This window comes from Colletotrichum navitas (assembly GCF_030913465.1).
Source record: "Colletotrichum navitas strain CBS 125086 chromosome Unknown LY79scaffold_49, whole genome shotgun sequence".
NCBI lineage: Eukaryota > Fungi > Ascomycota > Sordariomycetes > Glomerellales > Glomerellaceae > Colletotrichum > Colletotrichum navitas.
In genome coordinates, this window is record NW_026850595.1 from 1 (window position 1) to 255342 (window position 255342).

A 255342-nucleotide genomic window follows, 5' to 3' on the forward strand; every position below is an offset into this window, starting at 1 on the left:
AGGTCTATAAATCCCTTTTTTAATAAGTAGGTAGCTTTCCTATTAATTTATCCCTTAAATTAACTACTATATAATTCTTGTGACTATACTACTTAACCTTACTATAGTGTCTTCTTTACTACTATATCTTTTTTATTAGATAAAGTACTACCTATTATACCTTAGTCCTCTATAGTTAAAGATTTCCTTTACCTTATACAGTAGCCTAGTGTTTATTTTATATAGCTATAGCTACTTAGGCTTTTTATTATCTTTACTCTTAAATAGCTCTAGTAGAGATATAGGGAAAATATTATATATATAGTAGTAGGTAGAGGTGTTAAGTTAGTAAGCTAGGCTATAGAAGCTAACTACTGTAAGTATATAGAAAAGGCCTAGCTACTTATCTATAAGTTTACTACTTAAGCGCTTTTACTTTATACTTTTACTAGACAGTAGTACTTAGTCTTTAACCTTAAATCTCTTTAGTGTCCTTTTTTTATTATACACCTATGTCTACTGTACACTTGCTTTATATAGTATAAGCTCTAGATTAGCTCTCTTAGTATAAAGTTATTAGACCTTCTCTTTTACTAAGATATTTATAGCTAGTGCTGCCTCTACTATTAGGATATCTATAGGTAGAAGTAAGTTCTAGCTTATTAATGCCTTGTTTAGAGATATACTAATAGATAAGTAATATATATTATTATATATAAATTAAGCTAAGTAAAGTTACTACGCCTAATCTACTTAGTCCTTTATATAGAAGTAGTAAAAGTAGTACTCTATATTCTAGTTCTACCTCTTAGTCTACCTATTAGTCTATAAGTAAAATATAGTACTTAGATACTACTTTATTTCTAAAAGGTAGTAAAGGTACACCTAAAACTTACTTATAAATAGTATACCTTAATTAGAGATAATACCCTTAGGTGTTCTAAAAGTTATAAATACCTTTATAAATAGTAGGTTAGCTAGGCTACTTATAGTAAGGTATATATTTATAGTAATATAAATACTATATTTTATATACTAATTAACTATAATAAAGATAACATTATATAGCTTTTTCCTTAGTAGTAATATTAATAGTAGAAGCCTTATAATAAAGTCTATTAATATTTCTATATATAGGTATTTTAGTATTAGTAGTAAAGTAAAATAGCTATAAAGGTAGTAATACTATAGCTTTATTTTTTAGTATACTATATATATATTAATATATTCTTTAATATTTTTCTATAGTTTATCTTAATAGTAGCTTCTCTATAGTAGCTATATTATATAGCTAACGCCTAGATGTCCTATATACTCTATATTATAGTAGTCTTCTAGGATCCTTCTCCTTATTCCCTCTTTTTAAGGTATATAGACTTATGTTCCTTTATAAAGGAGACCTTTTATATTAATACACTAGGCTCCTTTGCTACCTTTTCTCTTTATAGGCCTAGCTTAATTACTATACTTTTACTTCTTAGACTACTACTCTTTTTTTATAAAGGTGTCCCTTTATTAAAGTTATAGTAATATAGTAATTATTAGCTTTACTTTACTATCTACTGTTTTAAAGTTATATTAATTTTTACTTCTTTATAGGATATATAATTTATAACTTATAGCCTTAGTAATAGGCTTAAGTAGTTAGCCTTTTACTTTATTACTGCTTTAGTGTAGCTTCTACTATACCTCTTAGTTTACCCCTTTTAACTAGTTAAGCTAAGGTTAAGTGCTTACCCTTACTATCTCTTAGCCCTCTATATATATACCCCTCTTATATAGCCTTAGTAATATTACTATAACCTAAAGAGGTTCTTATTTTACTTTTACTTACTATAGCTATACTAATGTTGCCTTTACCTTACTACTTAGTAGCTACTTTTTATTATTTATTATATAGTTTAGCCTTCTTAAAAGTCTATCTATAGAGTTTTATATACCTAGTTTAAACTTAATATTAATATTATATACTACTAAGTTATTAAGCTAGTATAGCTGTCTTAGGTTAAAGCACTTCTTTATATTTAGGAATTAAAGGTTAAAGTAATTTATTTATACTATAACTGTTTTTTTACTATAGTTAATATATTACTACTAGTTTTATAGGCTATTAATAATTACTAGTAGCTTTATATTACTAGTACTATAGTATATCTTTACTCCCTATAGCTTATATAATTAAAAGGTAATAGGATACTACCTCTCTTTATACTATTATATAAGTACTACCCTAATAGTAAATTTAGATATATTAGTATAGATTACTATAGGTAGGTCTATATTAAAATAGTATAGTACTAGTGCTTTAGTAAAGGCTATAATAAGTTACTTAAACGCTATAACTACTATAGAATCTAGATATAGCTTTTCTCTCTAGTTCTCTTTTAGCTTATTAGTTAAAGGTACTACTATTTTAGAGTAGTTTTAGATAAACTACTTATAAAACCCTATAAATCTAAGAAATATTTAAATATCTTTAACGCTGCGTAGTAGTAGCTACTAAGTAACTGCCTTAATATACCCTTGCTCTATAGAGATACCCTTTATTAAAACTATAAATCCTAAGAACCTAATTATTATCCTATAGAACTTGTATTTCCCTAGATTAAGGTAAAGCCTTTACTACTTTAGCCTTATAAGACACTATATATATAGTCTTTATACTCTTTAGGTTTACTACTATAGACTATAATATTATCTAGATATATAATATACACTATATCTACTAGGCTTACTAAGGCCTTATTAATATATAATTAGAATATTACTAGTGTATTAACTAAGCTAAAGGTATAATATAATACTTAAAGTAGCTATATTAGGTGTAAAAGGCTATCTTTTACTTATTACTTATATATATATATATCTAATAGTATATATTCTTAATATTAAGCTTAGTATAAATCTTAGCACTAGATAGCTAGTTAAGGATTTTACTTATTAGTAGTAGTAGTATTTAGTCCTTTTATATAACCTTGTTTAGTGTATAGTAGTTAATATAAAGTTATAGCTTTCCCTTTTTCTTTAGGATAAATAGGATAAGTGCCTCTCTTAGACTTATAGATAGCCTAATCTAGCCTTAAGCCTTAGCCTTCTTAAAGTATTTATAGAGTATCTTAAGCTTTTTTTCTAATAGTGTATAGATAGGTCTTTATAGTACCTTAGTACCTTCTTTAAGGTTAATATAGTACTTATATATAGAGTATTCTAGTAAGCTAAGCGCTTTATCTTCTAAGAATAGTTCCTTAAAGTCTATATACTTAGCTATCTACTTATGCTACTTTAGCTTATTACTTTTTTCCTATATAAGCGCTATAGGTGTAATATATAGCGTTAGTACTATTACTATAGTTTATAGTATATAGAATTCCTTCTTTAACCTAATAAGGCTAATATCTTGTTTATAGTAGAGGTATTACTAGTGCTTTACTTACTAGTTAACTACTAGGTTTACCTCTTATAACTACTTAATACCTAAGATAAGTATTAAGTACTATAGGTCTACTATAATAAAGTAGTATAGTTAATACTTTACTACTCTTATACTATTAGTAGCCTTAATATAAAAGTAGTATACTCTTATTATTAGGAGAGGCTTATTATCTATATTAACTAAGGGAGTAGATAAATATATCTATAGTAGGTAGTTAGTATTAAGTATACTTAGGCTTACTATATTAGCTTTTAATTCTAAGTTAATAAGTGCCTTTATTACTACCTATATAGTGCTTTTCTATAATATAAGTAGGATTTTAATATAGTGTTCTTATTACTGCCTCCCCTTTGTTACTACTACTAGTATACTATTTATATTATTTACTTCTTTATAGTAATTATACTATATATACCTCTTTCTTTTATATCTCTTGTACTTTATCTCTAGGCACTTATTTATATAATAGCTTTATACTCTATAGGTGTAGTATATACTTTATAGTTTCTTTACTTATAGGTAGTTCTTTATAATATACTTTAACTTATTATAGTTATAGTATACTTTACTATTTATTTACTTACTTATATTATTAAAGCTAGGTGTAATAGTAAGGTTAGTTCTTTTATACTACTTAGGTACTACTTAAGTAAAGTAAGTGTTATACTAGCTATATTATAGTTAATAGTAAAGGTTAGTAGCCTACTCTATATACTTTACTAGTAAAACTAACTCTATATATATCCTTAGGAGCACTAGCTATAAGCTAATAGCTTATTAGGTGCTTAGTTATAGCTTAGTTAAAAGAGAAGAAATATATTACTCCTCTAGAATAGTATAAGGTAGCTTTATCTCTAGTGCTTTATATTCTATAAAGAACTAGTTAAGGCTTTAGTTAGGCCCTTAGTAAAGGTAGTCTAGCTATAAGGTTACTATAACTATATAGCTACCTAGGTCTAAAAGCTTATTATATAAGAAATCTTTAAAATCTTCTTATACCTTAATTACTTACTCTATAAAGTTATATTCTTTTTTAGTTAAATACCTTATTTATTTCTTTTTTATATAGCCCTTAAGGTAGCTTATTATATATACTATCTTATTATAGTTATTATAAAACTACTTTATATATAGTATAAAGTGTATATAGTAGTTAAATAAAAAGACCTAGAGGTCTTTATATAATTCTTTATTATATAATAGTGTAAAAAAGGATAAAGGTTAATATAGGTATAAACTATTATCTAGTTTAGTACTTAGGAGGATTACTAGGCTATCTTAAGCCTTACTTTAGTCTTAGGGTAATAGCTTATTATCTACGCTTATTATATAGTTAGCTCTAGTATTAAGAGTATAACTACTACTTTAGAGCTATAAAAGCTTTTTATACTAATAATAAATTTAAGTCTTCTTATAGGTAATTTTAAGCTTCTTTTTTAGTTATTACTTTTTTTTTACTAATATAGTAAGTCTATAAGACAAGCTATAGCTTCTTAAAGTACTTCCTTCTATAAATAAAAAAAGTAAAAAATAACTAGTTAAGTTAGTTACTACTTAGGCGCTACTACTACTATACTTAAGTATAGCTACCTCTTAGGTTATATAATAAGTATTTATAAGTATATTACTTATTAGGCTAGTTATTTAGGTAAAGCTTTTAGACTATTAAATAGTAGTAAGTAACTAAAGTAATAAGTAAATATACTATAAGTGTAAAAGTAGGTATATAGTATTACTAAAGCTAAAAGCTACTCCCTTTTTTCTTTTTTCTTTTTTCTCTTAAGTATTCTTAGTGTGTGCGCGCTTGCTTTGCTTCTGTGTGCCCTCTAAGCACGTGATCCTCTTGTGCGCCCTGCGCACTCGCGCCATACACCCTGCTTATTTAGTGTCATGTGATGCTTAACCTGCGCTTGGCCTGTCTGGCCCATCCGTCCTTGACATAAAGACATGTCAAGGCTTCCCAGTGACGCGTAGGAATCCATATCCAAAGTATTAATGTCCACTGGCGACGCATTCCTTGTTCGGACACTGTATCCATCCCATTCGTATTCGAATTGTACTTGTTCGACAATATCCAGACCCGGCTCGGGTTCTTTCGCTGTCTTATACCCAGGCACACCAGCTTCGCGGAAGTCTCTCTCACTTCCCGGTGCTGCAGGGTCGACTTGGTAACCGGGCTCCATCGGCAAAGCTCTCATGACTCCCCAACGCCGAGCTAAGATGCGAATGATCATTACGCTTTTGCTTGCACGCTCTGGCCATGATGTTTGGAGCTCACGCAGAAGCTCGAGACATTGACGGAGCCAGTACGTGCTTTGGTGTCGAAGGGCTGGATTCCGGCTTGTTGCATTCATTAGATGGACGACGGATGCGCTGAGGAGGTGATGAACAATCACCGGATTTGGAGGCTCCTCGAAACCATGCCCGCGGCGGTAGGTGCGTACAAGACGGGCAACAGCCGTTGCGGCCATCGTGAGAGAGCGAAGAACGAGAAGGATGAATTCTGAGTTCGGCCCGGCAACGTTCCCAGTCTCAGAGGTTGATGAAGGCCGGGAGATGGCGGCAAACATGCGTAGGAATGGTGGCATGGTAATAAGGATCGTCATTTGGTATGCGAGATGAAATTGGAGAACCGGCTTGGGAGTCGAATCGCCTGATAGATGAAGCCGGTCATGGCGAGAGCGGAAGAATGTGCTCAGATTTTCCTGGCTTGCGACGAGGATTCGCACTTGTTGTGATACCGGAAGAGATTCGAAAGACGTTGAAAAACTTGGAAATGGTCAGTTGGGGCGGGTTCTGTTCCTGGACGCCTGGAAGGGACAAGACTTACACCTGATCCATATATTGATCATGGAGATACCACAATTTGCACTGCCATGCGAAGGATAACTGATATATGTCTGCTGTTGGGCTCTCAAACGTCGTTTCGAAGCTGGGAACATTGACCCTCCTCCACGGAAGCGCACAATTCCGGCCCAGGATAGAGATGGCGGTCCGATCACCGATGTAGAACATCCAGAATGTACGGATATCTTCCTCGTTGGCATCGAACTGTCTCGCTTCACACTCTTCCAGGGCCAAGACGTGCAGCCGAAGATACACACACATTCCGGCGGCCATGGAGATATACATCCATGAGAAATGGTCTCGGCCTAAGGCCAGCGAGCGCCAGGACATCATCGTTAGACCTTGAACGACTTTGACTGTGGGGTTCTGTCGACAGCAAGAGAAGATGAGACTCTCTGCAAACTCCGCAAACGCGTCTCCAATGATCACGGCATCAGGCCTTCGCGAGAAGGTTGCGCCCGTGGCAATGATGGCACTGTGTAACAATGCCTCGTGGGGAGGTTCATAGGGGTAACGTTGCAGGAAGTCAAGCGTCGTGTAAGGCGTGAACTGATGTTCCCGATTGATGTTTTTCAGAAAAAGGCTCGCCATCTCATCCACGAGACCCTGTTGGCGGCAGTAGGCGAGAACATGTTCTGTGGGAGTAACGTGGGACACTGGTTGTTGCATAGCCTCAACCGCGTAATGAGACCCAGTCTTTGGATCGTCGATGATGGTCACTCCATCGCCAACATTGATTCTCCAAAGCATCACACATAGCTCTTCCATCGCCAGCTGAGATCTGTCTTGTCCCAATGGGTCGTTCCCGGCACTGCTGCCGTTGCCTTCATGAGAGGAAACATCCTGCACGTTAGGGCCTACGTCCTCGACGCTATTGTCTCCTGCAGTACTGTTCCCTCCATCGGGGTTTTCTTTCACGGCGGCATCAGGCTCCCCTGATTGTGATGCGCGGGGAGACAAATTCAGCGCCGGTGATGGCTCACTCCCGGCATTTTGCTTTTCCAGAGCCAAGAGCAACGAGTGGACTTGAGCTTCAAGGGCTCTGACATAGTCTTCGTCCCAGTACTTGCGTCTACAACATAATGTCAGCCAAGTATCTGGTTATCATTGGGAATCCTTTTCCAGTGGGAGATGGCAATGCCTATCAATGACAACACACTTTCTAGGGCGCTGCTCGGTGTAGACGCATTGCCTATTCTGCCTGCTGCACAATGAGCATGCAGGGCGAGCTGCATCACACTGTCCATGGAAGGATTGGTTAGTGACAGTACTTTGCGAGAACAGGAACAAGCAGGGGGGGCGATGGACCCGTCCCCGTGGGGGTTAGAATAGACGAGCTGTTCCAACAAATGCCACGGAACCTACTTTTCGCTTCCCTGCCCGGCATCGTTCGCAAGCGAAGCTTGTCGTTTTCTGGGACATGACGTGGGACAAACTGACGGGTAGCTCGGCTCTTTCGGTGAGGTGCGCCGGTAAGCTTACAGGCGTGCTGCCAGCTGCCACTGGTACCTTTCATGGGCCGATCCCAGTCTTTGCAGGCTGTGAGCGTCTGGGGTGGCGAGATCTAGAGCTCCCGAATTGCCGTGATGTCCCCGATGGAGATTCAGTGAATGGCCGAGTTCGCGTGTGTTTGTGCCGTCTGTGTTTACGGAGTGGAGACATCCGCAAGATACAGGAATGGTGCGGAGGTGGGTTGGGCGGCTGGGGCCTGACAACAACTATGCAGTCGATTTCATCATCATAAACATATACTTTGGTCTTGAGTCAGTATGGACGGATCAACGTACGGCATCGCGATTCCGGGCGTACTGCCACCATGCAACCCGTGCGCCAAGATTGTGTGCAAACGTTATGTTTTGGTCCCGAGGTAACCTTAACAGGCGTGATTTGTCCTTTATCTCGCTTCCTATTGCATATACGTATAGTGGCAACTAATTACACGGCCAGTTCCAGGAAGCCTCTAAAACGGGGTTTTGTTACGCATTTATCGGCCCATTAATGGGATTGATAGTTCCAATGGCTGTAAAGCATGCCTCTACATCTCATTGTCTGTTCGTTTGTTGTCTTTCCACAGATAGAATCGTGGATCGATCGAGCAAATCTAAGAAATGCATCAGCAAGCCTGGTCAACAGCCTTCTCTCTACTGATCTCATAAGCCCAATCAGAACACCATCTACTACTACTCTACCAGCCTGCGGCGAAGAAACGTTCTAGACGGCGGCTGATTTGAAGAAATGCGGATAAACCATGCGCAGTTCCTGGAGATGGCGGATCTGAAACTGGGACGCTTTGGTTTCGGGCTCAGGCAGCCCTACTTCCACCAAGTGCGCTGCCGTCCAACCGAGCTCCGATGCACTCTTACAGTTATCGTATGAATCGTCTGAACGTTGTAGGGCGCATCGTCAGCAGCCTCCTACAGACTACGCAAGGCGTTGTTACAGCTTAACATACCAACGAAGAAGCAATCTTCAGCCCTTTCAACCTCTGCTTCATCCATAGCCTTTTGAAACATTTCTTTTGCCGGTTTGCATACAAATGGGAGCTGACCATAGTCACAGTATGTGAGGCCCTCGAAGAGATCGTCGATTCCCAGCAGAGTGACGACGCGCTTTCCGTGGTTAACATAGGCGTTGGTGAACAGCCACACTTTGACTTTGCTTCTGTCAATGTCTTCCAGGAGCTTTCGGAGCTCATGGTCGGGCTTCAGGATGTCTTCCAGAGGCAAAGCATCGTCCACCTTGGTATTGTAGTCCAGTGGGTCGATTTGGTGGTGGCGGACCAGTCCTTCAATGGCCAGGCCGTATGTTTTGTAGTATTCCCTGGTCAACCGCGAGGCTTCCTCTTCAGGCAAGGCGAGGTGCGTCATGAAGTATTGGTCAATGAGTTTCGCCATCAAATCGTGGATCTTATGGCCTTGTGGCAGTTAGGTTAACTTCTTGAGACCATCGCATCAGGGAGTGACTGCTGACTCACTTCTCGAATACAGGCAGTTGTCGATGTCGCTGTGGCACGTTAGCCATTTGTAACGAATTCAAGACCCCTACAGAGTTCTCAATTTACAAGAAGAGCACAGGCTTTCTAGCTGTGGCTCGCTGAGCCCGTCTGTTCTCCATGACGGTACTTCGCGCGTTTTTTCGCAGTGATGTCTGTGAGATCTGACCAAGTCGTTACTCGGTTTCGGAACACTCCAGTAAAAATGATTGTAGTAAGGCCTTCCGCCGGTTGGGGTTTAGCGTTGCTAGGGAGTATCCTTGTGAGTCATTGAATTAAGCCCCAGGTGCACAGAAGACCTATGCTCCGTTTTGTAGCATTTTCACGCTAGAACGTCTCATACTGATACAATCTGGGTATTTAAACATTGTCATATTTCTCATGAGACCGCTCTCGAGTCCCAGAATCCTCCATTTGCTTCATGAATGGCCGGTCATAAGATTGTTGTCTTTGTCTTGGCTCAGCTAGGTCAATGATAGTCTGTGACGCGTCGTTCCGGTATTGGGTGGGTCTGGGCATGTTAGCCTATCAGACTCGGAATCCATCACGACGGTGCGCTTCACATATGCGGCATAAACCAGCTGGGGAGGAGTAGATTGTATTTATGTTGATGTTCAAAGTTTTTGAATTCGGTCATAATCAATACATGCAGTTGCTCTGAGGGATGCACCCCAAATTCGCCTACCTATTCTTCAGGCTCTCCGTTCCAAAATGAACAGGATTCGACGTCGAGTCTCCGGGCGATCGCGATACTGATACGTTGTAGCTTCTCGAAACGATCAAAGACATAAATGACCGGTTGGCCCTCCACTTCAGCTTGCCTACTTGCAATGCACGGGGCGTTTCCATAATTAAAAAGGTAAAAGAAGACGCTTTTGAATCTACCGGGTAGCAATCAGCTGGTGGCGACAATCTCCAAAACCCGCCTTTTAGCTTAGGGTCCATTACCGTTTGTCCGCACAGGAAGGGGGCGTATTAGGATGAAAATAACACAGCGCCATGCGTGAATCTCAACCGCTGACACCAGGGTACGGACTGCTGGGTCGGTAAACATGGACGTTCTGAGCATCAGACGATGTATCCGTACAGTCACTCACTGGTCTTGTGATGGCACGTCAGCTGATTATCACATGTACACTGTGCCACTGTAAACTGCATGTAGCAACCTTGTCACAAGATTACGGCCGGAGACGGTATTGAACTACCTTACATGGTTCAAAAGTGCAATCCTATGTCATACGTGAGACTCGTTTCTCAAGCTGTGCCACACTTACGAAGTATCTCTCTAATCTAGGCGCTCTCTAATCTAGGCGACGCGCCTGGTGCGCGTCAGCTGATGCGATTTCGTCTCCTGTCACGCCTCGTAATCAACGCATCCATCACGTTGCTGGTAGTAAGCAAATGCCATGGCAACTGAACCATCATCCCGACAGGCCTCATAAAATACGGGCAGCTTACCCTCTAAACAGTCTATGAGTCTGTCTGAAAGAGATTTCCTCACTCTTGCCTGTTGAAACACAACTTGAGCTCCATTATAAGAACAGCTGTAAGATACCGAATACACATCGATAACATCTTGCTTTAAAATCTCTCGAAATTGTCAAATTCTCGTCAAAATAGCCATTCGGCGAATATTTCTGGTGAGTAACAGATCATTCTTTTCGAGGGAAGACTCCAACGTGACCCTTAAATCCGATCCATCGAAAGGCTGATGGTCCCAAAGGTCTGACTGTAGTAATAAGCAGAGTTTCTTTCATTCTCCTATCATTATCCAGATCGCACGCAGTACTCTCGATGCCTGCGGCAGATTCGACGAGAAGTAAGACTGCCTTGACAAAGATGTCTGGAATGATACAGTCACCTGGTGGACCAACTCGTCGAATTACACCCGAAAGGGATGGCCCAACTTTGCAGACATCCATCTTTCTGGAGATGATTGAAGCAATATTGTTCTTATGGATAAATCTGCTCCTGCTTCCTCTTTTCGGGTGGAATGTTGCGAGCACTGCCGTGTTCATCTTTTTAAGAGGTTTGCCATTCGGCCGTCGAATCGAGGGGGTTTTGAGGTTATCATACAACATAGCAGTTATGGAGATGGGTGGTTATAAGACATTCACAGACTATGGTAAACCGAAATAGTAGCCGTTGTAAGCCTCTCACTTAGATGTACCGACTCTTCTAGTCGCATTTTGATACACAGTGGCAATGGCCAAGGCGAGCATATTTAACAATGGAGCACGTTGTGACTTCAATTGGTAATTCACTCCTGAAATCGCGCATTCCAAGGGGTAATATGAAGTGCATTGTCGTAGAAACGTGACGAGGATAATAGTGAGACATGAGAGTTAGTGGAGCAGCGTGTCACGGTAGCTTCATACAGCACCTGTCAGGTGGATTATCATGTGCCATACCACGGGAAGACTATGAGTTTCCTCCGGTGCGCCTGTTATCATCCGTGGGTGATGTCTCGGTTATAAGGCTGCGTAAATCAGAAGGTGTCATTAAGAAAGTGAATCCTGGGTCTAGAGGTTACTTGAGAGCTATTGTAAAACAACTGCATTGCAATCATAACAGGAACATTCTTCAAGAAAGGATACGTCGAGAGTGACTTGGCCGTATCAAGAGCCTTGAGAAGGGGGTATTGCTTCCAACATTGCTCGCATCAATCACCCAAAATCCACTCAATTCATTGCAGACCTTTTCATTTCCCTCCCTTTGTTTATCCGCCCTTGCTTCGGTACGCACTCCCATATCACTGAATCGTTGGTGCCATCGTGACGACTATCCAGTGGACTGCCGACTTCTCATCCTTCAGAGGCGTCCAGTGTGTCATGAATTTCTCGTCCCCCCGGAACTGAGCACTGCGCCTAGTCTGAAGACGCACCTCGAGACTGACTGGCGCCCCAGCACGCATGCCATTCCGCACACGCGCCTTGTAATCGGACTGATGATTCATCATATTTTGCTTGAGGAAACGGAAGACATCTTGGCCAGCCACCAAACCAACAGTGTTGTTAGCGGGGTGCAGCATGTCTAAGACTCCCTCAGAATAGAATCTGATGATGAAAGAGTCGTAGGCCACAACCAAGTACTGTCGTCATCAAGTCAGCCACAGGTATGTGTTGGGGATCCGCAGAATTTTATTATTTCGCTTACCTTGGAGTACGCGGTGTAAAACTCCTTCATCTGATAGTTCAAATCTCTCCCCTCCAGTTTGTGGAGCAACTTGCTCTCCATGCCCGGGTCGATAGCAGAATTGTTCGGTGCGCTATCATCAACCTTTACCCCGAGAGCTTTCAGGAAGGCCCTGCGGGCTGACGGGGCCGACGTTGATCGATGCAGTACTGGCGGTTTCTTGGCTGCCTCTTCGACATCGTCCTTGCTTGAAGACGATAGGACCTTCATGATGTCTGCGTTGGTGTGAATGGTCGTAGAGCAGTTGATCTGGCCGCCGATGAAGAAAGAAATCATCCCTGATTCGTTGTATAGCGGCGCTGTTGAAGGATGTTGGGATTAGCCTTGAGGTTGCCTGAAAATGATGAAAAGGGTATGCAGTGGTTGGTGCCGGGAAACATACCAACGTAGAGCAAGTTCCAGAACGGATCACCGTTCTTCTTATAATTCAGAAGCAACTCTACTGATTCCTTGCGTGCTTCAATCGCAGTTTTCAGCCTCCGGACCGGTTCCCGATCGGTATGGGCTCCTTGAAGGAATCTACAGTTCCGGGGAATGATCTCAGGCCGTGTGTAGCCCGTGACTTTGATGAAACCATCCGAAGCAAATACAATCGGATTGTCTGCAAGACTATTCATCCAATATAGGTCAGTTCTGCGAAACAGTATTTCAAAAAGACGGAAGGTCTTTACCCTGGGTTTGTGAGGCAGAAGCAGTCGCCTAGACCCTGATAGGTGCGAGAGTTGGTCGCCAACGCTCTTGTGGCGCTCAATGCCATTTGATGCCGGACGAAACGAGGATAAATGTCCATGAAGACATCGTTCTCGACACTTTCTTGCAGGTCCGAGAAAAGCGTCTCCATCCATGGGAGCGTCTTAGTGGCGAGCGATTTCATTTCCGAGTGAACCGAGTTTCGCAGCGCCCCGTTGACGTTTAACTGCTTCGAGGAGTCATCGGAAAGAAAGTCCTTGCGTATGGTCGTCATGACGCCTGTGAGGTCATTCAGGACCTTTTGGTACTCTTCTAGCTGTGATGTTCCAACCTGGTGAGTTACCGAGTCCCTTGCGCGATTCCAGACCGGTTTCTGCTCACCTTTCTGAGAAATTCAACACCTTCGCTGCAGAAGCGAGCCTCGGCGAACTTCAGCAGCTGGTGCACTGTAATCGGATTATGAAGAACGACCTGGAAGATGCCCTGCCCAAAAAAATCGATCCCTCGGGCAGATTCGCTGCTCATCATGCTGTGTTTCGATGTCGATTGCTTCGAGATTGACATGGAATCATCGCTCCTTGACCCCATTCCGGTCTTCGCAGGGCGGTGATCCAGTGTCGACGTAGCATCCAGTCCACCCTTATCGCTGTAGTCCCGAAGCGTCTCCTCTTCCTCGTCTGACATCTCCCTGTATGTTGGTCTGAGAGGCTGTTGGTTGCGTGGGTGTCGTTGGCCCATTGCCGGCGGCTCAGCGTCCAGGTACAAGCGGTTTTGGTCCAGCACGGGCGTGCGAAGTTCTCGCTTGTGTGCGGTGAGATTTTCTGCAACACGCGATCGGGGCGGCGGCTGCGACGACTGTCGCGACGACGTCCTTGAGGATGTGGGATGATCGGGGGTGTATCGATGGTGCGCCCTCGAGGGCCGAGGTCCGTTTTCGGCCGATGGGTAGGGGGAAGTCGCGGGCGTCGATGCTACGTCTCTATGCCTGTCGCCATTGCGATGCTCATTGTGGTACTCGTGATAGTCCTGGTCGATCTCGTCACCACGGTCGTCGGCATTTTCCTCTTCTTCCTCCGAGTCGTCGTAGATGACTACGCGACGTCGTCGACTTCCTATGGGCGGAGGAGTTGCTGAGCGAACCCCCTCTCTACTTTCTTTTCCTTCTTCTCGGATGGTGCGTCCGTCTACTTCGGCAGCCCGCGCCAAAAGCCGCCTGGCAGCTTCGATTTCGTCGGCGCGTGGGGGGCGGTCCGAGGTGTTGCGTTGTCTGGCCATCCGATCAGGGCTTTTGACAGCCCGATCCGGGCGAGAAGAGTGACGCTTGGGAACAGCCAAGCTCTCCCTTTCAGGCCTAGTCTGGGAGCGAGAGTCAGTGCCTTGGGGAACCATGTCTGCCCGAGACAATGGAGAGAAAGGACGGCGAAGTTCTAGGCTCTCTCGTCCGGGACGGGCAGCTTTACGCGGCCCCGTCGAACTCATCCCATCTTTCTTCTCCAGTGCCGGATCCTTGGAGTTATCGGCTTGGTCCTCAAAATCTTCAAGATCTACCGGCATCAAACCCCTAGGCTTCGAAAGATATGGCTGGGGTTGACGTCGAAGGTAATCCTCATAGTTTTCTTCGAAATCTTGGCCCAGGACGCTCCGCGGCTCGTCCGCATGGGGCAGAACTTTGGAAATCAGCTCATCGTCGATGGTCCCTGGGGGAAGGGCATTCGAAGCGTGGACGTTCGCAGATTGAATGAAAGTCGCCGCGTCATCATCGGTGTCGTAGGCAGGTGTCATGGCTGAGTGACACACCCACCCCCTGGGCGGATGAAGAAGCAAGAATGCTGTAGATCGGGCTTTTCCTTTCTACCAGCGAGAACGAAACCTTAGCTGGGAGAGTCGACGCGAGGGTGTCTCACCTTGCGATCACAGGAGCACAAAGACAAGCAGAAAAAAGAAACCCTCTTGAGACAAGCCGGAAGAGGGCGTCTAGAGTACGGTATCTTTTTGTATTATCGTGTGCCGGTGCAACCCTACAAGGGACCGCCTTATCTACATGTACAATTTTTAATTCTTGGAGATTTTGGAATAGCTAGCTGCTCACGCCGCCCTCAGCAGACAGTTGATAACCCCCACCAGCAACGCGTATTCTCGTCGTCAGACCCAAGCACTTGAGATCGAGCAGGGGAATGCTCGTCACAGAGAGAGGGTCCAAACCCACCAAAACCTGTTTTCATGCGTGCGGTATGGAGGCACCTTTGATAGCGTTCCTTCGCCAATGGCTCAGGTGGCTGGAGATGAGATGACATCCTAATACCAAATACAAGGGTTCGAATCGCTCGTCCGGGAGAGTCGAGACTGCGCGACCCCTATCAGTCTAGGTAGCTCGCGCTCGGATATTGAGGTGACATTGGTCACCGGAACCTTGATCCGCGTCCGATTTTGCCAGATGTCCTTCCTGGTATAGAGAACGGTCGTAGAAGATCTTGGAGAACGTGGGGGCGAATGTACGTGCGATACTTTTCTTTGCGCAAGTCGCTCGCGTGGTCTCAGACCCCCCCCCCCCCCAAAGGCAGGTTTGGCTCGGAAGGTCGAGGTGGCACCGTTGCTGAAGCTTCACCTTGGTTTATTTTGTATTCGCGACTGTGCAACCTCAAGAGAGACCACCTTGTAACTAGGCTCTATCTTCACCTTGGGTTCATCCGGGCTACTGGGTTCATCGGTGACGGGATTCCGCCCGTCTACGCCAAGCCCTTTTTTTTTCGTCAGCGGAGGTACGCGAGCGATTACAGGGTGGGTACTTGGACTGAAGAGTCTATGTGCATCCCTGGCGAAATTCGTCAAACCGTGGTCTTGGTAGGTAGGTTATGTAGCATTGAAGCAACGCGGTGCGGCATACATTTGTACCCCTGTTACATCTCTCATGTGTCCAAGGGCGTATTGTCATGATACTTAGATCACCAATGTCATGCGTTCTTAGAGTCCAAAGGCTGATGACACTGGAGCACCGTTGCGTGCTCGGCATACCGCGAAATGAAATGTGTTCTCAAGAAACTGTTCCGGTTGATTATGCTTAAGTCCCCCGTCCAGCTGCGATACCGTCTCAAATAGCAATCTCAGGAACAGTACAAAGTTAGTTTGTGACAGTTAATGTACCTGAATATATGTCCCGGTATATAGTCAAGGCTCTCATGGCGGCGGCCTGGGCGTCCCTGTCTCGATCAGTGGGAAATTAATGGTAGGATTGAATCACGCCGAGTATTCGTAAGCAATGCGACACTGCCAGCAATGCGCACGTGGATAAATACCAGACCATTCGCTGCAGCATTACACGCTAGTGTATCCGTACTAGAGCGCTTGACGTTGGACAGTCTGTTGGCTTGCATTTCAAGCGAGGTGACAGTCATCCCGAGAATTCCGGTGATGTTCTTCGATTGATTCCAATCAACTGACAGATCACGGTCTAGTCGAGCACATCTAGACTGAAACGTGTGTCATTCTAACCCCTGAAGAACCTGGGGTCAGATCTCGATCCAACTCTTAAGGGCGAGTTCATCTTAACTCGGCCCTATTGAGCTGTATGAGGCACGCACAGAGGATGGTAACTCAACCAATCGCATGCGTCCCAGGCATGGAGATACTCCATTCTTTCTGCATCGGTGACATCCGCGTGCATAACATGCACCACGAACATAGACCTCTTCTGTACGAATAACACGTTTTCTGTTAACTGGAAGGTGGTAAATGTCGTGATGCTATCATCTTCGTTTTGATAAACAACTCTCTGTTGAGGCTCTACACACACTTACGCCTATCGCCCGTTTTACTAAGTTCGAACATCACCAACCGTAGCCCTAGATCCCGGTTCGTAGGCATTGCTTCTGAAGGGGGGGATTCGATGGCGGTCTGACTCAAGCGATGGGGCACAAAGAAGCCTTATATTAAGCAGGTTTTAACACTTTGCCGGGCGGCAATGTGTCGGGAGCATTTTACTCTGGCTCGCGACCAACCCGCTCAATGTAACAAAGCCAGGAGTGGAGGAAGAGAAGCATTTTGCAACGAACATCGAACACACCCCGTACTTGGCCAGTCTTTGTCAAGTCATGGCCGTTGAACGTGCAGATGAGCATATTCGAGGAATCCACCCGTGGCAGTTCAGGGTGGTAGTGGGTACATCGAGATCCCAGTTGTGTGCTCCGCTTCTCAAGATTTGACTCCAGGGACGGTACTGGGTTATTGCCACAAGGGAAAACCTGCGCTTAGTTGCTCTTGAGGTTGAGCGGTATTGCCTTGCTCAAGACCTCCATCCACAGAGTAGAAGTCCCGGACAGCCCGATGTACGACATTGATGGGATATAGACCGAGTACCGATTTCAATTCCAGCCTAGATATTGCCTACAAAATGGTCGTTTGAGATATCAAAGTTTTCTTCTATACATGTATTGTCGCTAGGTATATAAGCCACAATGTAATTGTAGATCCACACTGGTTTCTCGCCACGCATATCAATGTATTGAGGGATTTCGCTAGATATAGCGAGGGTTGTTTTGAGATATAGCGAGTCTCGTTTCGGAAGACCATGGCGTCAATCAGAACAACGACGACGGTCCATGTTGGGCAAATGCGACTCCCCAACACACTGCAGTCCAAGGTTGGAATCACATGACTCGATGGCACATTAAAACCTGTCACAGATGGTCCGGCTGGTTGGTATTCTTCAAGCTGAATTGCAATGCTTTGTAATAGCAACCAATCTTGAGAAACACCTCAAGTGCTTTCGCATTAACAGTTGGAATAGTCATTATTTTTTGCCTAGTCGCAAGGGGCTCAAGCTACAAACGCCCGAGTCATTAATATTCATTTGATTGTCACGACATTAACAGTGCCGTGCGCTCTGTCGGAACGGCTCACTGGCCGTCATGATCCATCCGTAAGACTTGCAACTTATCCATCCAGGCGGACAAATTCCAGGGCTGTTTTCATGCCACATGCGCATGCTGCTCAAATAACTCCCCGAGCTCTTTCTACTGCCGGCTGCTGACGTAGGAATCGCTCGTCGCGTCGCCAACGGTGATGGTAACGTTGTAGTTGGACAAGGTCGTGGACGACGAGGCACCATACAAGCTGTACAGGCCAGCGGCGAAAACGTACTGGCCGGCAGCGAGACCGGCAGGGACGGTTACGGACTGAGTGATATTCTCGACAGTGTTGGACTTATCTGTATGCGATTGTCAGCATTGGGCTCAGCAACTGTTGGGATCGACGGGGAATCCGCACCAGGTCCGAGGTAGAACGAGCCCAGCACATTCTGGCCGAGGGTGCCGGGGTGGGCGGAGGTCTCGGGAGCCATGCCGAAGGCGATGGCGATGTCCTGGACGGACTGGATGTAGCCCTCGGTCTCGATGATGGCATTGACCTGGTCACCGGCCTTAACGGTCTCGGGGAAGGCGATTCCGCTGATACGGGCATTGGCCATAGCGAACAGGCCGGCGGCGGCAACAAGGGAGGCGCGGAACTGCATGTTGGCCGGTGTTTTGTAATCGACTGAGTGCAGAGTGTGGTATTTTCGTGTGGTGGTTGAGGCGAGAGAGTTGTGTTGAGCAGGCTGTGTTTGGATTTGATGCTGTATACAAGAGGCCTCGATCAACGCTGGGAGTTTGTCTGATATTATGTATTTCCATCAAGACACGGAATGGAGACCACGAAAAAGCTTGATATATTTGTGGCTAGTTCTTACTAAAATTGCGTTCGTTCGATCCAACGACGTCAGGGTCCGCAGTGTCTCCCTGGGCATTAATTACATCGTATAAAGCCAGGCTCCGCCTCTCCAACAGCGATCGGCGCACGACCGGCTTCAGCGGAATGGCTGGATCCTCAAAAAGTTTCCGTGGCTGTCTATTCTTAGCAGCGACTGACGATCTGACGGGTTCTCCGGGCTTTGAGTTCTGATCAATTATACCAGTCGCGCAAAAGAGGAACCAAGCTGGAAAAGCGTGCCGGGGGACATCTCGCGCGATTCACTGTGCCACTGGGGTCATTACTACCACGCAGGCTAACCAACCTTACTTACTCTTGTGCCGATCCGGACGCTCTGCATCAATTGGAGGTGTGCCGCACTGTGTATCGTGAATGCCGGCATTGCGACCGAAAAGTTGCCTGCCGAACCCCCCCGTAGAGAATGAGAAAGCTGTCGGTTTTTGGGCGCTAGTCGCTGGAGTTTGCCTCTCACCGCATGATCCGGCACTGCACCAGAATGCTCACACGGTCATTACGCACATGGCACTATGCCAAGTATGACGAGCCCCAGGCAAGGCATGGCCGAGGCTGATGAAGCCGGTTGGACTGCACCATCTTCGAGGGTCAGTCCCAGCTGCCAACTGGTGCTCTACGTGCCGGTAATCCTTCAAATGGCCAGCGTTGTGAAGAGTACTCCAGACGAGGTACCCGCTTGTTGCCGGGTATACCGTAGGCACTCGTATAATCCGGACAAAGCTAAGAAGCCTACTAACGGTAAGGGGTATTGCGGCCGCTGTGAGGGGTATAGTGCGCTGGCAGAAACAGGGATCTGGAAAGGCAAAAGCAGGGGTTAGTTATTTACGTCAGCAGGAAGTTAAGGCGTAAGAACAGTAAATAAAGGGCGAGTACGGATATCTGTACTCCGTACCTACAGAGTACGGAGTACTGGTAGGCAAGTGGGGATGGATGGGCTGATGGATTGACCGCTTTCTGTATTAGGATTAGCGCAGCAGATATCCACTAGCTGCTATAGGATCTCTGCGAGTTTCTTAGCTTTGTCTAGATTATACAAGTGCTTACAGTAGTCTAGCTTGGAACAGCATGCATCAGCCAGCCAGTAAATGTACGCTGAGTATGCCCCGCCTCCTTTTCTGGTATTGTGTGGGTGGATCTTCTCATAAACCAAGCGTTAGCATTGTAGTGGACCATATACCTAATTATGCTGACACCAGTCAACAATAGTCGCCTTGCCAGAGTGGTTAATGGGCTGGCCTGCTAGTTTGGGATTACATCCTGGAGAGCCGATAGCCAGTGTCTTCGGACGCGCAGGTTCGAATCCTGTGGGCGACGCATTTGTTTTGTGGTTTGCATCTAGGCTCCCTCCCCCTCTTTTTTCTTTCTTTTTCAATTTTACGAAGAAAAAAAGCTTGTTTCCCTTCATCCAAGAAAACTGATTTTGCTTCTTCTCTTTTTTCATCTTGCTGACCTGGCCTACGTATTCGCGACGCTTGAACCACTCTGTTATGCAGATATACAGGTACATTTACATTTGCGTCAGCAGAGACAAGTGCAGCTTGCATGAAATGCGTGACGGTCGTGGTTACTGTGCAAGTAGGCTGTACGTGAGGTATTGATTGGTATTGAGAATAGAACCGCAGAAGCTGTTGTCGACGGTGGTCTCAAAATGGCATCAGGCCTCCAGCCAACCCAAACTCCTTACAGTAATGTGTACTATGCGCAATGTGGGGAGACAGTTAGACATCCTGACGTACACGTGTAGTCCGTATGCTCGCGGCCGTCGGCCATGAGAAAAAACTAGTGTGTGGTGGCCCACCACTGGGTGGCTTCACGGTTAAAAGACCGATCAGGAACACCCCGTCTCAGATCCGATCGACTGGCAGACACCTCCTCCGCGGGGACGATATGAATAAACAGCTGGCCAAGTTGGTCAGATATGGCTGGCAATCAAATGATCCATGCACGTCTTGGTCGATGCCTTCGTCGATGAGAATGCCGTTCCGATCTTACGGCATTTCGCTGTAGTCCTTGGGAATCTGCACGTACGCGCCGCCAGCTTGTGAATCCGCGAACAAGTGGTTGCGATGGCTGGTGATACCAAAGCCGCCGGCTAGCTGCAACATTCGCTGACGAGGCTAACGGTGATCGTTCTGTCGCTCCAAGGTGAGGGGCTTGTAAAGTTGTATCCTTTCGGCCCCGAAGGAAGCCAGCCCCCCTCGAGACGAACGATCGACGACCGTTGCGTTAGCGTACTACGCCACTTCCGCATGCGACCTCGCCTTGACGATTCTCCCACTAACCCCTTTCCACCGGGTGTTCTACTGTCGAGTGGCGCGAAGTCGTGGCCCACGCTGTTGCGTTTGGTCCACGCGACGTTGGGCACTGTACTGGCTCTCTCGGTGGTCACTTGAACCGACCTTTGCCATCATGCTGAGACGGGCGCAACTGACACAATTGTGATTGACTGCAGGCCTCGCGTAGATCGCTGACCAGATGGGTTTCGCGGACTCGTACTCTCTCACCCAGGGGTTTCCAGCTCTTCACTAAGACCCATCGTCATCAAACCACACAGAGGCTCATATATTGCGGGGTAAAGCGGGTCCCGGTAGGCGATCGTGACGACAAGAACGCATCATATCATGAGACAAGTGTCGCCCATGAAGCCATCGCGGTGCATTACCAGCGTCTCCCAGCTTGTTGTTTGGCTGCAGCGCCACGTGACTTATATTTTTCTTAAGCCCTTGACTTTCATTCGGGATCATCTATGTCGCTGTAAATTGTCCTCTTGGTAATCGGATCGTTGCTAGTTTCCTCGAATGTGCAGCGTAGCGCGTTGTGTAGCGGCTCCGAGCATTCAGTGCATTCTCCCTTGGAAACATCACCTTCAAATCTATTGGAAGAGCGGTACGAGAAAACCGTCAGCATGAGTCCCCAAACAGAGGTTGAACTGGTAACAGACAGGTGAATTCGAGTGGATAATGTTGCCGAGAGGCTTTCTTTCCGTAATCCGCTTTTTGCTGGCCAGAAAGTCGGCTCTGTATCCCGTTATCCAGCGCAGACAATGGTCCTCAAGATGAAACCCTGATTTACACTCGAAATGGATTCAGTCGCGGGCATATTTGTCCAAGGGGCATTCGAGGACATGTAAGTTCAGTGCGATGAGGCCATCAAGCTGGACCATTCTGCTCAAGGCTCAAGGTAACAACTGTTGCTTGCCGAGGACCACGGATGACCAATATTTGAGCCACATTCCACAGCCTCCCTCCAGTCATCAGCAATTGGTTTAGAAATGATTTCCAAGACCTGCCATTGACCCATAAGAGATCTCGTGCGATCTGGCAAATGTCAATCATCTCATTGCAGGCGGCCCATGCAGACAACTCATCCCTAGTTTGACGTTTGCTTTTGGTCCGGCAAGAAAAACCTGATGCTTCCGTCGCAGGCTTGTAGAAAGTCCGCCGCAAGTGAGAGGTTTCGGGAGTGACTAAGTGGTTAAGGTTTCCTGCGAAGCCTACAACAGCACCGTTTCAAAATGACGATTGAGGCGTCTTGAAACCACTTTTTAATCTTGTCAAAATTGTATCTGGATGCGATAACAAGTCTACTAACTTTGCAAGCTGAGGCGGTGATAACGGGTCTGAGCTCATAAAGGTCAATGCTCTAGTGTATTCATTAAAGTGTAAATAGGATTGTAACAGAGCAACACCCACGACGGCAGAGCCTAAGCCCGTCAAATCTCAGCAATAGACTTCACGCCACATTGTGTCACATCAAACCGATCCAAGGCAATCTCGTCCCTATGAAAGATGTCGTTAGAAAGCGTATGCTCAGTAAGATAGGTTCTCGCAACGAGACTTTTGGCGAATGTTGTGAAGAGTGTCAAATACACTTTGCCGCACGTTTTTGATATGGCCGTGGCCTTTGGTCTTGGCTGTTCACTGACGAGGCACACGCACACAGCCTTGTCTGCGAGCCCCGTGGCAAGCAACACCCCGGTTTGAGTTATCGCTTGCGTGGTATCCCGGAGCCCGGGCGAGTCTAAATGTTTCGTGCCGGTTTAGCCGTGAACGGGCCAAAAAGGCTGTTCCCGTCCGCCCCGGCTGTTCGATCGCCAGTGGCGGAGACTCCATTGAAGGTGGAATGGGAACACGGTGCGTCGGTACCCAATCATCTGGTCTTGGAACTGTAAGGTTATTGACTGTTGTATAGAAGCTCCCCGCAAGAGTCAAGACAGACACCTTCGACAACGTCAAGGTTTTGCCGAGTCATGACTAGTCGCAGGCCCGAGGCAGCAACCATGAAGCCGAACCTAGACGAGTTTATCAGCCGAATTGCGTCGTTACGGCCCGATAGCCCATGTGCTTTCCCTGCACATCACTTCCAATTTGATTCGTGGTAATACTTCTATGATAACGGATGACGTGGTTGCCAATAAAGGCATCGTGACATCCGTTGCTCGAGCAGCCAGACCAGACCATTCACTTTGGCCAAGTAAAAACTGCAGCATGTGATGATGAAAATCGGCTCTGTAATTGGCCATATGCGACCAAATCCCATATCACGACACAATATCGAACCTACAACCGAAAAGAAAAAGAATCAAAAAAAGAAACATTTTCCTTTCGTTTTTGTTACATGGTGTTTTGTGTGGCCATAACTCATTTCGCGACAGACAATAAAAAGACTTGATCAAGCTTGGACGGCCTTGTTTCAAACGATCGGTGGAGATGATTAGCGTTGACATGAATCAGAATGGTCGATCAAAGAGACGGATGGCACAGCCATATCCGCTCCATGCCGTGGCATGCTCGAGCCCTCTTCGGCGCCGGCCGATCGGGTCCCGGCACCGCGGAGCAGGCGCACGACGAGACGGGAAAACCCGTATCAGAGAGCGGGGGCCGGCCGAGTGACTCCGCCCCTTACACGTGGTTTTCCCGAGACTAGTCAGAGTAAATGCTCCCCCTATTGATGCAGCCTCTGCTCGCAAATATTCCCCCGTCCCGTGCAGATGTCTACGGATAATGGTTAGGGGGGGACTGTCACCAATCCAGTTTGCAGGTCTGCGCAGAGAGTGGAGAGGCAGCGATGCAGCAATGATGATGACATGTGGCGGGGAGAATACGTGAACTGCCGCCCGTGATATGACGTCAAAAAGACATATTCGTCCTCTCAAGCATGGTAACCGAATACCTAGATTTTAGGGAAGTCCGTACGTACGTAGTAATAATATTAAACGCCAAAAGGCATGGCCGTACGACCAATGCTGAAGGCATGGGCAAACATGACCGGAACAGAATCTCTGTCAAGTGATAGCCGAAGCCGCTCTCAACTTGCCACGTCTCTTTTTCCTCTTCTTCATAGATGCAACGCTGCGATCTAGTCAACGACCAGACAATGACAACGAAGCCGAACTCCAACGCCGGAGACCCGCTGAGTACCAAGAACCACGTGCTCCAGGCTGGTGCATCGGCGATTCAGGTACGGGTTATGCCCCTCCCACCCTTGATGTTCAATCGAGGTGGACGCTGCAATAACTGACGCTGTCATAGGACTTTGCGCCTCTCAAAAACATCTGCGCCCATCTCAACGCTTTCCATGCCTACGCATCGGACCCCTCCCGTGCCGTGGAAGCAAATCACTACTGCGGCCATCTGAACGAGGACGTGCGGCAGTGCATCCTCTACGACAGCCCCGAGCCTAACGCGCGCATCATCGGCATCGAGTACATGATCACGCCCAAGCTGTACGAGACGCTGGAGCCGGAGGAGCGCAAGCTCTGGCACAGCCACGTGTACGAGGTCAAGTCGGGCATGCTCATCATGCCGCAGGCGACGCTGCCGGACGCCGTCTGGGAGGCGGCGGAGAACAAGGAGATGGAGCAGGTGGTCCACCTCTACGGCAAGGTCTACCACCTCTGGCAGGTCGACAAGGGCCACCGGCTGCCCCTCGGCGAGCCGCAGCTCATGACCAGCTTCACCAGGCCGGGCCAGTTGGACTTTGACAAGTACGTCAACGAGCGGGACCGCAGGTTCAGGTCGGACTACAAGCGAAAGCAGGAGGCTCGCGAGCACATCGAGACACCCGCGGTTCATCCCGACGCTGACCAGGCCTGGAATAACCATAGCAAAGAACCATAGCAATGAAGCATAAAGATAGACATTAGACTGTCAAACACTGATGAGGTTGCCTGCAACGCCGACACTTCTCTTTTTCTGATGGGGTCTCCTGCATGCGTGTAAGACTATTGTAGGCAAAGCTGCGGGTTTGACGCAACGTCACGAGGAAGGCATACCCGCCCCCCCCCTCCCCCCCACCGTCGATTATTGGTTCCATTGAACGCATGAAGGAAGGGCGGGCTGGAGGCGGGTCGAACAGGAGGTGACGCTGCTCGTGGGCGGTTGACAGCGTGAAAGGGGCCGCATGGTTGTGCCAAGGCAGTTACAGGCGAGGAAGATTGCAGACTCGCCGCTTCGGAGGGCAGCCCGAGGCGAGGGAAATGCTTTCTGGGCTTCATATTCCCTTCTATTCCCCCCCAAATCCCACGCACCCATGTAGGACGGGGGTCCGGTAGCGAAACCTATAGGTTATGTTACGTGTGGATATCTAGAAGCCAACAGGCCCAGGGCCCAGGGGGGAGGGGGGGCAGGCGAGTACTACTATGTGACGATGCAGCGAAGCCAAAGCAGGCGAAAAAGGCAAAAGGCAAAACAGGCGGTAAAAAGCAAGAATGAAAGAAAAAGAGTGTCGAGGACGCCGAACTATCCCCTTTTACACTCTATTGGCTCGATGTCGATGCTTCAGATCCGTCTCGAAAAGATGCCTTCCCCCCTCCTCCTCCTCCTTCTCCTCCTCCTCCCTCTCTCTATTCGTAGCCCGATGCAGTCCACCCACTTCACGGTGTTGGAGACCGAATGACATCTGCCCGACCTGCTCTGACTGTGGGCCAGGGTGAAACGTGCAGGGAGGGGGGCCCTGGACCCTGGTGCTCGAATGATCTTGGCCGCTTCAGGGGTGGGATTGGCCCCTTGCAGCAATCTTGTGGATCTCGCGCTTCTCCTTTCCGTTACGGAGAATTTCGAGCATGGTCCAGTGGTGCGAATAAGGACAGGCAATTTCGGTAGAAGCCTGAATTGGTTGAAGTGGTAGGAGAGAGAGAGAGAGAGAGACTGAAGGGGTAGAGAAAGCGTTGCAGCGCATTTGGTGTGCGGCATCAATCCGAGGCAATGTCTGCCCATGAATCCTAGTTTTACATGCAAGGTACGCACTTAATGTTATCTGTAAGTTACCCGCGCCCTCCGGTATCCGTACTCTATGTTGATTAAACAAATTGCTGGTGGATGGAATGGATTAATTTCATCCCTAGCACCCCCGGACATGGCTCACTCTCGTCGGTTACTTTCAGGAACAGAGTTCACTCGTGGGACGAAGGTATAGCGGCTTGTTTGGTCTGCCGGTTACAGACGAAGTAGTTGTTCAACTCGCATGACTCTTTGACTTGATGACTTAGCACTCCCCAAACGTGTCTTGGGCTGACAGCCTTGGCTGCCGTGGAGACCAAGGTGATCTTCGAACTCACCCGCCGTCGCGTGTGGCAGCCGATCGCCCGTGAACCGTGAGGCTCGGCTCTCTCGCATCTTCTTGCCCTCGGGATCCGGCCAACGGTTACCCCCCCCCCCCCCCCTGGCACGATCCAAACGCCACTGTCCGGGGGATGGGTATCACCTGTCGGAGCGTGCCGCCCATCGCGCGCTTCTATGACCATTTTTCTTTGCTTCCTCCTTTCTCTAGTCTTCCCGGGCTAGCACAGCATGAAGACCTCACTCCCCCCTCGGCTGGTTTCCGGGCGGCAGGTCTCAGAAAGGAAGAAAATAATAGTACCCACACCGGACGAGCCACGTTCGCCCTACATCCTACCCGCGACGGGAGGGGGCACCGGCGCCGAGGCTGTCACTGTCAACGGAGGTGCTACTAGGAATGGGACGAAAGGGGAAGCACGATGACGTTAACGACGATGGATGAGGGTGAGAAGAGGAGTCCGATGCCCCTAAACCCTCTCTCTCTCTCTCACTCTCTCACGTATCGCCAACCCCGTCCGCTTCATCACACCGTACACAGAGTGCAGCCGGTCCTTTGGTTTTATTTATTTTTTGGTTGTCGCATGCGCTTTGTGCTTGAAGGCTTGGCGTCTGTATCACCCCTCGATCTGTGACCCCTTTTAGGCCGAGGATAGATGGGTTTACCCTGGACAACGGACGAAGGCGACGGCGGTGTCCCCAGGAGAGCCAGGGCCGTAGCGAGATGGTTTCTTAAAGCGTCCAAGGTTGTATCGATGCTTCATCCCCCCCCCTGACGCTCATCTCTCATCACCTATCGCTAACATATCCTGGACGGTGGTCAGAGCCGCCTGCTTACACACTACCAGGGAACCTTCTATTGCCTCCCCATGAAACACGTCCCCCCCCCCGGTCCATAGGCAGTAAGTCCGCAGTCGTCCGACCTTTCTCATCCACTTCGGGCCAGCCAAACACGGCTAGACGCCGTTGAATGGGGACTAGGGTGGCACTCACTCGCAGTACGCACGACCGGTCGTCCGACAAGGGCCCCGGGACCAAACTCCAGAACGCCCTCCAACGGCTTCAACAACTGGTGGCTGACGGGGTTTCTGACCAACGCGAACTTCACTGCGGTGCCCATCGTGGGCCCCCTTCTGCTCTAAATTAGACTCGTCCCTTTTGCTCTCCCCTGCCGCGCCCCCTGCCGCAGCCCGTCTCCTAGACTTGCCAAGAAAAAGGTTGGGTTCAGGACCAGGTCGCGACCTCCACCCAGCACCACAGCCTTGCGACAGGAGGTGTTGCAGATGATCTGAGCAGATCAGCGTACATTGTTTGCTGATGGGTGTTTGGCAGCGTTTACACCGTTTCGGTCGTCGACCGCGAGCGCGCATGTATAAGATGTCCCTTACGGCGTCGTCCAGAGTTAGAGTTTCCCCCCCCTCTGGCCACACACATCAAATATCAACTCTGCACATCCGCATCGCTCTTTCAGCGGGCTGTCCCAGTTTTCCTTCTCTTCTCTTCACTTCACTTCCTTCCTTAATCGTGCTGGCACACCGACTTCTGTCTCTGCGAGACCATTTCAAAATGCTTTCTTTCAAGGACATCTTCATCGCTTCGGCCGTTGCCGCCGTTGCCCATGGCCACGGCGTCATTCTGAATGCCCAGGGAGATGCAGGCTCGCCCGCCAGCGTCGGCTTCAAGGGTAAGTCATGCATGAGATTCGCTGAGAAAAGGGAGAGGTAGACAGATAGAGAGAGACAGAGAGAGACAGAGAGAGAGAAACAGAGAGTCTCCGCCGTGCCTCGCAACTTACACTAACACCCAAAACCAGTCGACCCCAACATTGCTCGCAACTGCACAACCATCAACCCCTGCCAGCAGGATGCCACGCTGATCCGCGACGCCGAGATCAACGCCAACATTGTGAACGAGTGCGGACGTACCGAGATTTCCGGCAACATCGACATTGGCGAGAACACCGAGAACGCCCTGTCCGCCGGCCAGGTCACCAAGGTCAAGGCCGGCGGTGAGCTCACGGTCACCATCCACCAGGTCAACGCCGACGGTGCCGGTCCCTACGCTTGCGACCTGGACCCCACGAGCAACTCTCTCGGCGGCAGCGGCCAGATTCCCCTGCAGGTCACCAACAACGTCCCTGGCGTCAACGGCTTCTCCCAGGCCAAGGCCCAGCAGTTCAACATCACCGTCAAGTTGCCCAACGACCTGAAGTGCACTGGAGGTAAGTCTCGATGAGGCCGGCCCGCCCGCCCTTTTTGGGGGCTGGGTGGGCGTATCCCTAGCAAACAGCACAGAGAACTAATCAAGCATCACAGCTTCCACTGGAGACATCTGCACCGTCCGCTGCCGCAACAACGCCGTCGCTGGTCCCTTTGGCGGCTGCTTCCCCATCCAGCAGACCGACGTCACCCCTACCGCCAACACTCCTCAGAACATCAAGACGCTTAAGGACCTGGACACCATCCTCAAGCAGCAGCAGGGCAACACCAAGGACCTCCCGGCCGCCGTCAAGGCCAACCAGGTTGACGGCACTGCCGAGCAGAAGGCCGCCGCCGATGCCGCCGTCAAGCTCCTCGGCACTCCCGACGTCGTCGTCAAGGAGTCTCCCGCCAGCAACACCGGCCCCGGCACCAACGGCGCCAACGGCACCGGTAACGCTCCCGCCACCGGCACCGGTAACGGTAAGGGCAACAGCAACCCCAACACTGGCAAGGGCGTCGGCAAGGGTGCCGGCAACGGTACTCCTGCTCCTGCTCCTGCTCCCAACGGCAACCGTGGTGGCAGCCGCAACAACGGCAACCAGAAGCGTGGTGAGGGCCTCCTGCGCTGGGCCAGACGCTATGTCATCGTCGACGACGAGGCCGACGCGGTGGAAGTTTCCGCATGAAGGGATTCGCGGTCCACGCCGCCCTGACAGGTTTCAGCCTCCGGCACTTGTCCAATCGCTTTGCTTGCGGCCTCACTCTAATTCGTCTCTTTCGGGGGGGAAACATCAGCGTCAAAACGCGTTGAGCGCACAGGGACACTCAGATTCACAAGAGGCGAAACTTTGCTTCCGGAGAGGGAAAGCTGAAGACGGCAAGGAAGGATGCGGAAGTGTATTTTTCTTTTTAAACCGACCAATACATCTTTTCTACTTTTTTTGTGTGTAAAATTATGAGCAAACTTTCAAACTTCCAAAACAATGTTTAAACGTCGAAACGAACCAGCGCGCGTCGTCTTCCCGACTTCTGGACTTACTCGCTTGCACGTCGTTCAGGAACCAAAGAACTGCGAATAACTCACAAAGAGCCTCGTGATCAGCCTGGCGTCTCTCAAAGGTTGCCTGTGCCATTTGAAGATGCAGTGAGTGATGACGGGCAAATCTGATTGATATCATTGGGGGACATGAGACGCGTCGTTCGAACCCCCGTGTCTTGGCTCTTACAATATTCCCTCCCCCTCCCATCCCAATGCAGGGCGGTGCATCCCAAAAAGACTTTCACGGCTCCTGAAACCCGGTGGTGGTGGGGAGTCGGCGATTATTCCCTCTTCTAAACGTCGTTATTCCCCCCCCCCCCCCCCCCCCCCCCCCGCCCCCAACGCTCCCGGCACCCTGTCCATTTGGTCCGCATTTAGACGGCCAACCGTGCGTTTCAGCACGGATGGATGATGCCATAGACGGCAAAGGAAAGGGTACCTATGAGCGAGCGTATGGGACGGCACATGTCGTACGATGCCTTGGAAAACCGGTAACGACGCGGCGTGACAAGCAAGAGGAACTGCATCGAGGGACAGACAGACAGACCACTCTTTTCCCGGCCCTTACGGATGCACGAGAGGAGGCCTGTCTGAGGAAGCGTCCCTTACGACTGGCGAGTCCCAGGCCGGGGTTGGCATGCTGCCGCTGCGTTTCGGCAGGAGAGTGTCGCGTAAAAAGGTTTGGGGCCGAATCAAGATACTTTCCAACTCCGGGTACCGCAGCAAACGATATTTTTCGTCCCTCTTTACATCAGATGCCGCCCCAGATGCCGCCCATGATGACGTCCTTGGCGCCACGCTTCTCAACTGGACGGCGCCTGAGCTGCTACATGCAGGGTGGCTGCAGGTGGCAATCAACGTGTGCGCATATGAGTAAGCCTCCATCCGGCTGGGTAGAATTACAAGACGCACACCTTAGGAGGCTCGACGCGTTGGATAGATATTCTACTCCGTAAGTCTCGAAATCATCAAGTCGTACTCACTCATAGAGGAGGATGCTCTTGACGTTTTTGATCTGTCTCCAAGACTGCACGAGAGGAAACACGGTTGGGTTAAGCTTGCATTTAGGCATGTGATTCTAGTTCGGGTGGTTTTGAAGGCCACCGTTGCCTACTCCGACGTCGCTCACATGCTTTACATGCAAAATCAATCCTAAGCCCTATAGGCGGATATCAAAAAGCTCTGCGTTAGCTGGGTAGGGACACCACGAACAACCCTCAATCGGCTTGTTGTGGTCCGTGGCCAATAAGACCTCAGAGGCCCGGAGTTTGACCAAACCAAGGACAACAAGCTTATTGTCTCCGGTCTTTGAGCAGACTTCTTCGGAGCCATGACGGAGGAGATGGGGCCCCCCGGGCACGTGGGAACCGTATGGTAGGTATTTAGTCACAACTGCAACCGAATGTTGAAAGTCAACAAGCCCTCCGTCCACAGCGTCGGACTAGGTACGTTCAATCATAGTGTTCGGTTTCCAAGACCCTCTGTTTTTCTGACTCGGGCCAAACTCAGCGTCCAATAGCCAAAGTCAACGTTTCATCCGTTTCGACGACAGGCTGGGGAGGCCTGACTAGGGCTAATGGCGCCCGCTCAATGATGGGCAAATGATGGACAGTATAGACACGAGATTTGCAGCAGATGCCGGCGAATCATCCCGGCTACCCGCACTCCCTCTCGTTTCTTGTTCCATCGTGGGAGGACCCGACTTTGGTTTCCATTCCGTTTCCGACCGGCCCCAACCGAGGGTTGATCATCATTGCTAGTCAGTTCGAATATCTCACCCTCGAAACAAACATTAAAAGGCAGACTTTCTGCTTGCAGCCTGACAACAATCTGACAGAGCGCCGCGAGTGAGCCTGATGTGTGTGGTCGTCAGCAATTGCCTCGTCTCAGGGGGTGACTTTGTGCTGCGGGGTCCAAACTGTATCACCGCTCGTCCTCATCCTAAGGCTGTAGAAGATTGCCTTTGCGCCTGGTGGGATGAGAAAGCTTCGTCGAGTAAGCACCATGAAGCAAAGCCAATATGGTGGAGCGGACGTCGATGCCGGATCCCCAAACTCCGCCCAGTCTGCAAGTTCGACCATCGTTCATCCACCATCCGCGCTCGATAACGATTACGAGTAGCGCATGCTCCGACCTCGGGTGTGGTTTCGCAGATTGGTAACATCGTCGAAATGCTTCCCACCGGGATATCGTCACGCACCACTTACTCGTTGGGCGCGGCACGTTTGTGATCCGCGGATGTGTCCGTTTAACCTTCCATGGAAGCTCCCTCTCAGAGACGGCTGCGCACACCCCGAGCCTAGTCGGAGGTCGAAAAGTGCGAAGCCTTCGCGTCACCATTGTGTTTCTTTGGGCCGATGTGTCTGGAACCGGGAAACGCCAGCCGAGTCGCCTTGTCCAGCAAGCGCCCGCCGCGCTTTCGAGGCAACCCAAACACTTACCGATAGCTAGGACTGGCCAAGCCAGCGACTGGGAGTTGTAAAGCTTGAGCGCGCACGCCTTGCGAGGTAAACAGTCACTACAAAGACTGCGGCTCCCTACTTTTCCGTGGCGTTGACCGTCCTCCAGCGTCGATCCCTCACGCCGATCCCCCATTCCCCAGGGAGCTCCGTTCTACTCGCGTTTGGTGGCCTGGGTGTTTCGAGTCAGGGCGCTGATTATTATTGCAGCAGGATGCAACTCTGGATATAAGTAAACCCGACTCCAAGCTTTGTAATGCTACAGATGCAACTCTGGATATGAAAGTGACACAATGCCACTGCTATGGCCACCGTAATCAACATGAGGACGACCGAGATCGCGTCCCGCAGCTCCGTTAGCTCTACGGCCCTCTGTCCGCCACCGAGAAGCCCGGATACCGCTGCGGGCAAGCCCTAACTTCAGAAAGGGGCAGCAAAGTGTACCAGGCTAAGCGGCACCAGATAGATGCACACAGTAGAAAATCATAGTCCTGGATTCCCCACGGAGAAGAGGCGGTCCGTTCAACATACATCAGGCCTCGACGAACAAAGCCCCTCACATTGGGCGGGCCCTAAGTGTACCATGGCGGACTCAAGTCCGGAATGCGATTTCACCGGTGGAATGGACGTCGTAATCGTCATTGCGAGCGAGAGAAGCTTTCGACCTTGTTAGTCTAACTAACTCAGGAAGCCATCAATGCTTAACAGCACATTTGGGACCAACTCTAGGAGTGCCGCAAGTATGTTGACTGATGGCGCCAACAACGCCTTTACACCCGCGTCTGTAGCTAGCTGCCGGTACTCCCTCTCGGGCACCGGACGTCCGAGCTTTGCGAGAAGCACCGTATACTGCTCGACCAATGGCAGGGAGACCGAGGCTCAAGCGGAGGCTGGTGAGATATATTCCGTCCGGCGACCCCTCGCAGTGTCCTTGACGTCGTCCGCTCCATGCTTTGCGGAGAAGACGGACGATGCCGCGACACTGCAATCTGCAGTGCCTTGAGCTCATCCGATTTCGGGGATGGCATCTGAGAACGCTTGAGGTAGCTTTCACTTATACCGAGCTGCTTGCCGGCTTTGTGGGGAAAATAAACCCAGAAGACTGTCGAAAACAGACTGCCACAGGGAAGCCAAGATGCGCCTCTTGAACGAAGCTTTACCTAGAGGCTTAGGCTGCGATATGTTCACAGGGAATATATCCACATCGCGTTCGTCTAATACCCTCTTAGAGGGCCAATTTAGGCACGTCGGGAAGACATCCGAACTTGACTGTGCTGTCGTGCTGGACTAAAGAGTCTCTCTCGCTGGCTGTACTATCCTTGGCTAATGTTTCCGGTGGACAACATCTTGATTCGCCATAGAACACAGCCAACCCCTTGCGAGAAACCGAGGGATTTGGGGCGAAGAGGTAGAAAGTGAGGGGCGCTAACGTGGCCACCTCCGGATAGTTCAACGTTGATGACAATTCCGAAACAGTTCCCAAGAGTCTATGTGATGGTGTTTAGGTCGGCTCCTCACTTACAGCAGGCTTTCCATCCCAAACCGCTCGTATTTCCCTTTCCACGGCGCCTGATTTATTTCGTTCATTCATCTGAACAGTGTCTCACAATCATTGCCCATCCTCTTATCCATTCTCGATCTGAAAACAATTCGAGGCGAAGAAGAAGAAGCAAAAGACATTACCATGTTGAGTATTAGGGTTTCCGTCCTCACGGCCCTCGCGGCCTCTGTCGGTGCACAGCAGGTTTGCAAACTCACCACCGAGACCAAGCCCGCCCTCTCCTGGTCCAACTGCGCAGCGGGTGGTACCTGCACCAAGGTCGACGCCGCCGTGACTGTTGACTCCAACTGGCGTTGGACTCACAAGACGACTGACAGCACAAACTGCTACACCGGCAACAAATGGGACACATCCATCTGCGGCAGCACAGGTGAGGACTGTGCGACCAAGTGCTGTATTGACGGCGCCGACTACGCGGGTACCTATGGCGCCTCGACCAGCGGCGACGCCCTCACCCTCAAGTTTGTCCAGCAAGGCCCCTCTAGCAAGAACATCGGCTCCCGCATGTTCCTCATGAACGGTACCGACAGGTACCAGATGTTCAAGCTCCTGGGCCAGGAATTCACTTTTGACGTGGACGTCTCCAACCTGGGTGTAAGCCAGACCATCTTCGGTTTCACATGGAGCCGGGTCACTAACTCACTGACCGTAGTGCGGCCTGAACGGTGCCTTGTACTTTGTCTCCATGGACCCGGACGGGGGCCTCTCCAAGTACGCGGGCAACAAGGCCGGCGCCTCCTACGGCACCGGCTACTGCGACAGCCAGTGCCCCCGCGACCTCAAGTTCATCGACGGCAAGGCCAACGTCGAGGGTTGGAAACCCTCCGCCACCGACGTCAACGCCGGCGTCGGCAACCTCGGCACCTGCTGCTCCGAGATGGACGTCTGGGAGGCCAACTCGGTCGCCGCTGCCTACACCCCGCACCCATGCGAGACCGTCGGCCAGAAGAGCTGCTCGGGCGACGCCTGCGGCGGCACGTACAGCGCCACCCGCTACGCCGGCCAGTGCGACCCGGACGGCTGCGACTTCAACAGCCACCGCATGGGCAACACCTCCTTCTACGGCAAGGGCTCCCAGTTCACCATCGACACCTCCAAGAAGATGACGGTTGTCACGCAGTTCATCGAGGACGGCGGAGCGCTCTCCGACATCAAGCGCTTCTACGTCCAGGACGGCAAGGTCTTTGCCAACTCCGATTCTTCCGTGTCCGGCGTCGAGGGCAACTCCGTCACCAAGGACTTCTGCGCCGCCCAGAAGAAGGCCTTCGGCGACCAGGACGTCTTCGCTCAGAAGGGTGGCCTCGCGCAGATGGGCAAGGCCCTTGCCGAGGGCATGGTTCTCGTCTTGTCCGTCTGGGACGACGTACGTCACCCCCCCCGCTGTTGGAGAGACGTGCCCCCTTTGACGGGGAACTTTGTTGACTCTTTTCTCTTGTTGCATAGCACCACTCCAACATGCTCTGGCTCGACTCTACTTACCCCATCAACTCCAGTGGCCCCGGCGCCGTCCGCGGCACTTGCGGTATCGAATCCGGCGTGCCCGCCGACATCGAGACCCAGGCACCCGGCTCCAGCGTCATCTTTTCCAACATCAAGTTCGGGCCCATCGGCTCGACCTTTAACCGTACGGGATCTACTGATGTGAGTACCTCCGTACTTTTTCTGAGATGATTGCCGTGTTTCTACACCGTCTGCCGTTTTCTTTGTGTTGGAGTATTCACCTAGCTCCGCCGCCTCCTCTAGGGAGGAGCAGTTAGCTGTCATATCTTCTGCTCCCGTCCTTCGCATTGCCATTGCTTCTAGAGTTGACTCAATGATCATTCCCAATGCTTATCTACAGCAGCAGTGAAAGTCTGGACGTGGAAGCCCGTCGTCAACGCCGCCTCAGTTGTGCCTTTGGCCCCAGCCTTTTTGTGAGGAGGCAAATGAGTACGGTCGTGAGGCAGAGGCCTTCTTCTAGGGCTGGTATCTGGGAACACCCAAAATGGCACGGCCATGGAAACAATTGTTATTGTATCGAGATGGCGATTCGTGATCGAAGAGTCATACTTTCTGTTGTACATGTTTTCCAGTCCTTTGTATATACAATGCAAACAGCCTCGGCGGGCTTCGCTATTTGATGTAGGCATTGTAGATGGAGCCACGTAGTCTGCCAATGGATACGAGGCTAGTATCTTTACGTTAATCCCATGCCGCTTGATCAGTGCTGCCAATCCTTTACATGAGCCGAGCCTGTCTCAAGGTTGAACCGACTAGGAGCTGCGATGTTAGCACCGGAGGATGACCCATACCAAGGACGGGACGACGCACCACATGGGGCATGTGAAGGCATGGTTGGAGACCCAGTGCTCGATACACGCAGAGCAGAAGACATGGCCGCAAGGCAATCGCGCGGCCACTGTCCCGGCGGCGAAGTCATCCAGGCAAACAGGGCAAGGTCTAGCATCTGCGCCCTCGGCCGTTAAGCTGAGTTTGCGGCAGGTTAGCGTCGCTGGCTTCGGTATCCCGGGTCCCTCGTTCACGTTACGATTGTGCTGATACTGGGTATGATCCGGCTGTGGGACAGGTGGTGGCACCGGATGTCGCGTTTTCCTGATTTGCCCCCACCCAAGCATGTACAATAAGAGGCAGATTAGGAAGGCAAAAGCCACACATATTGCTGCTCTTACTGCAACAGGATGCTTCTCATAATCAGTATGGGAGGGCTGGCCGCCGTGAGCAGCATCGGGTATGCTTGTCGGGCTCATGCGAGGGAGGGCTTCTAAGTGAATGCCAGAAGATGTTGAAATAATGCTATCGCTGGATCAACATAAATTCAACTATTTTTCTCGACTGCCGGCAGGGTTCTTAAATCACTCTCCCTCGCTTTACCCGGTCTACGTTTATATAAAGGTGAACGCATGTTACCCTCACCGACTTATTTTGTTTTCATGTGATGTCTCGGACGAGGGATTAAGGAGCGCGATGCTCGGCTTGCCAGATCAGGGCCGTTAGATCAGGGCTGTTATCCAAGCGTATCAACAAAAGCCTGGCAGCCGATTGGCATGGTACGTGAAATTACCCCGGGCAAGGTGCGTTGGCTTCCCTCGGGGAAGCGGTGGTCCGTAGGTAATTTTAACGTAATAGCTGTCCACCATGCCCGAATCTGACCATGCAAGCGTTTTGCCTTTTGTATGAGCGATTTTCTCTTGGCGCTCCCGTTGCCTCTTTCGGCCTATGTGGTCACGGCCTCATGTGAGCGAGGGGTGTGAGGCAGCCAAGACCATAACGGAAGTGAGTAATAGTTGAAAGAAGTCAGGTGATTCCTGATATCTCCCACAATCCCCTGTGCAACAGTGCGAGGAACAATTACATCATTATGTATATTTATTTATTTACCTGAGAAAATGAGTGAGCCCGAGAAAGTTGGCCAACTCATTTGACGCTGGGGCAACGAAGTATTCTCGCGAAAGCGCGCAGTCGCCAATGGGATTCTTGGAACGCAGTGCTGGGCTGCTTGTTGCTTCGAGCAACACATATCCTGGATTTCCCGGGGCTCGGGTGTGATTTCACGACACGTAGGTGTCTACCAGATCGTTCACTATAAAATGTAGTGTAGTGTAAAGGGGGGGGGGTTAGAAGTGCGGTGCGTAGCGTACTGCTACTGGAAGCGCCAGGCGATGGCGAACGGCTTTTGCATACGACTTCAATGCCGGCCGTGCCGACGATCGCAGATCCACGATCTGCAATGGCACGTGGTCCAGCAACAATAACAGGTGTCCCGAGCGAGCTGGTACGGGCAATATCGCTCAGCACCTACCCAGATATAGCGGTGGTGTCTGGCCGGAAGTCAACGTCTTGCCTCCAACACCCGGCCTTCAAATATTCACCATCCAGGGCTATACGGACGCCAACGGACAGCACTATAATTCGAACCTGGCATATACCTGCGACGAGTGGCCGGCGGTACCATGGGTCGAGGGCGGTTCCGGCCTGCCTAGATATGGTGGCACACAAGCCTACACCCGCTGTGCTCCCCAGAAGACTTGCGATGGTTTGAAGTCGGAACAAGACTGGTAAGGATCTAGCCACAACAAATTGAGAGGGCGTCTCAAGAGTCGACTCAGGAGGAGGCATGGGGCAAGCTTCGTTCCGAATGACGATGCTGGTCTCTTCTTCTTTCGCATGGTGAATACGGCCAACGACGTGGCGGCAAGAATGGTACATGTTGACGACAATGGAGTGGAGAGCCAGAACCCGCAACCAGCAACTCGGAACTCAAGAGCCTCCATTATAGAGTATCTAGACTGGGCTGGTTCGGTTGACTTGAGTCGTCTTCCTTCGCGGTTTGTCGCAGACGACGAAATTGTTGGTATTCACGATGAATAAAAATAGCTGGGCGAGGCTGCTGTCGTCGCGAATGAGATAGAATTGCATGTGTTTACAATTGCAATACTCCCATGGCTGGGGGAGGCTATGCCCTCAGTCGATTGGCCATAGAAGTCATATCAACATCTTCTGAAGAGGCTCTCATTATCGTGTGTCGAATCCGGTCATTCGTCTAGATGGGCGATTGCCCAACACTTCGCGTCCCTGGGTAGGCTGGCCTGGCACTAAACTGCGATAGACGCCGGCGTCATGATTCCATTTCTCTTGAGGCTCCGACGGGGATGTATCTATGGGTCACTGATGTTTTAGGCCTTTGCCAAGATTGGACAGGAGTACATGCAGCCAAATATTCAATACCTATTAAAACACCATACAGTCCGTGTCTTTTCGACCAAAGTCAATTTTACTTTTTCAAAATGCAAGGCAGTTCTGCCGAGCCCGCACCGTCGGCCGCGCCGTTGTACCCTCCGTTAGAGACGTTCCTCGACCGGCGGCATCCGCAGCCGATTTCTCTCAATTTGGGATTCAAGCGCTTCCGATGGCCTGCCTTTGCTCCGCTTCACGAGATCAAAGTTCTTCAAGGCTCTTCGAATGCGGAATCTGAGCAGGACCTATACCAAGTCCAGGTTGACGACGGTACTTTCTCGCTTCACCCGATCGCCAGCGAGCCGTACACCAACCCCCTGATATCCTCATTGAGGACTTCAGTTGACGTTCTCGACTATTACGGCTCTCGCGATACATGGGAAGATCTTCATACAGTAGATCGCCCAGAAGACGACAGTGAAGTCCAGTGTGAGTGCTGCGATCGGATGCCATATCAAGCACCGCAGCCACTCATTATCCGCGCAAGCTCAAAGGCCTACGTCACTATTGGAGATATTGTCTCGCAAGTAAATAAATATGTTACTGACTTGCGCGAGGATGTCCTCGAGGCCTTGGATGCTGCTGGAGAATATGCTGGGGAAAGAGGCCCCGATCACACTTTCTGGGTTGCCTTCAGCGTCAATAGCATCAATATTGAGGAATCACGGTCCACCTCGGAGCTAAACAAGGCTTGGAAGGATAATGCGGATACCGTGCGGCAGTTTCGTCCTGGTATGCAGTTTCAAGTGATAAACCAGCCTTTGCAAGGATGACTGGCTACAATCTTTGTATATACCGATGGATGCACCAGTGCAGGAACAGCCGATAGACTACTAGACAGACCAGAGTGCCTAGCAAGGAAAAGATGGGAAGTAGTAGATCCTAGTTATCCTGGGGGTTATGTTTGATAATGTTAATAATGTTCTGTGTAAGGGAGATATTATAGTCTCTATTATTTGAAGATAGGGCTACAGATAGTTGTTGTTTAATTGTAAAAGAGCTATAGTATATTACTACTTACCTACTAGTAAGTTATCATGTCTCTATTGTTGTTTTAGGTACTCATCTGTTAAAAGACTGTATAATATTCTTAAAAGAGCCGGCTATTAACTGGGTACCCGCGCGCTAAAAACTCTTATGTAAATCTACTGCTATTGTTAACTCTATAAAACGGTACCTTTAAGATTCCGACTTACTTTGTAAGATGAGTATAACTTTAATTATGGAACTGTTGTTAATATTATATAACTACGTAATCCACTAATAAGGTGCTAGTCATAACATAATACCCTCGTAACAAATGCATAGCACTTACGTGAAAGATTTCGCCACGCTGTTCCTTATCGGTTTCCGTTTTGGTTGCATCTGTTAAGGCCCGATAAAATGTTTCTGCTTTGCTAATTGTCGACTCTACTGTTGACTTTCCATTTTTGGTCATCTTCGACGTGGTCGTAGAGATCCAAAATCGGAAAAAGTCTTTGATCTCAATCATGCTTGGAGCAGGCGCATTTCCCCCTGATACGAGCTCTCGAACGGTCTCAATTTCTGGCAGCATGGTACGCGCTTCTATTGCCTCGTTGCGAAATTTATCCCATTACCACTGTAAAGTTAGGACACGAATGTCGCATCACGGAATTAAACTCACGTCACGTAACACTCTAACGCTGGTCCATGCAGCGCTCTTGTCCATTCTCATAGCCTCTCTAGTTTTGTCTGGCTATCTCTCTGTTCGTGACTGACTCTGTCGTATCCATTTTCTTTTGCTCTCGCGAGTAGCTGCTCTCTTACACTAACAACGATGGTGTCGTTGCTGCTTATCGCTTACCCTGCTCACCCAAGGCATCACCTAACCATCTCAAAAGCAGCCACACCTGGGTGAGCAGTGAGGTGAAGAGACCACACTTGGGTCACCTATTCTCTTGCCACTTGAGCGAACATCTATAGTCTTTGCCGAGTCCTGGCTCATTTGCAACAATTACATGCTTACGAAGCGCTGGCTGGCAACGCTTTCAATTACTTTTCGACGTTCCTCCCGGATACCACGGTAACGACGTTCCCTACACGTGCTTCAACAACGAGACCAGCTGGGCCGGCAGCCCATTGAACGCGTCCTTCGCGCATACGCTGCAGGCTTACCTTGCCAACTTCGTCAAGACAGGAAGCCCAAACGGTATCGGTCTGACTGATGTGCCCCTATATGGTGCTGAAAAGACTGTTTTGTCTCTCTACAACAGGACGCAAGCTGTAGATACGACTGCTAGTGAATGATGTGATTGGTGGCAGACGGCGTTGCACAGATGGATTGATGTTGTTCAGCAATCACCTATCCAGAGGGCAAAAAACGACTTTTAGCAAAAGTAGATGCTGTATATGATGAAGTGCTTGAATACATTGTAGCTTGTTAGATGATGATAGACAGAACAAACCCCATAGTATGGACCAAGATAAGGGATGTCTGTAGTGGATAGGACCAAGTTGATATTATTAATTGCATGGCATCAAGTGAATAAGAAAATCCCAGACCATGCGCCGCATATGCAGATGCCCGCCAAGCGGATCATGAAGAAAACCAAAAGTGTCAAGAGAAAAGAACAGTCTTCCGCATCCAATCTCTGAAACCCCACTCCCAGGTAGAAATGATCTCAACCGCCCGGAACACCAGCCCGAATATTGTCGTACTGACTATTGGGATAGCTCAGCTGGTTCAAGCTCTTGTCCTGAGTGCCCGAGCCACCGAGAGCATCAAAGCTGGTCGCCAAAAGACTGCCGCCGTCACTCCTGTCCCCGCTGGCTTCCCAGAACATGGAGCCACCAAGCCCCTTGCTCCGCAAATACGAGACCTTGGTCCTGACAACGTCAGGCGTATCGTAAGAGATGAGTTCCTTGCTGACTGGGTCATAGCTATACGAGGCCACTGCTGTGGAGTCGTAAAGCTCGGTCGCGCCCGCGCGCGGCAAGGCTTTATAATCCCACACTCCGTTCTCCCAAGAGCCGCTGCCAACACCAGAGAAGGGTTGGCCGATGCCGTTAGTCTGCTCGAACGAGCGTCCGTAGATCGGCATTCCAAGGACGATCTTGGATGCCGGCACTCCTGCGAGGAGGTAGTCATTGACAGCAGCATCAGTCGAGAACGGGGTGGATGCCGGGTTGCCGGGGTTCGGGTACAGGTTGCCTTGGTGACCGCTGTTGACGTCCCAAGAGCCTGCATAGTCATACGCCATCAGGTTGAAGGCGTCAATGACATCCGAGACAGCCTTGAGGTTCATAACGTTGTAGTGACTCGGACCGGCGGGGGAGGCAATGGTGAGGAGGTAGTGGTAGCCAGGAGTGTACTGCGCAGCGTAGGCGTCCAGCTCGCTCCGAACCGCTTGAAGCAGGAGAACCATGTTGGCAGCTTCGTCAGCGTTGGCAGGGTACTCCCAGTCGACATCGACGCCATCGAACCCCCAATCCTTCATGAACTTGACGGATGAAGAGGCGAACAGGGCTCTGCCCTCGGGAGTGCTGGCTGCAGCAGGGAAGTTTGTGGACCAGGTCCAACCTCCAATGCTCAGCATCACCTTCATCTGACGGTTGGACTTCTTGAGAAGATAGAGCTGCTTGACGCAGCCATAGGCATTGTTGCCGACGTCGTTCCATGCTTTGATACGTGTAATGTCAGCGAAGTGGAGCATTAATGATTCATATCGGTCGTCTCACAATCTGTTGGGTAGTGCTTCTCCAAGTCGGCGTAGGTATCGCCAGAGTAGCTGATAGTTGAATTACGAGTTAGCCTCAGCAGTAATACGTTGACAAAGTCGGAGCGGGAATAGACTCACACTTCTCCAGATGGACGGAGGTTCATGAATGCATAGATGACGTTCGTGATTTGAGATGCAGGAAGGTTTTGCGGTTGATAGTTGCGACCGTATATCGCCCTTTGCTCGTGTCAGCCATCCATGGCACATTCTCGTCCACTCGATGGTGCCAGATTTACCAGTTAGTGAAATAGACGGCATTCGTATAACCATCCAGGCCGCGTTCGGTCAAATTCACTGGTGAAGCCGCAGAGGGGCGGATAACTGCTGATAACAAGCCAGCCATTGTAAGTAATGAACGTAACAGCGTCATTTTGTCCAGAAAATGATCTACCGATGCCTTAAATAGGTTTCCAGAAGAGGGAAGAGACCGTGTTGGGATTCGTTTCAACATCACTAGGCATGAGGTGGTCAACTGACCATCATATACTAGTCGACTCCGGTGCATTTTGGCAAGCGACTATCCTGAGTAGCTGGACGCCAAGGAACAATGCCATTGTCCTTGTTCACACGTACTCTGGAAGTCGCTCGCTGTTGCAGCTCATGTCCACTTCAACCGAAACGTTACTCCATTCTCCCACACGGTTCATCTGAATATTGAGTTCGGTACCAAAGACCTCGACGCCTTGAACGGCCTATCTAGGGTTGACGAGCGCATGTGAAGAGGTCCAGCGCGTCGTCAGCGCGTCACGTTCAAGTGGTAGCAGTGAAATTGACCATGACCTATGAAGATGGCGGTCCAATGCACCGTTAGCACACCCCAACAAGGGGCCTACCGACAAGACCATCGGTTGCAAGAAAAGATTTGGAGATTCGACACCAAATTGTGTGTGTAGAACTGCCAGCACCAGAGATGAAGGCTCCGTGATGGTGGCCGGTGAGTGGCTAAAGCGAACAGCTAATGCAGGTGTAGCCAAATTGTCGTTGCTAGCAAGAGTGAACGAGACTTCGAGATTGGTCAGATCCGAGATTCTTCAGAAGACACCCTTGATGGCCATGTGCACTACAAGTTGGTGATTTTGCAGCGAATGACCGAGTCGGAGCCGAATGTGACCCTCCACTACGAGATCTTATCGCCCGTTCAGGGCGGGAGAAAGGTGAGCACATGGTTCCCTGCCGGCGTATTTTTTGGAGCCTGTCGCTTTTCTTCTCTTGGCTTTGGAGGTTGCAAGACGACTTGTGACGTGGTGGCGGCTTTCGGATTCCCACGTTTAAACCCGGAGACCAGGGCACCAGCTTCGGAACACACAACCAAGAACACAAGATAAGGGGGGAAAAGCCCGGGAATGAAGCTCCATGGGCGTCACACTACTTGTGATAAAGACCGACGGACTTCTTGTATCCTTCTGGAAGGAGGAGATGCGATAGAGCGGCGACGGCACATCATCCGTTGCTCCCATGCTGGCTGCCGGAGGGGCCAGCCGACGAGATCTTGCGGTGCCTGCGTAGCGGCCATCTGATCTCTTGCATATTGCAGGGTAGCATCAGGGGTCGATATCAGGAAATCAGAGCCACTCAGAACGTCCATGAGGCTCTCACGCAGCCGCACAGCGCTTCGTGATGTGCAACGTTGCAGAAGTGGGAGAAATTACACGTAGTGATGCCGGCAAATGAAGATTGATCAGTGGCAACCTACCAAAAGCATTATTACTCTTGCAGCGATAGATCTGTCCAGCCGTTGGACGCGACGCTATTGCAACCTCCCCTTTGAATAATCGTAGCTTCGCATCGTTACTGGCTGCGGAAAACGTGTCGGACTGTCCCGTACGTTACATGCAGAGCAACTGACTTTGGGTCGTTTGCCCCGATACTCTGGTATCAGCAGCAGTCGAGGCACGGGGATTGGACAGTGTCAAATTTACTAGGCTGATTTGTACATCCCATGCTTAAGCGCACGGGGGGAACTGATTGTCAGAGTCATGTCGACTGTCGGGACCAATGTTGCTCTACTATGGTCTGGCGGATACCGCATCCTCGGGATTATCCCGTCCCTTGGCCGCATCGGTCGTGGGGCGCTCTCACGTCACGGCAGATGGTGGTTTTTGTGGCAGAAAAACAAACATATTGGGCCACGTTGTCTCCGTCCCAGCGCCAGCCTGGGCATCGGCCGCCCCTTGCTCCACGTCTGCTTGTTTCTCAGACAGATCCTCCTCCGCCTTTCTGATCCGACGGCATCTCCTGATGGCCCAGATGGACAAGCAAAGTACGACAAGACAAACCAGCCCGACTCCCAGACCGACACCGAGCTTGATAGATCGTGAGATGGACGAGGGTAGGCAGATGTCACCATACCGCCGTAGCCATCGTCACCATTACCGTCGTTGCCACTATCCCCAGCTCCAGACACATCAACAGTGCACTACGACGAGGTCGAGACGAAGCAATAGCTGGGCACGTGTTTAGCTAGTGTCGATCCCGGGATGCTGGCTCATTAGGTGGCAAACGAGACCATGTCCTCGGTCGCGGTGCTGTCAAACTTGGTCTGGGCGATGGCCATCTCCGCGTTGGCGAGGTCGAAGACCATGTATGCCTGCTTGAGCACGCCGCCGCCGAGTATGTAAGTGTAGTCTGTTAATGAGTTATGAGACTGGATTCCCAACAAGCAGTATTCAGTGTACGACTCGTTGTCCCAGGGTCTTTTTGCAGGAGACCACGTGCTTCTGGGCACCACTAGATCTGCGATGGAGACGTTCAATACCAGCCCGTCGGTTCCATCGAGTTGCATGACGATATGTCCGGTGGAAGTCTTGACCGCGGTGCATGGTATGAGAGTACGGAGAAGATTGGAACTCCAACGGGCACCGGCAAGAAACCAAATGTCCTGGGCAAGAGCGGGAGGTAAGACGGATAAAGTACTCTCGGGTACAAACTTGACAGGGTGTATCGAATGTCGTAAAGGTAATAGTCTTTCTCGGATGAAGACAGAGAACCGTTCCCCAAAAGTTTGATATCGTCGGTCGCTGACTTGGTGCCATTCGCGGAATGAATGACAGTATCAAACTTCTTGATTTCCCCTGATGCTGAGGGCGCCGAGAAGGTATTGGTTGGAATGCGGATAACGGGCCCCTCGAACTTGGACCTGTCAATGGCGCCCAGGAGAAGATTGCCTGACTTGGCCAACTTATCATCTAGCCAGAGATTGTATGCGGGAGAAGTGATGACGCCGTCTTTGACCAAGCGCTCGGGTAAAGCAAGATGCGCTGATTTGCAAGTTCAGTCTCATTTTGACATTTGCTGCGGAGAGGTGCCGATGGAGACGTTGACAAGGTAATTCCAGCCGTCGGCCAAGATGCTCGACTCAGGCATGAATCGGCGATCACCCGGGGCCCGGGACTTAACACCGCTGTCGGCGGCAGCGGCGGCGATCAAGTGAGATTGGCGAGCATACGGCAGATGAACTTGAACTTGAACAGAAGCCACGGCAGCCCAGGCAGCGGCCGCAAAAAGAGAAGACGCCCTCACGATGAAGAGGACAGAGAACGAGTGACTGACGATCAACAGCGCATGATGAAGATGAGAGAAGAAGAAAGAATAAAAAAGAAGCACAAACTAGCGTGGCAAAAAATCTTTCAGCGTGATGCCCACGAAAAGCGGCACAGCAACTCTCCATAGGCAGCAGAGTGTCAGGACCAATAACCCCGAGGGTCACGATACTGCTGCAAGGGGTTCTTAAGCGACGTTACGAGGTGGAGTTCAACGGTGAAATGGGTTGGGTGACTGGCAAGGTCCCAGGACAGTTCTGGCTTACATTTAAGCATACTAGTCCAACGGTTATAATATCATGTAAAGCCACTATCTAACAGTTGTTCATCGTATGGTGTGATCTGCCACCCGGACTTGCCTCACTGTGCAGCTTCGACAGCAGGCGGCGCGTTAAGGAGCTCCTTCAACTCCCCGAACGCCTTCAAAACCGTCCCCGCCTCCGCCTCCCACTTCTCCCGAGTCTCTTCGCCGATTTCCCCTTGACCCGCGGCGGCCATCAGGTCCGGGCCAGGACCGCCGGCGAAAGCGAGGGCTGGCCGGGTGGGTGCGACGCGCAGCTTCATGCCCTCGAGCGTCTTCTCGGCCTGCTCCGACGCCGCGTTGCCGCCAAAGATGCCGTAGCTGACGACGGCAATCGGTTTGCCGGTCCACTCGTTGTACAGGTAGTCGATGGCGTTCTTGGCGCTTCCGGCGAGCCCTCGGTTGTACTCGGGGACCACGATGATGTAGGCGTCGTGCTTGCCGATCTCGCTGCTCCAGGCTTTGCTGTGTTCGTGGGCAAAGTTCCTGAGGGCAGGGACCTGCGCAGGAAGTATTGCCTCGTCAAAGACTGGCAGCTTGAAGGTGGCTACCTCGACGAGGGACAAGTCGATGTTGCTGTCAGCGGCGTCTTTGGCGATGAAGTCTTTAACCAGGTCGGCAACCTTGGTTCCGATGCGTGGGGTGCGGGTGCTTGTCGCAATGACGGCAACTTTCTTGGCTGCGTTCATCTCGACGACTGTACTCAGTTTCTTTGGTTCAAGAGGGAGAAGATTGATGGCGGATGGTGTTCAATTCTGTTTTCATAGATGTTCCTGTGGCCCCGAGGAGCCCATCTTATATACTCGACGTCAGCACGCGTGTCGCCTTTGTAGACCGCCGAGATCCCAAGTTGCCGCGCGCATTAGTTAGTCAGTCATTCTACCATGTTCTTAAGCCGGCAGGTAGACCGTCCATTTTCAATCAATACGTGATTCTTCCTGTGCTTCATTAGGCCTAATATACATCAATCACCAGCACGCCACACCCGCGCGCGTCGTCTGGAGTTTAGTCATCCAGCGGCTACACTACTTCAAGCAAAACATAAGCCGTCGTCACGTGGCTCTTCCAAAATATGGTCGCATTGAAGTGAACTAGTACACATGGCTGCTTATGGCTGGCATCCCCGTGGCAGCGGCAGTCTTCACAGGGAGGGAAGGGCGAAACGAGCAGAGCGCGGAACGGAAAGACGAGCCGAACCGCGCGGACGTCAGTCAGCCATAACGCCTCTCACCACGCGAACGAATCACACAAATGAGCCCTGAGATGACCATTCGGTGCATCGTAAGAAAGTACAACAAACCAGTGTTATGAAGCATTCTGCGCCGAGTTCGTCATCAACTGCGGGACACCAACCATAATCTGGTTACGGATGCCCTGGTGGCTCAGTGATAAAAGCACCTTGCTTATCATGAGTAGACCGGGCGTTCGATTCGCTCTTGAGGCTACTACGGCTTTTCCTCCTGATCATATGCTGATATGTGTTCATGTCCTCTGCTTTTTATATTGTTTTTGATTCTAGTAAGTACAACCATCTACGAAAAGGAAAGTAGAGGTTTTGGACTCTCGAAAGTGATTAACGAGGCAATAAGACGGCTGATTATAGGTAACGCTGTTCGTTAAAGCACGCACATATTTCGATGATCCTTGTTGTGTGGCCCCAGGGGCAGAGTGCGAGTGCAGACTTTTTTGTTTTGACTGTCAATACCCGCCTCAACCACCACCGACCGACCACCGGGGCTGGAACAACACCAAGTACTAACAGACTGATGAAATTAATGACCTTGATTTTAACCTTTAATCAGGAGGCAGGCAGGGTTTCTAGGTTTCTTTTTTTCAAAACAACGTACCAGGTCGGAAGGATGACCCCTACCCTCTACGCTCATGGCTATAGATCCCATTTCATACACATTCCAGTGTTCGGATCAGGAACCCTCTTAGATCCCTTGATGCAAACAACGTTCTTCTTGCCAGTACACGTAGCACCCTTGAAATTCTCCCACGGCACAAAGGTTGTCGGTGATTCTTTTGGCGGAGTGTTGTTCCACCCACGCCATATCATCAACCAGCCGCGGTACAACTGACGGCCTGCGGGGCACGCAGCCGGATCGCCGTCCGTGACTAACCAAGGACTGTCACCAGCCCACCCCGTACAGTCTGGGCCTACCGAGAGGATCACCCCGGCGGTCGCCACGGCGAGTGCATCGTCTGGGTCCGTCGCGCAGACGGTAGTGTCACAGGCTTCCTGGAGGCAGTCGTAGCTGCCCCGGTCGTCGCGGTAGGTGTCTCTCGGGGAGAGCTCCAGGCCGTCGGCGGGGATCGCCGCGCAGAGGCGGCTGAAGACCTGCCAGGTGCACAAGAGACTGGCATTTTTTTTCTGGTTAGCCGCCGTCGTTTGAAGAATCCAGGACGTCAGGGGGACTCACAAGATTGCGTGATAACGCATGGCTTTCACCGCAGATTTGGAAGAAAAGATGCGCGTACCAAGAGAGTTAAAGCTTCTCTCCGGTTATTGAACAAAAATATGACGCGGGAAACGGGACTGAGTGATAAAAGGGCGGCTGCATCTATTATAAATCGAGACTAGATAGATGACAGTGTCAACGGAGTTTAGCATGCTTCCGCTGATAAGCATATTGAAAATTTTGTCCTCGGCCCTTGTTATAACTTTATCCCCTCTTCACGCGTTACCCTTCCACCTCCACTTAGACATATTGGTGTTTGAAAGGGGCTTTCCAAGATAAACTACAGGTAGCCCACTGCCGGCATAATATAGCTCAGTAATCCTAGAACAATACCGAGCTTCGGACCGGCTCTCCCTTACGTCTGCATGTAGTCTCCACCTCGCCGCGATGCGTACCTTCGGACCATTTCTCCATTCATCCCAAGGCAACGTTTCTAGTTTCGTTACGCAATACACCAAGAGCTGTTGATTAGTCCACCCCTGACATGCTGCTCATGGGGGGGAAAAACTTGAACACATCAGCGGGTCCGATTAGATTAGATCGTTCTCACTTGCGGCTTCGCTGATCCACAATCAGGCAGGGCAAGTCTCGGTAGGGAGAAAGTTCGCTAGAACATGACAGCAAATTTTATATATTAACCTATAGTTAGGACTTACTATGGAGAACACACGCAGTTGCTCGCACATTGGCAACCTTGATGGCCATTCTACAGACAGGCCTTTCAACGTAAGATCCTCAGAGAACATTATGCTTTAGTGTTTAGGCCTCATCCTGCCCCGCACTCGGGGACGCCGGCCTGGGGATGGAGGCGGGGGTAACGATAAGACAGCGTTCCAGTGAATGTTGAATGCTGGTTGATTGGACATTCGAATAATCTTCTCCCTTTCATTGAGCTGGGAATATCGGACTGGCCCCGGCGATGGCAAGACAGACAGACCTCATTGGCCACGGAGGGGAACCGAGCAATGTCACCCTATAGCGGTAACAAACAAAATATAGTATTGTTTGTTTTCGACACAGGGTCTTGCTTGGTTGCACGCGAACATGTTACTACGCAAGCAACGCTTCGTGGCAAGCTACGGGATAAATAGGACGTTAACGTCATCAAGCTGGCCACACTCAATCTTTCAACGGCCTTCGTCATCCTGCCGAGTACCTCTCGTGTTTTTGTAACATCGTTCGGCCATGTTTATTCCCCGCACAGCCGCTCTGTTGTATCTTGTGGGGCTCTCGGCCGCCGCTGTAGACTGGAGAAACGCGACATGCAGCGGCGTCGTCACTGACGCCAAGGCCTTGCCCAACTTACGATGGGAGGCGGCCGGTGCCTCTGCGGCACTCAGTGACATGATGGCCTCGTGGATGAACTACAGCTCGGGGCCGTACGAGGTCAAGTTCGAGTTCAGCCAGTATGCCTCTTGGTATTTTGGCGGCCCCGAGATGTGGCGATGCTCCCAGCTTCTCGACGGGCCCTGCTCGACGTCCGTGGCTTGCGAAGACACAAAATATCCGGCCGGACATCTCATTTTGAATTCATTCTCAAAGCTTCACCAGGTTAGTTCGTTCTCTCTCCCTGCAAGCGTGAGCCTGCCTCCTCTCGCCCCAATTTTGACTCTTCACTCAGAGTCATTACTTCGGGGACAACGAAACTTTGCTAAAGGCGCGCTTCGTAGTTTCACCGTCGGTACTGGGAGGCTCTCGATCAGGCGCAAATGGATGTGCAGGCGGACATGCCCCTTTTTGCTGAAAAGTTCTCTATTCCGTTGCCCGACAGCCAAACTCAGGTACAGCTCCAGCGAATCATGCTCAACGTATTATACGGAGTCGTTGGTATTGCGCAAGCTTACGCCAACAACTTTTGTAAGCCGCACCCGTCCTATCAACCCTGGATCCCCATCGACCGATATCTCTACCACCCAGACAGTAGTATCTAACTCATCTCCAAAGTTATCTATTCTGCGGTCATGAACGGATTCTTGGGACTCTCCCAGACGATCCGGTCTCAATTGACTACAACCAGCAGTTACACCATCTTCACGAGCTGGGCTATCGGGAAGGACTACATGCTGCCGTAAGGACTCTGTTCCACCGCTGTGCGAGGCTTCTGTGGCTGTCACATATTGACGATTTTCAGGGGTCAACGCCCAACACCCGCCTACGGTAGACTGTCGGCCATCATGGGCACAGTGTTCGAGCAGTGGAAAGACACCGAAGTGGCCTATGTCGAACACGTATTTAGCGTCAAAGACAACGACACAGTGGCGTACTTGACGGCGACGCTGGACAACGGCCTGATGCAGAGTACGCCGGACGACATCAATTTCAGGGACATGGCAAAGGTGCTGAAGAAGGTTTTCTACGCCCAACTCATGGTGACCGCTTGGCAATCAGTCGCGGCGGCCCGGCAGCCGTTCATTCTGTACGTCTGCCCGCTGCAGAAATCATCGCAACCCAAGCCCGCTGACCCTTTCTACGCTAGGAAAACGAACCTTCCCTGTGATATGAAGAAGGGCCAGAGAAGCAGTGCGCTGTGGCCCTTCATTCCAGACGATGACCACGAGAGAGCAGCGGCTTGCTACAACGGCGCTCTTTTCTACCTCTTGGACGTCAGGAGCCAAGGGGTTGAGCTGAATGTGGGGAGTCCCTCCATCAGGCCCAGTGAGAATCCCCCCTTTTCCGCACTCTACGGAACGGAGACCATAGACGGCACAATGTGGGGCGGAGTGACCAAGGAGGACATTGTCGCGGCTGTCTACGGCGGCTGGGTGGAAGGCGGCCGGATGAACGACAACTTCAACCTCAACTACACCAACGTCAGCCCGTCGGAGGACTCTCCGCTGTGGTATGGACAAGGGATCAGGGTGCCGGGATTCGTCAAGATGCCTCTGTGCCAGAACATCTACACGATCGTGGGAAACATTGCCTATGGCAAAGCTGGTTCGCACCCATCATGGCCCTGTGCAGCCCTGCCTGTGCTCAAGCCCAACAAGGATTCATAGACAACCCCTATAATACCTGCAAAGCGTTAATATAAGACTTTAGAGAAAGCTAAAAGTAATAGATATTCTTCTTATCTTATAGGCCTTAGTGTTGAATAGAATTACCCTGTAGGTGGATACGCCCATCATACTGCGCGGTCTTTGCAATGGGCGGCAGGGCGTCGTCGTAGGGTTTGTACCCAGCAACAGGATCCAAGAGCCACGGCCACCGTCGCTGAAGAACTACGAAGATGACTATGACGGCTATCGCGCTGTGACGGAGAAATACAACCGGGTTGTAGAATATTTGAAACGCGCAAGGTGCGAGAAGAACATGTGTAAGTGACCTGTCTCCCAGCGGCGAGTCCTTGGCTCGACACCTTTGCCGGCACACTCTAATTCCTGAAGTCAGGTTCGCAAATGGCGAGAAAAGGTTCGTCGGACCCGACGGTGCTGTCATAAGGTACGGCGACCAGTCGCCTTACAGCTACCTGTCACGAACACAGATCCACCTGACGCAAGGCTGGGCCATGACTATCCACAAAAGCCAGACTCTCAGTCTTGGCCGAGTCGTTGCTGATCTTTCACGCATTTTCGAGCACGGACAGGCATACGTGGCGTTGAACCGAGCACGAAGTCTCCACGGACTGAAGGTGGAAGGAGCCGACTTATCCAGGCTGAGATCCATCTTTCGGGTAGGTGATGCGGTGAGGGCGTTTAGGAGTATCGATTCAAACAAAGGGGGGGGGGGGGGGGGTCGGCCCGCGGACGCAGGCGAGGCTGCGAGATCGCATCTCGTTGGGCAAACCGTCAAGTCTCTAGACTCTGGTACAATATTTGCTCTCTGATACAGACAACTTCAACATGTTCAGTTCATACGGGTTCATTGAAACGCTCAACAAGCACCAAGGGGACAGACTGCGTGGCTTTCTGTTGTATAAAGTTGACGGCAGTTCGACCGCTTCGCAGCCCGGCCTCATCATGCCGAAAGCAACCCCAGAGATACCGAGAATCCAACCGGCAGCGGCGACGTTGAACACGGGCAGTCTGTCAACCTTGAGTGACATCGATAGGACCACTCCAATCATGCTAATGATCATGACTACGCCCTGCAGTCTCAGCTCCTTGCCGCGGAAGGCCTCATGCAGGGCCATATGAAGCAGCAGAACAGGTAGCATTCTATTTTTGCAGCTCGTATGGTGTTGAGGTCGAAATTGCATTCAGTCAAGGCGACTTTTCACGCCGTCACAACTTCTGTCTGAAAACAAGATTGTTCCTCATCTCCCCTTGGCTCGGTGGCGGCGATCAACAAATTCGAGGGCTAATCATGTCCCCTTAGGCAACCAGTCGGATCTCTGGTGATTGCCCGGGATACATTTTGGTGGCCCCATTGCTTCTGCATTTCGAGACGCTGTGCCGCAGCGTGAATGTCTCGTGCATCTTTCAGTGGTTGACTCCGCCATGAGTATCATGCCTGGCACAATGCCTGGTGCGTGAAGGTGTGCGAAACTCGGGATCGACCACCTCAACCCCCTTTTTTTTATCCCTTTCCCGAGTAATTTGCGAAGGGGTTAGGCAATGAATCCTCGAGCTGCTCACCACGGACAGCCCTATATAAGATACATCCCCTCTGAGCTCCCCTTCTTGTTTCTACTTCTTCTCAATATCGTCGAGTCCCTTGCGGACGATTTCCTTTCAGTGGGTTTCAGCATGGAGTTTCCTCTCAAATTTCAGGGCGCTTGTCTCTCCAAACGAAAGGGTGTTGATGATCTAAGTCTCCTCTTTACAAAGAACAATTTACCCTTGCTTCTTCCAAATGAACTATGGATTCTCCGTCAGACCTGTTCATATTAGTGGCATCACACAGACGTCATCCTGTTTCAACGCATCTGGATCTCGATGCTAAGGGCTGACTTGGAGCACTTTCACAAAGCTTGCAACCACGATCGATTCAACATCTATGTCACGGAGGTTATATTTTTGGAGGCCCATGACGCCTTTACCAAGTGACACATGGTTGTCGACAATTTGGATTATCTGGCGAGGCTTCTATTTCAGCCCATACACTCTCCAGTCCGTTGGCCGAGCACTTTTTTCAGTCGGCAAATCCTGTCTGGACAATGGACGGCAACAAACGGACTAGTGACCACCTAATCAGCGAATACCTCATCCGCATGGCGAAAAAGCTCCCTTATCTCACCTCCATTTGGTCAGAACCAATGAATGCTTTTCGATCGTTCTCCTTCTAAGGTCAAGAGGATTTTCATTTAGCCATGGGCGACAAATTCACCAGCTTGAAGTTGGTTGAGGATGTACTGCACGATGGGATGCCTATGATCAGGTTAGGGCCTGGGTTAGGGTTAGCCCGGTTAGAGTTCGGGTCGTGAATGTGTTGTTCCGGTTGCACGAGCGGGTTAGTGGTTGATCCGGGCCACGGTATCAACAATGAAGATATACGGTATCAATAACCGCACTCTGACCTCTCCCTTGCCTCACCCAGGTTATCATGGAGGGTGAGCAAAAGCGGCGAGACTCGCCCAGCTCACCCTATTGGTCAGGGGTGACGACCCGAAGAAGCCTCAAACACAGATTCCGTAGAATGGCTGTGCGTCTTCATACAATATTCTCATCAGATGTCTTGGCATCATCCCACCGGCCGAGATAAGGAAAGCATCCAAGTAGGCCTTGTGAAGGGAGAGACGATATATTCCTTTTCCCCTCCTAATGATCATCTCAAGTCTCACACATGGCAACAGACGAGGTACCTATGAGCGGAGTTCTTAAGCTTCTAGCATCACGCTAAGATGACGAGGGAGGGCCGACAGCCAACATGTGGATTAGATTCATGGCCGCTATAATATAAACCTAAGATTGAGGAGATGATTTGCAATCAGACCCTAGAGCAAAAATAGTTTCCGGGGCAATTGCTCCTAGAGACCGAGCGTCAGGTGTTACATGTAGTGGCCAAGATCAGCGCAGTCGGCCACCAACTATAATGTTTAGACTGTCGACCAAGACGTAGGAGAAGACGGTCTAGATCCGACTTTAATCCTGTTGTAGAAAGTTATTACTCCTTAGTCGAGAACTCAATGCTCATTTTAATGCTCATTTTAATACTTAATCGGAGCGGCCAAGATCCCGCAGCGCTCGCCCTCTGCAGTCTGTATTATGGCGAGTGTAGTCGGCATGTCATTTGACGATCAATATATGTGTTTCCACGTCTAATCATAGTCCATGAGAAAAGTTTTGTGCAGTAAAGGTAGTCGAATACGTGAACCAACATATAATAGCCAGAGAATAAGATGATGTGATCCAATCCGTCCCCCGCTGTGGACTAGATGAAGCCGTGCTGACAGGTGCCGTCTCGGAGCACTGTCCATCCGCTGGTCCCGAATCAGCTCAATGAATGAAGATAGTGACGCGACCAGGAGTTCTTGCTTGGCACCTTTCATGGCATGGACGTGGTTACCGCTTGCCCGGGGCTGCCGGTCTTTTGCCACAGTGTGCTTTTATGACATAACAGTGCTCCCAGGTCTGAGCACACTAAGGTCTAGGTTGGTCCTTGGCCTTGATGGTTGCAAGTTGAAGTTCGAATTCTAAATCTAGGTCTCCAATATAATCCAGGCCTGCCATGTGGGTGGAGTGATTATAGTACAGATCGGAGGTAAATAATACCATCTGTACATATAGAAACAAAGCTTATGAGCTTTTCGAAACGCAAATGAGAAAGGGTTGCGACGGTTTAGGTACAGACAAGGTTGCATCGAGGCTGAAATAGGAAGTTGTTTCACTGGTCTGATGGGGAGACATGAGCTGATACAGCATATTTTGCCTCCTCTGACTCGAAAGCGTTCCTCCCTCCCCTTCATGGCTTGGTAGCGGTCACGGCCGACCTGTATTTTGATAGCTTACATGCTAGCCCAGAACTCCCTGTTGCCGGACAGTATGAGAACAAATCCAACGTATGAAAAGCGAAAGGAAAAAAGATAGAGAGACGTCAGCAAGTCTACCGTAAATCCGACTATTGTGCGATCAATCCAGGAAACGCTCGTTAAATGATCATGCAATATGACAAAGTCTGTGTGCCAAATCGTCTGGACTTTTCGCAATTCGAAACAGAGAGTCTCACCAGATTTCTTCTTTGGGCGAAAACATCAGAAAAACTTCTTGCTCGCATGATAACCCGCGTATGTCCCCGACCTGCTCAACGTCGTGCCTTGGCCTCACATCACGCAGCGTTGGCCTGGAAAACAGGCCACCGGGGAGACAGCGATCGGCCCTCGACATGGATGGCGTCGCTCTCAACAAAAGTCAAGATCGTCTCGACTCTGCTTCATTATGCCGGCAGTTCCTGAGTTCGGGTGTTATTGTCCTCGGCTCATCGTGATGGACCTGGTCCCGGCACCATCGTGGCCCGCTCATTTGTATGATTTATATGGACGTCGTGTTCGGGACTCGTCTACTCTTTGGATGTCCCCTGTTTTGTTTCGTCACAAATTCCATTGTCTAATACTTGACCCTTGAGCTGGGCAGTCTGAAGTTCCCCCCCTACGCTCTCTTCTCCTCGACCACACTCTCTTTTAATTTCAAAAGACACTTCAACGCGCCCCGCCCAAGGCCACAATCTCTGGCAGACGTGAGCAATGCAGCTGCATTATTTTCTGTCTATTTTCCTTGTTGCGGTCACGGTTTCCGCTGCTCCTCTCTCTATCAAACCATACAAGTACAAACGTGATTTGGCTAGCATCCAAGCCGCCCTGAACACCATCAACTCGGCTCTTCAAGCCCTCGACAACTCGGTCAAAAGCGCAAATTCCCTTTCTCTCAGTGCTGGGATCCAGGTTTTTGGCGCCCTTACCGGCGTCAGGTCTGCAATCGAAGATGCGACCCCGCAGGTCCAGGCCTCCCAGGTTCTCAACGCGAAAGATTCAAGGAATCTAAAGGCCGCGACGGATGCCCTCACGAATAACGTAAAAGTGACCATCAACGACGTGGTAGCGAAGAAATCCTTGGTTGACTCCTTCGGCGGGACACCATTCGTAGCCGCCGCTCTCCAGGATCAGAAGACCGCCAGCTCCTCCCTTGCCCAGGCGCTCGTCAGCAGAGTGTCCTCTGACATGACCTCGGATGCCCAGTTAAGCGCAAATGCTCTCAGTAACGTTCTGGATGAAGGCATCGCAATCTTCAGCGGCGTCGGCGTCCCGGCTGCTGCGAACGGGGTCAAGGCCGATGACGCTGGTGCTGCCGCTCCTGCGGGTGACAAAGGAGGAGGAGGTATATTTGGCGGGCTGATGCAAGTGCTTAGGGGAATATTCAATTGAACACTACAGCCAAAACAAATTCTGTGGACTATGTTTTCGGCGTTTGGGTGCAGGCGTGGCGGTATGATTATCAGGTACGGCAGGGTCCGTCCCGAATACGCTAGGCTTATCTAAAGCAAATCACGAGTGTCTCTCGAACCCAAACTGTCGTTTGAGGTTATGATTCTATCTCTCTCGTGGATACAATCACGAATGCCACTTTCTCTTTGTGAGCCTGTTGGTTGCGCCTGACACGTCACTACACTACTTCTGGGGGTTACAACCGTCATGAACATGTGAACTGTCTCTGAGAATATGAGAAGCACAAATGACATCGTCTGGTCTCCTCGTCCTATCAACAGGAATGAACTGAAAAACATGTCAGCATGAAGGGCAAACAAGATGTTTGTGTTGAACGTCGTGACGATGTAATTAATTATCTACCATACGATCCCGTAATTAACTTATCTACTGAAGGACCAAAGCTATGTGGGTAATCTCGTATCGCATCACAAGTCTCCTCAGCCTCGACATCATGTCCTTCGTGAGTTATGCTCACCAGAGTGCTCTATTTCAAAGGCCCACCTTCTCTTTCGAGGACCGTAAACTTTTGTACCGACGGACGCCGTCCCAAAGATTGTCGTTCCTCGTATGGCTGTCCCAGGCCTTCCCTATCCAAGCTCAACGGGATCTCGCCAGACGTTGCTTGACTCTCAGGTCGCAACTGCGCCGTTTCGTCTTCCGGGTCCGTATACTTGCTGAACCTCGCCTGGATAAACAAAGGCTGTGGGACGCCGTATTGACTTACAGGGTTCATCCCAAATGGACTGTGCCTGATCTCGGGGCGGCCGACCTGAACTTCACTAATGTGAGGAGCTGTTGACGATGGGGCCACCCGAGAGGACATCATTCGTGATAAGCCACCGGACCTCAAAGATCCGCGCATGGATCTCACCGATCCCCGGATGGACATGGTCCGGCTATATGGCGCTGGCCGCGGAGGAAGTATGACAGGCTTTCCGCCATTCATGCGCCTCGTGCTGAATGCGACGATGGTGCGCCCAGAGCCGTCTCTTCCAAGACCAGACGAGTCGACAATCTCGTAAGGGTGGCCCAGCCCAGCAAGCTCATCCTCAATCTCTTCTTTGGTAAGGAGCGCGGCCTCGTATTCTTCTTCGCCCGGCTTCGGCTTCCTCGAGTAATCGCCCGGTTGGCTGGATCCATTGGGAACGTGGAACATCAAATCGACGCGTATGACAGCGTAAAAGACCACCGTGAATATTTCCAACATGAAACCAGAGGTATAAAACAGCTCTTTGCTGTAGAGCGCATTCGTCGAGCCTGGCGGATCTCCTATAACTGTTCCCGCTAGCCGCACGGCTTGTCCGGCGATCATGAAAGAGGCGCCAATCAGTAGCACGGCGATTTTCTGATGGGTGTCGCCTTGGCCGAACCTCTCGGGCCTAGGACCAGGAATGGTAGATGCCAACAGGACCATGACGACGGGTAAGACGGCTAGGAGCATGATCCAGGAGATACCAGCCTTGAGGAGGTTGAGAGCCGTCGTGACGCGATCCTGGTCCTCAATCTTGAAGAAAGAGACACCAATTGAGGTGCTGTTTAGGAGCACGACGGCCGGGATTGAGAACAGGAAGAAGAGGGTGAAGACTCTGAATGCCGGATGCCAACCGAAATTTGGATGGATTGACCGCAGAATTCTCTGCGCAAAGAATATGTTGACCGCCATGATAACCACGGCTCTGTGGAACTGTCAGTCGGACCCGTCTTTCATCAAACGAGACTCGGAGACTTACCCTCCAAACTGAACAATGAGCGCGATTAGGATGACGACTCGGTTCTTCTCAAATGCCCAGACGATCCTCATGATACATGTGACAGTCCTCACCATGCAGAAGTCAAACAGGAGATCGGATAGCAGGAACTTGTGCCCGCGCTTGGCGTTGGCCCGGTAGATCCGGATGTGCGTATAGGCACCAGCCGCGAATAGCAGCAGGAAAAGGAACGTGACGGGCACATCTATATTTGTTGACGGATCACCACCGAGGAAGGACCCTTTGGCTGGATCAACGAGTCGTTGAACTGGCGGTCCTGCTCCTTGAGTAGGGCGTAGTAGTCCGCCACCGGCGGCGCCGGTGGTGGTGGCGGGTAAAGCGATGGGCAGCGTGGCCGAGGCTATTGTCGACAATGTCGAAGTGGCCGACGAAGTCGAAGTAGCCGACGAAGTCGAAGCAGCCGACGACAGCAGCGAGGTGGAGGACATCGTCGGTGAAGCTGATGTGGTCTCAGCCTTCTGCGTTGTCGAAGGTGACGGGGATGGTGCCGGGGATGGTGCTGGTAATAGAGTCGTAGGGGGTACGACCGGAGATGAAGTTGGAGCTCTTGACGCTGTCGTTGTCGGCGGAGGAGGAGGAGGCGGCGGCAGCGGTGTCGATGTTGACCTTGGTGCTGGAGAAGGAGAAGGGGGCGGTGCCGGTGTCGACACTGGCGGCGGAGGAGGAGCAGGAGGAAGCGGCGGTGTTGATGTGGACGTCCGTGGAGGAGGAGGAGGCGGCGGCGGTGTTGATGTGGATGTCCGTGGAGGAGGAGGAGGAGGAGGCGGTGTTGAGGTTGACTTTGGCGGCGGAGGAGGAGGCGGTGGCAATGGTGTCGTGTTCACAACCAGCACCGTCGAGCTTGTCTCCTCTTGAGCCGTGGGGAGCACGGCTATGAAGGATGTGACGCCTACAAATTGTCTTTCCTGGAGCTGCTTCTCTTCGAGCTGCTTCTCTTCCAGCTGCGGCTGTTTCTGAACAGGACGTATGCGAAGTCCTGATGCCACTGCTGCTGCTATCGTAGCAATTTCGACCAGCCGCATAGTATTTTGTGAGATTGATGAGGGCGTTGTCTGCCTCGCTCTCTCTCTCTCTCACTCTCTCCCTTTCTCTGAAGGTTCTCTCAGATGCGATGAGAATAGTTTTCAAGCCATGCCAGCATGTGGTATTATGGTCGAGCAAAGAAGGTCAGTTCAGAACACCACGGGCGTCTATCAATAGAAAATAGAAATAAAAACAAAGACAATATAGGGAGCACCGACACAAAATGAACGATGTGCAAAGATATGTTATTGATGGGTATGGTTGAGAGGGAGGGGCGGAGCGGGGGTTGGTGAAGGTTAATCAAGGTCATTGCTCTCGAGCACGCTAATAAGCCCGGTCCCAGTCGGCAGAGTCGGCCAGGAACACCAACAGCCCGATCGTTTCCTTGAGAGAGGTGAGTGCATTCGGTCCAAGTAGGCGGAAGACGTGTCATCCCGGGCAGTGGGCGTAGCCGTGTCAAGTCCCTCGTGGCGTGCGTCACTCGGATCTGTGTGTAGGTTGACAGAGTTAGAGAAAAGGTTTCAGCAACAAGGCCTGTCCACCAGCCTGCGCACACGCATGCATTACTTGGTGCACCCTTAACCGCATCATCTACCGGTAGGAATTCGTAGTCCGATCTTCTAGTCCTCAAAGTTGGTCGAGTGCGAGGGTAGCACCCTCTGCCGATTGAGCCACTTCCTCCGGGACGCAGCCTATCACGTCTCATGTAGTCAAAGGGGTTTGACATTCCGAGGCAATTCCGTGAGAGCGCGCGGGACATGAGATGGTCGTCCGACATGGCTGAGTCTGTATCTAATCCCCCTCCTGACCAACCATGGGCAAGAGGGCATCTACCCAAAGAAATCCTCACTGCGCAGGCCGTTGAAAGGAATCAGGCATGAGAGCTCCAATTCACCATCACCACCACTGCTGAGGAACGCCCACTGGATCATGATTCTCTTCTCGAAGAGGGTAAACAGTTGCAGTGCGAGCCAGACTTGGACCAGTCAGGTCGTATTCGGCAGGATGGCCTGGTACTAGTCATTAGTTATCCTAGCTGGGATACGGATACGGGTTCGTCCCTTGCGCAACGGGATTCGAATAGGAAAGTTAATCAACAACCACCTCAACGCCGATCGTATCATACTATGTAAGGCTCAATTCTTTTTAGAACATTGGAAGTATATATCTGGAAAGGATAACCAGACGGCCTTCTCAATGTCCGTCGCCCTTCAATCGCACTTTGGAGTATTATTGCTTCCCACCAAGCTCCATCACGTGCACATAGCCAACGCGCTGGTTCGGTCTATGATTGGTAAGTGAATTGAATCCCGTCAAGCAACGGTACTCTGAATTACAAAGTTTCATCAATGAATCGGCATTGCTCTGTGCGGTATGTAGTCGGGCTCAAGAAGGAGGCTGATAGAGTGAGTCCCACATTCAAGAGCCTGCCACAGGGGTCATCCTTGGCCCTTCTACTACGACTACTCAGTGTGAGGCTGTGAGTCTGTCCTCGATCTATGTCTATATGAAGATGCCCGAATGGGAAGTCAACTGTAACTGAAAACCATCAGACGTGACATGATAATAAGATGGTGTGCCTCGCGGGCAGCCATGTCACATAACCTGAACATCTGCCGGCCCGAATACGTTCCTACTCATGAAGGATGAGTGTGACACGTGTATGCATTTCTGCTGCTGTGTCCCATTTCTATCGACCTTTCCTCAGACTTTAGTGCCGAAGGGTCCAGCCCGAACTCTGAGGTTTCCACGAACCCGCTTTGCGGCTTTCATCGCTGGGCGTCCATCTCATCCAGCCACGATCCTGCGGGATCGGTAGCACCCTTGGCATCGCCGAGATGCTGACCGGAGCGCTAAGGAATCCGGCATTACTTCCTTTTTTTTCCAAGGCCGAGTATGGCCTCTTCGGGAAATGCGGGTGTGGAGCGCAACGCAGTTGGGAATGCCCCAAATAGAAGGTTCGATCATGGTGCGGCGTAGCTATTCTGCTTAGAGTTATCGCCGAGCTGCTTATCGAGTACCATCGGACAGCAATGGCCTTGTACGATCCGCGGCACACGAGCACAAGACCGCGAAGTGCCGATCTGCGTTTCATGCTTCGGCCTAACAAGAATCACTGATAAACCACGGAAGTTGAGCATCAGGCATGGGTCACTCAATCCGACGGGTTTACCTCACGTCTCTGAGAGCAGGACTCGGTGGAGCTCTGTGGATAGTTCGCATGCGTGAAGCCCATCTTTGGATTTCTCGAGGCTAACGCATCAGAATACACCTCTTGTAGCTCAGGTTTAGATCGTGGCTTCTACCCTGCATCCTCGTGGTAGGTCTCGACTCTGTGTATGGCGCGGGGGAACGAATGTTGGCAAATTGCCGCTCCGATAACGACACCAGCTTCCGCTATTCTCCTCATTTCTGTTGCTGTTTCAACAAGCTTACGCCCAACGCTCAGGTAATCATATTCTAAACCAGGGCGCCACCAGATATACTTCAGCGCCCGGCACGGACTTATGCAGTCTTGCCCATTCAATTGTATCGATGGCGGTATAAGGATATGCCTATGGATGGCGGTATAAGAAACTTGATTAAAGATTCTAATTGTTTGCCTGACGATCCGGGTTAGTTTCATTCTGCCATGACTTAACATGCAAGCTATGATTATAACAGCTCTACCCTCCGTAACTCAGTGACGAGCTATAAATCACGGCATCCATCCGGACATAAACTGGCTCCGGGGAATCATCACCTTCTGATTCTACATCTCCAACAGCTTCCGAGGCAAGCCGCACGTAATAGCAGAGAATACCAGCCTTTTAGGCTTTCGTTGAGGCCGATTTCGCGCTGGCCTCTCTATGACACACGCCCCAAAACCTGCCCATAGACATTCATGCATTCGCGCCACGAGTGCGGGGCCACACCGCATCTTGGGAGACGTGCTTTTAATCGTGCCCCTAGTCCAGACTTATTGGCAGCCACGAGGTCCAGGTTCGCTATTGGGGAGGGGGGGCTGGACTGCCAGTCGAGGCTTAATATTGTCTAAACACTTGCTAGAACCTCAGAAAGTGTCGAAACTTTCTTGCATAAAGGGAAGAGGCTTATCCTGATAAAAGGTGAGTCTGTTAGGGTACTTTCTTTACAGGGCACACTGGAGGCGATATCCTAGCGGCGGCGTGATGACACCATAACCTGACAGCGAGGGCTCGCGGGTTCACCATGATATAACACAATAACAAAACTGAAATGTATTTGATACTTCTTTTTTTCATGGTGAAATGCCCTTCCATGTATCACATGACGGGTGCACAGTACACGTCCCGTCCAGAAACCTGCATGTTCAACAGGGGCCTGTGTGATGGGCCTCGGAGAATACAAACTATCAGCTGCCTAATACATGGCCAAAGATATGAGAGATGGGAGATGTGTGACTGCCGCAACGGCCCGCTCCTTGACATGGATTTTAGTTGCATCTACGGCAAGTCGTTTAGGAAAGCGACCATCCACATCGAGGGATTATCGTTTCCGTGTGCCGCCAACTTGCCTGACGAAGTGACGGGGTTTGCGACGGGTCCGTGTTCAGGAACGCGCTCGCTGACCGCGTGCACAAAATGACGAGCGAGCGCGCGGATGCGTACTCCGAAGCTTGCTGATGTAACTTGTGAAACCGTCGTCTCAATTCCGGGTTCCGCGACTGACGGGGAATTGTGGTGACGCAGGGCACTGGTTCGCAAGCGCCGTAGACGCTACCTGCGTTGTGGGCTCGAGCATCGTCCTGACCTATTTCAATCTCAAGAATGGAGCTATCGTCTGCTCGGCACTTCTGGTCAACCTGGGCATCTTGGCGATGTGGCCATATCAAGGGTTCCGGGGTCCGGGGACAACATATATATCTAGGAAGCAATGACCGATGACCCGCGCGCGAGAGAAGTATGGAATAGTGATTCGACATTTTGGGCTACGAAGAGTAATGGCTCAGACATAGAACAATCATGCTGCTTGACGTTATTGTCCGAGAGCGGTGTGCTCTCCAATATGAGCGTCGTAGGCGAATGTCCAGTTCATGAGCGACTGAGATGCTCACCACCGCTACTATTATCGATGTAACTCTAGCAGCTGAACCCTTATTGTTTTTCGACACACTCTGCGATGTCCCTGGCATCGGTGGCTCACATTAGTCCTTTCGGACTTAGCGTCCTGACGAACCCGATGATTTGTAACACAGAATAAAAAGTACCGAGAGAGACCACGCGGGGCTGCGGGGTCTGTTCTTCAGTTGCAGACCTCGATTCCTTACCACCTAGCAATTGGCATCTCATATTGCACGAGTCAACGGACGAGGTATTCGGCGTCAACTTCAAGAGAACTTACCGCAAGGAACAGCAGAGCGTCTCGAAGCGGGTTACACATCACTGCACTGCATTCGCAACAGGTCAAAGTAGCCGGCCATCAAGCATCAGTCGCCATGTCGTCCGAGAACTTGCTCCCAAGACCCCCGTACGACCCTCAGCTGGTCCCGGCTTTGGGACTAATGAGGCCATACCCTCGAACCGCAGACGAGATTGTTGAAGGACGACAGCTGCGTGCCGCCGCGATGGCTCCCGCGCAAGCAGCCGTACGTAACGACGAGGGCCTGCTGGTGGAGGACCGCACGATCCCGGGACCAGGTGGTGAGATTCCCCTCGTCATTGTACAGTCCCGGAGCCCGAAGACGGCCAGCGGCGAGCGGGCGGGGATTGTTTACTTCCACCCCGGCGGGATGGTCCTCGGCGACGCCTTTCTCGCGATCGAACCGTTCGTCAGGATGGCCAAGGAGCTCGACGCGATCGTCGTCAGCGTCGAGTACCGGCTCGCTCCCGAGCACCCGGCGCCGGCGCCCCAGGACGACTGCTACGCGGCGCTGGTCTGGACAAGCGAGCACGCGGCGGCGCTCGGCATCGACGCCGCGCGTCTCATGGTAGCGGGGATCTCCGGGGGCGGCGGGCTCGCGGCGGGCGCAGCGCTGAGGGCGCGCGATGACGCCGCGGGCCCGAAGCTCTGCGCCCAGCTGCTGGTGTACCCGATGCTCGACGACCGTGACACGGGCGTGTCCAAGAGGCAGTTCAGGAACGACACAGCCTACGACGCCACGGACAACCAGGGCGCCTGGGCGTGCGTGCTGGGCGACAAGGCGGGCGTCGAGGACGCGGACGTCAGCCCCTACGTCGCGCCGGCCAGGGCGACGGACCTGTCCGGCCTGCCGCCGGCGTACATCGACGTCGGGACGGCGGAGCCGTTCAGGGACGAGAACGTGGCGTACGCGACCAAGCTGTGGGACAGCGGCGTGCAGGCGGACCTGCACGTCTGGAGCGGCGGCTTCCACGGCTTCGACCTGGCGGGGCTGGCCGTCGGGTCCGAGGTGGCCAAGGTCGCGCTCGAGACGAGAATGGGATGGGTCAGGCGAGTCTTGGGGCAACGCTAGACGCTTTCTCGCGACGTTCCTCTTTCGGATCATCCAGAGGCGAGGAGGGTGCGTATGCAGACACGATATTGGGGAGGGGCTTGACACTTGCCTGCCAAGCTGGCTGGCATTCGTCGTCCCAAACATGAGCCATCATCTCCTTATTCCGTCCGGACCAGCCGGTTGGGTCCCAGGAGGCGGCACCGACGATGAGAATGCGAATGGCTTGGCAGGGCAGCGAAACACAAAAAGGCAGAGTTGTTTGGCATACGGGGAGAAGCTTGGCAAAAGCTCGCACATGCACATGTAGCCAAGTCTCCCACTCAGCCACCTATCTGATGGCCAAATGAAACGGTCCAACCTGAGCCTGATGTCATGGAACGAAGATTGTACAAAGTACGTACGCACGCTGCAAGCAGCTCAAACAATACAAGCGCGCTTCTCAATGTGTGTTCCGCTTGCCAAGGCCTGCACGCCAGTCCGTCCTCCTTGGATGATCGAAACGCACAATCGCGCCTCCTCGGTAGGAAACAGATGGCTTGCTGCCAGGGCTAGCTTCGGCTTCACGTCAAACTCGCCTTAGTGATTGACGGCGTGCACGGCTGTGTACTGCACACGGGATTATAGAACGCCCGCCTCTCTCTCTCTCTCTCTCTCTCTCTCTCTCTCTCTCTCCCCCTCTCTCGGCCACGTCTGTGCAGACGCCATGATACCGGTCGTTGGAGCGCCAAAACACAGCCCAGTCAATGTGTCGACAGGTCTCTCTGGTGACCTTGGATGAAAGAAGCAACCGGCAAGGAACAGGATACAGATGTGCCGAGGAGATACGTCTCCACAGGCAAGATGAAAGAGACGAAAACATGAGCTTCCGGTTCCTGCTTCTGGATGGAGGGGGATCCCGGGTAGGCCGCGGAGGGCGAGTGCATGCGCACATGTTCCGTTTCAGGGGGGGGGTCGGACGGAGTACGACCAATGCTCCGCATATCCCGTCAATGCGGGCCATCGAGAGATGGAGGCGGGCTGAAGAGGACGAGAGGCCAGTCCAGCGCTTCACTGGAGGAGAGAGGGGACGGAGAGACTGGTCAGCCGAGTACCGATGGAGGGATCGCAACTCGAGACGTTTTCTGCGCCTTGACCAGCCGGGACAACAGCCTCCCGTTGCTGGGTCTGCTTCGGCGCAACCCGCCGAGTCGTCTGCGTCGTCTATCGTGGCGACTCGGCGTCGGTGCCCTGACTAGCGGAGTGACCCTTGGCTCCTGAGGGAAGGATTGCCGTGAACGTGGCCGAGTTCCGCTATCTACTCGACCAGATGGAGGATACGCGGTGGGCACAATTGAAACGATCGACGTCAGAATCTCATCGAAACGGCTTTCACCGTCAACGGCGGGACGAGGCCCTTCGGGCTTGTTCTCGTGTGGAAGAGGTTCCCTTGCGTACACGATAAGTATGCCCATTCCAGTACGTCTATTCGAGTGCGCCCACTCAAACGAGACGCCCGCCAGGTATGAGCAGCGTCCTACCCACAACAAGGGCCGGGCTTCTTCTGCGAGTCTGGGCCGAGCGGGGTTTTTTTTCTTTTTTCTTTTCTTTTCGCTTTGCCTCGAAGCTTTCTCATCTCCCCTCACCGTTCCCAGGGGGATGATACGATTCGTCCAAACACAAACCGAGAGGCCGTTACTCGTCAAGAGCGTCCGACTTCCGTTTCTGCTCGGATAGGAGCCACGGGCCGAGGTGGCTTGCGTTGGGAATCCGAGGGCCATCGAGGCACAAGGTTTTCCCGCTTTCGGCGGCCAGAGAAACGTCCAAACCATGGCCACCGTTACTTCGTGAAAACAAAAGAAAAGAAAAGAAAAGAAAAAAAAAACCTTGAATCAGCTGACGACATCCGACCGTCCGGATACTGTTGCTGGCAAGTAACGGCGGATGCGAAAGCGGGAATGTAAATGGGGACGTTTCGTATAGGAAACGACGACCGCCTATGGACTCTGGAACCCGACGCCCCAGCTGCGTGTCTGGTATTCTTCACGCTTGCGGGGGATCTGGGGGCGCAGCTATAAACCTCTTAGTGGATGTGTTTCTTCTCTTCTTTTCTTCAACCTTCTCCCGCGGCACCACACGTTTCTGGCATCCTAGTAAGAGCTCTCGGAAGCGTAAGAGCTCTTTGGACGTCTCTCCATCGTGCAGCCGAGGAGTCTGGCATGGTTGTCCCTGGCAGCATGCGAGATATCATTGACTTGGTATATGGGTCTGCAGCCTCGGTATCGGTGTTTGATAAACAGGGCATCATTGGAACACACTTCCACGCACCTCGCAGCGCTGAACCGTAAGGGGAGCCCCGTCTAAACTTGGCTAACCCCCTGCGGAAAACAGTAGTGTGGCAGTGCGGCTATAGTTGTTCGGGGCCTAGAACAAGGCGGGCAAAAGGAGGCAAAGGTGACTGACTGTAGGAGAACTAGATCTACAAGCAGATGACAGCATCATGACAAAGAAGCCCTCAGGATTGGCGGAACGGTCCAGCCCGATAGGACTGAAAACTCTCTGCTTTCAACTGATCTCGGAGCCAGCTAGGAGATGCTTTTTTTTTTCTTTCTGCCTAGGTCTACGGCGCATGGCAGCTACTCGGGGTACTCCTAGGTAGCCTACATAGGCCGGGTAGTGTTCCTCTTGTGTCGCCTGGGTGGCATGGAGGACATGCACAAGTCGAATATAAGATTTGCAGCTCTTCGGAAGCGATGATCCGTTTCGCTCGTGGAGGGCCGGTGCGGCCAAGCCGGAGCTTCCTCCCCGCGGAATGCTTCGAGACATTCCACCTCGTCTTCCGCCGCCAAACGGCGACCGAGACCAGCCCAAGACCCGAAACACCCGGTTGCGGAGCAACATGCTGTATTGAATTTCACGTACCGGAGACACAAGAAAAAGAGAGAATACCATGCTTTTGGGCGTTAGTGACGGGTAACGTTTAGATGGACAGAGTCCGAGGTTTGAAGGGCGGGGAGAGGTCACGATAGCTCCTTGGCTTTTGCCTCCTCTGACAAAGGCAGCGGGCCCTCTCCCTTTTGCTTACGAGTTATTGCTCGCAACGGGCGGCAGGGCTACATTGGGGACATACATTTGCCGAAGGCGCCTCCAAAGCGTCCTGTCAAGGGGCATATTGTCGATTTGCGTGGCAGCCGCCGCACCGGTGTACATCCTTTGACCTTTGACGCGGGGAACTACCGCATCCGGCTCGGAGGGGGGGGGCCGTCATCGAAAGCCCTTCGCGGGGGAGGCTTCGACCGAACGCGGCTAGACAATGGAAACCGCGCGCAGATCAGTAGATCCCGTAGGCGGCTTGCTTCCAAATCTTGAGCCCCTTCGGGGTCTTCTTCTGCTGCGCCCCATCGGAGAGACGAGACAAGACTAGCCCTCGACCGCAGGCATCATGTCCTCCTCCCAACGCAGTGTCGCCTTACGGTCCGTCGCAGTCGGTCCTTTGCGCCTCCTGCTCGACGTCGTGCCGAGGGCTTTGTTGGAGCTGACGAATGTTGGCAGGCTAGCAGGTTTAGGTTTGCTGTTCTGCACTAGGAGGGGGAACCACTAGTATTTGTCTTGTCAACGCCGTCGCTGGTGCTCGCAGAGACATGCCGTCATGACCGGCACTAAACTCCGGCTCGCATTCCCGCCGGGCCCCCCCCCTTTGCACCGAATGTTCTCCTTTCATCTCGTGTGGAGTCGATTATCCTGTGATGCCTTGCCAGCACCTATGATATCCCATGCCGCCCTGCTTTTCCTCAACCATGTCACCGTGAATGGCTCGCGCTGGGAAAAAAAAGGGGGAGGAAAACTTGATCGATATGGCAGTGTCTTCCAACGGGCACTCTTGAATGTGGACAACAAACCAACCCCCCCTCCCCCCTCTCTCTGCTCGACTTTATCCCACAGCCTCTTACCTTCGCATCGGGAAGCCCTCCCCTCGGACACGACCGGGCTTCGCCAGGGGGGCACAAAGAGAGGGCTTTCCAGCATGGTCGACGTGGGCGATTCGTTCGCCAGCACGCTCGCGCGGGAGGGATGGGGTCTTTACGGCTTGGGCATGGCTGTTCTCCTGCTCAGATTGTGCGTCTATCTTTCGAACCGTTTTCTGGCCATGAGAAGGAAAAGGCTCGCAACATTCATATGCTGACCCGCAGGGGGGAATTAGGTACGGGAGAGCGAGAAGGCTGGGGGGCGTGTTCTACTACCAGGCCGACGACTATCTCGAGATGCTCGCCGCTGTACGTCTTCTTCGTTACCCGCTCACCATCGTCCTCGTATAAAAACAGAAAGAGAAAGAAAAAAGAGGAAGAAAGAAAGAAACTCCCCGCTAATGCCTCACCCCCTCCCCTTTCCAGTTCTTCTACACCGTCCTCATTATAACCCTCAACATGATCGTCGACAAGGGCGGCTCGAACCTCTTCACAACCGAGCAGTTCTCCGCCTTCACCCCGGCGGATATCGAGGCCCGCGTCGCCGGGTCAAAGATCGTCCTCGTGTCGGAGCAGGCGATGCTGAACGTCATCTACGTCCTGAAGGCGTGCGTGCTGGTCCTCTACACGCGGCTCACCCTCGGCCTCACGGCGCAGCGCTTCGTCCGCTGCCTCGCCGTCTACGTCGCCGTCGGCTGGACGGCGACCCAGATCACAATGTTCACCGCCTGCCGGCCCTTCTCCGGGTACTGGGCCGTGCCGCCGCCGGATCCGCAGTGCGCGACGCTCGAGCGCTACGCCATCGTGCAGGGCTGCTTCAACATCACGTCCGACGTGCTCATGCTGCTCGTGCCGCTGCCGCTCGTGTCCCGGATGCACATCGCCTGGCGGCAGAAGGCGGTGCTCATCTTCATATTCAGCCTGGGCATCTGCGTCATCGTCGCGGCGCTGCTCACCAAGATCTTCAACCTGCGGAACCCCTACAGCCCCGTGTACATGCTGTGGTACATCCGCGAGGCGACCGTCGCCACGTGCGTGTCGAACCTGCCGCTCGTGTGGCCGCTGCTGCGCGAGTGGTTCCCGTGGCTTCGCAGCCTGAGCGCCCCGGGCGTGCTGCCGACGCCGCACTCGGTCAGGCGGACCAAGGCCGTCAGCGGGTCCACGTGGGACGCGACGACGCAGCGCGGCGGCAGCCAGCTTACGGGGGCGGCGATGGCGGCGACGGCGGCAACGGGGAGAAGGGACACGCTTGACGACTTCCGTCACTGGCTGAACGCGGCGGACCTCGAGCTCCAGCGGCCGCCGAGCTGCGTGCGGTCGCCCTCGAGCCAGCGGTCCACCCTAAGCGGGCGGACGGACGAGCCCGCGGGCTCGCCGGGGAGGAAGAGCCGGAAGCAGCATCCCTCATCTTTCCCGGACGCCTTCCTCCAGGGCTGGGACGGTGCCGAGCCGAGCCTGCGAAAGCAGACAATGGACCTGGATCTCGAACAGGGGGTGCTGTATAGTTGCTTCGGCCCGGGGCAGGGTCTGTACCCGGAGCCGAAGAAGCCGGACGCGAGTGCGACTAAGTGATCGTCGCCAGCCGTTCGGGTAGTCGGGCATTGTTGGCGTAACTGGAAAATATTCATGGATACCCCCCCCCCCCCCCTGGACCTGGTTGATAGGCGATGGAGTAATGTAATGAAACAGTAATCGAAACACTCTTGTTGGAGAACCCGAGCGAGGGCCCGCCCATCTTGGCTGCGTGCGGCTGAGGAGATCCGCAATGTTTGATGGTGAGAAAAAGGTCGCATTCGCATGCCTTGTCGGCAATGATATTTATAACGTGAGGAAAGCATAAGGACTAACAGGGGGGGTATCGAAACATTCCAAACACACGCGACATCATTCCCGCCTCGGCTCTTGGTCGCATTCCTCGTGAAGCGTTTTTCTGTCACAGCTCCGACATGACGACTCGGGTGCACATCTGTGCAGTAGTCCCGTCCATGGTGCCACTCTCTCACTGTCATCAATCCAGCCAGCTCCAGGTGCCCTTCACTCTTCCCTCGTCCTTGTCTGCCAGCCGCTCAAAGCCGGCCGGGCTCAGGTCCAGATCTGTCGGCTTACACCCGGTGCAACGGTCAACGACGGTGACGTCGACGGAGCCCTCGGCGTCGCGGCGGACGCGGATCTTCTTGCCGCACAGCGGGTTGTTGTTCGGGTTGCCGCCGCTCTGGACCGCGTCCCAGAGGTAGTGCGACACGGAGACAATCATGTCGCTGTCGCTGCTCGTGTACCCGCAGGCGCCGAGCCCGACGTCGTAGTACGTCAGGTCGCCGGTGTGGACCTCCTCGTTCGTGGGCAGGGGCAGGTCTTGCTTGCCGCCGCCGCCGCCGCGCTTCGAGAGGCCGAGGCCCAGAGCGAGGGGCAGGACGAACAGGAGAAGGACGGCGAGGGGGAGGGCGACGAAGAGCAGGAACTTCTTGCGGGAGAGGCCGGCGTAGGTCTTGTTGGGGGGCAGCAGGGCGTCGAAGCGGGCGTGGAGAGAAGGATGCGTCTTTGGAGACGCCGTCGCAGCGGCTGCCGCTGGGACAGCCGGGTAGGCATGATGGGAATCGGTAGAGGTGCTGTTCTCCTTGGCAAAACCCTCGCCGGAAGTGACGCCGTGGTTCGGTGTCGCCGATGCCGGAACGAAGCGATCGAAGAGGGAGCGGCGCTTGTTGGCGGTGGGCGTCTCCCAGTCTGGCGTCTGGTAGATTTGCGCCGGAGGCCGGGCTGCTTGTTCCTCGTCGGCCATTGTGCTGTCGCGAGAGGTTCCAGTTCTGCAGGACGTCGCAGTGCAGTTCTTTGAGCCGTCAAAGCAGTTCTGGGGGTCTTGTTATGGAGTAAAAGAGCGCAATGGCCGTGTCTTGGATCTCGTGGATGAATGTGTTGATGCTGAGTCGCGGGTGGCGGTAGAAAGGGAGGGAAGATGGGATACAACCAAGAAAGAGTGAATGACGACGGCGGCGGCGGCGGCAGTGATTTCGCGGACTTCCCCCCTCGAGGCATTCAGGTCCCAGGGGGACGCGGATGACGAGGCGGAGGGAAGGGAGCAAACGAGGGACTTGTTGGTGGGATGGCGGGTAGACGATCATCTCCGTCAAGGATGGGAAACTTGATTTCGGCGATTGGGCGTGGCTGGTGTCGTTGGTGTGGCTGGTGTCATTGGCGGGGGAGGGGCGAAGAGGGGCACGTGGTAGCGCACGGGCCAAAACACTCGAGGTGGCTGGTGACGCTAGGCTAGTTCAGGCTAGCTTCATGGGGTGGCCAGGAACGTATCTTTCTGGACCTGCAGGAGCGCGTACGATACGTATCTACGGATACTGTCTACTGCAATACCTTTAATATTCCGATATCCAGTATACCAGTCCTCAATACTACAATATCAAATATTACAATATCAATATCTTAGTACCCAGTACCTCTAATAATACCATCTCACCCTCCCATTAGCAACAAGACAAGACTTGATATCTGCCTACTACTTATTTAGGCGGAAGTTACATCTTGGATCTGAGTGGTACTCCGGTATGTTACTGTTCAAGAAGTGTCTCTGTTGAGCTCCTTGGTCCCTTATTCTGTCTGTCTCTAGCTTGGATGCGCGCATGGTACTCACTTACTGCGTCTGCGATTGTCTAGCAAAAATTGTCTTACTAAAGGTCTTAGTCTTTTCATTTCACGCTGTTGGTTTCGGTCTTGAAACATCTCTAGCATCATTGTCAGTGAGGCCTCCGCACGTCAAACGAGCTCGACTCTGACGCCAGAGAATATCTGCCTCGCAACCTGCCTAATCTCATGACAATGGATGACCATTCATGCCTCTTCTCAAAGGCTGTTTTCCAGCGAACCACCACGGTCGTCAGCATATTCGGTGCCCTCTACATGTGAAATATTGTCATCCCAGCTTGACCGGAAATCTCTCATGAGTCCCCTGGTCTAAGGATCAACCACGAGAACCCTTAACTGGAACCCCTTCGACATGAGTTTAGTCCCAGTAGACTATGACTCTAGACTTCCTTGTCGACGTGTCCGAGATATGCCGGTTACTCCGATGATACGTCCCATGCGTCCATGTCTCTGTGACCCTGACCTTTGTCATGACTCCGTATATCATTAGGATTCTGATGCCACGAAACCTTCCGCATCCGTGGCAAATCTTGCAAACTCCTTGACAAACCGACCGCGTCTTCAACTCCGCTCGACCAGCCAGTTCGCTCCCGTTCAGGTTCGAACCGTCATTACAGCCTCCCAACAACGCGAGCCGCCATGTTCTTCAGCTGCCGTCCCCGCCAGCCGCCCCGGCCGCACCGGCCGCAGTGCATGTACGCCGGCTGCTCCCACCGCGCCTTGCGGTGCGACTCAAAGAGCGAGGGCAAAGCCATTCTCTCGCTCTACTGCAAGGATCGTCAGCAACGTCCCCCCCCCCCCGGGAGAGCTCTCTCTCCCGCGCCAGGTCCCGTGCTGACCCTGGTCCCCAGACGCCTGTCGACAACGGCTGGGCGAGCTGATGTGCCCCAACTACAAGTTGTCTGGCCTATCCAAGTACTGCGAAGACCGTACGCGCTTCTTAGGCCCTCCTCCCTCTTGCCCGGTGACACCTCGCTGACGATGGGTCTCAACCGCAAAAGACCGCCGCTGCGAGAACCACGGCTGCCCGCACCAACGCATCTGCGGCGACACCAGCCAGGACTGGCCCTACTGTCAGAAACGTGAGCCCCCCCCCCCCTTTCATTTTTGGCCTCACATCTTGACATGGAATGATCCCCCCACGCTGACTGTCAGTCTTTCTCCCCTCCCAGATACCTGCCTCGCCCAGGGATGCCACCAAAAGCGCGCCGCCGGCTCCCAGATGTGTACTCACCATACCCCCTTGTGCCTCATTCCCGGCTGCGGCCACCCCCGCACCGACGACGGCCTCTACTGCGCCGGCCATAGCTGCGCCGACCGCCACTGTGGCGCCGTCATCAACAGCGGGCACTGGTGTAAGGACCACCGGCTCTGTCGGACGGAGGGCTGCGGCAAGCCCAGGGCCGTCACGGCGGGCGGCGGGTTCGAGGACGTCTGTTGGCAGCGTGAGCTCTCTCTCTCTCTCTCTCTCTCTCTCTCTCTCTCTCTATCTGGGATGCCACGTCGGTGTCGAGATACTAACGCGGGTTTCTTCCTTCCAGATCTCCCAGCCGCCTGTCTCGCCCCGGGCTGCCCCGGCATCGTCAAAGGTGGCGTGAGGTTCTGTCCCCAGCATGAGTGCATCTACCCCCCGTGCCGCGAGCAGAAGGACAACGACACGGACCCATCGCGACTCTACTGCGCGAGCCGTAAGTTTCTCCCCCGACATCCTTGATCAATCACAAGCCGCGAAGACCCTCTGACTCACTCGACCCGCTCCCCATCAGACACCTGCAGCAGCCAGGCCTGCCCGCAGCCCGCCGCCGACCTCGCCGGCCCGTCCGTCGCGCGCTACTGCGTCACCCACAAGTGCGCCGGCGCCGGCTGCGGCCACCCCGCCAAGCCCTCCGGCCGCCACTGCGCCCTGCACGCCTGCCTGCGCGAGTCGTGCACCTCGCCGCGCGCAGCCGACCCCCTCGCCGTCCCCGGCAGCCAGTTCTGCGCCGCCCACGAGTGCCGCGCCGCCGGGTGCCGGTCCGCCGCGCGCCCGGACGGGAGCTACTGCGAGGGCGCTCACGCCTGCGCCGTCCCGGGGTGTCCTGCCCCGCGCGGCGGCGGCGGCGACGTCGACAAGACCGCCACCACCGCGGCGTGGACGGCGTCGGTGTGCTGCGCCTCTCACGCGGCTATGATTGCGCGCGACAGCGCTGCAGCGTGGGGGTTCCACGCCGCGCCGGCCCCGCAGAGGTTCTCTTATCACAGCCAGACGGAGGAGGCGCTGGGCCAGCGGCTGAAGGAGGAAAGGGACAGGCTGGAGCGGGAGGCGCGGCTGGAGTACGAGACGAGGGCGTGGCACGCTGCCGAGGGGAGGGACGGCGGCGTCCGCGGGGTGGAAGCCGCCGCCGCCGCCGTCGGGCTTGGGACGAGAGGGAGAGGTTTCAGAAGGGCGCGGTCGGGGAGCGGGGACAGCGGCTTCGGCGGCAGCCCGGACGTTTCGGACTCGAGCAGCTCGAATACGTTTGTGAGTTGAGCACCGGGCTGGGTTGTGGAAGAGCAAGGGGGCATCTGTGGAGCGACGTGCTGGACCCGAGTCTGGAATAGACGTGATAGAGGGTGCTGGAGGACCATCTGCTTCATCGTTCGCCAGGGAAAAAAAAAGAAACCTTTTATTGTTTATCTAATGCATTCCCCTAGACCTCTTTATATGCCATGACTACACGTGGCCTTTTAAGCTTCAAACGAGCGGAAGCCCTTGAGATCAAGGACGGAAACAAAAATACACGTCTGTTTTTTGAGCTGTCCTCTTTCACAAGGCGTGGCTCAAGACGTGGCTCAAAGGAACGAAATTCATCCACCAGACAACCGTCAACACTTCCAGCTTCGAGCGGCAGACAGAGGCCGGCCAACTGGCTGCATATTTCCGTCGACAAACGACAATTGTGGACCGGGCGTTCGAGGGACAGCCCACGCCATCTCTTTTTCCGTAGTTCCGTCAGGGTTCCCAAAACGACACCTCACCGCGCCATTTCAGATGCGGCGGAACCGCAAGATAGCCGACAAAGTCCCATCCGACACGGACCGAGGGGACCCTCCCAGCCCGACGGATTGTTCACCAAACAACCCTCGCGGCGTCGGCCGTTTATGCAAACCTGGACGCGACTACGCCCACGCGCCGACGAGACTCATGCCAAAGGCGCCAAAGAAGACGAGCAGGCAGGCCCAGACGCGCTCGCGGCCGCGGAGGACGCGCCAGCTCTCGTCGGACAGGAAGTCCTCGGCCAGCAGCTCGACGAGGGCGGCGAAGACGAGCAGGCCGGAGGAGAGGGCGTTCATGGTGCCGACGAGGACGAGGCCGAACTCGGAGTCCGGGCTGTAGAGGCGGTGGGTGGCGAGGCCGATGGCCTGGCCGACGGGGGTGGTGCAGCCGTAGGCGAGGGCCATGGCCCACGGCTGGAGGCGGCTGCCGCTGGGCCAGTCGATGGCGGCGATGCGGGAGCCGAGGGCGAGGCCCTCGAAGGTCTGGTGGAAGGCGATGGCGATGAGGAGGACGACGAAGTCGTTGCCGACGGAGACGCTGAGCGTCATGCCGATGAAGACGGAGTGGAAGAGGATGCCGACCTCGAGCATCATGCACTGCAGGATGTCCTTCTGGTGCTGCTGGGCGGGGGAGAGGACGACGGGGCCGGCGGCCTCGAGGCGCGCGGCGCGGGCCGCCTCGTCGACGCGCTTGGGGAGCCTGTCGCCGGTCTGCGACTGGGTCTGGGCCTGCTGGTCGTCGCCGCGCCCGACGCGGGAGAGTGTGCGGCCCAAGCTGCCGGCGGCGCCGCGGCTCCGAGTCATCTCGAGCGGGCCGCGACCGTTGTCGCTGTTGTCGTCGTTGAGAGAGACGGCGCTCTGCGGGGAGAGGACGCCGTCGTCGGCGCCGTTGCCGCGGACGCAGGCCATGTGGCGGCCGGGGTGGAAGACCATCTCGATGATGGTGACGAGGAAGATGCCGGCGAGGGCGATGGCGCCGGGCATGGCCGGGTAGTCCTCGACCCAGAAGGAGCTCAGGCACGGGTTGCCGAGGAGGGTGAAGGCGGTCGGCAGGAGGTGGACGAAGGCGGTGGCGAGGAGGACGCCGGTGCCGAAGTGGCGGACGGCGAAGAAGAACGCGCGCGGCACGCGGACGCCCGGGGTGGCGGCGGCGGCGAGGGGGAAGGCGCACGCGAGGAACGACACGGCGAGGATGATGAAGAGGGCGCCGACGTGGAGGGGCGTGTTGTAGGCGGCGTCCTCGTCGCCGAGGCCGCCGGTCGGGCAGGTCGAGCGGCGGACGGGGCGGGCGGAGCGTTTGACGACGGCTGGAGGGTCAGCTTATGCCGTGAGAGGTGAGACGGGCGAGATATTGTAATGGGTGAGATGTCATGATGGGTGGGACGGGGGTGAGATGAATCGTGAATGAGCCACGGCCGTGGCGAGAGGGCACGAGACTGATGGAGAGGGATGCCGACTTACAGTGAGCGGTCTGATGAGACGCGACGAGGAACGAGACAACGGCCTCGGGGCTCCTGAGAGCAGAGATGATGGCCGAGCAGCCAAGGACGGACATGGTCCAGCTCACCCAGCCCCAGAGGGCGGAGCGGGCGGGCGCAGAGGCCCAGAGGAGAGGTGTATGGCCGTCACCGCCATGCACCTTTCTGTTTCGGGGGCGGAAACCTGGGACGACGGGTCAGCGTTCTGTGTGCATCATTTGCCATGTTGTGAGGTGGTTGTGGTGGTGGTGGTGATGATGGCTGTCTGCGCATGCGCACATCGAGAGCGGTGAGAGGGGCTCGCCAGCACACGGCCACGCTGTCCTGAGACATTGAAGGGCGGTCGATCGATGGGCGCGTGTGGTGACATTGCTCGTCTACCCCATCAAAAAAGGGCGAGAAACGGAAAAGAAGATGAAAGAAACTCACTATAGTTCCGCCCTCCCGAAACGGGGGGCCTCCGATCGGGCCGTAAATGCGGCAGGGTCTGGTAATTCATGTCGTCGCCCCGGCCGTCGGACCCGTCGCCGGCGCCGCCCCGGGCGCGTCGCTGCTCACGGGCGTTGGCGATGCCGTTCAGGTCCTCGCAGGTAGTCAGGTCGGCGGCGAGGAAGGGCGGGTTCTGGTTCCAGTCGGGATGCTCCAGGGTGATGTCGTCGTTGCGCGAGGGGCGGTTCATCTTGGCGGCTGTCCGGCTGGTCTGGCCGTGTGTCTGGCTTTATTGTATGTGTATGTGTGTGCCTGGGCTGTCTATCTTGATTCTCCCTATCCAGGGTCGACTCAATCTCGCGTCTGCGAGTAACAAGTGCTGTATTTTGGGTCCGAATGCTGCAGACTGGTCGTGATTGTGTACGAGTGTGCGCAGTCACCAAGATATTGTCTGATTGGTATCGTAAGAGGATCGATCGTATGAGAACGGATATGAATCACACAAGTCGGTATCCAGGGTTATCGAAAGGTGCTCGTGGAGAAGAACAAAACAGAGTAGGCGATGATGATGATGATGATGATGATGATGATGATGATCTCAAGGTACTCTAATACCTAAATACACGCTAGTAGTGACAATAGAGAGAGACAGTCACACACAGTCACACACACACATACACACACATACACACACCGCCGACCACCTATTACCATTGCTTTGCTTTCACTGTTCCAGCTCGGCATCTAGAATTTTCGCGGTGGGGGGCGCGGGAACGATGCATCGGCCAAATGCGGAACGTGTACTCTCCCAGGGGCGTCAGGGGGTTGGCTGATCCAGCCCGTCAGTCTGTCTGAAGCAACCGTCAGACGGTCTTGGTCACTGATTTCTGACCAGTTATCTTAGTGCTCCGGCGTGCCAAGCGGTGAAAAGCCCCCTTTAGGAGCTCCTTTGAGCCTTGGAACTTGCTTCTGACGGGGCCACGCGTTTTATGTCGGCCGCGGTCGATACGGGGATTCCCGGGGGTCGATGATTGGGAAATACTGCTACCCGCGACGAGATGATGCGGATGCTGGTCTTGATATTGATGTCCAAGTCAACGGTCTCAAGATAGTGATACTCCTTCGCAACCTAACGTACATACCCAAGTAAAATCTACTGTTCACGGAGCTCGTATTGGACACCAATGCCCCCTCTCAACGACCTCACAAGCTCCCAGTCGACCCCATCACCACTTAGTCACTACTTGACTTGGCTGACGCCTAGTGCACCACCACTACAGGACCGTGGATGAACGAGCACCCGAGGCTGGATTTATGGTGGCGAGACCGGTCGACTGCATCGCCGGTAATGCATGTATTCCCTTCCCTTCCCCGCGTGAACCCACGTGTGAAACCTAACTACTTCGTCCGGTGCCCGGTTCCTCCCTTGGCCGCGTGCCGCATCGCGCATCCGTCCTTGGATCTCAAGAGGGGCGGCCTCCAGTGATAGGCCTCTCACTTACCCCATGGGGCTCAGCCCTTCCGCTCTATTCCGAAGGGGGTGGGAGAGATGTGCGCACCACGGTAACCGACGAACCTAACGCCGATAAGCCAGTTTTGACTGCCTGCCTGCCCTCTTTGCGCAATATCTCGGTCCCTCTCCCTTCCGTCACGGGCAATCGGTGAATCGGGGTCGTGATGTGCGGCCCGCGGCTTTGTGCGTGTGTACAAACACAAGTTTACCCTATACATCTCGGTCGCGACAGGGCAGAGCCATGCTCCCCGGTCGACGCCCAGGCCCCCAGGCTGGTCATGCAAGCTGTCAGTGACGCGCCAGTGGGAGAAATGGCCCACGCTTGGGTAGTCTTTCGGCCTGCGATGCTACATACCTGAAGGGGCCTGCCTGGATTGGGTTTCTATCCGTGCCGAGAGAAGCCGCCAACCTTGTTGTACATACTGTAACCAAGCCATTGGCACCCGCGGGGAACGGCAGACACAAGAAGTCCGCACCAACACGGCGTTACGCGTCGTAATGGACCTCCCGCACTCGGGTACCGTCTCGTCCTGGGGAGGGAGGCGGCTCATGGGTGCCGGGGACCGAGTGCGCTTCGGAGCGCTTTGCCGGCGCCATGGTGTGGCGGCATGGGATTCCCTCCTAGTCGATCCGATAAAGTCAAAAAGACCGCTTTTCCCGATCCAGGTCTCTGCCCTGACGTTCACCTTGAACCCGACTTCGCCAATCCACCAAACCCGGACGGATCTGGAAAACGCCAGGCGGCGCTCTGCGAAAGCAGATCTGCCGGCACAAATCTCAAAGACTAAGATGCGCTGGTTCCGGATAGGCTATAGTGTGCAACGAGGGCGGTGTTTAATACGTAGGGGTTCCCAAAACCACCCGGCCTAGGCGAACCATGACCATGTGGTTGGTCATTTGCCCCGAAGCTATTCACAAAGTACTTCCATGTCGGAATTGGAGAGCTGGACAGCAGTCGGATTAGCAAGCCATGCAGCAATAGTAACACCGCACGATTTTGAAGCAATCGCTGCACACCAGTTGCAATAGGATACCTGTAACTAGTCAAACCAACAGTTTAATTTCAAGAAAACCAATAGTCTATAGCCTGGATACTAAGTCTATATTGGATTGCAACAGAACCCGCATGTTACAGCAAACTCGGCTTGACTAGTCTTTTTTCAGTTGCTTTGCTTAGAGTTGACAATTTTTATTTTATTTTTATTTTTTGAAGATTTTCCCCCGTTCGTGTTACACTACATTTCATTCCATAGGCCCCCGTTAAAACCAGGCGTAATCAGGAGGATGTTGCAACGGTGAGGACCAGTGTCGATAATCATGGCATTTTCAATCCATAAAAAGTTAATATCCAGATATAAGCCGCCAAGAAAGGGCAAGACTTAATCCGGATTGGCTTCTGCACCACCAAGCGACCTAACTGACCCTGTATCTGTATTGAGCCTCCAACATGCGTTCGCTGACATCTCCTGGTTCATACCCTCCGTTGTTCTTGGGATGTCCCGTATCAGGGCCTTGCTGCGAGTTGGCACCAGATGAGAATGGACCGCGCTGGTCGGACGCGACGAAGATGGTGATCCTTCATGTAACTGGGCATTCCCTCTCTTGATACTCTCTTTGACCCTCAAATGACTTGATTATGTGTTGCCGGGAAAAGTTGAGTCCGAAAGACTGTACACATATGAGTGGAATTGAAAGTGGGATCTGCCTCGAGGGATTGAACGAGGGAACCCGCTTGGTTAGGTTTGGAGACAAAGGGTTGATCCCCAAGAAAACAGGGACATGACCAACGCTTTCCCGAATTTTCAACCCCCCATGGGGCTCCTTTGCTTGAGTGGCCTAACAATTATCTTGGTGGTCGTTACCGTCTTCGTAGCCTATGAGAATTCTTCGGAGAGCTCATCTGAAGGAAGGAGACGGCCGCCCCATTTGAATAGCCAAGGAATATGCTGTTCCATAAGTACATAACAATGTATCCGGCACGGGGTCTCTAGGTGTGGGTGGTGGACATTTCGTGAGCGAATAGTCATTGAGATGGTTCATATACTGAAGATTCGGAGCAATCGAACGCCTCATAGCCAAACAATACGCGAGGGAGCAACTGCTGGCATTGAAGTAGAACGGTTCTTGCAACGATATGCTCACAAACAGCTAACAGATCCAACAGTAGAAAAATCGCTGTCTGCTTTAGCTATGGTACTACACCCCCGGATTAAGTCTTTTCGCAACGTCCAATAAGCCAGAAGCCTCTGCTAAACAAGAGCCGGCGGTCAGTGGCTGCCGGCAACGCTCTCTCTGCCCCAAGGAGAATACAACTACCCCATACTAGATAGGCCGATTGTGGATATATAGCAACGTGCGCTGATAAGCCTTCGGCCTGGACCCGTGACGGAAGCTTTGGAATCTCTCTGTATTAAGTTGACTCTCTTGATATTCATAGAAGCGCATAGGTCGCTACTGATAACCGGTAATGCGGTGGCATAGGCCGCCGCCTGGTCTTCTCTTGGCCAGGATATTCAGCCCTGCCAGCCCTGCTGCCGATGACTTTATCTCTTCTTTCTTCGTCTACCTAGGTATAGGATATTCCTTCATTTTTATCAAAGGTCTTTTTCAACACTTTGCTCAAAATACGGGAATAAGGTACTCGTGATTGGAAACTGAGACGTGTCTTGGGCATTAGCTGAGCTTGGGTTACCCATCCGCCCACATGACAAACAATGGCCCACGTTAAGTACTTTCTCGCACCACATCTACCACCAGATTATTAACAAGTGTTTTTCTTTATACAAATAAGACCAAAGACAGAAATCATACTTGTTAGGAAGTGGGACAGTCTAGTGTTAGGTTTGATTCATTTGTATAGGTCTACCTACCTATTTAGTGCTGTGCTGTTTGCAATAAGTCAACCCACCCACTTTTCGGCACCCCCCACATTTCGGCATACCAAAAATGCCGCCCAGCTACCCCATTAACAGCTATATCTATAACTTTAAACTACTACCACTTTTTTTAACCTTTATTAAATTACTTTATTTTTTTAGGATACCTTCTTTATATATTAATAGTTTAGTATACTAAAGATAAGATTAATTAAGTAATTAACGCTATTAAAAACAGCTATAGTGTTGTCTAGGTAGCTTCTATCTATAGTATCCTACGAATAACCCTCTAGTATTAACTAAGAGGTACTTAACTAAGGAAAGCAGTATTTAAAGACCTCTAGAGGCTTTTAACTAGCTAGGAGGCTAGCCTAGCTAGTTAGGTAACTACCTAGGTAGACCTTAGGTACCTACTAACCTATTAATAACTAAAGGACTTTACTTATTGTATTCTCTAAGCTATAGGGAATACTTAACCTCTAGGCAAAAGGTAAGTAGATAGCTTTATTTAAAGAAACCTATTTATTAAGGTCTAGAGAAGTTAATCTATTAATTTAAGGTATATTAATAAGGTATTTACTAAGGTTATTAAGGACTAGTTTAAATATCTTACTATACCTTATATCTAAGCTATTAAACTAGCTAATAAATATAATATAGATAAGACTAGTATCCTTAAGGGTAAAGGTAATAATAGGCTAGTACTAGGTAAGGCTTTAATAAAGGTAGTAAAAAAAAAACAGCCTAGATTATAAGCCTAGGTATTTATTATTAAGTATATATCTACTAAAGGTATTACTATTTATCCTTTAGTTATATATAAAGGTAAAATAGTCTAGTAGTAGTAGTTCTCTCTAGATCTAGGCCTATATAATAAATAAAAGTTTATAGTAATAGAAAATAAATAAACTACTAATATTACTATTATTAAATAGCTATAGAAAGTCTTTTTTTCTTAGACTAAGCCCTCTTAGCCTAACTAGGCTAGACTTCTTATCCTAGATAAGTATAAAAGCTATATAATAATAGATTTTATATAGTTATACTATACTAATAATGTCTATCTCTTATTCTTACTACTATATACCTCTTATATCCTCTAGCTACTTAACTAGTTAGTCTTTAGCCTTATTAAAGTAGTATATTAAAAGGAGCTTAAATATCTTAGTTAGTAGATTAACTTTACTATTATAAGTAAAAGGAACTTCTTTTCTTACTATTAAAAGGCTTACCTAGCTAGTCTAACTATTAGTAATATTAAGAGTAGCTAGAAATACACTAGGTTATAGCCTATTAGTACTATAAAGCTACTTATAAATAGGCTACTAGTTAAAAGGTAATATTATTAATAATAATACTATTAATACTACTTAAAGTAGCTACTAGAGATACCTATATAGCCTAGGATGCCTATAATATAGAGGGCTAGGCATTAGCCTTATCTATAGTAAAGTAGTCTACACTAAAGAAAGTAAAAGACCTTAGGGACTAACTATAGCTCTTTAGCTAGCTAAAATAAAGTATTACTATATAACACTAACTATTTAGAAAAGTTAAAAAAGGCTTTAAGAATAGTCCTATATACTAGCTACTGCCTAGTAAAAAATTAGCCTTCTAGAAGCCTAAGTTACTAATAGTATACCTAGGAAACAAAAGGCTATTTATATAGATCCTAATATAAAGTTTATAATAATTAAAGAGGTGTAGTAATTATAGCAGGAGGCTAGTGAAGTTAAAAGTAATATAGATGAATCTAGTGCATCTGAATTACCTAGTGAGGCTAAAAGCTGTATTATTGTAGCATTAAGAGGTTATTAATAGTTAATTAAATAAAGTAGTGTTGGTTGTGATGGCTTTATTTTTGGCATGCCGAAATGTGGGGGGTGCCGAAAAGTGGGTGGGTTGACTTAGTACGGGTAGTGTTAACGTGGGCTTTATTTTTTCTACCTCTTTACCTCGGGTGCCATGTGCTCTCATGACAGCTGTTTTGGCGCTTCTTTGATCCGACTCTTGGCGGCCGTATGTCCCCTTTGTGACTTGAACCTGGATTTCTTCTCATGCCTCGTTATCTCTTTCTCGGCGGCACCGGCGAACAATCACCCTGTTAAGTGACTGAGGATCAGCCGTATTGTCAAACATGGCACACCATAGGGTCATTTACGTATGTATATCTGTGGATGCCTGATACATTCATGACACTTATCCTACTCGCGGCTTAGGGTGCCGATATAAGCTCTAAGCTTCATCGCGTGTTTAGTGACATATTAGGAGATGGGGATGGGGCAGAGGCCACGGGTGCTGCTCTCTTATTATGTCCTGAGTCCTAACCCACACCCCACTTCCCCAGCCACAGCCTCTCTCTGGTCTCTTTTTCGGGATATTGCAAAGCCAAGGGGTATCATTGGCTTTCACATGAACGTTACGAGGCGCAGGTACAGGAACCTGTGTGACAAAATGTGGTTACGGACGCAAGTGCTGTGCCTAACCAGCCGTTTCCAGTAAAAGGATAGGAGATTATCTGACAGTATTGTAAACCAAAAGAAGTGATCTACGATAAAAAACACCTCTCAAACTTTTAAAGCCCAAGAACACAGCCATCACTTCTAACCCCAACCCTGACATCTAGACTCTAACCCTACATGTACGTATCTTTTCCAACCTAGCTCACCGAGGTGTATAGCCAGTTTCCATCGTAGAGTCGGCCTAGTGCACAGTCAGGCAAAAAGAACTGGAAAAGGCGTCAAAAACAAAATCATAAGTATCCGTCCGTTAGTTCCGCCTCACCTCATCATGCCTCAATCTTTCCTCTTTAATATCTGCTGCTTCTATACAAGCTCTTGTTACAACTAAATGACGGCCCAATCGTGTCTTGTTCTGGTGGAGTCATCCGGAAGAGAGGGCCCTGCAGCATACATCATTTCTGCTTCCGAGGACGGCAGCGCCCAAACTTTGGTGAAGACCTCACAAGACACTCTTTTGAAGAGTACCAGCAGCTCAACGCGCTTCTTCAAGAGACACGTTCTTTTTCAAGAGACCGACAGTCTCGGTAGCAACTCTACGCCCAGTGAGTTACTTTCCTTATACCATGCGGTGATGGCATAATCATTGACTTTCTTATTCTCCTGTGTGTTTCGATTTTCTGGTTTCGGTATTAGCCAACTCTAACATGGCCAACCATAGGTCATCGTCAGTAGCCTTGTGGCTTTACCCACCAGCAGGGCACTGGTTCAGCATGTTTCCTACGATCAATCCTTCACCCAGGCCATAGCCAATCCTGATTCGATGGACTGGGCTTTCTACACTCATATGTTTGCTCTCTACGAAGAAATTTTTGTGCACGTCGACCAGCAGGCGGCCGAGTAGTCCTGCCTAGGCGGGCCTTGCTTGTTCGCGATGACATGTCTCCGACAGAGAAGGACGCCTTGGAGTCATTGCGTCAGTCGTTGGCGGCTTGATCGGATTAGCACTCAAGCTCGCGGAGAGCTAATATATAACATTATATCAGACAGTGCCGACTATCCCTGCTTGTACACGGAGATTTGCCAGGCTTCCTGTTTCGATTCCATACACGAGTGTAGAGGACGCACAAAGCATATTGAGAGTCGAGGCATCGGACCGCCCGGGGGGTGGCGTTACGCCGGTTAGAGCTTGAGCCTTTCCTTTACTAAATCCTTTATTAGAATGCACAAATCCCTCATGCTGCTTTCGTGAAGAACATGTACTCCAACTACTTCACCAGTACAAATCATAATGACAGCCCGCGGTATTAACTGAGTCCAAATCCAACACTCATACAGGACGAGAACATCAGCTCTCCAGGGGCCAGACATGATTAGGACAGTAAGCGGGCATGCCGGGTGATCCATCATCTACATCAGTTCTCATGTCAATATCGCGGGGCTCACTGCCCCGGCCCACGATGGCAAGTTCAAGGGAGTCCTTGAACCGCTCATCTGTGAAGTCGATCTTCGCCTTGCCCCATGATTTCGACGTCATCTTATCGCGAACGGCGGTCGAAGGGAAGCCGTTCCACCCGATAAGGTCTCCGTACTAGATGGAGGTCAGTGACTTGTTCTCCGCAACCGCCGAAGACGCGCATGGTGGCAAGACTCGGCTGCGGGGCGGGGGGGTTAGGGGCCGGCTTACAAACCAAGTTCCAAAGTGGTTCTCCTGCCTCATATCATCCGCCGTCTTGGCGAACCGAAAAGCGTGGGTTCCCGGCCCCTCCTTGTGGTAGACGATCTTGGCATGGGTGCCGTCCACGAGGAGGTCCCGCCACGCCCTCCTCTCGTACAGCCCGTGTGCCGACGCGGAAACGTACTCGGGCACGCCGTCGCGGACGAAGACGACGACGTGTTCCCAGTCGTTGATGTGCCCGAGGCAGGGAGAAATCTGGTCCTTCTCGAAGTAGTATCCGTACATGTACGCGCACCAGCCGTTGTTGCAGCGCGCGCGGGAGTACACGTTACTGTTCTCCAGGTCCAACTGGTCGCGGCAGCGTCCTGCCGTCGACCAGGCCTCGCAGACCCCTATCCCGGCGTTGAGGTTTCCGTCGCGGTCGACGGCGGGCGTGTTGTAACAGCTGTCCGTGTCGAAGTCTAAGGCTGTTGGAAGAGTCTTGTCAGCCAAACAGCACATGCCAGCAGAGGAAGACATGCGCCGTGTTGAGGGGAAGCCTTACCAGGCTGCCATTTCTTGTCTGCTTCGGGCGCGCATTCGTTGATTTTGAGAGGAAATGCAGGCTTCATTACGGCCTTTGAAATACCACGACCAATGGGAGACGCCGCAGACGCAGTCCATAGCAAGCACCAGGCCACCAAGAAGGTGCTCGTGGACATACCGAAAGGGAGGTTGCCGAGTATTTGGTTGCCAGATGTACGAGTTTGTGATCGCCGGGGGAAAATATGATCAAACTTTGGCCGTGTTTATCCTTCTATTAACATGAATGAGAAAGAACAGAGAAAAATCTGTGCCAATCGCTATCATAACGTGTCCTTACATCTGGGAAGCTGGAGCGTTTAAGAGGCCCATGGTTCGCCAACCTTCGGAAGTCGGGGACATGATATCAAGCCTTTACAAAGCTCACCTACCATGGTACTTTGCATGCTAACATGCTACAGAATTCGAACATTTCACCCCGCCATCGTGATCTGTATCGAACCACAGGTTGCTGTTGTCTTCTGACCAACCTCTAAAAACGCAAACTCTTTCTCGGCTGTGTCTTGTGAGTTCGACCATCCGCGATAATAAAGTGTGGCTGGAACTTGGACAGCATCAATCCATTGAACCCCTGCAGGTTTGGCCTATACTAAAAATAAGTATTAGTAGGAGAGAAGAGCGACTTTCGAAATCGGTGCTTCAATGACCTTGTTAAACAGCAACCAGGTTCTAAGAGTCCTATTAGAACTTTAGAAGCGCCTGTTACACTCCATATGAGTTGAACATCCTGCATTTCTTTTTCCATTCTTTTTCTATTCTGAATAAAAGTGTGGTCTTCTCATAACAGGCTTAATAGATCGGAATTGGCATGGAATGGGTCCAAGTCTCTCACGGTTTCCAATCGGCAGCTGACAACCTCTCAGATTTCGTTATCAACAATTCTTGCTATCAGCAACCGCCCGCATCGCTTGGCATTTTCGGATCGTCAAGTTGCAGCTCTTATCAGCGAACTGTAGCCGCTACTTCGGGGTCGTCGGTCCAATCATGCCGGCGTGCTCTGCATGCAGGCTTGATTGCACAAGGCTGGCAAAGGATGGCAGATCTCTGGCCCACAGCCATCCTAATACATACCACATGGATGCGATTCCGGCTGCTCGGAATGGACAGCCACGCATGCCGCTATCGCAGTACATAAGACGGGTCGGCCCAATCTACCGGCAGTGCGATGTCGACCATGCACGACACGGGGCGGACGCCATCCCCGCGATCGAGCGTCGAACCGTAACGGTGCAGGATAGTAGCCCCGTATCATGACCACACGCGGCGTCAACACTTCGATGCGAACAATGATAGGTAGTTGGATCGTTCTGCAGGGCATGTAAACAGCGTCAGACAATAGGCCGCCGTTTGGTGTCGCGCGGCAAGAAAAGAATCGACTCTTGCGTCGTCAACACCTGTAACGGCCGCGGCTGGAAAGCCTCCAGGACGGGACTTGCAATCATGGCGATGACCTTCTGCATATGCACCCAGGATACAGAAGGCGACCTGTACCATGGAGTGGCATCATCGCGGGGGATCCTGAGGGTGTTGGACGCGGCATTGATATGCTCCCCGCCTGATAAGGCAAGGCAGTGCAACCCACCAAGATTCCGAGATGCATTGCCAGACCAAGACAACGGCTCTCGCCAAGTGTTTGTTTACAGAGCCTCACTAACGACTTTCCAATGTTCTCGGCGCCAGAAAAAGACATCGCGCTGATTTGGCTGCTGAGATGACGAGACGAAGTAGGAAAACGAACCTCTCTGAGTCGGGTATTGTTGTCAACGTCGTTCCCAGAGTCGTCAAGAGTTGTTGTATTTGCCAAGCCGGAGTTAAATCAAAGAGCCCGATGCTTATCAGCTCCACAGACGCGTGTTCGGTGCTTGGCAAAACTATCAACTCCTAACGAGCAGAGTTGTTCACATGCAAACGGGGGTCCGATTCGCCATCCTTTCCCACGTTGCAATCTAGAGTGGGAAGTCAACACATTTAAACAAGCAAGGCTTCTATTGACTCGGCTCCGTCGGCGACCCTGGCCACAAGTGGGACATCACGACATGGAGAGTAGCGTTCTCGGAGCAATATATTGCGCGATGACGTCCCGAAGGCCGCCTGTTGTCTAACCTTTGCCAACAAGACTGGGCGCCTAGGCCTGTCAACCTTAGCTCGATGCCAGGGGAGGGGGAGGGGACTATTGATCTCCTTCCTATTCTCCTCTGGCTCGGGGACGCCAAACCTGTCGAAGAACCCCAGGGGTAACTCGACACGAGGCGCACACGACGCATACGAGCTACACCGCACAGCTTACAGCTCACGCCGGTCCTTCATCGGTATTGCTGAAACCCGCTGTCTGGCTTGACCTACCTTATTCGACTGCCGCCGACGCCGTATCTCGCGGCCCGTGCGACGGGAATGTCAACCCTGAATTCCCCCACCAACGGGGCCATAACGGCTGAACACAAACGATGAGTCGATGTCGTTGATGCTGAGGGGGTTTGAGGGACTTTGAAATCCACAATCAGCAGACGACACCTCCCATGCTCGCCAAGCCCAATGATTGCATCCATTTCCGATGGACGCGAGTCACGCGGTCGGTGGCCTCCGGGATGCCCTCCGGCCTTCTCCCCTTCCTCGTCCCCCCCGCTGCGCCTCTGCCATTTCGACTTGGACAAAACCCGAGTGATTGGCTTTCTAAACCCCCGAACCCCTGCCCGCTCGCCGTTGGCCATTGCTGCTTGCGCCTTGGCTACCCTCCTCGGTCGTTGGCCATGGTGGCATGGCCCCTAGATCGTAACGCCAACGGCTGTTAGGCCCCCCTCTCTCTCTCCACTATCCCCAGTTAGACAAGGATGCAAGCCGAGTTCCCCCCTTGTTGCGGCTCTTGGCATTGGCACGAATCCACACCCACAGCGCATCGACTATCAGTGCCGGGGAGCTGGCAGCTGTCGTTCACAGTGCTGCTAGGCAAATGCGATCAATGGCATCGTTCTTAAGGTAACACTAGATGACTAGCGACTCGAATGGTCTGGCCAATACTCAGGGGGAGGGGGGAGGGGAGCGTAGCAACGCAGCACTCATGTCGACCAGCTTGAATGAGAATGAGAAAGCCGTTGACTGCTTTATCCCCACTGCTGTACGTCCGCCGCTGACATGCTGGCGACATTTGGAACCACGACAGCGCCCTTGGTCGTCGAGGATCGCAACCGACGGCCGTTGACGATTCGGGAAGCTCGTTATACCGACGAAGTGGTGAGAAGCGGAGGCGTCAATCCGTGGAGATTTCCATCCCGACAGAGAAGGAGGCGAGTTGTTCTGATGCCGCCGCCGCATCCCTCGATGCACACAAGCGAGAGAGAGAGAGAGAGAGAGAGAGAGAGAGAGAGAGAGAGAGAGACCATACCAGCTTCGGACGCGCACCGAACCACGCATAGATCATGCAGTTGTCTGTGCCAGGCCAAGCTCATTGCCGAGAGCCACGCGCATCAAGACAGGGCCTCCAGTGCGTAATAGACCATGAGAAGAGCCACTCTGAGCCGGCATTTGCCATTAGGGGCCCGTATGGGGGTTTCTTCCCGCCTCCATACAGAGCCCATCTGGCAACTGGTCGTCTCTTGAACCCCCGCCGCCCCCTGCGTCCCTCTGTCCTCGGACATCATCTACCGAAACGGCAGGCCGGAAAGACGTGAGGGCGGTGTGGATTCATGTCGTATTTAATAAAGTCCTCCGTCCCCCCCTCTGCGTCGGGGTTGGAGCCAATGCCGTTTCGCGACCTTCCGAATTAAGCATAACTTGGGCTTATATGGCCCCTCTGTTGACGCAACGTCCGGCGGCTACGGCCAGCGCAATCGACAAGATAATGGCATACTATGCGTGTCAGTACTACAACGGCGAGTCGAAGATGGCACCAGGAGACGTCCATAGGATGCCAAGCTCGCTTTCAGTTGGTTCAAGGGTCTCCGCCAACCATTGACGGGACACTGCCCGTACAGACCTCGTAGCTACACTAGTTTGCCTCCCCCCCCCCCCCCCCCCAGAGGAAAGATAATCACAAATGATGCTAATCGATCGGTCGGGGGAGACGCAACTCCCGGGACCCCTTATCGCCTTTTGGCTTGGCTCTTCCAAGCGAGGTCTTCCTGCTCCTGGGCCCCTGTATCCGCCTCGCAGCCCAAGCAACGTCAGCTCTCCTCCCCCCAGCAGGGATAAGCAACGCGAGTGGGCAAGCTGTAAATCAGCCTCGGTCTTTTCTCGCAAGGTAACAAAAGTTCTGCAATACGACCGTTGCGGTCCTCTCGCCTGCTTTCCCCATCCAGTCTATTCTGCTAGTATGTCGTCTTCCTTGCTCGGGAAGCCTGGCAGCTCTGGCTCCAAGTCCGTTTTAGGCAGCTTGACGACTCCGAGCTTGACAGCCGCGGGCTTGGCAAAGCATCACGCAAGATGCCACCTTGACAGGCGCAATGAGAGAGAGCGGGTGTAAGGAGAGCGAGATGCATGGAGAACACGCCAACGTCCTCTTCCATCGTCGCCGCCACGGCTGCCGCCCCCCGAACATGATCGTGAGATGCGGGTATAAAGAAGGGCTCCGTCCTCGTCTTTCTGGCCGTTCTCTTCTCTTCGTCCCCATCCGCTCTCTCTGCCGCCTACGAACAGCCCCCCAAGGTTTCCTTCGTCCACAATGGCCAGCCTCCGCCGTCTCGCCCTCGCCATCGGAGCCCTGCTCCCGGCCGTCCTCGCCGCCCCCGCCGCCCTTAACAGGCGCGACGAGCCCGCGGCCGTCCCCGGCAAGTACATCATCACCCTTAAGGAGGATGCCGCCGTCAACGTCGAGTCCCACCTGAACTGGGTCACCGACGTCCACAAGCGCTCCCTGGGCAAGCGTGACACGGCCGGTGTTGAGAACACGTTCAACATCAGCACCTGGAAGGCCTACTCCGGCGAGTTCGACGAGGCCACCATCGAGGCGATCAAGGCCAGCCCCGAGGTATGTCTCTTGACTTGTGCGAATCTTTCGCACGCCGCAGGGTGATGGGCCATTCTGACAGAACCAAACAAGGTCGCCGTGGTCGAGCCCGACTACTACATGTACCTCTCTGACTTCGAGGTCGACGAGCGTGCGCTCACCACCCAGACCGGCGCCACCTGGGGTCTGGGATCCATCTCCCACAAGACCTCGGGCTCGACCCAGTACGTCTACGACACCTCGGCCGGCGCCGACACCTACGCCTACGTCGTCGACTCTGGTGTCATCTCCACCCACACCCAGTTCGGCGGCCGCGTCACCCTCGGCTACAACGTCTACACCGGCACCCACACCGACACTCTCGGCCACGGCACCCACGTCGCCGGCACCATTGGTGGCTCTACCTACGGTGTTGCCAAGCAGGTTAGTCTTCTCTCTCTCTCTCTCTCTCTCTCTCTCTCTGGGGTCCTATCGGTTCGCCGGACGGGCCCCGTCTCTCGCCACGCTTGGACAACGGATGGCTAACTCGTCTCCCCCGCCCCAGACCAACATCATCTCTGTCAAGGTCTTCCAGGGCGCTACCGGCACCACCTCGTCCATCCTCGCCGGCTTCAACTGGGCCGTCAACGACATCGTCTCCAAGGGCCGGGCCGCCCGCTCCGTCGTCAACATGTCTCTCGGCGGCCCTGCGTCCACCACCTGGACCACCGCCGTCAACGCCGCCTACTCCCAGGGCGTCCTCTCCGTCGTGGCCGCCGGCAACGGCGACGACTTCGGCAACCCCCTGCCCGTCTCCTCGCAGTCCCCCGCCAACGTCCCCAACGCGCTGACCGTCGCCGCCATCGACTCGAGCTGGACCCCGGCCTACTTCACCAACTACGGCGCCGGCGTCGACATCTTCGCCCCCGGTGTCTCCATTCTCTCCGCCTGGATCGGCGGCAACTCGGCCACCAACAGCATCAGCGGCACCTCCATGGCCGCCCCTCACGTCACCGGCCTCGCCCTCTACCTCCAGGCCCTCGAGGGCATCACCACCCCGGCCGCCCTCACCGCCCGCATCAAGGCCCTCGGCACCTCCGGCCGCATCACCGGCACGCTTAGCGGCAGCCCCAACCTGATTGCCTACAACGGCAACGGCGCGTAAGCATCGATGACGAAGCGAGTCGAAGAGGAGGAGTACGAATAATGAGGGGCTTTTTTACGACGTGAGACGCTCACAGTATTTATTTCACTAATAGTCAAGCACCGTTGAGGTGGTTATCGGATCTAAAAGAGAAGCATTCAAGTAGCTGAATATAACCTCTGCGGAGGACGTTTGGACTCATCCTTAGTATCGGTTGTTTTGCGTGACCCTGTTTGATGTCCTACAACCCTGTCTTTCTAGCTTGGGACTCCATGTACTCCTTATGGCTATCCCGCAAGGTCGTGATGTCCTCCCTCAATTCCGCAGCTTTTTCCCTGCCTTCGTCCAAAGCTGTCTGGATACTCTTGTCACACTGACCACCACACATCGACCTGATTTTTGCCCTGCCGAGCCGGGTTCTCAGATCTGCCAGGCTCCCTCGGTATCCCTCGACAGCCGCCGTGGGCGAGGCAATATTGACATGCGCGTCAAAGAGAGATTTGATCAGCGAGCCGAGGACCATTGAGTCGCATTTCCAGCCTCCTTCAGGGTACGTTGAGTGGGATTCGCATCTAGTCATGATGCAAAGGTTCCATAAGTCGAAATAGGGTTGAAGCTCGGCGCCGAGAATCTTTTGTCGGCTGCTTAAGATTATCTCTGGATGCGCGTCAGAATTTCTCGGGGTTTCACGACGTGGAGAAAAGCCGAGGCAAAGGATACGTCTTACCGTCAATGTCCGGGGGCATGAGATGAATCAGCGAGTTGAGAACCAACTCCGGTGGGCGCACGCGATAATGAGAGCTGCGATTGTGAAGCTTGGGGACTTTCTTCCGCCGGCCGTAAATGACGTTGCCGTCGTTGTCAATGAGGCATTCGTTGGTGATTTTGTGCAGCATCTGCTTGAAGAGAGCAGAGTCGCCTAGCTCCCACGCAACACATAGAAGTTCAGGTTCCTCCGTCTGACCCACGACCGACGGGTTACGGAGCCAAGCTTTTGCCCAGGGCCGCAAGAGGCGAGTCGCATCGTACTTTTCTGTGTGAGCCAGCAGATCGTACAGGTTCCACAGCGAGAGCTCTGTTGGGACCTTTTCAAAGGCTCCGTGGATTATGCCGAACAGGATCTCCATCGAGGCGCAATCGTCGTCTGGCAAATCGACAACCCAGTCGCTGCCGTCCGAGGGGCGCGATTCCGCGAACCCTCCAAAGAGCATCCTCTTGAGCACGAGCGACGAGCGGGACACAGTCTTGGAGTCGACTCGAAAGGGATTCAGGCTGGGACCGACGCGGATCGTCAAGTCGCCGTCCTGATCATAGGTTACCAGCTCGTTCGAGACGGCCGACGCGGACTCGCCGTCGGCATCAGCGGACGGCGGATTGGCGGTCATCGTTCTTTCTAGAGGACTTTGTTACGCGGATAGCTTGTACGCGAAGCTATCCAGGCTGGGGTCTGAACGAAGTGACATGAAAGGCGATGAAGGTCGCCGGGGCAACCCAGACACGAGACTAGTGAGCCTCGACGGAGCCGAAATAAGAAAAATAGTCAGCTGATCGGACATGCACGCCCTAAACCGACCAGAACATGCAGACAACGGGGCCATCAAAGAGTCCGAGGACCACGGACGAAGCTAGATGGACTAGCAGAACCGCTAAGTAATTTAAGCGTGGCTTTTTCTCTATCCTTTATGACGGTGAATATGATAAAGTAACACGTGAAAACCGACCTGAGCCCGAGTGTTGGTCTCCAGAAGCATGGGTCATCTTGTTGTGAGGTAACCCGTCACGATAGCTTCATACAGCACCTATCCCTTTAGTTGCAAAATGATTATCGTCTAGGTGGACCCATTCCCACTTTTACCCCTCACTTTCGGAGATACGTGACAATACATTGTTCTACAATGTTATTTTGCTAGCAACCACCACCAATTTCAAACTAACATCATCATTAAAACTACAATACCTTCTGACTTATATACCTTTATCTATGGTACTATTTACGTAGAGGTCGAGTAGGAGGACCTTACTGTTGCCTACCTAGATAACTATATCCTAGAGTAATATAATAACGTAATAGTCTAGCCTAGCAAAGGACCTAGTAGGGCTACTTAGACTATAATACTGTTATATAAAGGTAGAGATTGTTAGTACCTTTGGCATAGGTAAAACGCTATATAAATCGAAGTACCTTGAAACTATTGGCTTTCGGCGTGAATTACTGTGACCTGATTTGCTCCTACCCCTCACGGAGGATGATGAGGTTATTTCGCAACTAAAGGGATAAGGTGGATTATCATTTGCCATATGACGTGGTGGCTCACTTATTAAAACTTGCAAAACCTGTCCATATATAGGACTTTTCCATTAAATCCCTACTTTCATAGGAATGAGGCTTTCGTATCCGTATTCTCATATGACCTGCTGTGTGCTCTAACTCGTGCCATGACCTAAGAGCGCTGGTAATGGGATGCAGGCGCCGGGGAAGCATCTGTTGAATTTCTCTTGTCAGGCCAGCTCCGGAGCCAGTTGAACAGCACCCCCGAGCGCGTGGAAAGGAACATGAAGGACGAGCAATCTGACAAGCGCTCTGATTCTTGGGTCTCATGGCTCAAGAGCAGGAACACGAATTCACAGTTCATTCTCAAAGTGAGGGCTCATGTCTTGAAGTGTGAGCACCAACCGATTATGACCGGGCAACACTGTAATTGAACTATGAAGCCGCTGGTTCTAAAAAACTTTCAAACGCAAAAGCCAATTTGGGACTGTATGATGGGGCTGGGTTACGCGTTGCGCGACGATGTTGGCTCCCAGTTCTGCACCGTGGTCGCGGGACAGGAATACTGAGACAGGGGGTGGGGCTGGTAGAAAGCCAGCCCAGGTAAACTAGAGCGCTGCAATGTTATAATCCTTGTTCTTTTTATTCCCGCAGTGCAGTCAGGGTCGCGGAGGAGATGGACTGTTAGGACGGAGAACGTTGGTGACGCCGGCGTCGGCCGTCTCATTGGTGAATGTCGTCTTGAAAATGGAGATTGATGACGAGTTCTCTGCATGTTTTCTTTTTTCAACATGGTCATCAAACACCCTGCAGGCAGACTCATGTCGCTAACGTCTAGTGTGTGATATGATATGCGGTGTGCCGGGGCAGAGGCCGGTCGCCGGCAGACAACGACCCCCGACACAAGCGGCCGCGGCGCGGAGACGCGTCGTGCAGGAGACGCTCACGCGTCGTGCCACTTTAAATGTAAGTCAGGCCATCCCTCTCTGGCTCACCATCATCAAGCCTCATACTTCAGTTCATCTCACCCGTACATCAGTCCACCCAACTTCAGTCAGACAGTGTCACGCACGGCAGAATAAACAACATGAACGAGGTAGTACCAAGCACCCGATCAATGTGACGCAGCATGACACTGACAGAGCCGCGTAGATGCGTATCCCGGCGGGCGAGTCTTATCTCCCAGACGACGTATGCAAATGCAGCCAGTGTGTTGGATACAACGAGCCTCTTCACGAGCAGCCCCCTGACCAAGACCTAATTGCCGCCTATTCGAAGTTCAAGGATTGCCTGAAGGACGCGGAAAAGAAATTCGCCGCTGTGGACGCCTGGAAGCGAGACTCGACCAGGCTCTGTGAGAGGTTGGCCGAAGAAAAGGCGGTCATCAGAAGCTTGCGCGCCGCGATCGACGCGGCACACGACCGCTGCTTCGCGGCTCAAAAGGAACACGCCGCACGTTGGAGCAACGCCGAGCTGAAAAGGCTCAAACAAGACATGATTGCCTTGACCGGGCCTCTGACCGAGGCGCGTATAGAGGTCCGGATGGCCCACCGCAACTGGGCGCGCATCCGCCCGGCGCCCAAGCCGACCCCGGCACTCCTTGAGTGTCTGAAGGACTTCATGGAGCCGACCGCTACACCGGAACCCGAGCTGACCGAACGCGGTCACCGCGAGGAGCGCGGGTTCCAGGGCTGGAACGCGGAGACGCCCCGAGACTGCGGCGCTGCCGCGGTCGAGGGCTGGCTTTCCAGCAGCACTGCGCTGACAGATTCCGTGGAAGACGGTTCGTCGATCTCGGGCTCCGTGACCGATGGTACGTCGGTCACAGACGGCAGCGAGGGGCTGTCTGATGGTTCGCCTTGTCCTCCCCAACGCAGGGGGCGCGCCGGACAGCGGAAGTCGCCGAACAACCAGCGTCGCTGTCTACTTGCTACGGCAGACGCACGCAAGAAGCACGGGGCGCCGACGAAGCGACAACAAAAATCGCGGGGCCGGGGATCACGATACCAGCCTTACCGTCGTTGAGCGGCATTCGGAACGGACTACGGGTGGTGGCCACCGCAGACGCCTTATCAAGTCGCTGACACGGCCCTTCCCCCCCCTCTTATGCTTGTTCTTCAGATCGGATCTGTCTATGGGTGTCGGATGGGTGAGGCTGAGCCGATGAAGTCTGTCTATTTTGTAAAAATGTAGTATTCAAGTGGTGAACCGCGGCTGGGAGCGTAGATGCGTGTATTGAGAAAGATCAGGATGACGCGGACAGATGGTTGAGGCGCAACCCACAGGGTAAATTTATATATAGCCAGCTTTTCATTTTTCAAACCATACCTTCGAAGCCCTGCAACCTAGCGCTCGTGAGACATTTCTTTAGCAGATGGGGGGTTAGAAGCTGTTGATCGCATGGAAGGGTACTGATCGTGCGTGGCGACAAAGAGGCTCGTCTGAGGAAGACAACAATGGGCCGGGCTACAACGGCCCGGGCCGCTTCCGGACCGCAATGAGTTGAGATGAGACACTACACTTCGGCCATGTAGCTTCTCATCACGGCGGTCGTCATGTCTTGGAGAGTGATGCCGGCCTCATCGGCTGCAGAGAGGGAGCCGGCCGGCCGGCGCCGCTGCTACATGCATGGCGCCAACAACTAGGAACCCGACGCGCAATCATTCACACGTGGTTTTCGCACCATTGCCGAACCACCGACGACGAGTCTGCGGGGTGTCGGGGTTGAAAGCAAGGGCAAGCAAGTATCGTCAGATTCGACACTCTGAAAGCGTCTCACCAAGAATAGCGGGCTGCTAATAAGGGTTGCCACGACAACTAGATGTTTTACGTGGAACGAAAGACCCACGCAAGCACTTCTAAAACAGTCGGCAGCTAGGGGGACATTCTGGACGGCGAATTACTGATATACAGACTTGGTCCCTTGGGATGCTGCGTTGCGCGCGGCTTCGTCAATTCGAGGACTGCCCCCATGTCATCTTTGATCCAGAGCAATGTCGTCAAAGCGGGAGCGGACCTTGATCGGTTTACGGTGCAGATAGCCTATCCGAGGTGACAAGGGCATGCTGATGGACGTCTCGAAATGTAGCCACGGAGGATGCAGCAAGCCGTGCGTTCATGGATGCCAAAAGCCGCAGTCCGTCAGATGAGCAGTTGAGGACTGGTTTCGGCCCGGCCCCGAAGAACCTTCCGGCTAACCGGCTAAGCGGCCCCGTTCACTGGGCTCGGGGCAGCAAACTATGCCGTGTACGAATGAATACCTCAGCATGAATAACTTTTATGAAACGCTGCAGAAAAAAATGCCCCAAACATTGTGACCTTGTTTGTTGACTGAACAAACAGGACTGGGGACCCAACCCCCCCTACCCTAGACCCATCCCGGACCCTCAGAGGGGCACACGAAGAGGAGAAGAGCTCCCCCCCCTGCTTGGGCGTGGCCGAAAGTGAGAGTCATGGAAATATCCCGCCCATGTCCGTGACGGGCCACCTGAGCCGCTTTGCCTCATTGGGTTGCAATCTCGGTGGAGACAAGCCCCATAGAGAAAACCTAGCTCGAGCTCAGTAGAGTAGTAGTATAGTGTACACACGACCATGTACTCCGTACTACATAGTATGTATGGTTAGGACAGCCCCCCTTGCCGAGATTTTTTGTCTGTTCTCCTTTTCTTTGGCTGAGCAACGGGCTCGAGAGGAACCACACGGGAAAAGCCTTTCAATTGTGAACACGAAGGCGAGGAGGGGGCGAGTTGGCTAGTTCATGTATGGAGGAACATATGAACGAATCGGCACAAAAGCCATTGAGACGGTGTGGTGGTTTCGACAAGCTGCAGCAGCCAGGGTTGTAGCTGCTTGCCGGCAGGACAAGGGGGATAGATTGGATGGTACCAGGCCATTGGAACGACTCGTTCGTTCGTTGGTCCCCGGTGAAGAGAGTTTGCTTCCTTTTGCGTGGCCTGAACGATCTTCAGCGTAGCCCAAGGTCCGACCTCACGTCAGATGGGGAGGTGAACGAGCACAACTGACGCTTTCATCCAAGCCCCATGACGGGCCCCCCCGGGCATTTGTATCGAAACATGCGAATCTCGGGACGTTCATCTCACCATCTTCGTATGGAGTCATTTCAATATCGCTAAGCCCAACCAGAAAAGCTCCACACATACGGATACCCTGGGAGGGAACGGGGGGTTCCTCGACACTATGGAGACGGAGAGAGAGAGAGGGAGAGAGGAGGATCGTGGCCCTTTCTCTCGTAGCCCCCCAGGTAGTTCCGATCAAGCCGGCGAAGGTTTCTTCCCTCGCATCCCCCATTCACCCAGCACTGCCTCTTCGCTCCCTTTGATGTCCACCTTTATCCCTACATCATCTAACCTACAAATGCCTCTGTCCTGATATCCCCACCGGGACCAGATCTTCGAACCACTAAAGGTGAGACAAAGAAAGTAAATCCGTGCTTCTCTTGCGTAGCGGGGGCGTAGCTTAAAATGCCTTCATTTGCGGGAGAGGTTGAAAATGGTCACCTGGGCTGACATGGGGTTTTGAAAAGCTGCCTTGCCGTCCGCCGCCCGCACGAAGAAAGGGGGTGAGAGGGCAAGCCGACCGAGGCTTTGCTTGGCCCGCGATGGACCCCGATGTGTGCCGCAACTGCGGCCACAGCGGCAAGCACATCGACTTCCGGGACTTCCGATGCGCCATCACGGAGCGCGACGACGCCGAGCGCGACAAGATCCAGGCCGACGCGGCGCTCGAGCGGGCGCGCCAGCTGTGCGAGTCGTCGCTGTCGCTCATGAAGCGGCAGATGCAGGAGCTCGAGGACGCCAACGCCGCCATCGAGGCGCTGTCGCGCGCGCTGTCCGCCGCCGAGGACCGGCGGGAGCGCATACGTCGCGACCTCGGCACGCACGGCGACGTCTGCCTCACGGCGCGGTCGAACCTGGAGGCGGCCGAGGAGATGGCCATTTCGGCGGCGGGGCGCTACTTCGAGGCCGGCCGGGCCGTGACCGCGCTCGAGGACAGGGAGCAGCAGCGCTCGCCGGGCGCGCGGGTCGCAGAGGCGCTTGCCCCGGCGGACGAGGAGATGGGCGACGGGGGGGGAGACGACGACGGGGCGGCGCGGGAGCGCGACAACCGCAAGTGGCAGCGGTCCAACGAGCGGTTCTGCAAGTGGCTCCGACGGTCGGAGGCGCAGCGGCAGATCATGAAGTCGTCGTGGACGAAGGTGCGGGTCGCCGAGAGGCTGGCGAGCGAGAGCGTCGACGACGAGGAGCTCGCGAGGCGCAACAGGGTCCAGGAGTGGGCGGCGGCGCGGCGGCTCACCGACCAGCTGCCGCCCGAAGACGACCCCACGATGGAGACGGAGTTCCTCGAGTCGGAGCCGGAGCCGGAGCCCACCGAGACCACAGAGCCGACGGAAGAGTCTGCGAGCTTCCCCGAGCCTTCGGCGCCGCCTCCGGTACCGAAACCCGCTCCAGCCCCGACCCAGCTTCCCTCCCCGACAAAGACGGCCACCACACGCCGTGCTGCGGCTTTGAGGACGAGAGCCAAGACGAGCAGGGAAGCGGCGGCGGCGGCGGCGACGACGGCACAGACGATGCCGCCCACCCCGGCGAGAGGGCGGGCGCAACGGACCGCGCGCAGGGTGGAGAGCCAGACTCGGTCGGAGCCGACGAGACCGACGGCGGCGGCGACGACGACGACGACGACGACGATGACGACGACGACAACTACGACTGCGAGGGCGAAGAAGGAGCCCAAGACGACACGGGCGGCGGCGCCCGCGGCCCCGTCGGCAAAGGCGGGAGCTACGACCAGCTCGGATGGCGCCGGGCGCCCGGCGGCGAGGACGCGAGCGAGGACCGGGAAGACCCCGGCACCAGAGGAGTCGCTGACTGCGGCGGCGGGCCGGCCGCAGAGGGTCACGAGGAGGCCGTCGGCGAGGGCGCAGCCGTACCCCCAGCCGAGCGCTCAGCCCAGATGGAAATGAGGCAGTTCATGTTTTGATGCGAGATGTAGAACGCGCGAACGCGGCCACGACGGCCGTAAGGAGGAGGCGGGTGTCTCCCCTCGAACATACCCAGATTGAATAGTCTCACTACACACATACACACACACACACACACACAGCGTTTCCTTTATCAATGACTGGACCGAGCGAATGGTGGAAATATTATGGATTATAAGGATACATAGATTCCAGCCAATGAGTAACATCTAATAAGCTGGCCATTTTGACTTGATCTCTTTTACAAAAAGAATAAAATAAAAATTAATAATAAAAATAAAAAATGCAGCTTGTTAAGGCCGACATGCTGATGGGGCGTTTGAAATGGCGTCAGCTAAGCCGTCCATCACGACATATATGCGACCAGCAACCCTAAAAGAACCTCCACACCGAATCCGCACTCCTCGTCCTCTTGAACGCACTGTACCACTTGCACAACGGGTACATGACGGCCATGACCACCGCCCAGTTCGCCCAGTAGACCGAGACGCTGTCGACGCCCCTGGTCGACCCGCCTTCCATCGGCGCGGGCCGCCCGGTCTCGCGCCCGAAGAGCGGGACCGTCACGAGCATGGCCAGGACGAAGACGACGACGAGGTGCGCGACGTAGAAGAAGAGCGCGGACGTGCCGAACACCAGCAGGACGCCGAGCCGGCGCGTCGCGAAGCGCGGCGGGACCGCGCCGAGGGCGGCGAGCAGGAAGAAGGTCGCCGCCAGGGTGTAGGCGAAGAAGGCGACGTCGGGCGGGTACTTTACGACGTAGAAGAAGGAGGCGGCGGAGGCGAGATACGGGTTGCCGCCGCGGGGGAGGGCGGCCTGGTCGGGGGTCCGCAGGCAGCCCTCGGAGAGGTTGCCGACGCGCAGGACGCGGGTGAGGACGAAGAGGCCGGCGAAGACGAGGCCGGCGGCGGCGTTGCCGGCGGCGAGGACCGCGGGGCGCAGGGGCCGGGCGAGCACGACGCGGCCGTAGAGGAGGCCGAGGACGGCGAAGGAGAGCCAGGCGAGGGGCGGGAAGCCGGACATGACGTGCGGGGATTCGACCCGGTAGAACCAGAAGCGCCAGAAGTCGTTGGCCGTGGAGGAGGGGGAGGGGGACGGGGCCGACGCCGCGCAGGCGCCGTGGGTCGGGGAGAGCCAGACGTTCCACCAGATGGTGACGAAGGCGAGCGCGAGGAGGAGCGCGTTGTGCGCGTGCCACGACAGCGACAGGGCGGGGGCCGAGGCCTTGGCCCCGCAGGCGGAGCGGTGGCCGGTGTGCACCAGGAGAGGCGTCCTCTCGCGGCCGCGCGCGCGCGCGCAGCCGACGAGGACGAAGCGGTCGAGCACCGAAGCCAGCGCCGGCTCCGTCTCGGCGACGGCGAGCCACAGGAGGCCGACGAGGAGGTAGTCCACGGCCAGCGCCACGAGGACCATGTTCAGGAGCCACAGCCGGCCCAGCGTCATGGCGAGGCCCATGGCGCACGAGACGGCCGTCAGCACGACGGCCCGCACGGCGAAGTGGCGGGCCATGCGCGCGGGCGGCCAGCCCAGGCGGGCGCGCGAGCGGCCAAAGTAGACGACGCCCATGCCGAGCAGGAAGGCGAAGCCCGGCGCGCACAGGTGCGAGAGGGTGCGGACGGCGTAGCCGACGGGGCGGTTCCAGCGGCCGACGGGGGTCGCGTCCGACTCGGAGCCGTCGGCGCCGGTGCTGTGCGGCCACGCGTTGAGGGCGAGGACGTTGTGGTCCATGGCCATGAACGCCATGAGCAGGCCGCGCAGGAGGTCCGGGGCCAGGGCGCGGGTCGCCGGGGGCGGCGGCGCGTCGTCGTCGTCGTCGTCGTCGACGGGCTTCGGTGGCGGCGGCAGCGGCGGTCGCGCGGCGGTCCCGTAGGTGTAGCCGTTGGAGGATGTGCTCTGCTCCGTCGTGGTGTCGTACTCGGCGGCCGTCACCGACTCTTCGTCGTCGGGGAGCTCGGGGTGTGACGAGGCGTTCCGCGTGCGGGCGGTCTCGTCCTGGAGGACGTCTCGCCCTGTGGACGGCGGTCTGCTAACGTCTTCTGTCGCCATCTGACCGAAATGCCGGGGTTTTAGAGAGGCATAGGGGATGGGTGGTGTGCCGAAGGACGATGAGAACGGGGCGACGCAGGGAGATTTATCGGATGCCGCGGATCGTGCGGACAAAACGGCATTGGTCAAACGAGGCAATGTCAGCACGGACAGAGAGCAAGAAAAAAGAAACAAGTTAGCGTGACCGAGAGGCCCGTTTTCCGCTTGTGGAACGGGCGCCCTCTGCTGACATCTATGACATCCACGACTGGTAACCACGGGTGAATCTGCGGAGGGGGAGCGGACTTTGAGGGCTCGGACGAAACTCCGTTGTCCGCTGAAACTGCTCCCAGTGGAACACGCCGTCTTGGTCCCAGCTTTGCCTGCAGTGCTGGAGGATGATAATATGATATGAGCCATACGAACCCGAGCGAGCTGACGCAGCGCGTTGTGTAAGGAGTCCACTGTGTTCCCCCGGTCCATCGACCCCCGGCTCGTACGACCCCCTTCTTGGACTCTGACCAAAGGTTGTCGATGAGGTTTCGTGGCGCGGTCCGCGTAATCAATATCAAAGGGCCGGATGCGGACGCCCGCAGGGAGAGGTTCTAGCACCGCACCAAAGCATAAGAGGCGTGCAGTGCGCTCAATGTTCACCCTGAGCGGGCTGGGGGTTGTGCAAACGCGGCACCAACGCATCCGTCGCCCCGTTGGCCAGCTCCTAGACCCTGCGCCATGCCGCTGTGTCAGCGCTTTTGATAGAGTGCACGGCGCGTCAGAGGAACTGCTGGGCACGCGTCGTGGATGCAAGTATACATGTTAATTCTTAAGTTTGTTGAAAAACGGCCGAGGAACATTAGGTTATCAATGTTGTTCAAGCCAGTTCAGATGAGCTAGAATACATGGATGAACGGAGTCACATTAAACGACCTAGATAGGAACGAGTGAATGTGTTGTTGACAAAAGCTGTGTGACGAGTCGTGTATTTTCCCTTTAGCTGTGGTGAAAGTTGAGACCAGTAACTCGGTCCAAACCGTAATCTCGTCTGCAACGTTGAAAAGTAGTCTCTCAAGCCACAGACGGACGTGTATGCCGCAGATAGCGAGAAAACAAGTCTGACAAAGAATTAGAATTCAATTGCTGCTTCGTGTTGTAGTGGCACCTCAATCTATGTCGTGTCACCCAGTTACTCACCTTGAATTGGCCGCTTTAATCAAGGCAAATGACGCCTGAGGTGAGACCACAGTAAGCAGGGTGAATGCGGTTAGCCATGTATATTTGCATGCCCCCGCCATAATGACTTACCATCTACTAGAGGCAGAATTAATAAATGCCGTATCTCTTTCATGCATCTCACAAGGCATGTGAGCCTTGTGTACCAACTAGCTTCCCAAATAGCAGACTGCTCTGAATAAGAGCCTGTCTTCGTAACAGATTTCCTTCTGAGGGCCAACCAACATCTGCCAAGGTGCATGCCAAACAAATATTTCTTATCTTCCGAAACCTCCCATAAATAGCTGAATGACTTAGTGCCAGGCGGGGGTTTTGACGGCTGGTTTGACGTTAAGATTTTTCTTCACCTTCAGTGTGCCAATGTGACCATGGCCTACCTATATGGCGGTACATCGATTCACGGAATTTTCCTCTCTATTTTGCTTTTTTTGTTTAAAGTCTCTGGAAGGCGACGTCACCAAGCGGGACTCTGCCAGTTTGTTCTTTGGTCCTTCGACTATGGATAGGAAAGTGGTTGTTGCCGACCTGGTCGAATGCCTCGTTGAGACCCAGCTCCGCGACGCCATGGACAGGACCTCCAAGGCGGGTGTAAGGAGAATCACAAGGGTGTTCAAGGGCATAGATAGCAGGGCCATAGGGTCGATCTTGACGCGTTCCAACACCGGTCCATTTTTGAACGCTTCTGCGGAACGCTGAAGTTTGTCTGACTTCTCAAAGATTTCATAGCTGGTATTATTGAGTCGATCCCAGCAAGAGTGTCAAGACAGGGACTCGAACGCTTGTTAAAAGTGCTTCAGGCTGGTCTGCTGCTAACCTCTCGCAAAATCGGAAACATCAGAAGGCGCAGCTAGTATCAAAGATGACACCGACGGACGTGGGTCATGTGCATAGGCTTATTTCAAGATCAGGGTAATGACTGAACAAGGAAAGCATGTAAGATACAAGACTCCTATATCGCTGTCGCCGGGTGCAATAAACTCCGTGTGTTGATGTGTATAATGAATCTTATGACATGCAGAATCCTCCACCTTTATCATCTAGCTAAAAGGTGCCATTATAATATAATTCTACTCTGGGCATAGCTTGAACCTTCTGTCGACTGGGCCTGATTCTCGTAATATTGCCTTTTATCTCCTGACCCTGTCTTCAGGAGAAAGTCAAGAATGTGTTGTCCAAGCCCAGCACACAATTTGGCGTACATCTCCTTCAAAACAGCAGCGCCAGACTCATTGATGTTGCTATCTGGCCCGCGACAACCAGGAATGATCTTGTAATGCGCCGCTGGAAGGGCGTACCCATGCTTATGGTTGCTAAGCCAGTGGAAGCAGAAGTAGCAGGCTGGCTTGCTGCAACCTACATATTTGTCGCCATCCACAAATGCGTAATGGTCCCGGCTGAACTTGTCGGCAATTTGTAGTTCGGCATGTACCCTCGTAATTATTGTGCTCTGCGAATTCAATCTCACACGTACGTTATTGGTTTCAGACGGCAGGTCAAACTCCACAAGCGTGCGAAGAGCCATCCTGTTTTGCAAAGGATTTTGAGAAGCGGGTTCTTTGCAGATCTCCCGCACAATCTCGTATGGGCTCAAGTCTCTCTGGTCCATTATCACCTTGCGGATACTTGGTGCCTCAACAGTTCGAATACCGGATATGTGGCCGAGAGCCGGAACCGTCATCATCCCCTTAACGACATAGCGGGCGGCTGATCGGGTCGCGCCAAGACGTCCAACATAATGGGCTAGCTTGCAGAAGTCATCCGTTGAATGTTTAGACATTCTCTTGATCTTGTTGACATCATCTACTCGCATATCGTAGCAGTAATCAACAATATCAGCGATCGCCATGCTTGGCGGTGGCTCGGAAAGCTTTTTGAGTCTCCTTCGAAGGAGTGTCACTTAGAGCGTTAACTACTCATAACATAGCGAACAGTAACCATACTGCTATGCTAGTATGCAAAAGAGATCTTACCAACATCGTTCTTTGTCCCGTCTCTCAACTGCATTCTGCAGTTTCTCGCATACCGTCGCACTTCCTCGTTGTAGGTCGAGATTCGGGAATTGCAATTCTTCACCGCAAGGTGGAAGATTTTTTCTTGAACAGTTTTCTCGGTTTCAGAATTCACCGATTTTAGACAGGATAAAATGGTTTCCGCATAAGTTCTGATATCGTTGCGTATTCCCTCGTTTGCCGCCAGCCAGAGAATATTGCCGTGAGATAGTTTCTGCAACCCAGCGGCAGTTACTGTTGCTCCCCCTTTTTGGACGTCGCAGAGATATGAAAAAGAGTCCAAGAAGTTCCTGCGGGCTTCAACAATCTCGTCATTGGATGGTTTTCGCCTTTCTTGATGATTCTTGAACCCAGCTAGGGCTCCGAACAGCGCTAGTCGTGGATACAATTTTCTAGTCGCAGCTATAAACACTTCCTCTGAAGGGGATGTTGAAGCTTCAGAGTTGTTCAAAGCCTCCGACAGCATCGCGCGCGGCGCCGTAGGGATTGGGACTGTTGACATGATGAAAGTCGAAAACAACTGAAGGCGGGTAATACTGTGTATCGTGTGCGCGGCAAAAGCAATGTCTATATATGGAGATGAGATGATGAGGCGTTTGCGACTTTTGCTGTGGAAGCTTCCAGCAGGACCTGAACCCCCAATAGTACGATTGCTTGTCAGCCATGTGTGACGACACCTTGCATTTTCCCCGTTAGAACAGGCCAATTCAACCACTTACATCGCTAATCTGAACGCCCATCATCTTGTGTGTGAGATACTGTGTTCCGACAAGAACATAGAGCTCGCTTTGCCTCGATCAAATCTAGCGCCTCGCTCAGCCAGTCCAAGCTGTGCGACATATTGCCTCCAATGTCCATCGGCCATATGCGTCGACAGACCAACTCATTGTAAGCAGCTCCCTGATACCATCAACGGCGCCTTGCTCGGGTTCCCGGCCAGGAGTGCGGCAACGCCATCGCCGACGTCCTCACCGGCGCCGTGAACCCCGAGGGCAGGCTCCCCGTCAGCTTCCCGGCGCGCCTCGAGGACGCACCCGCGCACGGAAACTTCCCCGGCACGCGCGGCGGCGACGACGGCGTGCTCCGCGTCGAGTATGCTGAGGGCGTGTTCGTCGGGGACAGGCACAACGACCGCGTCGATGCCGAGGTCCTGAGCTTCCCCTTCGCCCACGGCCTCTCGTACACAACATTCGAATATGCCGACTTCCGGGTCGTCCGGAGGGGCGATGCCACCGCCGCGGACGAATTCGAGATCTTCGTCAACGTTTCCAACACGGGCAAGGTCGTCGGCAGGACCGCCGTGCAGATCTACGCCGGAAAGGCGGAGCGGACGGGGGACGCGCCTATTAAGGCCTTAGTGGCGTTCGACAAGGTGCGGCTGCACCCTGGGGAGAGGCAGACTGTAAGGCTGAGGGCCCTGGGCAAGGATCTCGCCTCGTTTGGCGACGACGCAGGACGGCTATGGGTCGTGGAGGCGGGAGAGTATACGTTCTACCTTGACGAGTCTACGGCCACGACTATACAAACCGTTCTCGTATCTCTGGAAAGGACCACATATCAGCGGTGACAATGTTGTCGGTAGGAGTATGAAATTCACAAATTGATTCCCAGCTTCCCATAGCAGTGATATCCGCTGGGTAAGTATCCTGCCCAATATTCATCGCCATACGGAGGGTTTCTGGATAGAAACACGATGCCATGTAATCTCCTAGCTAAATCTTAACACCAAGCCAATGAGATTGTAAGTTCTTCCCACGAAGGATCAGCTCAGCCCCAACTCTCCTTCATGCCCAGGGGGGCCCTGCGCCACCATACTAAACCGTCTTACCTATCGTTGCCTAGTCCGCTGTGCCGCAATAAGCGGTTCGCCTGCAAGGGAGATCTCGTATATCCTCCTTCAGGCGTCTTGGCAATGATCGACGAACCTTTATCCAGACGCCTCTCTCAATCCTCACGGACTCATCTCAGAGGTGCACCTCACACCCGGTGACAACCGACTCTCGTTACCAGACACGCATCGGAGAGCCCCCATCATGCCGCAAGCCCTACAGCAGCAGAGCCAGGACCTCTCGATCCGGCTCGTCAGCCCGCCCACGCGCCTGTACGGCGGCAGCGTCGTCCTGGGCCACGTCGTGCGCAGTTCCCACATCGTTGCGCCGTCCGCCACCGTCCTCGTGCGGCTTCTCGGCCGCGCCAAGGCGAAGCTCGTCGTGAGCCATGGCAACAGCACGAGCTACTACCGCAGCCGCTTCGACTTCTGGCCCGACGCCGCCGCCGTCCGCAAGGTCCTCCACCGCGGCCCCGTCCACATCGCCCCCGGCGCCGGCGAGCACCACACCTGGGCCTTCGCGCTGACCCTGCCGACGCACACGGACGACGGGTTCATCAACGCCGCCAGCGCCTCCAGCGAGCGAGAGGCCTGCTTCCTCCGCCCCCCCGCCGGCGGCGCCGGACAGATCCCTGCAACGCCGCTGCCAGGGAGCTTCTACCTGGACGGCAGAGGTTACTCCAAGAAATGGCACGCGTTTGTCGAGTACTGGATCGAGGCCGAGCTGTCGGTGCAGGGGAAAGGCGCCGTAGCCAGGGCCGTGCTGCCCATCAGGGTCTTCTCGCCGCCCACGCCGGCGCCGCCGATCACCAACTTCGGCCTGGCGCCGAGGACCATCCCCGGCTGGGTGGCCAGCCAGCGGCTGTTTCCGGGCATGGAGGATGCGCAGCTCTCCTTCAAGCAGAAGACGCACAAGTTCTTCGGGTCCTCCAAGGTGCCGGCTTTCCACTTCACGCTTGATGTCCGGCCTCCCACCGTCATACAGATGGGAAACGACGCCAGCGTCCCGTTCCTGATGCAGCTGATACCCAACGGCGAGAGGACCACAGACGCCATCCGGGATGTGCCGCAGACCGTCATCATCCAGAGCATGAAGCTCGAGTTACAGTCGACGAACGACATCGTCTGTCCGGGTAGCCTGTACCCCCACGAGGCGGGCACGACGCTGACGAAGTGCATAGCCAGGGTAGACGGCTTTTACCCCCAAGGGCATCACATCGTGCTGCCTTCTGGCGCGGAGGAGGAGCCCCTGGACCTCGGTGCCGTGCTGAACTTGCGGGTGGACGCCCTGGGCCGGGTCCTCCACGGGGCGGGCGAGTGGCGCGAAAGTATCGGCAGGGCGGTCGAGCCGACGTTTGTGACGTACTGTATCAAGGTCCAGCACACTCTGCACTGGAAGATCCAGCTCTCCGTGGCGGGGGAGTCGTGGAAGTGCGAGGGCGCCCAGATGCTCCGCATCCTGGCCCCTTGCGAAGACATGGCCAGCGGCAGGGCCGAGACCTCTGCGATGGCTGCACTGTCGTTGGCGCCGCCCCCGCCTGCCTTCGAGGAGGTGCCGGCCTACGGTGGGCCCAGCGAGGCGGCGCCGGCGTATGAGAAGGTGGTCGGAGACGGGGAAGACAGATTGGCGGCAGGAGGCAAATCGTGAGAAGTTGTGCGTGGGAGTGGAGAGGCGTATGATACCCAGGCACTGCCTAGAGCAGAGACAAGGGGCTACCCGGAGGCAGGATTAGCGGGGAGGGCAAGGCATCCATACATAGTTCTAATGATACCCAAGATTCTATTTCTGCAAAACAATGTCTAAGTCTTGGGGTTTTGTTGATATATGTTACGATAGCTTCATACAGCACCTGTTAGGCAGTCTGCCAGGTGCCATATCACGTGGGCTTTCATTCATCACTCGCGTCACTGATGCATATGTAGGATACTTTTCTTTTAAAGCGCTACTTCTAGAGGAATAAACCTTTTTTAATCCTATTCTTATATGCCCTGCTGTGTGCTCTAACTCGTGACAATATACCACGGTGAATAGTTGTAGTGTGAAGCATTCTTCCACCCGTTTTTGTTATTATCGCTAAATCATCAACTACTTAAGCTATACCGATTATACATAATAAGTCTGCTCGCCAGGTTCAGTCTCCGACTTTGCTTGGGTCCTAGGACATCGATTTCTCATCCTGCTCGCTACTGAACACACTAGTTGCAGCCGTGCTTTGTCCATTGGACGCCTCATCGGAGGAGTGACCGCCACTCTCTGAGATGGAAATATTTGTCGTGATTTCGTCGGGGATAGGTGAGTTCCCCTCTGCGAAACTGACTAAGGTCTTTCGTGGTACATAAGGTTGATTCTGTGCGAATGAAATTAACACGGCGATCTCCAATACCGAGATGAAGTATTGACTTACTCTGTATGTGTCTATAGTCCCCGAAGATTGAGGCTCTACCCCAGTGATATCCGGTAACGAAGGGACAATACTTGATAGCTCGCAGGATATCATGTCGATTGAAGACCTTCCTTTCGGATCAATAACGAGCATCTGGGTGGTAACCAGTCTCAGCATCTGGCGGGCGAAAGACGTGTCATGTGGTGCTAGCTTTTCTAGCTTTAGTCTCCACTGTTGATGATCCGGAAGTTAGCAATGGTGTATTTGGGAATACGATTGTTCTGAGGGGACATTATACTCACTTTGGAAATCGCCGGGTGGAGCACAGCTTTCTTCCTCCCAGTAGACATATCCATCATGAAATAGCTATTGTCGGACTCTCCTGGCTCTCTGGCCTCCTTCGCGCGACTGGGCCTGCGATCTCTTTCAAAAGCTGCAATAGCCTCTGGGCCAAGCAGGTACCAGACGCAGAACTCAAGGAAAACACACCCCAGAGACCATATATCGTACTTGGAGGAGATGAGATCGCCGAGGTCTATCTCTGGAGCACGATAGGTCCCAGTAAAACCGTCAACCCTCAAGACGCGCGACCTTGTCAAGCGAGAATGGTACCGGGTGAGCCCCAGGTCGGCAACAACAAGATGGTCACGGTCTTCCCCGTACGTAGAAAACCACAAGATGTTGCTCGGCTTGATATCGCCGTGCCGTCCCCAATCCTTGACAAGTTTCTCCTCTTCCTCGGTGCCGGAAGCTACTGACCTCCTTTCTTCCTTCTGCCATGTTGCTAGACCGTGAATGCGTTTGACGGCGTTTGCGATGCCCCGACACTGCTGCAGCATCCATCTTGCTGATGCTGCTGCTGACTCAACCTTCTTCTTGGCCCAGAACTCCTGTAAGTTGCCGTCCGCCCACTCAAAGACAAGATACAGCTTTTCTCCGTGCTGGAACGTGAACATAAGCTTGATCAGGTGTTTTTCTTGTTGCACTCTGGTGCACGACTGTACGAGCGCTCGCAGTTCATGGCGGTAGGATTTGTGGTCAGCGGCATGGATCTCTTTGACTGCAAAACACTGAGGATGCTCCAGTTTCTTTCCAGGGTCTAGGGTTAGCCGTCCATCAAACGCACGCTTTAAAGACACAGGGCCTATCTCACACTGTTGCTTCCAAATTTATAATGGCTCGGATGAATCTGAAGTTGGTGGACTATCCCATGCGCGCCACTTGCTTTATATTTGAATTCTTCCCACGGGAGTCGAACGTCTTGGTCCAAGACGTGAAAGCGGATTTTGCCATCGTCCATGTCGAAGATCGGCACGACAATCATTTTCTGGTAAATGTAGAACAGATCGATGTGGACGCGCTCCCACTTCTGGAATAGCGTCGTGTTTATTTCTTCAGCTTCATCGGTTCCAGCTCGGGTTTGGAACTCTCTCATGCTCTCTCTCGTGTGACGCAATGGCATGTGGTGGTCAAAGATGCCTTCCCGGACAAAGTCATCGATGTGACTGGTCTGCTTCATGAAGACCAGGGTAGCAATTATCATTCGGCGACTTTTGTCCGTGTCCCCTATGATCTGGTTAATCTTTTCGTCTGTGGCATTGGGATAGATGGCCCTGATGAGATATTTCACAGTCGTAATGGTAAATATCTCCTCAAATGCGTCTCTTGGGAGGTACTCCTTTTGATCCATCTTGCTCCAGCAAAGGTGTCTTTCCATCTTATCTCGAATGATATCCTCAATACATGTATCATCGGCCGAGAGAAAAGAACGGGTTTTCGGGTAGGCTTTGCAGAACACGGGATCGGTTGCTTCGCTTTGGCTAAGGTCATGTTGCTGGGGGTTGTCGAGGCCCATGTCGTAGACAGACAAGACTGCATCTGATTCGGAAGGTTCGCGTTTCTTGTCACTAACGCTTAACGAACTGTTGCTGACGATTTCTGGCCCTCCTCGGAAGTCTACATTCCATGGCAATGGTAGTGTATTACGGGCGCTATTAGGAACCCGCAGGGTGTCGTGCTGAGATGATAGGTGCCTTTTGCTATGGCTATCAGAGTCTTCGTCAATCTGAGACTCGTCCATAGTGCTGCTGGATTTAACCATGATGTCGAGGGCGACTGCCATTTCGTCCTTGATTTCATCGCTGTTAGAGCGAGTTTTAGATTTCATCGTGTCCATCGTGCAATCGTCGTTGTGTACCAAGGGGGCCAAGGCCATGACCTCCAAGATTTGCTGGAGCAAACGGGGAACTCGGGACTTGACCAAGGGGTTATAACATAGCGGGATCTATCAGCTGGCGTCTATTGAGACAAGGCCTCAACAGAAAATTAGGACACAGGAAGCGGTGTAGGATGACTTGTGAGCAAGGCCTGATTAACTGTCTGCCGCTATCCGCTCTTCTCTTCAGGGACTCTGGCTTCTTATATTGGCCATTTAGTAAAGCCTGACGGGAAGCTGCTTCTTACGAGGCAGACCGGGCGAAATCATTGAACGGCAGCACAAAGTCAATCGATCGGCCAAGACAGTGTTACCCAAATAGGGTACTGGTAAAACGTCGCAGCCTCGGCTTACCACACCACACCTTCGTACAAGGGATCAGTCAATAAAACCACGCGGCAGTCGGTCTGTTGGCTCAGCTTGGTACGTTGGGTTCGGGGTAGGGGGCTAGAGGATGAGTTTTGGGGGCCCCTTAAGACGCCGAAGTCATACAAGCTGGAAGAGTCTGACCTCCAACAAAAGGAATGATGCATTTTCAGCCTGGGGCTGTTTCGGTATGTGTCTAGCAGCTGAGGGCTATGTTTGTCAGGTGTAATCTGCTATGTCTTGGGGCGTCTGTCACACACCCTACCCATTCCTCGGGGGCTTTTGAAATGGAAAAAAGCTCAGATGAGACGGGAAGAAAGCCTTGTAGTGGCTGTGTAAGACCATGTCACCACAAACATATCATAACTAATCCCACGCCAAATGAAGTTCGCGGCCGTTCCACACAGGATAATAAGAAGATAACTAAAAATTGAAAATGCAACAAGTACAAAAGAGGATCTGCCAGGAGACGGGCTCTTCATCTATGTACACATTGAGACACGGCCACCATCAGACGTAGAAGATGTCAACAAATATCAACCCAAACCCCTTCCGTCAGCACTTTCTCCGGTGAAAGAGACGCCACTCCTACTCTTTCGTACAGTCTGTCCGTGGGATCACTGCTGCATTTGCAAATAACGAGCACGTGGACTTTCGGGGCATTGGTGCTGTCGCCCTCGCCCTTATCGCGGCCGATCAGCACAGCCCGTAAATCCTTGGCTTGGTGCCTATTCTTCATGTCAAAAACGACCTGCGACGTGAGCGTCCCATCGTCCATCTCCATGCGTCGCGCAAACCCACCAAGTATCGAACTGATTTCGGGGCAGCCTGGCTTCGATGTCTGGCCAGGGAGCGTGTCATCTGGCTGAGAATCAAAGGGGCTCCTGAAGTCGTCGTTCATCCACTCGGTCTTTTCGAACGTGAGGTTCATGTACTGGATTCTACCGCTTTTGGAGAACCATGACCAACTCGGAACGCGGCGCCCCGCCGGCTGGGCGATGGGCGTCATCTCCGCGAGGTGTTGGTCGCGCCTCCAGAGGATGCTGCGGGCGAAGTAAGACTTGAAAGTGCCATGGGCGGCTTGAGTCTCGAACGCCCTTGCTAGGCGCTCTTGTAGGCCGAGGATGGCGACTGCTCGGTCCGAAGCCTTCGTGAACGCGAGAGCCGAGTATCTCTCGTATAAATCTTGGATGAGCAACTGCCGTCCGTCGCGGTAGTACTCCAATGCGGATCGTGGGAAGTTGGCGTCCCCGAGAAAAGCGGCCTTCGAGCTGCAACAACACGTTAAGTAAAGTTCCTGCTATGATGACATGGCATGTATGCTTACTTGTAGAGACGGCCCATGGTCTCACAACGTATCCCTTCTCCGCACTCCCAGTACACCTGGGTCTGGCTGTAGTATATGGAGCGTCTTGACAGAGCCCGCTCCTGTAAGACCCATCCCCGTCTATTGATCTTTGCCAGCTCAACATCTCGATGGAAGTCATCGATGTGCGGACAAATATACAACTGCCGGGAGTCTTCCGTCCGCAGTCGCACGCATGGCCTCGGCGGGCGGGGAGATAGAAAGCCATCGAGGGATGATTCGGCCGATGCTGCACTAAGGGTGCAGTATGCCGCGCTGAACACTGTCTCCATTTTTGACGACTCCTTTTCCCAGTCGTCCCCGTCATCTTGGATGATGCACAACGTGTCAATCCAGATATACTCTATGCCGAGGCCACGAGTGACTGTGATTGCATCCCGAAATGTCTTGGGGAGTCGATCAAAGTCGATGCGAGCCTCGAGCTGATGATGGTTTCTTTGGTAAAGACAGAATCTTTCGTGTTCTTGCAGCTGGCCCCAACAGTGGCTGAGGGCTATGTATCGACTGGGCTCTATCGTGCAGGAACTGATCAGTCGTATTGGATCCGTCACCTTGACAAGTCGGGTCGGCATCTCCGAGATAGTTTGCCCGTCATGGCGATGACACGCGTGGTGTGTCGAGTCGCAGCTCTGTATCCAGTGTTTGAAGAGCGAGAGTTGTCCTTGACTATTCGGCTCAGGAAGTAGGGGAAACCCAATCTGTCTTCCTGCGGGAACGTCGTCTCCTAAGCAAGGTTCAGCTCAGGGTAAGTCGATAATTGCGGCAGAGACATACCTGGCTCAATGTAGATCGAAAGCAGGTTCGGTCCGCCTTCCAGCCCTATCGTGGTACCCGTCTGGCGTAGTTTGACGACCGCTGAAGACTCTATACCTACTCGGCTCAGGGAATCAAGAAGCAAGACGCATAGTTCGCAAGACCTCTGCATCGCTGACAGCTGACGTTCGGACTGGAAGAGCATTGTTGACGTCGTTGTGCTACAGTTGGTACACAGCTTGTAGTTCGCTTCAGTCCGCGATGGTCTTGTTTGAGGCCAGCTGACATGGTTGAACATCTGAGAGGCGAAGGCGTTATCCGGTAAAGAATCCCAATGGTCATTGAGCTTGCTTCTTTGCTGGGTTGGGGGTCAGCTGTCTGTTCCTTTTGACGCGTGATTAACTTTCAACATACAAACTACTCAATGGTTAGCAATATTCGCGGCAAATTGGATGCGGGTATAACTTACTGACTATGTAAACCTGCGTTAACAACTGCACTTGTAAGCAACCTAAATGGACTAGAGAGATTGACTGACATTCTGCCTCTCAACAATATTAGCATAAATGGCCTAGCCTTCACCATCATTACGAAGTGAGCGGATACTGACATACTAACACCGCATGTTAGTCGACTTTCAGGCATTTGGTCCTTTCAGCAAATATTTTCACTTACTTCTTCGTGTTTCATAACCGTCTGAGAGGCTTTCCTCAACGTAGGCGTTGTCTGCGAGTCTTGCCCCAGTTCTTCTGTCGCCTTGCGCTGTATTCCCACCAGCCCACCAAACTCTCCCAGGTTGTCTTCATTGGCAGGGAGCGAGCCCTTGATGTGTTGGTAAGAGTCTTCTTCTCGTTCTGGGGCAAGTCCGTGGTCTCCAGTTCTAATTTCGAAGTTCCTATTGGTTAACTTCGAGAATGTTGGTCTCTCCCAAGTCCATACTCACGCAGGGTAATATTTTGTCTGGATTCTCTTCATCTTTCCGTGGGCCTCGGGCGCTGTTGCTCGGCATCGAGAGGTAGTCTTGCTTTCTTTCGGCGCGACAACAAGGAGGCTGGTTTTAACAAAACGTACAAGATCACCGCAGATCGAACCTTCCGGCCATGCTTTCGATATGTTGTCGATGTGTTCCTGTGCATGACGTTGAACCCGGTATGTTTTGTCAACCTTTTCCCAGAAGTATTTTGTTTTGTCCCTAAAGTCGTTCACCGTTTTGTAGCCGTAGGTAAGCCACATCAGCAGTTCCAGCACCACGCAACCCATGGACCAGACGTCATACGCCCTTGATCGAGTCTTCCAAAAGTTCGGGTTCTTCCTTCGGCTCTTGTTCTCTTCTGGGGGCTCGTACCGAGATGTTCCAGGAGGCGTCTCGGTATCCTCGTTGTTGGCTTTTCGAATCTTTGTCAAGGCATCTTTCTTGTGGAATGTAGCGAGTCCTAAATCGGCAATTTGTAGTGTCGTGTTCTTGTCTTTGTCCACAAATAAGAGAATGTTCTCGGGCTTGAGGTCTCCGTGTCGGCAGTTTGCTCTGTCAAGGTCCTCAAGAGCAGAGAACAAGCCCGTGAGTTGGAACGTCACCCATCTGAGGTTGGTTTTGGCCAGACGATCGCCTTTGTAATCCTTCCAGAACTCGTATAGGTTTCCTCCATCTGCCCAGGGGAAAAGCAGGCACCGATCACCGCGATGCTCGTAAGCGGCTATTGGTTTGATAAGGTGTTTCGACGTGAAGCCTCTCAGCCTATCGAGGTTTTTTGCCTCTTTGTCAAAGTATTTAATCAATTCGGAGTCGTCGGTGGCCTTTTTCATTGCAATTTCTACTGAGCCGTCCTGAGCATTCTATGTAGCGGTGAGTAAATAGATTAAATAGGCGGAGCTCACTCAATACAATAAACAACACTTACTCTAGCCAATTCTGGCGCGATGTGTGCATGGTGAATTTCCACCTTGGAAACCTCTCCAAAAAAGCCTTTGCTTTCTGCTCTCCGAATGACTTTTAGATATGGAAGTGCGATCCGGCTGTCAAGTTGGAAGCGGAAACACTCCTTTATCCCAAATACTGGGCTCATAAACTCCCACTGATATTTGTCAAAAAGACTTCGATGTCGGCGGTCCCAATTCCTAGGAACAGGTTGGTTGCGCAGGGAAGAAGGACCATGGATATTTGACTCCCAGTGCCAGGCATCAGTGTGGTTGTCCTTGAAGATTTTGACTGGGAGAGAGCCGTCCCTCAGACGTTGTTCTCGTAGCTCTTTCAACTGGGATACCATCTCCTCACTTTCACTCGTCATTAGTAGCGAGATCAAGAACAAACGTTCTGCATGGTTCTTGACAAATTTCAGCAGATTGTCGGCATCTGCGTCCAACTTTGCCTCCTCAAGAACATTTGACACACGTTCCCTTGTGACTAGGAGGCCCAGTTTGTTACCTGGGAAGAACCTTTGACCTTCATAATTGACAACAAAGGTCTCATCAACCTCGTCTCCCAGCGATGCAATTGCTTTGAAAGCCATGGGTCTTCGTGGCTGGGTTAGCATCAATGAAACCAAAATAGAAACACTCCCGAGTAGTGCCAAGGGCAGGGATAACTCACAGCAATTTCCAAAAGCCTTGTGGATCCTTTCATTCGTTCCTAGTGAAAGACTGGCCTCGGAGAAGAAGCAATTTGGGGGCACACGGTACAATGTGAAGTGGCCAAGGCTATCTCCTTGACCAAGAGGCTATGACGTGGACAAGGTGATGAGTGACTGGAGGAGGACGAATTCAGGGTTCGGCCTGACACGGTCCTACATTTATGCCCAGTTGAAGTGGAAAAAGACTGGAAAACAATTTACCGACTTCACACCCTCTCGGATACTGGAGAAGAAGCCTGCATCCAGGCATCTATCACGTCTGCCATTTCCTACACTGCCCTCATTGGCCTCACTCGGCTGCGGTTTTATCACATGGTTGCCTTGCGATATTGCCTTGCGATGCTGCGCTGCCTGGAATATGGTTCGCTCAGCGAAACAACATACATGATTGGGTTATAGATGACGATGAGGCTTGGGAGAACCGGCCATGACCTCATCGACGGATGATGACGAGCGGGAGATAAAGCGAGTACAACTGCCGGCGAATGGTTTCAAGACTCGGCTTGCATGCGCGCAAATATTCCATACTCGCTGACCATGCAAAGTACCTCAAAAATAAGACATGGAAGACACCCTTCAGCCTCGTTGAATAACGGACATCTCACCACAAATGGGGTACCCGCGCCCATTCCATTCATATTCGTCTCTCCCGGCTGCACGTACGTACGCGCATGAGTCGATCGAGCTTTGGGTGCGTGGCCCTCCTCTTGAACCATGTCAAACGAACCAAGACTTTGATGGAACGCATTCTGAACAGCAAGCGATTGTTTCAAGCAGTGAAGGTAGATATAAACCAGGTTTCATGGGGCCCAGGATGGATGATGTTTTCCGGTGCAGTCATTATCCCGTGAGCAGGCTACATGCATGCAGTCAGCAGCAGGCTCGGTGGGACCATTCTCGTGAAAAGCTTAAGCCGAGGGTGGGCAATGTATGTCTTGCATACAGGCTAATACCATTGCTGTCAAGCCAAGCCTTTCGGTCAGTGATGGGCCAATCCGCCTGCACATCAAGTGTGGCTATCTAGTCCCCCTTTGAGATGTGACTTGCTCATGACCTTTAAAGCTACGTACAATACCTCTCTTCTGGTTAGCCGCTCTTAGTCTTCTGAGGGATCTGGTTGATTTCTTTGTGACACCAACCGGTATACGTTGCCTGGGAGGATTAAAATGGCCGAGTTGTCTACGTTATCAAATGTTTCCCAATGAGTGCACCGGTACGAATCATTGACGCTAGGAATGGATTAGTAATAGTAATAGTATCAAGCAACCTCCAACAGAGAAAATCACTAATATCTTGCCTTGTTCCTATCTGCAAGAGACTTGCCTCCACTAACATTAGACTCGCAATCGGGCCTTCTTCTCCCGCCGTCGCTATCCTCGGCTTCCAAAGAAGCTCCCACTTAGCCATCCGATGCCACTACCCCATACGTGTAGAGTCATTCGGCAACAGCTGATGATACATCTTAAAAGTCCAAACATTCAATGACGTATTGCCCAAGAGGAATGTCTTTACCAGTGACCAGTGTGTGCTGGAGCTCTCAATGAAATCTTCAGAAAGCCATGTGGCGTTGGCTGAAGTGTAGATAAGTTGCGCCAATCAAGGGGTGAGGGGAGTTAGCTGAGTAGATTTGAGATGTAATAGAGCCAGTGCCAGGTTTGTGATATTCGAACTGTAAACATTTACATGAGAAGACTAAAATGTATACGCATAACATTATCTTTATACATGGAATTCAACTAGTATTTTGGTCCGTGTGAGTAAGACACGCACGCTTCCCAATAAGATAAAATGGAAACAATTACTCCAGGGAGCCCCTGATGAGGGCCAAGTTGACGATGGCGGCCTCCCCGTAGAGCGCCGCGTCGTTGGTGGAGATCCACGCGGCCTCGTCGACGGGCGCCAGCACGGCGCTCCCGTCGAAGCGCACGGTATCCCAGGGGGCCGTCTGCTTGAGGCCGTCCGAGTCGAAGAACTCGCGCCACGCGCGGGCGGCGAGGGTGGCGTTGCCGGTGCGGTGGGCGGCGTAGGCCGTGAGGCGCGAGTGGCCCTGCTTGAGGCTCGTGTTGCCGAAGCCCTGGCCGTAGCGGGCCGTCTGCTCGGCGGCGCCGGCGCCGTAGTAGTAGCAGTAGTCGTACCAGGCCTGCTCGAAGCCGTCGGGGACTTCGTCGTCGGCGCCGCCGCCGCCGGCGTGCTCGACGAACTCGGCGACGACCTCCATGAGGCCGAAGACGGCGGACAGGTGGGAGACGGCGACGGTGCCGTTGTTGGTCGGGTCGGCGGGGGGCGGGCCCAGGGTGCCGTCGGCGAGGCTGTAGAGCCCGGAGCCGGTGACGAAGCCGTTCTTGAGCCGGGCGATGCTGGCGGCCGTGTTGGTGAGCTTGGAGCGGGCCTCTTCCCAGCGGGGGCCGCGGCGCTCCCACTCGAGCAGCCAGGAGGAGGCGAGGGAGGACCAGTCGGTGCCGAGGCCGACGGCGACGGAGGCGTTGGGGGTCGGGACCCAGCCGTCGGTGCGGACCTTGCGGTTGGGGTCGAGGATGCCGTAGGTCTTGTCGGCGTCGAGGATCTCCCCGACGATCTCGCCGGTGCGCTCGTCGCCGCCGGAGACGAAGTAGAAGGCCTTGCGGTACTGCGGGGTCGAGATGCGGGCCTGCTTGGCGCTGTCGCCCCAGTGCTGGACGCCGTGGCGGGTGCCGAGGCCCTTGAGGTCGCCGAGGTGGTAGACGTCGACCTCGCCGGCGTGGCGGACGAGGGCCTCGGCGAAGCGGTAGACGTCCTCGCGGCCGGTGCGGAGGAAGTAGTTCCAGAAGAAGAGGTCGGGCGAGAGCTCCGAGTTGTCCCAGGCGTAGCCGCCGACGTCGTAGCGCCACTGGTGGCGGTCCGTGTCGTAGGTGTGGATGAAGTCGCCGTGGTCCCAGAAGCCGTACCACCTGCGCTGCTCGACCTGGCCCTCGTAGAACCGGAAGAGGAAGTCGAGGTGCTTCTCGATGTCGGCCTCGAGGCCCGAGGGGGACGCCGAGGGCGGCGCCCAGTAGTTGCCGAGGGCCTTGGTCTCGGCCAGGCGGCCGGGCTCGCCGTAGAGGACGGGCGGGTTGTTGGTGTGGTCGGTCAGGTCGGCGAGGAGGGTGCGGTTGGGGGTCGACTCGAAGCCGTAGAGGAAGATCTCGTTGGTGCGGGCGACGCCGTACGGGTTGTTGAAGCCGGGCTCGTAGTCCTCGTACGTGATCTCGAGGGCGTCGAGCTGCTTGGCGTACGTGTCCTCGCCGAGGCCGTCGTGGTAGGGGCGGATGTCGAGAGCCGGCGCCGCGGGGCTGTAGATCCAGACGGTGATCGCGCCCGTGTCGGTGGCGGCGTCGGTGATGTCGATGCCGGTAGGGTAGCGCTTCCAGAAGTTGCGCAGGCCGACGGCGAGGCCTCCCTTGGTGGCGCCGCCGAGGTAGGCGAGGCCGCCGGCGCGCGTGCCGCCGGGGATGTTGACCCAGCTCTGGCCGGCCTTGGTGCGCTTCTTCAGGGTGAAGCCGTCGGGGGACAGCTGGGTCAGGCTGAAGTCGCTCCAGGTAGGGATCCAGCGGAGCCTGGTGGTGACTCTCTGGTCCCAGGTCGCGGGGTCGGCCAGCCCGGCGCCCTCGAACTGGTCGGTGCGGACCGCGGCGCCGGGGTCCCTGCGGAGGCCGGTGATGCCCTGGACGGCCTCGCTGAGGAGGCCGCCGTCGACGCCAGAGATCCTGACGTGGCGGTTGTACTGCTCCTCCCCTTCGAGGGGGACCTCGAAGCGGATGCCGAGGCCGGAGATGAAGTCCTCGTCAGCCTTGCCGTCGTAGACAATGGTGTGGACGATGCGGACGGCCTCGGAGTTGCGGTACAGGTAGAAGCGCAGGATGAAGGGGAGCCAGTCGGCGTGGCTGCCCTCGCCCTGGACGGCGTGCTTGCCGCGGACGGTGACGAGGGCGCGCGCGGTGTTGTCCTTGCTGACGGTGACCTCCTCGACGTTGCTTTCGAAGTTGAAGTGGGCGATGCCGGCTTGGCCCTTGAGCTCGGCGCGGTCCTCGACGCCGGACTGGGAGTGGAGGACGAGCCTCCCGTTCTGGCCGACGGTCTTGCCGGAGGCGGTCTTGATCTCGCCGACGACGACGTTGCCGGACTTGGGGAACGTCACGGCGAGCTTGCCGGTGTCGACGCTGACGGCGTCTGAGGAATCGGACACGATCAAGCCGTCAGGCTGCTGCTGCTGCTGTTGCCGCCTCGTGCGGGAGAAGCGCGCCGTCGAGTTGGCCGACGACGAGGCGCTGACGGTGTACTCGTCCAAGATGGTGTCGGCCTCGGGGATGGCGTGGCCGGTCCACTTGATGGAGCCGTCGGACCAGTAGGCCGTGACCCAGGACTGCAGCGGGCCGCCGCCGGAGACGGCGAACTCGGTCGAGTTGGAAAAGTGCTTGCCGCGGGCCCAGGGCAGGCCAAAGGTCGTGCCGGCGCTGTACGAAGGCGTGCGGCCGAGCCACCGGACGGTGGCGCTGTCGCCGCCGGTGCCGTTGTCGAAGCGCTGGGCGTCGCCGGACCCCAAGAGGCCGGAGAGCGCGACGAGACCAACAATGATTCGCGACATGCCTTGGAACGAACGAAAGGACGAACGAACCCTGATTCGAGTCTGGTCGTTGCAGCGGCGAGGAGTGCGGCCGCTTCGTCCTTCTAATACAAGAGAACGAGGCGTCCTCGGGGCAATGAGCCGCGAACTGCCTGTGTATTACCCGTCGGCTCCGGCGCGTCGGCTCCTGGCTTCGCAGCACCGCCTGGGGATGGCATTATCCGGCGCGCGAGGATCTCGAATCATGACGGTCACGAGGGGGTTCATTGGCAACAATCTCTGAGCTCCCTGGGCGGGTTTCGCAGGCAATCAAGCTCGATGCTACACTGCTGATGGCCATTCAATCTGCAGGTTAGATTAAGGTCTAGGGGTATTACCACGGATCGCCGGAGAGGGGATCAATGTAAGCTTTTGGCAGTCTAGCTGGAATAAGGTGTGGCGAGTTGCAAATGGGAGCTCTCATATTTCGGTGCAATTGCACCGATGACCAGAGCATGGCATCCAAAGGGGGCAAAGGGCACACATCCCAAGTCTATCCAGGAGAAACTCGGTCCCCTCCCCCGACGGGGCAATTAGGCCGGGATGCAGGTCCCGCAGACGTCCTGTTCGACCGAGAGACCGAGAGGGGTATGCGAGAACGGTCCAAGAGGCAGACTCTATCGCGATCCAATCGCGAAGAGTCGAGCAGGATGGGATGCGGGGTTGACGGCGGCCGTGAGCACGACGGCCGGGACAGGGAAGCGAGATTAGCTGTGCAAGGTATATGCATATATCTGAAGTGACGGGACGCAGGGGCAGCCCGTTGCGGGAGGCCGCTAGTTGATGGCTGTTGATGATTCACTCTATTGCGACCTCAGCACGCAATATCGCACCATATGGCTGCTGGTCGAGGGGATTTCAACGGTGCCCAACCGAGTCTTTACTCCGAGGGAGGCGTTGGAACGCGAAAGATGGTGGCTTTGTCACCCTGAGATGCTCGAGGTGCTGAAGAGCCGGATGCGGTAGATTTCACTGCAGGCCTTGGATGATGCCATGGAAGAAAGGAGATTGCGGTTTCGGGACCTCCAGTACCAAACTCTCTGCTCATCATGCATAGGGGACGCACCTCGGCCCAAGAGCAGATTCCAGTAGAGAGCAAGTGGTCAACACGTGAAACATGATGTGTTCATGAACAGTAAGATGTCCCCGGCAAGCCCGGCAACCATGGACAGAGAGAGAGCTATCAAGAACCCAAGTCCGTCTCGTGTTCCCATGCGGCGCAGTCCCATCCAAGCGAGCAGTCCCGTCGGCTTTCGGCATCACACCTTGGGCCTCCAAGGATTACGGCCGGGATCTACTAGTGTGTGTAGGACCCCCCAAGCTCAAGATATCCGTGTGCGGGAGCCGGTTACTGATGTGCCGCCCGGATGATCCCTGGGGTTGGAAAGTAGACGAGATCCCCTGTCGCATCAAGAAAGGCTCATCCACACATCGTTCTGTTACCAGTGAGAAGAAAATCCAACATGTACTTACTTACGTTTAGAGCACTAGGCGCATGATGGCGGACGAGCTCAACTCCGGATCTTATATTCCGCTCCTGTTCCAGCGTGTATGTGCCTGTCATGGTTCGATTGAACTTTTCCATCGCGAGCATTCGCCAATGGAATTCGGATTACAGACACATACAATCTCCACGACCGCCAATCGAGGATGCTGTACCACCTTGTGAGCACTGCGCAGATCATAACCTAGGAAGAGGTAGATTGATCCCAAGAAGCTGGTTTCGTGGTGTAGTTGGTTATCACGTCAGTCTAACACACTGAAGGTCTCCGGTTCAAGTCCGGGCGAAATCAATTGTTTTGGCTTTTTTATGCATTTATTTTATTTTACATTTTGCTCCCTTCTATCAGCACAACCTTGCCGTATCTCGATATGCAGTAAACCACCTACATGAATGCGATCTTGTTATTCGTCACAAGTGAGTGATTCTTTGTTTGAGACCATTGCATCAGAGTCCCCCGCACAAAGCCTGTTTGTTTGAACCAATGCTTCGCTATGGGCAGACATGAATCACATCATCAGCATCGCAAGTGTCGTGTCCTTCAAGGATCGAACGCGGTGCAGTTCAACTAAAGCGTAAGTCATTCACAATTAAATACCTATAGAATACTCGTGCGTGTGTGCTTCCAAGCAAGTTCGGCCCTCGTCTCACTCGCTCGCTCATCTCTTCGACTTGTCGTCGCTGGCCTCATCCGCCGTCTCCAGGGCACCAGTCGCCGCCGCCGCCTTGGCTACCTCGTTTCCCGCTCCTTCGGGGCCCTTGTCGGCCTCCTGCTTGGCGCCCCCGGGGCCTTCGACGTCCTTCTTGTCCCCCTCGGCGCTTGCGTCATGCTCGATCTCTCCGTCGGTCTTCGCATCCGCGGCGTCCTCCTTCTTGTCGTCGCCGGCGGGCGTCGGGGTCTGCGACGGCGTGGACTTCCTCCAGATGCTCACGCTCGGCATCGAGACCTGGCCCAGGGACGACACGGAGGCGGGGACCTTGGGCATGGACGGCATGTTGGGCATGCTCGGCATGCTGGGCATGTTGGGCATCTTGTTGGGCCACCAGCCCTTGACGCCCGTGCCGGTCGACTGGGCGATCTGGAAGAGGTGCTGCATGTACGACCGCTTCTCCTCGGTCGTCATGTTCTCGGCGCTGGCGTCCCCGACCAGGTCGCCCTCGCCGTCCGCCGGCAGGGGCACGAGCGACGCCGCCGCGGCGATGTCGATGGGCGACTCGTCGGGCAGCCCGTCCGACGGCGGCCTCGACGCGTCGGCGTCGTCCGCCTTCTCGGCGGACGCCTCGGGCGCCTCTTGCTCCGTCGTGTTGGAGATGGCCTTCTCGAGCGTCTCCTCGACCTCGTGGTCCTCGGCGGCCTCTTCGGGCGGCGCGTCGCGGAACTTGGCGTCGTCGACGAGCGGCTCGTCGCTGCCGAACCACCGGAAGACCAGTTCGGCCGCGTCCTCGGTCATCTTCTCGTAGCCCTTGTGCTTCTCCGGCTCGAACATGCTCATGTGCGCCTGCACCTCGTCGTCGACCTCGCGCAGCACCTGGCGCGAGAAGATGGACGAGGCCGCGTGGCCCTCGTCCGGGACGGCGCAGAAGGTCCTCTCGGGGACGAAGTAGCCGCCCTGCCAGTACCCGTTCTCGCCGAGCGAGGCGTAAAAGTCGTGGATGCCCACGCCCTTGAGCGCGCCCATGCGCTCGAGGCGCCGGTTGAGCTCCTTCTGCTTGAGGAGCGCGCCGACGAAGGTGAAGTGGTCCGAGAGCCAGGCGAACGACTGGCCGACCGTGCCGCGGTTGATGTAGGCGAGGCCCTGGCCGAGGGCGCCGATGCCCTGCTGGTACCCTTCCCTGACGGAGTCCTTGTTGAGGCTGCGGAGGCCCGAGATGATGGCCTCGCGGTTGACGTAGGCGGCGACGCCGCCGGCCGCGATGGCGCCGACGGTGCCGGTGCGCACGGCGATGAGCTGCCACGTCTTCCAGCCCGGGTTGCCGCGGCGGGCCGACGAGGCGACGGCCGACGTGGCCGCCCGGCGGGTGCCCAGGCGCGCGAGGCTGGCCGGCGCCGCGGCCGAGAGGGCCGTCATGACGTTGAAGACGCTGCTGACCTTTTGGTAGTTGGAGAAGCCGCCGTAGACGAACATGGAGCGGGCCAGGCCGTTGTACGGCGTGTCGAAGGTGAGGATGCCCTGGATCAGGGGGAAGATGGGGTCGTCTTCCGACGGGTTGGAATTGGCCCTCTCGTTGACGGCGAGGAACAGCGCGTCGGCGGCGACGAAGCCTCTGGGTCTCGTTAGTTTTTTTTTCGGCCTTGAGAATCGTTCGGTCCGCAGGGTGATTTGTGTGCTTTACCCCATAGAGTGGGCGACGAGGACGACGCCGACTTGTCTATCCTTGGGCGGCCACGGCTTCTCGACGCTGGCTTTCCTGACCTCCATCACTTGCTCTTTCAGCCTGCCACAGGCTCAGCGCGTTTCTCGGGGATCTTGGGGAGCGGGCACATTACCATGAGAGGAAAGCCTCGGCGGCTTGCGCCAGTTCGCCTTTCGTCTCATACTGGGGGTAGACGATGGACTTGACGCGGTGGTCGGGCAGTTGCTTCGTAACTGAACGTTTCAGGTCCTGGAAAGGGGAGGGCGGGGATGAGCACGAAGAACGACGGAATAGGAGGAAGCACTCACGTCTGGGAAGTCGTGAAATGTGTTGTCGTTCCCCTGGGATCGTGTTAGCTGGGTGGTGAGCCGCGAGATCCAGCTGCCGGTCACGACTTACCTTGAAGCCGTGGACGAAACAGAGGAGCAGTGTCCGAGGCATGATGGATCGCTGCAGGCCAGTGACAGGAGGTTATGGTATGTCGGTCTAGGTGTGTATAGCAGGTAAGTCGTGGTCAATGTAGGATAAGATGGTCCACGGTATTGCTAGGGTGAAGGGGTATCACAAAGAGGCTATAGGTGGTATGCAGGACGATGGAAGGTTTCGATGCAAGGATAAGACGCAGCCATGGAGTAATATCTCGCGCCGGCGCTTCCTCCCTCCCTCTCTCTACCTCTCCATCTCTCTCCCACGGGTAGTGACGATTCAGTGAGCAGTTCGTGCATGTGCTGCTACGCCTCTTGTCTCCGCGTTCCAGGTTTTCCTTCCAGCCACACTTTCTGGTCCGCCGAGGGGGGAACGAAGTGCGGCGAGTGTCTACGGAAGAGCCAATGACGGCGTGGCCAAGACGTCACCGATAACGTCATGGCGAGTCTGGAAAGACGCACCTCGCACTTTTAGCGTTCGGGGGCCTCTCACTGGCCTCTCTCATCTCATATCTCATCTCATTTCTCACCCCTCATTCACGCTCACTCACCCAAGATTCACTCACTCACCTTCATCTCAGCCCAGTGCCTTTCTCATCCCATCCCATCCCATCCCATCCCATCCCATCCCATCCTAGTCCATGTGACCATGTCAGATCCGTCGCCAAACCAAAAGCTAGTGAGTGATGCGGCATGCCCATCCATCTCAGGCACGTCACAGTGGAAGTATAAGAGATGAGCAGCCCCGATGCACGCACGCGCATGCTGCCTCGAGCCGGATTGGCTCGGGGTTTTGCTCCTCCACGTGCGATCTGAGATGCGCTAGCTCACGATCGACGCAGGCCTCGGCCTGTCGCTTGAAGGGGTTCCAGGGTTTTGTTTCTTTAGCGGTGGCCCTTCTGTCCACGCCACAGAGCCACCCTCCGGTTCATCGGCAATCTTGCAATCGTCAACCTGGAAGCCTTCAGTTTGTCTCGGGGCTTGAGCTTTGCTAAATGACAGGGTGTTGGTTCAGACCGCCACGGCTCCGCGGTGCTTCTTCAGCCCTATCTGCGCTGCCAGATGGCCTAGCTTGTCGGTTTGGGGCGTTGAGGGGATGAACCTCTTGACTCGCGTCCGCCGCTGAGCCAAACACGGGGTGGGTTGGCCGTCTTCTTTTGGCCATTCGTCGTGTTCAAACCTTCCAGGAAGGATGCCTATACTCTGCATTCTCGTTGATGTTAGCATCGCCACGTTTTCCCTGGTCTAGTTCCAACGCATCGACCTCAACTTCATCTTGGAGCAGCGGTTGTCGCTTTTGCTGTATTAAAGCAGTAGTAGACGTTGCAAACCGTATCCCGAGAGAATGCGGGTGCCGGGCTCTCCGCCGGCTGTCGCAGTGTTTCCATCTCACCATCAGGCGTAAACTCTGTGCACACATGCAATCAGCGCTGTTGCATGGTGTAACTCATCGACTTTGCGGCACGTGTATAACGACAAGGCGGCACTCTTGTTGCCCCGAGTTTCAAGGGCCTCTAGATGTCTGAAGAGAAAAAGAAAGAAAAAAAAAGAGAAAAAGAAAAAAAACTGCTAGACCTTGCTTGCACTATGACCATTTGTTCTATCTTGCAAGACTCGGGACGTTGATAGAGTATTGAACCCCATCAAGGTGAGCGCATCAAGGGCCTCCTCGGCGCCCCATGTTTCTCCGCGCGGGGATGATAAAAGAATTGAGTTCCGTGGCAGTCCAAAGGTCTGAACACACCCCGCCGTTCCACGCGCCAGGCCCCTTGTCCAGCCCCCCTCCCTTCCATCCCCCTTCTTCCCCCCCGTCACGAACCACAGGGAAATGGACGCCGAACTGAAAGCCTTCAACGCCCTGCTCTCCGCGGACCGCAAGTCCAACGACGAGCTGACGGAGCTGCAGCGCGTCGCCATCACCGCCTTCGTGCTCGCGGGCCGGAGCTACCGCGAGGCCGCGCGCGCCTTCGGCTGCTCGCCCGGCGCCGTGCAGACGACCGTCCGCCGGTTCAGGACCGCCAGGTCCTTCGCGTCCACGCCCCGCAAGGGCAGGCCGGAGAAGCTCTCGGAGGAGGAGAAGCAGGCCGTCGCCAAGTCCGCCGTGGCCAAGAACCCGCCCACCTATCGGGAGCTCTCCGGGCAGCTGGAGGGCCGCGTCAGCCTCCAGACCCTGAAGCGCGTGGTCAAGAAGGCCCGCTTGGCAAAGGAAGGGGAATGAAGAGGCTGGGTTTACTCGGAACGATGTGTGGATGCGACGCTCCTGCGGGACTTTCAGTCGCTTGAATGTATGTGTTATTACCCGTCGCTAGTGGCCTACTGGTGTCTGCTCAAAGGTCCGTTCATGGTATTTGGCTAATCCGGAAGAAGTCGGCTTGAACAGACAGGCCCGTTGCGCGGTTGGCGATCGACTCATACACGCAGTGTACGGAGTATATCCCCCGCCCTTGCGGCCCGCGATGGATGACCGGATGCGTCTTGGCTCGAACCGGGGAAGGGGTTATTGCCGCACAGGACGGGAGTTTTTTTTTCCCTTTTTTTCTTCCTCCCATCGTATCGTCCAACCAGGTGACGACTCAAACCTGGGAGACATGTATGCTTATACCGCCAACGGTCCTGGACCTAACATGGTCCGAATCAGATCGATAGAGAGTGTGTCGCTACTACTATGGTTGCGAAATGTACGAGATGAATTTCAGCACTTCTCATTACTGCTGCGTATGATGGATGCATAGTGTCGCTTAGAGCGTTGCCCTATAGCAAATCCTTATCCCCCTGCTCTTAATATGCGCCAGCGCTTACATGCGTCAGCTCACATTTTGCTGTCTGCTCTGAGCCGCATCTAGGCGTGTCTGGATTGAGGTGGGTTTATTCCATTCCCTGCCGGATTTTTTTTTTCCATCGGATTGATAGGCCAATTCACATCTAGCCCTTCACGATGTTCAATGCCGAACGACAACGTCTCCTGGGTTCCTGCAGATGGTGCCCCGATGAGGGACAACTCGGCTACTTCGAGGCTTGGACCGATGGCAGCGCCGGTGCGTAACGACGTGCATGATCCGGCTCAGCCAACAAGTCTAACGCGCGGAGAGACAGCAGGTCCCGTCGCAGGCAACTACAGAACCGGGTTCCTGGACGACGACGAGGTCGAACAATGGCTTCACCAACAGGGCCGGTTCTCCCGGCGGGCGAAGCCTGGCCAGGCCAGACCAGCCATGCGTATCCGCCTCCTGATGTGCGAGCGCGTGGGCTGGCTCCCCGTGGGCTTCGCGATGAGCCGGTCCTCTTTCCTGGCCATGGAGACGGCCTTTCGGCTCTCGACCGAGACGCTGCCCATCCTCGTGGCCAATAACGGGAGGCAGTACTCCAACCTGCGGTTCAGCGAGGACAACGACAGCAGGCTCGAGTCTATAGGTAGAGGACACCCACGCGCACTTGGCGCTGCACGCGCGGAAGATGAGGCTGATTGCTAGCACAGCCCTCACGGTCAAGCTCCCTCAGATGTTCCAGCTGGGGAACCTCGGGCTGGCAATGTCCCACCACCTCGAAACGGGCACGACGGTGGCGTTCCTTCACGGCTGGAACGTCTTCTCCAACCGGAACTACGTGACGGACGAGCCAACCGTCTCCCACGCGGAGGACTTGTGCGGCATGATGCAGTCGGCGACCACGCTCTGGGCCCACCCGCTGTTCCTGCCCGCGGTCCTCGTGCGGGAACACCTGTCGAGGGCCGAGGCGTTCAAGAGCCGGTTGGAGCCCAAGGTGACGGATATCGAGAGGGGCCTCGGGGTCACCAGGTCCGCGCGGCTGGTGGGTTTGGAAGTCAACGCGTCCGTCCAGCACATGGTCCAGGACGACCAGGAGAGGCTCCGGATCACGGCGCGCCTGAACACGACGGCGACGGATGTCGTCAACATGCTCGGGATCCTGGATTGGGACCTGCAGCACGTCAAGTTCCTCGGCCGCGTCAACGACGACCTGGGCGCGCTCCACGGCCGAATGTCCCCCGCGGCGGACGCCGAGCTGCGCAGCGTCGTCGAGTACCTCGAGTGCGAAGCGCTGTCCATCGTCTCGTTTGTCGGCACGATGAAGTCGAGGCTGGATCTCCAGCTCAACGTGGTAAGAAAACGCCCCCCGACCCGTGGTCCGTGGAAATCCCCCCCCCCCCCCCCCCCCTGGAGGCAAAGCGGCTTACGCGAAACGCTCGTGCAGCTTTACAACTTCATCGCCCAGGCGGAGAATAACCTCAACATGAAAATCGCTGCGAACGCGGGACTCGACAGCACAGCCATGAAGACGCTCGCCGTCGTCACCATGGTCTTCCTGCCCCCGACCTTTGTTGCCGTAAGTTGCCGTATCCCCCCCTGCCCCGGCCCCAGCTTCTGTTTCCAAAAGTAACATCGGGGCGCCAGACAATCTTCAGCATGTCCATGTTCGACTGGCAGGGCTCCTCTTCGACAGCAGGGGAGACCAACGGGACGGTCGTTCCCGAGTTTTGGATCTACTGGGCGGTGAGCGTACCTCTGACGCTCGCCATTGTGATTGGCTGGCGCTTCTGGTGGCATTTTCAAAAGGGGTACTACGAGAACAAGTATCTAAGCGTGAAGCCGAGCGAGGTGCCTAGGTCAAGGAGAAGGGGGAGCGGTGGTGCTTGATCCGTGGGTAGCATGTGTCAGTTCGGTAGGGGTTTGTATCGCCGAAGTAGCCAAGCAGGACGCTTGTTCACTCTGCCTACCCCGGGACTTGTCTGCAGCTCAATCATAGATCGAAAACACGGTGTCAGGATTAACATAGCGCTGGAATGGGTTGGCCTTGCGAATTCGATATGGCCCGACTCCAGAGACAATGTCAGGTTATTCCTTGGAAGAGTCCCTTCTGGGTACTGTGACGATGAGCCTCGGTTACGTGAGAATCATGAAAAGAGAAGAAGCCAACGAACTCCAGTGCTCGGCTTGTAAATGTTATGTTTTGAAGCATCAGAACGACATGATGGCTGTGTAATGTACCCTGCAGGATGGAAACTTAGTATCAGTCGACAAAGCTAACACGATGACACGATAACCTTGAACGGGCTGAATGAGCCAAATGCGCCAAGCAGATAATATATTGATAAATCAGCAGAGCAATCTCGGCCATCTAGTCGTACACAACATATGATTATGTACTTACTCATTCTTTCCTATCCTTTTCTGAATACTAGACGAGGTCTTTGCGCAAAAACACGGTTCTCCTCACCACCGGGTTGCCGTCAGGGTCCGTCTCTGGATACCCGTAGAAGTTGTCGACTGTCCGGACGAGCTTGTACCCTCTCCTCTCATACCACGCTTGGGTGGGCGACTGAATTTTGTCCATGTTAGCGTCTACGTCAACGGCCATCAGAAGGATATGGGCGGAGGGAGAGGACGTACAGCGGGAAGCTTCCCATGGTGCACCACGGCGGACTCCTTCCGGAGCTGGTCCTCCTTCGAGACGGTATCCAGCATCAGCGTCTTGGCGCAGAGCGGAGTGCCGGCGGCCATAGACTCCGCCATGTCCATCGCCGCCCTGCCGATCCCCGAGCCCTGGATGGCGTCCGAGACGTAGAGGCTCTTGATCCAGAACACGTGCTCCTTGGGGATCGGGAGGCCGAGAGGTTCGGCGCGCGGGTTGCCGAAGTCGAGCGAGATGTGGCCGACGGGGTGGAACGGCGTGCCGGTGGCGGTCCTGGAGACGGCGTAGATGGATTGCGCGGTGTCGACAATCGGCTCCGTCTCCTGGAGAAGCAGCGTCGATGTTAGTGACGAGAAGACAGGGCAGAAGACAGGGCGGAAGATGGGGAGGGGAACCTTTGGGTATTCGGAGACGTGCTTGGCGATCTTTGCATCACGCTCTGGGTCTTCACTTGTGATTGTCTTTGCAGTTCACTGTCGTCAGCTGGTGAGCAATTCCGAAGTCGAATATATTGCGTGAAAGGGGCCATTAGGAGGATCGCGTCCGCTCCGAGTCCATCTCACAGCGTACAACAAAAATGAATAAGGAGAAAATAAAGCAAAAAACATCAAACAACTCACGATCCAATAGATGCATTTGTATCCCGAGCGCTGCCCACCCTGCCATGCGGGAACCAGGTCATCGTCCCAGCCGCATGCTATCCTCTGGTCCACCATCCGCGTGACATGGTCTGCAGCCTCTGGGTCCCAGGGGATCAGCGTGACTCTGGCTGGTGACATTGCTTCTTCCTCTTATCGGGGCTTTAAGTAAACAATGTGTGACAAGTTGGCTCTCCTCGCGGACCGGGGAAGTCTCGGTAACTCTATGATAATGGTTGTGGCAGAGAGTCAAGGAGCCCGAGTGCGGAACGATGCGTCAAGGGACGAGTCGTGAACAAGAGCATATGAACCTGACGGGCTGTCCTGACTTGGACGGGAGCAAGGAATTCGGTCCGGCTTTAACATGCGCCTTTTCGGCCACGACACGCGCCCTTTTCGGCTTCGGCCACCTTTAGTTCATGGGGTAAAAGCGGGAAAAGGCTATTTAGTCCGATGTCGACATGTCAGTCAAGGGCGCAGATAACATGACACATTAAATATGGGGCTTTTCGTCGCCGTTGCTATGCATTTTATGACTAGTTTCTTCTCCGTTGATGTTCGGCATGGCCGATTTGCCAGGGTGTCTCGATCCCGATCCCGAAGAAAAGCATCCGGACGGAAGATGGACGGGAACGAGAGGCTCACGAGCGGCAACGATGATGTTAATCAGACGATGAAAAATGCATATGCCCAATACCAAGTCGCTGTGTGTAAAAAAGACGGGAAAAACAGAATCGCAAATCTTAACGCCTCGCCGCCTTTTGCATGCTAAATCCCACCCATCCCGCAATCCCATTCCCGCTCCATCCCATTCTATTGCGGCGGCATCGCCCATGTTCCGTTGGCGAACCACGTGCCGGCCTTTGTATAGTCTAGTGTAACGCCGTCCCTCATGTAAGCAAATCTGAAATACTCGGGCACGGCCAAGTTGGCCTTGCGTATCCACACGAAGAGGTTGTCGTGCGGGCCGTCGGCGAAGTAGTAGCGGAACCGCTCGACGTCATTGACCAGCGCGCTGACGCCGTCGTAGCCGGCGGCGACGAGGTCGGCGTCGGGCGGCAGCAGCCAGCTGAAGCTGATGCTGCGCTCGGAGGGGCCCGAGGAGACGACGGGCTCGGCGAGGCGGGGGAGGAGGGAGCCGAAGGCGCCGTCCTCGCGCAGCTCGTCGGGGGTCTGCAGCACCGAGTCGAAGCCCCAGCGGGCGATGCCGTTGACGAAGAGGCCGAGCAGCATGCCCTGGTAGAAGAGCGAGGTGCGCGTCTGCATGCTGGTGCCGGGGAGCAGGAGGAAGGCCATGATGTAGTGGTGCACGCGCAGGTCGAGGCCGGGGATGGAGACGCCGACGATGATGCCGGCCAGGAAGAGGGCGTAGAGCGCGAGGAAGCGCGGCAGCCGGCCCTCGAGCCAGAAGAAGTAGACCTGCTTGGCCATGACGAAGGCGAGGACGGTGAGGATGAGGGCCAGCGCCGGCTTGGCGCCGGGCTGCTGCTCGATGTCGTGCGCCGTGAGCCGCTGGATCGGCATCCAGCCGAAGGTGTAGTTGGACAGCGCGCCGAACCAGAAGCCGCCGAGCCACAGCGCCGTCTTCTCGAACTGGGCCCGCAGGTTGGCGAGGGTGCGCCGGACGCAGATGCGGTAGAGCACGACGGCGCAGAAGGCCGCCGGCAGCAGGCGGCCGGCGAACAGCGAGATGCGGTCCGGCAGCACGGAGGCCGGGTGGCGCGACGTCGTGGGCGGGTCGGAGGCGAAGCTGACGTGGGCGAAGATGCCGACGAAGGAAACGAAGAACTGCCAGGCCGGCGACGTCGTGAAGAGCGAGAAGACGGCGGAGAAGAAGACCGAGGTCGGCAGCAGGACCTCGCGCGGGTCCCGCCGGCCGCAGCGCAGCAGCGCCGACGGGTCGTCGGCGGCGGACAGCTCGAAGGACAGCGGGAAGTACGAGTCGAAGGGGACGGTCTCGACGCCGTTCCGGGCCGAGGCGTTGAAGACTTCGTGGCGGCCGAGGCGGCGGAGGCGGCCGCACCCGCCGCTGAGGTCGGTGGCGACGCCGGCGTGGATGGCGGCGGCGCAGATCATGGAGTCGCCGCGGTAGACGCCGTCGCCGCCGCCGCCGACGACGAGCGGCTTGTAGACGATCTCGCGCGGGCCGACGGCGTGGGGGTTCAGCAGCTTGTGGGCCATGCAGTTGGCCGGGCACCGGAAGGAGAGGCTCGCGTTGGCGAAGGGCCGGCAGTCGGCGCCGTCGAGGCCGCAGCCGTTCTTGAAGCGCCACAGCGTGTCGCCGCAGTCGAGGCTGACGACCTGGCGGCCGCCGGCGCCGTCGTCGGCGAGCGCGCGGGACGAGGCCAGCGGCACGGAGAAGGCGACGGCCCAGACGGCGAGGAAGACGGCGACGAGGGCGCCCCTGCGCCGGGCCGTGGGCGCGATGATGTCGAGCAGCCGCGGAGGCGCCTCCTGGACGGCCGGCAGGACGGGGCGGATGGCGTGCACGCGCGGCGGCTGCGGGCCGGCGATGCAGTGGCGCTTCGGGGTGTGCGGGAACTTCTGCTGCGAGAGCGACGGCCGGCTGGAGGTGCTCTCCTCGAGCTCGTACTCCTCCTCCTCGTCGTCGGCGAGGAACCGGGCCTCTTCGTCGGCGCTGCGCCGGCGCGCGTACTTGTCGTCGTCGGCGTCGTCGTCCTCGCTGTCCTTGAACGGCCGGTCCCTGAGCGGGAAACCATCACCGGGGGCCCCCATCTCTCTCCCTCTCTCTCTCTTTCTCTTTCTTTCTCCCTTCCTCTCCGAAGTTCCCAGCTTCCCCTGGCCCGTCTATCCCACTCAGTCTCTGGTCTCTCTCTCTCTCTCTCTCTCTCTCTCTCTCTCCCTCTCTCCCTCTCTCTCTGTCCTCTCGGCTCGATGGCTCTTGTGATCGAGGAGGTTGGCCGGCGCTTCAGTGCAGGTAACGTGCGTGAGGGCGAGTGCGAGTGCGAGCGAGCGACGGTGAAGTCACCGACGGAAGAAGAAAAGAAACGTACGGTCCTTGGCGACGGGGGGGGAAGTCCGAGAAGAAAAGAGCGAGTGACGTGCCCGTGAGAGGTACTCAGACATAAGACCTTGGGCACCAATATAATGAATACCGGGGTGACCTACCACCAAAACCGAGCTGGAACCCCCTTCAAGATCCCCTTCAAGACCCCTCCAGTGCCCCCCTCCCCTTTGAGTGGAAATTGGACACGGTGATCGGAACAGACGTAAGGGGCGCGCTATCCTTAGTGGGGGCTAACATCGTCTACTTGACTCGGTCCCTTTCGAGACACGAGAGTCCAAGCTTTCCATCGTTTCTGAGCGAGGCATGACGCTAAACTGAGACAATCGGGGGGTGTGTGGATGGATGGTCTTTAGGGCGTTTCTTAGGATGAACGGCATGCGTGCATATCCCCCCCTGGTCCCATGTCCCGAGCTGCCGCCTCTGGATAAACAATCGAGTTGGGGTCAACGACTGGATTCTATCTAAGCTTGCAGAAGGGAGGGCGTTTCCAATTCGATTCTCGGCGGACAACCAAAGGATTCGCAAGGGGAGAGAAGAGAAGAGTCTGTTGGCTTCGTTCGGCTACGCTTCCGAGTACAGATTTGATGCGTGTCTGCTTAATCTGAAACTACAGGGGGGAACGTTGCCAGGGTCACACAGGGCCAATGTTGGGTGAAAAGACGGCGACTAATATAGACAAGATGTCCCCTTCGATACGACACGGAGCGGTGAGCCGGAGCAAACTGAATCGACAAAACGACACACTCCTGAACCTCCAACGCCCAATCTTCTCATCATGGATTCTCTCGCGTTTACCTGGCCGAATGCCGGCCTGCAATGCATCCTCATCTTATACCCGGTTAAAGCCTGAATGTCAAAACAGGGGAGGGACTACGGTACTGATCCAAGGCGGTCCCCAGTAAGCAGAGTGTCAAAACGGGGGGACGAGTCGGCCACAGCCGCTGTCGCAGGGGAGGGGAGGGGGGGTTATGACAGTTACTTGATTGAGTCCCGGCACTTCATGGAGACACGGCCGCAACCGGATGAAGTGAATGCGTCGCCGCGTGCATACGTGGGATGAGTTGAGCTAGATGTACAGTTTCTTGGCTCTCACTGAGACATTTCGACGATCTTCACGGGTACGCCTCCCGGCGCGGAGAGATGAATGAATTAAACATTATATTTCTTTCGTGCATGAACTTCCAGCCTAGTATGACTTCATGAGAACACAGAGCTGTGTTCATCAAGCCCTAGTTATTGTCCTGTACTGCGAGGGGGGGGTGAATTACGCTTGCGCGAAGCCATCGGACGGGTCGCACGGGAGGGCATTTGCTTCGTTTGCAGGCATATACCTCGCAATGGATGCCCGTTTGCGTGCTTTTGAGTTCGACGAAACACCTCGCATCTTATCCTGCCTAAAGCAACGCGGGCTTTCTTCCTTTGTTCAGCAAGAAATGAACAAGGGGGGGGGGGGGGAACCGCCGTCTACATCTCGCAGGTGTACTCCATCGTCAAGTCCACCCGCGGCACGCCCTCGAAGCCGGCCGGCACCGCGTACGACACGTTGTAGTACCAGTGGTTCCTCAGCTGCTGCCCGTACGTGACCGGCTGCTTCTCGAGCCCCGGCGCCGACACGTTGACGCTCAGGCACGGCAGATGCTCGAGCCCCGCGACGGTCTCGCCGCCCCGCGTCCACGACGGCGGGATGCCGGACAGCGCGAAGGTGAAGACGTCGGACCCCGGCTGCGTCGCGTTCGGGTACGACACGCTGAGGGACCGCTCGCCGGCCACGGCCTTGATGGCCGACGCCGAGGGGTACAGCAGGAAGAAGCCGACGTAGGGGAACGGCGCGTGGCCCGGGTCCGACGCCCAGTGCACGATGGCCGGCACGAACTGGTTGCCGCGGCCGGCGTCCTCGGCGACCTCCTGGCCGCCCACCATGAGCGGCGCGCTGACCCACGCCGTGACGTTGCGGACCTCGCTGCCGGCGGCGTCCAGCTCCTCCCTCGCCGTGCGCGCGAGGCTGCGCGCGCCCTCCCACGGCCCCTTGGCCTTGAGCGCCGCCGCCGCGTCGTGCGAGATGTGCTTGGCCACCGTGTCCGACACCAGGGCGATGGCCGCGCCCTGGGCCGCGTCGTAGAGCAGGTCGGCCTCGCCCTTGGGCGGCTGCGGGCCGAAGTCGCGCCCGAAGACGGCCCACCAGTACATGGGCAGGATGGACGAGTGCGCCGTCATGTCGCGCGTGTAGGCGCGGTCGTAGGGCCCGACGAGGTTGCCGAGGTACGGGTTGTAGTGCGCCGCGACGTCGTCCCACATCTTGCCGAGCATGTACGCGGCGTTGGCCGTCATCGTGGCGTTGCGCGGCCCGTAGGCGACGTTGGCCGCCAGCGCCCACACGTCCATGCCGTAGTAGTTGGGCGCGTTGTACTCGCCCAGCGTGTCGTTGAACTGGAAGAGCTCGAGCAGCTGCGTGCCGTGCGTGTTGGCGAAGTCGACGAACGTCGCGTTGCCGCGGCGCGCCCCGATCCAGCCGACCGTCAGGGCGCGCATGAGGTTCGGGTTGGAGTATCCCAGGATGAGGTTGTCGCCCTCGGGGAAGCTGCCGTTGCGCCTCATGGCGCCGACGGCCTGTATCTCTAGCGCGTCTTCGATCTTCTTCACGAGCTCGTCGCCGAGGAGGTCGCCGTAGAGCTCGACGTCTTGGATGAGCTGGGTTCTGGTGCCTATTAGTTAGTATTATGCCCATCTTTGGCCGGCTCTCTCTCTCTGCCCCGAAGGGACATGTGGACTTGGACTTACCCGATGAACTCTCTCCAGTTGGGATCGTACGTGTTCTTGAGCCACAGTTAGCATCGCACGGCAACTCGATGCGATTCTTTTTCTCGAACGGAATGCCAAAGACAAGAGAAGACCACTACTCACGTAGATACTCGGCGGATACAGTTCAGAGTCCGGCGTCGGGTCCGGCTCGTCGGGCGAAAGCTTAAACGTTCCGTACCATGCCGACTCGTAATCCGACGTCAACTGGCTCGCCAGACTACAACGGCGGGCTCGCCATCAGCTTCGTTCCGCTCGCGCACCACACAAATAAACAGACAAGCAAAAAACTCACACGTTCTTAATCGCCGCCTTTGCGTTCTCCACGTCGTTGCCCTCGTTGCGGTGCAGCAAACCGGCCGTGTACCACGCCGTGAACCGGACGGACCACGGCCCGTTGTCTTGGTACCAGATAAGCTTATACGAGTCGTCCCATCTGGAGTCCTGGACTGCCATGGCGTAATCGAACAAGCTTTGCGCGTCTAATAACGATCCCGTAAGTTTCATGTTGAAAAAAAGAAAAGCTGAATGAAACAAAACACGCCTGGGTGTATGCTGCGGCGTCTACTTACTAGCTGAAAGCACCGGCTTGCTTGTCGCCGCGACCCCCAGCGTCGCGCTGGAGGTCAAGATCGAAGCCACGGCCAGGTTGAGACGCATTGCAGGAGACAGAGAGAGACGCAGGGCACTGGGGGAACAATCCTCGGAAGAGACGAGAGACGTCTGCTCTCTCGATCGTCTCCTGGCCCGCTGCTATATACCGTAAACACCCAGGTTCCGGGTGGATATCCCAAGACATTCCCGCGCCGAGTCTCGCTGCCCACGCGAGTAAACAACTGATTGCAGCTCTCTCACTCTCTCACTCTCTCTGGTCTGGTCTGGGGAAACCAATTTCCCCAAGTCATGCACCACCCCTCTCGGTCCAGTCTCTTTCGAGAATCCGTGGTCGGCCAGCTCCCTACCAATCCGCCAATCACAATCACCAATTCGCCATACAGAACCCGGCCAAGCCCGGCCAAGCCCGGGCCGGAGCCGGTGGACCATCACCGTACCCCCCCGGGCCAGCTCACATATACCCCAACTCCGAACTAGTGGATTGTGCACAAGTGGGGTTGCGAATGGGTTTGCGGGGGAGGCCATGCCTTTACCTCGGAAACAGCCGCATGAGAGATGCCAGAGAGATACCGGTAGATACCCAAATTGCTATGGTGGCACGCGGTTGGCCCAAAGGACGGGATATCTTGTCAAAGCACGAGCACAGCGGAATCTTCTCTCTTTGTCCCTTTCATCGTCATCATCCTCGTGTTCCTCCTCTCCTCTTCCCTCCCATCTTGGGGTCTATGTAACATCTGGCACCACGGTTCATCTTACGGTTCCCCGATTCGGCTTGTCTTCCCCCGACTAGCTGCCTCACCTGATAAGCCTAGCCAACCCGAAGCCATGGGTCTGGCAACCCCACTGATATCTCATGACCTCGCTCTATCTGGCAGTCGATGGCTATCTGGCCCAACAGGCGAGACAGGCTATAGGCCAGGAAGGATTCCGTGCCCCTCCGGCCCGGACCAGGGCCGGCTGTTGTAGCATTGCTATCATCACTTGGGAGCTGCGCGAAGCAGATCGGCCTGTCGCCGAGTCGCGCTTCGTCGGCATATGTACGCGATAGACCCCCTCGGTCGTTCTTCCCCTCTCCCCGCCCCCTCCCTCAAGCTGAGAAGACTCTTTCTCTCTCCCTCTCTCTCTCCGGCCTTGCCAACCTCGCCGAGGAACCGCGCAGCCATGTCGAAAGAAGCCACCACAACATCGGAGCCTGTCGGCGTCCCCGTCACCGTCGACGCCGCCATCGCCGACAAGAGAGGCGCGTTCAAGTGGATGTCGAACCCGGGCATCGTCAAATTGAACTGCGTCATCGGCCTGTCTCTGGTGTCGAGCTACGCGACCGGCTACGATGGCTCCATGATGAACGGCCTGCAGTCCCTGGACACTTGGAAGGCGTCGTTCAACAACCCCGACGCATCGGAACTGGGACTGTTGGTGAACCCATACCCGGACGCGACGCCCGCTCTCTCTCCGTCTCCCGCACACGATGCTGACACGCCTCGCCCTTCTAGCCTGAACGCCATCCAGAACGTCGGCCAGCTCGTCGCCCTGCCCTTCTGCGCCTGGTTCTGCGACCGCTTCGGCCGCAAGCCCGCCCTGCTGGTCAGCGCCGCCATCCTCATCATCGGCGTCGCCCTCCAGGGCGCCGCCCAGAACGTCGGCATGTTCATCGCCGCCCGCGGCATCCTCGGCTTCGGCCTCGCCCTCAACATCACCGCCGCCCCGCTCATGATCATGGAGCTCGCCTACCCCTCGCAGCGCGCGCCCCTCGTCAGCATCTACAACTCGCTCTGGGGCCTCGGCGCCCTCAGCGCCGCCTGGATCACCTACGGCACCTTCCGCATCGCCGACACCTGGGCCTGGCGCGTCCCCTCCATCCTGCAGGGCCTCTCCAGCGTCGTCCAGCTCGGCCTCTGCTTCTTCATCGAGGAGTCGCCGCGCTGGCTGATCGCCAAGGACAGGGACGCCGAGGCCGAGGCCCTGCTCGTCAAGTACCACGCCAACGGCGACGCCTCCGACCTCATCGTGCCGCTGGAGATGGAGGAGATCAGGACCGCCCTGCGGCTCGAGGCCGAGGCGTCGCGCACCACCTCCTACCTCTCCTTCTTCCAGACGCCGGGAAACCGACGCCGGTTCCTCATCATCCTCTGTGTCGGCTTCTTCTCTCAATGGTGAGCTATTCAACTCAACGACCGCATCGCTCGCGGTTTGCTGACTTTTGCGACCAAATTTTAGGTCCGGTAACGGTCTGATCTCCTACTACCTCGCCCTTATCCTTAACTCGATCGGATACACTTCGCAAGACACCCAGACGCTCATCAACGCCTTGCTCACGCTCTGGGGTCTCGTCTGGGGCATCCTCGCCTCGGTTCTCGTCAACCGCTTCCGCCGCCGCACCATGTTCATGGTCTCCACCGTCGGCTCCCTCGTGTGCTACGTCATCTGGACCGGGCTCCAGGCGACCTACGAGAGGCAGACGGACCTCGCCGGCGAGGGGTCCCCGGCCCTGGCAAAGGGCGTGCTGGCCATGATCTTCCTGTACAACGTCACCTTCACCGTGGGCTGGGGCGCCCTGCAGGTCACCTACGTCGTCGAGATCCTGCCCTACAACCTCCGCGCCAAGGGCCTGGTGCTGTACAACCTGTTCGTCGCCCTGGCGCTGATCTTCAACCAGTACGCCAACCCCATCGGCGTGACCAACTCCAAGTGGAAGTACTACATCACCTACGACGTCTGGCTGGCCTTCGAGGCCTTGGTCGTGTACTTCCTGTTTGTGGAGACGGGCAAGATGAGTCTCGAGGAGACCGCCGTCATACTCGACGGCGTCGAGGATAAGCTGGTCGAAGAGGTTGCGCAAAAGACGGAAAAGCTCGCCATGAGCGGCAACGAAGCCAAGCGAGAGGCCAGTCCTCGCGGGTAAAGCAGGGCTTTTTGTCATTTTAGCAAGCGAGCCACGACCTGCAGCGCATAGACATTGTAATCACTCCTTCAAGTCTTGATAGTATGACAGTTTGATGTATTCCTGGGGTGCATTTTGTGGCCAGTCTGACTATGCCAGTCGCAATGTCGAGTGCGAGTTCTGCAACTCGGGTTTCGCTCGGCAAACCTCTCGGCTTCTTATCAAGACTTACAAGTTCTGAGTCTCCTCGACTTGCAATCGAATCAAGCACATCTCGTCTCGTCGATTATAAACGTTGCTCCGCGGGTTTTTTTCGGCTACGAGAATGTCTAGCCATCCTGCCAGAAGAGACGCATGGCCATTTTAAAATCTCATTTGCCTCATTTACATTCACAACGACAAATACCTGACACCGGGTCATTAGGTCACCCCAGTGAGGAGTCAACGGCCGAAGCCCCGCCCACGACATCCAGAACGGTTACTATCGTATGCAAAAGACTGATTTTCTCCGCCTTGATACTGTCGGTGCCGGGGTATCGCAGCAGGGACCACATCCCAGCGGCCCATGCCGTGAGAACGACTAGCTGGACGCTGTCGCCTAGAGCCCAGAGCACTTTCATCTTTGCGAGACTCCAGCCGAATCTAGGGCAGTCTTTTTTATTCATCTTTTTTTTTGAGATTAAGATGTGCTCCGGTGGATACTTTTCCTAGTTTACTACTGTTGACGTTGTTCGAAGTTCCTATAACCATGGGTTGAGCACTTGGAGGGTACGACGAACAGCGTAATACAGGATTGAAAATATAGTCGCTCTATAACCCCCCATAACGGGTCAAGTGCAGTTTGCCCAGTACATATAATATAGGATAAAGGGGCTGAAGACATAAAAGATAGTACATTCTTACATGTACACAGTCGAGATTTAAAACGTTTTTGTTGGAACACTAATCCGACCATATTCGTACGCATAAGTCAGTTGCCAGAAGGTCTATATAACTGGCTATATTTCCAGCCAGCCAGACCACTAGACTTAGAGAATTCATGCCTTTTACAGTCACGTCTTGTTGATGCATCAACCCATCTATAGTCCTTCCAACAATTTTCAAGTTTTATCTAACTTGCTTTATTACTTGTGATATTTCAAACCTCCATCTAAAACTTTACGCAACCTTTAGGCATTAACTTGCTAAGCTAGGAACAGTTATTAATAATTAGTTACAACGTAGTCTAGTTATAACAGGTGTTGTATCAAAATCGCCTTTACAGAGCAGGTTGCAACTTATTTCTCATTAAGTTTATAGACATTTGGCTGCTCGTCGTCTAAGGGAGTAGAAATTCTAGAGAGCTTACTATCTCGGTCACTTTTGGTTTGACTACATTCTAGTGAAAACATGGCTACTATCTATGATGGCTTCGTCAGCGAATTAACGCCTGTTACCCTCTGTGTTGTATAACTTTCGCCCACGGCATTCCGATGGCTACGAGAAGGTCAAGTTGTTGTTCCCACTCATCCTCGTCCCCGCAAGTACGTTTTTGCCTGTGATCTGGTCATTAAAGATCGCGCCCGGGTGCTCTATCATGGGTTGCTGCACCGGCTCTAGCGCCAATCGACCACAGGGAGAGGAAGTCTGCCAATCGCCAGCAACCGACTCGAGCGATGGCACGATCGAAAGCAGCTCCTTCGCACACGCGGCAGCTGTGGCAGCGGCGTACGGCTGCCACTTCTTATTCTTGTGCGCATCGGCGTAGTTGCAGATGCCGCGGACGACGATGCACGGAAAGTTGTTCATCAGCCCAGCCGCCACCATTTCGAAGCACAGGACACCCCCAAGCTCCTGATTGTACCGTTTGCGTGTTTTTCCATCCTTCATAACCTGGTTGCCGGACGCAATGGTTCCGAAGAAGAGGACCGGGTCGGTGTTCTCCCGTGTTTCCCGGGGGATTACTTCGTCCTGGCAGCATTTTAGGCATGTCGGCCCCGGGACGTGAGTCGAAGCGGCCATGTAGAGCGTGTCTTGTCCAGGGCCAGGGGACCTAAATATTGGGTTGCCGGTGTACTTGGCCAGGTGCTCCGTGATCCGGGTTCTACCACGGATATCGTTCGATCGCAGCTTGGCCAAGGCCTTGAGAAGGATTTCGGGCGGCGCGTTCAAACTTCCCACTCGCGCGAGTACCCCATCCGCTCCCGTCTTGCCGAAGTCGTATTGGACTACGCCGCCGTGTTGACCCGCCGGCTGGCTAATCACGACGTCCCCGAGGCGGATGTCAACGTCATTACCGTCCTCGAGGTCCGGGACACCGCCCCCGATACCGACAAGGATGTTGAACCGCAGCGAGGGGAACCTCGACTTCATCTGGCTCGCGACGATGGCCGCCTGGTTCGTGCCCATCTGGCCGGCTGGCAGACAGGCCGCGACGACGTTGTGGGAGCCGATTCGGCCCAAGGTGTAGATGTTGGAGTCGGTTGCGCAAGAGGGGAGGTCGGCGAACTCTTCGTCCATCATCTCGGCTGCAGCCGCGAGCTCGATCGGCAGGGCGCAGACCCAGCCGATCGTGAACTCGTCGACCGAAACCCGTGTTAGCATCTTGATCGATCCTGTGGGTACGTGCGGTCTGCAACTGTTCTGCAAAGGTATAGCAGTGTTGTCATTTGCTACAATAGCTCATTAGCTGTCAACTAGCTGGGTGGAAGATGTTGGTATATTAAGTCCTATGAGGACAGGCATCTTGTGAGGCATAAACAGGACAGCGCGCTGAGGGCGTCTTGGGCTTACTACTGAAAGCCTCGTCAGGCTTTGCCCCGTTTTGAGTCGCATGTTCAGAGAAAGGATGTCTCAGATTCAGCCGAGACGGTCCGCATGTTTCATGGGTGCTCCTCAGCCTGCGTCCGCTCACACCTAAAGAACTCTTTGTCGCTGTAGTGGAAACAGCTCCTCCAACGGACGACCTAATCCAGCGACGGATTACCACCTCGTCAAAGGGCCTTCTTGAAATACGGAGCGGGAAAACCAACTCCGTCCAGTTTATCCATCTGTCTGTCAGGGATTTCCTATTTCGATACAGGAGGCTACAGATAGTGGACCCATCATTAGGATCCGAGCCATTCACGACAATCCACGGCCGACTCTGGGCTCGCTGCTGGTCCGCTATCAAGGAGACGGTCACCACATCAACATCTCGGCACATTCTGAAGTGTTGCGACAAGGTTCCCTTCTTTGGATATGCAATAGATCACATTTTCCAACATGCAGAGAGAGCCTTGTCGAATGACGCCACGATCAAAAAGGGGGGTGGCTGGGGGGGTGGCTGGGGGGGGGGGGGGGGGGTGCTCAGGAGTGCCCTGCCGACGCCTCCCTGAGAACGAGCATCCAGAATTGGCTCCGAGAGATCGATCGCTGGTCAAATCCGTGGTGGAAGATATTCATTTCTTCTAATTCCGAAGAGGACTGGTATACTGGATCAGAGTCATGGCCAAACCGAGATTTATACACAGAGCGAAGGATGGACATATCACTTCTTTACGTGTTGGTAATTCTTAACGTGCCAAACCTGGTGAGAGCCCTTCCAGAAGGCACCAACATCAACGAACAAGGCGGCACATATGGCAACGCACTACAGGCCGCTTCGCATGCAGGGAGCTTAGAGCTCATGGAGCTGCTCCTTAAAAAGGGTGTTAATGTTAACGCACAAGGCAGACGCTATAGCAATGCCCTACAGGCTGCTGCAAGAGGCAGTGTACAGATAGTAGAGCTACTCCTTAAAAACAGTGCTAATATTAACGCACAAGGCAGACGCTATGGCAGCGCTCTGCAAGCTGCTTCATTTAGAGGAGACCTTGACATTATAGAGCTACTCCTTAAGAATAGTGCTGATGTTAATGCACAAGGCAGATACTATGGCAATATACTATAGGCTACTTTATATATAGGGAGCTTAGAGGTTATAGAGCTGCTTCTTAGAAAAGGTGCTAATGTTAATACACAAGGCAGACGCTATAGTAGCGCTCTATAAGCTGCTTTATTTAGAGGAGACCTTGACATTATAGAGCTACTCCTTAAGAATAGCGCTGATGTTAATGCACAAGGTGGATACTATAGTAACACACTATAGGCTACTTTATATATAGGGAGCTTAGAGGTTATAGAGCTGCTCCTTAGAAAAGGTGCTGATGTTAATGCACAAGGCGGACGCTATGGCAGCGCTCTGCAAGCTGCTTTATTTAGAGGAGACCTTGACATTATAGAGCTACTCCTTAAGAATAGCGCTGATGTTAACGCACAAGGCAGATACTATAGCAACGCACTACAGGCTGCTTTATATATAGGGAGCTTAGAGGTTATAGAGCTGCTCCTTAGAAAAGGTGCTGATGTTAATGCACAAGGCGGACGCTATAGCAATGCCCTACAGGCTACTGCAAGAGGCAACGTGCAGACAGTAGAGCTACTCCTTAAAAACGGTGCTAATGTTAACGCACAAGGCGGCTACCATCGCAGCGCTCTGCAAGCCGCTTCATCACAAGGACGCTTTGATATTATAAAGCTACTCCTTGACAATGGCGCCGATGACTCACAAGCTGACGATAATCTTTCACTCACGGTTAACGTATGGGTTTCTCGTGACTAACAATAGTAGCTATCAGACGATGTGGCTACAGTAGGCCTATGAAAGGAAGGGGAAAAGGATAGAAGAAGTGTTCAAGTCAAGTAGGGTGAGGGATACACTGTTGCATTTATTCTTATTATGTATTACACTGGTTTTACCTGCTACATTACATGGTGTTAGCTGGCTTGCTAAATTTCTTGCACATCGACAACTTACGCGTCAGGCATGTTTCTATGTGCACTGAATTAATGAAAGCAATGAAACGAACACTTGAGCGGTTTAAGCTACCCTACGTTGGATGCGCGGTTTGATGGCTTAAGAGTTGTCAATCGGTTGCTGCAAGCCTAATTGAAGCATGACTCGTTAGCGGACAACCTCTTATATATCAACAGCAGCCATAGGGGGCGAGCTAACTATATCTACTTTCGTTCGACTCATTTACAGCCTATGGACTGACGGGGGCCCAAAGATCCTTCATTGCAAGGCGAATCTCGTTCGGAATAGAGTATAGAGTGAACTCACGCCAATGCAAGCGGCCATCGGAAATTGGGCGTCCAGGACACTAAAGACCACGTTAGAATCTTGCATATGACTCTACACTTCCACCACGTCGCCCATCGTCGGCGAAGTCCATGATTCCATTGCCCCAGGCGTTCCCAGTAATGTGGTCCAACTGGTCATCTTCCATCCAAGGCACTGGACCACCCGCCATGCCAGCTGCGGTCTGCTGCGCCGCCGTGGTCAGCGTATGGAAGCGCATGCCTACGAACTAAACCCGGCAAGAATCGTTCGACTGGCAGAGTCACGTTGAGCAGACACAGCGCACACAATTCCTGATCTTCGAATCCTTCCAACCGTGGATGGACAAACAAGGGATAGCCCGCAGGAATCAGATCAGGGCGTAAACTATCTTTGTCCCCATATGGCATGGAGAAGCCTTACAGTTATAGAACAGGGAATTCGGCCTTCTCCAGACTAGATTTGACAGCTTTGAAGACCCGCCAGAAACTGCCAGACCCGCGCCATCGGGATCGCAATCACACCACCGCCCCGCCATATCCGGCCAGACACCACACCACCCTCGGACAATCAACAGACAACACCGGAGAGAATGAGCAAAGGCGACGGCATCATGATCGGGAAAAGCAGGTTAGCACCGTGTTATATATACTCTCAGAGAGTGCGAGAGATGGCAACGTGATATCGGATGCACTCCAGTCCACATCGACCACATCGTACAAAAAGCAACCTCGCTGTCTGCAGACTGTTTCAACTGCAACTCTAAGCCTACTGTATCACTACGACTGCATCATCCCACTCTCGCCTTATCTTCAGCAACACCGATACAGCTTACAGACTCCACAACTATCACAATGGTCAACCAACTAGCCAGGATTCCCGCCACCACCCCGGCCCTTGCTAGGTTCCTCCCCGCTGCCATCACTGCTGGCATCGGTAAGTCCTTAACCCGCTCGCTACCCAGCGGCACGGCCCTGGCTAACATGCAGCCGTTTCGCAGTTTCCGCCGTCGCCCTGAACATCCGCTCCCAGCTCAAGACCGAGTCCCAGACCATGGACCGCTTCTTCGCCAAATACAAGAACCCCGAGAGCGAGGCCGCCCGGCAAAAGGTCTTTAGCGGAGCCTTGGAAGACCCCCGCAGGAGCTGGTTCAACATCCTGGGCTGGTGACTATTCTACGACTAGATATGGTTTTCTTTGCAACATGACCGGGCGTTTTGGGGGAAGGTATATATATCATTGTCATTGTCATAAGGAGGAAGCAGCGTACCCCGTTGGGCGTGCAACCTTTCTATGCACATATCTGAGAAATGCGTTGCAAGCTGGCGGGGGCTTCTTCTGAGCCATAATCTAGTACTACAAAGAGTAATTTCCTAATTCAATCGTCTCAAAATACCCTCTAGTTGTAATTCGCTCTTCCAATCTTTCTGTCGTGTATACAGTTGAAGTAATTGCCTGCGTTACAAACTTACAACTGCCCAGTAAGATGCAACGATATAAGCAAGTATTGACCTGTTGGTCACCTTACTCAAACAAAGTCCGAATGAATCAGGTTTTCCACTTCGAGTTCTGACTTCTGTACGTCTCTGCAGTCTTCTCTTTATTGGCAAATTTTCTTTTCATGGCTTCACACAAAGACTGATTTTCTGCAAACTTGCGACAAGACCACAGTTGTACAAAATGATTGACGATGTAGACATGGCTGCCAAGTCGGGCAGAGTCGATAACTGAACGAACTGTACGAACTAGGTAAAGGGTAGTTATCACTCGGGGTTTCAACGAAAGGTGCCATCTCAAGTCCTATCAAAAGCCGTCAGTCTGTACCAGCCTACTCAGCCAATGGCTTCCCCGCTGATGCTGTATTATCCACAGAGCTGTTGAGCTCAGGTATCATGCATCTTTGCTCCCGAAGACGGCGGCGATGAAGTCTTTCCATGTGCCCAACGCCAACTACAAACGCCAGCCAAGTGAGCTCCTTTCCGTTGGACCTCACTGTACTTACACCAACCCGCGAGCTCGCACAACCGAAGCTTATCCGATTGGATCAAGCAACGTACTTGACCAGAAAAGTTTCCCAACCACCTGGATTGATTCCACGGGCAAGGCCATCGACCAACATCACTGCAAGACAAATGACCGGCAGAACACGTCATGAACACAGAAAGTGCCTCTGTTCGACGACCGACACCATAGTCAGCTGCCCGAACGACTACACCACGTTACTGCCATGATGTCCAGACCGACCCGAGACGGACTGGCCTGGGAGGATGGCGGCTTCGAACTTGAGCCACGCTGGACACGAGAGCCCTCAGTGACGGCGATCGAGAAAGTATGCCGCCAACAGCTAAATATCCAGGGCGCCGACAACTGTGACGTCTCTTTCTATTCAGCAGGCGCATTCAACAAGCTCTATCTTGTCCAGACCAGTGGCAACAAAGTGCTCATGCGCGTGTCTCTCCCGGTAGACCCCGGCGACAAGACTCGCGGCGAGGTAGCAACTCTGCACTGGCTTCGACGCTGGACCAGCACTCCGGTTCCTCGTGTGTTCGCCTTTGACGATTCCAACGACAACGAGATCGGGTTTGAGTGGATCCTGATGGAGTTGATGCCGGGCAAGTCAGCCTACAAGCAATGGCGAGGCATGTCCATGGAACAGAAAACTCGCTTGGTTGAAAAAGTCGCCGAATTTCAGGGCGATATTCTCAGCCAATGCAAGGGATTCCGAAGCATAGGAACCCTTCGTCCCGACGCAATCAAAGACAAAGAGGAGCAGAAAGAGCAGCAAGAAGCAGAATACCACGTCAAACCAAGCAAATATGTATCTCTTGTCTTCTTTTGGGGCGACAACTACGAATACGATGTTCCTCGAGGTCCGTTTCGCTCCAGCCATGACTGGCTCAGCTCCTTCCTCAGCATCGTCATCCTTGACTACAAGAAAAGTCTACAAGAAGCGGAAGACGAAGAAGACAGAGAATATGCTCAGTTAGGCGTGGACGTCTCACAGAAGCTTCTGACCCTGCTGCCCAAGATCTTCCCCGTCCTCCAGCACCCGCCCGAACAAACCTTTCTCTGGCACGACGATCTGTCTTTGCAGAACATCCTGGTGGACGATGACGGTAGCATCACTGCCGTGCTGGACTGGGAGTGTGTCTCTACGATGCCTTCGTGGGTCGTCACGCAGGCGCCCAAGTTTCTAAACGGGGCGCCAAGGGAGGAGGAGCCAGACCGCGACCGATACGGCGACGCGAGCCCAGGAGAAAACGGAGGCCACAGCGACGAAGATGATGAGGAGTTGGACAACGAGGGGAAGACTCTGCTGTACTGGGTTCACTTGATGGAGTACGAGCAGACGCAGCTGAGGAAGGTCTACGCGGCGCGGATGCAGCAGTCGCACCCCGACTGGGCGACGAGAGTCGAGGATTGCTCCTTGAAGACGGATTTTCTCGAGGCCGTCCATCGCTGCAGGGGTGGCTTTCATCTGGAGCGCATCTCTCAGTGGGTTGATGCAGTCATGCAAGGAAACTTTCCGCGTCTTGCGGAAGCTCTTCAGCAGGGATGATGGTGATGATTATAAAACATGAGTGAATTTCACTCGTTCCGCACTCTATCATGTTGGCGGGACACAGGAAAGCCGGATCTGCCGAGGGCGGACGTCTCCTGCAACCGGACCCCGTCCGCTATAGTTCGGGATTTCCAAACGATTAGAATGAAAAGGGCCAGACGCCGTTGGCGACCAGAAGCACCCGTATTCCAGTACATTGCTCCGTATCATGAATAAGAAGGCTCTCCGTACCCCTGTCCTTCCATCCAATTCTTGTTTTCTCGGCCCCTGGGCCTATTCTTCTATCGGTATCGAGCCGTGGTGTTCTTCTACCGGGCAGCCCTGTTGCTCTGACCCGCGTACCCCGACAAATCGCAAATGATGACCCTTGCAAGCCTACTGACCACTGGTCGTACGATGTCCAACGACAGCGTAATGCCAAGATAGATTTCCCAAGCTCTCGTCAAGTGGGGTGACCCAGAGTCAATCGACTTGTGGTCACGTATTGATAGTCTTCCCTGGCCTATCATGAGCAACACGGGAACCGGAACGGTTCCGAGTCCGCAACGCCCGCGAAACACTGGGTCTGAATGTATGCATATGCAGGGTCTCTTTCGACTCTGCGATAGCTATTGGTTGCACTTGCACCCGTGTTGGCGCTTATGTGCTGTCGATATTGGTTCTTCCCCCGTGCTTGCAGCAGGGACGGACCTTGGCTGTGTCTGCATTTTGCTTTGGTCTGTCTCTCTTTCTTCATTCTGCTGCTAACCCACAAGTGAGAGAGCCCCAGGTTTTCAAGTATTGTGGTCTGGCATCACTATGCAAGATGAGTTGCAAACGGGCAGCACTCGGGATGGAAAGAGTCGTAAACAAACGGAGGCGCCAATCCATCTGAGTGTATTACTGCCGACCAGCCTTTACCATCTTGCAGCCAGCCGGCATCGGTTTAGTCTGGAAGGAGAAAAGGATGTGACCAACCTGCATCCGCACCTGAGAATGTGCAGCCGAGGACAGCCAACAGACAGAAAACCGGATAGGTTGCCAAACTGAGGGGTTTTGTTCTCGTCCGGCACTCGTACAAAAGAAAGCCGGTTCTCCGTGCAACTCTCGAATTCGATCTTTAAAGTGTCGTCATTCACAGAGACTATTGATGGTTCAGTTGATTCAGTCGTAATCTATCAAAAGTCCTCCAACAGGAATGGCCACCGCCACTCCCCGAACTGCGACTGCGAGTTCGCCGGAGAATGAATATGTCGCAGGTCCGATCGCAGTCGATGAAGGCCTCGGTGTAGGTTCTCTCAATGTATATGCAATCTGGATTTCATGTCTGACCTTTCTGTAGGACCAGGAATTGACAATTGACGATAAAATGTCTGCTCCTGAAATTTCTTGTTCAACGTTTTCTTTAACACAAGCATTCTGACTGATTAGCTCCACATACACGGCGTCGCTATCATCGTCCGTTGTCGATTACCCGACTGAATACGGTCGACGATACCACGCTTTCCGGGCCGGCAGTAAGTTTTGTCAAATCCACAGCAGATCCCTACTGCCTGCGCATCGTGCTAATATAACTGTTTAGCATACTACTTTCCTAATGATCAGGCATGCAAGCTTTTGTATCCGTGTGAAATGTCACAGGAACGTTCGGGCTAACATTTTGTGACCAGGACGAGATGGAACGGCTAGATATGTGCCACGCCGTGATGGTGAAGACGATCGGGAACAAGCTGTTCTTGGCGCCTATCGACGAAGCCAAGACCCAGCGTATTCTGGACGTTGGTACAGGAACAGGCATCTGTAAGAAATTGTTCTTATGCTTTGCGGGAAGACCAAATTTTCTAAACATTTCAAGGGGCTATGGAAATGGGCGATCTGTTTCCGAACGCACAGGTACATATATGTGTTCACCTCGGGAACCTTCCAATAAACGCTGACAAAGTAACAGATTTTTGGAAATGACCTCAGCGCCATCCAACCAGACTGGTAAGTACTTACAATACGTATACAGACTGGATAAGAGGTGTACTGACACTGGACGCGCTCACGTAGGGTTCCGCCCAACGTCAAATTCGAGATTGATGACGTGGAGAGCCCATGGGTGAACGACCAAAAATATGACTTCATCTTCAGCCGCTACATGAACGGATCCTTGGCTGATTGGCCAACCTTCATTAAGCGTGTTTATGTGTAAATCGTCACCTAACCTTCCTTGTGTTAAATTTGTGACTGATTTTCGATTACTTTGCGTAGAAACCTGAACCCTGGCGGCTGGGCCGAGTTCCAGGACTTCAACTTCATGCTTTGCTCGGACGACGGATCCGCCGAAGGTAGCGAGACTCTGCGCTGGAGTCTTTTGTTCCACGAGGCCTCCAGGGTGTATGGCCGGGAGAGCCAAGTCGGCCCAAAGCTTGAGGGATTGGTGCGGGAAAACACAGGCTTGGTTAACATTTACCACAAGCCCTACAAGATTCCCATCGGTCCCTGGCCAAAGGACCCTCATCTGAAGGACCTTGGTATGTGCAATCTGATTCAGTTGTTGGATGGCTTGGAAGGGTTTTCCTTGAGGCTCCTTTGTGGAGCTCTTGGCTGGACGAAAGAAGAGGTCTTGGTCTTGCTGGCTGGAGTGCGCAAGGAAATGAAGAGTGGTAAGCTTCACGGTTATTTGAGGTTGTAAGTTGTTCCCCAGAGTAGTGTTTGCATATGTTTGTACGTACTAACCCCCCAAAGCGATGTAGTCTACGGCCAGAAGCCGGAAAAAAACAAGGAGGAGCAAACACTTGTTGGACAGACCTTGACTTAGTACGTTGCACTCTCACTGCTTCGGCTTGCCGTCGACCGCGCTATAATACCCCTCTAAATAGAGATTCAATGTCTGTTACTACAACAACAGTAATACTTTTGACGTATTGAATCGAAAAGAAGTGTTGGAAACAGTTATCTTACTATCAAACTCCGAGGCATTCGACAATGAAAGCTCAGACGACAACTCTGGAGACCACGGCGACAGCGAAAGGGAGAATGCGAGTTCCCATCGTAGTGACAGACCTGACGGTTCTGAGGAAATAGGCGAAACAGCGTCGCCGTTGGACACATTTGGACGAATCACGTCTGCGCGCATGGGTTCAGGAGGGAAATCAGTGATCTTGGACCGTTGACAGATTGCGGCGAAGTGAACAGGCACTTCTTCAACATCGGGCGATCATGGGTGAGCAGGGTACGAAGATAGCAAACAAGTGAGCCGAACACATATCTATTAGTATCATAGAGGTATCCGTACGGATGGGTGACCAAGGGTACTTGACTTGTTACTGCTGGTGATGAAGAGAAGAAGACAGGCCATTACCACTGTTTGCTACAAGCGCCGTTTAATATAATCGCGTGAGGTCACATGACCTTAGTTGCTCTATATCCCGACAAAATCATTTCATCCTTCTTGTTCAATGGGAACTTCTTCCAAGATAACTTGTTGTCAACTACTTACCATTGATGGGGATAGTCGCTCTAAACCCTAATAAGCTGACCATTGCAGTTCACCTAGTACATTTTATGTAATATCACGGTATATAAAAACCCAATACGCAGCACCTCCGACCTGTGCCACATCTCAACATCTTCATACACTATGGAACATCCAATAACGCAGAGTAACGGATGGATCTGACTTCAGTTCAACTACTGACCTGGATTATATGGTGAGTTGGCTGGCAGGTCGAAGTGAAAGTGGTTGCCGGCAAGAGATCCACCCACACACGATGCAAGCCATGGATTCAACTGCTCACTATAAACCACCTCTGAAGGTAACTGAACCAGTTGCCAGTTATCTTTACTCAACTGAAGCACCGGGTCAGGCCCAGCTTGTGGGGGCCAGGAACACGAATATCGCTGGCCCAGCGAGCCCCATTCCGCTAAGAATACGAGATATCGATTGGATTCGAAGCCGGCTCTGGGTAAGACACGAAGCGTTTTTTCATCGACAAGTCACGGCGAGACGGCGTCAGGCCCGGTCCCGGTTTCAGTTGATGATAATTGTGTTATGGCTCATACTCTAAAGCAGCCAATAAAACTAGAAACCAATGGCGGGATCGACATAACTTAGGTGACGGTGGCAAACTGTCAAAGCTAGTGGCAGCGTGCTACGGCCCGAAGACGGCCCGCAAGAAAGAGACGGAGACCCCAGTGTGCCTCCAGCAAACCAGTAACTGCTCGATATCACGGGTCATGATGCAAAAGGTTCGTCATCGACGCTTCGTTGTATTACATATACATAGGCTCGCATATCGCCAGAGCTAGACGATTGGGAGCTGCGCCATTATTGTGCTGACAATTGCATGCCATCAGTATTAGTCTGATTATGTATTGCAGTCGCTTCTTTCGAGCTTCCACCACACCAGTATTCTAAGCCTTAGCCGACATTCTCGGGTCGGCGGCTCTGATTACACGCCGTTTGTCGGCCTTCAGCCTTTGTTTTAGCGTCCATCAAACATTTCTCAGCATGCCAATCTCTGACCGAGGCCCGATTATGACCACACGTTGTGGAGGAGGGCGTTGGTAACCCAAGGCACATCATGAATAACATATCGTCTGGTGAAACCATATGCAACAGCTGTTATCAATACCCATTTGCAATATTTCCCAACACTTTCTCCGTCTTATTCCGTCGCATGTTTGAACTCCTTCTGCACGCGGATGGCGTGGAGGGGGATCTCGTCGGAGCTCTTGTCGTTCTTCTCCTTGGCCGGGTAACTCTCGACGGAGTACCCGAACCCGGTGGTGTCGGGCCTGAACTTTGACTGGCCCGGCGAGGGAGCCTGCTGTTGGCTCGCGCCCTCGGACGCGTTGTCGTCCGACAGGCGATAGAAGGTGTCCTTGCCGGCGCCGTGCTTCGAGACGGAAAACCTGCGCGCGGCCTGGGAGCCGCCGTTGTTGGGGTCCTGCGACGTCGTGCCGTTGCTGAAGTTGGACTTGTTTCGGCTGGAGCCGAAGCCGAGGGCCGTCCCGGCGCGGAACATGCCGCCCATGCTGCCCGTGATACCGCAGGCGCGGGCGAGGTGTTGCATGGCTGGGCGGAGGGTCGGGAGGCAGGCCGAGACGATGCCCGCCGACATTTCGATGGCGGTCCAGCCGACGGTCGGGGCGAGGGTGTAAGTCGGATCTGCCGCAGTATATGTGAAGAGGACACTGGTTCGGTAGGCCGAGGTGAAAACAACACTAAACGAAGCTTATTAGCTGCCATGTAGTTTATTAACGGGGAGGCTGTCGCGCTCACAAAAAGCCGAGGCCAAAAGCAAAAGTCAGGGCAATCTTCTCCGCCTTTTGCAGCTGCAGCTTCCAGACCTGGGGCAGAGGGAGAAGCAAGATGAGCAGGTCGGTAAAGATGGTGGACGCGGCGTTGGCGATCCACGTCGCGACTTGGTTGATGCAATGGCCCGGGAGCTGGGGGTACCAGAGTTTCTCGACGGGGACGCAGATGAAGATGAAGAGGAACGTGATGCAGACGACCCAGGCGAAGACGAAGACGATGACGAACCACGTCATCTTCTTGAAAAACGGGATGTGGAAGATGCGGTAGTACATCAGCATCAGGCTCAGCTTCGTCCACCCCAGGTTCCAGGCGTAGAGGATCTCCGCCACGACGAGGTACTTGGCCATCATGACGATGCTATCCATCTCGACCTTATCGGCGTGAAGGCCCATTCCGGCCGAGTACATGGCGAAGATGAAGCCGACGACGAAAAGATTCCACACCTTGGTTACGGTTAGCCCAACCGTCGATTCCTTGCTGCCCCATCACGTCGACGACGGGACTGGATGTCGATCCCAAGACCTACCATCGACCAGACTATCAGATAGTCATCCCACCACAGCTGCTGTCCCTTGACTTGACGGCTGTAGAGCCGCAAAGCCACGGCCAGTACTGCGAGAAGGGTGACCGAAACGACGACTTGGACTATCCACGGCTGGAGGTTTTGCGGGTCGTAGCCCGGCAAGCCTGGTAGCTGCGAGGGGCCAGAGTTTGACGCCATGCTTTTTTGTTCGTTCGTGTCCGACGTGTTTTCTCTCCGTTATACGCACAAAGGAGCGTGGGGAAGTGGTCTCCTGTATGCGTAAAAATATGAATAAAAAATCAAGCACTGGGGACTGGACCCAGCTAAATGGCTTCGAACCAGAGAGACATGTGGAGGGTGGAGGAGATGGCATCAACGAGCAATCAAAAAGCTCTCATCGACCTGGTAACTCCAAGAGACTCCATAAGGACAGGCAGGACTGGCTCGCTTTATTTGGCAGGTGTCGAAACATGGCATCGAATGTCTCTTTGCCCCTGACGAGGCTGAACCATGGGACGACCGTCAACAGATGGGCCCCCCTGAACCAACTTCAAAATCTTCGAATGGTAAAAAACGGGGTCGATGTAACACCCACTCTTCCCCTCTTCGTTCGACATTCGGGAAAGCAGGTTGATCTTTTCGATCAGCTGTTGCTGTCTCGTTCCCGATTCGCAGCCGATGGGACCACGCGCATGTCAAGTGGAATCCAGGCCCGGAGCAGGAAATGGATGTCTCAGAAGAATAGAAGAAGAATTAAAGTATAATTGACGAATTAATCGACAGGAAAGGAAATCCGGCAGTTGTACAAGGTTTGCAAACCACGGGCGAATGTCTTTAGTGCCACGAGGCGAACACGCAGGCGGGCGGATCCCCCCCTTGTCTTATTCTCAGATGCCGCGCGTGTGCGTGTGTGTCTACTCATACCGTCCATTGGCTTCTCGTTCAAGCATTGGTCGCCCCGGTACATGTTATGATGAAGCAAAGATGCCCACAATATTTATATTTACATAAGTTTTTTTTGCCGCTTTGTGGACCGCAGCTGCTAGCGGCAAAACGGAGACAGGCACACAGACTCTTGTAGCTCAGACGATGGTGATGGCGGGACGGGGACGATCCCGGAAAGCCTCGTCCGTTGTGTTGTCTTTTTCCGTGTACTACTATGAGAAGCACCGTCTACCTTCCAAGACTGCTAGTGCCGTTACAGCGCTGTCTTTCAAGACCAGACGAGGGGGCGGCTCTCCTGTTGTTGCCGGGATATATCTAGGAAATTCCGCACACGGATTCGAGCCGGCATTTGGTCCAGAGCCCGGTATGGAGCAACACAATTTGACCTGGGCATTGTTCTAAGCGAAGGCACGTCACAGATGGGGGTAGGCAATCGATCGACAAATTGCTTTGCATGGTACCCAGTCCTCTCCAGCTGGGGAACTATCCTTCATCTCCTAACAGCCTACGATGAGAATCGACGGAGAGTCAGGGGCTTGTGGTATGATCACAGGCTTACTGAAATATCCATACGACCCGGTCGTCAGTAGACGCGCACACAAGCCCGTCCGTCTGTGCATCGGAGGAACGAATGGGCACAATAGACCAGAAGGAGTTCCCCTGTTACAGTACCACACAGTCAACCAGACTGCAGACGAACGGGAAGAGAATTCGTTTCCGACGTCCCGGTCTCTCTCAAACACCGGCGCCTCCATGGTACATGGTCCCTGACGCCACGATACCGAAAAGGCATGAGTTGAACCCACTCGCCGTCATCGCTGCAACGTTATTCAATGCCGGCTCGTTACCGAGACTCTCCTCCCCCTCCTTTCTGTAAATGCGTCTGCGAGGCGCTGAATAGTGCAAAAAAAGACAGGGGAGTTTCCTTTCGATCGGGCACGGAGGTATAGATACAAGGCTGTCTCTCGTGAGGTCGCATAATTCGAGCACATTGGCAGTTCCCCTATTACCAGTCTGGTCTGCACGCTAATAGCTGGAATCCGCCTGTCCAGCTCAAAGCGGCCTTGTTCCGCACTTGGACTAAACCCCCGAGTCATCCCCTGTCCCTGTCGAAATACACATCGTATGGGTTTCGGCGATACCAGAACAGGCCATTCCCTGCCAAGCCTCTAGCCCGACGTGCGCTTGTTGATCTCGGCAAGCTGTGTCGTTTCCGCTTATTAAAGAGACGTTCAAGGTGAAGAACAACCCCCCTTCCTTAGGAGCCAGCCAGTATCGGCCTATTGAGAAGGCAATGCTGCCCGTTGTATGCAAGCCGGGAGGTCGGCTACCGTGATTCCTGCCCTACCCACCACACCGGAACAAGGACGGGGCCTCACTACGAAGCGACCTTTTGGGGCGAATGAAGCCGCGGTCTATTGCGGGACAAGTCGCCCTCGACTGGTTCAGCAAGGGCTCGGCGGGGTAGGCGGTGAATCTCGAACACGTCGTCCTGGACGTCGGGGTGACATCTCCCAGAAGCCGCCGAGTGAATACTAGTACATGTAGGAATCTGCCTCTCTTTCTAACCTGTTTCTAAACCCAAAGTCAAAGCAACTCCCTCCCGCGCGGCGAGACCTCGAAATCCCATACCACACAGACACTCAGACAGTCGAATAGTGACGATCGCACGAAACATGGCGGCCACGACGACCATCAAAGTCCCCCACCTCGGCGGCATCACGGCCGGCTACCGTCTGTCCGGGGATAAGATCGACCCCGCCAAGCCTACCGTCGTGCTTGTCAACTCCATGTGCACCACCGTCTCCCTCTACGACGACCAGTTCAGCAGCAAGACGCTGACGGACGCCGTCAACCTGCTGGCCGTCGAGCCCCTCGGCCACGGCGCCACCAGCTGCCCGGTCGAGCACTTCACCTACTGGGACACGGCAATCATGGCCCTGCAGGTCATGGACAAGCTCGGCGTCGACAAGGCTTTCGCTCTCGGCACTAGTCAGGGCGGGTGGATGGTCGCCCGCATGGCCCTTCTGGCCCCTGAGAGGGTACGTCACATTCGCTAACGATGCCGTTTGCTCGGCAGAAAAGCGTCGCCCGTCGCGTCTCTCTCCTGAATTGCGGGCTGATTTCAAAACGACCGTTAGATCTTGGGTCTCCTGCCGCTGGGCACCTCGATGGACTACGAGTCGGCCGACTCGCGCGTCAAGGGCTGCTGGGACCCCAAGGCCCAGCTTCTGGCCTTTTACGATGCCTGGTCGAGCCCTGTGCCGACGCCCGACTTCCTCGTCGACGATATATGGTGTGGCATGGTGGGCAGCCTTGGCTTCTCCGGCACCGTCCCGCCCGAGACCCTGGAGTTTTGGACAAAGACCCTCAAGTCCGTCTACAAGGGCGACGAGGGCCGCAGGAAGCTCAAGATCGCCCTCGGCTGCCTTTTGTCGCGTGACGGCCTCCTGCTGAGGCTCAGAGATGTCAAGTGCCCCGTCTACTGGCTCCAGGTACGTGAAAAGTTGCATTTGCCCGCTCGCCACGGTGCACCGATACCGGGCTCGGCGGCCTGCTGTTGCCAAGTCTCTGAGTTGACGTGTGATGTAGGGAACCGCGGACCCTGTTTTTGGAGTCAACATCCCCAAAGAGCAAATCAAGCTCTTCACTTCCTCGCCCGAAGCGACTTTGACCATGGTTGAGGGCGGCGGCCATTACCTGAACGCCACCAGCCCGAAGGAGGTTGAGGAGGCTCTTCTCAAAATGGTGAAGAAGTATGCTTAAAGAGGCCCGTCCTAGTAGTCCAGGACCGGGGGGGTATGGCCTGACGATCATGGGCCGTAGGAGGAGGGTGCACGGAAGCTATGTACGGGATGTCCAAAATTGCGGCATCTAAACCGCATAGCGAGACGGTTTAGACGCACGCGCCAGGTACGCCTGATAGGTCAATCAATAGCTCCAGTCCTTGATCGCGTCTCAAGCTCGCTCAGGCCACTGTCAGGCGAGATTATTCGTTGAAGGGCCCCTTTTATCGTGAGCCACGGATGAGAGCACAACATCCGCGTGAGCACTGAGTCAGGGGCTACTTGATCGCCGGATCCGAGGGTCCGACCGCTGAAGAACCACCCCAGTTGCGACGGCAGAAATCCTACTCAAAGTAGGGCGAGCCAATCATTGGGGAAATGCGTGTATAAAGAGGAAAAATCCAAGGTTTACCGTGCCGCCAACTCTCCGGGTTTGGTTCAGCCCACCTTTTGGTTCAGCCACTGAGTCAGCCACTGGGCAAACCACTGGATGGCATCGTATCAGCGGCATTAATGTCTATCATAACGTTGGGAGATGTATTCGGCGAATGAGAGAACCGGGTTGACGGGTAAGTCTGCCGGAGAAGCCACTGGGCAGCCAGATCCCCTTGGCCATTCTCTTTAGTCAGGTCCTTCGAATCGAGTTGGCTAGATTGTAAAGAAACGGCGATTCCCCAACTAGCAATCCTGCGCAAGAAATACTTGCATCCGCACAGAAGCAGAAGGTCTGCCCGACTTGTGGATTATAGAGCAGCGGCACGCCCCGCGGGCTCATGCAGGGAGCCGCTTTGAGTAATTCGATGGAGCGCTCGGAACGATTCCCAAAGACAGATGTTTCATAAGCTTGGCTCAAAGTTGGCCCTGGAAATAGGGGACTGAAGACATCTCTTTATCACTTGTAGGCTCGAGGAGGATTTGTTTTTGAACAAATCAGCATATGGTGAGGCCGGATTTTGCAGCGCTCAACGGGCACCTCGTTTTTTTGTTCCTTGTTTTTTTTGTTTTTCCCCCTTCTTCTCCTTTTTATAACAGAAACCAGTACAGAAGATAATGTTTCTCTCTCGTGGGATCTAAGGCGTTAGATACTGCCTGTAATTACCAGAGTTGTTTTCTTACGTGACAATCACAAGCCCAATTGTACTACAATAGTACATACAGTAACTAAGCTAAAGTCTTAAACATTATGGGATCGACTACTACAATCATTACAGAGACCACAAGGATCCTTAGTTGACTCATCAAGTCTATAGGCATTGTCTATAGGCCTAGTCTATACTACCCTTGGCGAGGTGTACCTAACCAGATACCCTCCTTTAAAAGGTGTTAGTTGCTGCCTGTAGCTAACGGTGTCGTTTTCTTACATGTCACTTTGTGAGGAAACTGCTCTATTTTGGGATCAAACATTGTATTTCTCTTTTGCTTAGTTTTCCGCCCTATGGGATTTAGTTTACGAAGTCCCGTCATACGGAATTTGAGTTGTCGGCACAAGACCAAGCTGCCGAACCTCCGGATCGACTGTAGTCGTCAACAATGCCGACAATGGCACTGTATGTGCCCGCGATCGTCAGGAACGTTCCGGACGCAACGACGAAACAACTCCAAGCAACCATGAGATACCACCTCAGCGTGGGGGCTTGCCTGCCTTTGCCCCAGTTGTCGTAGAGCCACATGCAGCCCATTGGCTGGAAGGATATCATTGTGCCGAGAAGGGCACCAATCAAGGAGATCAAGCTGTTGAAAACAGGGATGCCGCTGGCGATGAGATACGCAACCAAGGTGATGGTGAAGGTGCAGCCAAGCCATGTCGACCAGTGTACAAACGTGTTCGCCGCCAGGTGCTTGGAACCCCTCAGGACACGGACAAAGATGTGCTTGCTAGCCAACTGTGGCCAAGTCAGCCGTGATCCCGGAGTCAATGTGTTGAGTTCTACTCACGTGAAGCATCACAGCCGCCGAGACAATCAGTCCAGGAAGCGCGAGGCCGTAAGCGACCTTCTTGACGGCAGGGCCGGCAGAGCCGAGCGCGGGCGACGACACGTAGGACCCGCAGTAGTAGTACACGACCACGCCGACGGCCACGTACACAACGGTGACGACCGACTGGCAGAGCACGAGCGCCCGGGGGTAATGGCGGGGATCGCGCATCTCGGCAGCGATCGAGAAGAAGGCCGGGGTGCCGGCGTACGAGAAGACGAGGGACGAGATGGCGCCGATGGCCTGGGTGAAGGTCGGCGTGTTGACAACCTTGAAGTCGGACTTCCAGACGGCGTCCTGCGGCGCGGCGGCGGGACGGTCCTGGAGACTCACGGCGATGGTTACGGTGAGGACTAGAGACGGCGCGTTAATCTTCGCTTGCCATCACAGGCAAGTTGCCAAATCCATAGACCGGCTTACCAGCGACCACGATGCTCGTGACACCAACCCAAGCCAGCCCGCTGATGCGTCCCAGCGTCCGCAGACTGGAGAGACCGAGGCCGATGACGGCGGCGACAGCCACAAAGACAGCCGTACACGTCGCGTGCGTGGAGAGCGCGTTCAGGGCAATGGAGATGCTCAACATGGCCGAACCGGAGGTGAAGGTGAACACTTCGAGGTGGTTAGATCAATGTCGTTGTCCACGGCGCCTTGTGGCAAACTCACGCAGGCAAAATGCAGCACCGAGGACCTCACGCCCGACCCATCCGAACATCAGCTCTCCTGCGTCATCGATGCCGTACACCTCGGGGTGTCGGAGCTTGAAGGTGCCGACCATGAAGTCGGACCAGGTCGTGATGCCGCCTATCACGCAGAGGAGGACGACGCCCGGCACCATCCCGAGCGTGTCGAAGATGGAGGGGATGGACAGGACACCCAGGCCGATTTGCGTCTTCATCATCAGGACCGACGTGCCCAGCCAGCCGACCTAGAGGATGTCAGCAATCGCCGTATGCGGTCCAAGGAGAACGCGGGCGCACGCACGCTGCGGTAGTTGGGCCCTTCTGATGTAATGTCTCCGAAGACGGCATCGTGTGCAATGGCGTTGTCCAAGCTATCAGACGGAGCGTCGCCTTCGCCGTACGAGCCCTCTTTCTTTTCCTTCATGGTCGTCTAGTATACTCCGGAAGCATTCGAGACGAAGACGGGGACGGGATCGGGAGGCGCTGGGTCGACGCGGCCGAGGACTGCTAAGACGGGGACCGAAGCTTGTTATACCCATATCCGCGTTGCCCCCAGACCGCCTTGCAAGACGCGGACTGCTCCCCCACGGAGGCAATGGGTAAAAAAATTATTAAATAAAAATTGTCCCCACGTCCCGGGGTCGCGTTCGTTCGCTTGACACATTTCTTGTTGTCGAGATGGAGTCGGTGGGAGAAAACCCTTTTCGCGAGCGCCGGTATCGGAGCGTGTTAGTCAAAGCTTGGTGGGTAAAACAGGGGGTTTAGCAAAATTCTGATGTCAACATTGAGGATCGGCATGGCTACCATGGAGAGAGAGAAAACAAAGATGAATATCGAAGCCGGTTCAAAGAGAGTCGTCAGTGTATTGCGTCTGTAAGGCTGACGATGCGGGTGCTGTCCTGCAGAACCCCGTCGCCGTGATGGGTCGGCCGTTTTGGCCCTCTCCATGTTGTGATGCTTCCATGAAGTCTGGGGAAGTGGGGATGATAACTGGCACAAGCACCAGTGACAGACAGCATCTCGTTGTTGAGGACCTCCCCTTTGGCCGAAGAAGGATTCCAGGATTTCCTGACCGGTTGCGTTGCGCCCCTTGTCCCTGCGACTCGATCCGCTCGCCAAAGGTTCGCTCTTATAGTACGTGTAGCTTGCTCACGTGTAGCACCTGGATATCTGCAGATCTGAAATGGGTGGGCGTAGGCGAGCACGCACAAGGGACTCGTCCACGGAGACCCGTCAAACGTAGATATAGACAGTGTTTGGAGCCCCGTACCGACGCTCTATAGACACAGGATAATGAACGAACACCCACCTACGCGGAGCTGTAGCATCTCCGCTGTTGGTGATCTAATGTAAAGTTATTCTGAACTAGTGCGAGCCCCCGAGAGAGATGTCAACAGCCCTTACTCCCATGCGGGCCAGATCAGAATCTCTTAATTTAATAGGAAATTTTGAGTGGATTGGGGGGGGGGGGAGGTATGGAAGCTGAGCCCATTCAAACTAGTCTCCTTCATATATATTTACAACGAATATACCATTTCATGGCGTATCACTCCTCGCTCGTCGATACGTGACTCGCGGGTCTAGGCGTCTGCTCATTATATGTACCAAATTGTGTCATTTGCCTTGGCGCGTAAGACATGGCCCGACAAGTTGCTGTCGATAGCTACACGCAGCTTTGTACTTCGATATTAAACGGTAGACCGACACAACGATTGCCGGCGAGGGACGTAACGCTTTCGCCGAGCGGAATATGCGCATGGGAGGACACCTGGTCCGTTCATGCAAACTTGCGGCAGACGTGTCTGATTCACGTATCGCAGACTCTCTGCAAGCACTCATTCCCAACAACGCTCAATAAGCAAAGACACCCACAAAACGTTGAAAGCGTGCAACGGCCCCAGTGTGGAGGTTTCTGAACCGCCGCGTCGACTATGGGGGAACTCGCAGGTGATACTGCTCCGTCAACAGTTGGGAAAAGGACGCCCAGTCCCAGCCGATTCCGTCCGAAAGGCTCGGAGGCCACTCATCCCCGACCATTGGCATCGCGCCGAACGAGTCGAAGCCCGCATCGTTGCTTCCGGCGGCAACGTGCCCCTGGCCCTGGCCGAAGAAGGACATCGTGGGCTGGGGCATGTGGGGACCGTCTTCTCGAGGCCGCTTCTCTTCGCTGCCGGCCCAGGGCGCTTCCGCCGCTCGCTGGGTTGGCGTCTCTCCTGCAAGATGCCACGAGCCGGGTTCCGACCTCGGGGTGTACGCGGTTATAGTGTTCACGCGTTGGCTATCGGATCCGGACGGCGGCTGTGTTCCTCTTTGGAGGAGTACGTCGAGCTTCTGGACCAGGAGGTTGAGCATATCGTCACCCCGGATTCTGGCGTACATCTCTCTCAACGAGTCGGAGCAAGTTCGGATCAACTGTGGGACTTTGCGGTGAGCTGTGACTGACTTTGTTCAAACAGCGGGGTCGGAACACGACCGCGCGGTCGACTCACTTGAAGATCCATCGTTGAGATGCGGGAGCCTGGGTGCGTAACGACATGCAAGGCCAGCGCTGAAAGCGCGTGGAGCGGGGCCAGGAGGTTTGGCAATATCGTGTTGGACCTGCAGTCCACGGCTTCGACGAAGATCCTCAGGACTTTGCGGGCCGAGTTCGCAACGATGGACTGGCCGTTTCGCAGCATGTAGTCCCACGGCTTACCTTTGGCAATGATGTCGGCGCTGATTGTGATAACTTCTTCGCTGATGAGGAGGCTGTTGCGGGAGAGAATGATGAGCCTGGGAGAGCGAGCACGTTGATATATTAGTGGAGGACTTTAGCGTTTCTCTTTTGTTCTCTTTTGGCAGAGTTACCTACGCGTTGTTGTAGTGCATGGATATGAAAGATGCAAAGGGACATGCTTTCGAACCAATCAACATGTCTGATATCGGTCTGTTGGGTATGTGGTTAGTTGTTCCATGATGCTTCAGAGTCTTCGGCTGCTTTGGGCCATTGTTTGAGCAGTCAGATATGATTCCGTACCTCAGTTCCTCGGGCACCGACTCGCCCCATCTCGTCAGCGACAATTGCGTCTCTCCAATCGTCTGTACCTTCTCGGCAATGAGGGCCTGTACGGCGCTGTCGCGAACTCCGTCTTCCTTCCGGCTTACGATGACTGCTTTGCGGCCAATCTCGCTGAGGATCCTGGCAAGGTCTACCGTCACAGAGAACGCCTTCTCTCTCGACGACGTGCCGTTGTTGCTGACGGGCATGGCGACGTGAGGGGTGTAGCAGTCCTCGTCGTCGATGGTGGAGAGGCGGCCCATCTCAAAGGCCAGGAGCTTTTCAAACGCGTAGATGGCGAGCCAGAACCTCCTCCTCTCTTCTTCGTCGACGAAGTCGTCTCTCTGGTTTGGCCGGTCGCGGCGAGAGCCCTGACAGGTTCGGGGTTTGTGCAGCCCCAGCGACACCGCCATGGACACCCCGACGCCGAGGGTGTTCCAGGCGGCGGCGCAGTCGTCGTAGCCGTGGAGGCACAGTGCCAGCAGCACTATCGCCCTCGCATTGTCGACGCTGTTGTTGACGACGAGATGGCCGAGGAGAGTCTTGCAGTACGATAGATAATCCCTCGCAACCGGGGGCAGCTCTGACAGGGCCTCGGAAGCGAACCCGACGGCCAACACCAGGTAGACCGTTGACAGGGCCGCCACGCCCCGGGCTTCGGCAAAGCTTGTCGGGCCGTTCTCCAGCGCCGCGTCGAGGTCTTGGCGGAATCGGTCTCGGTTCACGAGAGGATAGACTATGTTCACGCCGTCGAGGTAACTCGAAGCGAGCTGATGGGCAGCATCTTTGTGTGGGAACGGGAGGGGATCGGAGGAAAGGAGGGACCGGATTCGATTGGGCGGAGGCTTGGTTGCGCTCGACGGCAGGCCGCGTCTCTGTTGGATGCCAAGCCGACGGGCTGCGAGATCCAACCAATCACCCAGGATCTCGACCGAGTTGCTGCCGCGGCCTGCTCGGACGACGGGTAACTTGCCCTGGTACTTGGCCGGTGGCGGCTGCGACGAGTTCTCTTCGGCTTCATGGACGATGCTTACCGGTTCCCTTGCGGGCCCTCTGTCGCCGTCGTCGCGGCGGGTCTCCCACGGCGACGACCTCGCAGCCGAGGCACCGGCCGACTCGACGACCTCGGTGCCTCGCGGGGAGCGGGGGGAAGCATTATCCGCCGCCAGCGAATGGGTCAGGGACGACGTTGAGGCCCGCGACCTGCGGTGCTTGGTCTCGCGCCGCTGGACCTCGACGCCGGGTCTCCGGCGGTCGGTGGTGACGCATTCGATGCCGGCGACGATGCAGGCCCTGCACGAGGGCTTCTGTTCGTCGCAGCGCGTCTTGCGATTGCGGCAGTAGTTGCAGGCGAAGTTGATGCGCCGCTTCTTGGCTGGTGCCGCGGCGGCTTCTGACCCGGCCTGGGAGCCGGTCGGGGTGTGTACACTTACAGAGCTCGCGTGCGATGTCATTGCCGACTCCCGTATGCGTCTTTCCGAGTGTCTACGGCTGGCGTACCGCGACGGCGTTCATCTCTTCACCAGTCAGTCGAACTAGTCGGAAAGCCTCGTTCGGAAGCTTGAGAGAGAGCATCGGCTGGTTATGAGACACGGTCGCAGAGAGCATGTGCCGAAACGGATAATGCAGCACACAAGCCAAAGAGAGATTAACTTTCGTTTCGGAAGTTCCTGAGCTGAGCGGTTAACCCCGAGTAAGCCACCGGCCCCTCATTCCGCTGACGCTACAGACCATGCCGGAACATGGAGCCCTCTTGAATCGGGATATTATCCGCGTAGATCCTTATACGGTATCGGCATCCGTGTAGATCCTCCCAAGACCGTCATATGTCATTTAGCGCGGTTGACGTAGAATTTGTTTGGTTTCGGAGCCTGCTCCGTATGTACGTAGGGGTTGATCTCAGACTCGAGGCAAACGCGGAAAGCATTATTAGTCTCAACCTTCTCAACCCGCGGTTGCTGCTGTCACGGCGTAACCTGGCGGGCTGATAGGAAGCACATCAAGAATTGCCCGGTCTAAGCTGAGCCGATGTCCTCGTATCAGGCCCCTTACGACAACCACGCAACATTACTTGAACACTCTGGTCTCAAGAACACGGCACTGCAGCGCAGTACCGCCGATTTACGCAGCTGCCACGGAAAGAGAACATATGAGAGGGATGGCGGGAATCACATGAGCTAAAGCAACATGGGTTTCTATACATAGTACGTACAGGCAGATAGTCATGGCTAGCTGACACCCTTGCGTGATGACAATGAATACATCAGCTAGAGTCTGTGCTCTGAGATAAGACCGAGTCTGCCAATTCTGTTTTCTCCGCCTCTCTCATATTAATACGCTTTTGGACGACTCGGGCAAAATCGAGGCTATCGTTGCCGATTATGTCGAATCTTGTCGAAGATGCGGAAGTCGTCTCAGGGGAGCATCAGGCTTATAGGACTGTGCAGTTGCTTCAAGGCGGCTCTATGGTCTTGATTCCAACTCCAAGCCCGGACCCCAAAGGTATGGTGCATCATCAAGTGGCCCCGTCTTGGTCGGATAAATCCTGCCGTATACTAAGACATCTGTTCGTTCATCAGATCCTCTCAACCTACCGGCATGGCACAAGTACCTCTTCATCTTCATCGTGACGCCTACTCGGCCATCGCCGTGCTCGTCACCTCCGGCTTGGCCGCCGTCTTCCCATCCGTTCTCGAAGAGTATCCGCCGGAAGACGCAACGCGAGCCACAGACCTCATGGTTTACCCGACGCTGTTCATGGGCATCGGAAACCTGTTCTCGATGCCGCTCTGCGTCGCCCTGGGAAGACGTCCCGTCTTCGGTCTTCCTGGCGTCGCTCGTTCTTCTCGTGGCGTCGGGCCTGTGGTGTGCCTTTTCCAAGTCGTTGAGTAGTCACATCACCGGTCGCAACATCTACAGCCTCGCTGCCGGTCAGAGTGAGGCCCTGGCTCCGCTCATCGTCGAGGAGATTCACTTCCTCCATGAGAGAAGCGCAAAGCTGTCGTGGTTCGTCGGGTTCCAGACCGTGGTAACGGCTGCCATGTTGGTCGCCACGACCTATATTATTCCTGCATGGGGCACCAAGTGGTAGTATCTCATCGCGACGTTCATCAACGCCGCAGTTCTCGTCTTGGCCTTCTTTTTCGTCGTCGAGACCAAATTTGACCGGCCGAGGGGTACGGACAGTGAGTTTGTTACCTTCATTTTTCCAACTCGGCGCAGCATCGAGGTACAAGAGCTGATTATCTTGGTTTTCAGAGAGTGTCTTTCACCTGATACGTGACGAAAACGGCAATGTTAACATCAACGGCGACATAGAGATGGTGCTTAAGGCGTTGACCGGGAAACCCATATTCTGCAACCCGAAGTTTTTGGGTCACGAACATGGCGCCACGACGTTAAGATATTCCACTTCAAGCCGGATTGGATCCAGACAGTCACCTTCTACAAGGAGACTGCCCAGTCGCTCTGCCTGCTAAGCATCGTGTGGATGCTCTGGTTGAATGGGGCATTCCTGGGTATCTATGTCTACCAGTCTTCCACGTTTGCCGTTATTTCGATGGCTCCTCCGTGCCTCTTCCAATACAGGTCGCTCGGTTATGTCCAGCTGGTGCAGTTTTTGGACTGCGCTCTTTTCGTGCCGCTGCTCGGGTATGGCTCCGATATGCTGGTGCGGGCACTTAGCAAATGGAGAAACGGCACATTTCAGGTATGTTGGCGTTTTTCTCAGTCGACGACCACCTTCGATTAAGATATACGGTGCTAGTAACCCGTCCCTGCAGCCCGAGTACCGGCTCATCCTTCTAAGCTTGCCGGTCCTATCGGCCATCACATCGTGCGTCTTTTTCGGACAGGCGGGTACGTCCCCTGACCGGTGGCATTGGATGACCATCGTAGCCCCGTGTAACTTTGGATACTTTTCGTTCATAGGGGCCAATCTCATTGGCATCACGTACATCGTCGACAGCTTCCCGAGGAAGGCCGGGCCGCTCCTCCTGGTGCTCTGCGCCGGCCGCGGCTTCATCTCGTCCGGACTCAGCTACTCGACTTTCCCGCTAATTAACTTGATTGGGTATAATGGCGCAATGAACGTATTTGCAATCGTTTCCGGGGTTCTTGGGGTCAAAGCCTTCCCAGTGTACTACTTTGGCGCTCGTATCAGGATCTGGGCCACGAATAAGGTGTGACGGGAGACAGCCAGTAAATATGCGTCGCACTACAAAGATGTAATATATGCTGGAATGCTATCGAAACATCCGTTTCTTTTAATCCTGATTATGAGCTCGCCCATTAGTTTTCCTTTTAGTATTTTCGTTGCCAGTTAGAGCACACAACAGGGCATTGGAGAATTCAGGTCTAAAAGGCTTAATCCTATAAACATAACTATGGAAAGAATGGTCCTATATATACAGGTGAGATGGATGAGTAACTAGTGAAACTTTTTCATTTTCACTGGTTTGCTCGAATACCCCTCGAGTGCAGACATCACTTTTCACCCCCATCATCTCCGTGCTAATCAGGAAGCGCTGGTGAAAGCAACCAGTAGGTTTATCTCCGTAGTAATATAGTAGCTTTTAAGCCTTTGTATGACAAGTCTTGGTTGACTGCCTCACTCATTTCTCGGGCGTAAACACAACGGGCTTTTGATGATACTTCTAGCCAAGGCGGAAACATTGTCACACTGTATGTCCTTCAAATTGTGATTGGTACAGATATGGTATTTTCATCATACTTGAAAGTCTCTGTAACTGGAACCCCACAGTCGTGACATTTTCCGTGGCTCATCCAACATCAATATCTACCCTGCACGTCTCCGTGAAAACCTCAAGATGACTCAATCAGCACGCTCTGGATGTAAGGAACACCGGTAAGCAGGAAGCCTCCTTGGTCAGCTTTGGTGCTTGCCTCGGCTTGCCCATGTTATCGTCGTGCTCTGCAGGTTGTCAAAGGCTGCCTTCTTGCGGACCAGGGTCCCTGCGTGGCGTCGGCGACGGGCATGTAGCACGTGTAGGCGCAGAAGCGCGGCGAGCCGCCATCCGGGCTCAGGGTGTAGTGCGGCGTGCGGCGTGCGGCGTGCGGCGTGCGGCGTGCGGCTGTCCCAGAGCAGGAGGTCGCTGGGCTTGGCGTTAATCTTGGTCCACTCGCAGCCCTTGTCGACCAGCCACTTCATGCCGGCGTCCGTGAAGCCGTACCACTCCTTGGTCCAGGACCAGATCTTGTCGGGCTCGTCGCGGAAGGCCTCGTGGAACGCCTCGGAGAGGCGGTGCGCGCCGTTGGGAAGGTGGTTGACGAGCCCCTGCAGACAGCGGAGGCCAGGCTTCTCCGGGTCCTGGTCCTGGTGCGGCCACGGGTTGTTGGGCGCGACGTCGGTGCGGCTGGGGAAGGCCATGTTGACGGCGTCGAAGGAGACGATGATGTCCACGGTGTCGTAGACCTTTTCAAAAGCCTCGACGACGTTCAGCTGTAGTGACGAAGAGCTGGTACTGGGCGGATCGCTGATACGGGTTTATACTTAACGCTCATCGGCTTTGCATGCCGCCGTCCGATGATCACGACGATCCGCCATAATGAGGCTCACCGCCATCATTTGCGGCTTGGGATGATCCAATCTGCATCTTGAACAGGTTCCTAACGCGAGCTCCATAACTTCAAGCCGTTCAGTCGAAGACCCCTCCACCCCCGCATCGGCCCGGCTCGGAATGGGGGTGGGGGATGCGGCGCCAACTTGGTACTCGGGTGACAAAACAGATATACGGCCGCTTTTCCTTGCCACTACTATGTGGCAACCAGCCATTTTTTGGCCACCCGAGTGCTTCGGCACGCAAGACATCGGCCCGGGATCGGTGGGCGTATGAACGGTTCTCGTTGACTCGGGAGTTGGTGGACCTCTCCCTCTTCCCCAGACCTCGGAACAAGGTTCATACTGTGTCGAAACGGCTATCGTTCTCTAGGTTGATGTGCACTTCGAGCGACGTGCCGGTATACAGTTCCGCATGAGCTGCTTGATGAGTGTTGTCATAAAAGAGCTGACTCGTCTGAGATGATGTCCTCGCGATGTCGATTGTTCGTCGTCGATCGGGCTTTTCTGACCGCTCGTTCTCAATCTCCATCGGCCATTGAGTGACTCAGAAGCGGACTCCATTTCCAACTTTCTTACCATGTCAACTACCCAGACCCTGGATTCACACGTTCCGGTTGAGCCGCTGAGCCCGCCGATAGTTGGACGCGATGGCTACACCAGCCTCAACCCTCGGAGCGAGGTCCTGTCAAAGGGCTGGAAGCATCCCCATAAGGACGCTCGTCCGTTGCCCTGCGACATACAGATAGACCACGACGTCGCCATCACCACCAGGGACGGGACCGTCCTCTACGCCGACGTCCTGCGGCCCCCCAACACGGACGAGAAGGTGCCCGCCATCATCTGCTGGTCCCCCTTCGGCAAGAAGTTCAACGGCCTGTCGTCCCTGGACTACATGACGCCGTGGCAGGCGGGGGTCCCGTCGCAGACGCTCTCCGGGCTGGAGAAGTTCGAGGCGCCCGACCCGGCGGACTGGGTGCCCCGCGGCTACGCCATCGTCAACGTCGACACGCGCGGGGTGTTCGACAGCGGCGGCACGATGGTCATCCTGGGTTCCGTCGAGGCCGAGGACGGCTACGACACCGGATGGGCTGGTGTGACGGCCGCGTCGGGCTCGCGGGCAACTCGCACCTCGCCATCGCGCAGTGGTTCATCGCCGCGCTCCGCCCGCCCAGCCTAAAGGCCATCGCCCCCTGGGAGGGCTGCGGCGACCTGTACCGCGAGCAGTTCGCGCGCGGGGGCATCTACGCCGGCGACCTGTTCGACGAGCTCATCGTCAAGCACATGCTCAAGGGGCGCAACGGCATGGAGAGCTTCCGCGAGATGTTCAAGCAGCACCCGCTCGCGAACGCGTGGTGGAACGACAAGCGGCCCGACATGGGGAAGATCAACGTCCCGACGTACATCACGGGGACGTGGACCAACACGATGCACGGCATGGGCGCCATCCGCGGCTGGCTCGAGGTCGATTCGGCCGACAAGTGGCTGCGGTGGCACCCCTGGCAGGAGTGGTACGACCTCTGGGGGAACCCGCAGGCCAAGGAGGAGCTGTTCTCCTTCTTTGACCACTTCCTCAAGGGGATCGACAACGGCTGGGAGAAGACGCTCAAGGTGCGGATGGCGCTGGGCGTCGAGTTCGAGGCCGGCGAGAGCGTCAGGGTCGTGTTGAGCGGGCAGAGCCTCGCGGTGAACAACTTTGGGAAGAATCACTGTCTGAACAAGGGGCGGCATATCGTGCACCTGGGAGGGCAGCAGGCGAGCCATGTCATTCTTCCTTTTGTATAGCGTAGAGTTCGGGGAGACTCGATGAACATGATACTACAAAGCCATGTAAACAATCACCGTCCAGGCGTCGATTCGCAGTGCCTGGTAGTTATCCACTTCAAAACACAGGCTTCCCACCGCAGAGACACGAGTACGGCATGCGTAGATGAGCTTGAATGACGATCGAGTTGAGGGTAGTGGAGACCAAGGCCAGGGGCATCACATCACCGCTCTGCTCACGACGCTTGGGCCAGGCGTTCAGGAGATAAGGGACCAAGTTCTCGATCTCGGATGAGGGGCTCGCTAGAAGGTGACGATACCCTTGGCTATCGACCTTTTAAGTGCTTGCATCGGAGATTAAGGGGGCTATCCAGAGCCCCCTACTCTGTAAGTTCAGGTTGAACCAAACCCCGGTTGGGCGTGACACTGTCCAACATGCGCGTTCCACTGGCGAAACGCCAAAGTGTGGGAAGACTGGCGCTGTCTTGTCTTGTACGGATCAGTTGGCGGCAACTCGCATCTCGGTATGCACTCAATGGGCAGACATAACCAAGACGGGAACGTTGGAAAAGAGGGGAGGGGGAGCAGAGATCTGGCGTCGCGCTCGTGTTTTTCGTGTACCCAGGCCGCAACAGAGTATGTCAACGGACGGACGGACGGATGCCCAGTCATGACGCTCCAAGTTGAGTGACCCTCAGGCACACGAGGAAAAGAACATTGAGACCACAGACCGAAGGCTGATCTTAACCTTCTCTCCCCCCCCGCTGGCGTGTTGCCGAAAGTCGGTTCTAGCGGGGGACGTGAGGACTGCATCAGCCTGCGCCATATCCTACCGGTCACAGGTGTTAGTCAAATCTTCAGGCCTCCCAGCAGAGGCAAAAGTGGCTACGCCAGCACCGGGCGGTCCGCCGAGCTGCCTCCCCCGCGCGCGCGAGCTTTTCGCCCGGCGTTATGTATGCAAGCCTTCAAGCCGGCGTGGCTTCCTGCATGCGGGATCGTCTTCTCGTCACAAGCTATGGGCCGTTCTGTAGGGCGCCGGTTCTGCGTGGTTCACAGAGGGGTAGGTTCACCGGACGGCGCCGATCAGACTGGGAGGGGGGTTGAGTCATGACGGCACAGTAGGGGGAACTCGGATTGGACATGTTAACCTCTATGTACCCTGTCGAGCGCACAGGCTTCAGGGAAAAGGAAAAACAGGGCTGGCGAGAGACCCACGCTAACTGGATTCGCGGGCGGGGGGAGCTCTCAGGCAACGTTGGACGGGACAGCCGATGGATGATGTTCGTGCAGTGCGTGGAGGCCGGCCGTCGGCATCGGGACCAGGCTGGTTGCATATTGAGCCCGCGTTGGCGGCGACGTGACTGGACTGGAGTGCTCCTTGCCTTCGTGTTCCTCTCGTCACCTTTGTTCGATCTTAGAGCACCGACACCCAGTGTCTCAAGTATATACCTGGGAACGCGAAAGACGAGGGGAGGAGAGACACAAAGAAGGGAGAGCGGCCAGCAAGACCCCGGCAGGTACGGATACGGGAATGTCGGACGAACGGCGTCGTGGTGTATCCGTAAGTTTGCGAGACAGCTGGGCGGATGGGCTGCCGCGGAACAGGGGATGAGAGCAAAGTCAAAAGGGTAGCTCTAAGCGGGCATTGACGGGGTCCCGTTCGGGTGTTCTGCAAGGCAAGTCTTTCTACAGAGCAAAGAGAATGGGAAGAAACCTGACAATATTGGGCATGGGAAATGCAACGTTGGGTGCGGACGAACGCTTTGACGGTGACTGACGGCCGGCCGGCCGAGGGAACCAACTGCGACCACGACCCTGGCCGGATTGCAGTGGTGTGTTTATTGATAGATGTGGCGTGACGGCTTCGTTTTGTGCAACGCTCTCTTGTTGGTTACTCGTCTTCCTCGGACACTGCGGACAATTGCCATGATTTGTACGGAGTAAGTGTCTTGAACTTCAACCTCTCTTCGCCCCCGCAAAGCAATGTCCCGCCCTTCCCTTCCTCTCCTCCCAATAAAAGTAAGCATGCAGGCAATCTCCCTTCTTTGCCCCCCTCCCCCTTCCTGTGGGTGTGATGGTACCCCTGGGAGGTGCGCACGGCAGAGTCAGCCTGCTGCCGGGGGCCGGGGCCGGTCTGGGTCCCATCACGCTGGAAAGGCCTTTCATTGGATGACGGAGAGGAAAAGCTGCAGAGGACAGACGCAGGGATGGCAGATGTCACCTTGTGTCTCTGCTTCCCCTGCATAGTGTGTGTGTGTGTGTGTGTGTGTGTGTGTGTGTGTGTGCGCACAGTTTCTGCATTGCATAACTATACAGGAAAAAGAAAAGAACAGAGGGAGCCTACTAAGAGTACGTAGACCAAATCGAGGTTGTTAGCGCTGACGCCAAAATCCAAACCGCCAGACGAAATGCTCGAGCCTCGAACCGACAGCCCGGGCATGAGCTTCTGTAGCCGGCGTTTGTGCCATGACCGTTCTTGGTCGATATGGGCAGGATTCCAGAGGACAATGGCGACAATGGCTTGGTCGACCTGAGGCGATGGAGGCATTGGGGGAGACTGAAAGGCGGATGTACCGGCTCAGTCTTTCAGTCGTAACAACGGACCAAGACGACCGACCAGACCGAGGCAAAAGATGGTTCCATCGCTGCCCGAGCAAGGCCGGGCCTCTCTCACTGCCACCCTCTCACTGTCACCCTCAACCTGAGGGAGAACTTAGAAGCCAAAACGGGCTGGCTATGCCGATCAATGCAACGCGCCTGCAAGCGGGAAAGCTGTTTAAGTGACGGATACCACATGGTGCATGGTGTACGGATACATAGTATGCCAAGGAGAAGAATGCTGCTCATTCCAAGTGCCGCTAGACGTGAGCAGCTAGCGCTGGGCGGGTGCCGGCCTGGGCCTCCAACAGCGACAGGCGCGAAGCCTAATCTCCCACGTTGGATGCTGCTATTCCTGTTCCTGTAGGTGGCGTGGGTGGTTCTACACTAGTCAGCGAGGGACGACGAGTGAGAGAGGTAGGGCATTGAATACATGCGTATCCAGGCTTTAGATGAGTGAGTGTGGGTGGATGAGCAGTTCATAGTGTGTAAGTGAGAGAAATGGAGATGTGAGATGACCGCAAGGGCGTAGAAAGGAAAACCGACTGCAGGAACAACTCGTGAAATGGGCGGGAAAGGCAATAAGTGACCTCTTTCTTTCCTTTCTTCGATCGGTCTTGATCGATTGAAATGGATTGGCTGGCGTGATGCCTCACTCTTGCTTCCAACCTCAACAGCAACAGCGTCTCTCATCGCTCATCTCTCATCTCTCATCTCACCTTGGGTTTCACCTTCACCAACTCACATCACTCAATCACTCACTCACTCACTCATATCTCTCTCATAGCTCGCTCATATGTCCCCTTACTCGAGCCACTACATCATGTCACATCATCATCTTCATCACCTGCAACACATTTCTTTTTGTGTTGCGTCTTCAACCAACGAGAAAACGAACTTATTGCGCCAACTTAGTCTGCCCAGACTAGCCCTTCCCACTTGTGCCCATCGCACCAACGCCAGCCTACTGCCTGTCGGACACTTATTCTCCACTCGCGGTTCCTGGGAACTGCATCCCCCCCTGCATATCCACATCCACATCCACATCCACATCCACATCCACATCCACATCCACATCTACATCCACATCCACATCCACATCTACATCCACATCCACACCCACATCCATCCACCTTGATATCCACGTCCTTAACGCCCCTGCAGCTATCCTCGTCGTCACCGCGTTTCGCCTCATGAGATAGCCCTTTGCTCCTTCTCAGTCCGAGTTCTGGCTCTTGGATGCTGTTCGGAGGAATGTTCCCTCTGCTGCTCCGTCCTCCTTCCCTTCGCCTTCTCGACGACGTCCCTCACGCCACTCGACTCGCTCCCACCCGATTCCCAGTCGACGGATCACCCCCCGTCATCTCGACCGTCAGACGAATCCCGTCCCTCTCTTCGCGTCTCTGCGCTCCAATTGGCCGAACCCCACGATAACCCCTGTTCCACCTAGTCGCCAACCCTCTCCCCGCTCGAGCTCGGAAGGGTCCCCTTCGAGGTTCGACGCAACTCGCTCTATCCAGCCGTTGGTTGAGTCGATAAGCAAGAGGGAAACAAAGAAGGAGAAAAAGTGGAATATTGACAGAGAGAGGACTGTTCGTACATACGGATACCTACGCGCCATTTCCATTCCCGTCTCTTGGACGAGGCCGAACATCGTCGCTGGCGGTGCGACAACCAAAAGAGACTGAGACCAATAATTTTCCACCGCTCCATTTACCAGACCACTTCAATTCCAGATACCCAGCATTGCTTTCTTCTTCTTCTTCTTCTTTTTCTACAGACCCTGCACTGCACATTACCAACCTCCTCCGTCAGCCTGTCTTGGTCTGCCTCTGCCTCGTTCGCCTCACCTGTTACGACGATCCCGCATAACCAGCCGCCGCCGTCAATTGAGACATTCCTGCGCCATCGCGACGAAAATCCCGTGGCATCTGGCCGCGCTGGCTCCCAATCGCGGTATAGACCAGCTACCCTTTACTGTCGATCATCCCACATCGCGACCATAGATTCCGGCTCGGCACTTTGACGGATCGTCCATTGATTGCATTTCCGTCCCTCTTACCCGTTCTCTGCGGCCAGCCACCTACCGCAACGCAGCCAGCCGTCTTGTCCAAACGCCTTGGATCCGTTGATGCCTCTAAGCGTCTAGAGCCACCCAGAGAGAACCCGACTTCGCCCTTTTCGCTATCAGCAGTCTATCCATCCATCCACCACATGCCGCCGCCCGCAGTCGTCTCGTCGTCTCGTCTCGTCTCGTCTAGTCCCACGTGCAGACGACCCGGTCCTGGCCTGTTCTGTTCCATCGCAATAACGGTCTCTGATATACCTTCAAGGCGCACAGGCACCCACCTATCACGACTCGAAAGCCGTAATTGCTCTTCATAGCTGCGCTATCTATCAGGGATCTTCTGGTGCTCTCTGTCTAGTAGCAAAACCGGTCGACTACCCGCCTCCGACGAGCTGGAACCACCGCCCCCCCACCCCAGCTGCGCTTGCTATAGCCCGACGCAATCACCATCCGCGCTTCTACGCTTCTCAGCAAGCATCATCCCGAGTCCTTGCTACTACCAACGCCGGCGCCGCCAGGCAATAACCCTCGTTTGCATAGTGCGCTTGAACATTTCTTTTTTTTCCAAAGACACGATGGATAGTCTTGCCGAGAATCAGTCGCGTAGCCGCGAGAGGTCCCGTCCCTCTCCTGTCTACCCTCGCCCGTCTTCAAGATCTAGTACAAGTACTACCGTGGCCCGAACCACACGGAGCGCAAACAGCTCGACTTCCAACTTCGCCACCTCTTCGCGATCCTCGAGCACTCACCCTGCACACAGATTCCATCACAGTTCGTGTACGCCCTCCACAACCTCACTCCGCCCCAGCTCTGCCCTGTCGCGAGGCGGCGTCTCCGATCCCGGCAAACCGAGCGCAACGTCCAGCTACCTGCAGGACAAGCTACAGAAAAGGAGGGAAGAAGCCGAGAGACTGGCCGCCGCCGCAGCATCAGCTCAACAGATGGAATCACCTGCACGCCGCGCGCAGAGCCCCTCTGTGAAGGGCGAGTTGGTGGACGGCCGACGGCCCAGGTCGAGCGGAGGTAATGGAGAGACCCCAAAGAAGACGGGCATGGGGGCGAAGGAGATGGAGGCCGTGAGTCTTCCCCTGTATCCCACCTCGATCCGAGTGCTTCGCTGACAGCATTTTCGACAGACCGTTTCCACCCTGCACAAACAAAACTTCGACCTGAAGCTTGAGCTCTTCCACCGTCGCGAACGACAGACGGCTCTGGAGGCGCGCATCGACGCCCTCGAGACTGAGAAAGCCCAGATGGACGACGTGAACGACAGGCTGTTGGACGAGCTGGAAAAGCGCGACAAGGCCGTGCAGGAGGCGGTCCAGATGATATTGAATCTCGAGGCTCAGGTTGCAATGCTCCTCAAGGAGCGGGAAATGGTGCAGCATTTCGACGCAGCCGGCATACGAGCTCTCGAAGCGCTCGAGCATCGACTTGACATCACCACGCCCAAACCCAGGCAAGCGAACCTGGCCCGGCTAGAGGCGGACGCCAAGGCCCTCAACCGCATGCCCAGCTTCTTGTCGGATCACACCGAGAACACGGAGAACTTGCGCAATGTGTACCTCAGCTCGCGCGGGAGCCTTCTCAGCTTGTCGAGGCTCGCAACCGAGGGCGAAGACGCCGACGCACGTCGCGTTAACAACATGACGAGCCCGAGTCTCAGCGTCCTCAGCGAGAGTTCTTTTACGAGTGTGTATGGGGAGAAGGAAGACGTCGCCCGAGTCAACGAGCCGAGTCCGGACAACGGCAAATCGCCCTGTTCTCCTGAGCCTTCGCGCGGCAGCGATCAGTCCAGGGATAGAAGACCACCAACGACACTGTCGACGAGGTCAAGCCGAAACAGTCGGTCCAACTCGTTCTCGCGTGCCCCTGGCCCAGGTCAGTTCCAGTCGATCCGCGACATCGTCGACCACACCTCTCCTCTGCAACAGCTGGCCAATCTCGACCATGGCTACCCGAATAGGGCGCCAGCCCAAGATCAGTCTCCCCTCGCTGGCAGAGAGCAGCCGCACAAGCATGCCAAGGACACGAAGCGGGAGGCTCCACGTAGGGTAATGACCGACACGCCCGTTCAACGGCCGGGTGAACAAGTCTTGCCTCCCACGCCCGACACCGTTTCCACGCCGACGCTTCGCAGGTTCAAGACGTCAAACGACACCCTCTCCAACCAACGAGGTGTATCCGACCAGCGTAGCTACCGGTCCATTTCCGACGGCACTTCCAAGGAAGACGATGGCGAGGACCAAGGGGGCGCGCCAGTGTTGCAGCAGCCGCCCCGCTCTGCTTTCGTAGGCCATCAAGAGCCGGCTAGAACGACTTACTTCGACACCAGAGCGCCGTTGATTCCTCGCCCGAGGTCGGCAGGAGAAACAACGGTTTCCCACCACCACGAAATGGACTGGGATTCAGACGGGGATTCTGTTCACTCGCTCGACTCAAGTCTCGACATCTGGATGCAGCAAGGCAAAGACCCGAAGCACTTTGACGAGAGCAGCTATGATTCTCCCGACCTTTTCAGTAGCTTCCCCATGCCCGGCGGAGGATGGAACCAAAACACCACGGTTGGGCCTTCTGGCGATGGGACGTTTAACATGCTTGGCATCCCAGCAGCAACAGCAGCAGCAGCAGCAGCACAGCACCATAGCCATATGGAAGACATGAAGGTGGTGAGCAACGCCCTCTTCCCGAGTGCTGTTCAGCAACCACCCACACCGAAGCGAAGATCCAGTCTCAGTGCGACGGGGCTGACAGTGTCGAAACCACCTCCCGCCAACGGAAAATTACGCAAGTCGCTCTCCCGGGCCGGGTCCAGGCGAGCTAGCATAGACGCACACGCGATTCAGCGGCCCGAGTCGGTCGCAAGCACTCCGCAGCGTACAGAGTCAAAGTCCGGTGCCCGATCCAAGAACAGCCACTACCCACCTTCGTCTACTACGGCTTCGCGTGGGCACCGTCTGAACTTCTTCAGGAGGTCCATCAGCGGCGGGCCCGTAACAGCCCAGCCCGAGCCTGCATCTCCCGCGGCCGAGCCGTCTCCGACTGCGGCAGCAAAGGCCAGCACGATGGGCGTTCCGTCGTGGGTCCAGCGGTCTCACCTGGCGGACGACGACCGAGACAGCGCGACGCCGCCTCCCATCATGCGAAACCCAAGGCCTGCTCGGTCTGGGAGCTTCGACGAGGGAGCGCCCCTCAATGATCAGGCCGCTTCCGCCACCACGCCAACAACGCCCATGGCGGTGCCAACGCGCGCCGCTTCGCATACGCCGACGCCGCGTTCTTCGGAGCCGACTCCAACCAGCACCAACGGCGGCAGCGGCGGCGCCCCACTGCAGAAGCGCAAATGGCTTCCAGGGTTCAGTCGGGGGAGCAGTCTGCGGAATCGGACTGGCTGAGGAAAAGCCGACAGATCATCCCCAACCTTCACCCTGCAGGGCTTATGGGAACGACAGGGCTGACGGGGCTGTATATCAACGCCCATTGCGGCAAACCAAAAATACCAGAAAAAAGAGGCGAAATCACGCAAGGACTATTCCGTCCTTTTTGTAACACTACGACTGAGCCCTTGCAGTGGAACTGGGCTGACTTGACGCTGGCGGCACTGACGAGCGAAAGGTCCGCTTTTGCTATTGAGTAAAAGCTGGACGGGGGGTGCCGTGTGTGTCCAGCCGACGGAAAGGGAACGTTTACTATTATCAATGGGAAATGGGGAGTTGGTGACCAGGGGAAAACGGCATCCTGGCGAGGCGGCAAATAGCGACCGACCGATGACATGGCACGGGACGGACAGGGCGGCGTCGACTGGGTGGGTCTTTTTTTTTTCCTTCTTCTTTTTCTTCTTCTTCCTCTTTTTCTTCGTTTTATTCTTTAGAGGGAAGCTGGAGTGGTATGGACCGGCCAGGATGGCAGGTTTTTGCCAGAGGTCAGTCACTCCGTCCCCCCAAAAGCGGAAAAGAAAAAGTAAGAAGAAAGACAAAGGAACATTTACATAGTTGGGCAATAGAAACTCTGTAATATTCTTTGAATTCACTCGGACAAGAAAACATGCATGATTCAAAAGAGAACGGGCCTTTGGGTGGCTTTTCGATGCTTGTTACAATGTCGATTTTGGGAGATTAAACCGAGTGTGGTCTTGTATCATGTTTACTCTGGCCAGCTGACGACATGGTTTCGTATTCCACTGACGCGACTTGACTTTTTCTTTTTCTTTTTCTTTTTTTCCTTACTTTTTTCCTTTCCTCCCCTCATCGCCTTTTCCACCTCAGACGTACCTCGTCGGGCCGGTTCATCTGCAGCGTGAGGATGGGCTGGCTGTCCCGCGTCAGGTCCAGCAGCCGCTGCCGCGCGCGGTCCGCGCTCTCGCCCGCCCGCGGGACCGGCTCGACGGTGCACTTGCGGAAGAGCGTGGCCATGACGGTGACGAACTCTACCTGGGACATCTTCTGGCCCGGGCACACGCGGGGGCCGCCGGACCAGGGGAGGTAGGTGCCGCGCGGCGGGGTGAAGAACTGAGGCGGGGTCGGGTTCTGCTTCCCATCTTCTTCTTCTTCTTCTTCTTCTTGTGGGGCAGCGTTGGCGGGCGGGAGCCAGCGGGAGGGCTTGAAGGCGAGGGCGTCGGGGCCCCAGGTCGAGGGGGCGGTGTGCAGGGCGACGGTGTTGATGTAGACGATGGCGGGGGCGGCGCCGAACGCGAATTCGGATGGCGACGACGACGCGGACGCAGGGGGGCTGGGCATGGTCTGGGTGGTTTCTGTGGAGCGCATGACATGCGTCAGGGGCGGGAAGAGGCGGAGGACCTCGAACTGGTGCACGGGAGAGGGGGAGGGGGTTGCGTTAGTCTTTGGAAGTCTGTCATGGTTTGGGGGCGGTAGACCAGCGAGTGTGTCCGACTTACCATGATGGCCAAGCACCGCACCAGTTTCGGGTACGCAGCCGCGTAGTCCGGCAGCTCGTCGTCGCTCCCGGCTCCCGACGGCGCGGGCCCGAGGACGGCGTCGATCTCGGCCTGGATCCAGGTCTGCCACTCCGGATACGCCGCGAGGAGGGTGACGGCGTAGGCGAGCGTGTTGGCGGTGGTGTCAAAGCCGGCGATGGTGAAGACGAAGAGGTTGCCGCCGATCTCTTCCTCGGTGAGGTGCGTCTTGTTGATCATGGCGCTGCCGCTGGGGCCAGCCTTCTTCTCCGGGGAGACAGCGGGGGCGTCGGAGGCGGCTTGGTGCTTCTTTTCCTGGTCGGAGAGGCGGATGATCAGGCTCATGATGGTGGGCGGCCCGGCTTGGCCATCTGCGCCGTCGGCCGTTCTTTCGGCGGCCCGCTGGCGCTCCTGGTCGAGCACGTCCCGCGTCAGGTCCGGCAGGCGCTCGCGGGCGACGCCGAGGGTCTGCAGGAGCTTGGGCATGACGGGGAGACAAAGGATCCAGCGCGGGACGAGGGCGGCGACGACGAGGAGGCTGGCGCAGAGGGAGATGCCGTCGACGTACGTTATGTCGGCCTTTGGGTCGCGGGGCAGTGATATAAGGGCGAAGGGCTTGCGGACACCGTAGGCGACGTGGCTGAGGACGTTGATGGCGACAGCGCGGAGGCCGGGGATGGTGTCGGCGGTTCCGCCGGGGACAGCGTCAGGACCAGGCCCGGGATCGGCGGCGGACGGGGACGAGGAGGAGGAGGACAGGAGGAATTCAGTGAGGGAGGAGGCTTGGGCTGCCGTCTCTTTCCAGACGCCGGAGCTGATGCGCTCGTTGAGGGCCGTGGCGACGATGCGGCGCTGGCGGGACCAGGAGTCACCGTTGGACTGCCGAGTGTTAGCATCCGTTATCCCGGGTCTTTTCGAGACTTGAGATTCAGAGTCGATGAAGAGAAACACCGTCACCGTCGGCTCATCACCACCACGGGGAGACGCAAGGATAAAGGGGACACGGCGCAAGGGAAAGGAGAGCTCAACGCACCGTCAGGACGTTGCCCCCCGCGAACCCTATGATCCGCTTCAAGACGTCGCCCTGGACGAAGTCGTTGCGCTTCGCCAGCACGAACTGGGCCATGGCCGGGTCGGCGCAGATGAGCTGATTCTGGGTGGTGGTGACGATGACAAAGGCCGGACCAAGGCGTTCGTGTATGGCTGCCTCGTTGAGAAACTCCCAGCCGAGGATGACGAGGGAGACGGCGTCATAGACGCGGGCAGGGAGGACGCGCCGGAGGACTGGCCGGAGGGGCACGGAGAAGATTGTGTGGATGGCCTTTGGCGCTCGCCAGCGTTAGCTCGATGAACGGGAGATGCTGGGAGGTTTGGCGAAGGGGGGGGGGTTCGTTGCGGTTTGACTCACGCTGTCAGGATTATAGGGAATCACAACGATGGGCAGCCCCGTGAGGAGGGCGGCCCGGTAGTTCTTTTGGAGGGCCCATAGGTGAGAGGCCACGAATAGGCACGGCAGGAGAATGAGCGCGGTGTAGACGTAGCCCATGGTGAATATCAACGGCGTCGGTGAGGATGAGAGGTTCGTGGAGGAGGATGAGAGAGAGAGGTAGGGAGAGACGCGAGAGAGAGATGAGACGAGGGGGGAATGAGGGGTCTAATCGGGGTATGACATTTCAGTCACTTAGCCGCAGCTGCCCTAAATGTAGAGACATCCCGGGAACCTGGGAAGCTGATATCAGGATTAGTGCTGACCATCCTGAATCCTTCTTTTGGACTGGGGTTTTGCTTTGTTGCATGCTGTGGTTGTGCTTGGAGGTGCACCTCTGACGGCTCTACCGTATCCTCTCATCAGATACGAAGTCCGTACAGGCCACAGCCTGCTGGAAACGGGTAAGCGGCTGGCAGAGACAGGGATCTAGATGTAGCAAATGCAGGCAGCCATTTACTTCAGCAGCAAGTTAGGTGGCAAGGGTTAGGGTTACATGGGTGTGTGTGTGTGTGTGTGTACATAGTAGGTAGGATGACTGCCTTCTATAATAGACGGGCGTATGACTCGTGCGGACTTCGTATTTGATAAGAGGATACGGTAATCACATTATGCGGCTAACTCCTTAGAGCAAAGCCATAGTTATTTGGGAGTCTATAGACAAGCTGATAGTGTCCCCCCCCACTGTCAACCCAAGGATACTGTGCACAATAACAGCAATAAACCTTGTATCCTAAAGGCTGCAGGTTTAAATCCAGTTTTCTTGGATTTTTTTAGTTCTAAAATAGCTCCGCTAGGGAGGGTTAGAATAGTACTAACCTACCCTGCTTCCTGCTTTGTACTCTAGGTTAAGATAGTGTTGCGATGTTGACCCTCGCGGATAAATATCGGAGTTATCGGATTAACCCCGATGACTCAATGCCGGCGAATCCTCGGATAATTGGCCACGGATCCACCGAGGATTTGCGGCAATAAGTTGGTTATTCAACCAACCAACCCACGATAGTTATCCTTCTATTCTCCACGCATAATAGAGATCACAGTTACCCCGTTTATTCGTCAATTGCCACCAATACGTACGGTTAACCGTATCACCATATTCCTGGTGTAACCAACATATAGGCTAAGACTATCTTTTTTGCCTCTATTTTTTTTTAGAGTCTACAGACAAGCTGATAATGCCCCCCATGTCCACCCAAGAGTACTGTGCTTGATAACAGCGATAAACCTCATATCCTAAAGGCTGCAGGCTCAAATCTGGTTCAAATCCGGCTTTCTTAGATTTTTTAGTTCCAAAACAGTTCCACCAGTGAGGATTAGTATAGTACTAACCCACCCTGCTTCCTACGCTGTGCTCCAGGTCAGGATAGGCCAAGACCATCCCTTTTGCCTCTATTTTTTAATTAAGATAGTTGTGTTATCACTAAATCCACTGTCTGCTGAGGTTTATTACAGTTATTGTGCACAGTACTCTTGAGTGGACAGGGGGGGACACTATCAGCTTCTCTGATCACTCGTTATTTGGTGCCTAGGTCGCCCATTCCTTATTGCTCGCGCAAAAACCCTTGGAAGGATTAGGTGGGAGTGGCCGTATTTATTCCCGACACGCGAAGCGATGGCCTCATGCCTTGAACCGAGTCCGCAGAGCGCGCCATGCAAAGACCGCCGCCGCCGCCAAGATCCACCACACAACCAGCAGAAGCCCGCTCATCTCCAGACCGATGTAGTACTTGTTCGAGTACCGCGTCACATATCCCGTGCCCCAGGCCCAGCCGGTAATCAGAAGAGCCAGCCCCGGCCTACCTCGCCCTGGCTCCGGCCTGGAGGCGGACCGGGCCGCGAGGCAAAGGAGTGGCAAGAGTCCGTATATGACGTAATAGGCCAGCTCCAGGTGGGGTCCGAGGACCTTCAGGATGCCGGACCAGGTTGAGGGGAGGAGGATCTCCCTCAGCGCCTGTCGGTGAGTCGGTCCGCCGCGTATGAGCTTGGCGTAGGCAATGCCGACGGCCACAGTGTGGACAGCCCTCGCGTGGACGTACTCCGCACACCCGAGAACCCAGACGCAGTAGACAACCGCCATCACGACCATGGCCTTGTCCGCTTCGCTGCCCCACCGACGGGGGCTGCCGGCCACAGCGCCCCGCACGGCGAACCCGCCCACGATGTCCCCGACGACCTTCGACGCGCCCTCCCACCCCGCGTTTCTACCGAGAATGCCGATCTCCATCTCCTCCTTGAGAAAAATGGCCGGGCTGCCCGCTGCGAGTTTGAGGGTAGCGATGGGCGCGCCGAAGCCGCTGACCCCGAGGGCGGGGAGGGCCATACGCCGCACATGGTTGGCGAGGACGGCAAACACGACGGCGGCGAAGGCGCGCGCGAAGCGGGGGCTTCCATCACTTGGCTCCACGGGTCCTGTGAGGAGAGCGTGTAGCGCGTCTGGGCCGGGCTGCGCCGGGAGGAGGAGCCGGCGCAGCCGCCGTCGGCCGCGCAGCAGGCGGGAGGTAAGCGGCTGGAGCTGGACGAGGGTGTTGTAGGACGCGGCGGGGACGAGCGCGAAGGGGTTCGTGGGGTCCTGGTCATGATCCCAATTTGTGAATGAGGAGTGAGCGCGCCCGTCTGATGGTTGTGGTGGTTCGTGGGCTGTTGGTGATGATATGGGCGCGGAGGGTGTTGGGTGTGGGGATTTGGCCATCGTGCGGCTGGAGTTGACGAAAGAAGACAAGATTTGATTGGGTTTTCACCTTCTACTACCATGTAATGTTAAAATCTTGCATATGTGAGATTGTTGGGTCGAATCCGGATGGGTGTGGGAGAGATGGATGCAAGATGCAAGGGACCACACGCCGCTCTGCTTACCGCTTACCTACAAAACACACAATGTATCGCCCAAAGAGGCTAGCTCCAGGAACATGATACCGGTACGCTCGGCGTACGACAACGGAATTGGGATGAAGACATGAAATGATTTCGCATAGGGTTGATGTTGCTTCTGATGTTGCCGGCTATCGCCATGGAACACTTCGCATCGGTTCGTGGTGTATATTTGCGTTCCGGGGGGTTGAATATTCAAGTCGTGTTGGATAAGAGATGGTTCTAGGAACAAATCATCTGGCGCAATATGTTGAATCTGCAAAAGCACGGAATCATCAAGTGAAATCTCAACCATGTATTCGGTCGCAAGACGGGTTCAAGACACAAGCAGTCGAGGTCGTGATGTCGTCGCGAGAGCCATCTTCCCGTCTTACGTAATAGACCGAATCAATAAATGCAGGTGCCAACACAATGCACCTGCCGTGATGGACGTCAAAGTCTAGATCCCGTGACCCGCGATCTGTGAGGCAGGTACGACGGCTTGAGTTGAAGTGCCTTCCTTCCTGACAGACACAGGCACGCACCACGGGACTCGCGCCATCCGGCAATTCCACTGCTTCAACACCACGCAACAACACATCACGGCGAACCGGCCCAATCCTTAGCTACTAGTGTACTAGATTAGCCAAATCCGCATACGATCCATTACTAACTACTGGCATCATACTTCAGTCAAAGCTCCCCATTCTCCTCGTTGCACCCTCCACCACTTGTAAACATGTCTACGTCGCCTTCAGCCGTGGCGCTCCCGTCAACATCCCTTCGAGCGCACGACTATCGATGGCGTCTGGCGAGTGCGAACGATCTCGCCAGGTCCTGGATCCGTACAGCCTTCGGCGCCGAGGCTTGGTTCGGACGCAGGGGGTACCTGCTCGGCACTGACGGCACCATCCATATCACCACGACCCTCTGTATCTGGTCGACTGGCCTCTCTCTGGTCGATCTGGAGTATCGAATTTCAAGGGCACTCGTTCATCTCCGCTTCCATCACCCGGAAGTCGCATGCAGAGCCCTCAGGCTGCATAAATACGACTACCCAGGCTGTCCGCCCGAAGTCGTTTACACCCTGGCAAAAGACGCTGCTAATGTTGCCGCCTGGACCAGCCGAATAATCCATAGGGCCAAGTCACCTCGCAATGGACTAGAGCATGCTTCCACGTTCAAGGTCTGTAACAAGGACATTCCGCCTCTTTCCTCGGTCAAGATCTTCTCTGTTCTAGGCACACAGGATGAGGCAGCCGAGCTTGAAGTCGGTTCTCGTGTGATGCTCGTCTTTGTATTCCACCCTGTTCTTTGGGATGGCGTCAGCTCCCACACCTTCGTGGGGGACCTACTGCGCTGCATCGGAGACCTGTGGTCTGCTGAAGCGCCTGACCTCGATACTCTTCGTCAGTACGATTGGGGCACCGAGACCGACAACCTGGCCAATTCTATTCTTGAAGCATGCGGTACGGATGTCTCTGCAATCGGACATGACTTTGCAAAGACACGGGACGAGTACACAAGGAAGCTACAACAAGGTACGGTGAGTTACCCATGTTCCCACCTCCATTTTGCTTTGGCACCTCATATTGATTTTTGTTATAGTCTGGCTGGGGACTTCCGGTAAACAATTCCCGGGGCAAGTCTCAAATAATTCGACGCAGCCTCAGCATCCCCCAAAGCCACAACCTAAAGCTGGCCATCAAACGCATTTTCGGTCCGGACTACACCCTAACTCATCTTGGCCATGCCGCCATGCTTCTCGCCCTACTACGCGTCAGCCCCATGCCACCAGACTTCCCCAGTTCGGCCACAGTGGTCTCGCCAATGCTTATAAACGGCCGACGGTATCTGAAGGGCAAGAACGATTACCACCGCTATGGCTCGTGTCTGGCTACTGCTTTTGTTGACTTTGCGCCCCTCGGTCAGTAGGTTGTCGACGAGGAGGACAAGGACGCGGTAAGAGGCAACATCAAGAGACTCTGCCGCCACATCAAGCAAGCCTACAGTGAATTCCTGGACAATGGCTCCTATCTTGCCATTGCCCAAGACAGATGGAACATGCTCGCAAGCAAGCTTGAATCGTAAGCAAAATTTACAGCACCTGAGATCGTCCATTTTATCAGCTAACGCGGTTCAGCCCTCCCAGCGAGCCGGCCCCCCTCCCCTCCACTCACTTTCCAGTTTGTCCCACTTCCAACTACCCAATGACTTCCTGAACGCGGGTTACTAACGGGCGTTGCCAAGCTCTTTGTCAGCGACAGTATCGTGGATAAATACATTCCGTCGCAGATTTGCACGCAGGCTGGCAAACTGATCATGTCCGTTGACAACTGTCAGTCGCACGTCAACATACACAGTCCCAATATGTAAGCAATTGGAGCCCAACACTCCTGAGATGCTAACCAGTCTCAGAATGGTCCGCATGGGAAGGTGGGGAGGCTCCACGTCTCTTTCCATCACCTTTAACGCCGAGTCACTTGATTACAATCTTGCTGCAAAGTTCTTGAGCGAAATGACATCCATCATGTTGAAGGTTCTTTCCCTGTACCCATGACTATATTGGCAGAGTGACCAGACAACCGTCTCGGGCCACGAGTTCCAGGTGTACGGTTCTGTGCGTGCGTGCTGTGCATGCATGCATTTCGTGTCGCACGACAAGATAGGATAAGATGGGACGAGGTGGAATGGGACAATTGAGATGGGATGAAGTGCTGCATTATGTGTGGGGTGGACAACCGGATTCCGAGACACAGAAGGCGCTTCGGGTATGATGGACAGCAGGGGTCTGCCGTGATCGCGGGTTTGTACAACCAACTCGGATCGTCCAGCCGCCATGGTGAGACTCCTTTTTCACATGCTGTTTCCCCATTTCTAGTCTACTGTCACGGGCAGGGCGTCTTTTTCTATCTTGACATGAGACTCTCTCAGCTCAAAGGGCTCAGTTCTAGGATATACTAATTTTCCCCTCCCATCTGACTCTCATCAAGACTTTCTTCCCCAGCAGCGGCTGATTCCGACCACTCGTTATTGAGCACCGTGAGACGTGCACGGGCCATAATCTGACCACTTTTGGTTTGTTCCTCGCGACATTTTGACAAGGCAGACTGGTACCCCCGTAACTATTATTGTCTGCGTGCAGTGGATGGATATAATGGTGGACGGTGTCCGAGTCCATCCGGGTCGGGAGCCCAAAGACAGGCTGCCTAAGAAGGGTTGTCGGAAGAGATCAGGACCACAGCGATGATGGACGAGGACGACGCCGATTACGAACGGGCCACCCGAGGCATAGATGAGGTCGACGTCTTGGATTCACGAGGCGATCTACATTTGCAAGTCGGTGGGGACGTGGAAAAACAGCCAAAAACATACCTCGTGTGCTCAAAGTCCCTCGCCCGGGTGTCGACGGTCTTTGAAAAGATGCTGTATGGCGGCTTTGCTGAGTCGAGGCCCACGGACACCGCGTACAGGCGCTGGACGGTCGAGCTTCCAGACGATCGCCTGGAACCGACGGAGCTGCTGCTCCACATCGCTCACGGCCGCTTCGACAGGGTCCCCGAGCAGCTCGAGCTCACCCGGCTGTACCAGTTCCTTGTCGTCATCGACAAATACGACGCGGCCGGGGCCACGCGACCGTGGGCGCGAGGGTGGCTCGAGTTCGTCCAGGAGGCCACGCTGAACCCGCTGCTGTTGGGGGTCGCCTACGAGTTGGGCCATCTGCCGACGTTCGAAATCATGATGCGCAAGATTTCCGACGAGTGCCTCGTCGACGACGATGGGGACCTCGTCTTCGGGTTCGCCGGCGACAATAGAGAGGCGTACTCATACAAGCTCCGCAACATTGAGTATCTGGTCCCGCCGGGTCTACTAGGTACGTCGTGTCCCCGCCCTTATAGCAGACCAATGCCATGGTTAGTACCATTTCCATCTGACGGCAAAGGGTGTGTGCAGAGGACACGGCGTCGACGCGCATGAAGCTCCTCACGACGATGCTGGAACCCTACGCAAGCCTCTACGCGACGCTCAAACACGGCGACCGCTGCCAGTCATCGCCGCAGGACCCCACGTCCGGCCGGCGCTGCGACAGTATCCTCCTCGGCTCGCTCATCAGGTCCTTCGCGGCGCAGGGGATCGACCTCGCGGCCCCGGACCCCGCGGCGGCTTACCGCGGCAGCGCCGCCACCCTGCAGGCCATCCTGCCGCGGCTTGAGCTATACACGTCGCAACACCCCGGCGTGCTCATGACCCTGCCGTCGTCACCGCTGCCGTCGCCGTTCGGGCAGCCCCCACTCCCGCACTTCGAATTCGCCCCAGCCGCGTGCGAGCAAGAACTGGAGGCGGCCTTGCGGGACGGCCTCGAGAGGTCGCTGGTGCTAAAGGGCCAGGTGATCTTCTCGCAGCCCAGGCACGGCGAGTATCTATGGAAGCAGGCGTCCAAGACGGGGTTGACCAAGTAGCATTGCCTTTCAACGCTGTACCGGTCAATGAGTGTTGTTCCAGGGAGCAATGTGAGACGGACTTGCAGTTTCGGCGAAGGAGCAGTCGAGCTTCGATAAGACTGCTTCGGATACCATGCAGTATGTCGATGGTAGAGCATCACGCGGGTTCACAGTCAACCGCATTGGAAAGACGCATTTTTGGGCTCCAATTTCCAACACTTAACGCGTTCTTGCTTGTCCCGGCGATAGACATGATGATATGCTACGAAGTGGAAGAATATCTCTTGGCCACTTACTGACACCCGGCCACTCTTCATCTGCTGGCGCTCCAATGGGTCGATCATTCCTGCCTCATTTGAATTTTTCTCAAACCGCTCCTTCCCAAAGTTCACTCCGCCCACCTCACCTCACCCTCTTCCTCAAAGGCAATTACCAATTTTCACTCGACTTCTCACCCTCACTCTCATCCTTACTCTCACTTCACCCTCACCCTCATCCTCACCCCGTCCTTGAAACAAGCTCATTCGCATGCTTTCACTCACACGCATTCAGTCTCTCACCTTGTTCCATACAAACCCCTTCTCATAATCTATTCTTCGAACATCTTGGCATAATGTACTTCAAATCGGAGTCTCCCCAGAACGAGCACGTCATAAAGGACGCCGTCGCAGTCACGACAGCTCAAGATCCAACCTCGACGTCGGAACCAGACTCAAAGAAACGAAAGCTCGAAAGACCCGACCCAGAGCCCGTCGTCAGACTCGACGAAAATGGAGACTTGCTCCTCTGCGTCGGCGCCGCTCGCGTCGGCCAGGCTTCCACTTACCTCGTCTGCTCGAATGCCCTTTACCGTTCGTCTTCGGTGATGAAACAGATCATCTTTGGCCAGCTTGACAAGCCCCGCTGTCTTCAAGTTGGCCTGGAAAACCGGGTCATTCACCTCCCAGACGATCAACCGGCCCCTATGCGGCTCATGCTGGAGATCATACACGGAGACTTCCAAAAGGTGCCCCAGAAGATGGAGCTTCAAACCCTACATGCTCTCGTCATTATCATGGACAAGTACGACGCTATATCTCTTGCTCGCCCGTGGGTCAAGGAGTGGCTGGCCAGCGTCAGGAGTAGCGGAGACTACGCCAGGTTGCTCTCTATCGCGTGGGCGCTTGGTGATATGGGATTGTTCAGCACCATGACCTCTCGCCTCATTGAAACATCCACTATCAGCCGTGAGGGCGGCGACCTGCTCACAAAATCGAATATACCAGCAAATACAATTTTATGCGGAAACACAGACCTCGAGGCCCATCAAGACCTCCTCGCTGAGGCAACCGCGCCCTTGATCCCAACAAGCGTGATCGGTGAGTTCAACGATACATTTTGCCATGTTCCGGTCGTGCTGGATCTATTGTACTGACACGGTGGGTTCCAGAGAGAATCGCAATCAAGAGAGCACACTGGATCTTGGCAACAGTCATGCCTTATAGCAGGATGTATGACGAGCTGAAAAGAGGCAATTGCGAGTGCCGCTTCGCGTCCCGTCACTTCCGCAAGACCATGTCGCCCCGTTGCAGAGCGCTCGCTCTCGGCTCCCTCGTCCAGGGGTTCCTCGACATGGAGATCAACATCACGACCGCGCACCCGACCTGTGCGTACAAGGGCAGCCTCGCGTCGCTGATAGGCCGGATCGGCAAACTCGAGATTCTCACGGACCGTAACTGCGATACGTACAACCATGACGAGTGTGCGCGGATGCAGGAGGCTGTGAAGCACAAGCGCATCGCCAGCACGCCGATGACGCCGCTGACGTACGTCGAGCCCGACTACAGAACGTACATCAGATCCCAGGCAAAGAAGACTGGACTTCCTGGCTAGAGGAGCGAGAGAATGAGAGGTGTTTTATGGAGGAGCGGAAGCCGGGCGGACTGGGCAGAATAATCCCCCCCCTTCTTTTGCTATTTTAGATAAGTCATTGCTTTCACGGATAACAGTACGAGCTTTCTGGGCGCGAAGATGACGTCGGGGAAGGATCTGCAGAGACGGCTTCTCTGCATACGAAAGCAAACGGAGCGATTGTATACCGCGTTGCCTTAGTTCTAGCATTCATGATAGCCACAAGCCACAGCCTTCTATGCGAATTGATTTTCGGTATTGGTACTCTAACTCAACTAATCGTCTCCGAGATGGCAGGGTTCCTCACAAGGGTTTACTAGGTTCATTGATGCATCCATGATTGACATGACCGGTAAATGGGAGATGAGATAATTGTATTGCCATCCCCTGGGAACCAGAGTCAAGGCCGATGAGAGCATGTCTGCTCCATAGGGGGGGGGTCCTATTCACAATCGTTTAGCGTGTGGTCTTGAGAAAATTGGGCCGGATCTTCAGCTGGTTTTCATGGTAGAAGTATTATAGCTCATGGATCGTATCCAATCACCGTTTCCGAGCATTGAAGCATATGATTGACAGCCGCGAATGGGCGTAAGCTCCTACTACGTTCCTTATGAGGTCGATGTCTCTCCCACTGCGTCTCGGAACCGCTATCCTCGTCGTTGTCATCGCCGGTGCGCTTTGCAATGTAGGCTTCCTCTTCAAGGTCAGATTCATGGCGTCGCATGTCAAAGGGATATCATCGAGATCCTCGTCGACTGTCTTGTCGTAGGTAGAGGGCGGTCCACTCTGTTGGTACCTCAGAGGAATGTTCGCCCTCATTGTGTCACAGAAGATGTTCCCTGTGTATGCCTGCGAGGGACAGACTACAGTCGTCTGCCTCCACGTGAGGGACCCTGTGATGAGTGAGGAGGACTAGTGGTTTATAGACGAAATGATTGTTCATCTGGAGTTGCTCTCTTCTCTGGCGTATTGTCTCCTGTCTGGCGTCCTCCCAGATTTGCTTGTTCTTTTTGAACTCTGTAGGGGTTTTCGACTTTGGACACTCGTTCCCAATGTGTCCCCAGCTTCCATACTCGAGTAGTTGAAGCACCATCGCATATCGTTGCTGATGGCTGGCGCTTTGTCTCCTTGCTAAACGTTTATGGCTGGCTCGAAGCCTGCCCAAGATAGAATTTCTCATTTTCCACCGGGGAAAGTTCCCTTAACCAGTGGCACCGTTCCAGGTACGTTGGGAAGATGTACAGCCAGTCTTAAAGAATGCGCTACGCTGTCAAACGTAGACTATTTACCTTGATACTGGTGCTCAGGTTCCGAAGTGAAGACATGGAGCGCCTGTCTGCGACCCACACTTCACATATGTGATCCGAGAACAGCCGGCCGAGTCCGTTTCTTTCCCGTCTGCGCTTCGTTCCCGGACCGGTTGCGTCGTCGTTGCAAATGACGGCAATCACAAGAGACACAACATCAATAGAGGAAGAAGCAGCAGACAACAACAGTGGTGGCTTCGTGCTCTCTCGTGGGGATTGGGGCCAAGGACAGAAAGAGAGCCGCAGCATCAAGAGTGATATCCGTAGACACACAGCGTTATTGTCTTGCAAAGAGACGGCAATGAGACATTTCTCTAAGCCATACAACTCTGCACCAAATCAGCCACCTCCCCCTACGCCCATCGATTGTTGCGATGTTCAGTGGATCACAGACAAGCAAGCATCTTTTGAAATCCATCACAGCCCGAGACGGCCAAGTTGGGCTTGTTTCTCTTTTGACGTGCCGGTAAAAGAAACAAGCTCAATTGTGGGATCCATGGCGGCGCCTTTGGAGGCTACGAAGTGACCGGGAATCAAAATCCCCGATGTTCAAATCAACCACAACGTTATTGACCAATACATTTCGTTACGAAGTCCGGCAAAAGGGTTCGGCGTGTAGCACGCCATCGACCGAGACGATGGTGAATCAATTGCGTGAGCGGCACGCAATGTGACGTGAGCCACTAAGGCCGCGCGCACAGTAGCATCGGCTCCATCAAATATGCCTGTTCCTTGCCTCGTCCTCCTCCACCACAACGGCGGCCGTAGATCCAAAGGGATGGGCTGAGAGACGCGCGAGACTAACTACCTATGACGGGGAGTGGCGGAGAGAGTCTTTGGAAGACAGGAAGAAGGGGGGACGCGGTGGGATAGGGAAAGCAGCTCGAGCGCAAAGGTTCATGGAGTCAACTCAAGCTTTGGGGGTTTGAAACTAGAGCCAAAGCCAAGGTAAGCGGGCTCGAAGGACTGCGATGAAGTTGGCTTAAACAACTGCCTGCGTGGCAGACACACACACACACACACACACACACACTATCCGACTGGCACACGTCCTCGGGACACCTCCATCGGGGTCGACCATGCCGGATGAAGCGGCCTGTCGTCATTCCGCTGTGGATCGTCCTTCGGTTTGTCACCGAGGATGGGGAAGGGAGGGAACGGAACCCCCTTTTTCTGCCTATCGACGTCCTGGGACTCCTCATCACGCCTTTCTGACGGCGACGTCTCCATCTCCGTGAGCTGCTTGGGCCAAAGAACCTGGCAGCGCGGGCCAGCGCGCAGGAATAGTCGGGGCCCCATGTTGGAAGAGCTTTACCAGGAAAGACTCCTTATATAGAATGCCGTGCCGGCAAAAGAGGTTTGCTAGACTGGCCCCTCTCTCGTCGTGTTAGACTGCCGCCCACTCACCCCCTCGTACGTGATTTTCTCGCTCGCCCGCGGAAAGATTGAAGCAGGAGATATGTCTTCCCAGCAGCCGGGAACCAAGGCCTCGCCGGCGGAGTCCGTCACCTCGTCGTCCGACCACGGCGTGCCGGACTCGAAAACGCCCGTGGTCGTCGACGACGACGACGACAAGCGGCGCCCCGTCGACGTGGCGCCGCCGACAGCTGCCGCGCTCGCGACGCAGGAGACGCAGCGCATGGAGGCGGCGCTCGGAGACGCGATCCTGCGCTTCTTCCGGGTCCGAAAGGGTCCCAAGGCCGACGTCTACGACCTCGATGCGGTACGTCGTTTCCGCCCTGCGAATACTCTTGGGGAAAAAAGGAAGACAGAAAAAAAATAAAAAAGCTGACCTTGGCTTCCTTTAAAGATCGCCACGCAACCCAGCATCTGGGACTCGGAAAACGTCGAGGAATACAAGAGTCTCTACATCCACCCGCAGTGGGAGAACTGGTCCGCCTTCGACCCCAGTTTCCGCTGGACGTGGAGGGAGGAGCGCGCGGTGCGACGCAAGGTCGACTGGAAAATCATGGTAAAGAAGATGCCTCCGATGTGAAAAGAAAGAAAGAACCAAACCAGGGGGGGCTTTGCGCTGACTACGTTGTTGTGCTCTAGGTTTGGGCCTGTATCATGTTTGCGGCTCTCAACATTGACAGGAACAACATTTCCAACGCCGTGTCGGACAACATGCTCGACGATCTCGGCTTGACGCGGGGCGACTACGTGAGTTTCTACGACTTGTGCTACCAGGGGGGGAACTGTTCAGGATCTGACGCACATGAACCAAAAAAGAACATCGGTCAAACCATCTCGCGAGTCGGTTTCCTCGTCGCGGAGCTTCCGTCCCAGCTGATCTCCAAGCGGTTCGTTTTACCACCCCCTCCCCTTTTACCGAACGCCAAGAAAGGCTTCGGCTGATTTGTGTGCGTCTCTGCGTTTGCGCGTGTAGCATCGGCCCTGATCTGTGGATTCCGATCCAGATCTGCCTCTTCTCCATCATCTCTGGCGCCCAGTTCTTCCTCGAGGGCCGGGCCTCATTCCTTGCGACGAGATACTTGATGTGAGTTGACCAGAAAAGATAGGAGTGATTTTGGGGAGAGGATTTCCAGCTCACAAACCGGTCCGAATTAGCGCGTCGTTCCAAGGCGGCTTCATCCCGTAAGTCTTGGGCCCCCTTTTCTTGATAATCCCATCACAAAGCTTCTGACTAACCCCCCTTGGCAGCGACACGATCCTCTATCTCAGCTACTGGTACACCGGTACATCGGTAAATATATCCCCAATGTGCAGTTTCTTTGGCATTTCTCAAACGGCTTTGTTGATCGTCTTTGCAGCTTCCGATCCGCCTCGCCTGGTTCTGGATGTCGTCGCAGCTGGGTACGTCGTCTCCCGCAAACCGTCGCCACACCCCTCCAGGCTTCTTGTTACTGACGTGAGCCCTCCCAGTCGATATCGGAGTCGGTTTCGCCGCTGTTGGACTTGTATCAATGCGTGGTATCCTAGGCTACGAGGGATGGCGGTGGTTGTTCCTCGTCGAGTTGAGTCTCTTGCTTCCGGTGCTATTGAAGACCATTTGCTAACCATGTTTTAAGGGGGGGCTTTACTTGTAAGATCAGCAAAGTGCCTACGCAAGTCCCCAAAAACTGACGTTTTTTTCTTGTTTTAGTCACCATTGGATTGGCCTCGTTTTTCCTCATGCCTCAGTGCCCGGCCAAGACGAAGAGCTGGTGGAGGCCCAAGGGCTACTTCACCGAGAAGGAGGAGAAGATCATTGTCAACTCTGGTGAGTTCTTTCTAACCCTCCTAGACCCCATGAACGAGCCCAGCGTGTTTGTCAATTCTGACTCGACAACAAAACACTCAGTGATCCGCGATGACCCCCAGAAGGGAGGCATGTACAACCGGCAAGGCCTCTCCGTCAGGCAGATCTGGGAGTGCTCCAAGGACTACGACATGTGGCCGCTCTACGCCCTCGGCCTGCTGTTCGGCCTGCCCAAGTACCCCGTCAACCAGTACCTGACGCTCTCGCTGCGCGACCTCAAGTTCAACGTCATCCAGACCAACCTGCTGTCGATCCCCAACATCATCGGCTCCAGCGTCACGATGCTGCTCATCACCGCCGCCAGCGAGCTGCTGAACAACCGCAGCTTCGTCGCCATGGCCGAGGACGCCTGGCTGCTGCCCTGCTTCGTGGCCCTGATAGCGCTGGCGGACCCGATCAGCCCCTGGGCGTACTTTGCGATCGCCACGGTCCTCCTTTCGTTTCCGTAGTACGTTACAGTCTGGAACGGGAAATCCAGAAGAAGAAGAAAGAGAGCTGACGAGGGACACAGCACGCACCCGATCCAAGTTGCGTGGACTAGCAGAAACGCTGGTTCTGTGCAAAACAGGACAGTTTCCGCCTCGTAAGTTCGCATGGTTCTTCGTGGGGTCCCCTGAAGTATCTGACCAATACAAACCAGACTTTACAACATGTTTGTTCAAGTCAGTGGCATGATCGGCGCCAACAGTAAGTGCATGGCCTCCTCTAGCTTCACGGAACGGAGAATGCTGACTTTGAAAGTCTATCAACCGGACGACGCACCAAGATACTTCAAAGCCAACAAGGGCCTGCTGGTCATCTGCATCTGGATGTGTGTAAGTAGCGTCCCTTTCCTACATGCGCTTAAAGCGGGCAGCGGAGCTCACGTCATTTTCAGTTCGTGCAATACCCCTTCACGTATTTCTACTACCGGTGGAGGAACAACTCCAAGGCCAAGCAGTGGGATGCCATGACGCCTGAACAGCAACACGAATACCGGGCCAGCACCACCGACAAAGGAAACAAGAGGTAAGGCTTGCCCTTTGTCCCCTTTCGGACAGATTGATTTCTAATTTCTCCTACTTGGCAGGCTTGACTTCCGCTTCGCAACCTAAGTTTTTTTGGTGATGAGGAACGAGGTATAGATACATCATAGACTATGTTGTTTATAGGTCCGTGGTCTGGGCTTGTCTGAGAGAAAGCATTGCAGATGTCAACTTTGCGGTATTACTTGTATAGAAATCTTTCAAAAGAGCTTTACTATGGCCGAACCACCGCAGTGTTGCCACAATAACTGCACCCGAGTCGATATCGAACACACAAACGCATTACACGTTGTTTATTTAGCGGTGAGAGACTCGTTAGTTTGCGTGTGTAATGTTTTCTCCTCTTTGGCTCCAGGACGGGGGTGTTCTACGACTTGGCGTCGCCGAACTTCACAGTCTCTTCGGCTTCCTCTGGGCGACTACAATGGTAGCCCTTACCACCTTTGATTTAGCGAACCAGTCAAAGAGCTTGCCGGCAACTTTGAACTTTGCCATCGAGATTCCGAATGGCCGCAGTGCTTCTTCCTGGGCCTTGATGTGGTCGACGAGACCGGAAAAGACGTCATCTGTGACGTCCCGGAAACTAACGTGTCCCTCGTCGTACCCGGCCTCGCCCAGCTGCTTCTTATACTCGGCCTCTGTGATAAACGCACCCATGGGGCAACCCATTGCGAGGCCGAGGAGCTTGACGAGCAGTTTCTGCCGAACCGACGCCGTGTTGCTCAGGAGCAAATCAAACGCCATGAACGAAGCGTCGAACTCTTGGGCGGCATACTCGAGTATCCGCCTCCTGTCGGGGAAGAAGTGGTAGAGGCTGTCCAGGGCGAGCACCCAGCGCGCCTGGTCTCCGGGGCGCCCGTCCGTCAGGGACGTCGTGGCCGACTTGACGCCGGGGCCCCACGTGTCCGGCCTCGCGGCGTCGCCCTGGAAGACTTGTATGGACTCATCAGGGCTCCCGGGTTTTTGAAACGTGCGGAATGGTTTTCCGAGGGCAATGCGGAACTGCGACGGGTTCAAGGTGAGCCCCACGTAGCGGTACTCGTCCCAGCTACTCTGGCGGACGAGGCGAGCAAGTTCCAGCGATTGGTCGCCGCAGCCGATTCCCAGGTCGAGGATGGCCAATCTGCGTGTCGCATGCTCGGCCCTCAAGACGCCTGCTTCAGCGAGCACTTCGTGCAAAAGAGCACGGCAGGCCTGCTGGAAGTCCCGGATGCGCTGACCATCGTCACCGGTCCTATACGAGGGGGGGGGCGTATCAGAGATTAGGCGTAAGGAGGCGGTGCACAAGAGCGTCCTGAGTACAATGGGCGGCAATAAAACGTACCAATAGCCCATGTTCATCCACATTGTGGTAAACGGCACCTTGACGTTGAGCTTCCAGTGGTCGTTGTCGTACACGCCATTCTGCAAGAACTTGAGAGTAACCAGAACGACTATGGAGAGAATGGCCAGTGAGCTGCCAAAAAGACCAAGCAAGAGGCCCCTCCAGAACTCTGGATAAGAATTGAATGAGTTTATCATGGTGTGGGTGAGATAGTTGTGAGTTCGAGCCAAAGGCGGAAGAAGGATCTCACTCAAAAGTACTTGAGTCGAAGGATGAGAGAGAGAACGATGAGAGAGAATGAGATGAGAGAGAATGAGATGAGAGAGAATGAGATGAGAGAGAATGAGATGAGAGAGAATGAGATGAGAATGAGATGAGAACACCTGTCACGTGTCATGTCAGGCCCACTCACTCGGGGTTCGGATAGCCGATATATCTCTCGCTCACTTCATCCATATGTAGGACGTCCATTTCAACTTCATTTCATTATATTCTGACCCCATTCTGTAGCATTGATTGGCACAAGAGAGCATCTACCCAGCTCTCGCTACGCCAGCCCGCCATGGGACCTTGACGCCAAAATCATCGGCGATTCTCATCGCCGAGACCAAACACCCCTCGAGGAGAACCATGCCATCCCAGCACCAGGCCCCCGTCAACCAGACATTATCTTGCCCATTCACCCAGGTCGCTGCCACCTCGGCGGCCGGGTCCGTCTTCTTGTCCGGGCCGCCGGACTCGCCCATGATCCTCCGTACGATCGCCCTGCTCTCGGCCGTCCTCAGGGTCCTCGTGAACCTGGCCGTCCGCAGCACCCTCTTCGCGTCGGCCTGCGGGTCCAACGGACAGGTGCTTACCACCGTTCCTCCCGGCATCGTGTGTAGCGCCTCCGTCCGCCCTCCTTCTGCGGCGAAGTCGGTACGCAGACAGATCACCTGCGGCGGGATGGCGGTCCCGCGGTGATGCGAGCAGGCCTTTGGGTGTCTGCTCTCGTCGTCGACCAGGCTAAGGGCGTGGTCCGGCGCCGAATGCGCCGGTCGTAGGACCGAGCTCTTCACACGGATCGTGGGTATCCGCTCGAGCGTCTTCCTCAGGGGAGCGAAGATCTTGCCGGCGACATCCGGCGACACGGCGAGGATGACCCGGTCAAACACGTCTTCCTGGATAGGCTCGACACCACTCGTTGTCCGCTGCCAGTGTATCCTCACCCTCCCGTCAGTCGTCGGCGCCACTTGCGCAACGCAAGCGCCCAGCCGAACGTCCCTCATCTCCCTCGCCAACCTCCCTTCCACCTGATGGACGCCGCCGCAGACCGTGTAGTGCTGCTGGCCTTGCGATAGCTTCTTGTAGTTCACGACGTCGCTGGCGGGGAACGCCAGGAGCTCGTCGTGTGAGCAGGTCGACACGGCGCTGAGGAGAGGAAGCAGGTAATGCGTCACGTAGCGACGCGGCAGCCAGACCCTCCGCAGGTACTCGTCGAGCGTCTCCGCCTCGTCGGACCCCTTGGTCACGGGATGCACCAGGAAACACGCGAGGGTGAACCAGAACTGGCAGACAACCAGGTACAGGATCTCGATGAGGTGCGCCAGCACCCCGCGGTTCCCCGGCCAAGGGGGGATCTGGTGCAGGTTCGACGCGTGCACAAAGTACTCCCCCGTTGCTCCGCCTGCGACGCGCGAGCTGTCGCCTTGCGTCCTTGCGGCGGTGCCGGCGGCGGCGCCATCCGGCTTGCGAGTCGGCAGCGCCTTGGCGAAGGAGAACAGGAAGCGTATGGGATGGTACGGAATACCCAGGTGGTCATACATGCGCATTACGTTTGCGTAGTATCCTCCCGCGAGCGCGCGCATGGGCAGATCGACCCGTTCGACATGGCCGGACCTCTCGTCTCGGATGGCGACCGACGCCGAGTCGAAGGATAGACTCTCGGCCTGCGTCAAGTCAGCACTGCGAGAAACTTCTGGCGGACCGATTTCCGGAACCCTCTGACCTGTTCGAGAAGAGTCACCGCATACCGTCGCTGCTCGTCGTTCTGTAAGAGATATGCAGCAGTGAGGCCTGCCAAGCCGGTTCCGACGACGGCCACCCGGACGGGAGCCTCAGGAGCCATATCGCGGCGATGAAAACCTACAGCTCGAAAGTTTTGACGATTCCCGGGCCCATGCTACTTCGGGCTGCTTTGATTCGTCTTTTGTTCCCTCCCCCCCTTTTCGTTTTCGTGGGTTCTAATCCACTAAGGTAGCTCACAGTGTTTTTTGGAAAGTCGCCGGGTCGGTAAGGGTAAGACGTCAAGCTCGCGAAGCGTAAAAATAACCGCGGGATGGGCTCGGGATAGTCTTGGTTCTGAGGTTGTGACCGTTGACTCGGCACGCGCCACGCCCTCCCCTTTAACATCCGGAGACGCGATTTCATTTATGCACAGCAACTTTATCGTCTCTCTCCTTGAGCCCCTGGGGAAAAAAAATGTGGAAAAAGTGGATATCTACCGAGGTCTTGGCCGCGTCGTGGACTCATCACCCCCTGTCACCGTCGCACAGCTTAGTCGCGCTCAGACGATGGCAACACTATGTAGGTAGGGGGGAAGCATCGCACACAAGGGTAGGCATCGTCAACTACGGTGCTGATCCTAGGCGGCCCCCCGCAGGGTCGCACATACATAGTACACGGCCGTAAAAACACAGGGAAAGTATCATGTAGGCATCGGCAACGAAAGAGCCTGGCCGCTGTGAGGCGAGCGGCGATGCCAGTGCTGTAGAACGGACGAAACGAGCAACCAGCCAAGAGGTAAGCAAAGCCAAGGCCAGGCTGACTGGAAGTGCCTGCCCATGCTTGTTTGACTGCAATGCAAACCTACACGCCTTGCAGGCGAAAGACTCTGTCCAACCAAAAGAGCTATACTAAGGAAGGGTGGGTGGTGGTTATAGCGACCAAGAACACTGCCTTGAAAGCAGCCGACTAGATAGTAGATACACGCCATACTACAAAACCAATTGTGACTTGTTGACGGGAAGGGCAGAAACAACTTCGATTGGGCAAAGCTAGTCAAGTTGGTTAACCAACCGATTGCAGCGCATCTAGTTTGTCGAGGGTTACGGCGATAGCAACGCGTGTAGGACAATCATGTCCCCTCTCTTTCGACGGATCCCAGCTCGTCGGACAGAATATTGCACCGACTCGTCGAACCCGACGCTCGGGTTGGCCGAAACTTTGCCCGCCCTGCCCCCCCCCCCCCCGCACACAGAAGAACTACCGGTATATCCCCTGCCCAACTCAAATCACTTTAGTTCTCGCCCTGCCTGAAGAGGCGCAGCATTTTCATAGTGAACGTATTCGTTTGGCAGACGTGACACATCAGAGAGCAAACCTTTGGCCGGCTGCTCGCCGAGCGATGATGACGGCGACGACGGCGGTAAAGACGGGTTCCCTTTCCAAACGCCTCCGTCCGCCGGCCCGTCTTGACGGGGGGCTACACGGCCCCCGGCCGCTGGTCTCATGGTGAAAAGGAAACGGCAACATCCGCCGCTAGCAACGTCCGCTAGCAACGTGTTTCTTGTGTGCACCGCGGGTCAGGCCCGGCTTCGCGAACCGTGGCGCGATCGCGTGCTTCGAACCATTCTTACCGCCGTTAGCCACCAGAATCACTTATTCCGCTTCTTCGAAACGGCTCGTGCACCCAAAAGGAAAAGTTATGGAGGTTTCGGGCAACAGCTGTCAGTGGGCGGGGACGTCAGCACTCGGACAGTCGATGGCCAGGGATCCGGGGAGGGCACGGTAGTCGTTGCAGATACCCGCGTTTTGCGCTGACGGGAGTGTAGTATTGCTTGCGGCTCAAGCTGAGCCACGTGGGATGGCCGTCTGGTTGGAAACGTCCATGAAGCCTATGCTAACGCTGTCGATCCGTTGACAGATCAGAAAAGGACGCATCCACTCATTGTGTGTGTGTGTGTTTATGGCATATAGGAGCTGCGCACCGAGGAAGGCGGCACGATTCCATGCACAATTAACGCATATGATGAAGGATGAAGATTTGTATCTGTATTGCTATATGGTGTATATGTGACGTGGTATATAATTCGACGGCAATAGAATCCAGTCAAGTAGGTATCATTCTCGCTCGTGTCCAATGCTCGTATGTCCAGCACACGCATATATGTGCGAAGTGAAAAATATGTCATGAACCATGCATCGTTGCCCGTATCCTCACAAAGCAGATCGCCTCTCTCTTTCTCTCTCTCTCTCTATTTCTCTCTCAAATCTCAAGTGCCCGGAGCTTACCACAGAGCCGCGACGGTGACAAAAATGGTGCCCCATAGGAGCAGTCCGGCCGGCGAAAGAGAGCCGGCAAAGTTTCCCTCGCCCTTCTGGCCGGCCTCGAAGCCGCGCTCCTCTCCGCCGAGGTACAGGGCACCGAGGTTCGTCAGGCCGCCGTGGTCGTCGAACAGGGCCACGGAGTCGCCGGTCCACGCGTTGGCCTCGTCCTCGCGGAAGGCGCCGAACCACGCGTACGCCTTGACGTAGTCGAGGCCGTCCAGGTACGCCAGGCTCTCGTTCATCATGGCGAGCGTCGCGCCGGCGCTCTGCTGGGGCAGCGCCATCTCCGTGATCCAGAACCCGAGGTCGGGCGAGACGTCGTCGTAGAAGGCGCGCAGCGCGCCGACGTGGTTCTTGAGCCCCGCGGCGTCACCGTACCAGTGCACGGCGACGAAGTCGGTCGGGCAGCCGGCGTCGTCCATGTCGTAGCACGACTCGTTGAACTTGCGGAGCCACTCGATGCCCTGCGGCGAGCCGGTGACGACGGGGTGGCTGATGTTCCAGCGGCGCGGCTCGGCGTCGCGGAGCGGGACAAGGTGTTCCAGGTACGCCTTGGCGGCGTCCTCCGGGTCGATGCTGCTGCCGCCAGACGACTTGGTGCCGTCAGGCTCATTAAAGGTCAGGAGGTGCGTCGAAGACCCCGGAAGCTGGTTGAGGCGGGACGTCAGGCCCGAGTCCTCGGCGTCTTTCACCCCGTGCACGAGGGGCACGAAGGCGACTGAGCTGTTGAGCCCCTGGGCCGGCCATGTCGACCAGGTGTAATACCAGTTGATGAGAGACTTTTCGGAGGTGAGCAGCCGGGCGTCGGCCTCGTGGTCGTCGCCTTGGTACGCCAGCCCGCGCTTCGACGGCACGTCGGACTGTGCGAGGGCTGTTGCGGGGTGGAGAGTGAGAACTGCTAGCGAAGCTAGCAGCACGCTATTCGTTCGTCTCATGGTTGCCGCAGCTAGGGGACGGTTTCTCTCTTTGCCAAACGTGAGATTGAGTGGTTGTGCATATAGGATGATCCTTGTGTGATTTGCGCTGCTGGAAACTGGTTCGGATGCAACCGGTGGGAGGTGCCGTCTCTGCAGATATAAACCAGATGGCAACCTTTCCAGAACTTGCAGAAAGCCATAGGCACAGGTTTGCAAGACACGTTGTTGACGTCCATCATGAGCCGAATCAAGAATGGTCGTAAGCTGACGGGCTCTTCGCCCATCTCGGCCATTGACCTCATTCCAGGCCATCGCGCCCTTGGCGGAGGGGCAAGAAGTGCATGACGTCACAGTCATTTGGTTCCTTTTTGGGCGCTTAAGTCCTTGGTTGGCGATGTGCTGGCCAAGGACAACCCCATGCAAGCCACACCGCAATAGTCATTATCTTCGACATGGGGGCAGCACCGAGGCCGGGGACCCAGTCTGACTCGCTCGTCATTGTTCTCGGGCTTTTGAACATGTGTCTTGCTGCGAGTGGTTTCGCCTTGTTCGTCAACTTGCAAGCCGGACTCATGAGTTTTCAAGCCACATCCCATAGTAACGTTCCAGCAGTAAGACAATAGAGACGTCGGTTTCCTCAACGGCAATCAAGAGAGGCAATCACCATATCGTTAATCGTTTTTCCCACTAGCTCAAGCAAGCCACCACTAGCCGTTGATTGTGAGGTTACAGAAACACCAATCTTAGACAGGCGACAAACTTGAGCATTATCACCCTCGAGCGGTACGATGCCGACTTTCGAACACAAAAAGTAACGAACGTGGTCCAATAGAAGAGTAAATCAAAATTCAAGGCATCTAGTTCATGTTTCAAGAAGTCATAAGGCGATCGGATCTCAAGAATTGGGCTCCGGTCAACCTACATTTCTTCGTACCTATATTACTGGAGTCAGGTGCGAAACGTATTGGCCTTTCTGACCTGTAAAGTTTATGCTTGGCAGGATTTCCCAAAAGAAAGTGTCCAAGTACATAGTTCATCGCCAATGCTTAACAAATATCCTCTGATACATGGTAAATCTTACCAATCTCAATATAGTATGAAGCACACGATCACGCAGAGCAACTGCTGCATCAGATCAAACATCATGTTATCGAGAGGTCCATTTTGAATTGTAAGCGGATCGAATGCTTACTGTGCTACTCCTCCACGGCGCTGCGTTCAAACAAATCCGTCCGATTTTCCACAACCACTGGATATCGGTTTGTGTATCGGGTTTCTCTCCAATTCCGTGTACGATTCAGCTATCCGATTTGGGTGCAGTTGGGAGACCCTGACAAAGCGAGAACCGGATATCACCTCGTTCTATCTCTCTGACTTCGGGCGTAGATAATCGAGTTCGCGCGACGACAAATTTTGGCATCGCAGATAAATCTAGTAGACCCTTGAGACCAGAATAGAAATTGGTATAACCTTGCTGAGTTAGCCTAGATTGGAATTGGAATCCCCGTGAAGCTCAAGTAACAGACTGTACCAGGTGGCTCTCTAGTATCGCTGGATCAAAGCAGCAGTGTGGAAACTACAAACTACGCATAACGTAACTATCTGAGGTCTCTTGAAAGATTAACAATAGTGGCATGCTTATTCTAATCGTCCAAGTTGTTGTCATGGGGCCCTACGAGACTTTACCCGAGTTGAACGAATGACTGAAGAGTTATTCAATCGTATGAGTAGCCAACATTCACATCAGGTACCACAGTGACAAAGCATCATAACCTGTTAAACGGGATACTCTCCTCTCATCAACTCAGTCTGGAGCTTCTGGGGGGTATTTTGTCCAGCGCAGAGCTTTTAGACACGTTGTATGACTGGTTGGGATTGGGCCACGTCAGTTATTTGGCAAAGCATCGAGGCAGCTTGATTGCGGTTTTCGCTTCATTGAATTATCCTGCGACATTGAGAGCAGTTACAAATAGTTTTTTTTTTTTTTTTTTTTTTTAAAGAATGCACATTATGGAAAAGGACGACAAGAACGGAAACGAATACTCGGCGCCGTGCGAAGTGGGCTCTGGGTGATGGTATATGTAAAACACTAACCGCCTCCAAAGCGGACACCAAGACTCGTCTTGCGTATTCATAGGCCATAGGCTATAACTTATAAGACTTGAAACCTTAACTCTTATAACTAATGTGGTTAGTTGTGGGTAGTAAATGTAATAGTGACGGTAAAGCGGTACAGCCTCGTGGCCTTTGGCAGAACTCGGCGGTCTCAAGTTTATGTCATTTGCTATTTCAGTAACACAAGAGGCTAAGCCTTTTGTCTTACAGTGTGATGTACGCGCGCAAGATAATTATAGTTTACACCCGGTTGTTTCTTTTTGTGATATGTTGGCCCGTGAGCTTCGCGGACTGGCCATGCAGCAACAGCTCTAGGAGTTGGCCAACTATAGCGCCATAACCAGATGGATTCACGTTCTACGTTGCCCGAGCCGGCCGCCACACGCCCAATGGATGGAGACATCTTGCGGCTGTCTATGCTTTACGCATAGAACCGGTTGTTTTCCGGATCTGCGATGGAGTGTGCTGCGGCCTTGAGGCCCTACTGGACTCGATCACCATTTCCATAGCAACTGCGCAGATGCACACATCCCGCTACACTATCACTTCCACTGATGTCGCAGAAATTCTCTGATCGAGGATGACGCTGTGCGAACCCTCTCTCAATGGCTGAAACGGCCTCCCCGTTTTATTTTCTTCTGTGAGATGTGAGACGCTTGTGGTCGAGGAGGGCGGCGCGAGTCGCTTTCGGACCCTGCCTGGATTCTGGAGACCGATGGAAATGTCTGACTGACATTGTATCCTCTTTCAAACCTTTCGATGACGAACGTGGTTGTCCTAGAATGGGTGGCATCCATCGCGCTCTTCGCGTTTTGGTCATTCCGGACGCCGTGAATAACACGCAAAGCAGGATTCGCCTCAGTCCCGCGTCTGTAACCCACACAATTTTTTTTTGCTGCATCACATTTTCCGACGGATTAATGATCACAGGCGGGGGGACTCTCAATAGGGCCAAATACAACAGCCGTCACTACGAGTGGGACGTTTCTACTATCCGGCTTCCGGCAGTCGCTGTTTGTTTGCTTCATCTAGACAGGTCGGAGCAGTGTCGCTCATGTCTACTTTTTTTTTTCTTTCTCCGTGGGATATATCTGACCGACGGAGATTGACCAGAGACAGAGAAGCGCAAGGCAGGTTTCTATCCAATATTGCCACGCTGGATATGAAGAGAGGAACAAGAAAGTGTTTGACAGACCCAAGCATAGTCGCAGCCCACCTCAGATTATCCCGCTGGCCCGCCCGTGATTTTTCCGATGCAGATCGACATGTTCCGGAGTGACGTCAGACGACAGGCCTCTTGACCCGGGAGTTTGCCACGTTCTAAGCAATATCCGAATCAGGGGCACTCGGCATTATGCCGAAGGGTGTGAGTGTGTGCGCACGTGAGAGATGGAAGGACAATATCAAACCCCTTCTAAGCTTGTATTGCAATGAATTCATTACCGTTTCAGGAGACTGACCGGCTTCGAGCGGCCGTTCTCCCACCTCCTTTCGGAAACAAAAAGGAAACATACAGACACGTTCCTGCGTTGATCCGAACGGGGAACAGAGTCGAGCCAACTTGTTGGGTCTACACAAGTTGGGTTGGTTTGACTCGTGGCAGCGCATTCGAGGGTTCATTTGAGGGATGGAGCAGCATTGTCCGCTTGAGCCTCCGTGCCCATCTACGATGTTGCGTCCACCCCCATTTGTCGCAGATCCGCGGAGCCAAGCTTTTGTCGCCGACGTTGTTTTCTGGAGCACTCGTGTTTTACGTACATGAGAAACCGTCCCAACTAGCCATGGGGAAAAGATAGAGAGAGAGTGAGAGAGAGCCCTGTCCGGTTCCTGGGTGGGTGACAGTCGGCTTCAAGTAGATGGTCAGGTGCGATTTAGTGTCAACAAGGAGATGAAGAGCCTTACGGTGAACCTTTTCTAGACTGCCCCTTTTATTTCCTGTTCTGGGCCACTGTCGCGGAGAGAAACAGGATCTACGAGGGGATCCCCTTGGTTCATACCATGTGTCTCGCCCACCGAGGGGGATCGGTCGACGCTGGAGGACCTGCAGACGAGCCCCTAGCTATTATGCACAGACTTGTCAGCGGAAAAGAAAGCAAGCTTTGAGGAGGCCAAACACAAGGCAGCACAGAGCATGGCAGGGCAGGGAAGAGCCCCAGCGGGATGCGTCCGTTAGGCATTGATTGAGCGGCTTTGGGGGTAGCCTGGTAGATATCTGAAGAGGACTCCGGATTGATTAATAGATTGAAGGCTGGGCTCATGCCGATCTGTCAATTTGTCAACTCTCGACTTGGCGTTTGCCACTCAGCCTTCTGCCGTTCTGGAGGGCTTGGCACAGGGTGTTCGACCCCCCCGCCCTCCCCCCCGCGGCAGAAGAGAGTCGTGGTTCCGATCTGGCCGTCCGCTGCTCTCCTCGTTCGGAACCGAGTTCGGATACCATGGTACAGGAGACGGAGCACAGGTGATACGGGGTGCACAGCGCCACCGCCCGTCCGGGGCTTGATTCAAGCCCCCTTGGAGAGACGGTCTCGCTGGCTTGGTGCGGAGAGGGCTTTGGGAAACGGGAGCTATCCCCGTCACTAAGAAAAGATCAGATCCACCGTCCCGGAGCGATGTTTTCAGGCGATAGGTGCTCTGAAACGCGTGCGCTTCTCGAGACGGAGCTACAGGGCGACGAGGAGATCTACCTGCGAAACAATGGCTCCCCTCCCGGTCGCGGACGGTCTGCTACGTTCTGAGCAGTGCTGCTACGTTCCAAGCCAAGTAATCAATAGTATCCGTACTATCCGTATTATACAGCGAGCCATAGCACTGCTACCATGTAATGGTATGGTAGCAATACGTTTGTAGCCATGCTGTCGTAATCACTGGTTGGCAGTGTAGTATTACGGGCCCAAATTATATTACATAAAAAAGTTAAATCAGTATACGTGCCTACTACGTAGTATTCGCCCTCGCACATTGTCTTTCGAACGAAACAATACTATACCGGCTAGTCACTACGGAATAGCTTCCGACGGTTGGCTTGATCCCGGCCGGGCCGTACGCGTCGGCTTTGGCACACACCAACATCCGTGTTGTAGTACGTGTCCAAGTCGTGCTCCGTCTGGTGCGCCCGCCAGGGGCGAGTCAGCGCTGTCCATGGCGGCACTTTGTGTTTCTTTTGCTTTTCCTCTAAAATCATTCACCCCCCCCTTTTCCTCTCCCACCGCGGCAGCGATGAACTCCTCGGCGAGCCGCGGAGGTAACGCTGGGTCCTAACGGTGGTGGATCAGGGACACCAGTCAAGGGGGGAGAGGGGAGGGGGGGAGTGTGTGTCGCACCACGTCGTTTTCGGGATTCTTGGCAGTCGTTCTGAAACGGAGAAACACTCAGCGAGGGCAAATGGAAGCCTCTCTGCGTCACTCTGTGTATGTCTCCGTCTCTCTGTGTGCTGCCTGAGTGGCCTCCGTCTATCTCTCTCTCTCTCACTCACACACACACACTCTCTCTCTGCCGTCTCAATCTGCCCGAGGCTTGTTTCCTTTTGCTGCTGCATCTGAATCCTGGTTGCGGGGGTCCTCGGACCTCCCATTTGCTCTTTTCGTCTCGTAGCTCCAGAAATGCCATACCTGTGCCTCCATCCACCACACCATCCAGCATCTTCCCAGCATCCACTCACTCACGCCCCCTTGGCGATGGCACTCTCCAAAAGGCAAAATAATCCCAAGTCCCCGGCCGGGGTGTTGGACCGCAGCGCTTCTTGACGCAATGACATGCACTAGACAGCGGCTGCACGGACAGGTTCTGGAGGGGCACCTCGCACGTACGTAGTGATACTACGTAACGGCGTGCCGGGTATGGATGAAAAGAATGGGAGACTAGCCGAACAGTTCGGGTAGACTTACTTGTATTGGCTACCTCTGTCAGTCCCCTGTTGGACCATGGTTCCTTGCCTCGCCTACACTTACGTTATCCTTCCTCCCTCTTCACCACTCCTCTGTCATCCTTTAACTCTCGACGACATCTCCCTCCCGGTTCCCACCCTCCATCTCACTCAAGGCCAAGATGACTTGAAGCTTCTTTTTGTTTGTCGATACTCCAAGCCTCTTGGTTCCCTTCCCCCTTCCTCTTCTCTTCACGGGCAGTGCCCTTTACCCTTTATTCCGTCCTGGAAACTTCGCCCAGCTGAGCTGCTTTAACCAACTATCCTGTGTCTCGACGACCCGACTTTCATAACACCTTTTTTTCTTTCTTCCCGCTACCTTATATTCGACCCGTGGACTCGGCAATCTCTCCCTCTTTTGTAGATCGATTCACTTGTCGATCCAGACCAGATCCCCTCTTGGCCCAAACTAAGACAAAAACATAACATGGTTACTCCGTCGGACACGCTGAGGAGGTAGGTCGTCAGAATCGGAAGCAAAGGGGCGGGATCTGGGACTAAAAGTGCGAACCTATAGGCGTGCCATCCGCCGACCGCGCTATCGGAGGGATGATATGAAGATCGAGATCCGCGGCGACCACACGGACGGCGACCACAAAGACGGCGACCACACGGACGACGATTCATCTGACGAGGAGGACTCGCCCTCGCCCTCGAAAACGCAGTTCCCGCAAAACGCACCGCCAACCCAGCCGCCGCCCGCCCTCAACCCAGCCGATCCCACGCCAACCATCCCGTCCACCGGTTCCTCGGGCGAGCCCCAGCAGACCGATGGCCCAGGCAGACCTCAGCGCGAGCAGCCATCTTCCGTTGCGTCGCAACCGGCCCCTACCGCCTTTCCCCAGACCACGGCTAGCTCTGGTGCGCAATCAACGAGCGATGTTAGTAGAGGAGAAAACGAGGCCGGGCTCGGACGTGACAGGTCGACCGAGGTGGGCTGGACGCCTACCGCTATTGCGTTCGGAACTATTGGTACGTTTTCTCTTTCTAATCAACTAATCTCCGCGTAATGACCGATTCGCGCGTGGGAGATGTACTCGTGTAGCATCTGCTGACAGGTCCATCCAGCCATCGCGGCCCTGTGCCTCGTCATCGGCGTCAGCATCTGGTGGTTCCTCCGCTTCCGGAAACGCCGGAGAGCCCGGCAAATGCACGAGCGCGGCATGCCCCCTGACGGCCTCTACTGGGATCCGGCCATGAACTTCTCGCCTCCGACAGCTCCCGCCCGTCGGGCCCCTTCGAGCATCATGGCCGAGCTTATGGACCAGGCATACGCCGCCGAGAATGGCGGCTACTACGGCAACCCGGACCGCAACTCGCTCACCCCTCAGGGCTACCTCGACGAGAAGCGCGTCGACCCGACCCGCCAGCTGCCCATTCTTGAGCCCGCCCCCGTCGCTCAGCCCAATGTCCGCAACTCCATCGCCAGCTGGATCCGCCGCCACCACCCGCTCAAGCTGAACCCGTTGGCCGGCCGCAGCAGCGTCTACTCCACGCGCAGTGTCAGTCCCGGCTCCCGTTCCGTCGATGCCACCGCCCCGCCTGTCCCTGCCGTCCCTGTCGCCTACCGAAGCACCGACCGCGTCGATAGCCCCGGACCCGGCAACTCCAACAACCCGCAGTACGCCTCCTCCAGCCGGTACGACACCGACAGCCAGTCGATCCGCGACGACACCAACTCCATCCTGTCCCTGTACCAGAACCGGCCCCTGCAGGTGCCCGGCCAGCCGGAGTCATGGCTGGTGGAGCCGCCCGCGCCGCTCTTCGCTCAGCGCGGCGTCTCCATGGCCCCGACCGAGGTCACCGACCGGACCGAAAGCACATGGCGCACCTGGGGCGCCGGCGCCTCACAGCCCCTGAACCAGGTCCCCGCGGCCGATGCTCCGCGCCCGGGGTGGATCGAGAGGTGCATCAAGTTCGGCGGTCTGAAATGAGTGCGGCCCCCCCCCTCCCGTTCTTTTTGAAGGGAGGAGTAGCTTTGTTTCATTAATATCTGTACAAAAGAGAGAAACCGGGGCGCGAAATCTTCCCCCAGCCCATAGTTTATTGCTGCTGCAGGTTGGACCGGACTTTGACAACCCCCCTTTGGCACGCGTTCATCATAAAGCCGATACCATAGTGTTGGACACCTGCTTCGAATGTGCATATTGACCAGACAACCGTAAATAGAATCTTATTGATCGAAATTGATAGGAATCGAAGTCTGCCTGGTCAACCATATTATGTAAAAGTGACGCCGGGCTTACTCGTTCGGTGGCTTGAAGTGGAAAACAACACTGGTCAGCAAATTAGACACCCTTCCCCCCCCCTCGTGAACGCCAGCTTCACAACTCTCGGCATGTATCCATCCGCACCTCGGACTTGCTCGTTTGCTCGTATTTCTTGGCTAGAAATACTGCGACTGTGAATTCAAGCAAACCCACCTTGATACAAGCTCTCTCATGTCCAGATAACATTGACCAATGCCCGGTCGCTGTGTCCTCGACATGCTTATATCTAAACTCTGATTATTATAAACCAACACCCCCTTGTCAACTCGCGTGCAGTCGACGTTTGGCATAACTTAATCTTTGAAGCAGACCCTTTGTGCCGGCGTGCCCGGCCTCCGCGCACGTCCCAGTTCCCCGCGTACAAGTTCGCCGTCGCCTCTCCGGGGGGGGAACCCCCCACCTCCAGAACCTCGGCCACGGCCCGGCCTCATGGGAGTCATACGGCGCAGTGATACTTCGAAGCGCAGTCCGGTGTCCGCCGCAGAAGGAGAACACTCATGGGGGGGAAGGCGAAAGGATTTCGAGGACAGTGAAGGGGTCGCCGCCCGCCAAGAGGAACCTTGGCGGCGGCAGCGGCAGTAGGGCGATGTGATTGCCATGGCGAGCGGATAGCTCAAACTTTACTCAACAAGCGCCTCCCTCCACCTCCCTATTCTTCGTTTTCCGATGCTCTCCAAAGCCGTGCACAGAGTTTCCAGTCCCCGCGCTGTGGTCACAATGGTAAGCTATGCGATTCGCGAGAATGACAGCGGGTCGATCAGAGTGAGGGCCAACAGCTTATCCTGCCGCGATTGTCCAGCTAGACCACTGAACTCTGAACTATCTTTGCAAAACTCTCTCCCCGGCGCCGGACGTGGTTGGTCCAGAGAGAACGTCGATATCTGACCTGTGACCCCGCCGACGATCCCGAGGCCCATGCTCCCGGGACGGGACTCGGTCGAACAAGGCGCGAGAAGACCGGGCGCTCGGCTCCGCTCCTGTTCTCCATCACCGCCCGGTGTCCTTTGGGGGGCCGAAGGATTACCGTTCTCATACACACGAATGGCTGTATGGCAGAACGCCAGCTCTGTCGGGCATAGGCGTCGGGCTCGGACGTCGGGATGCGCAGGTGGACGAACAGCCTTTCGTCCCATGTCTACGTTGCTGACTGTTTTGATATGTTAGCATGGGACGTTGCAGAGGGACTCTGCCTGTTCGCGAGAACCTTCAACAGCGTCACTGGAGGGATACCGTAGCCGCGAAACGAGCCCTCCTCTCCGTTGACATGCCGATCATAAGGGTCCGTGTGACGCGTGGGGGACCATCCTCGCGGTTTACCCATGGATAGTCTGACAGCGGCTATATTTAAACGCCGAGTTGTCTGTGTGTGCCTGTTTCGGCGTCGATGGCATGGCGATTATCCGGTTCGGATTAGACTCGTGAGAGCGCCTCGCTTTTCCAAGACAACCTTTGGTGCAAAGGTTGCTCGTCCGGTTACGAACGAGGACCCTTGGACGTGTTGTTATGCTTCTCGACCAGTCAAACACAGGCATGGTTGTCAACTCGATCACGCCATCGACCTGGTGACCTATCGTCGCTGCGAAGCAATGAAGGGGGCCGCTTTTCACTGTCAAGGCCAGGGACACCCCACGGCTGGGAGTTTGCCATCGTCTGATCGCGTTTACCAACCAAGCTCAAAGGACAACAGTCCCTTCTCCGCACACTAAGTAGAGAGCCGCATTCTCAAATGTCGGTGTGGATAGGCTGTGTCGCACCCACCAAAGAGGAGCTCGGTCCGCAATGCCCCCATCATCGTCATTCAAAATAGACCGAAGAGCGTCCCCCTCTGGCCCCCGCAAGTTGGTGTAGCCTTCAAAGGGCAAGTGGGTATCAGAACCGATTTCTCAGAACGTCGCTGACGAAGATGGTAGCCAAAGATCAGGAAGACTTAGGCTGCTTGAAGGACCTGCTACCGCTTCAGTAGTTACCCACTCAGATGAAGAAGACTTCGTGCTCGACGGGGTCGTACTCGTTGAGGCTGTTGACTTGGGGGTATCCTTATTCCACCCTGACGAAGCCTCAAGGCCCTTGTTACCCTGCAAGCGGAAGAAACGGATTTACGTCCTCGTCGACGGCGATGTCGTGACCGTTCCTGGCGAGGCTGTTCAGGAGAAGGCGGGGGTTTGGGCCAAGGGGTTGTCAGTGTGAGGCCATCTATCCTTGTTGCTCTTTTCCCTCGGACATTGCTTCCGGGGTCTATCTGCCATGCGTATTCGGGGAGATTGAGGGTCCAAAAAGGCTAAACGCCCTGCGGTCTAGGCTGGCCACTCACAAGGATCGACTGGGGGTTAGATGCAAACAAACAACAAAAATCGGACGAGGCAGCTCTCTACGCTCCGCAAATAGACGGAAAAACAAGGGTCTTCGACGTGGCCCCGAGTCTAGATGCCTCCCGATCAGCGGAGTGACCGATCCGGACCGGGGAGCCAAGTCTAAAAAACGGGAGACGGACACGGGCCAACGCTCACCCCGTATCGGAGAGATTACATCCGTCTGAAAAGAGGCTTCACCGCGCGGATCGTTATTAATCGTTCAACGGCGTCTGGCCGAGGCAGTTTTGTACGATGTGGTACAGACACTTTCAGATGGAGGGATGAATAGGCACGCAGGTTCCAATAAAACCGTCCGGTTTTGCCACCACCAAAAGAAGGTGAAAACGGTCGGTTGCTTGTTTTTTTCTTTTTTTGGGACCCGCGTGGTAAAGTACCGGTATACCCCTAGACACCAAAAATGCACACGTCAAGGGGTTTTCGAGGTAGGATGGGCTGATTCTGGACATTGCCAATAGCAGCTCGACGTGAAAGATATAGACGATCAACGAGCGAGCTCGTAAACATGCTTGCCCCTGTCTATGTGGTAACTGTAACTCAGAGGGAAATACACCGTCAAAGACGTACGACCGTTACGCGTTCGTCACTTTGACGTGCATATTATCGCCCTCCAAGTCTCCACTACACAGCCACGATGTCACCTTTTATGTACAAGTATAAGGGGTTACATATCATGACTCTACAAATGGGGCACGGGTAGAATACCGGTGCAATTTGGTCAGCGGCCGGTGAGTTAAGCCTATTTTGGAATACATTATGTCAGCGTCAGCAAGAACAATATTCCGACCTGATTAACTAATAAGAAGGCCAAGATTTAGAAAGTTATATAAAGTCAAAAACTCTTTAGATTTAAGCAATTCATAGTCAAGGCAAAATAGAGGCAACAGCTATAATTAATTTAAAAACTTATTATATTATGTAATCTATCTAATTTAAGTATAGTACCCTTATTATAATAGTATATCTGTATATGTTGCTGTTACTCTTTAAAGGTTGGATATAAGGGCTTAATCTTAGGCATCGTAGGCGTCTGTTGGCGATAGTGGATTTGCGGCAAAAAGGGCGTTTTTTGCACGGGTTATGGACGTAGGCAGTGGCGGCATAGGCAGTGGCAGTGGCGGTGGTGGCAGTGCCTTCTAAAATAGGCTTAACTCACCGGCCGCCGACCAAATTGCACTGGTATTCTACCCGTGCCCCTACAAATGTACCGGGTGAACTGCGCTAGACCATTTTTGGGGGATTTAGAGCGACTATACGGAGTATCCATCCACGTACTCTATATGGTCTAGGACGAAAGAGGATTATGAGCGAAAGTCATCAAGTGCCTGCACGGAATTTATGCATAGTAGTAGTGAGACAACTCCTGTCCTTCATAGCGTGAGTAAATGTACCTTCATCGGTAAGGCATTATAAATTTTATTATGTACTAGCCAAACGGACTAGATAGTATGTAAAGAAACTTGGAGGCTAAGTAAAAACACGCGAAACACAATCCATTCACATCGCTCCCTCACTGAAGCTCCGCATGCTGCGGTGCTTGGCCCACAAGGCCCCAAGAGGGTTTCTTAAGCCTCGTGAGTGGCAATGAGGGCGTGGCGCCTGGCACGACGGCGCTTCTTGCAAGGTGCGCGCGAAGGCGTCGCGGCGGGCGCGGCCGTGCCGAGCGTCACGGAGGTCAGCGTGGTCGGCTTGGGTCCGACGGCGAACGGGATGGTGTCGTTGCCGAACGGGCGTCCGGGCATGAAGACGCCGGCGCCGGCGGTCGTGGTGAGAGGAGCGCCGGCGGTGGGCGCCGTCGACGTGCAGGGGACGGTCGTGGTGATGGTGATGACCTCGGTTATGGCGCTTCCGATCCTGCCCGGGCAGTTGGGCACGTCGGCGGCGCACGAGGTGATGGTGTAGATGTTGGTCGCGTAGACGGTGGTGGTGGTGTAGCTAGGCGGCGCAGTGACGGCGGCGTCGGCGCCGCCTCCGGCCGAAGGGGTCGGGCTCGCGTCGTCTCCGCCACCGTTGGCGATAGGAGTGGTGGGGTTCGCGTCGGCAGGCTGCGTGGGCATGACGCTCGCGGAGCCGCCAACGGCGCCGGCGGGTGCGCTGGAAGCGGCGCCACCGGGGACGTTGGGAACGGCACCGCTGGAGACACCAGGGGAGACACCGTCAGCGGCGCTGGAGGCGGGACCGGCGGGGCGGGTGAAGGTCACGGTGCCGTTAGGGAAAAGAGCCGTGGGGTTAGGAGGCAGGAAAGGCGTCGGGGTGACGGCACCAGACGGAACAGCGGTGGCAGTAGGGAGGACAGCGGTCCCGCTCGAGGCCTGGCTGGAGGGGAGGACAACGGACGCGGCCTCGGTGCCGGAAGCGGCTGCCGCGCTGGTGGCAACCTTGGTGGTAGTAACGGCAGCGCTGCTAGCCGGAGACGTGGCGACGGCGGCGGAAGTGGTCGTGGGCAGGGCAGTGGAGGAGGAAGAGGGGGCACGGGTCGCGGCGGCGGCGGCGAGGGCGGAGGACACGGAGTAGTAGGCGGGCTTGGGCTTGAAGGCGTTGTCCCAGAGGCACGCGCCGCCCTGGCCGGGGAACGTGCCGGGCACCCAGCTGTACTTGTCGGTCCAGTCCCAGATGGTCCAGCCGACGCAGCCCTCGACGTTGAGGCAGGCCTTGATGACGTTGACGTAGGCTTGGGCCTGGGATTCGAGGCCGGCGGCGTTGTACGGCAGGCTGGTGAACTTGATGTCGAACTCGGTGTAGGCGACCTCGACGCCGAGGGCGGTGAACTGGTTGGCGGCGCTCTCGAGTTCGGCCTGGCTCGGCATGCTACCGACGATGAAGTGGCCTTGCAAGCCGACGCCGTCGATGGGCGCGCCGGCCTGCTGCACGTACTTGACAAGCTCCAGCGTCTTCTGCTGCTTCGAGTTGCCGATCTCGATGTTGTAGTCGTTGTAGTACAGCTTAGCAGCCGAGTCGGCAGCGCGGGCCAAGTTGAAGGCCAGGGGGATGTAGTCGAGGCCGAGGACTTTGTAAAAGGCCGTGTCCTGGCGGTAGTTGCCCGAGTCGTCGATGGCCTCGTTGACCACGTCCCACGAGTAGCACTGGCCCTTGTAGTGGCCCACGACGTTGTTGATGTGCGCCGTTATGACGGCCGTCATCTGGGCCTTTGACCACTTGCCGTTCGTCACCCACTGGGGCGTCTGGGCGCGGTAGAGCAGCGTGTGGCAGCGCAGGATCTGGCCGTTCTTCTTGACGAAGTTGGGCACGACATCGGCATAGCCGTACGTGAAAACGCCCTGGTTGGCCTCGACGTAGTCCCACTTCTGTCCGTTACCGGGCGTAATTTGGCCAAAGAGGGCCGAGTCCTTGACGATGGCCGTGTAGGCCGAGTCGGAGAGCTCCGGGTTGTCCGTGGCGGTACCGAAATACTTCTTACCCGCCCTCACGGCGAGCTCGTGTAGGCCCGCGGCCGAGGCGTGGTCGGCGATGGCCAACAACCCGGCCAAAGTGGCAGCTGAGAAACGCATGTTGACGGTTGTGACGATGAGGTTTTCCAATGAAACGAGTGATACGGTTGATTCGGTCGAGCTGGCGGCGGAAACAACACGAAAGAGCGAAAGTGAGAGCTTCTTGACGCGAAGCTGGTATTACCTCAAGCCTGACGAACGACAGGCTAACGCACAGAGAACGAGTGTGGATATAAAGCGAACAAATGCAGACAAGCCGGGAGTAGCGAATGACCTCAACAGCGTGAAGAGAGAGAGAGAGGGGGGGGGGGAGAGGGATTACGCCTTCATGATGGCAGCTGGAGCGCTTATGAGGGACCGCATCGACATCCATGGGATGTGCTCAGTCCTCGCCTAACCAGAGCGAGCACTGCCCTCGCCCCATCGTCGTATACAGCACCAGGAGAGGCACCCTCAAGGGGTAGAGAACCCACCTGGTGTTGTACCGGGTTAACCTCTGGTTATGTTGTTAATCTATCTCCTGCTACCTGCTGTATGCATGCAACCCTGTACATGAATAACCAACTCAGGGGTAAACGGAAGAGGGATCATATATGTGACTCTATTAAGACGCTAATGAGCCGGGGTCAGGGCCCATCCGATCAGAGTGCGAGTTCGTCGCAACGCAGGAGAAAAAGGTCCAGCCTGGGCCTCCTTCTGTCCCATGTTGCCAGGTTGCAAATTTTTTGATTGGGCGACTGTTTGGCGGGTGTTGGCTCGGCCGTTTCTATGACCATCTATAAGCGCCTCGTACACGTACGCTCGCTCACTCAAAGGGATGACTCTCTGGTCCCGAGCATCACCATCCGAACGGGGGGAGACGATATACCGGTGCCCCGCTTCCGCAGGTCTCCCCACTGATAATGACACGATAAATCAATCTCTCTCTCCAGCACCGAGTTGCATCCGCTTGTTGTATTAGAGCGACTGTTGCACCGCACTGTGGTATACGTTGCCAGGCCTTGAACCTGGGGATATCTCTGATTCATCCATCATGTGAGTCTATGCCAGGTAGTCTGTAGTTTTCTTGCTTACATTTGCTTACGAGCATCCGTGCCTACTTGCGGATACTACTACAGAGCGTTGAATTGGAACTGAGGTCCCCGTAGTGTCGTTCAGGTAGGTGAACAATATTGTCTATCCACAGACAGTCATACATACACAGCGAGCGTATCATGCCCAATACCCAATACAGGACGAGCGCAATAAACTAGAACTCCCACGGCGTAGATGGATGCGCGCGCGTCTAGTTGCTAAGGCCATATGCTGGGGCCGTCCACCGATACGGACTCTTTTTGGTCGGGGTCGGTCTTCGTATCACGGTAGCGAGCCTCGATATGGAAGTCAGACAACAAAGAGTCGGCAGAAACGGGAAAGGGTGGCATACTTACCGTACCATCCCCCACTTAAGCTGGATTCAGGTTCAGGAAAGGGGTAACATCACCCCTGTCCGCAGGTAACATCGATGGCCGGGCAAACGTACATCGTCCAGGGACATGCATATCAAAGTAGCAACAGAAACAGCGGGTAGCTACCAGGAGACGCTCCAATAAATCACTGCGGGTGAGTCTTGCAGCGCCAACTACGCACTCGGGATGGACACTCAATGTGGAACTTTCCGGCGAGTCTACGAAGCGTGGACGTATGTACAAAAGGCCACCGTGCCACCTCAGGATGGGAACCCCTGCAACGGGCTTGGTGGGTTGCTGATCGACTTATGCCCCGTGTTCCATGTGCGGACTCGGTACCAATCGGCTGCCGTCGGGAAGGCCTAAGCGTCTCTTCCTCTGGCTCTGCCGGAGACCATTCCGTGCGGATATTGCGTGCGCAACCGAGTCCAAAGATACTATATACAAGGTTTCCACTATATCGGGCCGCAAGAAACAGCCACATGGCGTCTGCCAAGATGCCAGAGGCTGTGCCCGTCCATGCATCAATGCTCGTTGTTCCGACCATCTCGTCGACAGAGGAAGCGAGCGCTGCGAGGTGAACTCGGCGTACATGGCCTGAGTTGAAGAACAGCATACATGCCCCATTCGTTCACTGGTGGTGAAACATGGCAACCATGCTTGTTTATGCCGAGTCAGCTGCCAATTTCTTTGGACGACGTACGCGCTGCCCGCAACGTGTCAAGCTTTTCGTCGGCAAACGGACGAACCTTGGCACGGCCCCAGTCGTTAGAGTAGCATCGGTCGCGGGATGTGGGTGTTCAAACGCGACGTTCGTGGTTCTTTTGATTTCTACGTGTATTCAACAGCTCCGGTGTGCGCCATCGAAGCGCCTATGTGACTTTGAACATCGCACACTCACTAAGGCAGCGGCAGGCCTCTTTTCAGTCACATCCAGATCCAAGCGGGCCCGCGAGCTTCAGATCGACGTGTGGCAAGCTACCCCCTCCGATATCTTTGCCATTGGTTGACTTGGGTTAGATGACGCCGCTACTTGGGAACTCTCGAAAATCGAATCACGAACAAGGCTTGCGAGTCTTTTCGGCATTTCTTCTGTCCTCGAAATTCTTCCTTCGTCATCTAATTATAGCATAGTATGACGTAGTCACAGCCATCCTCAATATCGACCCGTTCAGGAGTCAATGCATGGTCTCCAGTCGCTTTATGGGGCCCAGCTCGGCTCTTCTCCTGCCCTACGATCCTCCTTGATCATATCCGCCGCCCTCTCCGCAACCGCATATACAGTGCTCTGGATGTTGCCCAGGGGCTCGACCGGGAAAATACTCGCATCGACGACGCGAACATTCCTCACGCCGTGTACGCGAAGCCGCTCGTCGACGACGCCGCCCTTTCCGCGCGGCAGCATCGCGCAGCTGCCTGAAACGTGGAACACGGAGATTTGTCTCTGGCGTACAATCTCCTTGGCGTCCTCCAGGTCGTCCCCTTTCAAGTCTGGTAGGCGTTTGCCGCCGGGCTTCAACAACGAGCTGAAGGGCTCGGTGCCGACGATCTTCTCGACGAACTGCACATTGCGAGCCAGAAGCTCCAGGTCGAGGGGGTTGGAGTTGAACTTTGGATCCCACTCTGGCAATACCGCAACATCGGGGCTCGTAATATGGACTGTGCCGCGGGAGAACGGATGGTTGAGTATCGTCATGATGGTGATATAGTTCTCTGGGCGAGTGGGGATGACGTACTCGGCCACGTTGGCCGGATGGTCATTGATGGTGATCTGCGATGGGAAGAGGAGATACTGGCTGCTCGGTTCGTCGGACGACTCGATGAGAGATCGGATGAGCTTTTCAGACGTGCTGCTGCTTGACTGTGTCTCGTGGGCATCAAAAATGGATCTCTTCTCGTCTTTTGACAAGAGACCATTGTGATCGGCAACTGGCAGGTAGGCACTGCTAATCGTGCTCTGACCCATAGGTCCTTCGCGCGTGGCCTGATACTGACCGACAACGGTGTTTAGCACGTTGCCATCTCGTAGGACGTCGCCAGATGGCACTCCGTCGTTGACCTCGAAGCTCTGGCAGACGATCGGGTGGTCTTGAACGTTCTCTCCCACGTTGGGGTTGTCGATCACAACGGGGATGCCGTGGCTCTCGAGCAGCTCTCTGCGCCCGACACCAGACAGCTCCAGTAGTTGTGCTGTGTGGAAAGTCCCGGCCGAAAGCACAACTTCGACTCTAGCTGACACGGTCTTCTCCTGTCCGTCTCTGGTAACAATCTGCACTCCCGTCGCCGAGACGTCGCCGTCACTGTTGCTGAAATTGACCTTCTTTACCAGAGTTTCAGTCAGGACCACGAGATTGGGTCTGTTGGCGACCTCCGGGGTGTAGTATGCGGTTGCGGAGAAACTCCGAGTCTTGGTTTCCGGATCGATGCTGCAGGGGTTTTGGAAAGCACCGAAAGCCTTGCCGCTTCGTGGATCGCCAGTCATGCCGAGGCCGAGCTCATCAAAGGTCCGCATCCAAGCCGCATTCATGGTATTGTAACCCTCTCCGTAAGACACGTGGACCGGCCCCTTTCCGTTCAATTTCGCGTCATGGTAAGCCAGCCCGACGGCGTCCTTCGCAGACTGGGGAGGCGGGTGGTCAGTGCCGAACTTGCGGAAGTACGGCGCCAGAGTATCAAAGTCCCACCCTTCGTTGCCGAGAGCGGCCCAGGTATCCAAGATGCCCTTTGAGGGGTAGAGCACCATCATGAAATTTAAAGCAGAGCTGCCGCCGAGCATCTTACCCCTGGCTTGATTTATTCTTCGGTTGTTCAGGCCGGGCTTGTGGGCTGTCAGTCACTCCTGTCGGACAACTCGCAATGATTATCGTGCTCACCTGGGGGACTGAAGTGAAGTTCCAGTCATACTCTTCCTTACCGTACAGACCAGCCACGAGACCGGGGGTAAGGACGAGGGGATCGGCGCTCTTGTCCGCGCCAGCTTCTACAACCAGTACGCGTACGTCGTCATCTTCACTGAGCCGAGAAGCCAAGACCAGGCCAGCGGTACCACCACCCACGATGATGTAATCAAAAGACGTTTCGTCGAGTTCTTGCGGGGAAGTCATCGTGCTCTATGTGGTTTGACAGTAGGATGTTCGATAAATTGTTGTGTGGTATTATTCAAGCCCGGTTCGCAGAGGGTTGCCGTCACTTTATTTCGATTTTTGTGGCATAAGGCTTACTCCGTACTTGTCCTCAACCCTTCAGTCCCGCCTATCTTGTATGTGGATAGTGTCACTTACTGAGGGGCATGCATGAAGCTAACCGCAAATAGTGTTCTGGCCCGAAAGATCCGCTGAAGTTCGGCCTTTTTGAATCCTCCATCATTACCAGTCTTCCCATGCTCGAGGCTCAGAGAAGACTGGGTTGTAGAAACGTAAATGTTCGTTTATTCATCTTTCCCGTATTAGAAAATTCCTACATGCATTTGTGCCAAAGGCCATTTTGGCGGCTTGACAGTTTTCGCTACAAAAACAAGAATCGTGCCAAGCTGGTTCGGCGTTGGCATGCGTTGTCGATCTTGGTTGCTTACTTTGTTTCGAGCTGATATACTCCGCTGCTACTCGGAGTTATACCCTACAACATCGAATGGCATTTTTGCCACTAGCCTCCAGCTACATATAGTGACTTAGGTGTACTTTCACTTCGTCACCAAAAAAAGGGTCCTGTTCGTTTGGCAAGATACTTTTGTCTTTTTTTGTTGTCCAAATATACTTGCATTAAGTTCTCACCCTTCTATTTCTTCCTCTTTCCGGGGTTTTTTTTTTTTTCTTCTTCTTTTTTCTTCTTCTTCTTTTCAAGGAAACTTACAGTAAGCTTGCTAACTGAGTAGGCACACCTCCTTACATTGTCATCTAGTCTCAGCATTACAATTGAATCCGGGAAATATGATATCTTCAACATATATTGACTAGCAGTATAGAAGGCTCTTGACTTGAAAGCATTATGAGAACCCCTGGAGTGCCAGCCCAATGCCACTGGACTGCACTGAGAGGTCGGCAAACTAGACAACATGTAGTCATGATTTAACGACCCGAGATTTACCTCTTTAATCACATCTATTGAGCTAACGCCGCCATGAACACTGCTGTTGCTTAGGAGTGGTACCGACATCTGCATTTGTCGGGCTAGCGGAGCCTAGTGCATTTATAGCACACGCCAACCAATAGCGACTCAGCACTAGTCACAAAAAGGACATGGCATTATCTTGAGGTATGCCAGCAGCCCTACCAGCCTACTTTACACGCAAATCACCAACACTACATCTAAGACTGGAAAGGTTAGGGCGAGAATTCGCCAGACGTTCGATACTTCGACGATAGGAGTTTCTGGTTCGAGCCTCGAGGGCGCTGATATGGATGAGCAGCCTATCAGATCGTGCTCTTATCCTCCTCCCCCTCCTCTTCTTCACCTTCTTCTTCTTCTTCTTCTTCTTCTTCTTCTTCTTCTTCTTCTTCTTCTTCTTCAATTCACACTAACTTCTCTATAATTGAAGCGGCTATCAATTATCCTAGAGCAGAAAAAACCCTTCCAAGGACTCGACGCAGATTAGTAAAGCTAGCGAAAGATCCCCATCAGCATGCCAGGTGCTACGCCAGGCAACCGTCGGTCGCCGCCGACGTCGCTTGCTATGTTTCGAGGTGTACCAGGTATAGAGGAATCGCGTTAGGAACTCATCGCTCCGGTCCCTCGCTTGCAGCATAAGTACTAGCTTCTCTAAAGTAGATGTGACTTTGTATAGAGGTACTAATAAGAGTTAGGAAGTAAGAAAATTTTTGATAGAACTTATTGTTTAACCTTAAGAGATCACTAACGTTACCCCAGATATTCGTTAATTACTACTGATACGTACAGTTAACCGTATCACTAATACAGGGTGTTTAGTTCATAGGGGGGTATCCCAGTTTACACTCTATAACTAGAGCGGACTTAGTTAGAAGACCTAGGTCTAAGTCCTCCATAGTTATAGAGGGTAAGCACTATATCTATAGGTATATGCTTAGCTTATACTAAGTATAAGCTAAAGCTCTTGCACTTCTTACACTCTAAGCTAAGCCTAAATAAGCCTTGTAACCATAACCCTAGTTTTTTTGCGCCCACTTCATATACTTCTTTTTGTCCACGCACCAAGAATCTGAGCCGGTTGCACCCCATGCGGCGCAGGATTCGCGAAACTTGCAGTTGTCGATATAGAATGTAGTTTTGCCACTGTGTCCCCAATTGCACCACTCTGTGCCGTTGTCGCCCGTGCTGATTTGGAAGGCCTTGCTATTGGAACCTTTGGCGCCGCGGGTGTTCTCAAGTTCTCTGGTGCACGCTTGCTCTGTGATGGTGTTGTTGATGGAGCCGTCGGCCATAGTGCAGCGGCAACGGCGGTAAGGCGCGCACGCCTCGGTAACCTCGACGCCAGCAACAAGGGCGACAATTAGGGCTTTGATGATGGAGGTCTTCATTTTGAAGATTATTGTATTATGATTTAAGGGTTTGAAAAACGAGTGTGATTTGGCGCGAGAGTAAAAGAGTGTGAGATATTAGAGTAAGACTTGAGTGAATGTTGTCTGGTGAAGAAGACTGAGATTGTACTAATAAGGGGCAATAGAGCCATTATGTAAGGGAGAACGTTCAGTTGCTTTTCTGTTATTAGACTTTGTATGTGTTCTATGCGCGATTTCTACCCAGTTGTCTTCAGAACATGGTAAAATGGTCGATACATGCTTCCAAATGCCGGCCACACCGGTCAGACCAAGGGTGTAACTTACTACGGGTCCGAGTGGGAGCGGATGTTATGGGACGAATCCTACATGCATGAGTCGTGTGTTAGCAGCATCCCCCCCCAGGGATGCACAAAGTAGATTGCTTTGGCCCCGTTCGACCAGCTGGGTTTACCTGACTCGGACACTCAGCCCGTCCAGTATGGTAGTAGACCTATTCCTGACATAGCTGACTTTGCTGGGGCTGGGACATGTTGAGCCAACTACATTGTTGTATTGCCACAATGTGATGTACTTCTCTAATTGCGGCCTGCGACTAACGTCGTTTTTGCGATAACTACTCCGTACAAGCCCTAGATTGCTCGCTTTGTCCTTGAATGGTGTAAGTGCAATATGACACTAAGTATTGTACAGTTTACATTTTTACTTCCCGCAAACGCCCTCGGCAAGATTGTGTCAAAACTACCGGTGGAGCTAACTACCTAGACTTTAGCAATACGTACCTAATTAGAAGGGCGACGAGGGTTGAGCAAGCCAACATGGTCATTCCAACCAATGTTGCAATACCCTTCAGTAGCGATCACGATGACTCTGATGCCTTCGTGGCCTCTGACAGCTCCGTACGGATTTGTATTGTTGCTGAAATTCTGCCGGAAAAGTTTGGGTTTAGCTCTACTGCCAATTATTATTGCACCGAGTTCCAACGCCATATTATTCGCAAACTGATGCACACTTCTTTTACTCCACAAATAGCATCTCCAGTATGGCCTTGACCCACCAGCCTTTGCCAAGAACGATATAGTTGTCACTGGATGGGATATGCCAGGTCATTCTGGGGCTAACAGTCTAGCCTCACAAACCAGCAGCCGGGCTGAGACAGTGGACCAACGCAGCGCCGCTCCCCAAGGCAGGGTCCCAGTCTGAACGGTCACGAAACTAATAGTGTAAGGAAGCTTCTTCTGGTAAACATAGACTCTTCTGGAGAATCTGGGTATAATATATATGGGAACACGAAGAATCCAAAATGTCTGGGTATTGGTCAGTTCAGCAACAAACAGGACCCCCGATCAATCCAATTACCCGGTTGAATCACTAGACTCTACCAAGCACTCTGTCAGCGACGCCTGATCAATGAAGCTATGATCAAAGGCAGTGACAAAGTGTTGTGACCTATAGGTCCTATATAAGGCGTTAGTTGCTGCTCTGCGACTAACGGCGTCGTTTTTAGCACGACACAAAGTTATAGAGATCAGAACGATGCCAAAAACACGCGATGAGGCCGATGCCACATAAGCAGCCTCAGGATACGGATCTTCTTAAATCGGGCTATTGTGTCTAATGGTGTTGGCCCGTACACGGAAGTGGCCCGTACTGGTTCTTCTGGCCCGAGCGGCCGATGGGACCCTACCAACGGCAACGCCAGCTCAACAGATAGTCACTATACTTGTTGACAAGCTTCTTGACTCAATCGATCACGAAGTTCTGCATAGCCTCCTTGGCTCCGTTTGTACCTTTGGCTCCCCTAAAGCATCAGTTTGGAGTTCCCAGCACGGGCCGGACGAGGCGGCGGGATAGATGCGATGTATTATCTCCCAGGTTAGGGCACACAGCAGTGGGTGGTCTGAAGGTTGAAGAGAAGCTTCAGTTGTCAGAAACAGGAGCCCATGTGCCAGGGCCCATAGAAATAGGGAACTCGAAGTCGGTCATGCGACATCCCACATGACGTGGCTCATCCCATGAGCCACACTAGCTTAAGCCTCCTTCAATATATCACGACCGAGCCGGTAGCGTGCTAGCTGATGTGACTGCATAATGCAAAACAGGGTTCACTTACATGTATCGAGGCGTTGGTGGGTGGCGCAGTCAGATTATCACAATCTGTCTGCCCTTGATAGCTGTACGAACAGATGCTGAAACACTCGCCAAGAATCAAGCAGCGGTGGGGTCTGGGGGTCCCCGAGCAAAGACGGCGATCCCAGTGGGCACGGTGTTGCAGTGGAGTCGGCGTTCCCGGTCGAAAGATGAGACGAAGAGCACTCTACGAGATCCTATATGTTAGCGTGGTCGATTGCCTGAACCTGTCAGGTATATCCCTAGATTTAGGTTATCAGATCCAAAGTACTTACGCTTACTATGTTTTGAGTAGAAATTGAGTGCGCTTATACATAATCCTGTTGGTTTCACCAGGGTATTGGTGATAGCAACCAGCCCACGATAGTTACCGGCGATGGTCAACATCGCAACAAATACATGTATCCAGCTTTTATTTATGATGCTAGTAGGATGTAGTGCACACTATAGAAATGAAACACGATAGCAAGAGACGTGTTACAGTGTCAAGCATTGCCAGGTGCCGCCGATAGCAAGATTGTCTCTGATACAGTCTACCGTCACCCACCCTATGTAATCTTTCAACAAGGCAACCCGTGACAGTTGCTCTCATGCATCGTGCGTGATCGACATCGACCACGACACTCCAACTATGCATCATCCTTCCAACTTAGGTCAGAAGACTTGCGATACCAACAGAAAGGTATGTTCGAATGAACAGAAATAGAGTTGAGCGAAGAGAAATAGACGGTGAAGGCCGAAGATGAGGCTTCCCTACCCAACTGTACTATAGAGGAGTTATGACTTGGAAAGTCGTACAACTTGCAGACATTCACGGATGATGCATATAACATCCGACGATTAACACCACATTGTTCTATCTTTCTCACCAGCATCCTGAAACCGAATCATCATCTATTCACCAGCACCGCCAATCGTTATACCCACACTCATTGAGACTACACTCTTTACAACACATTCTTCGATTTTCACACATCAAACCACACAAACTCCTACGAAGATGAAGGCCTCCGTCATCGTATCCATTTTCTCCGCCCTCATCATGGGTGCAAACGCCTGCGACTTTTTTGATAAGTGTCACTGCACCAACAGCGACGGAACGCCTGCGGCCGAGGATATCCAGACGCAGGCCTGCCTCCAGTACGCAGCCGACACCAGAGGAAGTGACAAACCTGGCCCCGGCAACATGACTCCCACGTTGGAGGACAACATCATGAAGTGCTTCGGCAACACGGTCGAGGCTGGCACCATCTTCCACCTCGATAGCTGCGATTACGCCGGATACTGCACCGGTAAGGGCGCTTCAGGCACGGCGGTGTGCGAGGGAAAATTCAGCTAGATGTATATACGTCAGCTCAATGTCTCACAAGCTTGGAAAAAAGGGAACGGTGTAACGGGTTAACGATACTAGATGGAGTTATGGAAACTATTGATATCGAGATACCACATAAAATCTGGGGCGGATAGACTGGGTACATACAATAGAACAATGTCTTTAGAAACACATGAAAGGGTGACGGTACTTCCGGCATGGCCTTCTTCTTTGTCTCGCTATATTAGTACCTATCACTCCCGCAAACAACTAACAGTCAGTTTGGCAGTCCTTGAAGAGTATATCTCGCGGCGTCTTGCATGGCTCTTCGGTTGAACACCGCTCGTAATAATTATATAAAGAAGGCGCAGAGGCCAAACCCCAGTCGGGAATGCGCCGCAAATACCGCCCACTGCCACAAGTCAATAGCCGAAACTGCACATTCTGAAGCATATATGCGGCTTGTTTTCCAACGTGAATTGCGGCACCAAACACGTCGACCATTGACGACAGAGGATATATCCACATGGTTAATCCTTTTGTAGATGGACCTGGTTTTGCTATCAAAATTCGGGGGGCGTCTTTGAGTACAGAGAGAGTTAAAATGGTTTCAAATTCAACGATCGGAGCTGTCATGATGCGATTCTTCAGCTTTGAGCCTCCTGCCCCGGATCCATTATCAGTTTATCAAGACGTCCTGAGGCGATATGGTGCGTCACATTCAAGTGCTCAACAATTTAGTGATTCTAGACCATACACTTTAGCATGCCCCTTCTCTGAGTGGAGAACGACAACTTATTAATTACTGTTCTCAATTAACGTTGTCGTTTTTCCCATGACAAGAACCTATGGATAGCAACTTCAGTCTTATCAACCATCAGCGTGATATCGACCGTCCCGCCCCCCGGCGGTTGAGAACTCAAAAGGATAAGCATTTTCCACCCATAACCTTGATTATCAACTGTCGATAGCCCCGGAACGAGCTTTGGACCGGCTCAATGACTGCGATGCCCCCCCCCCCCCCGCCTTGGCGGCCCAACGGCCCAACAGGGGATAGAGTTCTTCGAGGCTAGCCGTTCCTGAGGCGATCGACAGGAACGAAAACGTCCTGGTTCGCGACTTGCGTAGTAGAGAGGCCTTGACATCTCGCATGACCGGCGCGGAAGCCGGGCCTGAGGGGCGTCAGCGCTGTCAAGGCTGTGTTCCGCCGAGGGCGAATCCCGACCCCCCCTGCGTATAGTTCCACGGCTTGCCGAGTCCTGCCCCACCCCCGCCATCTTCTACGCCCGATTCGATCCGTCCCTCCCGCTGTTCGCTTCGATAAGGCCTTACCGTTGTGGGAGAGGTTACTTTGCAGCGTTCTGTTTTACATGGAGGCGCGCTTGGCCGAGGACACCGGCGTCTCTGTTTTGGCCTTTTGCATCGACGCGGCTTCCTCAACTTCCGCTTTGCAAACCCTTCCCTTCCCCCCCTCTGCCCAAAGGATTTCCAAAGCGTGGGTCGGCCGTTGGTAAAGTGAAGTGAGGGCGTTGGCCGAACAGACACCGGAGACGTCGGACTGATGACTGAGATCTCTGCCCCTCGCAACGGGATTTTAAAGGAAGAAGGGTCAACCCCAAGAAAGTCTAAAGACGTGCTGCTGACATGCCTCTTTCCGACGGAGCGGATGGCAGGTGTGGTATGACCTAACCAAACCAGTGACGCCGTCGCGGCACCACCCTGGGAGCAACAACGGCGGGATAAAGTTAGTAGCTCGGCTCGCGAAAAACGCCAATGAGGCGAACCTCGGACGATAATGAGAGTGGGGAAGAGGCAGTGAGGCTCAAACTAAGGGATTAGGGAACCTAGAAATGGGCCAGCTACGAGCTGCATCCGTCCTCCGGCTGGGTTGTATAAATTCGAGGTCGAGTTGATAAAACTCAAAACAGGAGGGCAGACCATCCCCCCCTCCCCCCGGCTATCGTTGCTGGTCGGCCGCCGGAGATACTCCCTACATACCGAAAAGAAGTTTGTTCCTGGATGGGTAAACTCTCATGATGCCTGACTCGGGCCCGCTTTCTTGTAGGACGACGACATCGCGTGCCGATGTTTTGGTCTAGAATAGCTAACGTTTGCCAAGAAGCAGTGGCCCATCGGGACTGGGCTCCCTGTTCTATACTTCTCCTTTCTTTCTTCTTCGTCCCGGCTACTTGGAGGGGGGACACTTTTCGGCACTTTGGGCATTTGACCAAGACCATTTTTTTTGCATCACGACGGCTCGTCGGAATCCGAAGCCGGGAGTCAAGATTATGGGAGTTCTGATTCGCTGCTTCTTGAAGGGGAATCTCGATGGACTAAGAATCATGTGCTCCATCGCTTCGTTATTACTGCGTTCATTACTGCGCCATGCCGCCAGCGCTGCCATTGCCAAGCCTGTGACGAAAGTGAAGAAAACTAGGAGGGCGTACGTGTGGATAGAAGAAAAGGAAAAAAGAAGAGGAGAGAGAGAGGGGAAAAAAAAAAAAAAGCATCGCTTGCGTCCGCCCTGCATCCGCTCCTTAGATGATTTCGAATGAGCGTAAAACGTCCAGGACAACAGGCGAGATGCCGCGGAGATCGTTCTCGTTCTCGCCGAGGCTCATCAGTTCCGCGTCCGGCGTCGCCAGGAGGGCCTCCTGGGCGGCGGCGTTCGCCTCGGCCGTGTCGGCGGCGGCGATTTCGGCGCTCGCGGCCTCGGCGTTGAGCAGCTCCGTCATGGCGGCGGCCTCGGCGGCGGCGGCGGAGTCAGGCTCGGGGGTGGCGGCGTCGGTCTCGGGGGCCACCAGCCCAACCAGCACCATCATGTTCTTGTCCACCATCATACCCTTGTCCATCTTGCCGAGGCCCAGGGCCTTGGCCAACTTCGCGAGGATCTGGGAGAGCTTCGGCACGAGCTTGGGGGGGATCTTGATCTTGCCGCCGCGGCCTTTGTAGGCCTCAATGACGTCGCTGAAGTTGCCTTGGATCTGAGCGCTGACTTGCTTTGCGATGGGCTGGAACTGGGCGTCGAGAGTTTTGGTAAACTGTGGCGTGTTAGTGAAAAGAAAGAAAAAGGTACCCGGTACTGGGAAATTGCGTCCGGGGCCCTCGGCTTACAGAACGACCCAAGTCATCGGCTTTGCCCTGCTGGATGGTAACAGAGTCCCGGATAAGACTTCTGACGTCAAGGATCTTAAACCCGGCCTTGTCAAATTCCCTGCGCTTGGATTTGAGGTTGGTGAGCAGGCTGTTGATATCGGGCTGAAGACCGAGGAATTTTATGCCAACCTGCGTCCTTTGGAGAGGGAGTGTCAGCACAAGCCGCTTGGTGGTTGCTGAGAGGCTTCGAACTCACGAATCGGCCGCTGATAGGACGTTGGTTGCGTCTGCGACGGCGGTGGTAGTGTCGATGGTTTTGCCGAGGTTGGTGACCGCCAGGTTCACTTTCAACAGCCCAGTGAGACCTTTGAGACTGCCGCCCTTGAAGGGCACGACTGACTCGTTGGCAGCGGCTACCTTTCTTTGAATATCGTCGATTTGTTTCTCGAGTTTTTCCTTGCCGCCCTTAACGGGATAGGGTTTCTTGCCCTTTTTCCCTTGCTCTTGGAATACGGCCCTGTAGCGCAGGCGGGGCATCGCCTCCTGGGCCAAAACCACAGTAAGGCATAGAAGCAATGCTAGAATGGTGAGCCTCATGTTGAAGTGCTGGGTGTACTCCGTATCTGTTGGCGGATTCCGTGAACAGGGAGCTTTCTTTCTTTTTTCCTTTTTTCTGGTTGGGAAGTATCGCAATGCCCAACTGCCGAAGGGAAAGAAAAAGAAAGAGAAAAAAAAAGAGGAAAACCCTCAGTCAGGGGTTTTCACAGTTCATGTTCGAAAGGGTCGCAAGGTGTAACGTCGTGTACATACTCTTGACCAGACTTTCACGAGCCGCGAATCCGAGGCAATTGACCGACGACGTTATGATTCTAGACCGTTGAGCCCAGCCATAGTCTGATTCATCCAGGCTGACCCGGTCTGACGAATGGCCCCTTACCCATAGACATTCGGCGATTTTTCTGTTTTCTTTTGCGGCCATCGACATTTTCTCAGAGTCATCATGAATCCCAGCTATTCCCAGCATCCGACAGGTTGGGGGTGAGACCATGCGGGGTAGGCCTTGGTGGTATGAAGTCTATCATCGATCCTGTACCTTGCCTTGCAAGCATATCGCTGCCGTGCCCCGTGGGGCAATGTGGGCTTCCCGCGATAGATGCCGAGACCCCCTCATGAGTGTGAAGTTGGTAGAGGTGCTGGACACCATCTCTCTCCCTTGGCCAATTACACAATCCCTCCTTGCAAACAGGCGCACAAGATTATGCTTCTAGTGTCGTCCCCTCGAAGGGGGGAGAGGAGGAGTTTCGTCGTCCATTCAGCTAATGCCGGGGTGCAAACATCTGGTATGATATGAACGTTCAACTAGACACGTCAGGAGACCATGGGGTTGTTACTGGAGGGTTGTCCGTTGCTTTGAGCGGTGCTCATGGGTCGACTTTGATGATAAGACGATAAGACGATGTCAGTGTCGTTTCGGAATGTTCAAGGACCTGGGCATATATCTTTACGACTTCTTTCAGTTTCAACGCGACCGGCGAGGCGAGGGAGCTGCATTCGAACGCGGAGTAGCCTCCACCGCGCATAGACCTGAAAGAGGGGGAACCGCATGTTTGTTTGTTTACATACGTCTGCTCCACGGCCAAGGTTCTCGCTGGTAACAAGCTGTGGACATGTCCATAAATTACTTGATTGAGCGTCGTCCGGAGGAGACATTACTCACCGAGCCCGCGGGTGCCTGGCCATCACGCCCACTCTACCGGGTCAGTAAAGTCGTCGAACTGTCTCGCGCGGTGTCGATGGTCCCTGGGGGGGCGCAAGCTGGTCATCCCATAATACAAGGGCCGAAACAACAGATGACCAACACGCGAGCTTCGGGGATAGTTCTGACCTATCGCATCTCGTTCCTTTTTCTCCTTTCTCCGCAAAAGAAGGGTCGCGACACATCGGCCGAAGTCCCTCTGACGGCTGCAGGCGGCTTGCGGAAAAGATGGCATTTTGGGCAGCTCGAGCTCAGCAAACCTGCCACCCTATGTCTTGAAAACGTCATGCGGATCATCTTCGCTTGTCCAAGCCCGTTGTCGATGATCTTTCAGTGTCTCTGAGACCCCATAACGGCGGCTGGGTGCCCTCGATAAGAGCCTTCTCGCGTGAACTATCGCGCCTTGAATCGCTTAAGTTGGCGAGGCTGTTTTTGCGAGATTGACGATGTCCTAATGAGGTATCTGCAGGAGATTCCGGCGACTCGTAGTTATTTAAGCTCAGTCTAGTAAACTTTGGCGACTTTTGTGGGCGTTCCCTATTCGGGTTTCCAGCCACGGCTTCGACGAGGACTCGGAAAAGAGCACATGACGTTAGAAGACCACTTCAGAGAAAGGGGCAATATCAAATCCATAACCGACCAGAAGCGGATTTTCGATTCCGGGAAAGGCCATCTCGGGCTCCTCGGAGCTCAAGATCAGAGCGCGGAGTTCAATCCGCGTGAGGAGGATGGCCACGACACCTCCAACGGCCATCCCCAATGTTGGGATGCCGAGAGTTACGAGGGCGGGGTCAGGTTCGGCTGCGAATCTTCCGACTCAACTAATCATGAACTCGCTTGCGTGCTCGTGGTAAGCCTCAACGCTTAAGCTTTACTCATGAAGCGGGAGAGCCTTTCAGCCGGCAGACCCAGACTACGGTAATGTAAGGGAAAGCGGGCTGTCGCCGCGTTCTGCAAGGGGAAACGGCAAAAAGTAACCGTGGTCCGCTTCTGTCGATCAGTACGTAGTATGGCCGTGAGGCTCAGCTATGGTTTGGCGAGGAGAACGCCCTGCGCTTCATCCCAACTTCGAATTGCTCGGACTGCTATTGGTTTATACATTGCTTCCGTTGTTTTATGATTGGTGAGCCCTACCGGATCGAGGGGCATCGGTAGGAGACACAGCGTTGACATCGCCGCAGTTCAGGATGATTTCTCTTCTCATATCATGTTTCGAGAACAGTAAGAAAGTCGAGCGGCGAATCCAGCAGCACGCCGAGCTACGGGGAGCAGACACGATGGCTGAGTTTTGTGTGTTGCATCGTCGCTTGGTGAGCACGTGCGGTGTTTTATGTATTTTTTTCCTATTTTTCGATAGAAAACCGCGTTAGCATCTGGTCCCACAACAGCCTTTCCAGGAGATGATGTGTCTTCCAATCAGTATGGCTTTTGTAAGATCATGGCCCTGATCGTTGAGTTGTAACATCTGTGTTCGGAGCTTCTTCGGGTCATTATCCTCTAGCCGATAGGGTGAGCTGGGTGATTCTCGCTGCTTTAGCTCACCTTAGACAAGAACCTGGGTGAGGCCAGGGTGAGGCCAGGGTGATGTCAGTGAGGGGTATAGTAAGTAAGTAGATCCTACTACTGAACTCTTACAACTAGGCTGCATCTGACTTTAACTATTGCCCTGATAATTCTATTAGCCGACAGAGCCACTCAACTACGTGCCTATAACACAGAGTCACCGTTCAGCGTAAATTAATTCAAATAGTTATATAGTAGAGTCAAGTTATAATCATCTACAGTATAGTAAGTACTATAACGCAAACACACTCAATGTGCAGTAACTCAAATACCCTGCGTATGCACCACCCCCACATCTGCACCACTAGCACTACCACTTTCTTCCTACTTTTACTACCTATATTACTAGGCCTATAGGTAAACAACTTATATATAGCATAATATAAAGTAAAAAGATTTTTTTAGAACATTTTTTAGCTTACTAAGCTTTTTATATAAGTAATAAATAAAGTTAATTCTTAAAATAAAGGTATTTATTAAAAAATAAAATATAAATTAGTATAAGTAGCTAAAAAACTAGATAAAAATATAGTAAAATACTAAAGTAATTATATTACTATAAAAGTATATTACTAAGCTTATAAAGACTAAATAATAGTCTATATATATAATAATAGCTATAGTACTATAATAAAACTACTATACTTTTAAGTATTTACTACTTTTTATATTATATACTATAAATATAAGTTAGTAAAGTATATTATAAGAATCTACTTAAAAAGTAGTATAGTATAGTATATATCTTAAGTTATATAACTTATAATATTATTATTAAAAGATTTTTTAAAAGTAAAGTATAACTATTACTACTTTAACTTAGTATTATAGTTCTATTATTATATAGTATAGTAAACCTTCTATATACTAAGTAGTATATTAGTACTATAGTATACAGTATAAGTAAAAAAAAATTTATCTCTTATATATAGCTAGATATTTTAAAAAATATATTTTTTTAGTTTTATACTCTATATAAAAAGTAAGTAAATCTATATATAGTAGCTATATATACTATATATAGTACTCTTATATATATATAAGCTATAATAAAGCTAATGCTATTTTTTATAGATTTTTAGCTTTACTATATAAGTATTTATTAAGATTTCTAGAGTTTTAGAAAATACTAAGATTTTCTTAGTAAAAAAGAATCCTTAAGTATTTACTACTAGTACTTAGTTATATAAAGGTCTAAAAATAGTATATATATATAGGAAAATACTAATAGAACTAAAGTATTTTATAAGATTTTTTTCTTAAATTTTATAGCTTAACTATAGTAGATTCCTAAGGCTAGAAAACATAGTGTATTTTGGTGGGAATCCACTGTTTTGGAGTGGTGCAAATGTGGGGGTGGTGCATACGCAGGGTATTTGAGTTATTTAACTGAATCAATCCACGAACAGTTTTCTAGCAGCAGCAGTAGCGGCTAAAGAGCTTAAAACGTGAGAGTAAAATGCTATTCCAGTGAACTACAGTACCAGTTTCTACTGAATACAGCAATCCACGTGACATACTAGAAAGGGGCTAAGGCGACTGCATCTAGAGGCGATGCAAGACTTATATAAGTCTCTGTTCCTACAAGGTAGGTCTCGTTATACGACAGCTCGTGAGCTTGGGATTGCAATATTGTCTGTAAACAAATACCGTTGCTTGTACTACTGGCAAATAACAGGCGGATTACTTTAGAGTAGCTACTCAGACCTAGTTATGTGGCTTAATAGCTTATTATGTGACTTGCCTCAACTGGATCTTGGTTTTCAACAAAGTAAGCAAGTGCAATCCCATACATAATCATCTTCACTTACTTGTTTACTTTTATCCGTTACGACCCAACAAGTCAACAGGCAGACAATACACCACCAGGCCCGCCAGGCGCGGGCGGAATAACATATGTACCAGTGAAAGACAAGGGTTAGACGGATGACCTAACTATCTACAGATATATTAGATAAGTTACTAAGATATCTAAACCTAACCACCAGCACCAGGAGTTGTATATACAATGGACTTAGATGCACTTAAGGACAGACTTCCACATCTCTTCAGAAATCAACTTGTGATACATTCTCTGAATACCTTTTAGCATCTAACTTAGTAATTCATTAACAAGAAGCTGTACAAGCTACTCGTATAACTATTAACTACCTAACTGATCACCAAGTGATTAACAGACCAGCAAGTCTACATTAGTGTTACCGAGTATTGACCTCAACTATACTATTGGCAGAAACTCTACTGTCGGATCACTGACTATAACATTATCCTAAACAAGTCCCGAATCACTACAGTGTATGCATAGCGGCATAAAATGTGACGTTTTTCTTCTTTTCACAGACTCTAGACAAGGCCTTAAGCTAGTCCTGCTAGACTTGGCCCGTAGTAAACTGCCAAGTGGAAACATGAGTGTCTCTATTTTACTAATCGCACTAGCCCTTGAAAGCAGCGACTTTGCTATCAACATCACACTGTCTATATCACACTGTCTATCCATCTGGCAGATTCCGGCTTCAGTTCCGTTGGTACAAGCCAGGCCCTTTCAATCCAGCCGCCGCGTCCGCCTCACCTCTAGTCTTGATCAGGGTCATCGTCAATACCATCAATATCATCGATATCCCCGCTGTCCTAGTCACTGAGTGCAAATCTCTTATCGTTGGGCAAATCTCTTGCCGTTAGGCGCAGGTCTGCCATTAGGGCCGTCAGGGAGTGGATTGATGGTAGGTTGATCTCTCTTGTCGTTAGGCGAAGGTCTGCCAGTAGGGCCGTCAGGAGCAGGACGGCCATTAGGGCCGTCAGGGAGTGGATTGATGGTAGGTTGATCTCTCTTGTCGTTAGGCGAAGGTCTGCCAGTAGGGCCGTCAGGAGCAGGACGGCCATTAGGGCCGTCAGGGAGTGGATTAGTGGTAGGTTGATCTCTCTTGTCGTTAGGCGAAGGTCTGCCAGTAGGGCCGTCAGGAGCAGGACGGCCATTAGGGCCGTCAGGGAGTGGATTGATGGTAGGTTGATCTCTCTTGTTGCGAGGATGGTCAGGCGCAGGACGGCCATTAGGGCCATTAGGGAGTGGATTGATGGTAGGTTGATCTCTCTTGTTGCGAGGATGGTCAGGCGCAGGACGGCCATTAGGGCCGTCAGGGAGTGGATTGATGGTAGGTTGATCTCTCTTGTTGCGAGGATGGTCAGGCGCAGGACGGCCATTAGGGCCGTCAGGGAGTGGATTGATGACAGGTTGATCTCTCCTATGGTGAGGATCGTCAGGCGCAGGACGGCCATTAGGGCCGTTAGGGAGTGGATCTATCACAGGTTGGCCGTCAGGGAGTGGTGCTAGACACAAAGAAGTTAGTATTCAAAACTACTTGACTTGTAATATGTTAAGCGGGGACGACGTTTTGCTTTTATAAAGAAGGAGAAAAGAAAAGGCATAGTGCACAAACCTGTTATAGCATTGCCCACAAGGAGACCAATAGTGAGGAGTGTAGTAGTTACGCAGCGCATTTTAATGTCTTGAAACTACTGGTTGGGAAGAAAGAAATTCTGTTGAAGTTGAATAAGGTATAAGAATATAGAGCTGGTTAACAACAAGAAGCTGAGAACTCTGGAGTATTTATCTGTAGCTCTGAGTAGACTTAAGGGGCTGTAGCAGTTATAGTATAACGATCCGCTGTTCCAGAATGTCTCAGATGAGTCACAGGATTAAAGTTAATTAAGCCACTCCACTTATATAATGAATGAGACCTATATGAGGCCAGGGATTCACTTAGACTTCCCGACAAGGGATAATAGTTATAAAATTCATATAACTTAGAAGTTATAGAGCCTTGATTATTGGTGTAACCAGATGCGGTGGGAAAACGGTCGAGCGGTTTGTGGGGACTGTGTCCGTACAAAAAGGGACTGATAATTTCTCGGTGGTCGCTCATAGCCTAACTTAAATAGCTGCCCTTACACTCTTTCTTTTTAGATCAGAAACAACCAACAAGTGCTGTTTTTTGTTACAGTCCCTACTTTAAAAGGAAAAACATAATACTAATGGGAAAGGGCGGGGCATCTGCCACCTAATAAAGGAAAAGAAGAATGGCAAAACATGGGAAAACCACCCACACTACAACAACGTCTGATGATAATAATATATATATTAATAGATAGGCCTTGCAATTCTTAGACCTAATCTGCAGAGACCTTGAAATAAAAGTACGAATTAATAAAGCAATCGCAAAAAGAGTGAATTTCACCAAGTGAATAAAAGTGCAGTAATAACTGGCAGTGTATTTCTGTATGGAGTATTAAGGCTAACGATAACGAGTGTGTATGAATGATGATGCCCTTCTTGACCCCTTATTGGGTCTGTGAATCTCTTTTTCAATAGATGGGTGGCCTTCCTATGGATCCATCCCTTGGATTGATAACCACGTGATTCTTGGGACCATGTCACCCAACCCCATTACACTAAGTATATCTATTTAGGATAATTAATACACTAGTTTCTTGTTTATAAAGGCTTTATTACACTTATCTTTCTATTTATATATAACTACTTAGTGTTATGAGAAGTAGATAAAATACTTACTCATACTTTCCCTTAATAATAAAGTCTTAACCTTATATAGTATAGTTATTTGATTTATTACTTTCTTTATTTAGCTTATAACTATCAATTTAGAGAATCAATAAAGGGGCGTTGTAAATTAATACAGGGGCGTCACTTTTACGGCGATATTACTTTTGCCTACCTAATTAGTAAAAAAAATTACTGTTAGTGTAACTGAATTCTACTAGGCCCACAGGAGGTAGCCCATCGCGGCAGCCCATCGCAGCCTATTCAGGCAGCCCATCGCAGCCCTTTGGCTAGCAGATCTATCAAAGGACCAAATGCAATTCGACGAACATAAAGGACTGGCGTAACCCACTTTAGCCATTGGTATCCAATCGGATGATCCGCAAGGCTGCTCAAGCACTCTCCGTGTGATGAAAGGTAAGAATCGGCTATGCTTCACTATGAGAGGCTCCTTGTCAGAAAAGGCGCCCTGTCGTTCGTTGACCAACCAGAGTTCAGCGACAAATAAGTGTATCTTTCTTCCAATGGGACAGAAGACGGAGTCGAAGAGTCGTTTGTTGTGGCCACTGATCTGCTTGGCGTGGCGCTATTAGAAAAGCACCTGTTGGATCAAGCTTGGCTGTTGGAAGGGCCACAAGCGGCACAGGCAATGAACAGTTGCCCCCCCCCCCCCCCCCTTGCGCCCCAGACCGACACTCTGGTTGGCCCTCTGGGCCTGGTACACCCGCAAGCGAGGCAAAGTTGAAGACGCATTTCCGCCTGCCTCGACTCGCTAGTTATCTGGACGAGGAAAAATGCTGAGAGCGCTTAATTGATATCCAATGCGATTACGAATTGGTTCTTCGAGGGCGTCGCTAACGCCACAGCGCTTGCTGTCACATGTGGTGTGACCATGTAAAGGCGGGGCCATGCCGGAGGGCCGGGACCCCACCGGCCGCCACGCTCAACTCGCCATGGCACTTTTTGGGGGCTGCGGAAAACGAGGCCTACATCTACAATTGATCCGGTAGCTAATGAGGTGCTATTGGGTTGTCAGTCTGACACTCCGGTTTGCCAACTTACGGTGCAACGTGTTCAGAACAGGGAATGTGCGTGTAAGGATGGGACCTTTCCGGTTAAATACAACACTTTAAGCGGGTCTTGGCGCAACTTGCAATGACGGGCCTGGTACGCCCGCAACCGATGTGAACGATGCTTTACAGCTGCTATGGTATGTTTCCACAGGCACATATCCGGAAACGCCCGCTCAGCTACCGACCCCAGTTGAGCCTGACGCGCTGAGATCAAAGGGTTGTTGGTCTGTAGCCCGCTTGAACGTGCAATGTAACCACTCTTCCAAGTAAGAATGGCCTAGACCAGGTGTGTCCCGTTGTTCCATTTCACAGTACGGTATAAAAGACTTATCCGCGTGAATTATATCAGAGTATTTACTGCTGTTTAGTCTAAAAAGCTCTTGCGTCTGGTATAAAGGCAAGTCAGTTCCTTGTCGAACAGAATGCAACGTCTTCCTTGACCAGTATCTATCCTTCATACGAACATATACTATTTTGTGAACAACATCTGCCATAACATACGAAGACTGTGAGCGTCTCTTAAGATTTCTGTCTACACTACTAAGTGCGACCCTGAATACGCCTATCTGTCCTAACAAAGGGCATAGACAATGTGTACCGTCACCACCAATTACTACAGCTGCGGCCATGTCCGTGGCACTCCAACAACCGCTACGTGTGCGAACCCGAGAACTTGCGTCAAAAACTACGTCGATGGAATTACTAGTTCCTCCAACTGCGGAGCCACTGCATGCAACACTCCTCCGTCATCGCTGTAATGTCAACTCTTCAAATCTGGAGGTTGTGTATTAGAGTTGTAGGAAAAGAGAACGGCGAACGGAATTCAGGATTGAGACATAGCAGAAAGGCCGGTGCCACACAGGGAGGCTAAGGCAAAGGCACAAGCTGCCAGCTTACGGACATGTTTGCCGCATACACATGATACATGTAGAGCATGCAATATTTCATCCCATTAGTTGTTCCTGCTTCACTCTTGTTGATACCATTTGTAGGCGATCGCAAAAGCATGCAATCCTTCCCGAAAACAGACTGTCAGGCGGAGGGCAGGCAGCATCCAGCTAGCTAATGCTCAAATGCACTTGGCCCCAATTGCTCCCTGCAGAGAGTCTGCGGCTAAGGTAATCATAAAACCGTTGCATGTGGACATATATATAGGACAACCAGGATCATGAGCCAAGAAAACTGGCGAATAGGAAACCTAATCAAATGCCAATAACGACCGACCAGCGCGCAGAGCCAAAGCAAACACGGTGTGCGTAAGCGCGAACAAGAAGCCGCTATCTACTCCGTAATCATGATTAATAACTGCTTGCTGGCATGCATGCATGCAGAAGATTGGTGGCTTGTCACACATTTTTGTGGATCAAGTATATCATTTAGGCAGGGCAAATCTCTATGGTATGTGGGCCCCGCTGGGGTAGGCCTAATAAAATCAGCCACATGCCTAAGGTCTAAAGTATAAGACTGTCCACCTAGCCTTCAAAACAGAGCACTTCCTCATTCGACCATATCACTGAATTTCATGCGGCCAATCATTCAAACGTGCTATCATGGCTCTTGAGCTTTTTATCCCGCCCTGCATCAAATCTCCTGCTGGCCATCTGCATCCACCGCGTATTGAGCAGCCCCTCAGAGTCCAGATCGAAGGTCCACGAGAATCAATTCAAAAGCTTTTCCCATATATAGTGTGGGAAACCAGTCTAGTAGCCCAGAAGTTTCCTCAGACAGCTGGTCCAGCGCTTGCAGCACTCACGTTTCGGCATATTTATGGGGTAGACGTCCGTCCTGATGTCCGCGGTGATATGGTTGTGCGGGACGAATACATGGGATGGGTTAGAGAGGGTAACAAGACATTAGAGTAAGACCGATCTCATCCTGATTAGATTAATTAAAACTAACAAACGTATCTCTTAATAGGGACATTGATTACTATGGTGTAACATTCGATCATTTAGTTCCCCTGGATGATGTCAATCCTGAAGTATTACAAATCAACATCATTGAGATGGATGATGATCATGGCGAGTATGCGAACAAATATTTACTATTCTCAGTGGATGCATCAGAATATAGTGGGAAGAAAGTATTGGCTGTCCCCAGATGCTGCCAGAAACGAAAGGGCACACAAGATCGCCAAAGGGTGAATGAATCGGTTTTGGAAAGGGATGGGCGGCGTTCAAGTTGCTGAGATAAACCCCATGTTGTTGTAAGCGACAATTATCTGGACCTCGAACAAGTGCATAAAGACCGAGATGCTCAGTTAATTGACAATGATGTTGCAACATGTTTCAAAAGCGACAGTAGCGAGCGGGCACTGTATTGGGAACAGGAATCAATTACATGGGATTTTATGATCTAGAAAGACCTAGCAGGCATTGCTATCCTGCCTATATTCATCAACATGAACACATGCTTGGAGAGGCGACGCATGGCTGGCAAGCGTGCTGCGAGGTTATCACATGCCGAACAAGCTCTAACGGACGAATACAAACAAGTTGTTTATATCTTTTCGCCAGATCATGTCTCACAAGTAGAAGAAAACTCCTTGCCGCGACAAAAGGAATATGATGAGCAGGCAACCAAAGTGGCCCTTCTAGAGAAGCAGGAGTATAGTTCGGTAAGTACGCCGCACGGCCAGCCAGGCTACAGGCTTGCGAGCCTCACTCTTAGGTTTGAGCGCTAAATCGCAGACATCAATAGGTCGATTCCAAGATTGTATTGAGCTTTATGCATCACGATCTGCATCAAGTTGCTCTAGGCAGTACTTCCTCCAAGCGAACTATCTGTCATGATTAGCTTGTGACGGCAAATGTAGCTCATGCAGGTGTTGAATAGGCCAACAGTACAAGGACTATAAGAAAATATAATAGATTATTATAGTATAATATAAGAAAGTAGCTAAATACTATCATAACTAATTTAAAGAACTAGTGTAATAGCTGCTTAAAAGTTAGTAATATAGTATTAGTATTTAATATTAAAGAATTTGTTAATAAGTCTACTATTATAGGACAAGTACAGTAGATTGTAGATAAATAGGAAGGACGAGGGATAACCCCGCCAGCACATGTCTAGACACATGCCCAGGGGGTATATATCCTATTGCCTATTGCCTCCTATTAGGAGAGGAAACCTGAATACACTATCTACACCCATACCTAGCTTTTGTCCTGTGTCAATCGTTCAGCTCCTTGTTATTGCTTGCCTTGTTTCACTGCTCTGCTGTTACACTTTACCTTTGCACTGCGTCGCTTCATGTCACCTACCGCAGCCTAGCTCCTCCTATTAGATCTGCAACGGCTGGCAGGAAGGCTTTGTCACTGCTAGACAGTAACTAGCTGCTTACAGGACCGTTTTTGCTGTAAAGAAACAGGGCCTATAATTTTCAGTGATCACTGTTAATCTAGCTTTAGTCACCCCCCTCATTAGCTTATCTATAGGAGAGCGGACAGGAACCCGAGTTGAGGAGGCTTATACTTGTGAACGGCTCTTGGGCGTCTGGCAGAGCGAAACCAACAAGGCCACATAGCTGGCGCGGGAAGTTGATTGTCATTGCGACGATTATGAATATCGTCAGCTTCTCCCTAAGTGAGTCCTTCCATCTAGTGCCTCCTTCCCTTCGGGTACAACCATACGTGCTGAGTCCTGACAATGGACGGGCAACTGGGTGAGGTTTGGATCCTCCTCCCTATCAATAATAGGTGCTATCATGATGTGGTTTCATCTTGGGCTTCTGGGTTGCAGCATATTTGGTCCAATTGATTGCAAGGCTAAACACTGATGACGCTGTATCTTCCCCGAAGCTCCGAGGTGCCACGACTTCTCCTCGCCAGATTGAGTTCAACAGCGGCTGCTTCTTCCGGATATCGATGCCGAACGCCGTGTTGATGCGTCAGTGACTATGTCACACATTACTCGCGCCATCACAATAATCACTGAATAACCGACAGCCATCAATTCCTCAGTAAGGTTCCCTGGTTGTTTCGCCCTTCTATCGCGCAGTTTTCCCTTTCCCCTTTCCCCTTGCCCCTGGCTGGCTTATTTTACACCACCAGAGCCAAGTCACACCCAAAACCATAACCAGATTGTCGGTATTATAGGGGATACGATCAGATAGGTGTAACAGTAGTTGTCAAAAGATGATAAGATATTAAAGGCGTTAATTGCTGCCTACAATTAACGGCGTTGTTTTCTCGTGATAGTAGTTAATTCGAAGACTGTGAAAAGAAAGAGTGCGAAGTAACCCTCGCGGTCGCAGTGCAGTTGAATAGACGGGAGCAGGCCGGGGTCCCTCACGTGGGCTCGGGCTGGTCCCTTAGTTGTCCGCGGATGCGTGGCACCCCAACAGACATCTCCTTTTCCTGACCCGCACGAGGCTTTACTACTAAGCCTACATTGAGTACATTGAGGCGGAGGATTCGACGACTACCCTCAGCCCCGGTGGTTTCCGAGCAAATCTGCGGCTTGCGAATTCTCATTTTGTTCCACTTGGCCGCAAGATCATATTCTGGCTGCATCTGAATGGCCGCCCAGCTTAGGAACCCGATTCTCCCCTCCCACCCTCCTCGCCTTCGAACATCATCAGCAGGATCCCGAGCTTCCAATATCCCGCACACCTGCTTACATGGTAATCACACAAGATGGCCAAGCCTGAGTCGACCTTCCAGAAGCAGATGGGCTGGAAGAAACTAGAGTTCTCGGCGAGGCGAGTCGGGGTTTCCGCGTTGCTGGGGCGGTGCCCCCCTCGTGCCAAGGCTGCCAAGGTCAGCTTGGCCCGCGGTGTATGGAACCAAGCACCGTCTTATCAAAGTTGTTTCGCGGTGGCCAAGCATTCACGGTAGCATCGCTCGTCTTGGTGAGTCCTTCCAATCGGGCTCTCGCTGTGATATGTACGTTGTTTATTCGCAAAAAAAAAAAAAAAAAAAAAAAAAAAAAAAAAAAAACCGCCTGCATTTCGCCATCCTCCCCCCAAGAGCACGAATTCGTGGCATTCTCCACAGTAATGTTTGCCATGCAAGGGGGTACATGGAGGTCGTCTTATTAGACTGTGGTTCTTGGGGAGGGGGAGGAGGAGGGAAGACGGTGTATGACGAAGGACAAGATGTTTCGGCGGAGTACTTATAGATCTCGCCGCGGTTCTCTCTTTCTCGCAGCCTGGGATCTCTCCGTCTCACTCATAGTCGCACTCTCTGCTCCTCAGGTGACAAAAAGTCCGTGAACAGCCGTGATTCTCTTTGCCGAGTCTCCGACACAGCGCCATCGCCGAACATGGTCCGCATCAACTCCACAGTCCTCCTGGGCTCGGTCATGGTAGGCTTGAGCAGCGCAGCTGGCGCCGGCACCAAGGCCGAATACGCGTCGGGCGAGGTTCACCACCGCATCATGGGCATCAAGATGGTATGTGTGTGGCACGCGAGATCCCGCCTACTCGGGAAATTCGGGAACAGTATGTTGTTGACAGTCTGCTCAAGGCCCAATGGGAAGCCGAGACCGAGGCCGGCCTGATGGACAGCGCCCGCTACCCCGAGCTCGGCTACACCCCCTGCGTCGACGGCTTTGCGGCCGCCATTCCCGGGGACGCCAACAACACCTTCCGGTGCGGAAATGTGAGTCATGCCCAGAAGAAAGAGACTTTGATCGACTTTTTTTTTCCCAACTGACGCTTTCGAAAAAAGATGGACCTTTACCACTTTCTGTCCCACGAGGCCCTCGGCAGCTGGGGAGGACGAGGGTCCTCGTCTTGGGGTTGGACCTCGGCCGACGGCAGAGAGTTCGTGGCCATCGGGCAGTACGACGGCACGGCGTTCGCCGAGATCAGTAAGGAGGGCAAGCTCGTCTACCTCGGCCGGCTGCCGCAGTACGACGCCATCGGGTCGAACTGGCGCGAGATCCGCATCGTGGGCGACATCGTCGTCATCGGATCCGAGGCCATCAAGCACGGCGTGCAGTTCTTCGACATGAAGAAGGTGCTCGACCTCGACCCGGCGAACCCCAAGAACTTCACGCAGGCGGAGCTCACGGGCCACTGGGACGAGCTCCCCGTCGGCCGGACGCACAACATCGTCGTCAACCAGGAGCTCAACTACGCCATCGCCTGCGGCTCGGTCGGCGGCAATGAGACGATCCGTGTTCGGGACAACCTGCCGTGCCGCGGCGGGCTCATCTTCCTCGACATCAGCGACCCGACCAACGTCACCAGCCCCGGCTGCGCCGCCGGCGACGGCTACGTGCACGACGCCGAGTGCCTCGTCTACCGCGGGCCAGACGCGCGATACTACGGGCGCGATATCTGCTACGGCTACAACGAGGACACGCTGACCATCTACGACGTGACGGACAAGAAGGGCAACGTCACCAACATCATCTCCATCAGCGACTTCCCCGGGGCCCAGTACATCCACCAGGGCGTCGTCAACAACGAGACGTGGCAAGAGTACCTCTTCCTGGACGACGAGTTCGACGAGCGCGATGCCAAGGTGGGCGCGATGACGCAGGGCCTGCCGACGACGCACATCTTTGACATCCGTGACCTGGAGAACCCCTTGTACACGGGACACTACGCCGGCAAGAGGCGCTCCATCGACCACAACCAGTACATCTTCGGCGGCTACCTGTACCAGTCCAACTACGGTAACGGCATCAACGTGCTCGACGTGTCGAGCGTCACGAGTGACCCCACCGGCGCGGGCATCTGCGAGGTCGGCTTCTTCGACGTGTACCCTGAGGACGACGACGAGGAGGGCGGCGGCAAGGTGCAGTTCGCGGGGTCCTGGTCGTCGTACGCAAAGTTCAAGTCGGGCTTCATCTTTGTGCACACCATCGAGCGCGGCAGCTTCGTCGTCAAGATGACATCCAAGGAGTGCCCCAAGGCGGCCCCGGCCTGCAGCGCCGACAACTGCCTCCGGGCGCTGCGCGCAAGCACGATCCCCGGGCGCCTCGAGGAGTCGGTCGAGTTCTGCGGCAACTTCACGGCACGCCAGAGGACCGATGAGAGTTTGCTGCCCGAGTACGCCGCCGAGGCCTGCGTCGAGAATAAGGACAAGGGGCCCGTAGCGAGGGTCAGCAGCGCGTGCGCGTGCATCCCCACGCCCGTCGTGCCCGAGCTGCCTAGGACGACGACCCGTCCTCCTGTGCCGACCGTACTGCCTCCCAAGGCATGAATAAGCAGGAAGATACTGCAGAGTGAGAAAATGGGGGTCCTAGTTCAGCCGTAGCCTTGTGATAAAATGTAGCGTTTCTGACCAGTCATCATACCCACGCTTGATCAGCCGGCTGTATGACTCTTTACGTAGGTAGTCCGATGCCTCGTAAATGTCTCCTAGCGTAGTAGCCTTCCAAGATGTCAATGAAGAGAAAGTGTGTTTGAAGATGCAGGGAGACATGAGGGTACGAAGTACTAACAAATTCGAGTACGCGTGGCCGAAAGGGGAAATGTCAGCCAACCAGGGCGGGGAAGACCATCAGGGATCGGCGGGCATATGCCTCACCGCCGCCCCCCCGAAGCTTCATTTCTTTATTTCTCTTGCGGCCTGGATTGCCTTCTTTTCCCACAAAGAGCAGAACAAGAGGGGTCGAAACATAATACGGGCGACAAAGAAGGACGACTCGGGCGGGTGAAACTCGTTTCGAAGCGGGCAAATAACAAACAGCATGATGGATGGCGCATCCAGCCAGCTACGAATCCGGGTCGCCCGTGACGAAACCACGCCTCGAGGCGCGCGGAATGCAGAGCGAGCGCTGTGAACAGGCAAGAGAAAGGCGGCCGGCATTCCCGTCCGAAGCCGGAAGGTCCATCGTAGCATCGTAACATTGTAACGTGTTCAGCATGCGCTCCAGTAAAAACAATCCTGATTCGCAGGGTTCGGGGGTTGAGGGGTGTCGATATTAACGTCCATCCCCGTGGGACCCTCACAGACCGAGGATTGCGGATGACGGCAAAACTAAAGCTCCGACCCCATAGCTCCCATATGAGTAATCAGTATAGGTGGGTCTATGTGTGAATCAGTCCACTCACAGTGTTCTGTTCTTTTCTCCGGGTCCGGAATTAGACCGGGCCGATCTCCATACGCCCCACCCCACCCTTCTTCCCCTCGCTGGAGAATTACTGTTTACACCCCCCCCCTCCCCCCCTTACCCAAGCAATCGGCAAAGACTCATGTGCTTGTTGTCCCCCAGAAAGGCGGCAGAGTCACAAGTCAGCCCATATTCCTTGGTTGGACCACTCTGCTTTGCTGTCTGCAGCTTTCTCTGCCTGTCGGTACTTCGCTGTCTCGGAACGGGATCCTTTTTTTAATTTTTTTTTTTTTTTTTTTTTGGTGTACCACCCACTTCTCTTTTCTATCCCCAAACCGCCAGCTGCCTCTTTTGTTTTTCTTCCTCTTCCCTCTTCCTCCTCCTCATCCCCCACGTCTGTTTCTCGGTTTAACCCTCCGATATCAAGATGCTGTCCTCCGCCAGAATCGCAACCCGGCAGGCTGCCGTGCGCCGCATGGGCGCTCTCCCCGTCTCGGCCGCGCGAGCCGGCTCTACCTGGGCCAACGTCCCCCAAGGTCCTCCTGTATGTCTCACGCACACGCCTCTCCCCGGATGCCAATTGACTGCGCCACACGGTTGCTAACGAATGCCGCAGGATGTAAGTGTCGACCCCGAAGAATGAGCAACAAGACCGAAAAGAAAAAGGAAAGAAAAAATAATACCCAAGACCGGGTTCGCTGACCGGGCCGCTTTTTTTTTCGGCGACGAACAGGCCATTCTCGGTATGACGCACTCGAAGCTCTCCTCCTCCCCCCACCCACGAGCTTTTTTACCTCCGAGCTCGCAACCGCGACTAACACGAGATAATCAGGTATCACCGAAGCCTTCAAGGCCGACAAGTTCGACGGAAAGATCAACCTCGGTACGATAAACCCCCGCCAAGCCACGTTGTGACCAGCTGTCCCAAGCTAGCTAGCGGCCAGCTAGACAAGCTAGACAAACCAACCCCCATCGGCTTCTCCTCCCACACCCCTTGCCCGACTGAACATTGACTTACAAAAGAAAAAAAACATCAGGTGTCGGCGCCTACCGCGATGACCAGGGCAAGCCCTACGTCCTCTCCTCCGTCCGCACGGCCGAGGAGAAGGTCGTCGCCGCCAAGCTGAACAAGGAGTACGCCGGCATCACCGGCGTGCCCGAGTTCACAAAGTCGGCCGCCGTCCTCGCCTACGGCGCCGACTCGTCCGCCCTCGGCCGCCTCGCCATCACCCAGTCCATCTCCGGCACCGGCGCACTCCGCATCGGCGGCGCCTTCCTCGCCCGCTTCTACCCCGGCGCCAAGAACATCTACATCCCCAACCCCTCGTGGGCCAACCACGGCGCCGTCTTCTCCGACGCCGGCCTGACCGTCAACAAGTACCGCTACTACGACCAGAAGACCATCGGCCTCGACTTCGCCGGCATGCTCGCCGACATCAAGGCCGCCCCCAAGAACTCCATCTTCCTCTTCCACGCCTGCGCCCACAACCCCACCGGCGTCGACCCCACCCCCGAGCAGTGGCGCGAGATCTCCGCCGCCGTCAAGGCCGCCGGCCACTACGCCTTCTTCGACATGGCCTACCAGGGCTTCGCCTCGGGCAACACCGACACCGACGCCTTCGCCGTCCGCCACTTCGTCGAGGAGGGCCACAACGTCTGCCTCGCCCAGTCCTTCGCCAAGAACATGGGCCTCTACGGCGAGCGCGTCGGCGCCTTCTCCATCGTCGCCCAGGACGCCGAGGAGCGCGCCCGCATCGACTCCCAGGTCAAGATCCTCGTCCGCCCCCTCTACTCCAACCCCCCCGTCCACGGCGCCCGCATCGCCTCCGCCATCCTCAACGACCCGGCCCTCAACAAGCAGTGGCTCGCCGAGGTCAAAGGCATGGCCGACCGCATCATCACCATGCGCGCCCTGCTCAAGGAGAACCTCGAGAAGCTCGGCTCCGCCCACGACTGGTCCCACATCACCAGCCAGATCGGCATGTTCGCCTACACCGGCCTGACCCCCGACCAGATGGACGCCCTCGCCAAGGAGCACTCCGTCTACGCCACCAGGGACGGCCGCATCTCCGTCGCCGGCATCACCACCGGCAACGTCGGCCGCCTCGCCGAGGCCATCTACAAGGTCAAGGGTTAAATTTTCCCCTTTTCCCCCCTTGTAGCGAATATTGTCGTTTGATTCTGCCGAAAGGGTAGTTTCTTCCCCAAAAAAGAAGGTTTGTACGAACGGGAAAGGGGATGGGAGGGGGGCGGTGGAGATGGAAGTGGTTTTTTTTTCTTCGAGATGGGCCATCTGTTTTTGCGCGACGCCAAGCTAGACTTAAGACCGCGGTGGATATTAGACGTTGGAGGCTCTCTTGATAGACTACGCATTGCGTCCCGGCTGTGTACAATATAGCGGCACGTCTTTCAAATGTAAACATGTCCAACACGCTTACCCCCCCCCCCCCCGTCATCAACTAGTTTGTTCCCCTGGTTACCTTCCAGGCTCTTCCCAGGTCGGTGTTCTCTAGGTATAGACAGACACTTAGGTCTTGCCCAACCGTGCCACGTCCCTCCTCGCGTCCTCCAGCTCCCTCTCGAGCTGCCGCTTCTTCCGCGCCATCTCCCGCATCATCCTCTCCTTGCCCCCATCGCCCCCGCCCGCGCCGTACCCCTCCAGCTCGGCGCGCAGCGTCGCCACCGTGCCCTCGAGCCTCATCCGCGCGTCCCGCAAGTGCGCCGCGTAGTTGTTCAGCGCCGCCGCCATCTCGGGCGAGTACACCTCCCGCCGGACACCCTCCCGCGCCGCGACGGCATCCGCCTCGGCCCTCTGCGCCTCCAGCCCCGCCTCCGCCGCCCGGAACTCGAGGCTGCGCGCCACTACGCCGTGCTTCGCCTCGAGCGCGCGCACCAGCAGCGTCAGCGCCCCCGCGTACTTGTCCAACAGCCCCGTCAGGCTGCCCGCCACGCGCACCCGCTCCCGCGCCAGCGCGTGCTTCGCCTCGCGAACGTCGGCCTCGAGCCGCTGGTACGTCGTCTGCAGCGCCGGCACGTTGCGGTGCAGGAAGGAGGGGTTCGTGGTCGGGTTCGCGATGCGCGCGAGGGCGACGGCAGAGGTGTGCAGCGTCGCCGACACCAGCTCGCCGAGCTGCGGGAGGAGGGCTTGGAACTCGGTGAAGGGCGGGTTTGAGAGTAGGATCGCCAGGGAGTCGGCGGGGAGGGGTTCGGTGGTCGCCGTGAGTAGTGGCGGGAGGAGGAGGAGGAGGTCGAGGAGGGAGTCTGGGAGTTGTTGTTGCGGTTGCGGCGCCGAGGCGGGCTGGGAGGCAGATTTGCTGCGGGTGATTGTCCTCGACGGCGCGGCTTTGGGCTCGGGAGGGGCGGTGTTGGAGATTGCGCTGATCAGGAGGTGTTCCTTTGCGGCGTTGAACCTGTGGTCTGCGAGTTCCTGGTGTTGCGTTAGCTGGGGGAGGGGGTCAAGCCGTCGTGGGATTCATGTCGGTTGATGATGACCCCCGGGCGGTGTGGGAGCCAGGGCGGCGCACTCACATTCTGGACCGATGTCTGCTCCTTGGTCGCGGGTCTCCTGGTTGTGCCGTCAGGATTCAGGATCGCTGTCGTGAGGGCGTGATGCAGCTCGGCGAATTGTGGATTGTTCTGGAGGACGGATGGCTCGACCGGCGGTAACATGGCTGGCCGTCTTTCGTCTGTTCTTCAATACCAACGGAACCTTCTCGTCTGCTGTTCCGGGCCTTATCACGTCTCTTGAATTCGGAGAGGGGAATCGAATGTCGATTTGTTTACCAGGCGCAACGATGCAGCAAGCCACTAACGGTCCGCCGGTCTCGGTGTGTCGGTGTGGAGGGGTTCGCTCGAGCCGGCCCATCGACCACGGACCCCTGTCACGAAAGTAACACGCCGTCACCTGATCCACTTGGGCCCATCTCAGGTACGTGCCGCGGTCACCTGATTCAACTCAATTCATCACCCAAAGTACGATCCACCCCGGGCAATTTCGGCCAATGAGGCGTCTCAATCCGCAAGGAGCGGAACATCCACCCGCCCGAATTTCGAAGCTCCGAAACTCTGCCCATTGCCAAAAAATCATCCCCAGCTACGCAAGCTCACGAGTTCGACGACGCCGACGACGAAGATACCGCGTACACCGACGCCCGTCCGTCCGACCCGATGCCTCGCGTCTGATTCGATTTCCCTCTAAAAGAATCCCCCCGAATACTTCCCGGACACGACAAGGGCACAGAAGCAGAAAAAACAAACAAACGATGCGCTTCACCACCCCGAGGCCGGGGTCCTCCCTCCTCGCCTCCCTCCAAAACCTCACCCTCACGACCGCAGCCCCCTCCGCCCGCGCCTTCTCGACCTCCTCCCCCCTCGCGACGAAGACCATCTCCCTCCAGAAGATCCCCGCCTCTCCCGTGCCCCCGTACCCCTACGGCCCCCGCCTCCTCTACAAACAGTCCAACCACGGCCTCTACGGCGCCGCCCGCATCCGCCACGGCCACAACGTCTCGGAGAAGCACGGCCAGATCACCCCGCGCACCTGGCGCCCCAACGTCCACCGCAAGCGCCTCTGGTCCGAGGCCCTCGGCGCCTGGGTCCGCACCCGCCTCACGACCCGCGTCCTCCGCACCGTCCGCCGCGAGGGCGGCATCGACGCCTACGTCACGAAGACCAAGCCCGCCCGCGTCCGCGAGCTCGGCCCCGGCGGCTGGAAGCTCCGCTGGCTCGTCGCCAACTCGCCCGCCTTCCGCGCCCGCTACGCCGCCGAGCGCGAGGCCCTCGGCGTCCGCGCCCCCATGCCCGAGGACCAGACCGACCTCGTCCACTACATGATCGACGCCGCCACCCCGGGCCCTCTCAGCGCCACCAGCAGGCAGACCCTCGAGCGGAGGGCCAGCCAGATGATCGCCGAGGAGTTCGCCCTCGGCGACGACGCAGAGCTGTTCGAGCCCGGCGCCCTGTACGAGGATGACGACGTCCACGCCCAAGGGCTCAAGGAGCCGTCCGTCGAGGAAAAGAGGTCATAGTGTTTTTTTGCATGCGCGCGCGCG

The 255342-nt window shown here is 54.0% G+C and overlaps 89 protein-coding genes, 2 non-coding genes and 1 pseudogene across 92 annotated transcripts in view; 45 read left to right on the top strand and 47 right to left on the bottom strand.

The window, feature by feature from the left end:
* Positions 1-5300: 5300 nt before the first annotated feature.
* LY79DRAFT_519749 (fungal-specific transcription factor domain-containing protein) lies at positions 5301-7506 on the bottom strand (the record flags this gene model as incomplete). The annotated part of the gene is made up of 4 exons (XM_060555170.1): positions 5301-5471; positions 5530-6181; positions 6243-7331; positions 7445-7506. The coding sequence occupies 4 exons, from the start codon at positions 7504-7506 to the stop codon at positions 5301-5303; spliced, it is 1974 nt and encodes a 657-aa protein (XP_060411957.1).
* Positions 7507-8470: 964 nt separating this feature from the next.
* On the bottom strand, positions 8471-9373 carry LY79DRAFT_519716 (pyrimidine 5'-nucleotidase; the record flags this gene model as incomplete). The annotated part of the gene is made up of 4 exons (XM_060555168.1): positions 8471-8640; positions 8712-9173; positions 9234-9262; positions 9321-9373. The coding sequence occupies 4 exons, from the start codon at positions 9371-9373 to the stop codon at positions 8471-8473; spliced, it is 714 nt and encodes a 237-aa protein (XP_060411958.1).
* Positions 9374-9445: 72 nt separating this feature from the next.
* LY79DRAFT_279289 (uncharacterized protein) lies at positions 9446-10425 on the bottom strand. Its single transcript, XM_060552101.1, has 3 exons — positions 10200-10425; positions 9937-10132; positions 9446-9762 (listed from the first exon to the last, which is right to left on the bottom strand). The coding sequence occupies exons 1-3, from the start codon at positions 10318-10320 to the stop codon at positions 9612-9614; spliced, it is 468 nt and encodes a 155-aa protein (XP_060411959.1). The 5' UTR covers positions 10321-10425; the 3' UTR covers positions 9446-9611.
* Positions 10426-11633: 1208 nt separating this feature from the next.
* On the bottom strand, positions 11634-15071 carry LY79DRAFT_610923 (uncharacterized protein). The gene is made up of 5 exons (XM_060561943.1): positions 13518-15071; positions 13118-13452; positions 12829-13055; positions 12408-12745; positions 11634-12342 (listed from the first exon to the last, which is right to left on the bottom strand). The coding sequence occupies exons 1-5, from the start codon at positions 14916-14918 to the stop codon at positions 12004-12006; spliced, it is 2640 nt and encodes an 879-aa protein (XP_060411960.1). The 5' UTR covers positions 14919-15071; the 3' UTR covers positions 11634-12003.
* Positions 15072-17856: 2785 nt separating this feature from the next.
* On the bottom strand, positions 17857-18867 carry LY79DRAFT_705044 (uncharacterized protein). Its single transcript, XM_060564998.1, has 2 exons — positions 18399-18867; positions 17857-18339 (listed from the first exon to the last, which is right to left on the bottom strand). Exons 1-2 carry the CDS (start codon positions 18640-18642, stop codon positions 18146-18148), a joined length of 438 nt encoding a protein of 145 aa, XP_060411961.1. The 5' UTR covers positions 18643-18867; the 3' UTR covers positions 17857-18145.
* A 1231-nt stretch (positions 18868-20098) lies between these two features.
* On the top strand, positions 20099-20207 carry LY79DRAFT_t182. Its single transcript has one exon. It is a non-coding gene; the product is annotated as a tRNA-Ser (tRNA).
* Positions 20208-23834: 3627 nt separating this feature from the next.
* On the top strand, positions 23835-25104 carry LY79DRAFT_559745 (uncharacterized protein). Its single transcript, XM_060558275.1, has 2 exons — positions 23835-24353; positions 24425-25104. Exons 1-2 carry the CDS (start codon positions 24237-24239, stop codon positions 25010-25012), a joined length of 705 nt encoding a protein of 234 aa, XP_060411962.1. The 5' UTR covers positions 23835-24236; the 3' UTR covers positions 25013-25104.
* Positions 25105-28015: 2911 nt separating this feature from the next.
* LY79DRAFT_671356 (uncharacterized protein) lies at positions 28016-29336 on the top strand (the record flags this gene model as incomplete). The annotated part of the gene is made up of 3 exons (XM_060563902.1): positions 28016-28133; positions 28263-28670; positions 28765-29336. 3 exons carry the CDS (start codon positions 28016-28018, stop codon positions 29334-29336), a joined length of 1098 nt encoding a protein of 365 aa, XP_060411963.1.
* Positions 29337-33412: 4076 nt separating this feature from the next.
* LY79DRAFT_690872 (family 7 glycosyl hydrolase) lies at positions 33413-35380 on the top strand (the record flags this gene model as incomplete). The annotated part of the gene is made up of 3 exons (XM_060564736.1): positions 33413-34303; positions 34362-35072; positions 35153-35380. Exons 1-3 carry the CDS (start codon positions 33833-33835, stop codon positions 35378-35380), a joined length of 1410 nt encoding a protein of 469 aa, XP_060411964.1. The 5' UTR covers positions 33413-33832.
* A 230-nt stretch (positions 35381-35610) lies between these two features.
* Positions 35611-36630, bottom strand: LY79DRAFT_559752 (uncharacterized protein). Its single transcript, XM_060558276.1, has 2 exons — positions 36020-36630; positions 35611-35961 (listed from the first exon to the last, which is right to left on the bottom strand). Exons 1-2 carry the CDS (start codon positions 36454-36456, stop codon positions 35910-35912), a joined length of 489 nt encoding a protein of 162 aa, XP_060411965.1. The 5' UTR covers positions 36457-36630; the 3' UTR covers positions 35611-35909.
* A 123-nt stretch (positions 36631-36753) lies between these two features.
* Positions 36754-37768, top strand: LY79DRAFT_581372 (uncharacterized protein; the record flags this gene model as incomplete). The annotated part of the gene is made up of 2 exons (XM_060560188.1): positions 36754-36756; positions 37343-37768. The coding sequence occupies 2 exons, from the start codon at positions 36754-36756 to the stop codon at positions 37766-37768; spliced, it is 429 nt and encodes a 142-aa protein (XP_060411966.1).
* A 725-nt stretch (positions 37769-38493) lies between these two features.
* LY79DRAFT_660788 (uncharacterized protein) lies at positions 38494-39310 on the top strand (the record flags this gene model as incomplete). Its single annotated transcript, XM_060562778.1, has 1 exon — positions 38494-39310. One exon carries the CDS (start codon positions 38494-38496, stop codon positions 39214-39216), a length of 723 nt encoding a protein of 240 aa, XP_060411967.1. The 3' UTR covers positions 39217-39310.
* A 623-nt stretch (positions 39311-39933) lies between these two features.
* Positions 39934-40865, top strand: LY79DRAFT_690880 (uncharacterized protein; the record flags this gene model as incomplete). The annotated part of the gene is made up of 2 exons (XM_060564737.1): positions 39934-39999; positions 40388-40865. The coding sequence occupies 2 exons, from the start codon at positions 39934-39936 to the stop codon at positions 40709-40711; spliced, it is 390 nt and encodes a 129-aa protein (XP_060411968.1). The 3' UTR covers positions 40712-40865.
* Positions 40866-41085: 220 nt separating this feature from the next.
* LY79DRAFT_591786 (family 18 glycosyl hydrolase) lies at positions 41086-42526 on the bottom strand (the record flags this gene model as incomplete). Its single annotated transcript, XM_060561326.1, has 4 exons — positions 41086-42083; positions 42143-42192; positions 42262-42360; positions 42420-42526. The coding sequence occupies 4 exons, from the start codon at positions 42524-42526 to the stop codon at positions 41086-41088; spliced, it is 1254 nt and encodes a 417-aa protein (XP_060411969.1).
* Positions 42527-44178: 1652 nt separating this feature from the next.
* On the top strand, positions 44179-45852 carry LY79DRAFT_581376 (uncharacterized protein; the record flags this gene model as incomplete). The annotated part of the gene is made up of 5 exons (XM_060560189.1): positions 44179-44512; positions 44676-44797; positions 44915-45078; positions 45373-45425; positions 45518-45852. The coding sequence occupies 5 exons, from the start codon at positions 44179-44181 to the stop codon at positions 45850-45852; spliced, it is 1008 nt and encodes a 335-aa protein (XP_060411970.1).
* Positions 45853-45951: 99 nt separating this feature from the next.
* On the bottom strand, positions 45952-47015 carry LY79DRAFT_559756 (NADPH-dependent FMN reductase). The gene has a single exon (XM_060558277.1). The coding sequence runs from the start codon at positions 46710-46712 to the stop codon at positions 46083-46085; it is 630 nt and encodes a 209-aa protein (XP_060411971.1). The 5' UTR covers positions 46713-47015; the 3' UTR covers positions 45952-46082.
* Positions 47016-47394: 379 nt separating this feature from the next.
* Positions 47395-47467, top strand: LY79DRAFT_t183 (annotated as a pseudogene). Its single transcript has one exon. The product of its transcript is annotated as a tRNA-OTHER (tRNA).
* A 441-nt stretch (positions 47468-47908) lies between these two features.
* On the bottom strand, positions 47909-49231 carry LY79DRAFT_591788 (uncharacterized protein; the record flags this gene model as incomplete). The annotated part of the gene is made up of 2 exons (XM_060561327.1): positions 47909-48397; positions 49142-49231. 2 exons carry the CDS (start codon positions 49229-49231, stop codon positions 47909-47911), a joined length of 579 nt encoding a protein of 192 aa, XP_060411972.1.
* A 439-nt stretch (positions 49232-49670) lies between these two features.
* Positions 49671-51481, top strand: LY79DRAFT_519676 (uncharacterized protein; the record flags this gene model as incomplete). The annotated part of the gene is made up of 5 exons (XM_060555165.1): positions 49671-50036; positions 50156-50342; positions 50430-50553; positions 50617-50901; positions 50962-51481. 5 exons carry the CDS (start codon positions 49671-49673, stop codon positions 51479-51481), a joined length of 1482 nt encoding a protein of 493 aa, XP_060411973.1.
* A 4362-nt stretch (positions 51482-55843) lies between these two features.
* On the top strand, positions 55844-57036 carry LY79DRAFT_559759 (hydrophobic surface binding protein A-domain-containing protein). Its single transcript, XM_060558278.1, has one exon. The coding sequence runs from the start codon at positions 56104-56106 to the stop codon at positions 56779-56781; it is 678 nt and encodes a 225-aa protein (XP_060411974.1). The 5' UTR covers positions 55844-56103; the 3' UTR covers positions 56782-57036.
* A 479-nt stretch (positions 57037-57515) lies between these two features.
* On the bottom strand, positions 57516-58645 carry LY79DRAFT_610945 (uncharacterized protein; the record flags this gene model as incomplete). Its single annotated transcript, XM_060561944.1, has 3 exons — positions 57516-57636; positions 57716-58520; positions 58575-58645. The coding sequence occupies 3 exons, from the start codon at positions 58643-58645 to the stop codon at positions 57574-57576; spliced, it is 939 nt and encodes a 312-aa protein (XP_060411975.1). The 3' UTR covers positions 57516-57573.
* A 62-nt stretch (positions 58646-58707) lies between these two features.
* LY79DRAFT_690888 (uncharacterized protein) lies at positions 58708-59467 on the bottom strand (the record flags this gene model as incomplete). Its single annotated transcript, XM_060564738.1, has 1 exon — positions 58708-59467. A coding segment is annotated over one exon (760 nt), but the record flags the coding sequence as incomplete, so codon positions are not given.
* Positions 59468-64092: 4625 nt separating this feature from the next.
* Positions 64093-65088, top strand: LY79DRAFT_591792 (Alpha/Beta hydrolase protein; the record flags this gene model as incomplete). The annotated part of the gene is made up of 1 exon (XM_060561328.1): positions 64093-65088. One exon carries the CDS (start codon positions 64093-64095, stop codon positions 65086-65088), a length of 996 nt encoding a protein of 331 aa, XP_060411977.1.
* An 876-nt stretch (positions 65089-65964) lies between these two features.
* On the bottom strand, positions 65965-66901 carry LY79DRAFT_559765 (uncharacterized protein). The gene has a single exon (XM_060558279.1). It carries the CDS (start codon positions 66876-66878, stop codon positions 66150-66152), a length of 729 nt encoding a protein of 242 aa, XP_060411978.1. The 5' UTR covers positions 66879-66901; the 3' UTR covers positions 65965-66149.
* Positions 66902-67502: 601 nt separating this feature from the next.
* On the bottom strand, positions 67503-68475 carry LY79DRAFT_279486 (uncharacterized protein). The gene is made up of 2 exons (XM_060552102.1): positions 68177-68475; positions 67503-67999 (listed from the first exon to the last, which is right to left on the bottom strand). The coding sequence occupies exons 1-2, from the start codon at positions 68254-68256 to the stop codon at positions 67612-67614; spliced, it is 468 nt and encodes a 155-aa protein (XP_060411979.1). The 5' UTR covers positions 68257-68475; the 3' UTR covers positions 67503-67611.
* A 595-nt stretch (positions 68476-69070) lies between these two features.
* Positions 69071-70583, top strand: LY79DRAFT_591793 (uncharacterized protein; the record flags this gene model as incomplete). The annotated part of the gene is made up of 3 exons (XM_060561329.1): positions 69071-69162; positions 69266-69320; positions 69438-70583. The coding sequence occupies 3 exons, from the start codon at positions 69071-69073 to the stop codon at positions 70581-70583; spliced, it is 1293 nt and encodes a 430-aa protein (XP_060411980.1).
* Positions 70584-70647: 64 nt separating this feature from the next.
* LY79DRAFT_559771 (RlpA-like double-psi beta-barrel-protein domain-containing protein-containing protein) lies at positions 70648-72132 on the bottom strand. Its single transcript, XM_060558280.1, has one exon. The coding sequence runs from the start codon at positions 71785-71787 to the stop codon at positions 71020-71022; it is 768 nt and encodes a 255-aa protein (XP_060411981.1). The 5' UTR covers positions 71788-72132; the 3' UTR covers positions 70648-71019.
* A 912-nt stretch (positions 72133-73044) lies between these two features.
* Positions 73045-74515, top strand: LY79DRAFT_279535 (uncharacterized protein). The gene is made up of 4 exons (XM_060552103.1): positions 73045-73437; positions 73511-73588; positions 73661-73741; positions 73832-74515. Exons 1-4 carry the CDS (start codon positions 73299-73301, stop codon positions 74371-74373), a joined length of 840 nt encoding a protein of 279 aa, XP_060411982.1. The 5' UTR covers positions 73045-73298; the 3' UTR covers positions 74374-74515.
* A 1282-nt stretch (positions 74516-75797) lies between these two features.
* LY79DRAFT_591796 (ZIP zinc transporter) lies at positions 75798-77831 on the bottom strand (the record flags this gene model as incomplete). The annotated part of the gene is made up of 3 exons (XM_060561330.1): positions 75798-76981; positions 77136-77336; positions 77582-77831. 3 exons carry the CDS (start codon positions 77829-77831, stop codon positions 75798-75800), a joined length of 1635 nt encoding a protein of 544 aa, XP_060411983.1.
* A 7946-nt stretch (positions 77832-85777) lies between these two features.
* On the bottom strand, positions 85778-86808 carry LY79DRAFT_519646 (necrosis inducing protein; the record flags this gene model as incomplete). Its single annotated transcript, XM_060555161.1, has 3 exons — positions 85778-86020; positions 86117-86574; positions 86652-86808. 3 exons carry the CDS (start codon positions 86806-86808, stop codon positions 85778-85780), a joined length of 858 nt encoding a protein of 285 aa, XP_060411984.1.
* Positions 86809-88896: 2088 nt separating this feature from the next.
* Positions 88897-89550, bottom strand: LY79DRAFT_279597 (uncharacterized protein). Its single transcript, XM_060552105.1, has one exon. The coding sequence runs from the start codon at positions 89395-89397 to the stop codon at positions 89029-89031; it is 369 nt and encodes a 122-aa protein (XP_060411985.1). The 5' UTR covers positions 89398-89550; the 3' UTR covers positions 88897-89028.
* On the bottom strand, positions 89551-90201 carry LY79DRAFT_279596 (uncharacterized protein). Its single transcript, XM_060552104.1, has one exon. It carries the CDS (start codon positions 90095-90097, stop codon positions 89705-89707), a length of 393 nt encoding a protein of 130 aa, XP_060411986.1. The 5' UTR covers positions 90098-90201; the 3' UTR covers positions 89551-89704.
* Positions 90202-90885: 684 nt separating this feature from the next.
* LY79DRAFT_279611 (subtilase) lies at positions 90886-92903 on the top strand. The gene is made up of 3 exons (XM_060552106.1): positions 90886-91649; positions 91722-92051; positions 92173-92903. Exons 1-3 carry the CDS (start codon positions 91344-91346, stop codon positions 92770-92772), a joined length of 1236 nt encoding a protein of 411 aa, XP_060411987.1. The 5' UTR covers positions 90886-91343; the 3' UTR covers positions 92773-92903.
* On the bottom strand, positions 92883-94482 carry LY79DRAFT_279731 (uncharacterized protein). The gene is made up of 2 exons (XM_060552108.1): positions 93479-94482; positions 92883-93408 (listed from the first exon to the last, which is right to left on the bottom strand). Exons 1-2 carry the CDS (start codon positions 94134-94136, stop codon positions 92993-92995), a joined length of 1074 nt encoding a protein of 357 aa, XP_060411988.1. The 5' UTR covers positions 94137-94482; the 3' UTR covers positions 92883-92992.
* A 1493-nt stretch (positions 94483-95975) lies between these two features.
* On the top strand, positions 95976-97391 carry LY79DRAFT_279716 (uncharacterized protein). The gene is made up of 3 exons (XM_060552107.1): positions 95976-96116; positions 96173-96211; positions 96299-97391. Exons 1-3 carry the CDS (start codon positions 96108-96110, stop codon positions 97043-97045), a joined length of 795 nt encoding a protein of 264 aa, XP_060411989.1. The 5' UTR covers positions 95976-96107; the 3' UTR covers positions 97046-97391.
* Positions 97392-99563: 2172 nt separating this feature from the next.
* On the top strand, positions 99564-101000 carry LY79DRAFT_519653 (uncharacterized protein; the record flags this gene model as incomplete). Its single annotated transcript, XM_060555163.1, has 1 exon — positions 99564-101000. A coding segment is annotated over one exon (1437 nt), but the record flags the coding sequence as incomplete, so codon positions are not given.
* Positions 101001-101050: 50 nt separating this feature from the next.
* LY79DRAFT_559825 (uncharacterized protein) lies at positions 101051-102876 on the bottom strand. Its single transcript, XM_060558281.1, has one exon. It carries the CDS (start codon positions 102759-102761, stop codon positions 101391-101393), a length of 1371 nt encoding a protein of 456 aa, XP_060411991.1. The 5' UTR covers positions 102762-102876; the 3' UTR covers positions 101051-101390.
* A 1496-nt stretch (positions 102877-104372) lies between these two features.
* Positions 104373-105184, top strand: LY79DRAFT_559827 (uncharacterized protein). Its single transcript, XM_060558282.1, has one exon. The coding sequence runs from the start codon at positions 104655-104657 to the stop codon at positions 104967-104969; it is 315 nt and encodes a 104-aa protein (XP_060411992.1). The 5' UTR covers positions 104373-104654; the 3' UTR covers positions 104970-105184.
* Positions 105185-105327: 143 nt separating this feature from the next.
* On the bottom strand, positions 105328-106784 carry LY79DRAFT_519668 (uncharacterized protein; the record flags this gene model as incomplete). The annotated part of the gene is made up of 2 exons (XM_060555164.1): positions 105328-106169; positions 106244-106784. The coding sequence occupies 2 exons, from the start codon at positions 106782-106784 to the stop codon at positions 105328-105330; spliced, it is 1383 nt and encodes a 460-aa protein (XP_060411993.1).
* A 61-nt stretch (positions 106785-106845) lies between these two features.
* LY79DRAFT_591802 (thermostable beta-glucosidase B) lies at positions 106846-107849 on the top strand (the record flags this gene model as incomplete). The annotated part of the gene is made up of 2 exons (XM_060561331.1): positions 106846-106926; positions 107223-107849. The coding sequence occupies 2 exons, from the start codon at positions 106846-106848 to the stop codon at positions 107847-107849; spliced, it is 708 nt and encodes a 235-aa protein (XP_060411994.1).
* Positions 107850-108138: 289 nt separating this feature from the next.
* Positions 108139-109999, top strand: LY79DRAFT_559836 (uncharacterized protein). Its single transcript, XM_060558283.1, has one exon. The coding sequence runs from the start codon at positions 108316-108318 to the stop codon at positions 109756-109758; it is 1443 nt and encodes a 480-aa protein (XP_060411995.1). The 5' UTR covers positions 108139-108315; the 3' UTR covers positions 109759-109999.
* Positions 110000-110524: 525 nt separating this feature from the next.
* LY79DRAFT_279881 (kinase domain-containing protein) lies at positions 110525-112891 on the bottom strand. The gene is made up of 3 exons (XM_060552109.1): positions 111648-112891; positions 110797-111582; positions 110525-110720 (listed from the first exon to the last, which is right to left on the bottom strand). Exons 1-3 carry the CDS (start codon positions 112707-112709, stop codon positions 110691-110693), a joined length of 1878 nt encoding a protein of 625 aa, XP_060411996.1. The 5' UTR covers positions 112710-112891; the 3' UTR covers positions 110525-110690.
* Positions 112892-113601: 710 nt separating this feature from the next.
* LY79DRAFT_591805 (heterokaryon incompatibility protein) lies at positions 113602-117121 on the bottom strand (the record flags this gene model as incomplete). Its single annotated transcript, XM_060561332.1, has 6 exons — positions 113602-114346; positions 114403-115165; positions 115216-115544; positions 115866-115994; positions 116138-116929; positions 117093-117121. 6 exons carry the CDS (start codon positions 117119-117121, stop codon positions 113602-113604), a joined length of 2787 nt encoding a protein of 928 aa, XP_060411997.1.
* Positions 117122-119446: 2325 nt separating this feature from the next.
* LY79DRAFT_279910 (uncharacterized protein) lies at positions 119447-122635 on the bottom strand. The gene has a single exon (XM_060552111.1). It carries the CDS (start codon positions 122419-122421, stop codon positions 119620-119622), a length of 2802 nt encoding a protein of 933 aa, XP_060411998.1. The 5' UTR covers positions 122422-122635; the 3' UTR covers positions 119447-119619.
* Positions 122636-123251, top strand: LY79DRAFT_279905 (uncharacterized protein). The gene has a single exon (XM_060552110.1). The coding sequence runs from the start codon at positions 122850-122852 to the stop codon at positions 123180-123182; it is 333 nt and encodes a 110-aa protein (XP_060411999.1). The 5' UTR covers positions 122636-122849; the 3' UTR covers positions 123183-123251.
* Positions 123252-124128: 877 nt separating this feature from the next.
* On the bottom strand, positions 124129-125910 carry LY79DRAFT_559850 (uncharacterized protein). Its single transcript, XM_060558284.1, has one exon. It carries the CDS (start codon positions 125617-125619, stop codon positions 124600-124602), a length of 1020 nt encoding a protein of 339 aa, XP_060412000.1. The 5' UTR covers positions 125620-125910; the 3' UTR covers positions 124129-124599.
* On the top strand, positions 124159-124232 carry LY79DRAFT_t184. The gene has a single exon. It is a non-coding gene; the product is annotated as a tRNA-Val (tRNA).
* Positions 125911-126030: 120 nt separating the features above from the next.
* On the bottom strand, positions 126031-126736 carry LY79DRAFT_499411 (uncharacterized protein; the record flags this gene model as incomplete). Its single annotated transcript, XM_060553354.1, has 5 exons — positions 126031-126205; positions 126275-126376; positions 126429-126544; positions 126604-126636; positions 126695-126736. Coding segments are annotated over 5 exons (468 nt in total), but the record flags the coding sequence as incomplete, so codon positions are not given.
* A 1812-nt stretch (positions 126737-128548) lies between these two features.
* Positions 128549-128938, top strand: LY79DRAFT_671382 (uncharacterized protein; the record flags this gene model as incomplete). The annotated part of the gene is made up of 1 exon (XM_060563903.1): positions 128549-128938. The coding sequence occupies one exon, from the start codon at positions 128549-128551 to the stop codon at positions 128936-128938; it is 390 nt and encodes a 129-aa protein (XP_060412002.1).
* Positions 128939-129465: 527 nt separating this feature from the next.
* Positions 129466-131644, top strand: LY79DRAFT_559858 (uncharacterized protein). Its single transcript, XM_060558285.1, has 5 exons — positions 129466-129755; positions 129817-130131; positions 130196-130836; positions 130930-131061; positions 131130-131644. Exons 1-5 carry the CDS (start codon positions 129656-129658, stop codon positions 131370-131372), a joined length of 1431 nt encoding a protein of 476 aa, XP_060412003.1. The 5' UTR covers positions 129466-129655; the 3' UTR covers positions 131373-131644.
* Positions 131645-131694: 50 nt separating this feature from the next.
* LY79DRAFT_559869 (uncharacterized protein) lies at positions 131695-133207 on the bottom strand. Its single transcript, XM_060558286.1, has 5 exons — positions 132768-133207; positions 132543-132608; positions 132126-132470; positions 131887-132054; positions 131695-131820 (listed from the first exon to the last, which is right to left on the bottom strand). Exons 1-4 carry the CDS (start codon positions 132924-132926, stop codon positions 131914-131916), a joined length of 711 nt encoding a protein of 236 aa, XP_060412004.1. The 5' UTR covers positions 132927-133207; the 3' UTR covers positions 131695-131820; positions 131887-131913.
* Positions 133208-133255: 48 nt separating this feature from the next.
* LY79DRAFT_559871 (uncharacterized protein) lies at positions 133256-134903 on the bottom strand. The gene has a single exon (XM_060558287.1). It carries the CDS (start codon positions 134859-134861, stop codon positions 133599-133601), a length of 1263 nt encoding a protein of 420 aa, XP_060412005.1. The 5' UTR covers positions 134862-134903; the 3' UTR covers positions 133256-133598.
* Positions 134904-135172: 269 nt separating this feature from the next.
* On the top strand, positions 135173-135967 carry LY79DRAFT_559873 (uncharacterized protein). Its single transcript, XM_060558288.1, has one exon. It carries the CDS (start codon positions 135211-135213, stop codon positions 135691-135693), a length of 483 nt encoding a protein of 160 aa, XP_060412006.1. The 5' UTR covers positions 135173-135210; the 3' UTR covers positions 135694-135967.
* A 1310-nt stretch (positions 135968-137277) lies between these two features.
* On the bottom strand, positions 137278-139442 carry LY79DRAFT_635947 (uncharacterized protein; the record flags this gene model as incomplete). The annotated part of the gene is made up of 5 exons (XM_060562262.1): positions 139182-139442; positions 138905-139091; positions 138715-138829; positions 138592-138626; positions 137278-138508 (listed from the first exon to the last, which is right to left on the bottom strand). The coding sequence occupies exons 1-5, from the start codon at positions 139267-139269 to the stop codon at positions 137278-137280; spliced, it is 1656 nt and encodes a 551-aa protein (XP_060412007.1). The 5' UTR covers positions 139270-139442.
* A 664-nt stretch (positions 139443-140106) lies between these two features.
* LY79DRAFT_559879 (uncharacterized protein) lies at positions 140107-142193 on the top strand. The gene is made up of 3 exons (XM_060558289.1): positions 140107-140636; positions 140718-141377; positions 141442-142193. Exons 1-3 carry the CDS (start codon positions 140260-140262, stop codon positions 142124-142126), a joined length of 1722 nt encoding a protein of 573 aa, XP_060412008.1. The 5' UTR covers positions 140107-140259; the 3' UTR covers positions 142127-142193.
* A 1062-nt stretch (positions 142194-143255) lies between these two features.
* On the bottom strand, positions 143256-144688 carry LY79DRAFT_581404 (phosphorylase superfamily protein; the record flags this gene model as incomplete). Its single annotated transcript, XM_060560190.1, has 4 exons — positions 143256-143294; positions 143454-143476; positions 143542-143581; positions 143633-144688. 4 exons carry the CDS (start codon positions 144686-144688, stop codon positions 143256-143258), a joined length of 1158 nt encoding a protein of 385 aa, XP_060412009.1.
* A 916-nt stretch (positions 144689-145604) lies between these two features.
* On the top strand, positions 145605-146726 carry LY79DRAFT_519740 (ankyrin repeat-containing domain protein; the record flags this gene model as incomplete). Its single annotated transcript, XM_060555169.1, has 4 exons — positions 145605-145847; positions 146043-146100; positions 146134-146199; positions 146266-146726. The coding sequence occupies 4 exons, from the start codon at positions 145605-145607 to the stop codon at positions 146724-146726; spliced, it is 828 nt and encodes a 275-aa protein (XP_060412010.1).
* Positions 146727-148078: 1352 nt separating this feature from the next.
* On the top strand, positions 148079-148394 carry LY79DRAFT_671389 (uncharacterized protein; the record flags this gene model as incomplete). Its single annotated transcript, XM_060563904.1, has 2 exons — positions 148079-148160; positions 148225-148394. The coding sequence occupies 2 exons, from the start codon at positions 148079-148081 to the stop codon at positions 148392-148394; spliced, it is 252 nt and encodes an 83-aa protein (XP_060412011.1).
* A 621-nt stretch (positions 148395-149015) lies between these two features.
* Positions 149016-151038, top strand: LY79DRAFT_280248 (phosphotransferase enzyme family-domain-containing protein). Its single transcript, XM_060552112.1, has one exon. It carries the CDS (start codon positions 149452-149454, stop codon positions 150781-150783), a length of 1332 nt encoding a protein of 443 aa, XP_060412012.1. The 5' UTR covers positions 149016-149451; the 3' UTR covers positions 150784-151038.
* A 1403-nt stretch (positions 151039-152441) lies between these two features.
* On the top strand, positions 152442-153568 carry LY79DRAFT_591817 (methyltransferase domain-containing protein; the record flags this gene model as incomplete). Its single annotated transcript, XM_060561333.1, has 6 exons — positions 152442-152565; positions 152621-152658; positions 152714-152751; positions 152818-152955; positions 153019-153438; positions 153496-153568. 6 exons carry the CDS (start codon positions 152442-152444, stop codon positions 153566-153568), a joined length of 831 nt encoding a protein of 276 aa, XP_060412013.1.
* A 1470-nt stretch (positions 153569-155038) lies between these two features.
* Positions 155039-157028, bottom strand: LY79DRAFT_559905 (uncharacterized protein). The gene is made up of 3 exons (XM_060558290.1): positions 156597-157028; positions 156035-156513; positions 155039-155976 (listed from the first exon to the last, which is right to left on the bottom strand). The coding sequence occupies exons 1-3, from the start codon at positions 156789-156791 to the stop codon at positions 155418-155420; spliced, it is 1233 nt and encodes a 410-aa protein (XP_060412014.1). The 5' UTR covers positions 156792-157028; the 3' UTR covers positions 155039-155417.
* Positions 157029-159214: 2186 nt separating this feature from the next.
* LY79DRAFT_519699 (Alpha/Beta hydrolase protein) lies at positions 159215-160304 on the top strand (the record flags this gene model as incomplete). Its single annotated transcript, XM_060555167.1, has 3 exons — positions 159215-159580; positions 159680-160033; positions 160131-160304. 3 exons carry the CDS (start codon positions 159215-159217, stop codon positions 160302-160304), a joined length of 894 nt encoding a protein of 297 aa, XP_060412015.1.
* Positions 160305-161715: 1411 nt separating this feature from the next.
* On the bottom strand, positions 161716-163671 carry LY79DRAFT_559915 (transmembrane amino acid transporter). Its single transcript, XM_060558291.1, has 5 exons — positions 163283-163671; positions 162965-163226; positions 162719-162910; positions 162260-162651; positions 161716-162207 (listed from the first exon to the last, which is right to left on the bottom strand). Exons 1-5 carry the CDS (start codon positions 163403-163405, stop codon positions 161785-161787), a joined length of 1392 nt encoding a protein of 463 aa, XP_060412016.1. The 5' UTR covers positions 163406-163671; the 3' UTR covers positions 161716-161784.
* A 750-nt stretch (positions 163672-164421) lies between these two features.
* On the bottom strand, positions 164422-167833 carry LY79DRAFT_559918 (fungal-specific transcription factor domain-containing protein). Its single transcript, XM_060558292.1, has 4 exons — positions 165998-167833; positions 165833-165907; positions 165471-165753; positions 164422-165393 (listed from the first exon to the last, which is right to left on the bottom strand). Exons 1-4 carry the CDS (start codon positions 167470-167472, stop codon positions 164911-164913), a joined length of 2316 nt encoding a protein of 771 aa, XP_060412017.1. The 5' UTR covers positions 167473-167833; the 3' UTR covers positions 164422-164910.
* Positions 167834-168399: 566 nt separating this feature from the next.
* Positions 168400-170205, top strand: LY79DRAFT_591822 (uncharacterized protein; the record flags this gene model as incomplete). The annotated part of the gene is given in 7 exon segments (XM_060561334.1): positions 168400-168520; positions 168627-168832; positions 168900-169064; positions 169110-169297; positions 169337-169341; positions 169351-169727; positions 169801-170205. Coding segments are annotated over 7 exon segments (1467 nt in total).
* A 701-nt stretch (positions 170206-170906) lies between these two features.
* On the bottom strand, positions 170907-171633 carry LY79DRAFT_671397 (uncharacterized protein; the record flags this gene model as incomplete). Its single annotated transcript, XM_060563905.1, has 2 exons — positions 170907-171513; positions 171572-171633. The coding sequence occupies 2 exons, from the start codon at positions 171631-171633 to the stop codon at positions 170907-170909; spliced, it is 669 nt and encodes a 222-aa protein (XP_060412019.1).
* Positions 171634-172176: 543 nt separating this feature from the next.
* On the top strand, positions 172177-173381 carry LY79DRAFT_671398 (Alpha/Beta hydrolase protein; the record flags this gene model as incomplete). Its single annotated transcript, XM_060563906.1, has 2 exons — positions 172177-172692; positions 172743-173381. The coding sequence occupies 2 exons, from the start codon at positions 172177-172179 to the stop codon at positions 173379-173381; spliced, it is 1155 nt and encodes a 384-aa protein (XP_060412020.1).
* A 955-nt stretch (positions 173382-174336) lies between these two features.
* On the top strand, positions 174337-175095 carry LY79DRAFT_280917 (uncharacterized protein). The gene has a single exon (XM_060552114.1). The coding sequence runs from the start codon at positions 174501-174503 to the stop codon at positions 174990-174992; it is 492 nt and encodes a 163-aa protein (XP_060412021.1). The 5' UTR covers positions 174337-174500; the 3' UTR covers positions 174993-175095.
* Positions 175096-175621: 526 nt separating this feature from the next.
* LY79DRAFT_559924 (uncharacterized protein) lies at positions 175622-176877 on the bottom strand. Its single transcript, XM_060558293.1, has 2 exons — positions 176392-176877; positions 175622-176340 (listed from the first exon to the last, which is right to left on the bottom strand). The coding sequence occupies exons 1-2, from the start codon at positions 176649-176651 to the stop codon at positions 176031-176033; spliced, it is 570 nt and encodes a 189-aa protein (XP_060412022.1). The 5' UTR covers positions 176652-176877; the 3' UTR covers positions 175622-176030.
* A 2090-nt stretch (positions 176878-178967) lies between these two features.
* On the top strand, positions 178968-181421 carry LY79DRAFT_591824 (uncharacterized protein; the record flags this gene model as incomplete). Its single annotated transcript, XM_060561335.1, has 2 exons — positions 178968-179102; positions 179163-181421. 2 exons carry the CDS (start codon positions 178968-178970, stop codon positions 181419-181421), a joined length of 2394 nt encoding a protein of 797 aa, XP_060412023.1.
* A 739-nt stretch (positions 181422-182160) lies between these two features.
* Positions 182161-182580, bottom strand: LY79DRAFT_559927 (uncharacterized protein). The gene has a single exon (XM_060558294.1). It carries the CDS (start codon positions 182463-182465, stop codon positions 182271-182273), a length of 195 nt encoding a protein of 64 aa, XP_060412024.1. The 5' UTR covers positions 182466-182580; the 3' UTR covers positions 182161-182270.
* LY79DRAFT_559933 (cytochrome P450) lies at positions 182501-184915 on the bottom strand. The gene is made up of 3 exons (XM_060558295.1): positions 184347-184915; positions 183972-184259; positions 182501-183817 (listed from the first exon to the last, which is right to left on the bottom strand). Exons 1-3 carry the CDS (start codon positions 184482-184484, stop codon positions 182798-182800), a joined length of 1446 nt encoding a protein of 481 aa, XP_060412025.1. The 5' UTR covers positions 184485-184915; the 3' UTR covers positions 182501-182797.
* Positions 184916-185819: 904 nt separating this feature from the next.
* LY79DRAFT_559936 (uncharacterized protein) lies at positions 185820-187416 on the bottom strand. Its single transcript, XM_060558296.1, has 2 exons — positions 186438-187416; positions 185820-186384 (listed from the first exon to the last, which is right to left on the bottom strand). The coding sequence occupies exons 1-2, from the start codon at positions 187114-187116 to the stop codon at positions 186224-186226; spliced, it is 840 nt and encodes a 279-aa protein (XP_060412026.1). The 5' UTR covers positions 187117-187416; the 3' UTR covers positions 185820-186223.
* A 597-nt stretch (positions 187417-188013) lies between these two features.
* LY79DRAFT_519677 (15-O-acetyltransferase Tri3) lies at positions 188014-189209 on the top strand (the record flags this gene model as incomplete). The annotated part of the gene is made up of 2 exons (XM_060555166.1): positions 188014-188820; positions 188883-189209. 2 exons carry the CDS (start codon positions 188014-188016, stop codon positions 189207-189209), a joined length of 1134 nt encoding a protein of 377 aa, XP_060412027.1.
* A 1311-nt stretch (positions 189210-190520) lies between these two features.
* On the top strand, positions 190521-191734 carry LY79DRAFT_591828 (uncharacterized protein; the record flags this gene model as incomplete). The annotated part of the gene is made up of 2 exons (XM_060561336.1): positions 190521-191148; positions 191229-191734. 2 exons carry the CDS (start codon positions 190521-190523, stop codon positions 191732-191734), a joined length of 1134 nt encoding a protein of 377 aa, XP_060412028.1.
* A 595-nt stretch (positions 191735-192329) lies between these two features.
* Positions 192330-193588, top strand: LY79DRAFT_519632 (uncharacterized protein; the record flags this gene model as incomplete). Its single annotated transcript, XM_060555159.1, has 2 exons — positions 192330-193074; positions 193146-193588. 2 exons carry the CDS (start codon positions 192330-192332, stop codon positions 193586-193588), a joined length of 1188 nt encoding a protein of 395 aa, XP_060412029.1.
* A 2656-nt stretch (positions 193589-196244) lies between these two features.
* LY79DRAFT_281149 (major facilitator superfamily transporter) lies at positions 196245-199389 on the top strand. The gene is made up of 15 exons (XM_060552115.1): positions 196245-196636; positions 196724-196885; positions 196969-197076; positions 197146-197216; positions 197303-197413; positions 197485-197511; positions 197578-197620; positions 197688-197730; positions 197800-197890; positions 197946-197959; positions 198020-198623; positions 198687-198758; positions 198816-198862; positions 198917-198990; positions 199053-199389. The coding sequence occupies exons 1-15, from the start codon at positions 196373-196375 to the stop codon at positions 199185-199187; spliced, it is 1866 nt and encodes a 621-aa protein (XP_060412030.1). The 5' UTR covers positions 196245-196372; the 3' UTR covers positions 199188-199389.
* Positions 199390-199590: 201 nt separating this feature from the next.
* Positions 199591-200721, bottom strand: LY79DRAFT_519756 (uncharacterized protein; the record flags this gene model as incomplete). Its single annotated transcript, XM_060555171.1, has 2 exons — positions 199591-200434; positions 200525-200721. 2 exons carry the CDS (start codon positions 200719-200721, stop codon positions 199591-199593), a joined length of 1041 nt encoding a protein of 346 aa, XP_060412031.1.
* A 268-nt stretch (positions 200722-200989) lies between these two features.
* Positions 200990-202807, bottom strand: LY79DRAFT_281213 (uncharacterized protein). Its single transcript, XM_060552116.1, has 2 exons — positions 202512-202807; positions 200990-202452 (listed from the first exon to the last, which is right to left on the bottom strand). Exons 1-2 carry the CDS (start codon positions 202629-202631, stop codon positions 201058-201060), a joined length of 1515 nt encoding a protein of 504 aa, XP_060412032.1. The 5' UTR covers positions 202632-202807; the 3' UTR covers positions 200990-201057.
* A 1734-nt stretch (positions 202808-204541) lies between these two features.
* Positions 204542-205773, bottom strand: LY79DRAFT_559957 (glycosyl hydrolase catalytic core-domain-containing protein). The gene has a single exon (XM_060558297.1). The coding sequence runs from the start codon at positions 205765-205767 to the stop codon at positions 204793-204795; it is 975 nt and encodes a 324-aa protein (XP_060412033.1). The 5' UTR covers positions 205768-205773; the 3' UTR covers positions 204542-204792.
* A 6355-nt stretch (positions 205774-212128) lies between these two features.
* Positions 212129-213946, top strand: LY79DRAFT_281238 (uncharacterized protein). Its single transcript, XM_060552117.1, has 3 exons — positions 212129-212242; positions 212304-212758; positions 212855-213946. The coding sequence occupies exons 1-3, from the start codon at positions 212214-212216 to the stop codon at positions 213718-213720; spliced, it is 1350 nt and encodes a 449-aa protein (XP_060412034.1). The 5' UTR covers positions 212129-212213; the 3' UTR covers positions 213721-213946.
* Positions 213947-217802: 3856 nt separating this feature from the next.
* LY79DRAFT_559964 (family 10 glycosyl hydrolase) lies at positions 217803-220397 on the bottom strand. Its single transcript, XM_060558298.1, has one exon. The coding sequence runs from the start codon at positions 219932-219934 to the stop codon at positions 217991-217993; it is 1944 nt and encodes a 647-aa protein (XP_060412035.1). The 5' UTR covers positions 219935-220397; the 3' UTR covers positions 217803-217990.
* Positions 220398-222523: 2126 nt separating this feature from the next.
* Positions 222524-225228, bottom strand: LY79DRAFT_591836 (GMC oxidoreductase; the record flags this gene model as incomplete). Its single annotated transcript, XM_060561337.1, has 4 exons — positions 222524-224044; positions 224196-224334; positions 224604-224722; positions 225172-225228. The coding sequence occupies 4 exons, from the start codon at positions 225226-225228 to the stop codon at positions 222524-222526; spliced, it is 1836 nt and encodes a 611-aa protein (XP_060412036.1).
* A 1126-nt stretch (positions 225229-226354) lies between these two features.
* Positions 226355-227002, bottom strand: LY79DRAFT_560011 (uncharacterized protein). Its single transcript, XM_060558299.1, has one exon. It carries the CDS (start codon positions 226812-226814, stop codon positions 226443-226445), a length of 372 nt encoding a protein of 123 aa, XP_060412037.1. The 5' UTR covers positions 226815-227002; the 3' UTR covers positions 226355-226442.
* Positions 227003-229923: 2921 nt separating this feature from the next.
* LY79DRAFT_519652 (uncharacterized protein) lies at positions 229924-230262 on the top strand (the record flags this gene model as incomplete). Its single annotated transcript, XM_060555162.1, has 1 exon — positions 229924-230262. One exon carries the CDS (start codon positions 229924-229926, stop codon positions 230260-230262), a length of 339 nt encoding a protein of 112 aa, XP_060412038.1.
* Positions 230263-232772: 2510 nt separating this feature from the next.
* Positions 232773-233928, bottom strand: LY79DRAFT_671414 (uncharacterized protein; the record flags this gene model as incomplete). The annotated part of the gene is made up of 3 exons (XM_060563907.1): positions 232773-233276; positions 233350-233527; positions 233588-233928. The coding sequence occupies 3 exons, from the start codon at positions 233926-233928 to the stop codon at positions 232773-232775; spliced, it is 1023 nt and encodes a 340-aa protein (XP_060412039.1).
* A 4949-nt stretch (positions 233929-238877) lies between these two features.
* LY79DRAFT_705101 (uncharacterized protein) lies at positions 238878-240242 on the bottom strand. The gene is made up of 2 exons (XM_060564999.1): positions 240085-240242; positions 238878-239974 (listed from the first exon to the last, which is right to left on the bottom strand). The coding sequence occupies exons 1-2, from the start codon at positions 240143-240145 to the stop codon at positions 239301-239303; spliced, it is 735 nt and encodes a 244-aa protein (XP_060412040.1). The 5' UTR covers positions 240146-240242; the 3' UTR covers positions 238878-239300.
* Positions 240243-243699: 3457 nt separating this feature from the next.
* On the top strand, positions 243700-244573 carry LY79DRAFT_281572 (uncharacterized protein). The gene is made up of 2 exons (XM_060552119.1): positions 243700-244136; positions 244196-244573. Exons 1-2 carry the CDS (start codon positions 243829-243831, stop codon positions 244464-244466), a joined length of 579 nt encoding a protein of 192 aa, XP_060412041.1. The 5' UTR covers positions 243700-243828; the 3' UTR covers positions 244467-244573.
* A 2345-nt stretch (positions 244574-246918) lies between these two features.
* On the top strand, positions 246919-249438 carry LY79DRAFT_581432 (uncharacterized protein; the record flags this gene model as incomplete). Its single annotated transcript, XM_060560191.1, has 4 exons — positions 246919-247115; positions 247459-247675; positions 247750-247884; positions 247954-249438. 4 exons carry the CDS (start codon positions 246919-246921, stop codon positions 249436-249438), a joined length of 2034 nt encoding a protein of 677 aa, XP_060412042.1.
* Positions 249439-250564: 1126 nt separating this feature from the next.
* On the top strand, positions 250565-252724 carry LY79DRAFT_560044 (aminotransferase class I and II). The gene is made up of 3 exons (XM_060558300.1): positions 250565-250835; positions 251144-251174; positions 251329-252724. The coding sequence occupies exons 1-3, from the start codon at positions 250719-250721 to the stop codon at positions 252426-252428; spliced, it is 1248 nt and encodes a 415-aa protein (XP_060412043.1). The 5' UTR covers positions 250565-250718; the 3' UTR covers positions 252429-252724.
* LY79DRAFT_560047 (uncharacterized protein) lies at positions 252707-254132 on the bottom strand. The gene is made up of 2 exons (XM_060558301.1): positions 253820-254132; positions 252707-253718 (listed from the first exon to the last, which is right to left on the bottom strand). Exons 1-2 carry the CDS (start codon positions 253958-253960, stop codon positions 252819-252821), a joined length of 1041 nt encoding a protein of 346 aa, XP_060412044.1. The 5' UTR covers positions 253961-254132; the 3' UTR covers positions 252707-252818.
* A 1-nt stretch (position 254133) lies between these two features.
* LY79DRAFT_560048 (ribosomal L28 family protein) overlaps positions 254134-255342 on the top strand; it is a 1361-nt gene continuing 152 nt past the window's right edge. Inside the window, exon 1 of the mRNA XM_060558302.1 lies at positions 254134-255342. This exon is cut by the window's right edge and continues 152 nt beyond it. Coding sequence (XP_060412045.1) covers positions 254554-255318 — 765 coding nt within the window. The 5' untranslated portion in view covers positions 254134-254553 and the 3' untranslated portion in view covers positions 255319-255342.

Bases quoted from the DNA above. Each gene is read 5' to 3' on its own strand.
- LY79DRAFT_279289 (XM_060552101.1), bottom strand. From the start codon at position 10,320: ATGCTCAGAACGTCCATGTTTACCGACCCAGCAGTCCGTACCCTGGTG. The intron at 10,133-10,199 runs GTAATGGACCCT...GCTACCCGGTAG, and splicing joins CCTTCCTGTGCGGACAAACG to ATTCAAAAGCGTCTTCTTTT. The intron at 9,763-9,936 runs GTAGGCGAATTT...TAACATGCCCAG, and splicing joins ACGGAGAGCCTGAAGAATAG to ACCCACCCAATACCGGAACG.
- LY79DRAFT_279905 (XM_060552110.1), top strand. From the start codon at position 122,850: ATGGGAGCTCTCATATTTCGGTGCAATTGCACCGATGACCAGAGCATG.
- LY79DRAFT_559752 (XM_060558276.1), bottom strand. From the start codon at position 36,456: ATGAGCCCGACAAGCATACCCGATGCTGCTCACGGCGGCCAGCCCTCC. The intron at 35,962-36,019 runs GTGCGTCGTCCC...CGCAGCTCCTAG, and splicing joins GCCTTCACATGCCCCATGTG to TCGGTTCAACCTTGAGACAG.
- LY79DRAFT_559873 (XM_060558288.1), top strand. From the start codon at position 135,211: ATGATGTCGAGCAGCCGCGGAGGCGCCTCCTGGACGGCCGGCAGGACG.
- LY79DRAFT_279597 (XM_060552105.1), bottom strand. From the start codon at position 89,397: ATGGCCAACGGCGAGCGGGCAGGGGTTCGGGGGTTTAGAAAGCCAATC.
- LY79DRAFT_560047 (XM_060558301.1), bottom strand. From the start codon at position 253,960: ATGTTACCGCCGGTCGAGCCATCCGTCCTCCAGAACAATCCACAATTC. The intron at 253,719-253,819 runs GTGAGTGCGCCG...ACGCAACACCAG, and splicing joins AGCAGACATCGGTCCAGAAT to GAACTCGCAGACCACAGGTT.
- LY79DRAFT_559756 (XM_060558277.1), bottom strand. From the start codon at position 46,712: ATGAACGCAGCCAAGAAAGTTGCCGTCATTGCGACAAGCACCCGCACC.
- LY79DRAFT_279716 (XM_060552107.1), top strand. The intron at 96,212-96,298 runs GTATGCAAATGC...GCCTATTCGAAG, and splicing joins AGTCTTATCTCCCAGACGAC to TTCAAGGATTGCCTGAAGGA.
- LY79DRAFT_559858 (XM_060558285.1), top strand. From the start codon at position 129,656: ATGTTCAATGCCGAACGACAACGTCTCCTGGGTTCCTGCAGATGGTGC. The intron at 130,132-130,195 runs GTAGAGGACACC...TTGCTAGCACAG, and splicing joins CAGCAGGCTCGAGTCTATAG to CCCTCACGGTCAAGCTCCCT. The intron at 131,062-131,129 runs GTAAGTTGCCGT...TCGGGGCGCCAG, and splicing joins TGCCCCCGACCTTTGTTGCC to ACAATCTTCAGCATGTCCAT.
- LY79DRAFT_279731 (XM_060552108.1), bottom strand. From the start codon at position 94,136: ATGACCGCCAATCCGCCGTCCGCTGATGCCGACGGCGAGTCCGCGTCG. The intron at 93,409-93,478 runs GTAAGACGTATC...ACGCGCATCCAG, and splicing joins CATGCCCCCGGACATTGACG to AGATAATCTTAAGCAGCCGA.
- LY79DRAFT_559850 (XM_060558284.1), bottom strand. From the start codon at position 125,619: ATGGGCGCGCTCAAGGGCGTGGGCATCCACGACTTTTACGCCTCGCTC.
- LY79DRAFT_610923 (XM_060561943.1), bottom strand. From the start codon at position 14,918: ATGACACCTGCCTACGACACCGATGATGACGCGGCGACTTTCATTCAA. The intron at 12,746-12,828 runs GTATGTTTCCCG...ATCCTTCAACAG, and splicing joins CTGGAACTTGCTCTACGTTG to CGCCGCTATACAACGAATCA. The intron at 12,343-12,407 runs GTAAGCGAAATA...TGATGACGACAG, and splicing joins TTTACACCGCGTACTCCAAG to TACTTGGTTGTGGCCTACGA.
- LY79DRAFT_559936 (XM_060558296.1), bottom strand. From the start codon at position 187,116: ATGGCCAAATCCCCACACCCAACACCCTCCGCGCCCATATCATCACCA. The intron at 186,385-186,437 runs CTGTGGCCGTCG...GGACCGACTCAC, and splicing joins CCACGCGAGGGCTGTCCACA to CGACAGGCGCTGAGGGAGAT.
- LY79DRAFT_279881 (XM_060552109.1), bottom strand. From the start codon at position 112,709: ATGGCCTTGGCCCCCTTGGTACACAACGACGATTGCACGATGGACACG. The intron at 111,583-111,647 runs GTGAGATAGGCC...GACCCTGGAAAG, and splicing joins ATAAATTTGGAAGCAACAGT to AAACTGGAGCATCCTCAGTG. The intron at 110,721-110,796 runs GTGAGTATAATG...TCAACAGTGGAG, and splicing joins TCCACCCGGCGATTTCCAAA to ACTAAAGCTAGAAAAGCTAG.
- LY79DRAFT_559825 (XM_060558281.1), bottom strand. From the start codon at position 102,761: ATGGCGTTCATGGCCATGGACCACAACGTCCTCGCCCTCAACGCGTGG.
- LY79DRAFT_559918 (XM_060558292.1), bottom strand. From the start codon at position 167,472: ATGACATCGCACGCGAGCTCTGTAAGTGTACACACCCCGACCGGCTCC. The intron at 165,754-165,832 runs GTAGGTAACTCT...TCGCTCTCCCAG, and splicing joins TCCATGCACTACAACAACGC to GCTCATCATTCTCTCCCGCA. The intron at 165,394-165,470 runs GTGAGTCGACCG...AAAGTCCCACAG, and splicing joins TCTCAACGATGGATCTTCAA to TTGATCCGAACTTGCTCCGA.
- LY79DRAFT_281572 (XM_060552119.1), top strand. From the start codon at position 243,829: ATGGCTCTTGAGCTTTTTATCCCGCCCTGCATCAAATCTCCTGCTGGC. The intron at 244,137-244,195 runs GTAAGACCGATC...ATCTCTTAATAG, and splicing joins GAGGGTAACAAGACATTAGA to GGACATTGATTACTATGGTG.
- LY79DRAFT_559869 (XM_060558286.1), bottom strand. From the start codon at position 132,926: ATGTCACCAGCCAGAGTCACGCTGATCCCCTGGGACCCAGAGGCTGCA. The intron at 132,609-132,767 runs GTGAGTTGTTTG...TGAACTGCAAAG, and splicing joins ACAAATGCATCTATTGGATC to ACAATCACAAGTGAAGACCC. The intron at 132,471-132,542 runs GTTCCCCTCCCC...CTGCTTCTCCAG, and splicing joins ACGTCTCCGAATACCCAAAG to GAGACGGAGCCGATTGTCGA.
- LY79DRAFT_559836 (XM_060558283.1), top strand. From the start codon at position 108,316: ATGCCGCAAGCCCTACAGCAGCAGAGCCAGGACCTCTCGATCCGGCTC.
- LY79DRAFT_559927 (XM_060558294.1), bottom strand. From the start codon at position 182,465: ATGTCCCAGGTAGAGTTCGTCACCGTCATGGCCACGCTCTTCCGCAAG.
- LY79DRAFT_279910 (XM_060552111.1), bottom strand. From the start codon at position 122,421: ATGTCGCGAATCATTGTTGGTCTCGTCGCGCTCTCCGGCCTCTTGGGG.
- LY79DRAFT_560044 (XM_060558300.1), top strand. From the start codon at position 250,719: ATGCTGTCCTCCGCCAGAATCGCAACCCGGCAGGCTGCCGTGCGCCGC. The intron at 250,836-251,143 runs GTATGTCTCACG...GAAGCCTTCAAG, and splicing joins ACGTCCCCCAAGGTCCTCCT to GCCGACAAGTTCGACGGAAA. The intron at 251,175-251,328 runs GTACGATAAACC...AAAAAACATCAG, and splicing joins CGACGGAAAGATCAACCTCG to GTGTCGGCGCCTACCGCGAT.
- LY79DRAFT_280248 (XM_060552112.1), top strand. From the start codon at position 149,452: ATGATGTCCAGACCGACCCGAGACGGACTGGCCTGGGAGGATGGCGGC.
- LY79DRAFT_559771 (XM_060558280.1), bottom strand. From the start codon at position 71,787: ATGGCCGACGAGGAACAAGCAGCCCGGCCTCCGGCGCAAATCTACCAG.
- LY79DRAFT_559924 (XM_060558293.1), bottom strand. From the start codon at position 176,651: ATGAGAGACGCTGTTGCTGTTGAGGTTGGAAGCAAGAGTGAGGCATCA. The intron at 176,341-176,391 runs GTATTCAATGCC...TGACTAGTGTAG, and splicing joins TCTAAAGCCTGGATACGCAT to AACCACCCACGCCACCTACA.
- LY79DRAFT_279596 (XM_060552104.1), bottom strand. From the start codon at position 90,097: ATGCGTGGTTCGGTGCGCGTCCGAAGCTGGTATGGTCTCTCTCTCTCT.
- LY79DRAFT_559964 (XM_060558298.1), bottom strand. From the start codon at position 219,934: ATGCGTTTCTCAGCTGCCACTTTGGCCGGGTTGTTGGCCATCGCCGAC.
- LY79DRAFT_559871 (XM_060558287.1), bottom strand. From the start codon at position 134,861: ATGATCTGCGCCGCCGCCATCCACGCCGGCGTCGCCACCGACCTCAGC.
- LY79DRAFT_280917 (XM_060552114.1), top strand. From the start codon at position 174,501: ATGTTAACCTCTATGTACCCTGTCGAGCGCACAGGCTTCAGGGAAAAG.
- LY79DRAFT_281149 (XM_060552115.1), top strand. From the start codon at position 196,373: ATGTCTTCCCAGCAGCCGGGAACCAAGGCCTCGCCGGCGGAGTCCGTC. The intron at 197,512-197,577 runs GTAAGTCTTGGG...CCCCCTTGGCAG, and splicing joins TTCCAAGGCGGCTTCATCCC to CGACACGATCCTCTATCTCA. The intron at 198,759-198,815 runs GTAAGTTCGCAT...AATACAAACCAG, and splicing joins AACAGGACAGTTTCCGCCTC to ACTTTACAACATGTTTGTTC.
- LY79DRAFT_279611 (XM_060552106.1), top strand. From the start codon at position 91,344: ATGGCCAGCCTCCGCCGTCTCGCCCTCGCCATCGGAGCCCTGCTCCCG. The intron at 91,650-91,721 runs GTATGTCTCTTG...GAACCAAACAAG, and splicing joins CGATCAAGGCCAGCCCCGAG to GTCGCCGTGGTCGAGCCCGA. The intron at 92,052-92,172 runs GTTAGTCTTCTC...CCCCCGCCCCAG, and splicing joins CCTACGGTGTTGCCAAGCAG to ACCAACATCATCTCTGTCAA.
- LY79DRAFT_279535 (XM_060552103.1), top strand. From the start codon at position 73,299: ATGTTCTTCAGCTGCCGTCCCCGCCAGCCGCCCCGGCCGCACCGGCCG. The intron at 73,589-73,660 runs GTACGCGCTTCT...CAACCGCAAAAG, and splicing joins ATCCAAGTACTGCGAAGACC to ACCGCCGCTGCGAGAACCAC. The intron at 73,742-73,831 runs GTGAGCCCCCCC...CTCCCCTCCCAG, and splicing joins CTGGCCCTACTGTCAGAAAC to ATACCTGCCTCGCCCAGGGA.
- LY79DRAFT_281238 (XM_060552117.1), top strand. From the start codon at position 212,214: ATGGTTACTCCGTCGGACACGCTGAGGAG. The intron at 212,243-212,303 runs GTAGGTCGTCAG...GCGAACCTATAG, and splicing joins CCGTCGGACACGCTGAGGAG to GCGTGCCATCCGCCGACCGC. The intron at 212,759-212,854 runs GTACGTTTTCTC...AGGTCCATCCAG, and splicing joins TATTGCGTTCGGAACTATTG to CCATCGCGGCCCTGTGCCTC.
- LY79DRAFT_559957 (XM_060558297.1), bottom strand. From the start codon at position 205,767: ATGAGACGAACGAATAGCGTGCTGCTAGCTTCGCTAGCAGTTCTCACT.
- LY79DRAFT_559827 (XM_060558282.1), top strand. From the start codon at position 104,655: ATGGCGGTACATCGATTCACGGAATTTTCCTCTCTATTTTGCTTTTTT.
- LY79DRAFT_559933 (XM_060558295.1), bottom strand. From the start codon at position 184,484: ATGGGCTACGTCTACACCGCGCTCATTCTCCTGCCGTGCCTATTCGTG. The intron at 184,260-184,346 runs GTGAGTCAAACC...CGAGCGCCAAAG, and splicing joins TTCCCTATAATCCTGACAGC to GCCATCCACACAATCTTCTC. The intron at 183,818-183,971 runs GTGCGTTGAGCT...AACACTCGGCAG, and splicing joins CGGGGGGCAACGTCCTGACG to TCCAACGGTGACTCCTGGTC.
- LY79DRAFT_559759 (XM_060558278.1), top strand. From the start codon at position 56,104: ATGCAGCTGCATTATTTTCTGTCTATTTTCCTTGTTGCGGTCACGGTT.
- LY79DRAFT_559765 (XM_060558279.1), bottom strand. From the start codon at position 66,878: ATGGTTTGGACGTTTCTCTGGCCGCCGAAAGCGGGAAAACCTTGTGCC.
- LY79DRAFT_279486 (XM_060552102.1), bottom strand. From the start codon at position 68,256: ATGTACACCGGTGCGGCGGCTGCCACGCAAATCGACAATATGCCCCTT. The intron at 68,000-68,176 runs GTATGTCCCCAA...AACGCCCAAAAG, and splicing joins TGGAGGCGCCTTCGGCAAAT to CATGGTATTCTCTCTTTTTC.
- LY79DRAFT_705101 (XM_060564999.1), bottom strand. From the start codon at position 240,145: ATGCGCTGCGTAACTACTACACTCCTCACTATTGGTCTCCTTGTGGGC. The intron at 239,975-240,084 runs GTTTGTGCACTA...CTTTGTGTCTAG, and splicing joins TGTGGGCAATGCTATAACAG to CACCACTCCCTGACGGCCAA.
- LY79DRAFT_560011 (XM_060558299.1), bottom strand. From the start codon at position 226,814: ATGAAGACCTCCATCATCAAAGCCCTAATTGTCGCCCTTGTTGCTGGC.
- LY79DRAFT_559745 (XM_060558275.1), top strand. From the start codon at position 24,237: ATGCAACGCTGCGATCTAGTCAACGACCAGACAATGACAACGAAGCCG. The intron at 24,354-24,424 runs GTACGGGTTATG...ACGCTGTCATAG, and splicing joins CTGGTGCATCGGCGATTCAG to GACTTTGCGCCTCTCAAAAA.
- LY79DRAFT_705044 (XM_060564998.1), bottom strand. From the start codon at position 18,642: ATGCAGTTCCGCGCCTCCCTTGTTGCCGCCGCCGGCCTGTTCGCTATG. The intron at 18,340-18,398 runs GTGCGGATTCCC...AATCGCATACAG, and splicing joins CTCGTTCTACCTCGGACCTG to ATAAGTCCAACACTGTCGAG.
- LY79DRAFT_559879 (XM_060558289.1), top strand. From the start codon at position 140,260: ATGTACGCGATAGACCCCCTCGGTCGTTCTTCCCCTCTCCCCGCCCCC. The intron at 140,637-140,717 runs GTTGGTGAACCC...TCGCCCTTCTAG, and splicing joins GACGCATCGGAACTGGGACT to CCTGAACGCCATCCAGAACG. The intron at 141,378-141,441 runs GTGAGCTATTCA...ACCAAATTTTAG, and splicing joins GTCGGCTTCTTCTCTCAATG to GTCCGGTAACGGTCTGATCT.
- LY79DRAFT_559915 (XM_060558291.1), bottom strand. From the start codon at position 163,405: ATGAAGGAAAAGAAAGAGGGCTCGTACGGCGAAGGCGACGCTCCGTCT. The intron at 163,227-163,282 runs GTGCGTGCGCCC...GACATCCTCTAG, and splicing joins AAGGGCCCAACTACCGCAGC to GTCGGCTGGCTGGGCACGTC. The intron at 162,208-162,259 runs GTGAGTAGAACT...ACTTGGCCACAG, and splicing joins CGGCGGCTGTGATGCTTCAC to TTGGCTAGCAAGCACATCTT.
- LY79DRAFT_281213 (XM_060552116.1), bottom strand. From the start codon at position 202,631: ATGGCTCCTGAGGCTCCCGTCCGGGTGGCCGTCGTCGGAACCGGCTTG. The intron at 202,453-202,511 runs GTCAGAGGGTTC...GACTTGACGCAG, and splicing joins CGGTGACTCTTCTCGAACAG to GCCGAGAGTCTATCCTTCGA.
- LY79DRAFT_559905 (XM_060558290.1), bottom strand. From the start codon at position 156,791: ATGGCGTCAAACTCTGGCCCCTCGCAGCTACCAGGCTTGCCGGGCTAC. The intron at 156,514-156,596 runs GTAGGTCTTGGG...ACCGTAACCAAG, and splicing joins ATCTGATAGTCTGGTCGATG to GTGTGGAATCTTTTCGTCGT. The intron at 155,977-156,034 runs GTGAGCGCGACA...AGCTTCGTTTAG, and splicing joins GCTTTTGGCCTCGGCTTTTT to TGTTGTTTTCACCTCGGCCT.